This window comes from Eleutherodactylus coqui, chromosome 3 (assembly GCF_035609145.1).
Source record: "Eleutherodactylus coqui strain aEleCoq1 chromosome 3, aEleCoq1.hap1, whole genome shotgun sequence".
Lineage (NCBI taxonomy): Eukaryota > Metazoa > Chordata > Amphibia > Anura > Eleutherodactylidae > Eleutherodactylus > Eleutherodactylus coqui.
In genome coordinates, this window is record NC_089839.1 from 59,232,058 (window position 1) to 59,520,415 (window position 288,358).

Genomic DNA, 288,358 nt, shown 5'->3' on the forward strand with positions numbered 1-288,358 from the left:
GACCATACTGATATAATCTGGATATAACTTGTATATAATTATATATGTACAGCTTGTATACATTATACATCTGGTGTATATAGTGATATAGAGGATGCTGGTGTAACCTGGGTATGTCCTGTATATAATTATATATGTGTACAGCTAGTATAAATTATGCATCTCCTGTATAAAGTGATATGGAATATGCTGGAGTAACCTGTGGATCTCCTGTATATAATTATATATGTACAGCTAGTATATATTAGACATCTCCTGTATATATTGATATAGAGCATGCTGGTATAACCTGGGGATCTCCTATATATAATTATATATGTGCAGCTGGTATAACTTATACATACTATATGGACCATGCTGGTATAACCGGGGTAACTCCTGTATATAGTTATATTTATTAGAGATGAGCGAACACCAAAATGTTCGGGTGTTCGTTATTCGGAACGAACTTCCCGTGATGCTCGAGGGTTCGTTTCGAACAACGAACCCCATTGAAGTCAATGGGCGACCAGAACATTTTTGTATTTCGCCGATGCTCGCTAAGGTTTTCATGTGTGAAAATCTGGGCAATTCAGGAAAGTGATGGGAATGACACAGTGACGGATAGGGCAGGCGAGGGGCTACGTGTTGGGCTGCATCTCAAGTTCACAGGCCCCACTATTAAGCCACAATACCGGCAAGAGTGGGCCCCCCCCCCCTCCCAACAACTTTTACTTCTGAAAAGCCCTCATTAGCATGGCATACCTTTGCTAAGCACCACACTACCTCCAACAAAGCACAATCACTGCCTGCATGACACTCCACTGACACTTCTCCTGGGTTACATGCTGCCCAACCGCCCCCCCTCCCCCCCCACAGCGCACACCAAAGTGTCCCTGGGCAGCCTTCAGCTGCCCTCATGCCAGACCACGCTCATGTCTATTTAGAATTGCGTCTGCCATGACGAGGGACCGCAGGCACACACTGCAGAGGTTGGCACGGCTAGGCAGCGACCCTCTTTAAAAGTGGCGGAGCGATAGCCCACAATGCTGTACAGAAGCAATGAGAAATAGAATCCTGTGCCACCGCCATCAGGAGCTGCACACGTGGGCATAGCAATGGGGAACCTATGTGCCACACACTATTCATTCTGTCAAGGTGTCTGCATGCCCCAGTCAGACCGGGCTTTTTAATTCATAGACACAGGCAGGTACAACTCCCTATTGTGAAGTCCCTGTCGACCCACAGCATGGGTGGCTCCCTGGAACCCACCGGCGGTACACAGAAATATCCCATTGCATTGCCCAACACAGCTGAGGTAGTAATGTCGTGCTTAATGCAGGTGGGCTTCGGCCCACACTGCATGCCCCAGTCTGACTGGGGTTCTTTATAAGTGTACAGATGTAGTAAAAACTCCGTGTGCACCTACAGCATGGGTGGGTGCCAGGAAGCCACCGGCGGTACATAGAAATATCCCATTGTATTGCCCAACACAGCTGAGGTAGTAATGTTGTGCTTAACCCTTTCCAATCCAATTTGTATATGGTTTTCCTAGGGGGCTTACTCTTTTTCTGCTGTTATACAACGGCGCTATATGCTGGCTAAAGCCAGTACTGCATGAGCTGACACATAGGATAGGCTCCGACAGCAGAGAGGCTGGCAATATACAGTAAGAGAACCCCGACGGACGTCTACCAACAACGGAGCTGTACAGCCTTAAACCCTAATGTCTTCACAGGTCACACAGTGGACTGGAAAGGGTTAATGCAGGTGGGTTTCGGCCCACACTGCATGCCCCAGTCAGACTGGGGTTCTTTACAAGTGGACACATGTAGGTTAAACTCCCTGTGGACCCACTGCCTGGGTGGGTGCCAGGAAGCCACCGGCGGTACATAGAAATATCCCATTGCATTGCCCAACACAGCTGAGGTAGTAATGTCGTGCGTAATACAGGTGGGCTTCGGCCCACACTGCATGCCCCAGTCAGACGGGTTCTTCAGAAGTGTACAGATGTATTAAAAACTCAGTGTGCACCTACAGCATGGGTGGCTCCCTGGAACCCACCGGCGGTACACAAAAATATCCCATTGCATTGCCCAACACAGCTGAGGTAGTAATGTCGTGCTTAATGCAGGTGGGCTTCGGCCCACACTGCATGCCCCAGTCAGACTGGGGTTCTTTACAAGTGGACACATGTAGGTTAAACTCCCTGTGGACCCACTGCCTGGGTGGGTGCCAGGAAGCCACCGGCGGTACATAGAAATATCCCATTGCATTGCCCAACACAGCTGAGGTAGTAATGTCGTGCGTAATACAGGTGGGCTTCGGCCCACACTGCATGCCCCAGTCAGACGGGTTCTTTAGAAGTGTACAGATGTATTAAAAACTCAGTGTGCACCTACAGCATGGGTGGCTCCCTGGAACCCACCGGCGGTACACAAAAATATCCCATTGCATTGCCCAACACAGCTGAGGTAACGTCAGCTGTAATGCAGGTGGCCTAAAAATTAATTTGATTACACTGTAGGCGAGGGCCCACAAAAATTGCTGTATCAACAGTACTAATGTACATCCCAAAAATTGGCCATGGCCAGCCAAGAGGGCAGGTGAAACCCATTAATCGCTTTGGTTAATGTGGCTTAAGTGGTAACTAGGCCTGGAGGCAGCCCAGTGTAACGAAAAATTGGTTCAAGTTAAAGTTCCAATGCTTTTAAGCGCATTGAAACTTATAAAAATTGTTCTGAAAAATTATTTGAGTGAGCCTTGTGGCCCTAAGAAAAATTGCCCGTTCAGCGTGATTACGTGAGGTTTCAGGAGGAGGAGCAGGAGGAGGAGGAGGAGGAATATTAGACACAGATTGATGAAGCAGAAATGTCCCCGTTTTGGATGGTGAGAGAGAACGTAGCTTCCATCCGCGGGTGCAGCCTACGTATTGCTTACGTATCGCTGCTGTCCGCTGGTGGAGAACAGAAGTCTGGGGAAATCCAGCCTTTGTTCATCTTGATGAGTGTTAGCCTGTCGGCACTGTCGGTTGACAAGCGGCTACGCTTATCTGTGATGATTCCCCCAGCCGCACTAAACACCCTCTCCGACAACACGCTAGCCGCAGGACAAGCAAGCACCTCCAGGGCATACAGCGCTAGTTCAGGCCACATGTCCAGCTTCGACACCCAGTAGTTGTAGGGGGCAGAGGCGTCACCAAGGATGGTCGTGCGATCCGCTACGTACTCCCTCACCATCCTTTTACAGTGCTCCCGCCGACTCAGCCGTGACTGGGGAGCGGTGACACAGTCTTGGTGGGGAGCCATAAAGCTGGCCAGGCCCTTAAAGACTGTTGCACTGCCTGGGATGTACATGCTGCTCGATCTACGCACATCCCCTGCTACCTTGCCCTCGGTACTGCGCCTTCTGCCACTAGCGCTGTCGGCTGGGAATTTTACCATCAGCTTGTCCGCAAGGGTCCTGTGGTATAGCAACACTCTCGAACCCCTTTCCTCTTCGGGAATCAGAGTGGGCAGGTTCTCCTTATACCGTGGATCGAGCAGTGTGTACACCCAGTAATCCGTAGTGGCCAGAATGCGTGCAACGCGAGGGTCACGAGAAAGGCATCCTAACATGAAGTCAGCCATGTGTGCCAGGGTACCTGTACGCAACACATGGCTGTCTTCACTAGGAAGATCACTTTCACGATCCTCCTCCTCCTCCTCCTCAGGCCATACACGCTGAAAGGATGACAGGCAATCAGCCGGTGTACCGTCAGCAGCGGCCCAAGCTGTCTCTTCCCCCTCCTCCTCATCCTCCTCATGCTCCTCCTCCTCCTCCTGTACGCGCTGAGAAATAGACAGGAGGGTGCCCTGACTATCCAGCGGCATACTGTCTTCCCCCGCCCCCGTTTCCGAGCGCAAAGCAGCTGCCTTTATGGTTTGCAGGGAATTTCTCAAGATGCATAGCAGAGGAATGGTGACGCTAATGATTGTAGCATCGCCGCTCACCACCTGGGTAGACTCCTCAAAATTACCAAGGACATGGCAGATGTCTGCCAACCAGGCCCACTCTTCTGAAAGGAATTGAGGAGGCTGACTCCCACTGCGCCGCCCATGTTGGAGTTGGTATTCGACTATAGCTCTACGTTGTTCATAGAGCCTGGCCAACATGTGGAGCGTAGAGTTCCACCGTGTGGGCACGTCGCACAGCAGTCGGTGCACTGGCAGCTTAAAGTGATGTTGCAGGGTGCGCAGGGTGGCAGCGTCCGTGTGGGACTTGCGGAAATGTGCGCAGAGCCGGCGCGCCTTTACGAGCAGGTCTGACAAGCGTGGGTAGCTTTTCAGAAACCGCTGAACCACCAAATTAAAGACGTGGGCCAGGCATGGCACGTGCGTGAGGCTGCCAAGCTGCAGAGCCGCCACCAGGTTACGCCCGTTGTCACACACGACCATGCCCGGTTGGAGGCTCAGCGGCGCAAGCCAGCGGTCGGTCTGCTCTGTCAGACCCTGCAGCAGTTCGTGGGCCGTGTGCCTCTTATCGCCTAAGCTGAGTAGTTTCAGCACGGCCTGCTGACGCTTGCCCACCGCTGTGCTGCCACACCGCGCGACACCGACTGCTGGCGACATGCTGCTGCTAACACATCTTGATTGCGAGACAGAGGAGGAGGAGGAGGGTGCTTTAGTGGAGGAAGCATACACCTCCGCAGATACCAGCACCGAGCTGGGGCCCGCAATTCTGGGGGTGGGTAGGACGTGAGCGGTCCCAGGCTCTGACTCTGTCCCAGCCTCCACTAAATTCACCCAATGTGCCGTCAGGGAGATGTAGTGGCCCTGCCCGCCTGTGCTTGTCCACGTGTCCGTAGTTAAGTGGACCGTGGCAGTAACCGCGTTGGTGAGGGCGCGCACAATGTTGCGGGAGACGTGGTCGTGCAGGGCTGGGACGGCACATCGGGAAAAGTAGTGGCGACTGGGAACTGAGTAGCGCGGGGCCGCCGCCTCCATGATACTTTTGAAGGACTCAGTTTCCACAACCCTATACGGCAGCATCTCAAGGCTGATGAATTTTGCTATGCGGACGGTTAACGTTTGAGCGTGCTGGTGCGTGGCGGCGTACTTGCGCTTGCGCTCGAACACTTGCGCAAGCGACGGCTGAACGGTGCGCTGAACTACACTGCTGGATGGGGCCGAGGACAGCGGAGATGAAGGTGTGGGTGCAGGCCATGAGGCGGTAGTGCCTGTGTCCTGAGAGGGGGGTTGCATCTCAGTGGCAGGTTGGGGCACAGGGGGAGAGGCAGGGGTGCAAACCGGAGGCGGTGAACGGCCTTCGTCCCACCTTGTGGGGTGCTTGGCCATCATATGTCTGCGCATGGTGGTGATGGTGAGGCTGTTGGTGTTGGCTCCCCGGCTGAGCTTTGCGCAACAAAGGTTGCACACCACTGTTCGTCGGTCGTCAGGCGTCTCTGTGAAAAACTGCCAGACCTTAGAGCACCTCGGCCTCTGCAGGGTGGCATGGCGCGAGGGGGCGCTTTGGGAAACACTTGGTGGATTATTCGGTCTGGCCCTGCCTCTACCCCTGGCCCTGGCCACCGCACTGCCTCTTGCAACCTGCCCTGCTGATGCCCTTGACTCCCCCTCTGAAGACCTGTCCTCCTGAGTAAGCGTTGCACACCAGGTGGGGTCAGTCACCTCATCGTCCTGCTGCTCTTCCTCCGAATCCTCTGTGCGCTGCTCCCTTGGACTTACTGCCCTTACTACTACCTCACTGCAAGACAACTGTGTCTGATCGTCATCGTCCTCCTCACCCACAGAAAGTTGTTGAGACAGTTGGCGGAAGTCCCCAGCCTCTTCCCTCGGACCCCGGGAACTTTCGAATGGTTGGGCATCAGTGACGATAAACTCCTCTGGTGGGAGAGGAACCGCTGCTGCCCAATCTAAGCAGGGGCCCGAGAACAGTTCCTGGGAGTGTTCCCGCTCCTGAGCAGGTGTCATTGTAGTGGAGTGAGGAGGCTGGGAGGAAGGAGGAGCAGCAGACAGAGGATTCGGATTTGCAGCAGTGGACGGCGCAGAACTGCGTGTTGACGATAGGTTGCTCGAAGCACTTTCTGCCATCCAGGACAGGACCTGCTCACACTGCTCATTTTCTAATAACCGTCTCCCGCGTGGACCCATTAATTGGGCGATGAATGTGGGGACGCCAGAAACGTGCCTCTCTCCTAATCGCGCAGCAGTCGGCTGCGACACACCGGGATCAGGAGCTCGGCCTGTGCCCACACCCTGACTTGGCCCTCCGCGTCCTCGGCCGCGTCCACGTCCTCTAGGCCTACCCCTACCCCTCAGCATGCTGTATTACCAGTGATTTGATTTCACAGGCAGGAAATAAATTGGCGCAAGACTGCAGGCCAAATATAATTTTTTCCCTTTTTGGAAAACGAAAGGCCCCACTGCCTCTAGTGAATGAATAATCTAAGTTTAATAACTGTGCTGTGTCCCTGCTAATGTGTCACAGAACGTGAGGGTAGCAGAGTTATTATAACTCTGGCAGAGCAGGTATTTTTTTTCCCAATTAAGGAAAGCAAATGGCGAAGCCAGCAGTAAAGCGTAGCTGGGTGCGTATGATTTAGCAATGTTTTTCACGCAGCTCACACGTGTCCACCGCCCGTAAGGACGGACAGAGGCTGGACAAATAGATTTGTTTTCACTTGTTTTTCCACCAAAAGGCAGCACTGCGTATATTCTATGAATAATAACTGTGTTGTGGCCCTGCCTATACAATTCTTTCCCTGCAGTATCAATGGAGGGTGGAATGCTCTGCAGAGGCGATTTTGAGAAGCCCAAAAAAAATGCAGCACAGCTAACAGCAGCCTGGACAGTACTGCACACGGATAAATATGGCCCTAGAAAGGACCGTTGAGGTTCTTGAAGGCTACACTCACTCCTAACACTCTCCCTGCCTATGCAGCACTTCTGTCCCTAATGCCAGGTGCAACGCTCTGCAGAGCCGATTTTGAGAAAAAAAAATGCCACTGCTAACAGCAGCCAACACACAGCTATCAGTGGCCCTAATAAGGACCTTTGGGGGGTCTTGAAGCCTACACTAAGTACCAATTCTTTCCCTACAGCAGCTCCGGTATAAACAGCACTGTCCCTCATCTAACTCACCAGGCATCTGAGGCGAGCCGCGGGAGGGGCCGACTTTTATATTAGGCGAACACCTGATCTCGCCAGCCACTCACAGCAGGGGGGTGGTATAGGGCTTAAACGTTGCAGGGGGAAGTTGTAATGCCTTCCCTGTCTTTCAATTGGCCAGAAAAGCTCGCTAACGTCTCAGGGAAGGAAGTGAAAGTAACCAGAACACCGCATGGTGTTCGTTACGAATAACGAACATCCCGAACACCCTAATATTCGCACGAATATCAAGCTCGGACGAACGCGTTCGCTCATCTCTAATATTTATATGTACAGCTAGTACAGAAGCTGGTCTGAAGCAGCTGATATGATAGATTAAAACTGAAAGTAAGAAAATGGGCCTCCAACTGAATTTAAAGAATTGCAAAAAATGGCCAAAATCAAAATCAACAACGAGGCCGTAGAATGCGTGTGAGACTTAATCTTCCTTAGTTTGGAAATTGACCAGGATGGGGAATCTATGCCAGAGATAAAATGTAGGATAGCATTGGGGCGAAGCACGATGCTAAACATGGACAAAATCTGGAAAAGTAGGGATATCGGCATAGCAACCAAATGCAGGATAGTGCAAACCATAGTTTTCTCCACAGCTATGTATGGATGTGAAAGCTGAACTGCGAAAAAGCAGGTAGAAGGAGGATTGATGCGTTGGAGCTGTGGTGCTGGTGAAAGCTGCTGCGTATGTCCTGTACGGCGAGAGTAGCAAACAAAAGTCCTAAATCGTATAAGACCCGATATATCACTGGAGGGCAAGATGACCGGACTCAGACTCGCGTATCTTGGTCATGTACTGCGAGCAGAGTCCATAGAAAAACCTATAATGTTTGGACAGATCAGTGGCAAAAAAAGACCCGGCCGCCAAAGGACATGATGGCTGATACTATCAAAGCTGATACTGGTATGGATATCAAATAACTGAAAGAAGCAGTGCAAAACCGAAAAACATGAAGGGAGCCTTTAGGGTCGCCGAGGGTTGTGAACAACTAAATGGCTAACAACAGTTATACATCTCCTTTATATAGTGATATGGACCATGCTGGTGTAACCTGGGTACCTCCTCATGTGTATGCATATACTATATACATATATATATATGCAGCTGGTTAACTGGTATAAATTATATATATATAGCTACTATAAGTTATGCTGCATAACTCATACCAGCTACAGATGTATAATTATATACAGGAGACCCCCAGGGTATGCCAGTATGATCAATATCACTATATAGAGGGAGTTGTATAACTCATACCAGTAGTACATATATGATTATATACGGGAAATACCCAGATTATACCAGCTTGCTCCATATCACTATATACAAGAGAATAAATAACTAATAGCAGCTGTTATACATCTCCCTGTTTATAGTGATCTAGACCATACTTGTATAACCTGCATTGCATCACTTATCGTTGTGTTACAAGACCCATAACTCTTCTGTTTATGATTGCACACTTTCCATACAATTAAAAAATGCATCAAAAACCTGAATTCAGTTTTTAAAAATCCTGTGTTTTGTTTAAATGCACATGCCTTTATTATTAGTCTATGCAGTTTCTTAAAAACGGATGTGGTTTTTGAAGACCACGTGCACTTTTAAAATCTGATAGTTTTTTAAAATTGTGCTTCAAAAATGCAACAAAAGCTCTAAATATAGCCGAAGGGGGTACAAACTATTTTCATGTAGTACACGAAATGATTCATGTTTGGAAAGCATAAGCCAAGGGGCTAGATCATGTATGTAAATTCATTTTACAGCTGTATGCAGCGCGGTTTGGATATGGGTACGGGTACAAGTGCAGATGGGGACCTGAGCTGAACTTTTGCACCTGGGTCCCTGAGCCTTTAGCTCACAGGCTCGGGTGCAAAAGTTTAGTAAATGCATTTGAGTATATTAGTTAATGCTTAAATGGAAAATGACCCACCACCAACACCAACCAAAACTGTTGCCATATGCGCCCTGTAATCCAAAACTATGCAAATTGCATATCAAATTGTCTGAAACAAAATGAGGCATCCATTAACATGTGTCTCGGCTTGTCAGTCGTGACAGCGTCGTGGCATGGTGGCCTCAACGCAGGCTCAGACCTGTCGCCTTGTTATGCAGGACAAGGGTTAATGCACCATGTGCAGAGACTGCTGGTTCTATCTCTCTTTGCTGCATGGATGCATGCTGGATTAGTCATGCCTGGGAGAAGGTTGGAGGTGGGATTCCGTAATTGCTCTGCCAGTCCTCAGGTGTGGAGTAGCTTTATATTCTCACCCCTCCCTTTACGCAATGCTGCTTATTCAGCTTCATAGAGCAGTAGTGGAGAATTGGAGCTCCTCTGTGCTGAGTGTACTGCTACTTTCAGTTAAGTTGCTGCAGTTTACTTTTTCAGTCGTATTTCTGTTTTCTTTTCTGTTTTGCTTTGCTTTTCGGTTCATCTCTCCATGGGGCCCCTATAGGGACAATCAGGGCCCAGGAAGAAGACCGTGGGGCCGCTTCTATCGAGGCGATTACTCCGCTTCTAGGCAGGGACCATTCACCCCCCCTGCTAAGTTAGGGCCAGGCTTCCTTCTTCCTGGAATGGTGCTACTGTTCAGCATAGCGTTGTGCGCACTGTTCTACAGTGCATGGTATTGTCAACTGCAGTGGTTATGAACGTCACCCTGCATCTGTGCTGAGCGTGGTGCTTGTGTGCCGCACAGACGTGACACAATGCTTTTATTTTAGACTAAATATAGTAATTTAAAAAAACAAACAACTATACAGTAAAAAAAAAGTTTTTCTGGCTTTTTACCACTAATTAAATGGAAAAAAAATCTGAGAAAGAAAGGATATTAAAAAAAAACTATATATGATGAGAAAAAAATCCAGCAAAAATAATTTTGGTAGCTGAAGGAAAAAAAACAGGCCAATACCCACCACTTGGGTAAAATCCCAAAAATGTGTCTGTCCTGAAGGCCTCTTTCACATGGGTGATGCATTTTTCAGGCAGCCACATCACGGTCAAAAAAGCATGAACGGTAGAAAGCTGCGACCAAATTGAGGCTGTCTCACATTTTCTTGCCCATTCACAGAGCCAGGTGCGGCGTATATATGCTGCAGCCAGGAAGTCCGTCGGCCGGGGAGAAATCCTTCAACTGGCTCAATAGAGCCAGCTGACATAATTTAGCAGTGCTAACACTGCTGAACACCCTCACCCTCCCTCTGTCGGCAGCTCCAGGCAATAGAAGCTCCCATAGAAGCCTCTGGGAGCTGCCGGCAAAGGGAGGGAAGGGAGTTTAGCAGCGCTAGCTGCTGCTAAACCTCCTCCCTTCTTCTTCCTTTGCCAGCAGCTCCCATAGGCTTCCTTGGGAGCTGCAGGCTGATTGCGGCCAAAAGATAGGGCAAGACCTATCTTTGCCAGAATCGGCAGCGTATGTGCTATCTTTTCAGACAGATGATTTTACAAGGCTAAACATCGCCCATCTGAACGAATGAATTGAAATCTAATGCTTCAGATGGTCGCAATTTTCGGCTGACGTTTTATTGCAGCTAAATAGTGAAAAAGGCCTTAGGACCAAAAAACCCTGGTGCTTAAGAGGTTAATTCTTGAAAAGTAACTTTAGTACACCATGATAAATACAGATCTCTGTGACAGAGGGAATCCATACTGAGCTGTTATTCATCCTATATGCTGTTACTTGTTACTATTTGTTTATAACCTATTACTCAGGAACATATAAAGAAGTCATTATGAATACATTCTGCACAGGATATTTCTTGCACTCCGTTTTCTCTTGCTGTGAGCCATTAGCTCTAATTTATTGTTCTTTTTTACAATATAAAACTTACAGAATTAATTAGTACATTAGTTAAACTAGAGGTTGCGGTAATATAAGTCTGGGTCATGTTCACCTGAAGACAAATCAGCAAGTAGTGACCTCTTGTGGCAAATACATATGTAATAAGGAAGCAGTACTAAGAGGATTTCCAAATAAAATGTAGGTCCGTTCCGTTAAAGAGAATCATTAGTTTGATAAATAAAATACTTGATTCCCTGACTTAACTTCCTAATTAAACACATGGAACTAATACGCCGCACAAATAAGTTTGTGCGAATCCCTTTGTGTGAAAAACAGTCCAAATTTAACCCATTAGTGATGAGCAGATTTTTTGCTTAAACCCCTTAAAGACATGGCTTATTTGGGCCTAGAGGACGCAACACTTTTTTTTTTAATCCACAGTTTTTAAAAGCCATAATATTTTTATTTTTACGTCGACATGGCCATACAAGTGTCTTGTCCAACCTGGCTAACCTGCGTGTACTCAATGAGCTCTAAGTAGTAAAAAGTGTTAGTAGATGTGTTTCTTCCACTACGTGAGCTGGCGGTCATGTGACCACTGGAATCCCCTGTTACAGCAGATCTGAAGGGCCCTAGCAGACCCTGATCAGCTCTGCCAGTGACTGTTGTCTTTACAGGCATGGATACCCCAGCTACAGTGGAAAAGTGTCAAATAAAAAAGAAAACTCCTATGACGTCTTATATGATGTCATGGGGGACATAGAGAGTAAAAAAAGTAATTACATAAATAAGTTAGAAAAATTACCGATGAAAATAAAAATATATACATAAAAAAGAAAATAACCAAAAGCCGACACCAACCAAAACCATTGCTGTATGCGTTCTGTCATCCAAAATCATACATATTATATATCAAAATGTCCTAAACAAAATGAGAGCCTATTCCCATACCTTATTTTAGCGTAAATATACTAATTAAGAATAAATAACTATAAATGTTAAAAAAAATATCTTTTTTTTTAGCTTTTTGCTCCAAATAAAACTAAAAAACGGAAAAAAAGAGTCATTGAAAATAAATATTAAAAAATCGCCCTATATGTCACGGTAAAAAACACAGCAAAAATAATTTTGGTAGTTGAAGGAAAATAGGGCAGTAAAACCACCACATGGGTAAAATCCCTAAAAAGTGTCTGGTCCTTAATGTACAAAACAGCCTGGTCCTTAAGAGGTTAAGCATTTTTCACATATTCAATCCCTATAACATATTTTATCTATCTATCTGGTCTACATTAATTGACTGTATTAGCTATTGTTATATGTGCAGGACATGAACGGCACTCCACTTTTTCGGCCTTTCCAACATCAGCATCTATTGATTGAAAGGAAGGTTTTTACTGTACGGCATATTAATTAGAGGCTCTGCCCTTGAATGACACTGTAATACACTTTGTGTTCTTTGTGTTGACAGTAGAAAGATCAATTCTGTAACAATGTCTGATGCTCCCACAATGACATGGGAAAAATAAAACCTTGGACATCAATTTTAGTTTTAAAAACTGACAGAACTAGATCACATGACTGTAACTTTTCTGCCTCAAACTAATGCTGTGTAAGCAATTCATCGGAAAAAGAAAAAGAACCTGACTTTAGAAGTCACAAAAAGTTTGTTTTGGAGTAACACAAAACTTCTTTACTGATAACTGCTCTACCTTTTCACTGTTCCCATTTGTTTTGTGTCTGGCCATTATACAGTATATTGTGTCCCCTGCTGGAAATGAAAAATATGACAAGTAAATGAGAACACTCATGATTATACAAAAAGGGAAATATTCCTGGGACTGCTTCTGTGGGAAACTACATACCAGTACTGTAATAAGGACTGCAAGTAAAGTTTTCTTTTGCAGTTTTAAACAGTGCAGCATTGCACTCCCACCCCTCTATCACAGTCCCACACCCCTATCACAATCTCACCCCCATATCACAGTCCCGCCCCCTTCGATCTGCTGATGCAGTCTTCTGTCCTTGGAGGGGTTGCCATTCTCATGCACTCCTGTACAACCCTGTAGAAGGCCAAGTTAAGGATAGACACATCTGAAGTGAGCAGTACAGCATCTTGTGCAGTAGTGATTGTGACTTAAGAGATAAAATGATTTAGTTGAGGACTCCTTCACATGGGTGTATCTAAAAAAGTGAGAGCGCTTCAAAGCAACGTATTTACACTATGATCGAGTTTTAATGGCTATTTAGCCTAATGAGTTCCAAATGTGTTTCTTTCTTTTTTTTCCATAGAATTGCACAGCGTATTGCTCATCTGTGTGTGCATTGCGCACCTCCCATAAGCTTCTATTGGGACAGTTGTTGAACAAATGCGCACAAAATGGAGCAGGTCCTATTTTTTTGGTCTGTCCCAGGTAAAGATTCAAAAGCAGACTGAAGTTTCAGAGATGAGCCGTTTAAGTTCTTTTAAAGAAACACAAAGAGGCCATCAACATTGAGGGGCGTAGACACAGAGGTCAGCCAAGGAAATCTAGTACAGCAGATGAAAGATACATCATGCTTACTTCAACTCAACCCAAGCCCATCAGCTTACGCATTTTGGCCAAAATACAAACTAACACCCGCATTTATCAGTATTTTTTGCATGCAGTGTTCTATAGATGCTGGGGAAGCCCAGGATGTCATGCCAGTGGGGCGCATTGGGGTGATACAGGGGAATCCCCTGCTTTGGCAGTAGGGGTTGCATTCCTGTATGGTGTGTCGCTCTTATCTATGGCTGGCATCGGTTCATATGTGCAAACTATGTTTGTCAGCAGTCACCCCTCTCCCAATCTTGGGTTGAATTGAGTGGCTGCTTATAAGTCTGCACATGAACATTTAGCTCCTCCATATTACAATCTGGCTTTCTGCATGCTACTAGGGGATATGCCGATTGAGCCTGCTCTGCAGTTTATCAGTTGGTGCGTATGTGGCTTCTTTTTCTGTTAGTTAAACATAGGAACCAGGATGCAAAAAAATAGCAGCATGTGCTCTGGACTGATGAATCAACATAATTAAAGACTATCTATAGCGTAAAAAAGAATAAGGAGTCCTGGAAGTAACGATATGGCCTGATCTCATTATCATCGAGTCTGTCTGGGATTACATGATCCCAGAAGGATATGAGGAAGGACACGAGACAGAAGGATTTGAGGAAGCCTACATCCACAGAAGATCTGTGCTTAGTTCTCCAAGATATTTAGAACAACCACCCTGCCCAGTTCTTATATGTGTACCTAGAACAATTGATGGTGTTTGCAGGCAAAGGGTGTTCACACCAAATACTGATTTGATTTAGTTTTCTCTTTTGTTTATTCACTTTGCATTTTGTTAACTGACAAAAATAAACTATTAACACTTTTATTTTTTTAACCCTTTGCAACCCAATTTCGGATTCAAGGTTTCCTAGGGGGCTTTCCCTTTCTGCCATTATACAATGGCGACATCTTCTGGCTAGAGCCAGTACTGCGGTATGGGACATGCTGGAGAGGCCCCCAACAACAGAGCGGCCAGTAATATACAGTAAGAATACCCTGCCGGACGTTTTTGACATCGGAGCTATACAGCCTTCAGTCAGAATGTCTTCAGACGTCAGACAGTGGATTGGAAAGGGTTAAAGCTTTCTAACTTTGCAGCCTTTTCCCATGAAAGTGCTGCGGAATAAGTTGGTGCTATACAAATAAACATTATTAGATGATTATTATTATGTCTAAAGCTTGCACATAACTGTATACTAAAATAGTAAGTTTGATATCCATTACTATTTAGATACTCTAAGGGTGGTTTCACACTTATGTTGGGGATTCTGTTTTCCTGCTCTGTTCACAAACACAAAATGGGAATTTCCACGGCTGAACGATTCCATCTCTGAACATAACCAAACAGCGCCGGGCGGACCCCATTGACTATAATGGGGTCCAGCCGCTTTCTGTTCAGTTGCCCGGCTTTCTCTTCCAGTATTTCAGCTGGGTCTGCGACACAATCTCTAACATGCAGTGCTTTTTCATCCGGTAAAATGCTGGGCAGCTATTATAGCAAATGGGGTCCGTTGAGTGCTGTTCGTCTCTGTCATAAGACAGATCCATTTGGCCAGCGAATTCCCCTTACGTCCCTAAACAGAGCCCCCAACAAAGATGGGAAAGCAGCCTTAGGGCTCGTTTACACGGGCGCATTGTCACCATGAATTACGCATGCATATATATCCCCTGCATAACATGTGGTGAATGGAGGCAATGAAACTCTATGGACTTTCATTCTTCAATGCACAGCTGTGTGTAGGCACTGCGCATTGATACAAATGAGAAATAAATCGCAGAATGCTCTATTTCCCTACATATCATATGCAGCCCTTCTCATGCAGGTTTCATCACTAACACAGAAGGGGGTTCTTTACTGTAAGAGCAGTGAGACTGCGGAACTCTCTGCCTGAGGATGTGGTGATGGCAAAATTGATAGAGGAATTTAAGAGGGGACTAGATGTCTTTCTGGAATGCTATGATATTACAGGATATAGACATTAGGTGACCAGCGGGGTTGATGATTTCAAATGTTGATCCAGGGATCCAATGATTACTCTGGCTGCTAATATAGAGTCAGGAAGTTTTTTTATACCTTCCTCTGGACCAACAAGGGGGATGGGGGGTTTGAAACAGGCTGAACTAGATGGACATTGTCTTCATTCAGCCTAGCATACTATGTTACTATGTTACAGTAGTTTCATGTAATTGTATGTATCCTGGAACAGTAAAATTATAGTTTCCTCCTTTATGGACTCCTCTACCTCACTCACAAAGCTCTGCATGGCGCTGCGCCACCATACATCGCCTCCCTACTGTCAGTACACCACCCAGCCCGCTCACTCCGATCGGCTAACACACTCAGACTAAACACCCCTGTAATACGAACCTCTCATGCTCGCCTACAGGACTTCACCAGAGCAGCACCCATCCTCTGGAACGCTCTACCCCAAGGCATCCGGACAATTCCCGATGCACAAAATTTCAGACGTGCCTTAAAAATGCACCTCTTCAGGGAAGCATACCAAATCTCCTGACATAGTTCCTCGCCCCTCCCTACGGTGCTCCACCCTGTTTGCCTTCTAATAAATGATCTGTACATGAAATTTCCTATTGCCTGTGTTCCCCACCCCTTGCACCTCCTGTACCACCCCCAACCCATTTGTGTCTAACCCAATGTACCTCACATTGTAATTGTTGCAATTGTTGTATTGTTTTGCATTTATCCATGCCTGATAGCGCTGCAGAATAAGTTGGCGCTATATAAATAAAGATTATTATTATTATAGTTTCCCTATTGGTACATTTTGCAACTTTCACAAATCCGTTTGGCCTGGTTTTAATCTCGATTTAGGATCAAAATACTATTAGTATATAGATGCCATGCTTATTTTATATAGTATATATCTAGAACAGAGCCTGATTGGGAGAATGGTCTTTTTGTGTTGACCAATGATGATTGACTATATGCTATATGTAGATCAGTGCTCGTTAAACTGCATTGATGTGAATATGCAAACCGAATTGGAATGAACCAGTGGTAATATGACCTTTCATTCGGTACAGTTTACATTATTGTTGACAGCACATGTGCCACTGATAAACAATGATATTGACTGATGCCATCAGCAATACATGAGTATTCGCACTGGACATGTTTATACGGAACAACGATCAGGAATCTCTATCTCCCACAATGCTGCTTTTTATTCTGCACACAGCACACTATTAGCGGACAAAGTAACTCTAACAGGAGAGGAACATAACAGTTGGAAATGCAAATATATCAATCCACACTCAAAATCCTAATTTATTTTTCTTATTTAAGGCTATATGGTGAGTGAATAAACATTAGATGATATAGTCTTCTCTGCCTGCCATCATGTTCCCATCCATCTCCAAGCAGTCTATGCTGGTGTTGTTGATTAGGTATTGAAGATTGTAGCTCTTTTGCCCCTTTGATATACAGTATATTGATGGCAATGCCGTCTATCCAACAGTTGTTACATGGTTGAAGTTACATTATTACCAAGAAGACTGGAGTTTACCTTCTGTATATGTTGACTGCTGCACATACAGTTATCCACAGACTATGGACCTCTAGTTCAACACATTCAATCTCTGGATCGGGTCAATAGATCTATTATACAGTATCACTAAAGGCCCATTTACACGTAATGATAATTGCTCAAAAGTCATTCAAGCAAACAAATTTGAGCAGTAGGCGTTCAGCATAAATGCAAAAAAAACTGCTTATTTGTCATTCACGGTTGTTTAAGCTGACTTTTCTTGTTTCGTGCAAATGCTTCCCGCTCAGTGTTACCCATAGGACATGAAGCGCTGAGTGAGAAGTGGACGAGAAGCCCGTGAGCCGGTGGTAAGTCTTTCAGTTTAAATGCTCTGCACTAGCGCTGATGACCTTTGCGGTGATGTCAGCACTCATGCAGTCGCTTAAAAGACTGTTGGCCTATGTAAAAGGGCATTAAATCTGTGTTCATATCTGCATTATAGCACCCAATTGACGGCGACATAATAACTATGTAGAAATATACCAAGGGACAATATAGCGAACTCTCCCATCATCTTTTTATACCCAGGACTGTGGCTGTAACAAGGGGGCGCCCTCTACGTCTAGAGGAAAGAAGGTTTCTACACTGACATAGAAAGTGGTTCTTTACTGTAAGAAGCAGTGAGACTATGTAGACTAAAGAACTTTCTGCTTGAGGACAAGGCAATGGCAAAATCACTAAAAGAGTACAAGTGGGGCCTGGACACCTTTCTTGAGTGTAACAAGGACGAGAGTAAATCTCTGCCAGCCAATTCATATGTTATTCTGTCAGAAAGCCCTACCCAGAAAGCTGCCTGTAGAGCCTGATTATTTAATTCTAGTTCTGCAGCCAGTGTGCAAAACTGTATGGAATTCTGGTTGGTTGTCATGGATCTATGACGTAAGTGCTGAAGAGCAGACATAGCAGATGATACTTAGGCAGATTTCTCAAATATAGTGCGAAATGTGGCCAGGAATGGCCGAAGATCAGAAGTCCCAGGACTCTTGCACTCCCATGGTGTAGCCCAGGCTAAAGCATCGCCAGAAGGTAAAGAAATAATAAATGCGATTTTACTTTGATCAGTAGGGAACTGTGCAGATTTGAGTTCAAAATGAATCTGGCATTGATTCAAAAAAAGTCAGCAAGATGTAGGGTCTCCATCATATTGTGACAGCAATGGTAGACGTAGGCTGAGCGGTCAGTTGGTTAGCAAGCTGGGTGACTATTTGTGTAGCAGCTTGATTAGCAACCTGCGCAGACTGTGAGTTTTCTAGGAGGTCCAAGAAGATAATAACACTTTGAAGGAGCCAAATGATTGAATCCTGGAATGTGGGATCATGCGAAGTTGGATTGAGTGTGGTGCTTGCAGCAGGATCCATGGCCTAAGCAAACTGTCAGACATAAATATTAGGATGGCGCTCCTGGGAAGGACCAGATGACAAAAGGCAAGGTGCAAGTGTGCAGAATATATTGGACTTACACGGTGAATAGTGGAGCCTGGATGACTCCACTATCACCTCCACATCGGCTTATAAAAATATATGGACGAAGTTCCCACGCGTCCACTGATCCCGAGGGGCTAGATCCGGAGAGCTGATGATGATGTGGGTACCACTAACTGGTGGGACCCACTGAAGAGATGATGAAAATATGCACCCAAGTGCAAAAAGGAAAAAAAACTCAGCGCTTCTTATTGAAATGATAGCTCCAGGGATCAGATGTATTCCAAACAAGATAGAAGCTTCTTTATTGTAACATACTAAAATGTAACTTTTAATAGTCATATACTAGTAAAAAAGGCTTGACAAGCAAGTCTTGGGAAAGACACACAAATAAAACAACATAAAGAGAACACTCCTTGGGCGGAAAGTCCCACTAATGTTATGTAGACACGGGAAAACCACACTATGGAGAAGAGATAGACACTCTATAGTTAGTAGACTTTATAGAGCTTCAAAAAGAACAAAGCGGTTCCTTTTATAGCAACCAGCTAACCAATGTATTTACAAGGGAGCTGGAACCGTTAAAGAGAGGGTCAATCACACCAGTGCGTATATGATTGTTCAGAAGTGAAAACCTCAGTAGGTCAATATACAAGATGGGTGATCCACCAATGCAAAGATATTATTAATGCAGAAGTAACCCATGCAAGACACACAAAGGGTCATTAGCCGCCAGCCTACCACAAGGGCTGGTGCTGCTACCATTTTTTTGTTTTCGTTCTTAATATTACAGGGGGGAATCTCTGGGGTACTTTAATTCCTCTTTGAGTGATATTATCATTTATCTCTCCGCTTTAATTTTCTAAGTTCTCCTCCCTTGCTGATTGAATATATATTTTTTGATCAGCCAGGAAACTCTTGAGTCTTTTCTAATTGATGTCCTATTATGGAGAAAAGGTTCGTGATGATGCTACTCTATCTGTAGCGGAAACGCACTGAACTGCGCATTTTTTCTCAATTTTACGTTCAAAACATCTTTTTGGAAGATGGATTGCTGATTCCACCTTACTTCTGCATTAATAATATCTTTGCATTGGTGGATCACCCATCTTGTACATTGACCTACTGATGATTCCACCTTACTTCTGCATTAATAATTAAAAATGAAGTTCACCTCAACACACAGGATATTGATAATCAGATCCCTAAAACAGCCTTTATTACTAAATATAGTACCCAGCATACTATCATTGATAAGATCCTGAGTAAAAATTGGAGTATCCTTAAAGAGGACCCATTCCTTTCCAAACAGATACCTTCTAAACCACGTTGTATCTTCAGGAGAAATAAAACCTTGGAAAACCTCTTCGCTCCATCCTGCCCAAAGAAGGAAAGGAAAGACCTACAAGGGACACGAAAAAGAGTAGATAAGGATGCAGGGGTATATAAGTGTGGAAAAAACAAATGCAAATGCTGCTTTAACATAGATAAGGGTAGAAAAGAGGTGGACCTACAGAATGGGGAGACCCTTAGTATTAAACAACATTTAACACGTGAGACAAAATCAGTTATATATATGCTTGAATGTCCATGTGGGATGAGATATATTGGCAGAACTATTAATACACTGAGGGAGAGAATCAATAACCATAGAAGTAACATCAAAAAGGGTTATGAAAAACACAGTGTATCAAGACATTTTTCCAAACATCATAATAAGAGTAGTAAGGGTCTCAGAGTTACCCCATTAGAATATATTTGTAATCCAGGTCTATTGAACAATTTAGGGGAAAGGAAATGTATTACATCTTCAGAATAAACACTCTGGTACCCAACGGTCTCAATGAAGTGTTGGAAAAGTTGTGAATCTGTTCTTATATATTTTGTCATCTTTTATACAGATTACAGATCCTATCACCTTCTCCTTATGTAAGTAGTTACGTTATTGCAAGATGTGTGTGCATATTGCATATTATATACCTTTTAAAGTAACCCAACTTCTTTTATGAGTATCTTAGTGTTGTTTCATATAAATGTTGGCTCCTCTCATTGTTTTTAGTAAGGTTTTATATATTGAATTTTACTATATACTAATATATTATATATGAGAGTCTAATGCATATGTTTGTATCTATATATATGAAGCTTCTTTATATATATTCTATATGACCCCTTTTATAGTAATTATATTTATTATACTTAGTATATTTATTTGTATTGCATATATATTGTTTTATGTATTTCTTGATGTATTTTATTCTTTATATTTCATCCTATGTATTTTTTACATGTAGGTACAGTAAGGCTAAGGGGCTATAGCGTATCTGTCATACAAGTAGCACCACCGTTTTATGCATATTGTATGTTTATATCCATAATTTCTATTCATTATTTATTATTATTATTATTTGTTTATGTTCATATTTACATTAGTACTGTGCCCATGTCTGCTCCCGACTTGCCCCGTTTCCCCTTTTATCCTGTATATACTCCACATAAAATTTATCTTATAATTATTTTGTTTAAATATTTGCCATTCAATACTAGGTACACACATATAGGCCAGTCTTAACCTTTTGCAATCCATTTTTGGATTCAGGATTTCCTAGGGGGCTTTCTCTTTCTGCCATTATACAATGGCGCATTCTGTTGGCTAGAGCCAGTACTGCTGTATGTGTCAAGCTGGAGAGGCCCCCCGACAACAGAGCGGCTAGTAATCAACAGTAAGAATACCCTGCCGGATGTCTTCTGACATCAGAGCTGTACAGCCTTAAATCAGAATGTCTTTAGACGTCAGACAGTGTATTGGAAAGGGTTAATTCTATTTTAATTTCATTTATCTTTTACTCCATCCTAATTTACTGGCCCGCCACCATGTTCTGTGACGTCATGACGCACTCACACCATGACGTCCCCTCAGCCCCAGTGTGCCCGCTGTCATAGGAACATCATGACATGATCAATTTAGGCTGGTTGTCTATTATAGGCACGCCTCCTAAGCTTGTCGTCAGGGATCGCCTATAATACTAGGGCGACTGTACGTCATTACGACACCGCCCCCGTCACGTGACACATATGTCACTCAACTTCGGCACGTAGTCTACCATTGGCACGCCCCCTAAGTGTGTCTCCGGGTTTGTCCGGAACATCAGGGCGGCAGTATGTCATTACAACACCGCCCCGTCACGCAATACACACGTCATCACGCTGACCCCCTGTCTCCCACGTGACGCTTCACGTTGACCCCTCGTCACCCACGTGACTCCTCCATCATGGCGACCACTACAGGAGGTTTGGAAACGATATGGGCAGGTACATGTAATTTTATATATATATATATATATATATATATATATATATATTGGGTGGTGTTACTACAATTTACTCATGCAATTGATTTATGTGCTTGATAAAGTCGGGTTCGACGAAACGCGTTGCACAAAGGAATCTATGTTACAATAAAGAAGCTTCTATCTTGTTTGGAATACATCTGTTCCCTGGAGCTATCATTTCCATAAGAAGCGCTGTGATTTTTTTCCTTTTTGCACTTGGGTGCATATTTTTATCAAACTGTCAGACAGATGTGGATCCACCGTGCCACACACCGATTTGACCGTGAGCTAACTGAGGTGGCTGCACCAGGTGAACTCCAGTTTTCACACTTAACCCTTCCAAGTCAGATACTGGCTTTGCTGCGGGGTCCCCAAGCCATTACACACACAGATAATTTTGGTTGTATGGCTGCTGATGCTGTACTGAGCTGAGGCTCAGTACCTGATAGTGAAAATAGATGAGTATCCAGAAGACTATCTATGCTCAGGGCTGGCAGCACAGGTGCATGAACAAGGTCAGGCTGTAGGTCAGGGCAGGCAGCAAGCAATAGCAGAGTCATGAATCAGCGTCAGAGTCATCAGAATGCAGAGTCAAGGGCAGGGAGCAGAGACATCAGCAGGGTCAGAACCAGGAATACACACAAACAGAGGCTTTGTTCCAATGGCTAATGAGACCAATTGCTTAGGCATCCCCCCTAGGGTGTGGATATCCAATATAGAAGTTGCCAGCTTATCAATAGTGGGGGACAGAATTAGGGCGTACATGATGGCCCTTTAAAAAATGGGCGGTAGCATGTTTGGGAGAAAAGATGGCATTCCTAACCTACGTCACAGGCCTTTCACTAGCTAAGCCAGAAACCTACTGCACACTGATGAGGGGCAAATATTCTGAAACAGCTGTCTGTTAGAGATGAGCGAGCACCAAAATGCTCGGGTGCTCATTACTCGAGACGAACTTTTCGCGATGCTCGAGGGGTTCGTTTCGAGTAACGAACCCCATTGAAGTCAATGGGCGACCCGAGCATTTCTGTATATCGCCGATGCTCGCTAAGGTTTTCATTTGTGAAAATCTGGGCAATTCAAGAAAGTGATGGGAACGACACAGAAACGGATAGGGCAGGCGAGGGGCTACATGTTGGGCTGCATCTCAAGTTCCCAGGTCCCACTATTAAGCCACAATAGCAGCAAGAGTGGGCCCCCCCTCCCAACAATTTTTACTTCTGAAAAACCCTCATTAGCAAGGCATACCTTAGCTAAGCACCACACTACCTCCAACAAAGCACAATCACTGCCTGCATGACACTCCGCTGCCACTTCTCCTGGGTAACATGCTGCCCAATCCCCCCGCACGACCCAGTGTCCACAGCGCACACCAAAGTGTCCCTGCGCAGCCTTCAGCTGCACTGATGCCACACGCTGGCCTCATAGCCACACCACCCTCATGTCTATTTATAAGTGCGTCTGCCATGAGGAGGAACCGCAGGCACACACTGCAGAGGGTTGGCACGGCCAGGCAGCGACCCTCTTTAAAAGGGGCGGGGCGATAGCCCACAATGCTATACAGAAGCAATGAGAAATCCAATCCTGTGCCACCTCCATCAGGAGCTGCACACGTGGGCATAGCAATGGGGAACCCATGTACCACACACTATTTATTCTATCAAGGTGTCTGCATGCCCCAGTCAGACCGGGGTTTTTTTTATAAATAGTCACAGGCAGGTACAACTCCACAATGGGAATTCCGTGTGCACCCACAGCATGGGTGGCTCCCTGGAACCCACCGGCGGTACATAAATAAATCCCATTGCAGTGCCCATCACAGCTGAGGTAACGTCAGGTTTAATGCAGGTGGGCTTCGGCCCACACTGCATGCCCCAGTCAGACTGGGGTTCTTTAGAAGTGGACACATGCAGTTACAACTCCGTGTTGACCGACAGCATGGGTGGGTCCCAGGAAGCCACCGGCGGTACATAAATATATCTCATTGCATTGCCCATCACAGCTGAGGTAACTTCCGATTAAATGCAGGTGGTTTCGGCCGACACTGCATGCCCCAGTCACACTGGGGTTTTTTATAAGTAGACACAGGCAGGTACAACTCCCTATTGTGAAGTCCCTGTGGACCCACAGCATGGGTGGCTCCCTGGAACCCATCGGCGGTACATAAATATATCCCATTGCATTGCCCATCACAGCTGAGGTAACGTCAGGTTTAATGCAGGTGGGCTTCGGCCCACACTGCATGCCCCAGTCAGACTGGGGTTCTTTAGAAGTGGACACATGCAGTTACAACTCCGTGTGGACCGACAGCATGGGTGGGTCCCAGGAAGCCACCGGCGGTACATAAATATATCCCATTGCATTGCCCATCACAGCTGAGGTAACGTCAGGTTTAATGCAGGTGGTCTTCGGCCCACACTGCATGCCCCAGTCACACTGGGGTTTTTTATAAGTAGACACAGGCAGGTACAACTCCCTATTGTGAAGTCCCTGTGGACCCACAGCATGGGTGGCTCCCTGGAACCCATCGGCGGTACATAAATATATCCCATTGCATTGCCCATCACAGCTGAGGTAACGTCAGGTTTAATGCAGGTGGGCTTCGGCCCACACTGCATGCCCCAGTCAGACTGGGGTTCTTTAGAAGTGGACACATGCAGTTACAACTCCGTGTGGACCGACAGCATGGGTGGGTCCCAGGAAGCCACCGGCTGTACATAAATATATCCCATTGCAGTGCCCAGCACAGCTGAGGTAACGTCCGATTAAATGCAGGTGGTCTTCGGCCCACACTCCATGCCCCAGTCTGACCGGGGGTTTTAATACATAGACACTGGCAGGTACAAATCCCTAATGTGAAGTCCCTGTGGACCCACAGCATGGGTGGCTCCCTGGAACCCACCGGCGGTACATAAATATATCCCATTGCAGTGCCCTGCTCAGCAGAGCTAACGTCACATACAATACAGGTGTGCTTCGGCCCACAGTGCATGCCCCAGTCAGACTGGTAATATGTTTATGTAGCAAAAGTGTAGGCCAACCCCACACACCTTGCTGTACCATGAGTGCAGGCGAAGCCCATAAAAATTACTTGGATTACACTGTAGGCGAGGGCTCAGTCAGACTGGGGTTCTTTAGAAGTGGACACATGCAGTTACAACCCCATGTGGACCGACAGCATGGGTGGCTCCCTGGAACCCACCGGCGGTACATAAATATATCCCATTGCAGTGCCCAGCACAGCTGATGTAACATCAGCTTTAATGCAGATGGGCAAAAAATTAATTGGATTAAACTGTAGGCGAGGGCCCCAAAAAATTGGTGTACCAACAGTACTAATGTACCTCAGAAAAATTGCCTATGCCCAACCAAGAGGGCAGGTGAAACCCATTAATCGCTTTGGTTAATGTGGCTTAATTTGTAACTAGGCCTGTAGGCAGCCCAGTTAAAATAAAAATTGGTTCAGGTGCAAGTTTCAACGCTTTAATGAGAATTGAAACGTATAAACATTGTTTACTAAAGTAATATGACTGAGCCTTGTGGGCCTAAGAAAAATTGCCCGTTCGGCGTGATTACGTGAGGTTTCAGGAGGAGGAGGATGAATATAATACACAGATTGATGAAGCTAAAAGGTCTCTGTTTTTGATGGTGATAGAAAACGATGCTTCCATCCGCGGGTGCAGCCTACGTATTGTTTAGGTACCGCTGCTGTCCGCTGGTGGAGAAGAGAAGTCTGGGGAAATCCAGGCTTTGTTCATCTTTATGAGTGTAAGCCTGTCGGCACTGTCAGTTGACAGGCGGGTGCGATTATCCGTGATGATTCCCCCAGCCGCACTAAACACCCTCTCTGACAAGACGCTAGCCGCAGGACAAGCAAGCACCTCCAGGGCATACAGCGCGAGTTCAGGCCACGTGTCCAGCTTCGACACCCAGTAGTTGTAGGGGGCAGAGGCGTCACGGAGGATGGTTGTGCGATCGGCTACGTACTCCCTCACCATTTTACACCTTTTACAGTGCCCCCGCCGACTCAGCCTTGACTGGGGAGCGGTGACACAGTCTTGCTGGGGAGCCATAAAGCTGGCAAAGGCCTTGGAGAGTGTTCCCCTGCCTGCACTGTACATGCTGCCTGATCTCCGCGCCTCCCCTGCTACCTGGCCCTCGGAACTGCGCAGATACCAGCACCGAGCTGGGGCCCGCAATTCTGAGGGTGGGTAGGACGTGAGCAGTCCCAGGCCCTGACTCGGTCCCAGCCTCCACTAAATTCACCCAATGTGCCGTCAGGGAGATATAGTGGCCCTGCCCGCCTGTGCTTGTCCACGTGTCCGTTGTTAAGTGGACCTTGGCAGTAATCGCGTTGGTGAGGGCGCATACAATGTTGCGGGAGACGTGGTCGTGCACGGCTGGGACGGCACATCGGGAAAAGTAGTGGAGACTGGGAACCGAGTAGCGCGTGGCCGCCGCCGCCATCATGTTTTTGAAAGCCTCCGTTTCCACAAGCCTATACGGCAGCATCTCCAGGCTGATCAATTTGGCTATGTGCACGTTTAACGCTTGAGCGTGCGGGTGCGTGGCGGCGTACTTGCGCTTGCGCTCAAACAGTTGCGCTAGCGACGGCTGGACGGTGCGCTGAGAGACATTGCTGGATGGGGCCGAGGACAGCGGAGGTGAGGGTGTGGGTGCAGGCTGGGAGACGGTAGTGCCTGTGTCCTTAGAGGGGGGTTGGATCTCAGTGGCAGGTTGGGGCACAGGGGGAGAGGCAGTGGTGCAAACCAGAGGCGGTGAACGGCCTTCGTCCCACCTTGTGGGGTGCTTGGCCATCATATGTCTGCGCATGCTGGTGGTGGTGAGGCTGGTGGTGGTGACTCCACGGCTGATCTTGGCGCGACAAACCTTGCACACCACAGTTCGTCGGTCGTCTGCACTCTCAGTGAAAAACTGCCACACCTTTGAGCACCTCGGCCTCTGCAGGGTGCATGGCGCGAGGGGGCGCTTTGGGAAACAGTTGGTGGATTATTCGGTCTGGCCCTGCCTCTAACCCTGGCCACCGCACTGCCTCTTCCAACCTGCCCTGGTGCTGCACTTGCCTCCCCCTCTGAAGACCTGTCCTCAGTAGGCGTAGCAAACCAGGTGGTGTCAGTCACCTCATCGTCCAGCTGCTCTTCCTCCGAATCCTCTGTGCGCTCCTCCCTCGGACTTACTGCCCTTACTACTACCTCACTGATAGACAACTGTGTCTCATCGTCTTCATCCTCCTCACCCACTGAAAGCTCTTGAGACAGTTGCCGGAAGTCCCCAGCCTCATCCCCCGGACCCCGGGAACATTCCAAAGGTTGGGCATCGGTCACGACAAACTCCTCCAGTGGGAGAGGAACCATTGCTGCCCATTCTGGGTAAAGGCCCGAGAACAGTTCCTAGGAGTCTGCCTGTTCCTCAGAATGTGTCATTTTCATGGAGTGAGGAGGCTGGGAGGAAGGAGGAGCAGCAGCCAGAGGATTCAGAGTTGCAGCAGTGGACGGCGTAGAAGTCTGGGTGGTCGATAGATTGCTGGATGCACTTTCTGCCATCCACGACAGGACCTGCTCACACTGCTCATTTTGTAATAAAGGTCTACCGCGTGGACCCATTAATTGTGAGATGAATCTTGGGACCCCTGAAACTTCCCTCTCTCCTAATCCCGCAGCAGTCGGCTGCGATACACCTGGATTAGGAGCTCGGCCTGTGCCCACACCCTGACTTGGGCCTCCGCGTCCTCGCCCGCGTCCACTTCCTCTAGGCCTACCCCTACCCCTCAGCATGATGTATTACGAGTAGAGCAGAAACAGAAAGCTGTAATTAAATGTGCCGCTTATTGGCCTGTGGTTGGAGGCTGACTTCACTTACGGAACGCACAGCAGAGCCAGGAAACAATTTTGCGCACGCCTGCACTGAGACGTAGGTGCGTATGACTGAGCTAGTGGAATTCACAGCGCAGAAGCAGTCAAGTGGCCAAAGGCCACTAGTAGGCCTTAAGTATTTTGCTTCTATTTTTTTAAATGCTGAGCTGATACAGCAGACAGATACTGTAGGCAGCGTATATTATGTATACTGTTTCCCTCTGGCGGGATGACGGCGGTGATGTAACGGAGACAGCAGAGCCAGGAAACAATTTTGCGCACGCCTGCACTGAGACGTAGGTGCGTATGACTGAGCTAGTGGAATTCACAGCGCAGAAGCAGTCAAGTAGCCAAAGGCCAGTAGTAGGCCTTAAAGGGATTGTCTCGCGAAAGCAAGTGGGGTTAAGCACTTCTGTGTGGCCATATTAATGCACTTTGTAATATACATCGTGCATTAAATATGAGCCATACAGAAGTTATTCACTTACCTTCCCTGCGCTGGTGTCCCCGTCTCCATGGCTCCATCTAACTTCAGCGTCTAATCGCCCGATTAGACGCGCTTGCGCAGATGGGTCTTCTGCCTTCGGGTCTGTCCGGCAGCAGCGGCGTTCTGGCTCCGCCCCCTTCGAAGCGTCATCGCGTAGCTCCGCCCCGTCACGTGTGCCGATTCCAGCCTCCTGATTGACTGGAATCGGCACACGCGACGGGGCGGAGCTACGCAATAACGCGTAGAAGGGGGCGGAGCCAGAACACCGCTGCTGCCGGACAGACCCGAAGGCAGAAGACCCTTCTGCGCAAGCGCGCCTAATCGGGCGATTAGACACTGAACTTAGACGGAGCCATGGAGACGGGGACGCCAGCGCAGGGAAGGTAAGTGAATAACTTCTGTATGGCTCATATTTAATGCACGATGTATATTACAAAGTGCATTAATATGGCCATACAGAAGTGCTTAACCCCACTTGCTTTCGCGAGACAACCCCTTTAAGTATTTTGCTTCTATTTTTTTAAATGCTGAGCTGATACAGCAGACAGATACTGTAGGCAGCGTATATTATGTATACTGTTTCCCTCTGGCGGGATGACGGTGTTGATGTAACGGAGACAGCAGAGCCAGGAAACAATTTTGCGCACGCCTGCACTGTGACGTAGGTGCGTATGACTGAGCTAGTAGAATTCACAGCGCAGAAGCAGTAAGTAGCCAAAGGCCACTAGTAGGCCTTAAGTATTTTGCTTCAATTTTTTTAAATGCTGAGCTGATACAGCAGACAGATACTGTAGGCAGCGTATATTATGTATACTGTTTCCCTCTGGCGGGATGACGGCGGTGATGTAACGGAGACAGCAGAGCCAGGAAACAATTTTGCACAAGCCTGCTGTATCGCTTAGCTGCGTATTAATTAGGACTACTACCCCCAGCAGACATGCAGTACACTAAAGACGGTCACAGGCAGCCCAAATATAGTATTTTTTCCCAATTTTTTTGAAAAAGCCCACTGCCTATATAGCCTGTATATCTCTTTCCCTGTACCACTGTCCCTGCCTCACCAGTACTGGCCCTATACTCTGTACAATGACTGCAGACTGAGGACGCAATGCTCTGCACGCCCGATATACAAAAAAAAAAGTGCAACACTGCTCACAGCAGCCTCAACAGTACTGCACACGGTCAGATGTGGCCCTAAGAAGGACCATTGGGGTTTTTGAAGACTAAAATAACACCTAACACTCTCCCTATAGCAGCAGCATCAGCAGCACTTTCCCTGATCTCTGTCAGAATGCATCTGTGGCGAGCCGCGGGCGGGGCAGATTTTAATACTCGGGTGTCACCTGATCTCCCCAGCCACTCACTGCAGGGGGGTGGTATAGGGCTGGAACATCACAGGAGGAAGTTGTAATGCCTTCCATGTCTTTCTATTGGCCAGAAAAGCGCGCAAATGTCTCAGAGATGAAAGTGAAAGTAACTCAAACAACGCGTGGTGCTCGCCTCGAGTAACGAGCATCTCGAACACCCTAATACTCGAACGAGTATCAAGCTCGGACGAGTACGCTTGCTCATCTCTACTGTTTGTGCATGGATTCTGGCTTGCTTTCAATTCTCAGTCATTGTTACAAGGCTTGTATAAAGAGTCTTACATTGACTTGCAGGAATGCTACCTTCCAATAGGTGATGCTGCTGAGGTATTGTTCCATCTCCCTTATTAGCAGAGTACTGGAAGACACGGTTAGTACTGCAGAAAGGCAGCCGCTAAAGACGAAGTCAAGTTCTGCCATCTAGCATCCAGCCTGCGTCGTTACGGTCTTCTCTGATTACAATGATTCGTTTCCCCAATTCCCACCATTCAAAGTCTAGGAAAGATAGGTGACAATTACTCTACAAGTGATAACGGCTGCTATTTTATTTGGTCATATTTGAAATGCACAAAAGAAGAAAGAGTTGAACAAATTTTAGAAAAACTTGAGGCCAGAAAACTGCATATTTATTGGCGATCTTTTAAAATGTAGAAACCGTCTTTAAGATAAAAAGAAGAAGGTGACAAGTTCTCTTTAAGCCTCAGTCGTAATCACTCACAGCAGTTTTATGAAGTACAATTTTATTTTAGATTTTGTGGCCGTTTAATTATTCGCGGTGCATTTTTGAGCACTTAAAACCTTCCCTAGGAGAAGATTGGAAGAGGTTCTCACAGAGGTCACATTTATTGGCATTTAACTAAAAATATAGCAGTGTACCAGTGATAAAGCTATGGTAGAAATAAAAATGATAAATCTGAGGCTAGAGGTTGAAGGGATTATGTAACACAGTTAATGTCACTTTAAAAGATTAGCTCTGAGGCTATGACTCATGAACCACAAAATAAGTAAATGTTTCACTATAAAGTGAATGGACCATTTTAAGGAAGGTTAAATTGATAGCTTATTCAAAATATATCTAAGTGCTGTTCGGTAGATGAAGATATTTGGCGGTGTCATAAAGTTTAAGCATTTCTGTCAGTTTTCTGAATGGCGCATTTTAAAATTCCATGGAGCCTGGAAGCAGAAATAAATCCGTTTGAGCGCATTAAATAGAAACACAATGTATAAAGTACAAGGCTTTATATCAAGTGTTATTGTTGTTCTGTTTAACTTTCCGTTGCTTTTAATGTTGACCCTTAAGTAGACTGCTGCTACAAAATGCCGCTGCCATAGATAAAAAAAGTGAATAAAAATGTATTTGCAGGGCACATTTTCTTCTTTTTATGTCATTTTAACATACAGATTCTTTATGTGGTTAATCACAGTAGACATTAAACCATAGGCGGGATAAATGCACGTATATACATACAGGGTTGTTAGAAATGATTTTCCCGATTTGAACCCCTCATAAATCACATTTAATGACACTCCGACACATAAATTTGATATCAATGGAAATAGAAACTCAATACGTTTTGCTGCACAACATAAAAAATGTTTTCCACAACAGAAGTCTTCACTATGAGCCCCTTTGTCAGTCGACACACATCGAGCCTGCAGCTAAGTTCGTGCCATACATGTTGTAGCGTATCACGATTGACTGATGTAATGGTTTCCATGATTTGTACCTGCAGATCATGCATGGTGGGTGGTAAGAAGGGCATGTAAACTGTCTTTAACACTGCCATAGATAAAAAAAAATTGCAAGGCGTACGTTCTGGGGAATGTGGAGGCCAAGTAAGAAGTTCAATATCATCACGATATGCACGGCCGATCCATCTGTTTGGTAATCTATTGGGCTCACTTCTGACTTCATTGTAAAAGGGGGATTCCCCGACCAGTTGGAAGATGAAACCTGGGATTTCCTGTTCCAGCTGTGGCAGAAGCCATATCTGTAGCGTCCAGGTACGAAATCCCCGTAGCACAAAACACATGCACCTTCGGGGAGTTGCACATATGTTCCATGTAGACATGTGGGTTTTCTGACATTAAGTTTATTAACTGCGCCAGAAAGGTGGAAGGTGGCTTCATGACTAAACACTAAAGATTTCATCACTTTCCATTAAAGTCTGCATACTGTCACAGAAAGTTTCCTTGCTTTGTCATCCGGTTTCAGGACGTATAACAATTGCAATCAGTAGGGATAACATTGCAAACATTTGCGCAGAATCTCTCACACAGTAGGCTGTGGGATGTCCAATTCCCTGCTTGCTCTGACGGTGGATTTCTGAGGATTTCTTGATGGGTCAGTGATTCAAGAAGTTATTCTGATTGCCAGATTCGAGTTGGGAAGGATTTTTTTCCCCTTAAAGGAAGAAAATTGGCTTCTATTGCATGTTTCTTTTTGCCTTCCTCTGGATCAACATTGGAGAGTTAATATGCTGAACTAAATAGACGTATATCTTTTTTTTCAGCCTTACACACAGTCAAAGTACTAACGACTACTTGTCCATGAGTCTGTGTGTGAGTGTGTTACATGCTCTGCCCCTGAACTCATGAGGGTGACATCATTACAGGTCCTAAAGCATAAAACACGCAGAGCCTGACAGCAGCCGTGTGCTCACAGGACCTGTGATGATGTCACCATCATGTAATCAGTCACCTGTGTAGCAGGAGTCACGGGTCACAAGACCAGGTCTCTCCCCTCAGTGAATGCAAGACTCTGCTGTGGGACGTGCAGTTTATGTGTCCCATTAGGATGTATTCAGAGAGTGTATGGGGCAGAGCCAAGCATGTGTGAGACAAAGGAGCAGAGCCGATCGTGTATGAGACAAAGGAGGAGCAGAGCCATGCATGTGTGAGATGGAGGAGCAGAGCCCAGCATGTGTGAGACGAAGGAGCAGAGCCATGTATGTGTGAGATGGAGGAGCAGAGCTCAGTGTATGTGAGACAGAGGAGCAGAGCTGTGCATGTGTGAGACGGAGGAGCAGAGCCAAGCATGTGTGAGACGGAGGAACAGAACCATGCATGTGAGAGACGGAAGAGCAGAACCATGCATGTGAGAGACGGAAGAGCAGAACCATGCGTGTGAGAGATGAAGGAGCAGAGCCATGCGTGTGAGAGATTGGGGAGCAGAGACATGTGTGAGATGCAAGATCATGTGATCTGTCGTCTGTGTGGGAGGAGTCCAGGGGGTGATCAGTGTGTACAGGACTGCTGTGTCAGTTGTGTTGTATGGGATTAGGAATGGTACTGGTACTATAATTTCCTAATAATTACTAGTCATTGCATGTAAATGGGCCGCTAGACTGTCTTTCTGTATACCCAGCCATACAGCTTTTTTCCTTTCCACCTCCGGCGTTGTGGTGAAACAACGGCGGGAAACATATGCCAGAACCGATCCCACAGATCTATCAGACAGTTTTCATGCTGGATGCCTCCCTGCACTGGACAGAAGAAAGTTGTATGCAGTGTTTCTTTGTTTAGCTATGGATGCCAAACCGATGCAAAAAGTGCATCAAAGGGACACCAGTCATGTCTGGCTCTGGCGTGAAAATACTGACCAAACACAACTGAAATGGGGACCAAACTAAACATTGTTGATAGAGATGAGCGAGCACCAAAATGCTCGGGTGCTCGTTACTCGAGTCGAACTTTCAGTGATGCTCGAGAGTTCGTTTCGAGTAACGAACCCCATTGAAGTCAATGGGTGACTCGAGCATTTTTGTATATCGCTGATGCTCGCTAAGGTTTTCATTTGTGAAAATCTGCAAAACACAAGAAAGTGATGGAAACGACACAGAAACGAATAGGGCAGGCGAGGAGCTACATTTTGGGCTGCATCTCAAGTTCCCAGGTCCCACTATTAAGCCACAATAGCGGCAAGAGTGAGACCCCCCCCACTGTCAGCGTAAAGATCGTTCTCCTCTGCCACAGCTGTAACAGCTGTGGCAGAGAAGACCGATGTTAGCCCATTGAATTCAATGGAGCCGGCAATACAGCCGGCTCTATTGAAAGCAATGGGTTGCCGGCGTACGCGGGATGAATTGTCGGGAAGGGCTTAAATATATAAGCCCTTCCCTACAATTCATCCAGAAATGTGTAAAAATAAAAAATATATATATACTTACCTGGTCCCGGCAGACGGAGTTCAGCGCGGCAGGCTGCAGTTCTCCTGAACTGCTCTGAACAGCTGTGAGTAGTATTCAGCAGCCAGGGATTTAAAATCCCCGCCTGCTGAATGAGATGCCTCTGATTGGTCAGGCTGTGACCAATCAGAGGCAGCCCTCACTCACCCATTCATGAATTCATGAATGGGTGTGAGTGAGGGATGCCTCTGATTGGTCAGGCTGTGACCAATCAGAGGTATCTCATTCAGCAGGCGGGGATTTTAAATCCCCGGCTGCTGAATACTACTCACAGCTGTTTAGAGCAGTTCAGGAGAACTGCAGCCTGCCGCGCTGAACTCTGTCTGCCGGGACCAGGTAAGTATATATATATTTTTTATTTTTACACATTTCTGGATGAATTGCAGGGAAGGGCTTACATATTTAACCCCTTCCCGACAATTCATCCCGCGATCGCCGGCAGCCCATTGCTTTCAATGGAGTCGGCTGTATTGCCGGCTCCATTGAATTCAATGGGCTAACATCGTTCTGCCGGGACCAGGTGAGTGTATATATATTTTTTATTTTTACACATTTCTAGATGAATTGCAGGGAAGGGCTTATATATTTAAGCTCTTCCCGACAATTCATCCCGCGTACGCCGGCAGCCCATTGCTTTCAATAGAGCCGGCTATATTGCCGGCTCCATTGAATTCAATGGTCAGTGCTCGTTTAATCGAGACGAGTACCGCGTGGTGCTCGTCTCGAGTAACGAGCATCTCGAGCACCCTAATACTCGAACGAGCATCAAGCTCGGACGAGTATGCTCGCTCATCTCTAATTGTTGATTAAAAAAAAGTTTCTTTTACCATTTACAGTTTAGTACTTTCCCTATCAGTGAAATTAATTTAATTAATCCACAAATGAAGCTATTAAATACTAAGTGTTATTGAAGTGCAAATGAAAAATCACACTCACAAAGCATGAAGCATAAATCATTTATTTTTATCGTCATCATATTTTGCTCCACTTGTCTTGAACCCTTATTCGTAAGACATTGAGTGAAGATGTTTACCCCAAATTGAAGCAAACTCTAATAGGCTGAAGCCATATGTAATGTAGAATGCACTGCATAAGTAATGCAGTGTGCTATCCTGGTTATCATCCCTCTATAACCATCAATTAGTTTATATCACTAAAGAAAATTAACGTCTTCCCTAACTTAAATCACCAGGAAACTGGGGAGTAATCCCTACACTAGCCAGGCCCACCAAGGATGCTTAACCTATTGACTATGCTAGACTTCCTGGGAAGCAAGCATTTAACAGGTGAACTGGCATTCACCCCTTCGCCACCCTAGATTATCAGGCATATTAGCAATAAAGGGGATGTCTAGATGCGGATCATTTTTTTTTAAACATGGGTATGTTCACATGTTAAACATGGTTTGTTCACCCGGTGATCCAATGCTGGAACTCTTGTAGTCCTTCTAGTATTACTGTATTACCATCTTGGGCGCAACTTGCTATCAGCCATGTAAATAGAGCCTCATATAGAGACATCTGAAGCAGAGAACTCCTCTTTAATGACATTTATATGCCCTAATAGGATACATGGAGAGATATTGTCTTTATGAAACAGATGAACAAGATAAAGCTCATCAAACTATATGACATGTCAGTTTACCCCCATGCTCAAGAAAATTAAAAGTACGTGCAGTAACCCTAACAACTACAGTTCGTCCAATATTGCCAAACCTCTTATTACAGCACATCATGTACAGGAGACTTGGCTTTAAATACACAGCTTTTGGTCCTGGGCAATAATCTCGCAGCGTAGTAAAAATACAGCATGGCATTAAAGCTCCTGTTCCTGCAATGCTGGTTGGATGAACAGATTGGATCCTTGGATGTCAGTGACAACCGAGGACATGGAGAAGGAAGATGTAGTTTTTAACAACTGCTGACTTCTCTTTTTTGAGCTACATAGCGCTCAATGAGTGCTCAGACTAGAGAAAACGGAAGGATTGCTTCCGCTATTTAACCCAGCAGTGCCAGGTGCCCCTGACATTTCGAGGATGCAGGGTCTTAGCAGACCCAGATCAGCTCTGCCAGTGAATACTGTCACTACAGGGGGATGTTTTGCCTGTAACTGGGGCTCTCTGCATGCCCCAGTTAGAGCAGAAAAGTGTGAAATAGAGAAAAAAAATGAAAGTGTAAATGTCCACTTGAGGCCTTATATGACATCATGGGGGACATAGATGTTAAAAAATAGTTATAAAACTAAGTAAAAAAATTAGAGAATAAAATAAAAATTATAAATATTTATAAAAATAAAAGAAAATGACCCACTGCCGAAGTCAACCTAAACCGTCACCATATCCGTCCTGTAATCCGAGACTATACAAATTATATATCAAAATGTCCCAAACAAAATGTGGAACTCATTTCTGTACTTAATTTTAGTGTATATATACTAATGTTAAAAATAAACTATGAATTTAAAAAGTCTTCTTGTTTAGTTTTTGTCTGTGATAAAACACAAAAAAGCAAAAAAATCTGTAAAAAAGGTATTAAAAAATTGCCTATATGTCACAAAAAAAATGATCAAAAATAGTGTTGGTAGTTAAAACCACCGCATGGCTAATATCAATTAAAAGTGTTGGTGCCAGAGGCGTAACTTGAAGCTCCCGGGTCCCAATGCAAAACCTGTAACAGGGCCCCCAACTATAATGCTTTATTCATAGTACTGGGCTCCCTATATGGAGAAGAGAGACCTTATGGGGCCCCTAAGGCTCTTGGGCCCCTGCATTCTCTATAGTTACGCCCCTGGTTGGTGCCTTTAGGAATGAAACACCCTGGTGTTAAGGGGTTAAAGATGTGAGAGTTCCTTATCTGGTTGTTTTTTAAATTTTTAAACATACTTTAATAGAAGTTGGATTTTAGGTCTACCGCTTGAAAGCCGAAGCAGATACCTGTGTTCTGCCGTATTTATGGTGTAAGAGGACATAATATCGTATTCTATTCTGTATTTGAGACGGAAATGAACAGGAAATATTTGTAAGACCAACAAGTTTTTCCGAGAGACATAATTCTTTGTGTTACCAGTTTGAACTTTATTACGCTGATAGAGAGAATTCTTCTGCGCAAATGTCTCATCTCAGTGACTGGGTCCTGGTGTGTGAGCGATTATGATGGTTTAAATTCCTTAGGGTGCATTCACATGGCCAAGTTTCACGCGCGAGTTCCGTCCATTTGCGATATTGATGGAATTCGTGCGTGAAAAAAATCTATTGATTTTTATCTGTGTATTCGCATGAGCGATTTTTCTCACAGATCGATGGTTCGAGATAGCAGAATCGCTATTTTCAGGTGCTTCTTGCAGCTTTGCATGCACATATTTGCATGTGTTCCTGCGCGTGCAACTTTTGTGTGCACAATATACAGAGAATACTGCCCATTGACTATAATGGGTTCGCACACATTTCTGTATTTTGCCTGCGAAAAAAGCATGCTCTCCTTTTGTGTGTATTTGTACACCAAAGGCCGCATAGAAGGCTATGGAAGTTGTGCAAATGTGCGCACAATACGCAAGGGGATGCGATACACTGCGCAATTCCGCTGGAAAAAGAACACATCTGCAACTCCTTCGGCTAAATAGCCATATAAATCGACGGTCTTGTGGCCTGTGCATTGGAAACCATGCCTTGCGGACACAAAAGGTAACGTAAAATATGTCGATACGCGCGCCAAAAAGCCTCGATCAGGGAGCAAATGCTTTGTGCTGAGGTGTGCGCAAAAAGGCATACACCTGTGTGAAGCCGGCCTAAGAATCACCCATTATTTTCTATAGGAGCTAAAAAAGTCACATCACAATCTCTGCAGGTTTTATTTGCAGGCGAATGCGATGCAATTTTTTCTATTTTATGGGCTTTTTCATATTTCCGCACGTAAAATTCTAATGGGTTTGCTTTCACAAGCGTGTTTTGGCACTCTGAATAAAATAGGATCTGCCCTATTTTCCTGCTCTTTGCGCAGCCAAGGCCCCCATAGAAGTCTATAGGAGGTGTGCAAATACACAAAGGGATGTGTAAAAGGTTGCCTGGACACGGGCATATTTGCATTGCGGAATCTGCAGAGGGCATTCGCCTCCGGGTTCCGCAGCAAGCTATGGAAAAGCACTTTTTCCTGCACACGAGCGGAAATCAATTGCTATTTACGCTTGCGGAGGAAAAATCTCAGCATGCTCTATTGAAGGCAGTGGAAGCTGTCCGAATCGCAGCCTGTCCGGATTCTGCGTCATCGCCTAGCGACAGGGCGGGAAAATCTGTACTGCACATGTTCGACGGCGAGGCTTCTGGACCATACTCACACAGATAAGAAGAAAGAAGACACCGGCCGGGCATAGGGTCAGATTTCGCTGTGGGATCCCGCAACCAGAACCTGACCTGGTCATATGCAGCCGGCCAAACACTTAGCAAAACCGCAGGAAAGGAACATATCTGAATCTCATTGGGCTAAATAGCCTTTTAATCCACAGAGAAGGCGTGTGCGAATTGGCCCTGTGTACGCAACCAGTACAGAACTGTACAGAAACATGCGTGCAAATCTACCTCAACCAACCTTGTTCATGCGTGAATATATTGTGCTGTGGCGAGCATATTTGCGCAAATGGTCGTATGAATAAACCCTTAACTACTGGAAGCACACAGAAATCTCATGGACATAGATGTGATTGCAGTTGCTGAGAAATTGCAGTTATAGGGCGGCTTCACGCGAGCGTGTGCACAAAAACGCTCGCCTCAGCGCAACGTATTTGCATGTGAATGAGGTTGCTGGGGTTGATTTTTGGACATGTCTGTACATACGTACTTTTTGCGCACAGAGTGCCCGTTCACATGCACGTACTACACACATCGAGAAGCCCTACTAGAGTGAGGGCTCGAACAGACGGGCGTATTTTTGTCCCGTTATGTGACTGTGAAGATTACGGCTGCATAACGGGACGAAACAAAACCATTGATCTCAATGTTTTCGTTTCAACTATCGGGATTGTTGCGTGGTAATACTACGTGTGAGAAGGATAGGGCAGCATCTATATTTCCGCTTTAAGAAGAAAAAAAACAACTTGCGCTAATCTGCTCAGTAGCGGCCAGCGTATTAGTGTATGCAGCCACGTATTTTTGCCTTGAGATGTAGGTCCAATTTTCTCAGACCTCCATCACTGTTGACAATGTAAATACACCCTTTGGCCTCCCTCACACTGACACTTTTTTCCGCGACTACCGCAGCGTTTTCAGCACAATTATAAACGCAGCCAAGCAAGCTGATAATGCCAGAACTGAAAAGACATAGCTGAAAACGCAGTCAAAAACACGGTAACCGCATCCTACTGCGCTTTCAGCAACGCTAAAAACGTCTCCCATTCATTTCCATGGGCAAAGCACTGCATTTTAAAACGCAGAAATGCATGAAAATAGAACAGACAGCGATTCAAAAATGCTGCGTTTTAATGCATGTCTGAGAAGTCCCAATCAATGGTAGTGATTGACAGCGTTTAGCACTGCACTGAAAATGCCGAAAAAACGTCTGTGTGAGAGAGGCCATAAGCTGGCTTCACATGGGCGTAACCACGTTCATGCTGCATATTTGTGTAATAGGCGTTGCGTTTTTGTGCTCGTTTTACTGTATCTTTTGCATGCAAAAAAACAAACATGCAAGCATGCGCTTATTGATTTTAATAGGCATTTAGGTTAAATTAGTTTAATATGTGCTATGATTTTGTGCATTCTTTTTTTTTAATGCGTATGAAATGTTTACATTTTTTTTCCATTAAAAAAGGATTTGTAGAAAAACTTGCATTTTTTAAAATTTGGTATTTCTTTAAACTAAACTTTATTCAACTTTTTAAAATAGTACTTTTTAGCTTTAGCTTACCTAGGTAGTGCAGTGTATTATGCCTGTGACAAACAGCCTATTAGGCCTTGCCTTCAGGTCTAGTAGGCTTGAGTTAATGTAAGACGTAGAGGCCTTTGTTAGGGCCCTGGCTGCCATTGCAGCCCATTGGGACTCTCATGTTGGGATAAATGCACCAAGCCACAGTGGCGGAATATTTCTGCTCAGATGCAGTGGAATTTGCCATTGCGGAATTCTGCTTTAAAATCCCCAGGGCTAACTGTGAATTTTGATGCGGAATTGCAGGCTGATTTAGGCTATTTTCATTCCGCATTAAAATTTGCATGGAGCATGGAACTTACTACGACTTGTGATGCGAAATGTGGAAAATCCCATTCGTGTGATAGACTCCTTACTGACTGCTGTAAAACATGTATGGGTGGTCACTAAATGGTTAATGGGGCATAATCTAGCCTAGTGCCTAGAGCAGTATAAAACTACAACCCTGATTAAAGTCCTAGCTTTTTCACTTCTTTTCCAGTTTAGCAGAAGGCAGTCAGCCCCATTGGCTGAAGAGTACAAGGAGTAGTTATATGATCAAATGAGCATATGCTATCTCCATCAAGTCCCATGTGATGTGAGAAAACATCCCTGGCGACTGATATCAATTCCCGAATGTGTGTGATATAACAGATCCATTGATGCCATCCAGAGATTGTGAACATTGTGAAGAAGACTTCAGGAGTGTGGGAATAACTGTATACGTAGCAGTCAACATATGCAGAAGACAAAGTCACTCCAGTCTTCTTGGTGTAAAAACTTGTGACTTTTTGGCTACATGCACTGCCGTCGCCACATTTGGTAGTGGAATGCGGCTGCTCTGGACTGACGGATTTATGTATCATTTATGCCAAAAACTGGTGTGTGACAGAAATGTACGCCAGGTCGGACTTGACATAGATTTCTGTGAAGGTGCGTGGAGGAGCAAAAATGTGCCTTATACATGAAGAGCTGTGCAGTTTTTCATGTATTAGGCACATCATGTGCTGGGAAATCATATTAAGACATTTAAAATGCTGATCTAAGTAAATTTGCCCCATAGTGCATTCATTTAATGTACAGTACATACTGTTTGTGTATAATGTATAACGTTTAGAGAATGTAGTCTCCGTATTGTTCTTATAGGATTACAGTCTACAAGGAAGGGGCAAGGAGACCACAGGAGAAGGTAGAAGCTGCTCATGTAGTGTCAGCAGGGTTACTATAGGTTGCAGGTTTGTCTCAAAAAGTAGGATTTCAGATTATTTTTGAAGTTTTCTAAGGGAGTTGAGACTTTGATGTTTTGAGGTAGCAAATTCCAGAGTTCAGATGATACTCGGGAGAAATCCTGGAGATGGTTGCGTGAGGAGCTAACCAGAAAGCGAGAAGGATATTTCAGCAATCCAGAAGGGAGATGATGAGGGTATGTAGTAGCAGTTTTGTTGACTCTGGGTTGAGGAATGATCGTATCTGAGAGATGTTTTTGACCTGGAGGCCACAGTATTTAATGAAACTTCTTTTTTAACTTATTTTGTTCGGTCCTCATAGGGGACTTCAACTAGCGATCATTTGATCGCTCATATGGTATAATACAATATTATATTATACTATTGTATTGCATTATACTGAGTTTTGACAGGCAGTCTATGAAGACACGCCATAAGCAGGCAGTCACAGGCAGTGATTCATGGCAGCCCAGGGGGCTTTTGAAGGCTGCCATGACAATTGAGTGGCACCCCTGATCTAAGATCGTCTATCTTCACTGCTTTTCGACTGCTCCCGGCAGTTGAAGATGGCCCACAAGGAGGTGTGTAGAGAGACCTATGCAAGTCTATGAGGTTGTCTTCAGCTGCCAAAAGTAGCCAAACCGAGCAAAGATGGAGCGCAGTGTTCATGTGAGCTCTTCATGCCACTCATTCTAGTGATCAGCAGTGGGACCCCCATTGGTTAATACTTTTGGCATGTTTCCATGACATGTGAAAAGTTATCTGAAAGCATAGTTAGTCTTTAAATCAAGCAAGAAGTATTACTGTGTGGGGGCCACAAAGGACGCAATTACTGTCATGCACTAAGGAGGCACTGTTTCTTGCAGTTGGTACCATAGGGGAATTCTTATTTCATTGTGGCACTATTACTATGTGGGACACAAAAGGGGCACTAATGCATGGGGCACAAGGTGGGGCACTTTGACTACAGTGATGCACTGATAGCAGTGGGTAGTTGCAGAGTGCTGAGAGTGTTCAGAGACCAGTCTAGGCTGGAAGGAGTCTTCATGGTGTTCTGGGCCCAGGTAGAGAAGAAAAGGAAAAATGAACAACTGCAATCAGAGAAGATGCTGTGATCACTGGAAGAAACTGCACTGTAATCATTATCACTGTGGAACTGGTATCTGACCACATTATTCGGCGACTGCATTATATATAGGTACGCTTGTATCCTAGGCTATCTTGTAAATGTTAGAAACCAAAACACACAATGGAGTCATATGCCATCCACTTAAGATTGAATATCTTAATTATAACAAAATGTATAAAAATTAAGTGATGTTTAATTACTAGAGATGAGCGAACATGTCCGTTACGGACACATCCGCACCCGGACACCGGCTTTGCCGAACACTGCAGTGTTCGCGCGTAAAGGTCCGGGTGCCGCCGGGGGGCGGGGAGATGCGCGGCGGCGCGGGCGGCAGTAGCGGGGAACAGGGGGGAGCCCTCTCTCTCTCCCTCTCCCCCCCACTCCCCGCCGCACCCCCCCGCGCTGCCACGGCGGCCCCCGAACTTTTTCGCCCGAACACTGAAGTGTTCGCAAAGTTCGGTGTTCGGGCGAAAAAGGGGCGGGGCCGAACGTGTTCGCTCATCTCTATTAATTACACATTACTATATAGCTATCATAAATGTGTCTGCCGCATGCATGAAAGAGGCATCACCATGTAACAATAAAGTAAGCCAAAATTTGCTATGATACACAAAATATAAATCACTACACTATAGCTGTGCCAGAATATTCTGCACCGATCCACGTGAGCCCTACATACACATTGCTTACCCACATGAATAAACCCCACCGCATGCATGTAAGCTAGCAATATTAGATATTAATAAAAAGCCCTCATATATGTACTTGCTGCATGCAAGTCAAGGCACCGTATGCATCCAACCAAACAGCTCAATAGGATTTCACTGTAGTGGTGTTCAAAAGGTGCATGCCCACAAACGGATCCGTGTGAACCCCACATGACATGTATATGTCATAATATGTAAACTAATAATTTACATATTAAATAGCAGCATTGTAAAGGCCCATTTACACGAAGCGATGATCACTCAAATGACAGTTTGAGTGACAGCTTTGAGCGATCATTTTGCATAAACTTTTAAGTAGCTACTCAGCTACTTAAGAGCAATTAAGGCCGGCTGTCCACGGGCGATGCGGTATCCTGCGGCAAAGCTCCGCCGTGGGAGCTGCCGGCGATTCTCCAGTCAGCCGTATCACAATGATTCTCCGCTCATGGACAGGTGCCGTAGCTTTCCATAGCAATGCTATGGGAAGCGTCGGCCGGCGAATAAACTGCCGTGGACAGGGGGCCTAAGTGTGCAAATGAAGGCTTCCCTGAATGCTGTTAATGGCCCGAAGGCTCTTATCTGCTTTCAGTGCTTTTGTTCTCCAGCGGGAAACAATGCTATCAGCACTACCCTTGGAGAACTGCTGATAAGGCTGAAGGCCGATTTTTAGGTTGGCCTGAATTTAACGATCAGCTAGCAGTGCACGAAAAGTATACGATGGCCGCGTGTTTAGATGCAATGATGATCGCTCAAACAATCGCTTCTTAGCAATTTTTGAGCGATCATCACCCCGTGTAAATGAGCCTTAACACACCACCCCCATAGGCATGCAATCACATCAGCAGACATAGGTGGTTCAATTAACCCCGCAGAGCAACAAAATTTCAATGGGATAATAAAGATAGCACTGAATGTTTGGTGTCATGACGATCATAGCTTTTATGGCCCACATCTCCTACAGAGATGTAAAAAAATAAATAAAACTAGTGTAAAAAAACACCACCTAAAAAAACAAACAAAAAAAGCAACCTATTTTGCATACTATGTTGTTTGTATTTTAAGAAATGTAAAAGTCTCACATATTTGGAATCCGTACCCGTAACGCCCTATACAATAAATTGAACACACTATTTATTCTACATGCCAAAAAATGTAAAAATAAGCATCCTAAAAAACAAGCAAAATGCTGATTTTGTTCATCCTGCCTCCCAAAAAATATGCAATAAAAGTTATCAAAAAAGCCATATTTACACCAAAATGGTACCAAAAAAACTACAGCTCATTGCACAAAAAAAACAAGCCTTTATAGAGGTCCGTTCGTGGAAAAATAACGTTATGAGACTTTGAATGAACAACGTAAAAAAATAATTTCCAGAAAAAGAGTTTTTTTATTGTGCAAAATTGGAAAAACATAAAATAATTTTGATATCGCTGTAATTTTATCAACCTGCAGAAAAAAAATTATCATGACAATTAAGGCTCAAGCCAATAGACTTTCATTGATCCATACACACATCCTTCACACAAATGATTTTCTGCAGTTAAGGGCTCTTTCACACGAGCGCCATTTTGACGTTGATTAGGTGCATCAGTAATTGCATCTAAAAGAACCCATGATTTCCTACAGGTTCTTTCAGATGAGCGATTTTTTGATACACCTAATAAATCGCGCATCAAAAGATTGCAGGGGAATCCCTTATTCTCCCCTGCAGGGGAACCCTCTGCATTGCGCTGCTGGGGACTTCCTTATTCTCCCCTGTGGGGGAACTACGGCATCGCGCTGAGATAAAAGGAGTTCATGCAAGCCTGCTTTCATACCCAACCCACAATGGGTTAAGCTGGTCATATACATGAAAATACAATATTCAATATTTTCTCTGTAGTTGGATCCACAACCTCTTAAAGACGCAGTCTAATTTTGTCTTAAGATGTAGAATTTTTTTTTGTTTCTTCATTGTCACATTCTTAAAAACAAGCATGACTCATACGGCCATATCAGTGGAAAAATAAAAACATGGCTTTTGAAAAGTGGAGATGAAAATCCCCCCCCCCCCCCCAAAATTGTTACATCCATAGGGCCAAAATATTCCATGTGCTTAAGGGCTCAAAGCAGGTATGTCATTAGAATATGCTGCCCTGTTAATAACTGAGGGGTTTGGAGTGAAGTAACAAGAGTACTGGACTGATGAATACATTGTTTTTGTACTGTTTGGTAAAATAGCCCACCAGGCCTGCCATGATAATCTGCTACCCCTAGATAAGGCTGACAGGAAGTAGGAAGGGAGGAGGGAAAGATTTCACTTGTGAATGTCTTTCATCTCCTACCATTTCTACTTTTATTTAAGGCGAGTCTGTTGAACAACACTTCTTCTTGTGGAGAATGCCAAGTTGGCATAGGTACTTTTATACAAGTCATGTAATGCTCCCTGGAAAAAGGTATGCAAATAGGGGACGGAAAAGTACCTCCACAACACCACCTAATGGGAGTCAATGTCTAATTTTGCTCTGCACTGACGAGGGGCAAACGAGGACAGCACATACTTCTTGTTCCTCTATGTCTGCCCTCTTCTGGCTTTAAGTCTCCTCTCCCCGTTGCACAGATGTCGCTGTCCATAGGGGGATGCTCTACAGATCACAATGGTCCTGGGGTGAGATGCTCAGCTCTGAGCTCGTTCGGATGTGGGCGCGGGAAATCTGTGAAGGTGTGTGTGCGACCTGGGTTTAACCTGTAGCACAGCTGGCCAACACATGTCTTCAGGTGGAGACATACTACACTAGTACCCTATCTATCTATCTATCTATCTATCTATCTATCTATCTATCTATCTATCTATCTATCTATCTATCTATCTTTCTTAACGTTCTTCGATTCTTGCTAGTGCAATTATTAACCCTTGCCTAATCTTTGTTGATCTGCAGGAGTTAAATCTCTAGCAGATATTTGCTTATGCAGAATTATCAGACAGTGGCTGCTTTGATCCCCCGTGGTGTTCTCTGACAATCAGCATCGCACATTGCACCTCAAAGCCTCTAAAAGCCTAGCATTGTCAAAAGCATCAGAAACATGGTGTGAAAATGGAAATGTATTTTACAGTTACAGCTTTCAATGCTTTATTCTACTCCAATTCATCTAGGCCTTGAGTTGACATGATCTCTCTTCTCGGCTCTCACTTTTTCTTCATTAAGAAACTTCTGAGGAAGTAAATAAAATGTGAGGAACTGAGCCATGAGCAATGCCAAAAGACATCATCACATCTCTCCAGAAATAGTTGCTTTTAGCAGTGGGGGATCATATTAAATTTGACTGATGTCTAGGAAAGTTCAGAGGAGTTTGTCAAATGTCAATTATTTTTCAATTCTGTGCTCTCAATGCCAATCAGATCTTAATAAAGGCAAGGTGTGAATTGACATAATTGCTTGGCTTGAAGTTCCTTTTGCTAAGTAGAAGGATACAAAAATAAATGGAAGCTAAGACAGAAAAATCATACTGTGATTAGCCAAAAACTGCGCTGTCTGGACAGGTAAAATGTGCAGCAATTAGGGTTTGATATACAGGAGCAGGTAGTGGTGTTCATCAGTTATATTACATAGACAGGTTGGGCTTGTTCTGCTGAGGTGGACACGCATTTGAAGGATCGATGTCCGCTCCAAGTGATAAAAAGTGTCTGCACATTAGACAAGTAGCATTATATATTCCTACATTAGGCATTTTTTTTGCTAAAGGCTTTTACTATGAAGGGATCCGTAATATATTTATCCTCATATTCACATTGTATAGGCTTTGTAAGCTTTTTTTAAAAATATGTAATAGTAGCACATGTCAGGTTTATCCTTGTACTTTCTATCTAGCCAAAGTTATACTTGTTGGAGTTCTGTTTAATTACCTGGGTATGGGCTTCAACAGATACGTGTGTTACATAATATGCTCGCTCCTGCGCAATTTTTTTTGCAGTGAATGAGTGTGTTTTGCACATATTTAAGCGTATTTGTCCAGGCACCACTCGTTGACATGGGTGGAGGAATCACCCTGCCCTGATTTAAATGGCTAATTAATAGAGATGAACGAGCGTACTCACCAAGGCAAACTACTCGAGCAAGTAGTGTCTTATGCGAGTACCTGCCCGCTCGTCTCAAAAGATTCAGGTGACGGCGGGGGGTGGGGGAGAGCGGGGAGAAACGGGGGGGAGATCTCTCTCTCACTCTCCCCCCCCCCCCCCCCCGCTCCCCCCAGCTCACTCGCAACTCACCGCTCTCCCCCGCTGGCACCCGAATCTTTTGAGACGAGCGGGCAGGTACTCGCATAAGGCACTACTTGCTCAAGTAGTTTGCCTTAGCGAGTACACTCGCTTATCTCTACTAATTAACCTGTTGTGGTGCTAGAGATTTCTGCATATGTGCTGCATTTAGCGTATTCGCGGGCAGATGTGCACGTTTGTGCACTTTCCATGGACTTCTAAGTGGCTCTTTGGTGCGCAAACATGCACAAGATAGGGCAGGTCCTATTTTTGTTGCGTCTGCAGAAACAATGGCGCAAAAAAAAAGTGAGAATAAACCCACTGAAATGAATGGCTTTTATTCTCCGTGTTATGCGTACGGGAATTTTACATATGACGCTCATCTGTTTAAGCCCTGAGACTGTGTATGTGTTCATGTGTGGATATGTACCCCTGTACGTATGTGTGCACTAGCAAGTAAAAAGTGTGATATTAGTTCTTATACAGAAAATGTTCGTACACCCTCTCTATTCACCATTAAGCCCCTTGTACGCTTCAGTCAGCAGCGACCGTGGCATTTTGGTGTAATACAGTATTCATACTGAAAAGTTATGGTGCATAGTGTATTTACAAAATGTTAGCAGATTTACCCTTCCCCCCATACCGAGAAATTTAGTTAAAGGGGTTCTGTCACTAAAAAAGAAAAATGCTATACTTATCTATTCCTCCCCCATCAGTCTACTTACCAGATCTTCACCTCCCTTATCTTCTCCTGTCTCCTGCAGTCCAGGGGGTCACTTCACCTCCAGCTGCCTGATTCTTCTCCTTCCTGTGAGGTTACCTACATTTGGTTGGCAGTCTTTCAATGCACATTACGTCACAGCTCACAGGCCAGCAGGAGGACTGCCTATCTTCTTCAGAGATTGCTCATGTGAGCTGTCTCTGAAATAGATTACAATTTCTTCCTAGGCAGTGAAGCTACAGTACGGGGATGTGACCTTCACTGACTCAGCAGGAAGGAATTTGTGATAACCAGCCCTCATAACAAGCTGGACCCAGCTTGCAGTGAGCTGACCTGGGGCAGTGGAGAAGCTCAACCAGGAGAAGATGTGCTAAGGAAACTGTCAGGGAAGGGATAGGTAAGTTTAGATATATTTTTCTTAATGACAAAACCCCTTTAAGTCAATCACTTATTTATATGTAACCATAAGAAAAGCATGGACCGCACATCCACATATTATACGTTCATCTCTTTGCTTCTCAGCAGATTTTAACCCTTTCCCATTCACTGTCTGACGTCTTAAGACATTATGATTTAAGGCTGTACAGCTATGATGTTGGAAGACGTCCGTCGGGGTTCTCTTACTGTATATTGCCAGCCTCTCTGCTGTCAGACCCTTTCCAATGTGTCACCTCATGCAGTACTGGCTTTAGACAGCATATAGCGCCGTTGTATAACGGCAGAAAAAGAGTAAACCCCCTAGGAAAACCAGGATACAAATTGGAATGGAAAGGGTTAACCATGAATTATAAGGTTTTTAGTTACATTTTGATCAAGTTGTATAAGTCTACTAGCTATGTCATGGCGACCTCTCTTAGTGGGTCCCTACACTACTGGCACAGTATTACATGGCAGAAGAGTAACTGGAAGCTCTTGGGTCCTGATGCAAAATCTGCCATGTGCTATTTATAATACTGGTGTCTTATGTGATAGAGGGGCCTTTTGACCCCCCTCCTAAGGCTCCGTGGCCCAGAAGCGACTGCTACCCCTCCAGCCCCTATAGCTATGCCCCTGCTACATGGTATCCCCTGCCACCATCATACAGCAGCTGACAGGCTCGGCCCGCATGGCTCTGGGTCACACATCCCGGGCCACCATGCAGCACCGCAGCATAGGAACAGACCTCTAGAGCTTAACTGTCCATATGATATCACTATATTTATATATACCTCAAAATTGTGCTAATAAAAACTACAACTTCACCAAAAATAAGGTTAAAAATATGCGTTTTATTGCACACTGTATTGCGGGGTTGCTTTATTTTTTGAGGGACTGTTCTTGCCGGAGGACAGTGGGGGTTCGGTGGAGTTTTATTTTACGTGTCTTGAATTTGAAAATGTCTAAAAACACTCATTTTAACCCCTTCACACACCTTGATATTGAGTATCAAGGGAATTAGGTAGATAGCGCACCTTGATGTACTGTTACATATAGGTGATCCCATGGAGGACATGTAGGCAGAGTTATGAAGCGGTCTAAAAGAAACACTCTCTGTTGCCCAAAGCAACCTATTACAGCACACTTTTAGCTGTTGAGAACATAGACAGTGACAGAGATTTCTGAAAAAGTCTAAGGGTACGTTTCAATGGCGCAAATGCATAGTGTAAGGCCGGTTTCACATGGCCGAGATTTGTACGTTGCAAGAATCGCAAAAATGAACCCCATTCTTTTGGGGCCATACACATAAGTAATGTTTTCCCGCATGGCACCACGTTGCAATGCTATGTGGGAAAAAAATTGTGGCATGTTCTATCTTATGTGCGCTCTTGCGTCACAACACCCATTGTTTTCAATGGGGCCAGCAGCAGCATCACACCTTGTGCTAGGTGCACGCAATGCAAATCTCCCATTGAAAACAATGGGAGAAAATCCGCTATCCTCCGTTGCGGCTAACAGCTGCATGGAGGATCCCTACATTCCTGAAGTGATGCGAGGCTGTACTCACATGAATGCACGTCGCTTCCCTGGGGAATTCACAGGGTGGGGAGCGCGATATGGGGGCAGGAAGCCTATGGGAGCTGCCGACTGACCGCGGCCAAAAGAAAGGGCAAGACCTATTTTTTCTGGCCGCATCAAAACATCGGCCAGTGTATTTGGTTGCTGATGTGCTATCTTTACCGGCTGGGCATTTTTATGTGGGTAATAATCGCCCATGTGAATCAACGCATTGGAATCCAAAGCTTCACATGGTGGCCTTACAATCAGTGACAGTGATGTATGTTTTATCTTACTACCAGGGGCGTAACTATAGAGGATGCAGGGGATGCAGTTGCACCCGGGCCCAGGAGCCTTAGGGGGCCCATAAGGCCTCTCTTATCCATATAGGGAGCCTAGTACAATGAATGAAACATTATAGTTGGGGGCCCCGTTACAGGTTTTGCATTGGGGCCCAGGAGCTTCAAGTTACGCTTCTGCTTACTACAATATACAGTAGATTGCAGGACTGGCTGTATCTGATCACGCAGAACAGGAAACTGTAAATCTCATCCATAATGACTTCACTTTATTCACTTCAATATCTACTTGTTGTTCTCTTATTGGACTCAGTATCAGTCTTTATCACTTGCAAAAATGAATCTTGTGCAGATTTGTTACTGAGCTACAGTATAATTAATAGCTTCCATATTTCTTGGCCCAAGTTGCATAAAAGAAACATAAACTGCAATTTTAATGCTAGAATGCTGATATGTATCATTCAGTAAAGAGTACAGTAATTTCTAGAACTATATATTTCTCAAGAGGAAGGCCCATAGAGAAGAGGCATGTACATTGTAATTTACAGCGTAAGATAAGAGTATGAGAAATGTTTACCCACAATGCACCACTAACCACTTCTAAGTAAAGAAAAGTACAGTTAACTTTCAATAAATCTCCCAACTTTAGGAGTTAATGAGTATTAATGATTAATAGTCAGCACTGTAGTGTAATGGATGCTGCCACCATAAGTTATGATGCAGGGATCTTTCGGAAGTGAAACACAGCATCTTCTGTCTCTTCTACTTCTAATTGGCATGTAAGATGTAGACAATAATGTAAAGCAGGAGTCAAGTCGATCTTAAGAAAACATCAGTCATTCTTGGCTGTGTCTTTTCTTAGCTCAAATTGATTGTGCTTTCTTAATTTCACTGGTCGCATAAAGGTGTTTTCACTTCCAGAATCTTCCAGCTGTTATTAGTTACATTAAATATGATAAATTAGTTTATTATAAGGAAACGGTAGATATTTTATCATTTCTTACATTCATAAATATTTTCAATATATTCATTTGCTAATAGAACATTAGGCTCTGATGCATTTGCAGCAGATGCCACATCTGTCAGTTTATTGATCCCCATTAAGTGCATGTACAGCCTGCCCACCTCCTAAAGAACCAGCGTGTGCACCCAGCTTTTCCATACTCGGCCAATCCAGACAAGTCTCTGGTTATTTAAGTAACTTTTCCACACTAGCAATTGCTTGAGCAACTAGTTCAGTTTTGCAAGCAAAGGTGTGTGCTTGTTCTGAATGACTCCTTGTTTGACCTATCTTTGTTCTACCCAGCATTCCTGACTTCTCCACTCCTGACCTCAGCTTGTTTTTGGACCATGTTATCTCTGCCTACCCTGACCTTTCGCCTGCTTTATTGGTATGCAAGAATTCTGCCTGTCCTGTCACTGGCTCTGTTCTGCAACCATGTTTCTGTCTGCTTCTCCAGTACCACAACAGTTATCCTTCACCAGTTTGTGTCAGCTGAGACAATACTGAGAATACTTCTGTGGTAATGGCTTGGGGGCTCATGCAGTGAAGACCATATCCCGATTGGTGGGGTTCAAGGGTGAATATAAGGAGACCTCAGGTTCAGCCCTCAGAAATAGCCCTGAGTCAAATCGGATTGTGGAACACATGATCCACACATGCTGATGACAATATACATTACACAAATTAATGAAATGTCACAAGGTATGCCACAAATAATGACATAAATTACCAAATAATCTGTGACAATGTAATTGGGCTTGAAATGTTTTCTTTCCCATAGGATAAGAAAAATTGTCTTTAAATGTATCAAGGTTTTTATCTTCCTCTGGATCAACATTGCAGGGTAATAGGCGGAACTGGATGGACATATGTGTTTTTAAGCCTTGCAAACTGTTACTATCTTAATACAATTTGTCACACAATATTACTGCACGTGAGAAAATGCTATTCTGTTCACAGGACAGGTGATAAAGGTCTGATCAATGGGAGTTTCACCGCTGAGAACCCCACTGAACTTCATAATGGGGATCCTATGTCTTTCTTTCCTGCTCACTGCACCCCCCACAGTGAGGAGATTGAATGGAAAGGCAATCGAGCATGTGTAATGGCACTCCATTCTTCTTCAATGGGACTGCTGGACATAGTTGAGCACTTACATTCAGTCATTTCCCGTCAGCCCTATTGAAATGAATGGAGTGGTATTGTGCACGGGCGATGATCGCTCCATTCAATCTCCATATCACTGTGGGTGAGTGCAGAGAGCCTCCAGTGACAAGAGGGGGATACGGGACCCCCGTTCTTGAGATCTCACCTTTACTAGTACAATCTCTTTAAGCATGATACCACGAACGCAAAGGGAAATAATTGTGATGCTTAGTAGGCTGAGCCATATCTGCGCTATTATAGCTAGAAAAGTTTTACTAATAACCAATTTAACATCAGCTGATTGTTTTGTTCTCAATGCCGCCATCTTTGTGGCTGTTTGGTTAATTACTATGCAGTAAAACTCACACACATTTTAGCAAAAATGGCTGCGGTTTTGTGATGCAGCGTTTTGGCCCCACAGTTTCTTCAGGACAAACAAGCTGATGGGGATCCCTGTGTTTAGTCATGCTTAACTACGTTGGAATGCAGAATCGTTTTTACACCATATTTTTCCTTTAGTTTTTGGTCCAATTCTGTGATTTGGTCTAATAATTGATATTGGACGGTCAGGCCTTCTGTGATAGGTGTTTCAATTAAAATATAAAAATTATTTTTAAAAAATTCTTGCAAATACAGAAGTGAACAAGATCTATTAAGATACAATACTATGTTAGGCCGCCTGCAACAAGGCCTGGTCAAACTATCTGAGATCAGTATTTCAAAAACTGCCAACATTGTGGGTTTTACTTGTAGAACAGTGTGCAGAGTATGCCAAGAATGGTGTGATCAAGGAAAAACATCCAGCAAAAGGGGATCCTGTGGATGTAAACTCATTGATGAGAGGGGTCAGAGGAGGATGTCAAGATATCAGGCGGTGCACAGCCAAACATTGCTGTTCCAACTAACATTTCTGAATGCACAATTCATCGTTCCTTAGCACAGATGAGTTATAACAGTAGTCATTAATTTCCAGCATCATTGCTGTCTAAGAGAAACAGAAAGGCAAAAATTGAATTACTGGGCAATGGAAAACATTAACTGGTCAGATGACTCCAGATTTGTGTTGCACCATTCTGGTGGGGAGGTCAAAGTTTTGCATAAGCAGCATGAATTGAGGAACCCTTCCTGTCAACCATCTAGAACCATGGTGGAGAACCTATGGCTTGCTTTCCTGAGAGGGCACGTAGATCCCTCTCTGTTGGCAGGCGCACCCATGGCTGCTCACCATCGTAGTGAATACTGACCTGACCCCGGCCGGTAATCACTCGATGGCACTGTTAGCAGCACTCATCCAGGGTGCACACTCTGACTGCAGTGTGTGCACCCCGGATGATCCTCCCCTGACCTCTCCTCCTTGATTCCACAGGAGAAGAAGGCAGGAGGAGGCCGGGTGCACACACTGCAGTCCACAGCAACGTCAAGAAGAGAAGGAATGGCACTTAGATGACAAGAAGGAGGTAAGTATATCGGTCTCTGGGGCATGCTATTACTACTGGGGCTGATATAGGGAACACTATTAGTAATAGTATCCCCTACATCAGCCCCAGTAGTAATAATATTATTATTCAGGCCACTGTGGGGTCACTATTACTACTGGGGCAAATATAGAGGTCACTATTACTATTGAGGGCATTGTAGGGGTCACTAATACTACTTTGGGGCCACTGTGCGGGTCACTTTTACTACTGAGGGCATTATGGGAGTTACTATTACAACTGGTGCAAATATAGGGGACACTATTACTACTGAGACCACTGTGGGGATTACTATTACTAATGAGGCTAATATAGAGAACAATATTACCGTTGAGGCCACTGTGGGGGTCACTATTACTACTGGAGTCATATGGGGGGGGGTTACTATTACTACTGAGGCCACTGTGGGAGTCACTAATACTACTGGGGCTGATATAGGGGACAGTATTACTACTGAGGCCACTCTGCATGTGGCAGCATACCTCAAGCTGACTTATGGTATGTTTACACGTGGCGGAAATGCTGCAGAATGTTTACAGTGGAAATTTCCGTGGCAAATTAAGCAGTATTTCCGCATCCAAAAAACAGTCAAAATCCACATCATTGCAGATTTTTATTGGAAATCAGTCATCTGCAGATGATTTCATACTATGCGGCGCTTCCCCTCACCTCCTCCATAGGCTGCTGTCAGCCTCCTCGGCTTCCGGTCCCAAAGGCCTGGTCATGTATGGTCAGGTGATGCTGGTCAGGTGTGGCCCCTACAGGCTGCTGGGAACAGAAGCTGGGGAGCATTCATGATGGAAAGCCTTCGGAGGAGGTGAGGAGAGCATGAAATCATCTGCGAATACGCGTCTGATTTCCAGTCAAAATGTGCACCAATGGTACTCCAGTGCTCCAGCTAAGTAAAAAAAAAACCACAGGGCGTTCCTCCCTGTCTATTTTGAAATGGCCCTGTACTAGAGATGAGCGAACGTACTCGTCCGAGCTTGATACTCGTTCGAGTATTAGTGTGTTCGAGATGCTCGTTACTCGAGACGAGTACCACGCGATGTTCGAGTTACTTTCACTTTCATCTCTGAGACGTTAGCGCGCTTTTCTGGCCAATAGAAAGACAGGGAAGGCATTACAACTTCCCCCTGCGACGTTCAAGCCCTATTCCACCCCCCTGCAGTGAGTGGCTGGCGAGATCAGGTGTCACCCGAGTATATAAATCGGCCCCTCCCGCGGCTCGCCACAGATGCATTCTGACATAGTTCAGGAACAGTGCTGCTGGTGCCGGAGCTGCTATAGGGAGAGCGTTAAGAGTTATTTTAGGCTTCAAGAACCCCAACGGTCCTTCTTAGGGCCACATCTAACCGTGTGCAGTAGTGTGGAGGCTGCTTTTTGCAGTGTTGCACCTTTTTTTTTTTGTATATCGGCCGTGCAGAGCATTGCGTCCTGCAGTAATTTTACATTGTCCAGGGCCAGTAGGGGTGAGGCAGGGACAGAAGACATATTTAGTGTATATAGGCAGTGGGCCTTTCCAAAAACATTTGGGAAAAAAAATCTATTTGGGCTGCCTGTGACCGTCCTCAGTGTACTGGGTCTCTGCTGGGGGTAGTTGTCCTAATTCATACGCAGCCAGCTAAGTGTTACAGCAGGCTTGCGCAAAATTCTTTCCTGCCTCTGTGTTGCCTCTTACATCACCGCTGTATTCCTGTCCACAAGTGTACTGGGTCTCTGCTGGGGGTAGTTGTCCTAATTCATACGCAGCCAGCTAAGTGTTACAGCAGGCTTGCGCAAAATTCTTTCCTGCCTCTGTGTTGCCTCTTCCATTACCGCTGTATTCCTATCCACAAGTGTACTGGGTCTCTGCTGGGGGTAGTTGTCCTAATTCATACGCAGCCAGCTAAGTGTTACAGCAGGCTTGCGCAAAATTCTTTCCTGCCTCTGTGTTGCCTCTTACATCACCGCTGTATTTCTGTCCACAAGTGTACTGGGTCTCTGCTGGGGGTAGTTGTCCTAATTCATACGCAGCCAGCTAAGGGTTACAGCAGGCTTGCGCAAAATTCTTTCCTGCCTCTGCTGTGCGTTCCGTAAGCGAAGTCAGCCTCCAACCACAGGCCAATAAGCGGTACATTTAATTACAGCGTTCTGTTTCTGCACTACTGGTAATACAGCATGCTGAGGGGTAGGGGTAGGCCTAGAGGACGTGGACGCGGGCGAGGACGCGGAGGCCCAAGTCAGGGTGTGGGCACAGGCCGAGCCAGTGCGGTGGCCAGGGGTAGAGGCAGGGCCAGACCGAATAATCCACCAACTGTTTCCCAAAGCGCCCCCTCGCGCCATGCCACCCTGCAGAGGCCAAGGTTGCTCTAAGGTGTGGCAGTTTTTCACAGAGACGCCTGACAACCGACGAACAGTGGTGTGCAACCTTTGTCACGCCAAGATCAGCTGGGGAGCCACCACCACCAGCATGCGCAGGCATATGATGGCCAAGCACCCCACAAGGTGGGACGAAGGCCGTTCACCGCCTCCGATTTGCACCACTGCCTCTCCCCCTGTGCCCCAACCTGCCACTGAGATCCAACCCCCCTCTGAGGACACAGGCACGAGTGCCTACCGGCCTGCACCCACACCCTCACCTCCGCTGTCCTCGGCCCCATCCAGCAATGTCTCTCAGCGCAGCGTCCAGACGTCGCTAGCGCAACTGTTTGAGCGCAAGCGCAATTACGCCGCCACGCACCCGCACGCTCAAGCGTTAAACGTGCACATAGCCAAATTGATCAGCCTGGAGATGCTGCCGTATAGGCTTGTGGAAACGGAGGCTTTCAAAAGCATGATGGCGGCTCCGCGCTACTCGGTTTCCAGTCGCCACTACTTTTCCCGATGTGCCGTCCCAGTCCTGCACGACCACGTCTCCCGCAACATTGTACGCGCCCTCACCAACGCGGTTACTGCCAAGGTCCACTTAACAACGGACACGTGGACAAGCACAGGCGGGCAGGGCCACTATATCTCCCTGACAGCACATTAGGTGAATTTAGTGGAGGCTGGGACAGAGTCAGAGCCTGGGACCGCTCACGTCCTACCCACCCCCAGAATTGCGGGCCCCAGCTCGGTGGTGGTATCTGCGGGGGTGTATGCTTCCTCCACTAAACCACCCTCCTCCTCCTCCTCCAACGCAACCTGTGTCTCGCAATCAAGATGTGTCAGCAGCAGCACGTTGCCAGCAGTCGGTGTCGCGCGGCGTGGCAGAACAGCGGTGGGCAAGCGTCAGCAGGCCGTGCTGAAACTACTCAGCTTAGGAGAGAAGAGGCACACGGCCCACGAACTGCTGCAGGGTCTGACAGAGCAGACCGACCGCTGGCTTTCGCCGCTGAGCCTCCAACCGGGCATGGTCGTGTGTGACAACGGCCGTAACCTGGTGGCGGCTCTGCAGCTCAGCAGCCTCACGCACGTGCCATGCCTGGCCCATGTCTTTAATTTGGTGGTTCAGCGCTTTCTGAAAAGCTACCCACACTTGTCATACCTGCTCGGAAAGGTGCGCCGCGTCAGCGCACATTTCCGCAAGTCCAAGACGGACGCTGCCACCCTGCGGACCCTGCAACATCGGTTTAATCTGCCAGTGCACCGACTGCTGTGTGACGTGCCCACACGGTGGAACTCTACGCTCCACATGTTGGCCAGGCTCTATGAGCAGCGTAGAGCTATAGTGGAATACCAACTCCAACATGGGCGGCGTAGTGGGAGTCAGCCTCCTCAATTCTTTACAGAAGAGTGGGCCTGGTTGGCAGCCATCTGCCAGGTCCTTGGAAACTTTGAGGAGTCTACCCAGATGCTGAGCGGGGATGCTGCAATCATTAGCATCACCATTCCTCTTTTATGCCTCTTAAGAAGTTCCCTGCAAAGCATAAAGGCAGACGCTTTGCGCTTGGAAACAGAGGCGGGGGAAGACAGTATGTCGCTGGATAGTCAGAGCACCCTCATGTCTATATCTCAGTGCATTGAGGAGTGACGAGGAACCTTCCTTTTGGAACCACGCCTTACTCAATTTGGAATGTTTACAGCCCTCCATATTAATTCTGAATTGATAATGCGCATAAGAAGTTCCCAAACTGACACGATGTTCAGCATGCATAGCTTCCTCAATTCTACCTTTAATGATCGGCGTGTAGCCTATTTTAAGAGTTTCACAAATCCGCCCATCTGGGCAGGTCAAAAATTACATGCATACAACGTATTGTTTAATTATTGGATAAGCATCTTGCAATTCTTCCATCCTCCGGTCATCTGTGATTGGCCATCAGGGTCAGGATGAAATGAGTGGGTTGTCTTGGAGCCACGTGGGGTTCCTTCGATATGATTGGATGTTACATCATGAACTATAAATTGCACAAACCTCCCATGTTATTTGCATACGTTTCCAGTAAAGTCGCTGGGGAAATTTCTGCGGTTGTCCATGTCTGATTCCTAGTTCCGTATTAGTGCATGCAGCTGGATAGTCAAATATATTTATACATGTTGGTTACGGGCTAAATTGCTAAATTCAATCTTTGTCAGCAGAGTTTTATAAAACAGATATTTCATATAAGCGGAAGTACCTATTGCATAACTTGTAGCAAGACATTATATTTGCAGCAAGACAGAAATATGTATTCAGAATGTTCAATTGACAACTGTCTACTGCCAAAGCCCACCGATCCATAATATAGGAATACTGGACTTCCACCACACCGGGCATCCATACCCTCTATCTGTACGAGTTACCACCCCACAGGGTGTGCCCTCGCCGGAACCTAAGGTCTTCTGCACTTTCCCTAGGCAAATGGGAAGTCCACTGACAGTCCATCTTATGAGACTGAGGCAGGTGCAGTACTGGTACATTTCTCCATTCTTCTGGTAACGTACCTGGTTGGCATCATCGGAACTGGCTCTTCATCTTTTTCAAACAAGGGAAACATTGGTCACATTAAAGGGAGAATACACGTACAGGAAATCACATACCCCACCTCTTCCTGCGAAAATCATATCCACGGCCACTCTATTTTGGAACGCCATGGATGCAGTGGGCCCTAACTGGTTAGCTAACCCTTGCAAAGCATCTCTGGTGTAGTTTACAAACCTCTGCTCATTGTAAGAGATATAATTCATCCAATCTACATTATTATTAACAGTGACAAAAGCAAATGAGGAATCAAAACCTGCTTCAACCTGATCTCTAGAATTAAATTAATTTCGCTCCCCCCTTGGCACTCCTATTACATCTATGTATATATGTGGGTCAAAGTTACCACCTGGAGCGTCAACGTCTCTCTTACCACGATGCAGTGTTAGATTCTCACCCTCAGTGTACCACATTATAGCATGTAAAGGATATGCAGGATCATTAGTTTTTTTCAGTGCGGAGTGTGGATCCAAGTGGGCTTTCCTTCGAGCTTGACTGCAGTTGGGGTGGTGAACAACATCTGGTAGGGACATTCAAACAGGGTTTCTCTCTTAAACTTTTCCACATAGACCCTGTCACCTGGTTTTAGATTGTGACACTCATCTGTAGGACCTGGGGAAAAGCAGAGACTGCAGAATGCATTACTAACAATTCCTTGGAGAGGCCTATGACAAAATTAACAAGAAAATCATTCCCCAAATTCAGCTTCTGTGGCATGTATCCTCCTAAGAAAAAGAAAAAGTAATGAAAGACACTCAATTCAAAATTTACCCATTTTCTCTATTGCCTTTCGTATCTACTTTCCCCCTACTCCATGGATGGTAGGGTGTGTGAAAAGCCTGGAATATACCCCAAAACAGACATGATGTGTTGCATTATTTCACCTGTGAAGTGTGCACCTTTGTTTGACTCAATTACTTCTGGTACCCCATATCTGCAGATTACCTCATTCATGAATTTCTGTGTGGCTATCTGCTCATTTACCTTAGTATCCGGGTGGGCCTCCAACCTGAAAAAGACTCGAGCAACAACAAGCACATATTCATACTCCCCTACAGGTGTGAGCTGAATGTGGTCAAATTGGCAATCTCTGAAATGGGTAGAGTGGTCAAGGCAAGCGTTATATGGCCACCTTACTTCTGTCCGGACTCGCACATGGCAAAGATCATGCTAACTGGACAAATGATGCAGCAGCTACAGAGAACCCAGGTGTCACCCATTCTTGTTCAGTGTCGCCGTCATCGCTGCTTTTGATTCTGTATACCAGCTGGGCCATCATGGGGAACAGGGACCTCTGTAGGCAAGTTCTGTTGATTGTTCGCCATACGCCGTCCTGTGCTGTCGCTCCCGTATTTTAGCCCATCTGCTTTCTTTCCTCGTTGACTTGTAACTGTAAAGTCCTTGACATATCAAAGTCCAAAGTCTTATCAAAGTCCAAAGTCTTATCAAAGTCCAAAGGTTTTATCAAAGTCCAAAGGTTTTATCAAAGTCCAAAGTCTTATCACTGACTCATGCTGTCAGTATCTATTCTTCTTTCTTCCACGGCTTGAGGGCCGCTGCCTTTGCTGTGTTGTCGGCGAGGGTGTCATCTCTCGCTTCTCCGTTGTAGAAATCGGTGTGGATTCTCCATTGCCAGGTAGTAGTAGTAGGGTTTCCATGAGACCCTGCACCGCTGCACCATTCTTAATTGGCTGTCCTACTGAGATAACAAGCTGCCTGGCCTTCCATATTGGGCCATAATCATGAGCTATGCCAAATGCATTCCAGGAGTCAGTGTAAAAAGTTGCCGACTTACCTTCTACCACTCCACACGCCCCAGTGAGGGCCTCCGGTTCCGCTTCTTGCCCTGAGACATGCGGAGGCAGAGCTTCTGCGTTTAGGACATCTTGTTGTGTGACCTCTGCATATCTGGTTCGGAATCATCAATCCTCACCCTGATACCATCTACAAAAGAAAACTCAAAATATGCATCATCAACAGTGTGTACCTCACTACAATAATGCTATTTAAAAAAATAGCTGATCCGCCATACTCAAATCACCTATGCCTCCCCTCCCCCGTTTGAACCTGAATACCTGATTAAAAGAAGAGTGGCCGGATTCAAGGTATTACAACATTGGGAAGCTCAGAGCAATATTGGGGGAGGCATGGAAAGAGCACATTGTAGTCGGATCTAATAGGCCAGAGATAAGTGCTTGGGTTGCACTTGCATGAGTATGTTCTGGGTGTCATTTGGGGTGTGGACCACTAGGGGGTAGTCCAATACCAACTTAGAAGATTTGTCAACCATTGCCTGTACTGCTGCCACCGCAAAAGCAGGTGAGGGAGCTCCTCAAGTCACTGGATCCACCCTCATGGCTGTGGTTGTCCTCCGTGCTTTTGTGTCAATACTGTCGTATAGGTGGCAGTATGAAACAAGGTCCAGAAAGGTGCGGAATTTGGCAACGGGTGTAAGTACAGGTATGGCCTGCAGAACTTGGTAGTCTTTGGAGGCCTCCAGGCCTTACAGCCTTCTGCAAGAGAAATTAACAGTGAAATTGTGGCCGGTTGGCAGTTTTTTCCAAAGCATCAGCACACAGCACCTAACATGTGTGGCTGACCCTTCACCCTTTTTTTTTTTTTTTTTTTTTTTATCTAGGGGGATACTGCTTGACCCAGGGGTGTGTATCTGGGTTTCGTATATATTATCATGGTCGATACATTCAATTTCCCTATGCCTGTCTTGCAGGTGTCCCATAATTTGTCAGGAACCGTGGAGAGCTGAGTTTGGGACAGGAGAAAAAACAAAACTTTTTCTTCTGGCTATCTATGATTCGTACCCCCTCCTTGGATAAGAGACGTGTTCTTGCATCATCTAGCTCCACCCCTCTGAGTGTGGCTAATCACTTACTTCCTTATTCTCTCATTCAATGTTAGCGGTCCTTGGGTACACATCACAACTCAATAAAGATAAAGTCTTATGCACCACACAATTTACATTTTACAAATTACGGGTCAATCTGCCCCGTTCCTCCTGTGGATACCTGGCCTTATCGTTACCTGCTTGTTTCCTATTCCTTGGCTTCTCTACCGTCTCTCTTTCTCCCTGTAGTTTATTTATTCTATATTGTCTGTGAATATACGTTACTTGTGCTGGGACTACCGGGCAAGTAACTTCCTCTTTTTAGGTCTCTTACTCATGTGACAGCCCAGCGACAGGATTATAAGGGAGATAACGGGAGTACGTGGCTAATTTTCACTTTTACAACAATTTTTGTCAGACTTCCGGCGACCGGGCAGATGCAGTATTAGATGCCGGGCATCTCCATCTGATTGGTAATGTACTGCAATTCTCTCTATTCACTAAGCTGGTGTCTTTGTATATTAATACAGACGCCATTGCAGCCCACCTTCACTTCCTCTTTTCTGACCCTTAGAGAAATTCTAACGTCTAATGCATAAATCACATATATTATGTTGTAACTTCTGTCACAGCGGTGGTTACAATTGAATTGGGGACTAAACACCTATTGGGGACTTGGCAAACATAGACGTATTTTCTTGTGGGCACGGTGTATTGGGATTTGGTGGGCTACGCAGTCTGTATTCTTATGAGCCCCCTCAGGATGTGCGTGGCATACAACTTTTTACATTTGTATGACGGATGTATTTGTCTGAAGGATTAGGTTACATAACAAGCCATCCGCAGTAGTTTTAACATCCAACAGTAGTTATTCATTACAGCACAGGAATTGCTCCGCTTCTATTAAGAGTTCCACTTCCTCTTTTCAAATGTAGTTAGCAGCTCTTTTTTTTTCCTTTCTCCAAACACACTTACGGGCACAAGCCTATGCTTCTATGCTATTATTAACGTTTAACAATTCGAAAGCAATATAGTTTAGTAGTCTGTCTTTTACTAGAAGGGATCCAATAATGCAACCCAACCTATAAAGTCCAAACCCACAGCGCGCCGCTGTGTACGGTGCATTATCTTGGCTATAACCAATTGCTAACAATCCCTTCCTACAGTTACTGATACTAATTCTATATGACCAACAAACAAACTATTTCTATACAACAACTCAGCAGGATTAGCTCTACACAACAAACAAGCACACTAACTTTATGTAGGTAGGACACACAGAAAGATTGCTTGATTAATCAATGATAACTTGACTCTCCACCCCTTCCACACTTTTTTGGAGGGTGTAAGAATTAACCTTGGCTCATTGTTTGCTGCCTTGCAATTTCAATCATGGCTGCCAAATTTATGATTATAGAAGTCTCCTCAGACGCCGGACACAGTATGCCCCGCCCTAGAGTCTCTAGCATTTCTGTCGCTACACAGTTTATCAATCTACCCTCAGACGGAGGGATCTACTCGTGGACATTCAAACGATAAACAAATATTTGTGGACACACACAAATAGACAGAGCACCAGTACGGCTGGCTTAGTCTCACTGCCCCTCGGGATACTGTCTGATAGCTCCCTTCTCCCGGACCCTACAAGCAGGCCTAGCAGGAGCGGAAATCCCATATCAGACTTATCTCTGGCAGTCTCCCACTGATGGGTCTCTGCAACAGGCCACCTGAACGGCTCCCTCCTCCCTCAGGAGTGGAAACACCCCGTACAGGCCCTCCCGGGGGCAGCTATTGATGTCACCAATTAACTAGTACTCTCAAGACAACAGGCATGGCACGACAGACAAATAGACGGAGCACCAGTACGGCTGGTTTGGTCTAAACTGCCCCTCGGGATACTGTCTGGCAGGCCCCCCTCCTAGGTCTATTACCAGACTCTAACGGAGCAGCGTTGCCTGTCCAGACGTTTGACCGTTTCCTGTCTCTAAGGCTGTAGACTGCAAACCTGACTAGAGCAGGACCACCTAGTCAAACTACCCCGACAGGCCCCCCTGACTCTGAGGCTTTATCTCCAAACCTGACCCGAGCAGGGGGCCCCCGCGGGGACTGCCTCTCCCTTAAAGCAATTCACTAACCTTGCCAACCGGCCAGTACTCTCAAAACGACAGGCATGTAAACATTCCTTTATATCTTATGACAGGTTCTTATCGAGTGATCGAGACTTAAAGAAGTACCTGTCGTCGTGCGGATCCAAATAATTCGGCCTGGCACGGCACATAGGCGAGCCTGAACTTAGCCACACAGGTATAGATAATTAATTTATCTCACCGTGTTCTGATGATATTTTGGGCCCACCAAGTCCAAGGTCGCATATGTCCGTGTCTTCTGTCCGAATTCTATGGAACCTATCGATCACTCCCCGTACGGGCCACCAGCTGACGAGGAACCTTCCTTTTGGAACCACGCCTTACTCAATTTGGAATGTTTACAGCCCTCCATATTAATTCTGAATTGATAATGCGCATAAGAAGTTCCCAAACTGACACGATGTTCAGCATGCATAGCTTCCTCAATTCTACCTTTAATGATCGGCGTGTAGCCTATTTTAAGAGTTTCACAAATCCGCCCATCTGGGCAGGTCAAAAATTACATGCATACAACGTATTGTTTAATTATTGGATAAGCATCTTGCAATTCTTCCATCCTCCGGTCATCTGTGATTGGCCATCAGGGTCAGGATGAAATGAGTGGGTTGTCTTGGAGCCACGTGGGGTTCCTTCGATATGATTGGATGTTACATCATGAACTATAAATTGCACAAACCTCCCATGTTATTTGCATACGTTTCCAGTAAAGTCGCTGGGGAAATTTCTGCGGTTGTCCATGTCTGATTCCTAGTTCCGTATTAGTGCATGCAGCTGGATAGTCAAATATATTTATACATGTTGGTTACGGGCTAAATTGCTAAATTCAATCTTTGTCAGCAGAGTTTTATAAAACAGATATTTCATATAAGCGGAAGTACCTATTGCATAACTTGTAGCAAGACATTATATTTGCAGCAAGACAGAAATATGTATTCAGAATGTTCAATTGACAACTGTCTACTGCCAAAGCCCACCGATCCATAATATAGGAATACTGGACTTCCACCACAGGAGGAGGGGGAGGAGCATGAGGGGGAGGGGGAAGAGACAGCTTGGCCCACTGCTGAGGGTACCCATGCTGCTTGCCTGTCATCCTTTCAGCGTGTATGGCCGGAGGAGGAGGATCCTGAAAGTGATCTTCCTAGTGAGGACAGCCATGTGTTGTGTACAGGTACCCTGGCACACATGGCTGACTTCATGTTAGGATGCCTTTCTCGAGACCCTCGCGTTACGCAAGGATGGTGAGGGAGTATGTAGCCGATCGCACGACCGTCCTCGGTGACGCCTCTGCCCCCTACAACTATTGGGTGTCGAAGCTGGACACGTGGCCTGAACTCACGCTGTATGCCCTGGAGGTGCTTGCTTGTCCTGCGGCTAGCGTCTTGTCAGAGAGGGTGTTTAGTGCGGCTGGGGGAATCATCACGGATAAGCGTACCCGCCTGTCAACTGACAGTGCCGACAGGCTTACACTCATCAAGATGAACAAAGCCTGGATTTCCCCAGACTTCTCTTCTCCACCAGCGGACAGCAGCGATACCTAAGCAATACATAGGCTGCACCCGCGGATGGAAGCATCGTTCTCTATCACCATCAAAAACGGGGACCTTTTTGCTTCATCAATCTGTGTATTCTATTCATCCTCCTCCTCCTGCTCCTGCTCCTGAAACCTCATGTAATCACGCCGAACGGGCAATTTTTCTTAGGCCCACAAGGCTCAGTCATATAATTTTTGTAAACGATTTTTATACGTTTCAATGCTCATTAAAGCGTTGAAAGTTGCACCTGAACCAATTTTTATTTTAACTGGGCTGCCTCCAGGCCTAGTTACCAATTAAGCCACATTAACCAAAGCGATTAATGGGTTTCACCTGCCCTCTTGGTTGGGCATGGGCAATTTTTCTCAGGTACATTAGTACTGTTGGTACACCAATTTTTTGGGGCCCTCGCCTACAGTGTAATCCAATTAATTTTTTACCACCTGCATTAAAGCTGACGTTACATCAGCTGTGATGGGCAATGCAATGGGATATATTTATGTACTGCCGGTGGCTTCCTGGCACCCACCCATGCTGTGGGTCCACAGGGAGTTGTAACTGCATGTGTCCAAATCTAAAGAACCCCAGTCTGACTGGGGCATGCAGTGTGGGCCGAAGCCCACCTGCATTTAATCGGACGTTACCTCAGCTGTGATGGGCACTGCAATGGGATACATTTATGTACAGCCGGTGGGTTTCAGGGAGCCACCCATGCTATGGGTGCACACAGAATTCCCATTGCGGAGTTGTACCTGCCTGTGACTATTTATAAAAAAAACGCCGTCTGACTGGGGCATGCAGACACCTTGACAGAATGAATAGTGTGTGGCACATAGGTTCCCCGTTGCTATGCCCACGTGTGCAGCTCCTGATGGCGGTGGCACAGGATTATATTTCTCATGGCTTCTGTACAGCATTGTGGGCTATCGCCCCGCCCCTTTTAAAGAGGGTCGCTGCCTAGCCGTGCCAACCCTCTGCAGTGTGTGCCTGCGGTTCCTCCTCATGGCAGACGCACTTATAAATAGACATGAGGGTGGTGTGGCATGAGTGCAGCTGAAGGCTGCGCAGGGACACTTTGGTGTGCGCTGTGGACACTGGGTCGTGCGGGGGGGTTGGGCAGCAGGTAACCCAGGAGAAGTGGCAGCGGAGTGTCATGCAGGCAGTGATTGTGCTTTGTTGGAGGTAGTGTGGTGCTTAGCTAAGGTATGCATTGCTAATGAGGGCTTTTCAGAAGTAAAAGTTTTGGGAGGGGCCCACTCTTGCCGCTATTGTGGCTTAATAGTGGGACCTGGGAACTTGAGATGCAGCCCAACATGTAGCCCCTCGCCTGCCCTATCCGTTTCTGTGTCGTTCCCATCACTTTCTTGAATTGCCCCGATTTTCACAAATGAAAACCTTAGCGAGCATCGACGATATACAAAAATGCTCGGGTCGCCCATTGACTTCAATAGGGTTCGTTACTCGAAACGAACCCTCGAGCATCGCGAAAATTTCATCCTGAGTAACGAGCACCCGAGCATTTTGGTGCTCGCTCATCTCTACCCTGTACTCTTCATAACGACGGAAGTAAAATCATACGTTGTGATAAGCCCCGCCCCTGACGTGTTGGTCACTCTGCGATAAATCAGTGGGTTTTGGGTTGCAGTTTGGTCTCTAAAAGGTTCACCATCACTGGTCTAGAACATGTCAGTACTATCTAATTTGCAGCAACTACAAGAAGCTTCCAGTCCGCAGGGGCCGATATTCCTGCTGATGATTTAAACACCTAGTGGAATCTATACCACAATGAATTGCTGCAGCTTTAAAGGTCAAAAGGGAGATTCATTCAATTCAGTGCATATCTACAACGACTGGCTACAGGATGTGGGCTACTGCAGAACTATCAGACGTCCAAGTAAAAGAACTTTGTAGCTGACTATCCATTGTAACAAATATGGAGTGATCAGCAGGTATGTAATGTCTCTATAGAAAACCAGTGCACGTTGACTGCAAATGTAGAAAGTTTTCTTTATTGAACTTTTAAAGATAGAAGCCGCTAGTTGACAGCTTCACCTCTGCACAGTGATTTTCTATTTTTTCTCAGCACACTGCAGTCAAGGATAATTCCTTCCTTTTGACAAAAAGGGAACAATAATCTGGTTAAATCCTCAATGCACTGACCTGATCCGCGCTGAATTCCCATATAAATATAACCTGCCCTTTCTGCCAAAAGAGGTTGAAGAAAATCATTTTCAAACATAGAAAGTATTTTGTAAAAGTAAATCAGTGGAGATGGTCCCAGTGCTTCAGAGAAGGGAATCTCTTTTCAGATTTTCTTCACTGTCTACACGTACTCATTTACAGAATATTTTTTCGCACAATATAGCGGGATAAAATAATTTGGAACAATCTTTGGGATATTCGGGCTTCCGTCGCTTTACTCTATTTATAGAAATAATAAGTGCTTGCAGCAACTTCAGCAATGTGATATTTTAGTGCATGAGTCAGCCTCAAGGTCCGCCATGTCATTTTACGTGGCCCGTGAGGTCCGGACACAAAAGGACCAGCTCTCCAGTTTCCCGAGAGGATGCAACTAGTGCTCAGCAGTACAGAGAGCAGGTGACATCTTTGATTCTGCACTCAGTCGTGCACCTCCACACTGCTTTGTTCAGCAACTCACAGCTGGTGGCACAGCTCTACTCGGGCACTCTAGCCACCCTCCAAGGTATGAAGCGTAGAAGGGGCTGGCTGCTATCTAACTTGATCCTAAAAAAACATCTTGACCTTTCACTGACCAAGGGATGTACCATAACATCTCTGGTGGAACAATTTGAACTACTTTATCAGCAATCTAGAAAAAAAGTACATACACCATAGAAAGCCTGCTGGGACAACTCCATTTGGCGCATAATGCATCTTGTGTAAGGCCTCATGTCCACAGCCGGATCGGATTCCGCATGCGGGAGCCCGCAGCAGAATCCGACCTTGCCCGCAGCCAGTGACCCTGTGTACCTGTCCAGGTCTTCTTTTTTCTGTACTGTGGATGTGTGCGGAAGCGCCGGCCGGCACTTTAAGGCACATGCGCAGTAGAGTTTTATTTTTTTAAACTCCTGCTTTCCTGCGGAATCCGCGGCCAGTCTGCAATGTCAGTTGTGGATGGGCTGCATATTGGATGGCTTCCATTGACTTCAGAACAGATTACACAAGGTAGCAAACATACTCCATACTCAACTCAACCTTGCCTGCTGCAGCAGCCCCATCAGTTGGTGCATATTCTGGGGATAAGTGGGAGCAGATCTCACAGTCCTTTCCAGGATATCCCAAATATATTCAATGGTGTTACAGTCTGGTGAGTTTGGGGGCCAAGGAAGTGTGGAGAATTTATTGTTGTGTTCTTCCCACAACTCCCTAGTGATCTGAGCTCGATGTCAAAGAGCATAGTGCTGTTAAAAGATGGCACTATGGTTGGGAATGACTTCTTGAAGAAACAGGTACATATGGTAAGCTAACAAGTCAATGTAGGGTTCACCATCTTGTGGTGTGACGGCTAATGGTTCTAAGCCATTCCAGGAAAATACTCCCCAGACCATTACACCCTAACAGTGCACACATGGGATATGACTTCATGCTATTTATGCCAGATGTGGATCCAACCATCCACATGTTTCAGCAGGAAACAGGACTTTTCACTCCAGTCAACCTTCTGCCATGTGCCCAAGATCCATTGATGTCTTTCCTGGCCCAAGGCATTGCTGGTAGAGTTATTGACGGCACCTGTGTTAGTCTTCAGCTATTGAACCGCAGTCGACACAAGGTATGCTGCATGATTATTGTGAAAATTTATCTAACTTTCCCACTGTTGTGCTGCTGGGTCAGTTGGACCACTGTGGCAAGCCTTGCTGAGATACCAGAAATGTCACCCAACTCTCAACATCAGTATCAACCACACATGGCCTACTGCTGTGTGATCTTCTTGTTTTGGTTCAGTCTTGGTATACTCTTTATGCCATGGTTCAGGAACAGCCAACAAGTATGACTGTTTCAGAAATATTGTCACCATACTTCTGTCCGTGGTCAAAGTCACTCAAGTCACCACATTTACTCATGGCTGCCAAACATTGGCTTCTGAAGCGCAGAGGAGAGATCAGCACATTATCTGAGACAAGATGGAGATCCCGGCCATCACGTCGTACCGCATTACTGATCCCAAGATGTCACCTGCCAGCTGTTCTTAGTACAGTGCTCATTTAGTGTATATTTTAACATGCATAAGGAAAGATGTTCATTGTTTGCAATGATCAAATGCCCCTCTGCAATCTGCTATGCAAAGTCTCTAAACACTACTTTCTGTTTCCAGGCCTAATATAATTCAATACATTGTTATGAGATGACAAGCAGCTATTTGGGAGAAATTTCAATTAGTGCTGGGACTTTGGTCAAAGTTTTAATCATGGCATAGTGCTCACTAAGCAATTAGATCGATAAATGTATCAGAGGAGATTAATTGTTTATTAGAGAAAAGCTAATAACACCGAGTGATCGGAATTTATATCTGTGCTGCTGAATGATCAAGGTTTAGGCACGTAACCTGACACAGTGTAGGAGGAGGATAGACAATGCAAAATGAGTCTTCTTGAATGTTTATGGAGTTTTTGATGCATTTTCCCATCTGTTGAAAAAGCTGGAATGTACGGTAATTGGAAAACACCGAACAATAACAAGTACGTCACATACTGTACAGAAATGTTTCAAATGATGATGTGATGCTTTGTGCATAACACTTTCTTAATCACAATGGATGATCATTATCATTGACATTTGCAAAAGGACAGATTATGAATACAAAAATACAGCACCGTGATAGTAAGTTCCTAGCAACAGAACATGACAATCATCTTAATTCTCATTATATCCCACTGATTTATTCATACAGTAACATTATGCCTCTTGCTGTTCTCATAATCTTTCCAAATTCAATGTCTTTGACAAGAAATATACAGAACAGTACATGGTGTGAATCAGGTTCATTACTTTACACACTGCACTTGTGATTTATCATCTAAACACTTGCTTTATGATATGTCACAATGCCGTTATGATCTGTCACCATTCAGCAACTTAAAGGGAACCTGTCACCAGGTTAATTCTTCCTGAACCACCAGGCACTTCCTTCTAATGGATGCAGTGCCGTTATGGTTGGATCTCAGGAGCAATTTGGCACAGGCGTGTGGTTCCCTATAGATGGTCTACCCAATTGGTTAGCATCCTATTCTGTCCATCAAATTTGGTAAGGTGGCTTAGTATAGCTCTAATTGGAAGGGTCCTTACATGCATTCCTCCATTAGTCAGCCCTAGGTTGCACACTGCAATTTCAGTTCTACTGCCTTAAAAGGGTTATCTGGGAATATAATATTCTGTAAAACTTTTCTCAGCTTGTATTATTAAAACAAGAGATTACATACTTACCCCTCTGTGCTCCCCAGCCACTGCCATCTTGCTGGCTCTTGGGGCCCCTCTCAGTGGCCCCAGTAGTAATAGTGCACCCCTTAGTGGCCCCTGTAGTAATAGTCTGTCATAGATGCTCCTGAAGGACCCTGGCCTCAAGGCCTCTGATGCCCCATAGTGCCTGCCACAGACACCCACTTCTTCTTTTATATGCTCCCATAGTACCTGACTGCCTTACATGCCCCTAAAGGGCCCCAACCTCAGATTTAGGTGACTTTCTGTCCATAACTTAAATGAAACGGTGGTTAAACGTATGTGCTGCCTCTCTATTCATTTCAATAGGACTGCCGGAGATAGCTAAGAGCTTGACTCAGAGAAAAAGGACAGAAACAGAAGTGGAGAGACGCCATGTTTGTGGTGCAGTTGGCACTATCTGTTCCTACAAGTAGATGTGTGAGTAAATTCTCCTGGGTAGAAGGCAACTACACTTAGGTTGTCTCCATTGGCAACAACACTGGTTTGCAGCAGATTCCACTAGATGTTGTTGTACAGTGACAGAGCATTGACCGGATAAAAGATTGGATCTTCACTTCCAAGCCACCTGCCATCTCCAAAGGAACTGAAAACACTGTGTACTAGTTATCTTTCCAAAATAAGAAACCTATTCGAGTTTGCAGTGTGAGGAGAGTGGGCTTGTCTACTTCAATTACATGCACCTCGTGACACGTCTATGTGGACAAGCACAATTCCAGGTGGGTACATTGGAGGCCAAAGTCTGGTCACCCATGAGGAGAACTTCTACACCAGTGCCAATCCCAGATGGGCCCAAGATTGGACTATAGACAATCCAGGTATGGGGAGGATTGCTGTCAGTCTGCCCAAGTATCTGGTACTGATGCTGACCCAGGATCTGTTACATTTTTTCTAATCAAGGACAATCCCTTTAGTTATATCTGTTTATGTAAAGCTGGTTGACAACCATTATGGCAGGCATTATCTCATAGAGGTTATCAAACAGATTTCCAAGCCATTGGAAAGGAAAATATACCTAGCTATGTGCCAATCTTGGATAGGTGATATATTGTATGTCATTCAGGAGTTGTGATGGCCGTTACTGTACCTACTGTGGTTTTCACAGAAATAGATGTGACTAAAAAAAGGCTTAAATGGAGTATCTGATCCTTTTATCTTCCATTGTAAGTTTTATTGTCCCTTTTAAATGGCCCTAGATCAATGTATCACACATAAAAAGAAAAGTAATATCAGCTAAAATCTCTTTTCAAAGACAATGATCGCTGGGACCACTAGTGAAATAAATTAGCTTCTTGAAGTTTAGATTTTATATTCCTTCAAGACTGAACTGCAAAACCAGCTTTCTTAGATGGATATACTGTACTCACGCATCAGCTAAAGAATGTTTTAGGTCATCAATGTTCAAAATTAGGAGCTAAGGAATACAAAGAAATGCATCCTCCTTGTTCTCAGGCTACGAATTACTGTATGTCAGGTAAGACAGATAAACATATAACAAAATCACCAAGGAAATAAAGAACATAAATCCACATACAGTAAAAATAGAATTAAAATAATACATCAACCCCCTAACAGTCACATTAAAATTGCATAAACCCTCCAGAAAATGTCACTTTATTTAATTGTAGATTTTTAATTTATGTCTCATGTAAATATATTTGGCTCATAACTAAGCTGCCTTAAGTCCTTTTTTAACCCCCTAATGACATAACTACTTTTAGCTTTAAAGGAAATCTGTCACCTACTTTTAACAAAGCTTATAGACGGAAAGTAGGTGACTGTCTGAGTCAGGGAATATAAGTATTATACTTAGCAGCACCACTCGATGGGGAGGTAAGTAGTCTACCTGTTCTAATTTTATAATGGGCAGGCTACTTAGCAGCACAACTTAATGCATTGAGTGGTCATTTCCAGCACTGAAATCGGAAGACCAACAGGGAAGGTAAGTATAAATCTTACATTCCCAGACTCAACGGGTTGCCTACTTTTAGATCATAAGCTTAGCTTATAGGGTTAAAGGTATGTGACAAAGTCTCTTTAAGAACCAGTGAATTGTTTTCCCTTTTATGTTCCAGAAGTCTGCTTTTATAAAAAACAATTTTAATAACATATACAGAAATGTATTTAATAAAATTTAACTTTTTGCTGTGGGTCAATAGAAAAAAAAAATCAACATTGTTTTTCAGGATTTGTAAGGTCTTCACCATGTAGTATAAATATTATGTTAACTTTATTCTATTGGTCATTACGATTCTGACAACACCAAATTTATATATTTACTATATTTTACTTTTGCACAATATAACCACTTTTTTTTCTACAAATATAATTTTTGTGTTTTGCCATATTCCAGGACCAAATTTTTATTTTTTCTGTAAGGGCAAAGTCAGACGGACATTTGTTTGCTGTGCATTTTTTTGCACAGAACACAAATGCACAAAAATTTGCGTTACTGAAGCGAGCTACAGGCTGAAAAAAAGGCACTTGGCTGCATTTATGCACACACAAAGTGACAGCTGCAGCAGGGGATTCCTTGGATGTGCAACCCAGTGACAAGGGGATTCCCCGTGGAGATGAAGAAATCCTCTGCCACAGCTGTCAGAGCTGTGGCAGAGGACCGCAATGTTATCCCATTGAATTTAATGTAGCCGGCGGTACAACCGGCTCCATTGAAAGCAGTGAGATGCTGGCAGCCCCCGCATTGATTTTTGGGGAAGGGCTTTAACTATAAGAAAAAAATAAATAAATAAATAAAATAAAATATATATATATATATATATATATATATATATACTCGCCTCTCTGAAGCTGCTGGGGCTCAAGCGCTTCCAGCCAGGTCTTCTCCCTGCACTGCTCTGAAGTGCTTTCAACAGGGCTGCCTCTGATTGGCTGAGCACTGTGACCAATTAGAGGAAGCACTCAGCCATTGAATGACAGCTGAGGACTGCCTGTGATTGGTCCCCGCACTCAGCCAATCAGAGGCAGCACTCAGCCATTCATTGAATTCAATGAATGGTTGAGTGCTGCCTCTGATTGGCTGAGCACATCCAAAAAATAGGAGCTACCACAGTTATTTGCGTTTTAAAATCCGCTGCCCTATAATTACCACTGCGCATTTTTGTGCGCAGATAGAAATCGAGCATGTGACCGCTGCCATTGAAAAGCGTTGGTTCTAATAGATGTGGATTGCAAACACAAGTCACCATACCATTCTTAAACATGTATGGGGCCTCCCAATTTTCCTACATCACACAACTTGAAGAATTGGGCACGTTGAATTTCAATGTGCAATTCTTTTGCTCCTCCTGAAGATAAGCCACCAGCAGAGGTGTCTATCTGCAGCTTTCTCCCCTGTCCAAATGGAAAACATATAAATGCTTAGTCGAACGGAGAATCAAAGGTTTGTGGCAGCTGGGGGAAATAGCAGCGAGGGCACCTTAGACGTAATTGTTAAAAAGGAAATATGTTTATCAAATGGAAAGAGGGGGGGATATCTAAAGAAGAATAAAATGCTGTCTGCAGAAACTGTAGGGCAAGTGTCAGAAAAGCTAAAGCTAATAATGAATTGAGGCTTGCAACAAAGGCCAAAACCAATTATAAAGCATTTGGGGGTATGTCAAAAGCAAAAGAAAAGTCAAATATGCTATTGAATGCTTACAGGATGAAAATAGTGAATTTGTTAAAAATGGTGTTGAGAAGGACGAGCTTTAAATTCCTATTTTGTATCTGTTTTCTCTCAGAAAGTAGATAGAACATCAACTGATCTTCTCTGTGCTATTGGGGGAATAAAAGAATGCAGGCTATCTGAAAGCAGAGAGATGGTGAGGTAACACTTTGCTAACTTAAATGAATTCAGTAGTGATGAGCGAGCATACTCGCTAAGGACAATTGCTCGATCGAGCATTGTCCTCAGCGAGTATCTCCCCGCCCGGAAGAAAAGGTTTGGCTGCCGGCGCGAGTGACAGGTGAGTTGCGGCAGTCAGCAGCAGGGAAGCGGGGGGGGGGGGGGGGGAGAGGGAGAGAGAGATCTCCCCTTAGTTCCTCCCCGCTCTCCCCCGCAGCTCCCTGCCCGCCGCCGGCAGCCGAATCTTTGCTCCCGAGCGGGCAGGTACTCGCTAAGGGCAATGCTCGATCGAGCAATTGCCCTTAGCGAGTATGCTCGTTCATCACTAGAATTCAGTCTTCAGGTCCAGATGAATTACATCCTAGGATACTAAAGGAAGCAACAGAGGTAATTGCTGAACCACTCGCTACGCGTAATCTTTGAAAATTGATGGAGAACAGTTGACGTTCCTGTAGATTGAAAAAGGGGAAATGTTGTCCATATCTAGGCAACTGTTAGGTGGATTCACAACTGGCTGAGTGATTGTACTTAAAGAGTGGTCATAAATGGCTGCACATCCAATTGGAAGAATGTGGCAAGTGGGGTACAACAAGGCTCTGTCCTAGGCCCAGTGTTCAACATTTTTATAAATTATCTGAAGGATGGAATTGATGGGGAAATAATCAAATTTGCTGATGACACAAAGCTAGGAGGGATAGCTAACACTGGAGAAGAGAAAGAGAGGATTCAAAAAGATCTAGAAAAGCTTGAACAGTTGGTGGCGACTAACATAATGGTATTTAACAAGGAGAAATGCAAAGTCCTATATCTGGGCAAGAAAAATGAAAAAAACAAATATCGAATGGGAGAAATTGGGAGACGCAGCAGCACATGTAAAAAGACTTGGGTATACTAATAGATCATAGACTGAACATGAGTCAACAGTGTGATAAAGCAACAATAAAGGCCAACACAATTCTAAGATGTAGTAAGAGAAGCATAGAGTCTAGATCACATGCGGTAATTCTCCCCCTTTACTCTGCCTTAGGCCACCTGCAGACGGCCGGGTCGGATCCCTCTGCGAGAATTCTCACAGCGGGTTGCTGATCCATGCCACTGCAGAGACCTGCAGCTCACCCGCTCCCGGCGTCTTCCATCTCTGTATGCGCAGAGCGGAGCCAGCCCGTCACTACTGCCGTGTGAGGCCCGCACAGAATTAAAACATGCCGCGATTTGTTTACTGCACATATTTTCACGCGGACAAATCGCGGCTGTGTGCATAGGATTGCATTTTCTAATGCAATCCTATGGCAGCAGGCACGGTCGCAAATTCTGCGGGAAATCCGGCCGCGGAATTTCCGCCCAGTTCTGGGCACCCCAAATTAAAAAAGACATCGACAAGTTCGACATGGAGAAAGTTCAGAGAAAAGCTACCAGGATGATGAGCGGTCTCCAAATCATGTCCTATGAGGAACAATTAAAGGATCTGGAAATGTTTAGCTTGCAAAAAAGAAGGCTGAGAGGAGACTTAATAGCTGTCTACAAATATCCGAAGGGCTGTCACAGTGCAGAGGGATCAGCCCTATTATTTGTACAAGCAAAGACTAGAAGCAATGGAATGAAACTGAAAGGGAGAAGACACAGATGAGATATTAGAAAAAACTTTTTTGACAGTGAGGGTGATCAATGACTGGAACAGGTTGCCATAGAAGGTGGTGAGTTCTCCTTCAGGCCTCATTCACACAAGACTGTATTTGTGCGCGTGTATGTGTGCACAAAACCACGCATATATTAGAACCATTGTTTTCCTATGGTGTGTTCACATGTCCTTGTTTTACAGGTGTGCAAATTCCCACTCCTGCAAAAGATAGGACATGCGTGCACCGCATAAGTCCATGCTGCATGTAAATATTCACCGTGGGAAGTCCCCTCATCACTGAACACTGTGACAGTAGTGTCATAATGTTCAGTGATGATGGCACTCCTCTCGAGGAGTAAAGAGTCCCCTGCCACAGCTCTGACAGCTGTGGCAAAGGAACGCAATGTTTTCCCATTGCTTTCAATGCCTGTGATTGGTCACAGAGCTCAGCCTATCACAGGCAGCGCTCAGCCATTCATTGAATTCAACACAGTGTCAGCGAGCCAATCGGCTAGATGCACTAAGCCCCAACAGTGGCGGAAAGGTGAGTATGTATATATATATATATATATATATATATATATATACACATATATATATATATATAAATTTATTTTTTTTTACACAAGCTAGGGATGATTTTCAGGAAAGAGCTTATATTTTTAAAGCTCTTGCCCGAAAATCACTGCAGGGGTTGCCGGTAGCAGCGGTGGCCCCCTTGAAAACAATGGGCACGCAGCTTCATTCATGGACACTTTTTTGCACATCCATGCAGCACTGTTTCGCACGCACATGGCAAGGATATGGAAGAGCAAAGATATTAGCATCGCTATAAAGATCTGAATGGTAAATGCAATATTGTTTCTCATCTTTGTATACGCATGCGAAAGTTGGACACTCAGGGAGACAGATAGAAGGAAAACTGATGCTTTCAAACTATGGTGCTGGAGAAGAATTCTGTGTATACCATGGGCGATAATGGTCACCAACAAGATGGTCCTAGAGCGTATCAAACCAAAAATTTCACTACAGGGGAAAATCATCAAACAGCGCCTATCATACTTTGGACATATCATGCGAGCCAATTCTCTGGAAACAACATTGATGCTCGGCACAGTTAGTGGGTCACGAAAAAGAGGACTCCAAAGAACTCACTAGCCGGACGCAAATAAGGTGGATACAAACATGCATATGGAAGAACTGAAAGAAGCGTCAATGATAGGAAAGTCTGGAGAACGATGATCCATAAAGTGACTGAAAGTTGGCCTCGACTGAACGGATAATCATTATCATCATCATTATTCAATATCAGCCCTTCCAGGTTAGGACATTATAAATTTGACCCTAGGGAAATAACTAAAAGAGATTCCTTTGCCCTTGGGTCCTGGTACCTGAGGGGTTCCAAAGTCCCTCCTTCACATAAGAAGATACTGGTATTATAAAAAGCACATGGTAGACAGGGGTCCCTATTGCAGACTTAGCATTGGGACCAGAACAGGGTAAGCATAAAGGTATGAGATAAGAACACAGTGGACCAAATGACTTATTTCTCAACTACAGTCAGTAAAAGAAAAAGTAATTACAAGTAATAAATGATATACCTTTGGACACGCTTAGTGAATAGCTTTGGACATATCATGCGAGCCAATTCTCTGGAAACAACATTGATGCTCGGCACAGTTAGTGGGTCACGAAAAAGAGGACTCCAAAGAACTCACTAGCCGGACGCAAATAAGGTGGATACAAACATGCATATGGAAGAACTGAAAGAAGCGTCAATGATAGGAAAGTCTGGAGAACGATGATCCATAAAGTGACTGAAAGTTGGCCTCGACTGAACGGATAATCATTATCATCATCATTATTCAATATCAGCCCTTCCAGGTTAGGACATTATAAATTTGACCCTAGGGAAATAACTAAAAGAGATTCCTTTGCCCTTGAGTCCTGGTACCTGAGGGGTTCCAAAGTCCCTCCTTCACATAAGAAGATACTGGTATTATAAAAAGCACATGGTAGACAGGGGTCCCTATTGCAGACTTAGCATTGGGACCAGAACAGGGTAAGCATAAAGGTATGAGATAAGAACACAGTGGACCAAATGACTTATTTCTCAACTACAGTCAGTAAAAGAAAAAGTAATTACAAGTAATAATGATATACCTTTGGACACGCTTAGTGAATAGCTAATAAGTCAGGACTTACTTAGCTTTAGTAAATAGATAAAATTTAAGAATATCAATTTAATTGGAAATGGATGGACAGTTTACACAGAGTATATTTGAGGAGAGGTAACTTCAAAGTGAGACATATTCCATTATGGTAATAGAGTGGGTATATTTAGCTATAATTGTCTTCTTTATTAAAACTGAACGCTGCTTAATTGCTACAGAGTATGTTAATAGCTGTATATCTTTGTGCATTGAGCGCTATAATAATAGTAGTTGAACAGTTTTCTCTCTGGACTTCAAATGGAGTGTGCCATCAGAAAAGTTTGTCTGTTAATCATATATTTTCTTAATTTTCGTGAATTCATGGTAGAGGGCTTGCAATACTATTTTGCACCACTGAGCAGTATACTGAGCGGTGCTTTTTCTGGCTGACAGCAGCTTGAGTGAACTGCTGATTGGTAAGGATTACAGACATCAGACCCCTCCTCAGCTGATGTTGATGACCTGAGGTTAGGTCATCAATAGTAAACTCCTGGAAAACCCCTTTAAAGAAACAAGACTAGTGAAATGTAATTGCAAGAAGCAAAGTGTTACGGTGTCCACTATGCCTCAGAACTGACTTGACTTGGGGCTAGATCCAGGGGCAGCACTTTGGGTTCCCTGGTTTTCACCCTTTTAACCCCACCAATCAAGATCTGGACTTCACTGTGGGGACCTGTAGACCGTTATCCTAGGACTAGTTTTAATTAAAGGGTTTCTGTCATCATATTTTTCTATCTAAAGCTGTCACCAAAACGGTTCGGGGCACATGTAACAGTCCCTGGACATGTGTGTGTTAAAACAATAGAATGTGCGTTAAGACAAAAACTCACTTTCATGGCACACAGTATGCGAATTGACCTGCCTCGAGTCACAGAGGCGGGCCACTAGAACTCCAGCCATGTCAACCTCTAATTATGTTCATTTGCGTTGAATTGTTTCTCAAAAGAGTCTACGGTACTTATATTTAACTTTTTTGGGATGACAGTATTTTTGCTTTCATTTTGTTGCCACATAATTCCCTATCTGTTTAATCAGGTCCATAGCTGTAACGAAAAATAACCATTGTGCTGAATCCATTTCTATTCTCGCACTTGGAATTTTGGTTCATTATATAACATGTAAAGCACTTTAATACAGATTATAATTACATTTTTTAAGTCATCTCATTTTATACTGTCTATCAAAATCAATTCAGTAATACTCCCAGTATTTGGTTTTGGGTGTTCTCATTCACAGCAGCAGTCGTATGACCAGTGCTCTCTTCCATGGTCCCTCTTGAACCAGTACTCAGACTCTTCCACAGTTGACTGTCCAGATCTACTTTTTCCAAACATGAGGCTCCCTATCTTTTTGTGCATGGTCTCCTGCCTTGCTTTGCCTGTTCACTCATGCTTGCATACTCTCAGCAGATCACCATGATGACAGCTTCCTCAACATGTGTGCATGCTCCACCTTTTATACTTCCTGATGTAACACCCTGCGGGACACAATGTGTCTTGATTTGCACATACACTCACATGCTCCGTGTGGTGGTTTCAGAACACTCACAACTTGTCCCGCACTTCACACCCTCACCCTCACAAGTATTGGTCCAATAGTACTATTGGCTTGGCCTGTGACACTCTTTCTATATTGCTATCCCTATAACATCTATACCATGAACATTATTAGCGATGCTCCCATAACAATATCCTACAGTTATACACTACTTGCCCCTCACAGCAGTGCCTAAACATTATTTACATGGCCTCTACATGTTATATCTCTCATATGAAGATCTGCATACACATATTACACTTTATAATATCACGGCAAGTCTGTACGTTGTTCTTTACTCACAAAGCGTGATTGTTCTCAGTAAGAGAAACCAAGCAATCTTATAGATATGATGCCTTTTAATGGCTAACAAAAAGTAAAAGATATCATATCTATAAGATTACTTGGTTTTTCTTACTGAGAACAATCATTCTTTACTCTACTGGCTAACACTGTACTAAACTTTTTTTCACTTTACTCACAAAGGCATGTCTAGACATCACACTCAGTATTGCCATTATATTCCTGCATGACAGATACATTCTTATACTTTATAGCATATACACACATTAACTAGCTAACTACACAAAAATACATTTTACTTTTTGACTATCGTAACTCTCTTAAAGTGTAACTGTGTGTAAAATTACTTATCCTCAGGATAGGTCACCAGTAGTTGATTGGCTGGGGTCCGCCGCTCAGGATCCCGGCCTTCATGGACTATTCCGACTTCTGCGCATGCCAGCAAAATGCTGGACACATTCGCAGGAGTCGGGGAACCCAGGAAATTTAAAACCCCCTAACTCCTGGCGACCAACGGTCGCTGAGAGCCTGGAGCAGTGACTGGTGGCCTTGATGAGCGGTTCCCCATCACGTGATCTATCTAGGCTGGTCTCACATGACCGGATAGGAATTACTGATTCCGTATGTGTTTGATCCGCGGTAATACGCAGATCAATCAAATGCACGGATTACACAATTCTGCTCACATTAGCGGGTTGGAATTATGTAATCCACTCGCAGAAAACAGAACGCAGCATGTTCTATTTTACCGTGACATAGAGCCCATTGTGCCCTATGGTCATGGATATACCTGCAGCCCATACGCAACTACATTGTGTACAGGCTGCGGGTACCCCTGTCATTGCTAAGCGACGGCGCGGGAAATATAAACAAGAAAAGGTGTACAGTGCATGGCCAACTGTGTGAGTACGCAGTTATGCACAGTACATTATGTGGCTGTACGCAGCGCCAAGGGCCGGGCTCACGGCTGGGATCCACTGTGAGCCTCCGCAAGCAGATTCCAAATATGGTCGTATGAACCCCTGGCGTTATTCATTTAAAAGAAGCTCCAGGAATGTTTGCCTTCCTGCAGTTCCAGGAGCAGCTTGTTAAGAGCCTTCTGTGTGAGACCACCGCACCTCAGCAAGATTAGGAGTCCTCACAGAACGCCACTTTTTACACCCCATACCTTCCACTGCGGTCCAGAAATACCCCCCCAAAAAAGCATGGGTGGAGGAAGGATACCTGGTTTTATTGCCCCATGTGCCCATCCCAACCAGGCCTCTGTAGTTACCCCTGTCTTCAGACAAACCACACAGTTTACATTATTATTTTTATCTAAGATTTAGGGAATGCCAAAAAAGTTGCCGGGGTGATTATTTTTTGGGAGTCAAATTTTTTTTTGCACAAGTGAGCAATGGGGCCTGGAATTTATTCATTTGTGCCCTGAAATCCAACGGCTATTCCCTCCATTATAGGTCTAGCCATGTGTCCTGTAAGTAGATTAGGGCCACAATGGGTATGTTTCTGAACACAGGGCAAACAGGGCTATGCATTTTTGGGTAAAAGTCTTCATTCATATATGTGCTGTACAAAAAAGCTGTTTTAAAATGACACAATTGCCAAAAAAATGAAAATCGTAATTATTTCCTTCTGCTTTGCTGAGATTCATTCAAAAACTGTGGGGTCAAAATCCACAGCACACCCCTAAAGGAATTAAGTGGTCTAGTTTTCAAAATGGGGTCATTTGTAGGGGTTCTTCATTGTTTTGGCCACTCAATGGCTCTACAAGTGGGCAATGGGGCCTGGAATTTATTCAGCTGTGCCCTGATATCCAATAGGTGTTCCCTCCATTATAGGCCTAGCCATGTGTCCTGTAAGTAGATTAGGGCCACTATGAGTATGTATCTGAATATGTGACAAACAGGGGTATCCATTTTGAGTCGCAAGTGTTCATTTATAAGTGTGCTGTACAAAAAAAACCTGTTTTAAAATTGACACAATTGCCAAAAAAAAAAGAAAATCGGAATTATTTCCTTATGCTTTGCTGTAGAATCAAAATATGCAGTATACCCCTGGATGAATTCGTTAAGGAGTCTAGTTTTCAAAATGGGGTTATTTGTGGGGGTCATCTATCGTTTTGGCCGCTCAAGGGCTCCACAAGTGTGCAATGGGGCCTGAAACACCTTCAAGCAAAATGTCTGTTCTGAAAGCTGCTGGCTTCTCCTTTCATTTTGTGCCCTGTTGTGCATACAAACATAATATTAGGGCCACAACGGGTATGTTTCTGAACACAGGACAAACAGGGCTATCCATTTTGGAGTGCAAGTCTTCATTCATATGTGTGCTGTACAAAAAAAAACAGTTTTTAACATGACAATTGCCAAAGAAATTAAAATTATTTTTCCTACTGCGTTGCTTAGATTCATTTAAAACTGTGGGGTAAAAATATGCAGTACATTTGTTAAAGGGTCTAGTTTTCAAAATGGGGTCATTTGTCGGGGTTCTATATCGTTTTGGCCGCTCAAAGGCTCTACAAGTGGGCAATGGGGCTTAAATCACCTTCAAGCATAATCTCTGTTCTTAAAGCCACCGCCTGCTCCTTTTGGTTTGGTCACCATTGTGTATACAGACATAAAACTAGGGCCACAAGGGGTATGTTTCTGAACACAGGACAAACAGGGGTATCCATTTTGGGGTGTCAATCCTCATTTTCATCTGCACTTTAGAGAAAAAAACTATCTTTAAAATGACATATTTGCAAAAATATGAAATTCTATTTTTTCTCCTCTAAATTTCATCAACTCCTGGAAAAGAAACTGTGGGGTCAAAATACTCATGACACCTTTCAGTGAATACATTAAGGGGTGCAGTTTTTAAAATGTGGTCGTTTGTGGGGGGATCTATCATTCTGATACTTTTGAGCTTTTGCAATCTTGGCTTGGTGTAGGAAAACAAAATGTTCCTCAAAATGTTGAAAAGTAATGTTAACTTTGTACATCTCCTAAATGGTAAAAAAAAAATGAAAGTTTTTCAAATGTTCATCCAGAATAAAGTAAACACGTGAAAATATATATCTTATCATAAATTTGTACAGTATGTTTGCACATATTTGATATATTACAATTGAAAATGTGAAAAAATGACAATTGTTTAAATGTTCCCAATATTGGCACTTTTAATAAATATACACAAATTATATCGGACTATTTTTACCTCCCAAATGAAGTACAACATGTGGCGAAAAAACAATGTCAGAATCACTTGGATATGCAAAACCTTTATGGAGTTATTCTATGTTAAAGTGACATATGTCAGATTTTCAAAATTTTGCTTGGTCACTAAGGCGCAAACAGGCTTGGTCACTAAGGGGTTTAAAATGTTGTACCATTTTCTATCTACAGTAACAGAGAACAAACAAACTCTGTGCAGTCTGGTCCTGCAATCAGATTCCCTTCCATCATCTAATTTGGTCTAACGTACAGTAGGAAATGTACATTAGTGCAAAGTAGGAGTAGAAGTAATAGAGAGAATGAATTTCCACTCAGTAGTTAACTTATCGTAATTGTCCTATATGCCCATGTACATGCATAAATCCCTGCATTGTTGATCTCAACTCCACAACAAATATAAATCAAATTCATAATGTAATGGGAAAAATACACGGATATTTTTATTCTTTCTGCCCAGCACTTTTCCATTCTTTGACCCTGTGTAGATATTATGATCTCAATTTTGTTTTTGAACTCATTCAGACTAGAGAAGGCCACTGCTATTTATATAACATTTGAGTATAGCAGACGAGCCTCACAGTAGGCTACCGAAGCGAAAAAAAATAGAGAGAGAAAATAGATTCTAACAATACAAAGTCTAAAACTTTTGTGGTTTATTTACTTTGACAAGAAGATTGCACACAGCACTTCTGTTTTATGACTAAAATCCTTTGCCACTTCTGCCCAGCAAAATTATAATTTGAAAAGTGACATTTAAGTGGTAGACATTTTTACAAATTCCTTTTATATTCAGGTTTCCAAGAACACTTTAAAAACATTGTAAAAATGAAAGGAACAAAAAGTTCAGAACAGAAAGTTCTAGAAGAAAACTGGGCTCACAGTATAACTCACAAGTTGATCTAATGAACATTCCTAAAACTTAATACCAAAATATTTATCTGTTCTTCACATTTTCAGGCAAACATATTTATCTACAAACAGTACTGAGTGTACTGGAGTCTTTAGGAACACCTTGTCTGCCACCTTAGACCCCACCTATCAATTAAGCCACACCTTAGGAGTTGTACAGGATTAGAGAAACATGGCTACTTTCTTGCTGAAACAATGCCCCAATTACCCTCTGAAATAGTCTTGGCTATGTGTCTGATGACATAGCAGAGGAATCCTGAAATCCACATGTTACATCCAGGCGTAAGTGCATTTGCAAGCATGCTCAATACCAGAAGCGTAACTTGAAGCTCCCGGGCCCCAATGCAAAACCTGTAACAGGGCCCCCAACTATAATGCTTTACTTATAGTACCGGGCTCCCTATATGGAGAAGAGAAGCCTTATGGGCCCCCTAAGGCTCCTGGGCCCAGGTGCAACCGCATCCCCTGCATCCTCTATAGTTACGCCCCTGCTCAATACCAAAACCCACCATAGAAAATCTGCCAAGTGTGAGATCAGCAGTTTAAAAAAAAATAACTAAAACATTCCTGACGTCCTCTGTTACCCTTCAAATCAGCGAAATTGCTGTGGTGGCTGTCCATTGGTCTCTGCTTACAAGTTGCCAGCAATGATGTGCTGTAACGCTGTGTGATGACTGCAACCAATAACTTGCCCAGCAGACACATACCATTCTTACTGGAATCAATGCACACTGGGGAGGAATTTTTTAACATTTCAAGACAACTTTTCAAAAACTTTGTCAGGTACCACCATAGCTTCAGAGTTTGGGCCTCCGATGCCAAGTTGCAAACTATAGTTAGAATATAGCCTATCAGGCGTTACCTGTGCATTGTTCTGGCAGTACAGCGCCACCCTACTTCAGCAAAGAGGCAGTGGAAGGTAAAGAAAATTGTTTCAGGGTCAGCAGGAGAAGTGCAAGGAGCAACTTCTTGGTAAGAGTGCTTTTACACCTAACACTTTATCGTTTGCACGAGCGAACACAGTCAGAGTTGATTCGTTTGCTTGTGCAGCCAAACTCTCCGGTTTTGCCATGAAAAGATTGGCATATTGTAGTGCCATTTTACTGCCCATGGCGGTTTGGGGGAGTTGCAGGTACATCTTTTTGCCAAAGCAGAAATAGTTGTGTGTGAGGATGAGTCTTGTGAGTTGTAACACCGATTCGAAGGCAACCACATTGGCCTCAAGGTGTGCCAGGCAGGCTGTCAGTCTTTCCTCGTGTGGGATGGTGGAATATAAGGTGGCCATGGTGGCCAGGATGGCACCATCGAGGAGGGGACCCTTTGGTTGACAGTTTGTTCAGTAGGTCTGTGGTGTCCTGCAAGTAGCTGGTTGTATTTATCACCTTCTACCCATCCTGAGATTCTTTCAGGGAGGGTTCCCACATCTGAGCTAATTGGTCTGCCTGGACCGCCAGCTTTGTGTAGTTTGGGAAGCATGTTCCAACCATGTGGTTCTCCAGTATCAAGTCCAAAAGGTTTGTGGAGCCCACAGACAGACTTCTGATGGCCCTTCTCAATTCCCTCACATATTTTTGTGTCGGGTCTTGATCCAGTTTGGTGTAGTATCTGGTGTCGGTCAGCTGTCTATCTGCTTCTTTCTTGTAGTCTGATGTATTTATGAGGACTATAGCACCAGCTTTATCTGCAGGCTTAATGGTGATCTCTTTGTTGTTTTTGAGTACATAGATGGCCCTTCTCTCTTGCATATTGATATTAAATGCTTCATTTTTCTGCTTGTCCAATATATTGTAGACTACAACAATATACTAGGCGTCTATATAAGTAGCTAATTAGCTACTTAAGAGTTTTGCAGGCGGAGCGAGATACCGCTGTGATAGCTGCGAGAACAATGCAGGTGTATTGCATATGCCAACTGCTGCTTTGTTCCCACTGTTTGCCCCTGAACTGCTAGCTCCAAGAAACAGCAGGAGCACTGACAGCTCCTTTGTTCTCTGAGCTTTCAGCTGGTATCCTGCTGGGAAGTCTCAACAGGATACCAACTGAAAGAATGTTATGAGTGCCGCCCTCTGAGAAAGTCCAAACTATTAAAATATCATATTATTTATCCCATATGATGAATGCCATTAAATAGAAAAATAAACAAACAATGCCAGTCATCTGGTTAAGTCATCTCTCAACTAAGAAAGGAATAATATGTGATCAAAAGATTATGTATACACCCAAGAAGATGCCAATAAAAACTAGTTTTCTTCCCCCAAAAAACAAGCCCTGAAATAATTCCATCAATGGAAAAATAAAAAAAGTTATGGGTCTCAGAATATGGCAACAGAAAACTTTTTTACAAAAACATCTGTTTTTTAAAATAATAGAACTGTAGTAAAACATAATAAAAACTGCAGTATATAAATTTGATAGTGTTGTAAACCTACCGCCTACAGAATAAAGTTAACATGTCATTTTACCATAAAGTGAATACCGTAACAATAAAACCCATCCAACCCCATAAACCTTTTTTCAATACATTATATGGTATATAATAGTAAAGGGTGTATTTAAAAATACAAATTGCTCTGCGAAAAACATGTCCTCATACTGCTATATTGACAGAAAAATAAAGTTATGGAAAGCAATGATGAAAAACTACAAACTGTCAGGGCTCGGGCACGTCTAGCCGCTTGGGTCCCAGGACTGTAATGAAGTTCTTTCAGCAGGCGGGGATTTATAATCCCCGCCTGCTGAAAGGGCTGCATCTGATGGGCTGAGCACTCAGCCAATCACAGTCAGTTCTCAGCTGTCATTCAATGAATGGCTGAGTGATTTTTGCACCCTGAACTTCTTTGGGCGAGGAGAACCACTGTGCCTCCCCTCTTTTAACTGCTCCTTGGTTTCAGGGTCATACAAATAAATCCAGGTCTCATCCATAGTGACCAGTCGATCCAGGAAGTTCTTATCAGTCTGGAAACGCTGACAAATGCACTGGGAAGTTTTCACTCACATCGCCTTAGACTCCGCCATTTTGATTTCCCCCATGCCTAGATCACTGTTGTCTTAAGCTACAAACACAAAACTTTGAAAACATATATTAGACACATAAGGCTTTCATGTGATGTAACATTCGTTACCACAGAAACAAAAAAGAACACCAAGCCAAAGACTTATCAGCACCCCCTCGTATTTCCCGTCACTTAGCGATGCTGCGGGTAACAGCAGCTTGTATAAATGTAATTACATATGGGCTGCGGGTATGTTCGCAGCCTTACAGCACAATGGGCTCTATGTCGTGGATGTCCGCGATAAAATAAAACATGCTGTGTTCTGTTTTCAGTGTATGGATTACCTAATTCCAACCTGCTAATGTGAGCAGAATTGTGTAATCCAATACATTTGATTGATCCGCGGATTACCGCAGATCAAATGCTTGCGGAATCCGCAATTCCTATCCACTTGTATGAAACCGGCCTAAGTAGATCGCTACCTTTTTATACCATTTGATAATGGTGATCACAGACTGGGGAACGCTCAGTCACCTTTGGTAGACAAGAATAGGGAGATTTTAAATTGCCAGGGCCTTTTCCTGGCAAGGTATGTAATTTTATCTCCCCTCACAGATAAGATCCGTAAGTGGAGAAGAAACTAACTTAAACCTTTTTTTTTTTTTTTTTTTAACTTTACATGCACACAGGTGCCCCTGGTGATATCTCCCTGTACTCGGCTATCTTTGACAGTCAGGAGCAGGGAGATTTCAAATCTGCTGGGCTCTCCGGCCTCCTGCGCATGCGCACCACATCGGCACATGCACAGAAGCCTGCTGCAGGTACTGGCAGGACTAGATTGCCGCGAGACATAGCGGAGGACAGAGGTAAGTAGTTTTTTCTCCCCTCATGCATCTGATCTGTAAGGGGAGATGAAACTAACTTTACTTAGTTTTTTTAAAAACTTTTATGCGATCCGCGTTACCCAATGAATAATGATGATTGCGTGACTGAGGGTTGCATACCACGACCCCAGATGACACCTCCCTGCTCTCGGCTATGTTTGACAGCCAGGAGCAGAGAGATTTTAACCTCTGACGTGCATAGTCGGCGTCAGGTCCTAGCAGGACATTGCGGAGGATGGAGGTGAGTCGTTGCAGCTCCCCTCATGGATACAATCCATGAAGGCAGCTGAAACTTTATCTTTATTTAACTTTTTATTTACTTTTATGCGATCTCCATTATCCAGGGGGTCCAACATCATGGCCCCTCATGATAGCTCCAGGCTGTCGGCTACCTCTGGCAGCTGATAGCAAGAAGCTGCCCCGTACACAGACCCTGGGGCTTTAGTTTGCAGGGCCGGTGTGTTTTTAAGGCCCGGGATCAAAAGCCCAGAAGTCCAGGACATAAAAACACATATGGACGGTTACTAAGGGGTTAATTTCTTGACGATTATAAATTGTAACTTGAAAATGTTCGGAAGGCGAATTGTGGACCTGGGTCCCAACCACCACATATAAAAGTAAGAAATATTGCCTCTGTACTGTTGCTGAACAAAACCCAGTATCTTAAGGCCAATATTATGAATAATATCACAATAACACCGACATAGCATGACCTTTATACCACTACCCCTCACTATAGCTGTTGCTGAATAACATTCATTGTGCAAAGGCTAATATTTTCAATGACATCCCTATACAAAGTCCAAATAATATTGCCACGCCATGAACACTACCATTGCCACTATATAGTGACTGACAAATATCATTATACTAATACGGAATAAAAGCATTATTTAAAGACCAATATAACAACCATACTGTAATATATAGTGGTGGTTACCAGAGCTAAAAAACACTTTGCAGATTGCATAAGTGATTACAGTGCAGTTCCATCCAGTAATCACAGGTGGTGTCTTCTCTAATTGGAGTCGTTCACTTTTACTTGTCTTCTCCATCCAGCCCAGACCACCATAAAGAATTCTTTCATTTAATACTTTTCTGTGCAGAATATAATGTACATACATATTTGGCTCCTCCCTTTTCCAGCACCAACCCACCTTTTCCCAGCTACATAATCACTTCATCCATAGTGCCACAGACCACAATAATGCCTCCACCAACTGATATACTACACAGTAATTGTATCCCTCATTTTTGGCCCCACACAGTTATAGTGCCCCTGCATAATAGTCATGGTCCCATTGTACTGTCCCCATAAACTATAATGTTCTCCTTGTGCTGCCCTAATGCATTGTAATGTCTCTTGTGCTGCCGTCCATACATTGTAATAATGCCTACTTATGCTTTCCCAATGCATAGTAATAATGCCCTCTTTCTGCCAGTAATTATAGAAAGGACTGAAGATCACCTTCCCATACCACAATTAGTGGCTGCTTCTTTTGTACAGTCCAGGACCTGACATCCGCAGTGTGCCTGAAGCCCCTGTAGGCACAGGCTTATTGCAACCTGTGGCTTGCCAGAGTAAAAAGAGGGGCAAGGAACCAATAGCTCTTTTCTCTGTCACAGGTTTCAACTAGATTGCAGTCTCACTAGAAATAAGGTGCTCATCTATGGATCCAGGCAGACCGATATCCACTCCAGGCTCAGTTGGGGTTCCACTGCAATTGTTACACCATTACCAGTGTATTGATAACAGGAATAGTGCAGCATGTACTGCTATTCCTGCCACTGAGTGCGACAGAACTGCTGACAAGGGAGATGGAATAATACCTCCACAGTGCCACCTATTGGAAGGCAGAATTCCTTCAAGACAAAGTTAGACTCTTTATACAGGCCGTGTAACAATGACTGGGAATTAAACGCAAAGCACAGACAGCTGTTTCAGGGTATTTTCCCTTCATACGGTTAGAGTCTGGGAACACAAATGGCCTTTTGTGTCTCCTCACTCACCATCTAGGTGCTCTCCCTGAGGAGAAAATATAGTGTTTCTGACCCCTGTCCCAGGCCTCCCACTAGCAAAGCCAGACTCCATGCACAGACAGCTGTTCCAGGGTATTTGCCTTCATCAGTCTAAGGTAAGAGTCCGGATTTGCTTTTAATTCCCAGTCATTGTTACAAGGCTTGTATAAAGAGTCTAACTTTGGCTTGAAGTAATGCTGCCTTCCAATAGGTGGCACTGTGGAGGTATTACTCCATCTCTCCTTTTTGCATTTTACCCTGAATGTCCTTTTGAGTCTCCTCACTCACCATCTAGGTGCTCTCCCTAAGGAGAAAAGATAGCGTTTCTGAGCCTCCAAAAATGAATAGCTGACGCAGAAGTGAATGTGGCCCTTCCTTGGCGCACACACATTGCTCAGGATAAACACACTACTGTACAGCTAGTATATTAGTTATATTATGTGACACTGTTTATGTTGCATTATTAGAGAATAAATAACAGCTGGCGAATAAATAAACCTTTTTCAACTGATCTTTTTTGATTTTTTTTCTGAATATACCCATAACTGATGCTCATCTCTTAAATCACACTCCAACTCTGAAGCCCTGGAGTCTCTAATTAATGAATGATAAACGAGTCCCTCGAGTGTCTTAATGATTTATTGTTTGCTTATGAAGGAACAATAAATACATTTCTGATAAAGTGGATTATGAAGTAAGCAGGAGAATTATAGATGCCTTGAGAATTTAAAGTGCTTTCAGTTGTGTATGACTGCTTTGCATATTCTTGATTGGCTTGTTAGAAAACAGAAGTTGGGAAGATAATAACTTCTGTCACAACTGCAATCAAGTAACTCTGAAGAATTGTAAGTAAACATTAGGAACAGTTGGCAGATCTTATCAGCCATATAATATCAATGCACACTGCCCCCTCTTGGTTTATGTTAGTTAAAACATAAAGTGCGCCCTTTCTGCTAATGGTTCCTGTTATTGGACTCAAACACACATTTTAGTAGGGATTTTTACCTGGACTAGTGGTATTGCTATATGTATTCTGGCTATGCAGCCGACTTTCTTCCCTAATCAAATAATTTAAGAGTCTGGGTCCTCAAATTGGTGAAATAAAACAGTCACTTTTCAGAAGTGCAGCTGGAGCTGACAAGAGGTGGATATGCTCTAGTGTAAAAGTCAAATAAAACAGATCCGTGCTGCTCCTTAAAGGGGGTTGTCCGAGTGGTAGCTTCTCATGTATAAGTACATGAGGGGACAACACATGGATCTCTCCCGTGATCTGTTTACACCCAGGACCACAAAGGTAACAAGAGGACATCCGCTACGATTAGAGGAAAGTAGGTTTCATCACCAACATAGAAAGGGGTTCTTTACTGTAAGAGCAGTTAGACTGTGGAACTCTCTACCGGAGGAAGTGGTGATGGTAAAATCGATAGAGGAGTTTAAAAGGGGACTTGATGTCTTTCTGGAGAAGAAGTATATTACAGGATATAAATATTAGGTTAAGTGTCAATCCGGGTATACAGGCAGGTAGGAACTATTAGGGGTTGATCCAGGGAACAGTCTGATTGCCATTAGGGAGTCGGGAAGGAATTTTTCTCCCAAAAAGGCTAATTGGCTTCTGGCCTTGGGGTTTTTTGCCTTCCTCTGGATCAACACAGTAGGATAGACAGGCTGGACTAGATGGACAATGTCTTCATTCGGCCTTACATACTATGTTACTATGTTACTATGTTCTCAGGAAAATCCATTCTCCATGCACTAATATAACAAAGATAACTCAGCTCTTCCTGCTCCCCCTTTGTCCTGCAGTGCTGTTTGGTCCTCTGCATCTGTGTTTGTTGATAGACTGCAGTGCTGCCTGGTTTACAGGATGTCACAGGTGCTGTAACCAATGACAGAGCTCAGAGATCGAACACTGAACCCTGCCATAGGTTGCAGCACCTGTGACATCCTGTAAACAGGGTGGGGCAGCCTATAAATTTGACATCAGTGGACAGCGGTGCAAAACACAACAGAAGTGGAAAGAAGTGAATATATGCCTATTTGCTATGTTAATTCATGGATTTTGATGAGGAGCTACAACTTGAACAACCCCTTTAACCTAAAGAGCAAAGTGAAAAGAGAGTTATCAGAAAAATGCCCTAGCATAAGCTCAAACAGAGCTAAGCTTGAGTCGGGCAGTCGGACACATGGTGGACCTACTACTTTATAGTTTAATTCCTGCAATTTTTAACCTCCTGTGAGTGTAATAAAAAATCTGCTTGAAATATTTACTTTTCTGCAGTACTTCACTAAGGGCACTTTATGGTTCTCTTGATATGACTGACTAGCTGGTTTTGAAGATCCTGGAACTTGTTGTCACCTCATACTGCTGTTTTCCCAAGAGATCAAATGGACATTGTTTGCTCCAAGATAAGTGACTGATTAGAGCTTTGTTCGTTTGGTTGTTTTTTCTGATAAATTATTATTTTTTTTTTTGTTATAACAATTTTTATTCAAAGTTTTCACTTTTACAGAGAACAATAACAATATCAGAATAAAAGTCATAGCTGGACCCTGGACATAATCGGGCCTTACATAGGACATCTTTTAAGTACTAATAAAGCTTTAGCGTATAATCATAATGACTGCGCTTCTTTAGTTCTGGTGTCCTCGAATTCACTTGGGTCCTACTATATGTAATAGCCTAACGCACGGCTATCCTATACACAAAATATCTGAAACATATACCAAAAGATATAACATTGGAGGTGGGGTAGGGTAGGGTAAGGTGGGGAAGGGTCTGGGGGGGGGGGGGATGTTATAGCAGGTATATATATTGCTCTTCCGAATTTACCTGTCTCTTGAATGGAAGGGGGCGCTTGCAAAAACCGCCTTCCCTCTAGTGTCTCCCTGGTCATCCGCCTCAGGCTTCCATTGTGAGGGCTTCCAGTGGAAAGCCCCTTGCTAAGATCTCCCTCAACGTCCGGGGCGTCCCCCCAACAAGGTTGGGCGACCACAGCTTGAATGTAGAGGTTCGTTTTGTGGGGGAGTGAGATGAAGCCGCCTCGTCCCCGGTAAGTCCGGGGAAGGGCGTTTCTCCTCCCGTCTTTATATATTAATGTGTGACACGGGGCTTAGCTTATACGTTTCCACAACTCCCACTCCTTGATAAATTTGTCGTGAGTGTTCCTCTTCCAACTAATGAGTTCTTCAATATTATAGATCAGGTCAACCCTTTCTCTCCATTGTGTCCCAGTGGGGGTTAACTTTTGGAGCCACCATACCGGTATAAGCGCTTTTGCCGCATCAATTAGCAGAGCGATTAGTTTGTCCTTCGTGGGGTGAAACTCAGGGGACGGCTTCCACAGGAAGATTATCTCTGGGGTCAGTACAAAGTTGAGCCTAACTGTTCTTATGGAGCGTTCAATCTCTTTCCAGTATGGGATGATAGCTGGACAATCCCACCATATGTGGCGGTATGAGCCGCCGTCGGCGTCACAACGCCAGCACCTGTCATGCGAGGCCAAGTTGTGCGTGTGTAGCCACTGCGGTGTTCTGTACCATCTGACGAGGGTTTTGTAATGAGATTCCTGCAGTGCCACACACGGGGACAGGCCAAAAGCTAGCTTTAAGGTTAGTTTTGTGTCCTCTGCTGTGAGGTGAATACCGAGTTCTTTTTCCCAGGAGGTGAGAAATGCGGGCTTGTATCCTACGGTGGGATCAATAAATTTCTTTTGTACTCTCGCTATTTGTTTTTGTTTGGGCGCTCCATCCGAGAAGAATTTCTCGAAGGGGGTGTGGGGTCTGGTGGATCTATGTTTTCTAAGAAATTCTTCTGTCGTTTTGCTAATATGTGCTCTGTGTAGGAAAGAGATTTGTAAATTAGCAGTCAAAGCCTGTCCAGCCTCGCCCGATTCTTGGCTAGCTAGTGCCTGCACCTCTCTTATTTGAGCGCCTGCAAGACATTGCCATATATTTCTCATGTTCCGGTCCATGTCAATACCCACCAGATCACCCATGATACTCAATGGGGCTATTGGGGAAGGGTCAGGTGCGATGTTGGGCCTATATGTGTCCCAGGTCTCACAGGGGGCCCTTAATAAGGGATTGAATTTTTTGGAAGTATATCGCTGTCTCCCGGGCAACCACAGGTCTTTGACTATGTCTTCCCCGTGTGCGCATTCCGCAAATTTTTGGAGAAGGAGATCTCTGCTTGGGTGGGTAAGGTCCAGCCAGTACGTGAGCTGCATGGCTCTGTATATGTTTGAGATGTTGGGTAAATCCATCCCTCCCTCTTCTCTTCTTTTAGACAATAAGCTAAGTGCAATTCTTGGTTTCTTCCGGTTCCATACGTACGAGGTTAGCAAAGAGTTCAGGTCCCGGAAGAATGGTTTAGGGATGTGAATCGGGATCATGCGCATTTTATAGGTGATGATAGGGGTCACATAGGATTTGACAATATTCTTTCTCCCGAACCACGAGAGGTATGGCAAATCATATGTACCCAACAGGTTTTTAATCTGTGTCAGAAGGGGTTGAAAATTGTATGTGTATAGGTTTTCTACCTTCTTCGTGATTTTAATCCCTAAGTACTCGATATAGTCCTCTTTCCATATTAGGGGTGATTCGGACCTCAGAATACTACTAAATTTTGGAGACACCGAGACATTCAGGATCTTAGACTTTGCGTAGTTTATTTTAAAATCTGTAATGGAACCGAACGTGTCCAAAGTTTTAATTAATGTGGGGATCCCTTTCCGCGGGTTCGACACTACGAACATAATGTCGTCGGCATAAGCCGCCAAAGAAAGCATCTGACGTCCTACTGATAGCCCTTCAATCTCTGGGTGGTCCCTGATCTCTTGTAGCAGGGGCTCTAGCGCTAGGACAAAGAGGGTAGGGGAGAGCGGACACCCCTGTCTTGTCCCATTACGTATCTCAAATGCCTGTGAAAGAGAATCGTTGACTTTCAACCTTGCGTATGGGTTATTATATAAAGAAAATATTGCCGTGACCCAGGGACTTGGGAAGTTGTAATTAAGCAACACTCTCTCTAGGTACGTCCAATTGATACGATCGAACGCTTTTTCAGCGTCAGTGCTGATCAATACTGTGGGAATTTTGCGTGCTTGGGCTACCTTTATCGCATGCAGCAGTCTATATGCGTTGTCCTTCCCCTCCCTGCCCTTAATAAACCCCGCCTGCTCTTTGTTTATTAACTTGGGAATATGGTCCTCCATCCTTCTAACGAGGAATTTGGCCCACAATTTCGCGTCAACGTTAATAAGCGAGATTGGCCTGTAGTTTGCACAGTTTGTAGGGTCCTTATCCCCCTTTTGAATAAGGGCTATATGAGCTTCTAATGCTTGTTTAGGGAAAGCCTCGCCTTGTAATAGTGAATTAAAAAGATTCTTTATATGAGGGATAAGTATTGCTTTAAAAGTTTTGAAATATGTGGCCGAGAAGCCATCCGGCCCTGGACTTTTGCCTGTGGGGGTGGCTGTGATTATATCTTCTATTTCTTTATCTGTGGCTGGTAACAGAAGGGCTTGCGCATCTGCCTCATTTAGTCTGGGGAGTGTTAATGACTCTAGAAAGGTGTTTATTTTACTAATATGTAGGGTTTGTTCCGTCGGGGATGGGCGTTCTCTTAGATTGTACAATTTAGTATAGAAATCCTGAAATACCTTGGCTATTTCCTGCGTTGACGTTCTTATCCTGCCCGCCCCATCTTTTATTGAGTTAATAAGGTTCCTGGATTTGGCTTTTTTAAGAAGACCCGTCATAAACTTGCTCCCTTTATTTCCCTGAATATATATTGTCTGTTTAAGAAATAAATGCCTTCTATTAAATCTGGATTGCAATAGACGACTCAGTGTCCTTCGTTTTTCTATTAGCTCATCCAGATTGTTCATAACAGATGACAGTTTAGAGGCGTATTCCAGCTTAGCAATTTGGGATAATAATATGTCAATCTCTCTATTTCGTTGTTTCTTGTGTTTAGTCCCTAACGCGATGAGTATCCCCCTCATGTAGGCCTTATGTGCCTCCCACACCACCGGGGGTTTAGGGCCCTTCTCTCCGTTTAAACGGAAATATTCCTCCAAGAGTTCCGATAATTTGGCCCTATCCTCCTCCCTGTCTAATAGGGTGTCGTTAATTCGCCATATCCATTCTCTGGGGCTATCGTTTGCTATAGTTATGTCTAAGTGAATGGGAGCGTGGTCCGATATTGAAATCACGTCTATGACTGCACTGGTAACCTTTGGTAGGAGGGTTGTGGATGTAAATAAATAATCCAATCTTTGATAAGACCCATGTTGTTGTGAGAAGTGGGTGTAATCCTTGGTTGAAGGGTGTTGTGTGCGCCAAACATCTACTAGTCCAAGGTCACCGACAGCTTTAAGGAATTTACTAATGCGACCCTGTGAGACCTGGGATCTACCCTTAGATGAATCCAGATAGGGGTTCAGGGTAAGGTTCCAGTCACCTCCCATCAGGATTTCTCCACTGGCGAATTCTTTGAGAATTTTGACTTGTTTAAGTAACCATTCAATCTGGTGGGTATTGGGAGCGTAAAGGTTTGCTATAGTAAGTCTGACTCCATTGATCGAGCCCTTGACAAACAGCGCTCTACCTTCCTGATCCGAATACTCCGCAGAGGGAATAAAGTTGACCGACCTGTGAAAGAGGATAGAAACCCCTTTAGAGGCTGAAAGGGGGTGAGAGTTGTGGAAAGATTGCACAAACTGTTTCCCTGGTAAGGGGAAATGTTTGCCCCCCTTAAAATGTGTCTCCTGAAGGAGTAATATTTTTGATTTGTGTTTTTTGACTAATTGGGATATCCCATAGCTCTTTTGCGGCGTGTTGAGGCCCCGGACGTTGAAGGATGTGCATCTCAGTACCTCCATGAGTAGAATCCGACCAGGGAGATCACTGTGTCACTAAAGAAAAAGTAGAAAGATTAAGAGTCTGCGGGTTCCGAGATGATTTATCCCCCCAGGACTGTGGGTCAACAAATGTTGTGCAAGGCCCTGTGTCTCGCTCACCCGGACGCGTCGGGCAGGGCAAGCCCGTGCCGTCTTACTTGCTCTGCTCCTAGTTGCAGTCCAAATTGAGGAAGTGGGATTAGACGTCGAAGATCCGGAAGAATCTATAGTAAAGGGTAGGCTGGAAGGAGAAAAAGGGATGGGGGGGTGGGGAACACACGTAGGACTGAGGGAATAGGTATCACAAGACAATACAACAATTAAGCGATGAGACAATAAAACAATCAGTTAACTCTTTTAACTTTCTCTCACTTTACTAGTGAGAGACGAACGTGGTCTTCCAAAGACCTGGTTACGTTCGTGAATGTGAGGCAGAATTAAACTACAGTTTAAACCTTTATAAACTTTAAACTCTCCGTGCCTGATCCGGATGAGGCGGTCAGACATCCCTTTGCCATAGGGGTTCTTTTTAGACGCAGTCATTTGAGGACCGAAAAGTCTGAAGTACTCCAGGGGGGAGGTGGGGCAAAAGAAAACAAAAAAGAAGAGAAAGCAGGAATGGGACGGGGCCATCCATTAAATCCGTGGCGCCCGGAACCCCGGAAATCCCCGAGTGAGCCGTGAAGGCCCCAAAGTTCTCTTACCCAGAAGGTTTGTAGAACTGCCCTGGGTATGGCTTTCAGGTGTCAGTCTCTGTGAGCTCCTCTCTTTGCTTCTTCTTGTTCTTACTCCTTGGTGATTTCGTGTTGGTTACCGTATTCCAATTTTCTGCGTTTGGCAGGGTAGGTAAAGAAGGGAAGTCCGGTAAGGGGAGCCAATTGGGGATCTCCATGGGCTCGAGGTCCAACAGGTGCCAGCTGTTGCGCAGGTCATCAGGCGTTCTAATATTTATTCTTTTGCCTCTGTGGGTCACCCCCAGGCCAAAAGGGAACAGCCAGGCGTACCTTATGCTTTTTGCCTTCAGTGCTTCCAGCAGGGGTCTTAAAAGCCTGCGTTTGGCCAGCGTGGTGGGAGAGAGGTCCTGGTAGAATTGAATTAACGCTCCTTCATACTGTAGGCCCCTCTGAGTTCTAGCCGCTTCAAGAATAGATACTGCATCCGGATATGAGAGCAGCTTACAGATTAAGTCCCTTGGGGGCTCTTCTACAGAGGGTAACGGGCGCAATGCTCTATGAACTCGCTCTATCACTATGCTCGCTGCTTTGTCTGCACCCAGCAATGTAGCAAATATCTCTCGGATCACCTTAGGGAGGGCCTCCGACGCCCAGGACTCGGGGACCCCCTTAATGCGCACATTACTGCGCCGGCTGCGATTCTCTAAGTCTTCCTGTTGCAGAAGAACTTTGTTAAGGTGTTGGTGTTGTGATTGCAGAGCCTGTGCGAGTTCTAGCGAGTGTGACGTTATGGCTGCAGAAGTTCCCTCCAGGTCCTCCACTCTCCTGCCCATGTGCCTGACTTCTTCTTTAATTACCGTTAGGTCCGCTAGGACTGGGCTCATAGCCCTAGCGATGAGATCCCTCATGAAAGCCCTGGAGACTCCCTGCTCCTCTTCTCCCTCAGACGAGGACTCACCCCCTCCTGCACTGCGAGGTCTCGGCTCCGCTGCCGGCGCCATCTTGATAGGAGCGCGGGGGGAGCGTGCAGCTCTCTCTCGGAGGTATTTTTGCAGGTCAGCTTGTCCCCGTGCCGGTTTTGGAGTCCCTGAAGCCTCTCCGCTCCTTTCTTTTGTCAGTTTACCCATCTTGGGGTCTAATAGCTGTAGCGGGATGTCTGTTGTACAGCCTCAACGACGGAGCCGCTCTAGCAAGCGGCCATCTCTCTCCGCGGTCAGGCTCCGCCCCTTTTCTGATAAATTAAAGAGCAAAGTGGCAACAGAGTTAAGGCCCATTTAGATGGGACAAATGTCGGGCAAACGATGCCCGACACTTGTCCCCGCACATACTAGCTCCCTTGCACCTGCACGCAAGCTAGTATTGCTGGCTCACAGCGGGGAGGCTGGAGGAGATTTCTCTCCTCGCTCTCCCCCGCCCCTCTCCATTCACTTAATATAGTGGCCATTCAGTACTGAGCGGCTGCTATTTACACTGAACGATGATTGTTCAGCTCATCGTCCATTATTTATGTTGCATAAACGATGGATGATGAGCTGATTGCTCATCGTTTAGTGTAAATAGCAGTCGTTCCCTTTTGAATGGCCGCTATGTTAAGTCAATGGGGAGGGGCGGGGGAGCGCAAGGAGTGAAATCTCCTGCAGACTCCCCGACCCTTGCTGGCTGCTCTATGAGCGAGCCAGCAATACTAGCTATAGCACGGGAGTGAGTGTATGCGGGGACGAATGTCGGGCATCGTTTGCCCGACATTCGTATTGTCTAAATGGGCCATTAAGGAGCAGCTCTAATTTTGTTTTATTTGACTTCTTCCCTATCTAACACCCCCTTCTTTAAAAAAAAAAACTATTAAACATTGACACTGGGTGACATCCAGGTTGATGAAAGACAGTCACAACAGCCTTCTAATTAATTACATAACCAACAAAATGTATATATCTGTACATTAACATGAATAACAAAATAATTATGCCTATGTGAGGGAAACAATAAGATTTTCTGTCCTCTATTTTATGTCTTGTAACCTGCTCACATTACAGCTCCTCACTGTCTTTCTTTAGCTCATATTACTGTTCTATTATAAGAATGCAAGACTGTCTTCAAAGTCATTTTACAGAAGTCTCATGAGAAATAGTTCCAATCGGCCTGAGAGGTCCTGCCTCTAACTAAGACATCATTGTTCTTGTTGAGTTTTAATAACCAATGATGATAAATGAATTATAATAAATTACAATTCTTACAAGTGAGGCATGTTCTAGCCTTGTTTCAAATGTCTTTTTTATATATACTTCTGCTTAATAATTGAATAAACAGATGACTTCCAATCACATCCAATGTATGTGTGATTTGTAAGCTTCCTCGATGCTCGAGCATGAACTAACTGAATTTAGATACTTGAATACATACCAAATAACAATATTTTGCTAACACCTAAAACATCAATTAGAATCAGGACAACATGGAAATCTGCAGCACTGATATATAACCCTCCCAGCCGCAACATTCCAACTTAGGAAGGGACAAATGTCACTGGTACTGCATACCACAGTCTACATTTAGATACAGGAACTTAGATACTTGAAAACATACCAAATAACAATATTTTGCTAAGACCTAAAACATCAATTAGAATCAGGACAACATGGAAATCTGCAGCACTGATATATAATCCTCCCAGCTGCAACGTGCCAATTTAGGAAGGGACAAATGTCACTAGTACTGTATACCACAGTCTGCATTTCCCCAGGTCTTATCGCATTGAAAACACTACTGCTCTATTGCACTCTAACTCCACCATGTCCAAAGGGCATCATACCTCTGATGCTCCCCTATTCAAAACAGCTTAAAAGTGCCCTGCAAGACCTTGCTACTGCCGACTGTCATGACAAATGTATAAATCAAAAACCCTGTCCTGTCCACCAAAGTAAGGAACCAACATAAGAGCATGGGGTGAGTAGGGGTTGGCTGGTCCAGTTGAAAATAAGTTCCTCCTCTCTGCCCCACAAGCTTAAGGGCTGGATGAGCTGATGTCACTCCCTTATCTTCCTTCCTCCTGCCAGTAAACTGCAATCTGTTTTTCTTATTAATCTTATCTATCCCAAAATATTGACCTATTTTACCAGCTAACCCAATTATGAAGGGCCTATGTTAGTTTGTGACTATTTGGCATGTCCTCACTGTGTACTCTAGTAAAAGCAACTTTTACTAGAGTTTCACCATGGATTTCACCTCACTATATTGACAGGGTTAAAATTTGCAATCAAAATTGGCAAAAAAATTGAAATATTGTGGATAATGCGGGTGAATTTCCATATCAAAAAATTTCACAAGGTGTGAATGAGAGGTCTAAAATTTCATTCAGATGCCTGCTACTGCATTCATGAACCGTGTGTCTACCCTATATCTTACCAATGACTTGAAAGGGATTTCCAGGAATAGAATCATTTGTCTCTTTTCTCCCAAAATCAGCTCCACACCTATCAACAGGTCATACCTGGCAATGCAATTCTGCTCTATTGAATTTAATGTAACCCTCCAGTACTGGGACAACATTTTGTCAAGAGATAAGAGGGTGAAATTTTACTACCTGCTATCCATCCCTCAGATCTGCTGGTTTCTGGGCTCCATTTTTGGTCTTGCAAGATGATCAGTGCAATCTACTAACTAGCTAATGCACACTGTGTATAATTAGTACTTCACACTGTTCTCTGATAGGCCAACACTGATCACGTGAGTGCATCGGTAGTCCAGCACACTATCATTGAACAGTAGGCATTAGGTACTCAGATGATTGCTCGGTAACCGGCAGTTGCAAGGACCAATGGTGCAGAGGACGGGCTGCAAGCTGTATAACTTTCAATCCAGTCGCTGCACGGAATTTGTCCTGGTTGTTTTATTGACCCTGACTTTTGTGCTTCATATTTTATAAATCTAGTTTGTTGTTTTTAATTCGTATAAAATACAGGAATAGTTTTTTGTTGCCCAGGCAGATGTGTATAGCTACAGTTTGTGCTGCTATTAACAGTGACACGTTCTTTCATATAATACAATGCAGCAAGTAATTACTAGAAAAGATAATTAGCAAGTGACGTTAATTGTCTTCAAAATACTGAAAAATCAATAAACAACTAAAAATTGTAATGCAGAAGTTCACTGTATTACATTAACAACTATTCTATTTATTGACTTTTTCATTTTTTAGTGAAGTGCTAATGTGGTCTTTTTTTGTTTTCATTGCAGACATTTACAATTCTTTTCTTATGTCCCTTACTCCCTAATGACAACAATGTTCTGTTCCTCTATGAATAATAACTTTTGGTGACATGTTGGTCTCTTTACCTTCACAATTCTAGAAATAATTTTCTCCATTAGGAGAAATTTATTTTTAACCCCTCTCTGCATACAGCGTGGGCGTCAGCTGTTTAGTGTAGCTGATCCCTGCGGGCAATAGCTGCGATCGGCCGTTCGGACTATCGCGGCTATTACCCCTTTAAATGCCGCTGTCAATTCTGACAGCGGCATTTAAAGGGTTCGGGGGTCCTGTACAGCCCCCCTGCGATGAGATCGGGGGAGCCGTGCAGGTGTCATGGCTGCTAGGGGCCTTCTGAAAGGCCCCAGGGCTGCCTTGAGTGACTGCCTATCAAGCTGTCCCCGTGGGGTGGCTTTGATAGGCCGCCTGTCAGAATGCAGTATGACGTAATGCTGTAGCATTACGTCATACCGCAGGAGCGATCAAAGAATCGCATAATGTAGTCCCCCAGGGGGACTTAAAAGTAGAGTTGAAAAAAGAGCAATAAAGTTTTTTTAATTGTAAAAAAAAAATAGTAAAAGTTTAAATCACCCCCCTTTTGCTATATCTATAATTAAAAAGTCTAAATAATAAAGTAAAAATACTTATTTGGTATCACCGCGTCCGTAAAAGTCCGATCTATCAAAGTAGCAAATTATTAACCCTGCACGGTGAACGTCATCTGAAAAAAAAAATAGAGAACACCAAAAATGCACTTTTTCAGTCACCCTGTATCCCAGAAAAAACGCAATAAAAAGCGATCAAAAAGTCGTACGTATTCAAAATTAGTACTAACGGAAACTACAGGACTATACAAGTTTGGTATCGTAGTAATCGTACTAACCCATAGAATAAAGTTATCATGTCATTTTTGTTGCAGTTTGTGCGCTGTAGAAGCAAGACGCACTGAAAGATGGCTGAATGTCGTTTTTTTTTTTCATTTTACTCCAGTTAGAATTTTTAAAAAGGTTTTTCAGTACATTATATGGTACAATAAATAGCACCATTGAAAAATATAAGTCTTCCCACAAAAAACAAGCCCTCATACAACGACGTTGATGGATGAATAAAGTAGTTATGATTTTTTTAAGGGGGAGGGGGGGGGGACGAAAATGGAAAAAAAAAGGCCCGCGTCATGAAGTGGTTAAAAAGTTTTATATCTTTCTCATTTTCTATTTCTTAAATTTTGGAAATCCATACTAAAGTAAATAGGGAAATTGGGTTTCTATTTTGTCTTTTTTTTTTACATATATCATGTGTATAGTTTGGGTTATCTATGAGAAGAATTTGGGTTGGAGACTTGCCTTTCTTGTAAGCAATGTTTTAATATTTAAACTTCTTTTTACATAATGTAAGACCTCTGGAGACATTCAAACTTTATGTTCAGGTTCAACAGAATAGTTTTTCCCAGTAATCCTTAGGAACTCCAGTTATCAGGGGAAAACAACCCTGTACTGTTACATTATTCACCGGTATCGCTGATCTAGACTTGCTAAACTGTGCCAAAAACTGCATGAACATGGGAGATGGTACAATGCTATTTACAATGTACAATCTACAATGTACATTTGCATACCAAATTTCCCAGGAGGGCATTGCATGGTCAAGAAGCCTCCTTGTGCCTACTTGGCTTTCTCTTTAAGAAAAAACAGTACCCCTACTGAAAAACTCCATGGTTACAGTGCATTGTTATTAAGACGCTAAATCACATATATAAGAAAGAAAAAGTGTAAAAACAGAGAACATGTTCACAGGTACAAACCGTTCAATACCGAAGAAGTGTTTATTAAAAACGTCAGTAGCTTCAAAAATTGATAATCTCTGCAAAACAGGAACAATCTGAACTAATTAAATTGTCTGATATTGCAAACTCATTATACTCACAACATTTCAGCTCAGTGACAACAAATAACGTCACCACGTTCTACAGAACTTTTAAACATCTACTGTAGCGTGTGGCATGACCCGTTCTTCTAACGATGCAAATAAGGTAGACATTGGGGGACAGTCTGCAACTCGGTGGTTCTACAAAATACCACAGGCTGAAAAACCATTGAGCCCCCAACGAGAATGAATTTAATGATCTACAAAATTGGTGTGCCACTATGAATAATGTGCACCAGTGGTGTAAAAAGCAGTGCTCCATCTGTAGTCTGTAGGTTTTGGAGCTGTTATTCTGTTTTTCCGAATTATTCTATCCCTGTATCATGGGTTGATTGTGGTCATTTGGGACCGGTATAAAAGGCAGAGCACTAGAGCGTGTGAAATAAATATTGTACACTAGATCCTCTTTGGGATATAAGTTGCTTAGCTGCGTTTTTGCTCTACTTTTATCTATAGCATCATGCTGATTGATGGTGCTTTGTTGTGCAGTGGACTGAATAAACAGCTACCTAAAAACTTTTCTTATTTTGTTGTCCATTCACAGATGCACTTTATATTTATGAGAAAAGAAATAGCTGTCAAAGAGGCTGTAAACTATAGCAAATGAAATCACACAGGACTGTCTGGAGCACGGCTGGTGACAGTACAGAAGAGAGTTATGAGCGAGAGTTGGCATATAACAAGGACACAATTAAAGCAGAATGTATACTGGTATCTGTAAAACAAATGTCTTTTTAGACCTAGATTAAGCCATGTTATGTATCTTCTAAGAATGAATCATATGAGTCTTGAGATGTCGAGACACACAATATGCACTTCATAACCTTCTTATGGCTGATGACTATTTTTTTAATACTCTTAGGTCTCTATCAGAAATTCATGTTTGTAAATTATAAAAGTGTACAAAAGTGTATTGCCACCACTGATCAGCTGGTCTGTCTCATGAATGTGCACAAGCGCAGCTCCCCCTACTCTCTCCTTTTAGAGGCCTTGTAACAACCATGCCCACTCAATGCTACACAGCTATCTCTTATTCTCTCTCTGAGTCGCTGCTGGTCCATTCCGCCTCACGGCTGTTAAGAGCAGAAAATTCACCCAGGGTAAATTGCAGCCTTCTGTAATAGTAGATTTCTTTGTTCTCTGTCCTCCTGATCTCCTCCACCACCCCCTGACAATGTCATTTAGTCTGTAATAGCTCAGTAGAAAGGCCCAAAATGCACATTCACAACAGCCGAGCAGGTTAGGGGAGGAGCTGACAGTTTACACTGACTGACAGACTTGTTAATATGTCAGTCCTCCAGGCTACAGTGCCTTGAAAAACAATACAAGCATAGAAATGAAACAATCCGAAAATGTTAATAAAAAGTCTTCATTTCAAAAACACATTGATAAAAAAGAGTGCAAAGAAAGGTACATAGCCTTTAAATATTTAAATGACAATGGCTGTATATATGGTATGAGGTGGCTTAGGACTTTATTAAAAAAAGTCTGGTGGTCTGCGGTGGCTTAATGCCTAAAACATTTTTATGCGGGATGGTCAATATGGCTAAATAAGTTAGTAGTAATAACCCTGGTGATGTAGGGTACTGGAAGGGGTTAATGCACGTTTTATATAGCAGATGTAGACCTACTGTGCCACTGACCGATTTGGTATACTCCTGGGGGCAGCACCTAGGAGTCCCCTTATTTTCACCCTTTAACTCCTTTGAGTGGGATCTGCTTTTAGCTGCAGGGGCCCAGGCATGCTGAAAAGAAATGATGACAGAATGCACCCTTGGTGCACTCCTTTTCTGATTTTGAACCACTTTGTGTTAGTCTGATGCTGTACCAGATTCATATTCCTAGGGTCCAAGATAAATCGTAATGGAAAATGCTGTTCAGAAATTAAACAAAGAATAGCACTGCATCGTGTGGCTTTGCTAGGAATGGACAAGAGCTGAAACGGTAAAGATATCAGTTTTAGAACCAAGTGCAACCTCGTAAATGCAATTATTTTTCCCACTGCAACTTTTGCTTGTGAAAGCTGGATACTTAAAAAGGATGACAGGAGGAAGTTAGACGCTTTTGAATTATGGTGCTGGAGAAGAATGCTTCGGATGCCATAGACAGCAAGAATCACTAACAAGGAAGTACTAGGTCATGTCAAGCCAAAAACACCCCTGGAGGTGAAGATTTCAAAACAAAAGTCATCTCATTTTGGACGCATCATGCAGACAAATGGACTGGAGAAGGATATTATACTGGAATTTGTCAGTGGTTCACGAAGAAGAGGTCATCAAAGAACTCGCTAGTTAGACACAATCATGGCAGGCACTGGCATGACTATTTGCCAGTTAAAAAAAGCTGTGGTTGATTGAAGAAAATGACGAGAGTTGATCCATAGGGTGACCCGGAGTCGGCAACGACAGAATGGTTATTCACCCTCATCACCTTCCAGGCTCTATTATTTTATTGTAAAAACTTATATTCTGTAGGAAAACATTCAGTGAGTGGTTTAAAATGTGAAAAAGTGTTTTTAGTTGTAGATATATCCTCTATAAATTGCCCGACATCCTGCTGAGTAGGGCCCAAATTTCCACTCAGCGGTGAACATGGCATCCTCAGGTTTGGTCTCAGTATCTCCAGTGGTGCTCCTGTAATCCACCCAGTCTTATACATCATTGGAGCCATGAGATCTTGCTAATTATTGTGAAATCTCACAGCTCTACCTAAAACCGAGCTGGCTACAGTAGCACAAACACCAATAGGGTACTGAGCCAGAATCAAGGTAGGTGGGTAGGGGGTTGTCTCATTTGAGGCAATTCAGGTCATAGAGCTGCACTGGGCCTAGGAAGTACAGGAATGGATGGGCTTGAGCAGAGGTCCTGTTGCAAATGTTCCTTATATAAGGACTGTGGCAAGGGGGTTTCTCGCTTGCAAATCGATGACCTCTTGGAACCACACGTGTATAGACAAATGCTCCAGGAGACTTTACTTTCTTTAAATCTGGTGCCTGCCAGTTTTATTCCACAGCAAACACAGCATGGCAAACGTACTCAGCATATCATATAGTTCATGTGCAAAGTCCAGGTTTTACCACCCACAGGCTCCCAAACTGGTCCGCACTGGACCTCAGGCTCCAAGTCCCACCTCCACTGGTCCAAACTGGACCTCAGGCTTGCAGCCTGTCCAGCTCTGCTTAGCTGTAACTTCCTCCTCTGCAGGCCATTCTATATATTGCACTCCTACAGGACATGTAGAGGGCTTGTTATCAGATGTGATCACATTATATAGTGTCCATGATTTGCTGCAAACTTTCTCTAATGCTCAAACAATACAGGACACTCACAAGTCTTGTCTCTCACAAGCGTCTAGGCACAATATATAGACAATATATGAGCAGTGACGGTGAGAGACAGCGGTATTCTCTGCAGTGATGTTTACTTACAAACTCTGAATTTTCTCAGCAAGAGTTTCTCCCTCCTAGAGGGTCTAGTGGCTTCTGGGGGTTTTCGGAACTCCAGCAAACAGTCCTGTGGGCTGCTCACCTGAGCACAAGATCTGCAAATTTTTATTCCATGGTACAGGCTGCTCTCTCACTTGCTCTTCAACTACTACTCATTGAAGGTAGGCTTACTTCTAGCTATGCATACGTCCTCTCTGAGTCTCGCAAGAAGAATTCCCCCTGCTCTGCGCCTTTTTCTTAAAGGAACATTACTATTCACTAAAGATGAGTGAGCTGAACCTGCAGCACCTGAATTTGTGTTGAATTTAGTTAAAAATGTAGTTCGGCAAGAACCTGAACTCAGTCAGTTTTTATGAAACGAAAGTTCATAAACCCCCTTAAACTAGTATTCTGGGTGTGGTTCAATAGATTAATTTAGTGGTTAGCACTGTTGCCTTGCAGTGCTGGGTTCCTGGGTCAAATCTGGCCAAGGACAACATCTGCATGGAAATGGCAACAATGCTAACCAATGAGCCACCATGATTCTTCCTTTTATGTAGGAGAAAAAGTAGAGGGACAAGAAGAAGAAATACAAAGAGAACATACAGACTGTACTCAGATGTTGTCCTTGGGCAGATTTGAGCTGAAGACTCCAATGCTGCCAGGCAACACTGCTAATCACTGAGCCACCATGCTTCTTTTTTCTTCTCTGAAGGAGAAGAGCAAGAAACATCAAGAGAGTATACAAACTCCAGGCATATGTTGTCCTTTGTCAGATTTGAACCTTGGACTACAACAATGCAAGGCAACAGTGCTAACTACTGAGCTACATCTATTTAACCACCACAACACTAGTTTCAGGGCTTTTTATGAACTTCTGGTTTGGTTCAAACTAATTCAGACCAAACGTTTCATTGAAATTTGGTGAACTGACCAAACCAAAGTTTTAAAATGTTTGCTCATCTCTGCTGTTAACAATATAAACAACAAACAAGGCAGACAATATAGTAGTTGATGCTATAAAAGGTACAGTGGTAACCCACTACAATAGCACTAGTAGCAAAAAAAATATATAAAAAAAACACTGCTAGAGAGGGGAGCAGAGGCTTGTTCTCCTCACATGTCTACAGACTCCTCCTTTCTCTCCTGTCCATTGTGACTGCTATGTCTGTAGGCTGTATCATCTTACTGCCAACAGAAACTCTGTGGTTCTAGGCAGTTAGGGAAGGGGCATCAGTGGGAGACTTCCAGCATGTAAAATGAAATAAGGAAGAAGGCTAACCCCTGCAACCATGATAACAGAGCTGTAGAGACACAAAGATCCACTGGATTAGAGGAAGGAGAGTGGAGAAAACACGGTGGAAGAAGACCTAAGTTGAAGTGTGCCTCTCTGTGTCCTTCTGAACTGTGTGCCCAGGACACATGCCCCATCTGCCCCGTTACCTCACCCCTGACATCAGTCATCATCATTGTCCATACTGCCATATTAGCATTACCCTAGCGGGCCATAACCAGTGAGATCTCACCGGTCTGCTGCTGTAAGGGACTGAGGGAATATAGGAGCACCACTGAGGATACTTTGAGCACCACTGAGCTTGCTGGCATCACCACTGATTAGAAGCTTGGATCCGACGCTTGTGTGAAGTTGGGTAATATCCAAAAGGTATATCTACAGTAAAAAAATACTTTTTTTACATTTATTTAAAGGCCTATATTTAGAAAAAAATTCTCCTTTTATAGAGTAACAGTTTTTACAATAGGAACGATAGGCTGTGGGAGGTGAGAGATTCTTTTTAAGTCTAAAAATGGTTAAAAGTTTAAAAGCCATCGCCTACATTTTACATTTTAAATTCACTTACCAGCAACAAATTAAGAATAACCAATGACATAAGGAAAGACTATTTACAAAAGGAGCATCTTATCATTCCTATAGGAAATAATTGAATGAGAAGTGATTGATGACACTGCTTTGTGACAAAACCCAGTGTCCCTCTGAGCTGTGCTTGGCAGGTGATTTTCTGCTGGAGAGGGATGTGCTTTGTCTCTAGAATACAGAAGTTAATGTCACCTCCAGGGTTCTCATCCTGATTGAAGCCGGTCACTTTGTTATTAATCATTAGTATTCTTTTACTCCTCTGCAGTTGACTGAGCTAAAAGTTTTGAAACTAGTTAAGGAAGTAGCTATAAGATTTCAAAAAACATTTAATGTGCCTTAAACATCCAAATCTATAGACATGATTAAACTGTGTCTACTACCAACACACGAGGGGGTACCCAAAGGAAACAGGAATTTATTTATTAAAAATAATCTATTGATTTGTACGTTTTGAAGCTTCAGTCTCCTACAAAGTACTCTCCATTTGAAGCAATTTATTTGTTCAAATGTTTTTTCCAATGCTCAAAGCATTTTTAAACTCATCATTATTGATGATTTTTTGTTTCACGCTGCTTTTTGTTTCACCTCTTTAACATCAACAAAACGTTTTCCTTTGAGGACTATTTTAACCCGAGGTAAAAAAAAAAGCTGCACAAAACAAGATCAGGTGATATGGACAGTGAGGTTGCTTACCACTCAGCGCTGTGTGGGCAGGTATGCTGTCATGATGGAAAAAAGGTTTGGTACAGTGTAAGGGTGCCTGCACACGAACGGAATTTCCAGCGCGTTATTTTAGGCACATTATCTGCCCCAGACCGCAGCCAATATACTCCTATGAGGATCCGCAGTTGTCCCCAGACGGACGGATTTGTATCGCGTTTTTTCACGCGCGTGAAAAAATCTGCGACCTGTTCTAATTTGGGTCGGATTCTGCGCGTGAAGCCTCCAATACAAGTGAATGGGTGCGTTTTTTCATGCAGTACATCCGCAGTGCAGCTGCAGATGGAGTCACTGGTTGCTATGACTACAGGAAGTAGGCATGGTAGGAGGCGTCCCAACACACAGCACAGAGCTTCACAGGCAAATTTGTAGAGGGAGATAGGTAGTATTTCTTGCCAATGCAGGATGTAAGAATGCAAAATCTTTAGTAATGAATTCCTCTTGTGAATTTTTTTGCAGTGACTGAAATAAAGTCACGCTGGAGAAGCGCCCGAAAAAAGTTACATGGATCAACCATGCCCACAAAGACATCTGCTCACCGGGTGAAAGCATGTTGCCAGAATAATTTAATGGTGCTCGCACAAGCAAGAGGGACAAAACGGAGTCTAGGTGTTGGTTTTAAAGCTGTTTTCCAAGGAATGGGCAGTTATCTAGGGGTTGGGTTTACGATAAGGGGTGTCTGCTGGTTTTTCGGCGCGTTTTTTTCCGCAACACATCCGCGTATATCCGCGCGTGATTTTTCACGCATCCGCACCTATCCGCAAGCACATTTAGGTACCATACGCGCGTGAAAATCCGCTAGCGGAATCCGGAACGCTCGTGTGCAGGCGGCCTTAGCCAGTAGAACAAAATAATAGGTAAAAAGGTATCATATCTGCAAGATTACTTTGTTTCTCCTACTGAGAACAATCACGTCATGATGGAAGAACCAGTCACCTGTTTACCACAAATCGGGATGTCTTCTCCTTACATCGGGATGCAATCTTTGCAAAACTTTTTAATAAAAACTTTGGTTGACTGGTTGACCACGTCTTGCAAGTACTGAATGGACTATCTCTCTCACATCAAAGAAACTAATGAAAATCGTTCGTACGTTGTTCATAGGAATCACAAAATAGGTGAAAAACTGAACAACTTGTGGGAAAAAAAATCACTGAAGTTGAATGCAAACTGCCCTAACAATGTCGGCTGGCAGACATTCACCTATGAACAGAAGTCTGTACTAGTAAGACCTCGCTAACCTGAAGAGGATTCCTGTTTCTTTTGGGTACGCCCTCGTATACCCTGTGTACATTATTGTAATAAGTACTGTTTGTAAGAACACCTTAAAGGAGTTTTGCCAATTAACAGAGGAGAGTCCCTCAGGTTGGGCTTTCATCAATAAGAAAGAAAAGAGTATCTGTTTTTACAAGATCAAACTTATCTGTGCATAACACAGGGAGGTCATTGATTTTAACGGTCACCTTATAATGGTTACTTTTGCCAGTGGTTGTGCTGGTCGGTGGGATGAACACTTGCAACCAAGTTATAGCTGATTGTTAGGGTTCATCCTATTTTTGAGGAGCATTTCTTATGAATTGGTACAGTGTTATCCAAAGCTTTAAACACCTTTAATAGAGATGAGCGAGCATACTCGTCCAAATACAGCCGGCTCCATTCAAAGCAATGGGCTGCTGGCGAGTGCAGGATGAATTTTCGGGAAGGGCTTAAAAATATAAGCCCTTACCTGAAAATCATCCTAAAATGTGTAAAAATACAAAAAAAAATTATACTCACCTTTCCGCTGCAGCCGGAGTTCAGCCGCGTCTGGCCGGCAGTTCTCCTGAACTGCTGTGAGTAGTATTCAGCAGCCGGGGATTTAAAATCCCCGCCTGCTGAATGAGCTGCCTCTGATTGGCTCAGCGCAGGGACCAATCAGGGGCAGCTCTCAGCTGTCATTCAGCATAAGAGGAAAGATAAGTAGCAAGCCATAGAACAGTTGATTACATTGAGCACTGCATTAGGTTGCCTTAAGTCAAGCGTTATTTCACTTCCATATTTAGTTCATGTTTTGGGAATGGTCATATAGAGCTAATGTAATTCTACCAAGCTCTTCACTTGGTTGTATTGTTCATGGCTGTTTTTTTTTTAAATGCGGCATGACTTATTTTTGCATTTTTGCCTCCGTATTTCTATTTTGCTATTACTTTCTATTGGACAAATACGGATCAGTATTTTCTCAATATAAATCAAACTAATGACCACTTGTCTGTGAGTATGTATGTATCTATGTGTGTGTGTGTGTGATTCTTATGCTCCACCCCTGGTCATGTCATCGCTCCAACCCCTGGTGACGTCATTGAAGGTCCTACAACATATATAAAACACAGAGCCTGACCGACAGAAGAACAACACAGTTAGGGCTCTTGAAAAGGGGAGGACAAAAATTACAAAATGATAATACAACTAAACCGCCATTATGTCAGACGCAACTCAGCAGTCCTGACAGAACACACTGACCTACCACCACAGAGATCCGGTGGGCTGAAGGACCTGTGATGATGTCTTTGCTGTGGGAGGAGCCAAGCTGTGTTTGTCTTGTGTGGTAATCAAGCTACTGTGTGTGTGATGTGCCACCAGAAACACTGATACTATAATTACCAATATAACACATACAGAGGAAATACAAATCAAATACTGCTGTGCTGAAATGCTAATGATATACTGTTGTAATGCCATCGGTAACATGTTCGTAAAATGTATCTGCATTACGAACGTGTTACAATAGACTCATCTGAAACCAGCCTTAAAGGGGTTATCCAGGACTAAATTATTGATGGCCTATCCTCAGGATAGCTCATTAGTAGTTGATTGGTGGAGGTGTGCTGCTCAGGATCAGTTGTCTGAAGATCACTGCATTTGCACGAGTGCCACAGCTTTTTTTTTTAGGCATGCAATGTCACATTCATCAGTCACAAGGCATGAGAGCAGCTTGGTCCCATTCAAGTGAATGGGATTGAGCTGCTATACCAGGCGCAGCTGCTATACAATGTACATTGCTGTGCCTGGTATGGACGGAAGTGGCTGTGATGCTCACCAGAACATCCTGGTACCTTCAAACAGCCAAGGATACTGAGCAGTGGACCCCCGCCAATCAACTACTGATCACTTATTCTGAAGATAGGCCCTCAATAGGCAAGTCCCCCAAAACCCCTTTAAGTCATTCCTATATAAAACTATGGAGTACATGAGATATCATTTCTCATATACACTGTTCTATTAATTACTATAGAAGAAAATAGACAGTGATGACCCCATTGTGACTAATTTGTATGTTTTTACAGGTATACGTTTAGCTATAGCGTGAAAAAAGGTTGCCGCTCATAGTGTGTATCTGACCTAAAAATTGCTGTATGTGTAAAGTAACTGTTATATTGCAATGTAACTCGAAACTTCTGGCCCCAAAGCAAAATCTGTAACAATGGGCCTCACATGTAATTTATACTGCTGATGTCTTCTTGTGTGGCAGATGAATCTTTAGGGTCCATCGGGGACAAGGACTCAGGTGGAACTGCTCCATCTGCAACCTCATGGCTATGCCTCTGACTATTATGCATGCCGCTGTTATTCAGGCTACTGTCAACCTTGCTAAAATGTTTTATATATATAATTAGCAAATACGGAGCCGGCTACGTTTTCCTGCACTTAGCACAGGTGAATAGAGGGAATAATTGCATGAAAAGCACCATTGTGCAGAAGCCAATGAAGAGGAGTACCACGAAATGACATGAACATCTAACACACAGTGTACAGGCGCAGCTCACCTTATCTACATCTCAGCTGATTGGACAAAGGCTCTATAATAATGAGTTTTTCAGATTCAGTACACAAGTTCATATGTATAATGAAAGTAAATTACTCCGTATAAAGAAAGTAAAGCTTAAGTAGGACCCATTCTAGCGTATGAAAACTTCAATATATGCAAATTGGTTTTTCATATTCATTGCTACTTTAAATTAAGTAATTAGAGCTTAATTGTTCATTTTTATTTGAAAATGATGAGAAATCACAACCACAGTTAATACATTGTTTACTGAGATTTTGTGCTTTACTTTCACGCTATGGTAAATGCTTAAGAGATAGGGGGGGCTTTTTCTTAAAGGGGTATTCCAGGACTTTTATATTGTTGACCTATCTAGGTCATCAATATCCAATCAATGGAAGTCTCATGCCAAGCACTCTAGTCAATCAACTGTTTGCAGAAGCTGTCGTGCATCAGAACTAACATTCTTCATTTGGTTGCATTTTGCCACATTGGTATACCACGCACAATGGGTGGTCACAAGTGCTGCTGGGCTGGAGAAATGGCGATGTGAAAAGGAGACATGGTTTTTGGGATTGGAGGGATCTTACAAGGTTAAACACAAACTCAATCTATGAGCGACTCCTGTTTACTGTGAATGGAAGCAGACAGGCCCAAACCAACCATGCCCACTCCACCGTGTCTTGTTTCTACAATATACACATTGCGGCAAAAATGACACATTTGTATAGTTTTACGTTTGCTGTGCTACTTTTAACCCATTAAGGACTAGGCGCAGTAAATATATGGCTCCTGGCCCTGGGCTTAAAACCCCGCCGATAGTACAATTACGGCGGGGCTTTAAGCCTCCTGCTTCTGCAATCAATAAGAGGCTGGACGAGTTATCAGCTGTTAGTGACAGCTGATAACCTGAAGAAGAAGGCAGAAAGGCTTTTCCCTTTCCCGAGTATACAGTGCTCAATGAGCATTGTGTACTCAAAAGTGAAAGTAAAAGTGTAGCTTTCACTACGGGAGGCATATTTTTATATTCCACAATACTTCTGCTCGACCCAACCCAAACAACCAATCATTGTGAATCAACCGACCCAAACAACCAATCATTGAGAATTAGCCAACCCAAACAACCAATTATTGTGAATCAGCCAACCCAAACAACCAATCAGGTTGCAAATCGAGCAAAAGTGTTGTGGAATATAAATATATTCCTACGGGAGTCGGGGGGGTGGGGTAGGGGGTGGGGGTGGGGGGGCTCACGTGACCCCCGGGGTTCCCTGCTACAGCAGAGCTGAAGGGTCATACTAGACCCTGGCCAGCTCTGCCAGTGACTAATGTCACTACAGGGGTTGCTTTCCCCTGTAACTGGGGCTCCTATGGATGCCCCAGCTACAGTGGGAAAGTGTCAAATTAAAAAAAAAAAAAAAGAATGTCCCCTAGATGTCATGAGGGACATAGATAGGAAAAAAAACATGATTACATACACAAGTAAATAAAAATTACAGAATAAAACAACAATATATACATAAGAAAGAGAATAACCCAAACCCAACTCCAACCAAAACCCTCGCTGTATGTGCCCGGTAAACCAAAACCATACATATTATATATCAAAATATCCGAAACAAATAGAGGAACCCATTCCTGTACTTTATTTTAGCATAAATATACTAAATTAAAAAAAAACTATAGATGTTAAAAAAATCATTTTTTAGTATTTTACCCCCAATTAAACTAAAAAAACGTAAAAAAAAGTCAGTAAAAAAGATATTTAAAAATTAGCCCTATATGTCACGAAAAAAAAAACCCAGCAAAAATAATTTTGGTAGTTAAAGAAAACAAAATATGGCAGTAAAACCGCCACATTGGTAAAATCCCTAAAAAGTGTCTGGTCCATAAGGTACAAAACAGCCTGGTCCTTAAGGGGTTAAAAAATATTCCTGCCAACATCGTCGAACATTGATAACTATTTTTTTACCATTAATATATTTGTGTGAGGGCTCATTTTTTGAAGGATGTCCTGTCAATTCTATTTTGGAGTTTGTGTGACTTTTATTACATTTTTTCTTGGAGATGACTAGAGATGAGCGAGCACCAACATGCTCAGGTGCTCGTTACTCGGGACGAAATTTTCACGATGCTCGAGGGTTCGTTTCGAGTAACGAACCCCATTGAAGTCAATGGGCGACTCGAGCATTTTTGTATATCGCCGATGCTCGCTAAGGTTTCCATTTGTGAAAATCTGGGCAATTCAAGAAAGTGATGGGAACGACACAGCAACGGATAGGGCAGGCGATGGGCTACATGTTGGGCTGCATCTCAAGTTCCCAGGTCCCACTATTAAGCCACAATAGCTGCAAAGCCAACAATTTTTACTTCTGAAAAGCCCCCATTAGCAATGCATACCTTAGCTAAGCACCACACTACCTCCAACAAAGCACAATCACTGCCTGCATGACACTCCGCTGCCACTTCTCCTGGGTTACATGCTGCCCAACCCCCCCCCCCCCGCACGACCCAGTGTCCACAGCGCACACCAAAGTGTCCCTGCGCAGCCTTCAGCTGCCCCCATGCCACACCACCCTCATGTCTATTTATAAGTGCGTCTGCCATGAGGAGGAACCGCAGGCACACACTGCAGAGGGTTGGCACGGCTAGGCAGCGACCCTCTTTAAAAGGGGCAGGGCGATAGCCCACAATGCTGTACAGAAGCAATGAGAAATATAATCCTGTGCCACCACCATCAGGAGCTGCACACGTGGGCATAGCAATGGGGAACCTATGTGCCACACACTATTCATTCTGTCAAGGTGTCTGCATGCCCCAGTCAGACCGCGTTTTTTAATAAATAGTCACAGGCAGGTACAACTCCGCAATGGGAATTCCGTGTGCACCCACAGCATGGGTGGCTCCCTGGAACCCACCGGCTGTACATAAATGTATCCCATTGCAGTGCCCTGGACAGCAGAGCTAACGTCAGATTAAATGCAGGTGGGCTTCGGCCCACACTGCATGCCCCAACCTAACCGGGCTTTTTAATTCATAGACACAGGCAGGTACAACTCCCTATTGTGAAGTCCCTGTGGACCGACAGCATGGGTGGGTGCCAGGAAGCCACCGGCGGTACATAAATATATCCCATTGCATTGCCCATCACAGCTGAGGTAATGTCATGTTTAATGCAGGTGGGCTTCGGCCCACACTGCATGCCCCAGTCAGACTGGGGTTCTTTATAAGTAGACACAGGGAGGTACAACTCCCTATTGTGAAGTCCGTGTGGACCGACAGCATGGGAGGCTCCCAGGAAGCCACAGGCGGTACATAAATATATCCCATTGCATTGCCCAGCACAGCTGAGGTAATGTCATGTTTAATGCAGGTGGGCTTCGGCCCACACTGCATGCCCCAGTCAGACTGGGGTTCTTTAGAAGTGGACACATGCAGTTACAACTCCCTGTGGACCCACAGCATGGGTGGCTCCCTGGAACCCACCGGCGGTACATAAATATATCCCATTGCAGTGCCCAGCACAGCTGATGTAACGTCAGCTTTAATGCAGGTGGGCAAAAAATTAATTGGATTACACTGTAGGCGAGGGCCCCAAAAAATTGGTGTACCAACAGTACTAATGTACCTCAGAAAAATTGCCCATGCCCAACCAAGAGGGCAGGTGAAACCCATTAATCGCTTTGGTTAATGTGGCTTAATTTGTAACTAGGCCTGGAGGCAGCCTAGTTAAAATAAAAATTGGTTCAGGTGAAAGTTTCAACGCTTTAATGAGCATTGAAACGTATAAAAATTGTTTACAAAAATTATATGACTGAGCCTTGTGGACCTAAGAAAAATTGCCCGTTCGGCGTGTTTACGTCAGGTTTCAGGAGAAGGAGCAGGAGGAGGAGGATGAATATTATACACAGATTGATGAAGCTAAAAGGTGCACGCTTTTGATGGTGATAGAGAACAATGCTTCCATCCGCGGGTGCAGCCTACGTATTGTTTAGGTATCGCTGCTGTCCGCTGGTGGAGAAGAGAAGTCTGGGGAAATCCAGGCTTTGTTCATCTTGATGAGTGTAAGCCTGTCGGCACTGTCGGTTGATAGGCGGGTACGCTTATCTGTGATGATTCCCCCAGCCGCACTAAACACCCTCTCTGACAAGACGCTAGCCGCAGGACAAGCAAGCACCTCCAGGGCATACAGCGCGAGTTCAGGCCACGTGTCCAGCTTCGACACCCAGTAGTTGTAGGGGGCAGAGGCGTCACAGAGGACGGTCATGCGATCGGCTACGTACTCCCTCACCATCCTTTTACAGTGCTCCCGCCGACTCAGCCTTGACTGGGGAGCGGTGACACAGTCTTGCTGGGGAGCCAGAAAGCTGTCAAAGGCCTTAGAGAGTGTTCCCCTGCCTGTGCTGTACATGCTGCCTGATCTCCGCGCCTCCCCTGCTACCTGGCCCTCGGAACTGTGCCTTCGGCCACTAGCACTGTCGGATGGGAATTTTACCATCAGTTTGTCCGCCAGGGTCCTGTGGTATAGCATCACTCTCGAACCCCTTTCCTCTTCGGGTATGAGAGTGGAAAGGTTCTCCTTATACCGTGGGTCGAGCAGTGTGTACACCCAGTAATCCGTAGTGGCCAGAATGCGTGTAACGCGAGGGTCACGAGAAAGGCATCCTAACATGAAGTCAGCCATGTGTGCCAGGGTACCTGTACGCAACACATGGCTGTCCTCACTAGGAAGATCACTTTCAGGATCATCCTCCTCCTCAGGCCATACACGCTGAAAGGATGACAGGCAAGCAGCATGGGTACCCTCAGCAGTGGGCCAAGCTGTCTCTTCCCCCTCCTCCTCAGCCTCCTCATGCTCCTCCTCCTCCTCCTCAACACGCTGAGATATAGACAGGAGGGTGCTCTGACTATCCAGCGACATACTGTCTTCCCCCACCTCTGTTTCCGAGCGCAAAGCGTCTGCCTTTATGCTTTGCAGGGAACTTCTCAAGAGGCATAGCAGGGGAATGGTGACGCTAATGATTGCAGAATCGCCGCTCACCATCTGGGTAGACTCCTCAAAGTTTCCAAGGACCTGGCAGATGTCTGCCAACCAGGCCCACTCTTCTGTAAAGAATTGAGGAGGCTGACTCCCACTGCGCCGCCCATGTTGGAGTTGGTATTCCACTATAGCTCTACGCTGCTCATAGAGCCTGGCCAACATGTGGAGCATAGAGTTCCACCGTGTGGGCACATCGCACAGCAGTCGGTGCACTGGCAGATGAAACCGATGTTGCAGGGTGCGCAGGGTGGCAGCGTCCGTGTGGGACTTGCGGAAATGTGCGCTGACCCGGCGCACCTTTCCGAGCAGGTCTGACAAGCGTGGGTAGCTTTTCAGAAAGCGCTGAACCACCAAATTAAAGACGTGGGCCAGGCATGGCACATGCGTGAGGCTGCCAAGCAGCAGAGCCGCCACCAGGTTACGCCCGGTTGGAGGCTTAGCTGCGCAAGCCAGCGGTCGGTCTGCTCTGTCAGACCCTGCAGCAGTTCGTGGGCCGTGTGCCTCTTCTCTCCTAAGCCGAGTAGTTTCAGCACGGCCTGCTGACGCTTGCCCACCGCTGTGCTGCCGTGCCGCGCGACACCGACTGCTGGCGACGTGCTGTTGCTGACACATCTTGATTGCGAGACAGAGGTTGCGTAGGAGAAGGAGGAGGAGGAGGAGGGTGGTTTAGTGGAGGAAGCATACACCGCCGCAGATACCACCACCGAGCTGGGGCCCGCAATTCTGGGGGTGGGTAGGACGTGAGCGGTCCCAGGCTCTGACTCTGTCCCAGCCTCCACTAAATTCACCCAATGTGCCGTCAGGGAGATATAGTGGCGCTGCCCGCCTGTGCTTGTCCACGTGTCCGTTGTTAAGTGGACCTTGGCAGTAACCGCGTTGGTGAGGGCGCGTACAATGTTGCGGGAGACGTGGTCGTGCAGGGCTGGGACGGCACATCGGGAAAAGTAGTGGCGACTGGGAACTGAGTAGCGCGTGGCCGCCGTCGCCATCATACCTTTGAAAGCCTCCGTTTCCACAACCCTATATGGCAGCATCTCCAGGCTGATAAATTTGGCTATGTGCACGTTTAACGCTTGAGCGTGTGGGTGCGCGGCGGCGTACTTGCGCTTGCGCTCCAACACCTGCGCTAGCGACGGCTGGACAGTGCGCTGAGAGACATTGGTGGATGGGGCCGAGGACAGCGGAGGTGAGGGTGTGGGTGCAGGCCAGGAGACGGTAGTGCCTGTGTCCTGAGAGGGGGGTTGGATCTCAGTGGCAGGTTGGGGCACAGGGGGAGAGGCAGCGGTGAAAACCGGAGGCGGTGAACGGCCTCCGTCCCACCTTGTGGGGTGCTTGGCCATCATATGTCTGCGCATGCTGGTGGTGGTGAGGCTGGTGGTGGTGGCTCCCCGGCTGATCTTGGCGCGACAAAGGTTGCACACCACTGTTCGTTGGTCGTCTGCACTCTCAGTGAAAAACTGCCAGACCTTTGAGCACCTCGGCCTCTGCAGGGTGGCATGGTGCGAGGGGGCACTTTGGGAAACAGTTGGTGGATTATTCGGTCTGGCCCTGCCTCTACCCCTGGCCACCGCACTGCCTCTTCCAACCTACCCTGCTGCTGCACTTGCCTCCCCCTCTGAAGACCTGTCCTCAGTAGGCGTAGCAAACCAGGTGGGGTCAGTCACCTCATCATCCTGCTGCTCTTCCTCCGAATCCTCTGTGCGCTCCTCCCTTGGACTTACTCCAATTACTACTACCTGAGTGATAGACAACTGTGTCTCATCGTCATCGTCCTCCTCACCCACTGAAAGCTCTTGAGACAGTTGCCGGAAGTCCCCAGCCTCATCCCCCGGATCCCGGGAACTTTCCAAAGGTTGGGCATCGGTCACGACAAACTCCTCCAGTGGGAGAGGATTCGGAACCATTGCTGCCCATTCTGGGCAGGGGCCCGAGAACAGTTCCTGGGAGTCTGCCTGCTCCTCAGAATGTGTCATTGTAATGGAGTGAGGAGGCTGGGAGGAAGGAGGAGCAGCAGCCAGAGGATTCAGAGTTGCAGCAGTGGACGGCGCAGAATTCTGGGTGGTCGATAGATTGCTGGATGCACTTTCTGCCATCCACGACAGGACCTGCTCACACTGCTCATTTTCTAATAAAGGTCTACCGCGTGGACCCATTAATTGTCAGATGAATGTGGGGACGCCAGAAACGTGCCTCTCTCCTAATCCCGCAGCAGTCGGCTGCAATACACCTGGATCAGGAGCTCGGCCTGTGCCCACACCCTGACTTGGGCCTCCGCGTCCTCGCCTGCGTCCACGTCCTCTAGGCCTACCCCTACCCCTCAGTATGCTGTATTACCAGTAGTGCAGAAACAGAACGCTGTAATTAAATGTGCCGCTTATTGGCCTGTGGTTGGAGGCTGACTTCGCTTACGGAACGCACAGCAGAGGCAGGAAAGAATTTTGCGCAAGCCTGCTGTAACACTTAGCTGGCTGCGTATGAATTAGGACAACTACCCCCAGCAGAGACGCAGTACAGTCAGGACGGTCACAGGCAGCCCAAATAGATTTTTTTTCCCAAATTTTTTTGGAAAAGCCCACTGCCTATATAGACTGGATATGTCTTTCACTGTCCCTGCCTCACCACCACTACTGGCCCTGGACTATGTAAAATTACTGCAGACTGTTTCACTCTGGACAGGATGACAGCGGTGATGTAAGAGGAAACGCAGAGCCAGGAAAGAATTTTGCGCAAGCCTGCTGTAACACTTAGCTGGCTGCGTATGAATTAGGACAACTACCCCCAGCAGAGACGCAGTACAGTCAGGACGGTCACAGGCAGCCCAAATAGATTTTTTTTCCCAAATTTTTTTGGAAAAGCCCACTGCCTATATAGACTGGATATGTCTTTCACTGTCCCTGCCTCACCACCACTACTGGCCCTGGACTATGTAAAATTACTGCAGACTGTTTCACTCTGGACAGGATGACAGCGGTGATGTAAGAGGCAACGCAGAGCCAGGAAAGAATTTTGCGCAAGCCTGCTGTAACACTTAGCTGGCTGCGTGTGAATTAGGACAACTACCCCCAGCAGAGACGCAGTACAGTCAGGACGGTCACAGGCAGCCCAAATAGATTTTTTTTCCCAAATTTTTTTGGAAAAGCCCACTGCCTATATAGACTGGATATGTCTTTCACTGTCCCTGCCTCACCACCACTACTGGCCCTGGACTATGTAAAATTACTGCAGACTGTTTCACTCTGGACAGGATGACAGCGGTGATGTAAGAGGAAACGCAGAGCCAGGAAAGAATTTTGCGCAAGCCTGCTGTAACACTTAGCTGGCTGCGTATGAATTAGGACAACTACCCCCAGCAGAGACGCAGTACAGTTAGGACGGTCACAGGCAGCCCAAATAGATTTTTTTTCCCAAATTGTTTTGGAAAAGCCCACTGCCTATATAGACTGGATATGTCTTTCACTGTCCCTGCCTCACCACCACTACTGGCCCTGGACTATGTAAAATTACTGCAGACTGTTTCACTCTGGACAGGATGACAGCAGTGATGTAAGAGGAAACGCAGAGGCAGGAAAGAATTTTGCGCAAGCCTGCTGTAACACTTAGCTGGCTGCGTATGAATTAGGACAACTACCCCCAGCAGAGACGCAGTACAGTCAGGACGGTCACAGGCAGCCCAAATAGATTTTTTTTCCCAAATTTTTTGGGAAAAGCCCACTGCCTATATAGACTGGATATGTCTTTCACTGTCCCTGCCTCACCACCACTACTGGCCCTGGACTATGTAATATTACTGCAGGACGCAATGCTCTGGACGCAATGCTCTGCACGGCCGATATACAAAAAAAAAAAAAAAAGTGCAACACTGCAAAAAGCAGCCTCAACAGTACTGCACACGGTCAGATGTGGCCCTAAGAAGGACCGTTGGGGTTCTTGAAGCCTAAAATCAATCCTAACACTCTCCCTATAGCAGCTCCGGCATCAGCAGCACTTTCCCTGATCTCTGTCAGAATGCATCTGTGGCGAGCCGCGGGAGGGGCCGATTTGTATACTCGGGTGACACCTGATCTCGCCAGACACTCACTGCAGGGGGGTGGTATAGGGCTTGAACGTCACAGGTGGAAGTTGTAATGCCTTCCCTGTCTTTCTATTGGCCAGAAAAGCGCGCTAACGTCTCAGAGATGAAAATGAAAGTAACTCGAACATCGCGTGGTGCTCGCCTCTAGTAAGGAGCATCTCGAACACGCTAATACTCGAACGAGTATCAAGCTCGGACGAGTACGTTTGCTCATCTCTAGAGATGACCAAAAATGCACAATTCTGATGTTGTTATTTTTTTCTGATGAGGTTCACCGTGCCGGAGAAATAATATGTTACCTTGATAGATCAGACTTTTATGGATGTGCCAATACCAAATATGTTTTTTTTATTAATAATATGGGACAAGGGTTATTTTTAAATCTTTTACTTCCTATTTATTTACAATATTTAAAAAACTTTTTTCTACTTATTTTCATTTCTTTTTTTAGTCCCCATAAGGGTATCATTTGATTTCCCATACAGTATAATGTAATACAAGAGTATTACATTATACCATATTTTACAGGCACACCTTCATAGGCATTTATTCATGGTAGTCCTGGGGGCCTTCAGAAGGCCCTTGGCTGCCATGGCAGTCGAACAGCACCTTGCAATTACTATTTTAATTGTGGGGCTGAAGTTACATTAGTAGCTAGCCATCTTGAAGTCTATGACAATTAATTGTTAGTCAGTAGTCACGCATTTGCATACAAACATACTATTTCCTTTTCCTGTACTTTTGTCATGGCATTGACTGTGCTGTAACCTCTGGCTTTGCCATGCACCTTCCCTCACATGTACATTTCACTCAGCCTTGGCAGTCGAGTGTTAATCAGGCCTTTTACTGTTTTGCTGCTAGGTTGGCTGAGATGATTGAATGCTCAGCCAATCCGTAACTGTACTGGTTCACTTTTCTATTAGCTATCAATTGATATTAGTTTTTTTTGGGTGTTATTTTGTCCAGCTCCTCTGAACACAGGTTGCTGGTTATACTACTTGTGTACTGGCCAGGCTGTGGCAGAGATCTCTGAGTAAAGTTCCAAGTAACTTATTGCTGTGTATTAGGGTTTTAGTCAGCTTTATATTTTAGGCCGGCTGCACACAAACCGATTTGCATTGCGGAATCCACAGTTGGCATCCGTACGGCAGATCCGTTCAGAACATGTTATGCAAAATCAATTTTTCCTACATACTCGTGGAAATGAATTGCAATTTCCGTGAGCAGACGAAAAGTCACAGCATATTGTATTTTCATGTGGATTCCACAAGGGCGACTTTCATTGAAGTCAATAGAAGCCACCAGATCCGCGGCCCATCCGCAATTGACATTGCGGATAGGTCGTGGGTACCAGCATCATCGCCTAACGCCGCCACGGCCATCTGCAATACAGATGAAGATGAAAAAGGCAGGGATGGATTCTGTACATGACCGGGTCGGATGCATCTGACCCAGTCGTGTGTAGCTGGCCTTAGGTTATTCCGTGTATTGGATTCAGTGTTCAGTGTACCTGCTGCCAATAGTCTTGGACTAGTTTCTGGTCTTTCTCCCGTAGTGGAGTCACCATTTTTGCATTGGGTGCTCCATTTGAGGGACCAGTCCAGTTTGGGCAATTCTTGTCATTTAGCCCATGAAATCATCTGTATCTTGATATACTCAGTTCTGTCTAGTTTTGTCTTATAAGACCCATACTAGTCACTGGTTTGACTTCATCATGAAATTCAAAAGTTATCGCCTGCAGTTGAGCGAACCAGTCGATCCAGACATGACAACCTTCCACCTCTCTTTTCTTCATGTTTTAGTCTTATGCTGTTATTTCCAACATTATGCACCTTTAACTTGCTTCTAATTGGATTGGTCTACTGAGAAAGAACATCCATTTTTTATTTCAGTCTAGTAGGAAAAAAACCCAAATCCAAGAAGGTGTATAATTTTAAATATCTAATGCTCTCAGACCAGCTTAATATTTTTTTGTTAATCAAGTAACTTTTTATTAAAATGTTTGCAGTTTACCAAAGAAACACCATACGCTCATCCCAACCTCCCACTCTCCCCACCCCAACAAAGTACACCACTACATCCCCTCAAAAGGCATAAGAAATACAGAGGTGTAAATAATAAGTACATTCCAGATACCACTTCATATAAATCATGACACTAATACAGTAATACTAAAATAGAAAAAAACTGTCTCTAATCAAATTAAATGTTGCTAGGCCCCATCTGTCCAAGCATGGAGCACACAAATCTTCACATTTCCAAATGGCCCCTCGTTTTAAATAAACATGATTTTCCATAGAAATACACCAATTTTCTCAATAAAATGTTGTCTCGTGGGAGCAAAGTCTTGCAGCTGCTTCTCAGCAATTAGCTTCCTGGCCAGGAATAGCATATGTGCTACAGCTACTTTCACTAGCTCATTTGTAGGGAGGTTATCAACATAATCTAAAATACAGATACAAGGTGTGGGACAAATGGGAACACAGTACACATAGGATATTAAATCCCCCACCCCATTCCAAAATCACTGCAGCTTTCCAATATTCCAAATCATATGCATTAGGCCAGTGTTCAGAGTTTTACAACTTTTGCATAGGGAAGAGTCCCGCAGTCCAATCGAATGTAGGAACATTGGTGTGCGATATCCCATATAGAACATGTAAATATAGGACAATCTATGTGCCACCCTAAATGACAACTGTGGAACTCTTTCCCTGAATTTCATGCTACTGCCCCTCTCTAATTGGTTCCAAATCTCCTTCCCACATTGCCTTTAAGGTCAACGGTGAAAGCTCACACATCTTGGAGAGAAAGTGCTGGTACAATTGGGAAATAAGGCCAGCTGACCTCTCCACACTGTCCATGTTCTTCAACATATCATTACAGAGAGAGTAAAAGATGTCTCTTCTGTACACCTCTAAGCAAGAGTATGCTGCAACTGTAGATATTGAAAGAATTGAGTGTGATAGGTCATATTCTAAGCATAAATTAGAAGACTCTCTAAGTTTCCACCCTTGAATAATATGGGGAAACCAACGTATCCCTTTGAATTTCTACTGTCTGAAACCTTCTAGACTACATAGCTCCTGCAGCCATGGCATTTCCCATATGTAGGTAAACTGAGTATATCTCTTAATATTCAGAACAGAGCAGTTTTCCAAATTTTATGCATCAGGTTAGTGGGGACATTTTTTGGAGTAGCTCTTGAACTTATGCGCCTCCAGCACTTCTAACGGAATCGGTCATTAAATAGTACCAGAGCAGTTCCTGACCCCTGTTGGTTCCCTGTAGCTCCCATCTCTTAAAATGTTGCAGTTGGACCGCCAAGAAATAAATCCCCAGGTCTGGCACCGCAAGACCATTCTACATTTTAGCTCTTTTGTTAAGCTTTGTAAAGTCAGCAATTTAATATGCCCCATTTCACTGAACCAAATCAATTCTATAAACAAGCAATTAACTTTATTGAAGAAGGGTTGATGTATTCAAACTGGGGAGTTAAGAAGAATATAAAGCAGTTTGGGCATCCATATCATTATCCATTGGTAATTGTAGATTTAGATAAAGGTATATGGAAGTTAATTGCAGTAGATTTAGATGGCATAAATCCAGTCTGGATTGAATAGATAAGAGTTGTTACAACAATGGAAAGACGCATGGCCAAGACCTTTAACAGTATCTTAACATCTACTGGCAACAAGGATATGGGTCTGTATGAGTCCGTCTCTAACGGCTCCTTGCCCGGTTGTGGAATAACAAGGATAATAGCCTCCTGCATAGAGCTTGGAAAGTGTTCCTCCTCCAGAACCCCCTGTAAAACATTTTAAAGCTCTGGCAAGTGAAGGTCTCTAAAATTACTTCAAGAGCTCTACAGGCAGCCCATCCATACCCGGGCACCTATTATCAGCCATGGAGGCTGTAGCCTCCTGTAACTCTTCCAACTGCAGTGATGTGTCAAGAAAAGCTTTGTCAGAGGCAGACAATCTTGGAAAAACTACTGAGGGTGCATTCAAACGAGTGTATGCGTATTAGTGCATAGGTGGGCACAAAACCACCTACCTACAAAACATAGGACATGCATGCACCATTGGTCCATGGTATGTGTCAATATTCCCCAGCGGGGAGTCCCCTTGTCACTGAACATTGTCACAGCACTGTCACAGTGTAAAGAATCCCCTGCCAGGAAGGGCTTATATTTATCCCTGCAGGGCTTGTCAGCGGCCCATTGCTTTCAATGGGGTTGCAGAAGCACCAGTCCCATTGAAAGCAATAGGAGAACATTGCGATTCTCTGCCAACAGCTGTCACACCTGTGGCACCTATGGCAGGGGATTCTTTACTCCCTGCGGGGAGTCCCCTTGTTACTGAACACTGTGACAGTGCTGTCATAGTGTTCAGTGACAAGGGGACTCCTCATGGGGAATATTTACATGACTGTGGTGGAGAGGTGAGTGGATATATATATATGTATATATATATATATATATATATATATATATATATATATATATATATTTTTTTTTTATTTTTTATTTTTTTTTACACAAATGAGGGATGATTTTCAGGGAAGGGCTTATATTTCAAGCCCTTCCTTAAAAATCACTGCAGTGGTTGCTGGCATCCTATTGCTTTCAATGGTGCTGCTGGCAGCCGAGGCCCTATTGAAAGCAATGCTGCACGGACCTGCATTCACGTGTGTTTGTGCACGTACGTGGGTGCACGGTTTTGTGCTCACCTATGTACACATATGCTCGTCTGAACGCACCCTAAGTCTAAAAAGGAAGTAATTTTCTTTGAGGTCTTCCATAGTCAAGTATGATAGAGAGCTTTATAGAAATTGCAAAAGATGTGCGAAATAGAGTTGGTATTGGACAGTACTTCTTCTTTTGTAGATTTAATGGAGGAAACAAAGGGACAGATGTATCACACCTTTTCCACCTTTTTGACAAAAAAATCTCCTATTCTCTGACATCTCCAAAAGGTGGGACTGTAGTGCATCTTTCGCTTTAGCCCAATTGGTTGTACGTGTATCGTCAGGTGCCTAAATATATGATACCACTGTTTCCTCCACTTTCTAATGAAGGGATACTTTCAATTGTCTATTGCCCATTTTTTTTACAACTAATAAGTTGTATAAATGTACCCCTCAAGGATGCCGTCATGGTGTCCCAGGCAATACAGACATCAGCAGAACCAGTATTGTAGCAAAAATACTCCTCAGTAAGTTGTGTTATCACAGTACTATTAAGGAGTGGAAGACAAAAAGCATTTAACAGCCTTATCCGGAGTCCCTACATCTGATATTGCACCCAATTCACGGTGATCAGAAAAGGTTAATGAACCTACAGAGTTCTGGGAAAATAACTTTAGGTAGCATAAAGTGATTTATTATAATTAGGTCAAAGCAAGTCATTGGTCGGCAATGACATGAAAATGCTCTGATGTCCAATGTGCCATAGACCAATCAATATTAACTCATTAAGTGTCTGACCAAATCTACTGGGAGGGGATTCTTCACCACGCAAAGTAGTAAGGAATGAAATTATTATAGTCCCTTCATCATCACTCAAGGAATGTTTGGGAATCTCTCCATAAATGGCAATGCCACATTAAGGACGCACCCAGAATATGGTGGCGGAATGTATAACGTAATCAAAAGGCATGGTATTGAGTAAATTGTGCAATGTAGATAGAAATAAAGGCCCTCCCCATCTATCTCCTTTTGGATGCATTGAAAGGGAATGTTTTTAGGGACCAGGATACTAATGCCCCTGCAGTAGCCCGTGGGAGTAAAATGAAAGGAAAAGCCAATCCATGATCGTTTCAGAATACCTAATGTCTTGCAATCCAATTATAGCCAGGATACTTGGTTAACTTTTCCGGAACCACCACCAAACACACATTGTTCCTGCACAGTTAATTCTTGAGATCACCTATCTGAAATTGCAAGGCAAGAATGGCTTGGCCATGTCAACAGTTATGTCTCTGCAAGGGCATAACTTTATTTTCCATATTGCTGATATGGACTTTTGCCTCAGAAATATGGTCAGATACCTTTTGTAAATCATGTCTTATTAGGCCAATATCTTCTCTCATGTTGCCCACTTGAAGTCATAGAGAAGGAAACGTGGATTTACATTTAATAGACAAATAGACTACCTCTCAGCTCGTGATCATTCGATCCATGAAGCTCCTGTGACACCATCCCTGAAGACAGGGGCGTACCTAAAGCCTAAGGGGCCCGGGTGCAAAAGTTCAGCTGGGCCCCCCTCCATCTGTACCCGTACCTATACCTAAACCGTGCTAATTTACAAACATGATCTAGCCCCTTGGTGTAAGCCTTCTCATTATGACTCCTTTTCTTGACTACAAAAAAACTGTTGGTAATGTCTTAGGCTGCTTTCACACGGCCGCACAAATTGCGTGAGATTTGTGCGTTGCAAGATGTACAAATCGCACATGAATATGAACCCCATTGTTTTGAATACAATCATACACAGGAGCGATGTTTTTTTTGTTTTTCTCTGCATCGCACGAGAATATGATGATGTGATGCGAGCTGGTTTTAACACAACAACTGCTCACATCCGCGGGGACGACACACGTTGGTGAGTGTGATAGGGGGCAGAGTTTCACGGCCTGATATCAGACTCACTCATGTGAAATTAGCCTAAGGCCGGCTGCACACGGCTGGATTTGCATTGCGGAATATGGAGCGGGTGTCCGCCTACGGATTTCGCAGCATGTACTGCCCATAGCATGTTATGGAAAAGCCTTTTTTTCTCTACACGAGCGGAAAGAAATTGCGGTTTTCCACTCACGGAAGAAAAAGCATGGCGTGCTGTATTTTAATGCATGTATATACCCAGGTTATACCAGCTATACATATATAATTATATACAGGAGAGGTATAACCTATACCAGCCGTACATATATTTATATACAGAAGAGGTATAACCTATACCAGCTGCACATATATAATTATATACAGGAGATACACAGGTTACACCAGCATGGTACATATAGCTATATACAGGATGTGTATCCCCCTGTATATAGTGGTATGTCCCATGCTGGTGTAACCTGTGTATCTCCTGTATATAATTATATATATATATATATATATATATATATATATATATATATATATATACACACACACAGGAGAGGTATATGTTATAGCAGCTGCACATATATAATTATATACAGTAGATACACAGGTTACACCAGCATGGTCCATATCACTATATACAGGATGTGTGTCCCCCTGTATATAGTGGCATGTCCCATGCTGGTGTAACCTGTGTATTCCCTGTATATAATTATATATATACAGCTGGTATAACTTATACCAGCTATACATATATAATTATAATTCCTTCTCTACTCACCTCTGCAGCAGTCTCTGGGCAGCCTGTAATGGAAAGTCCCCCGTCTTTTGATCACATGACCAGGCTGATCACATGACCAGAGCCTGGTCATGTGATCTGCAGCCACAGGTCCTCTCCCAGGTCCTGTGCATACAGCGCTCCGGAGGTGAGTAGAGCCGCAGTAGCCCCTCCCCCTGGTAATCGCTGGCCGGCAGAGACTGATAGACTGCAGCTGTGAGTGGTCACAGCTGCAGTCTATCAGTTGGAGGGCCGCGCCGTGGGAGTCTGCAGCCTGTAATTAGCTGCCGGCTCCACGTGTAACAGCCCTCCCCTCTGCTCTTGCCGACCTGCGGCGCTGCCTCCCGTCTCTCTTCTCTCTCCTCAGCCATCATGCGTCCGACAGCGCCGATCCCCCGGGCCCCCTCAGCTCAAGGGCCGGGTATATGCACTGAATGTGCATGTAGGTATGGCGGAGGGCGGCCACGGGGCCCCATGAGCGCAGGGGCCGGGTCGCCATGGCGACCCCAGCACTCCCTGACGCTACGCCTATGCCTGAAGAGGAAGCATCTGCTGGATGTCTTGGTCTCCTGATTGCCGGCTGGATGTATTAGGGAAAGCAGTGTGGGGAAAATCCATTAGTTTGTAGGACAGTTCCTTGCGCTTCTCAACAAAGAACTCTGCACCATGTGCGCTGTCCCATCAGGAGTTTCTGAGGCCATCTTGGGCTTTGCATGTCCTGTTTCCAGCTACCTATTTCTCGTCATAGAACTGAGTTGTATATGGCAGTTCTCTGCAGCGTCTCCAAAGTGGTTAGTAGACCTTTCAGGCTGAATTTATGTCCAAGGATATATAGCCACTGTTAGGCCGGCTTCACACTGGCGTTAGGCTATCTTGCATTGCGAGAGTGAGTGAAAACGCATGAAAATGAAACCAATGATTTTCAACAGCTTCATTTTCATTTGCAATGCCTTCAGTACACACTCGCAGTGCTAAGAAAAATCAGCGCTGTTGCGCATTGTTTTCAATGGGGCTGATGCCACCAGCGCTCAGCCATTCATCAATGAATGGCTAAGCGCTGCCTGTGATTGGCTGAGCACTGTGGCCAATCACAGGCGGTGCTCAGCTGTCATTCAATGACGGCTGGGCGCTGCCTCGGATTGGTTAGAGCACTCGGCCAATCGTAGGCAGCCCTTTCTGGGGGTGGGGATTTTTCAATACCCAGTCTCCAGAAGACCGGAGATGACTGCCGGGGATGTAGAGAAGAGCTCTTCTAGGTGAGTTTAATTTTTAAACTTTTCTTTACATCTAGGGCTGATTTTCGGGGAAGGGCTTGAAATATATTTCAAGCCCTTCCCTGAAAATCATTGCTGCGGGAAGCTCCATTGAAAGCAATGTATAGCATTGGAGAGGATGAAGGAATCCCCTGCCATAGCTGTCACAGTTGTGTTAGGGGAGAGAGAATTATGTTTTCAGTGGGGCTGGCGCTGCTAAATGAATGTGGCAGATGTGTTCTTGATTTTCGCGGGGTGCACGGCAGCGGCGGACAGGTTAGTATATTTATCTATATATAAAATCACAGAGGTGAGGAAAAATAAAAAAACAAACACGTTATTCACTGAAAAAGCCAAAAATACAATACCTGAAGGTCTGCAAAGCAGACACGGTCGCCAAAGGCACGATCGCCATAAGGCAGGCACAATCGCCGTAGGGCAGGCGCAATGGCCTTAAGCCCTAAAGATATGCAGTCAGCCAGACAATAATGTGGAGGAGCAGCTTGTTCCTGGCAGGCTAATATGCAGTCACCCACTCAACCCAGCCCAGATTGGGGAGGAGTGACTGCATATACTAAAAGCCTGCACATGTGAACGATACCAAAGATGTCAGCCATAGATGGGTGGTGACCCACCATACAGGATAACAACCCTGGCTGATATGACAGCGGGTTGCCCTGTATCTCTAAAGTGGGCCACACTGGCTGACATCTTGGGCTCCCCCACTAACTAGCAAACTACATATAAAAGTACTAATGCATACTAATAAAATGCGGGTGTTGGTACTGCATTTTGGCCAAAACGCATAGGCTGACGGACCGCGTCGAGGTCACACCGCTTCCGTCAGTACCTACGCTAACTCACGATAAATTAAATAAAATCACAGAGGTGAGGAAAAAGAAAAAAACAAACACATTATTCACTGAAAAAGCCAAAAATACAATACCTGAAGGTCTGCAAAGCAGACACGGTCGCCAAAGGCACGATCGCCATAAGGCAGGCACAATCGCCACCGGCACAATCGCTGTAGGGCAGGTGCAATGGCCTTAAGCCCTAAAGATATGCAGTCAGCCAGACAATAATGTGGAGGAGCAGCTTGTTCCTGGCAGGCTAATATGCAGTCACCCACTCAACCCAGCCCAGATTGGGGAGGAGTGACTGCATATACTAATAGCCTGCACATGTGAACGATACCAAAGATGTCAGCCATAGATGGGTGGTGACCCACCATACAGGATAACAACCCTGGCTGATATGACAGCGGGTTGCCCTGTATCTCTAAAGTGGGCCACACTGGCTGACATCTTGGGCTCCCCCACTAACTAGCAAACTACATATAAAAGTACTAATGCATACTAATAAAATGCGGGTGTTGGTACTGCATTTTGGCCAAAACGCATAGGCTGACGGACCGCGTCGAGGTCACACCGCTTCCGTCAGTACCTACGCTAACTCACGATAAATTAAATAAAATCACAGAGGTGAGGAAAAAGAAAAAAACAAACACATTATTCACTGAAAAAGCCAAAAATACAATACCTGAAGGTCTGCAAAGCAGACACGGTCGCCAAAGGCACGATCGCCATAAGGCAGGCACAATCGCCACCGGCACAATCGCTGTAGGGCAGGTGCAATGGCCTTAAGCCCTAAAGATATGCAGTCAGCCAGACAATAATGTGGAGGAGCAGCTTGTTCCTGGCAGGCTAATATGCAGTCACCCACTCAACCCAGCCCAGATTGGGGAGGAGTGACTGCATATACTAAAAGCCGGCACATGTGAACGATACCAAAGATGTCAGCCATAGATGGGTGGTGACCCACTATACAGGATAACAACCCTGGCTGATATGACAGCGGGTTGCCCTGTATCTCTAAAGTGGGCCACACTGCCTGACATCTTGGGCTCCCCCACCAACTAGCAAACTACATACAAAAGTACTAATGCATACTAATAAAATGCGGGTGTTGGTACTGCATTTTGTCCAAAACGCATAGGCTGACGGACCGCGTCGAGGTCACACCGCTTCCGTCAGTACCTACGTTAACTCACGATAAATTAAATAAAATCACAGAGGTGAGGAAAAAGAAAAAAACAAACACATTATTCACTGAAAAAGCCCAAAATACAATACCTGAAGGTCTGCAAAGCAGACACGGTCGTCAAAGGCACGATCGCCATAAGGCAGGCACAATCACCACCGGCACAATCGCCGTAGGGCAGGCGCAATGGCCTTAAGCCCTAAAGATATGCAGTCAGCCAGACAATAATGTGGAGGAGCAGCTTGTTCCTGGCAGGCTAATATGCAGTCACCCACTCAACCCAGCCCAGATTGGGGAGGAGTGACTGCATATACTAATAGCCTGCACATGTGAACGATACCAAAGATGTCAGCCATAGATGGGTGGTGACCCACCATACAGGATAACAACCCTGGCTGATATGACAGCGGGTTGCCCTGTATCTCTAAAGTGGGCCACACTGGCTGACATCTTGGGCTCCCCCACTAACTAGCAAACTACATACAAATGTACTAATGCATACTAATAAAATGCTGGTGTTGGTACTGCATTTTGGCCAAAACGCATAGGCTGACGGACTGCGTCGAGGTCACACGCTTCCGTCAGTACCTACGCTAACTCACGATAAATTAAATAAAATCACAGAGGTGAGGAAAAAATCTATCTATATATATAGACATATATATATATATATATATATATATATATATATATATATATATATACTGTACATATATATACTTTTTTTCACTAGAATGGTTGTTTTTCAGGGAAGATCTTATATTTAAAGCTCTTCCCTGAGAAACAATTAAGGGGTGTCGGCAGACCATTGCCTTCAATGGAGCCTTCAACGATACCAAACTTATATGCTTTTTTTTTTTACTATACTACTCTTTTTTTTTCAAGGACATTTAATTTTTTTCAATTATTTTCTGTGTCATCTTGTGCGCGCGATGACTTTTTTATTTTTCCGTCGACTTAGTTCAGTGATGGCTCGGTTTTTGCGGAGTTTCCGTTAGTACTAATTTGGAATATGTACGACTTTTTGATCGCTTTTTATTGCGTTTTTTTCTGGAAGACAGGGGGACTGAAAAAGTGTATTTCTGTCGTTCTTTATTTTTTTTTTCGGACAACGTTCACCATGCAGGGTAAATAATTTGCTACTTTGATAGATCAGACTTTTACGGACGCAGCAATACCAAATATGTATTTTTATTTTAATATTTAGACTTTTTAATTACAGATATGGCAAAAGAGGGGTGATTTAAACTTTAGTTCCTTTTTTTTTACAATTAAAAAAACTTTATTGCTCTTTTTTTCACTTTACTTTTAAGTCCCCCTGGGGGACTACAATATGCGATACTTTGATCGCTCCTGCAGTATGACGTAATGCTATAGCATTACGTCATACTGCATTCTGACAGGCAGCCTATCAAGCCACCCCACGGGGATGGCTTGATAGGCAGTCTCTCAAGGCAGCCCTGGGGCCTTTCAGAAGGCCACCAGCAGCCATGACACCTGCACGGCTCCCCCGATTTCACCACGGGGAAGCTGTGCGGGACGCCCGAACAGCGTTCGGGGGCTGTTAATGCCGCTGTCAGAATTGACAGCAGCATTTAAAGGGTTAATAGCTGCGAACGGCTATTGCCCGTGGGTGTCAGCTGTACTAAACAGCTGATGCCCGAGCTGTATGCAGAGAGGTCGCCCTGCGACCTCTCTGCTCACATACCCTAACGCTCCAGAATGTAAAGGGGTTAAGCAAAGGCCCATTTAAGATTTTTTTTGCTGTACTACTTTTATTTTTTTTCAAAGACATTTAATTTTTTTCAATTATTTTCTGCTGCCATCTTCTGCGTGCAATAACTTGCATGCTGATGATATTCCAGATTTTGTTGCAAATGTATAGTCTGGTTCCAGTGCATAATTTTTAAGATGTGAAAAAAAAACAATCTTATAGATTCATAAATACATCTGCACAGTTACACTAGTAAGGCCTCATGTCCACAAGTGGGTCGGGTTCCGTGGGCAGGAGCACCGCCGCGGGATCCCACCCTGCCCGCGATATGAGGGCATTACATACCAGTCTGGATGCGTGCGGGTCGTTTGTCGTCTCCTCTGTGCATATGGGTGGGATCGCCAGCATGTAGACGGGCCAGCCGTCCGGCACACCCCCCGCACATGCGCAGTGGAGATTTTTTTCTTTTAAATATCCTCCTTTCCCGTGAGATCCGCGGAACACCTGGAGTGACAGTTCCAAGTGTTCCACAGATGAGACAGCTCCCATTGACTTCAATGGAAGCCATCCTTCTGGGATCCGCGGCAAAATAGAGCATGGTGCAATTCGTTTTCTGGACCGGAAGGTCCGGAAAACAAACCCATATGCTTTAATTAAGCTGCGGGCACCCATGATTGTCTATGGGTGGCTTGTACTGCAGATTATCCACACGAGTACACTACGCCGATTCCGGAATTGAAACCCGCCCATGGACATGAGCCCTAAGGCAGCAAGGGGCCCCATGCTTCAAAATGATATTCTAGTTCATAAATAGAGATGAGCGAGCATACTCGATAGGCCAAACTACTCGATCGAGTAGTGCCTTATTCGAGTACATGCCTGCTCGTCTTTAAAGATTCGGGTGCCGGCAGGGGGTGGGGATCGGCGGGGGAGAGCGGGGAGGAACAGGGGGGGAGATCTCTCTCTTCCTCTCTCCCCCCTGAACCCCCCTCTTACCGCCGCAACTCACCTGTCACCCGCGCTGACAGCCGAATCTTTAGAGACGAGCGGGCAGGTACTTGAATAAGGCACTACTCGCTCGAGTAGTTTGCCTTAGCGAGTATGCTCGCTCATCCCTATTCATAAATAGAATCTCGAAATAGTAAAAGAAGGATCACATTAGTGTTATGTAGTTAAGAGCAGGTTCAATAATCTGAGAATGACAGGTGTCAGGAGGATGAAACCGAATACAAACCTCCAGGGAATACTCAATCGAAGTGGCTAGAGAGCTAAAATAATATCAGTGAAGGGAACAAGAACAGAAAAGTGGGTATGACATGAGAGGACGCAACTACTGAGAGACAAGAATAATGAGGTTAGACGTTTTCAACAGCTGTATATTTAATTTGAATTAAATGAAAGGTATTCATAGACTCAGCTGGGCGCAGGGAGATTTATGCTAAGCATCAGGAGCTTTATTTCCTTCCATACAGTTGAAATGTAATGTACCATGTCTTTTTTAAAATAATACTCTTTGGCAAAATCCGACTCTGTTAGAATTTCTTTTCAAGTAATTTCAATTTGGTCTCAAAGAATGTGATAAAGTATTTAAACCTCTGATTCACTGCCATATGATTTCCTTTATATGCAACTGGATGACTGACATTAAAGCTTTATGTGAAGTTGAGATAAGGAATAATGTTGGTATTTCTTCTAGAACATATAGCTAGTGATCACAGGTACGTGTGCAGCCATAATGCGGGAGGCTGGTTTGTCTTATTGATCGTCACAAAGCATAGGTAGGTGGATAGATTTTTGTGTCTTTCTCATATGTTTTATGGGAGGCAAGTCCAGTGAAAACAGTAAGATAATTAGAGTTTAATTGGAGAACTGTAGAAATGAGAATTTATTACAAGTAATTAAGGACGCAATAAAGCAGGTTTCACACAAAGCAACAACTACTAATTACTATATTCAATATTTCAATCTCTCATTAATTGGTATATTTCACTTTATTACTAAACTGTTCACAAATAACCTAGCAATGTGCACATGTGATATAAGAAACATGTAGGTGTTCCACGTAAACGCAGGCAACGTGCAGTTTTCGTTTGAATGATGATTTTAAGGAGAACTTAAAATCCATTCTTCAGCTACTAATAGATAAAGCAAACACATTTATCTCTCAATTGACCACATGCTGTTATCTCCACGGAAACCGGCAGATAACAATGTAATCTGCCATCAGCCACAAGCAGAACACTGCAGCTGTTTACACAGCTGGGCATGTGATTGATCACAGACTGGGCTCTGCAAACAGCTCCCGGAGGTCTCTTTGCATGCAAATGAAGATGATAAAGTGTTGATGGCCATTAATACTTTATGCAAATAAATCACTAAATCTTGAACATCCCTTCTCCTAGTAATATTTAGATTAGTCATTTGAAAGATTATCTTTGCATGTAAATGGGCCTTAAGTGGATCTTTACCATAGTCAATAGATAGAATAAGCAAATCCACAATTTAGTCCATAAATCCAGCCGTTTTAGGCCCAAGGGGTCCACAGAACACTTACGATGTGGCACTGTATAGTAGAGCTCTGTACCGCAAATGGGGATGCGGCCCGATAACTGTTCCCTGTTACTGGCATTGAAACTACAAATCCATCGGAAGATGCTGCCAAGAAATTAATGTATCTCCATCTAAGATCTCCGGTAGTGCAGCCATTTGTGTCTTTGCTGTGTGCACATTTACTTGAAGAGTCCAGCCTGTGCCTTGTTGCTGATAGGAAACTCTAAGGCCTCATGTCCACTAGGAAATTCTCCATGCAGAATCCCACAGCGGGTCCCTCCTTTCCCGCAGACATAAGGCCTATAAATTGATAATACTCACCTGTCCGGACGCTGTGGGTTTCCGTCCTTCGCGGCCGGATCTTCTTTCCTTCTGCCCGGCAAATGTGCTCGGCATGCTGGCAGTGTGCCTCGCGCATGCGCCGTGCACTCCTTTTTTCTTTTTTTGAATCCTTGCTTTCCTGCGGCCTTGCGGCAGAGCAGAAATTAAGCTGCGGGTGTGCCATGGATATGAACGGCTTCCATAGGCTTTAATGGAAGCCTGCGGGAGCCGTCTGTGCGGGAAACCCTCAGAAAATGGAGCATGCTGCGGGTGATTTCCTGCACGTGCAATCCGCACGGCAGGGAAAAATGACATCCGCAGGTATTTACTTACCTGCGGGTCCCCAATGCATCCCTATGGGCGCGGATCACGCGTGCAGGACACCCGCGCAGATTTCATAAGTATAATTAGCCAGTAGACATGAGGCCTAACAGTCCACTAGTGATACCTTTGTCCTGTGTGTAGACTAGTATGACAAAACTGGTCTGGTGTTGCAGAGTATCTCTTTCTCTCTCTCTCTTTGGTACCCTTTATTCACCAGCTGTTTCACCTGGTTGAAACACCAACAAACAGAGGATCCATCCTCTCTGAACTGTACTTGGGCTCTCTATCTGTCTTATTGCATCCAACCTGCTCTATGACCCTTGCTAGAAGCTCCACCCAATTCCTGTCTGTGTATCCAAAGAGTTAACATTACCCATAGAACATAACAGAAGCCAGTTCCTTTTGTTGAGCTTTGCTTTGCTGCCTCCAGTGGTGAAAGCCAACATTGCAGCCTCATAGTCAAGTACTAAAGACGCTTGTCATGAAGAGGTTGAATAATTTTGAGACTACACATTAGGGTAAAGAGGTCCTCTTCTATGTTCAGTAGCCATTTTGCATCCTCTGTCTGTGTGACAGCCATGATTGTTTGCAAGGTACACAAATCTCAGAGAAAACTACTAAGATGCTGACATATGCAGTGCATGATAAGTGTGGGTGAACATCGCTTCTCCCAGTAACATTTAGATTACCCATGACACTGTCACCATCTCACTGGGTCTAGCCATAAATTAATACTCATCGCACTCTTATGACCATTCTCAATAGTACTCAATAACATCTTTAACCCTCTCCAATCCACTGTCTGACCTCTGAAGACATTATGATTTAAGACTGTACAGCTCCGATGTTGGAAGATGTCTGTCAGGGTTCTCTTACTGTATATTGCCAGCCTCTCTGCTGTCGGAGCCTATCCAACCCATCACCTCATGCAGTACTGGCTTTAGCCAGCATATAGCGCCGTTGTATAACGGCAGAAAAAGAATAAGCCTCCTAGGAAAACCAGGATACAAATTGGATTGGAAAGGGTTAATGTGTTTATTAGATTATTAAAGAATAAAATATTGCATTAGTTATAGCAAGTAGGGATATACAAAGGAAAATAAAGTACAGCAATCTAACTTAACATTCCCAAGGGCTATTTATTTATTTTTCACTCTGAAGAGAAAATATTGCTGAAACAGTCAATAAACGGATGTATAATGTGTTATATGACATTTAATAATGTGTGTCTCTAGATATATTTACATGTTTATTACAGCCATTGAAAACCTGCAGCAAACCTGGGCATGAATGAATGGATTGTGGATCCACCCAACAACCTGTGATAGACATGATAATTATTTAGTATAAAATGTCTATCGATATTTGTATATAACCCAAATGTATTTTGTTGTTGTAATGACTTTTAGCTCAAGAGTTTAAAGGACACACACACAATCTAATCATGGTATTTGCTAGCCAATGGATGGGTGATGTATTTGCTCTAAGTACATAGGGATTGCACAAGAGACCTCTAAGAGTTAAGGGCCATAGCGTCGTGTATATCCTGTGTTCAATACTGTGTGTTTACCTAGGCCCCTTCCACTCTTCAAACACAAGCTAGTTAAACACATCATTTGTCAACTACACAGAATTCCTTAAGGCTGTCTGCATGCTAAAGAATACAAAGTCCATACCTTGGCGGACGTGAGGACGGGAGGGTAGGGAGGCGGGAGACTCTGTATAATCTAGCGAATAAGAATATATATATGTTGGTGATGTAATCTGTTAAACGCCCATAAAGGGCAGGTGTTATCCTTTTTCAATAAAAAGGCCTGTCTGGACGTCTCTGCCAGGAGAGCCATTTTTAACATGAGATTCATACCTTGTGTTTGACTTGGTCAGTGTGCGCATACTGCTTCCACACAATTAGGAAAGCGACAAAATACCCCAAAGCCTGCTGGAGAAAACCGTAATCCAGCACAAACCAATCAGTCTGAATTCAGCACAAGCAATCAAGTCATGCATCAGTTTGTTTTTAGATTTTTGTGTTAACTGGATGCAGGCTGAACTGGAAGGACATTGTCTTCATTCGGCCTAAAGGCCCATTTACACCAGCAGATGATCACTCAAAGATCGCTCAAAGGACAGTTTGAGTGACAGCTTTGAGCGATCATTTTGCATAAACTTTTAAGTAGCTACTCAGCTACTTAAATACCAACTAGGTGTGCAAATAAAGCCTTCCCTGAACACAGTTAATAGCCCTAGGCTATTATCTGCGCTCAGATGCTCTGTTCTCCATGGGGAAACAATGCTATCAGCACTCCCCATGGAGAACGATTGATAAGAGTGACAATGATTTTTAGGTTGGACTGAATTTAACGATCAGCTAGCAGTGCACGAAAAGTGTACAATGGACGCACATTTGCACTCACCGATAATCGCTAAAACAATCGCTGATTAACGTTTTTTTTTTTAAAGCGATCATCGGCTGGTGTAAATGGGCCCTAACATACTATGTTACTATGTATGTTATATAAGACCGTGTTTGTCAATGTGTGCATAGTTGTTGAAAAAGGCTCCAGGACTTGTCTTTCATGCCTTATCTATGAATATAAAGAAGATTTTAGATGTAGGAGCCTTCCTACCTCTTTTTTACATTTGCCTTTTTTGTCTGCTGAAGCTAACATTTGTTTCTGGTTTAGGTCCGTCTACTATCATCGCCTGGCTGTGGTGCCCCCATTAAAAAGGGTAAGCTGTATTTTTTCTCACCGTATTCTTGTTTTTTTGCAAACAGCTGATTTTTTTTAAATTTTTGCAAATAAGCCTAATTTGAATAGCGTTGGACAATTTTGATTGCAACTGCAAATATATATGCTAATAAGACTAAAAAATGACTTCAGTTGCTGTTTGGTTTGCTGCAGGAACTGCTGTGCAGCTATGCAGGAATGTGTTCAGACAACTTTCTGGTTCTTTAGAATTGATGATCTACTGTATCCCTGGGATTATGGTGATTTATCCATTCAGTCGTTGCTGACTTTTGGGCACCCTGTCAATCAGCATACACCATACTTCCCCGTCTTTGGCCGCTTCCTTCAGATTTTCCACAGTCATGTTCATGTCAACCTTGATTGTATCTAGCCAGCATGTTCTTTGACGTCCTCTTCTTCTGGATCCACTGACTGTGCCGAGCATTAGTGTTGTTTCAAGAGAGCTAGCTCGTATGACATGACCAAAGTAGGAAAGCCGTTGCTTGGTGACTTTGCTTTCTAGTGATACTTTTGGTCTGACACGGTCTAGGATCGCCTTATTTGTGACCATCTCTGTCCATGGTATGCGCAGCATATGCCACCAGCAACACAGCTCAAAAGGCCTCGATCCTTCCTCTGTCTACTTTCTTGAGTGTCTAACTTTCGAATGCATATGAAGTTATTGGAAAATGATTGCATTGATTATTTGGATCTTTGTTTTAATGCTGATGTTTTCCTCTTCCATATCTTCGCCATTCCTTGCGTTGCACTACAGCCAAGGCTGATTCTTCGTTTAATTTCAGGGCCCGATTTGCCACTGTGGGGAATCTTGGATCCAAGGAAAGTGAAATCTTGGACTGATTGAATTTCTAAATTGTCGATTGTTATGCGTGGTACAACATTGCTTGCTTGGATAGACCATCAATATTAGCTTGGTGGAGTTCTGACTATTGGCAACTGTATGTAGCATTGCTATTTCATTAAAGTTGTTTACTCCAAAAAGTAAAAATAGTAATTGCATTTATTGAGGTGCCCTTTGAGAGATTGACTATTTAGTCATTTAAAAATGATCTGTCATCCATGATCATCCATCTCTTCTGATAAATATTTGTTAACATCTTGTTATGCTACATAGTTTCATGGCTGGAGTCTCTAAGGCCTAGTGCACATGGCCATGACGGGCTCCGCAAGCGGAATTCCACAGTGGAGTCCATCACGGCGCCCCCCCCAGAGACCCCATACTCACCTCCGGATCCGCAACCCGACGTCCTACATGACGCTCCGGAGCGCATGCTCAGTAGAGCACATGACGCACCGGTAGTGTCATGTGACGCACCGGCCGTGTCATGTGCCACGCCCACAGCGTCACATGATGCGCCAGGCGCATCATATGACGCGACTGGCGGTAGGCGGGGAAGCATTTTCACGCAATCTTCCGTGCTACAGCGGAAGACAGTGTGACGAACGGCTTCCATTGACTGCAATGTAAGCCATCCGCGCATACGCCCACGGCAAAATAGAACATGCCGCGGGTGAGGACATGTGATTTCACGGTGCGGAATTCCGCGGTGGAATTCCGCACCTTGAGCATTGCACTATTAGGTTCAATAGAACCTAATAGCTGTGGGGCAACGTGGCGGATTTCCGTCGCGTACTACGCGATGGTAATCCGCCCGTGGGTATTAGCCCTAACACCGTGTTTTATTAGCCTTTCAGTGTAAATATGGACTGTTCCCACTGCCTCCCATCCATTATTGCAGGTGACAAGGTAGACCGCTTGTCTAGATATATAGGGTCAAAGTTTTTGTCAAGAGTTATACCCTAGAGTTTAATCTGACTTGTAATTATAATTATTCCATTCACTTGAAGTTTTACCATCTTTTAACTTTTGGTTTAAAATGAAGCCAAATACGGCATATTTACTCTTTGTACATTTCTATGCAGTGTGACTACATGATCTGAGCTTACATATCCTGCAGTTACCTCTCATTAAATCTGTACATGTATTTTATGTTGCTGTGCTATTAGTATAATTTAGTTACATCTTGAGCAAGGATTGTTCTGTCTTGAAAGGCAATTACTGCAGGAATAAACAAGAGGAAGATGAGGTCAAAAATAACTACATGAAAAGAGATTCAGTTTAAACCAAGTCCGCTTAGAACCGAGCGGCAATAGCATATTACAGAAATGTTATCAAGCATTCCGATCATTTAGATAAAGAATGATTTCATGGAGGTAATAGGGGTGTGAAAAATGCTTTCTTTCTGATGCATAACAATATCAATTGCTTATAGTGGAAAGTAAGATCCATGTGTATAGTGGAGGCGGGTTACTTAATGCCTGATGCTTGCTTATACAGTGGAAGTCAAGGAGGGAAGAATTCATTAAGAACTTCACAACAGAATTCTTAAAGTCGCACATTTTAGGACAAGTCCCACTTGCACAGATATTTGTGACTTTTCAATTTTATTCAACCACAACCTCGCCAATTTTGTAAACGGGCAGTCTGTAAAATTCACTATAATTTATGACATAAACTTGCATAAATTATAGTGTAAATCTATGGCAATTAGTGCTTGGCTAGCTCAATATGTGCTAAATGTAATACGAGGCTTGCACGTTTTACGCTAGTTGTCCCTCTGCCCAGCATCTTGCTCACCTCCACTCTTTCCTTCAGGGCCTCCCTGCATTGCATCCCTGTTGCTGCTGAGGCTCTCTTACTGGGAACTGTCAGCTCTCATAAGCGCTCACTGACTTCAAGCTCTTCAAGAACATGCAGTCCTACTTCCCCAGCCTATGCCCAGGCAGCCTAGGTTTCTTAACCCCTTAGTGACCAAGCTTTTTTGTTTTTTTTTCATTTTCGTTTTCCCCCTTTTAAAAAATCGTAACTTCTTTATTTATCCATTGACGTAGCTGTATGAGGGCTTGTTTTTTGTGGGACAACTTGCATTTTTCAATGGCACTGGGTATTCTGCATGTCAGACAAAATGAAGCCCAACTGGGTTGGCAGGATGCCACAGGATGGGTGGAGAGGAATTGTGTCTGTCATAGGGAACAAATTCTCTAAAAATGAGGGCCAGAGATGCCTGAGCAACAAATTTAGTAGACGAAAACCTTCATTTTAGTCTGGGCAATGATCCTAAGCATCACTTAATTTAACTACCAAGTTTTAGTTTTAGAAGAAGTTCTGCAATATTCTGGAGTGGTTACGACAGTTGCTTGACTTGAACTCCATAGAAAATCTTTGGGATATGAAGAAGGTGGTTGCAGCATGCAAACCCAAGAATATTAGTGAACTGGAGGCCATTGCCCATAATGTAGTGGCCCAAAGTACATATATCTGGCCCCTCCATAATTTTCTATAACTGCTGTGTCATGTCTTTAATGTGGATGCTCCCTGCAAATTGTCTGGTCACTAGTTATGTGTATTGCACAGCTGCAGCATGTAAGAGGTTAATGCCTGTGATTGCCTGAGGTATGTCTGTAAAATGTAGCAATTTGTATTGTCACGTGAGCATGCAAAATATATGTGAGTGCAAGGTGCAAGTGAAAAAAGTTCCTTTCTAGTCAGTCAAAGCATGCCAGTCACATGGGGATACCTTCAACCCTCATGTGGTGAAGAATAGAACCAGAGAAACAGTACCCTGGAGGTTCATTCCCAGGACCCCTACCCTGAAGAAAGAGAGAAAGTGAGTGTGGAGAAGAGAAGAAATAGAGTGAGTCTGCTGTGCAGTGCCTAGAAACTTCCCAAAAGTGAGTGTTCAGTGGAGTGTTCCTGTCATCCTCCGGAGTGTGTGTGTCATACAGATAACTTGACTGTAGGTTCGGTGTCATCCTGTGTTTCCTTCCTGAACTCTGTCCTTGTCTTTTCTGCACTGGTGTGTGAAATTTCCCACAAAGAATTGTGAGCCTGTACCTAGTTATCTATCTTCAAGTAAAGTTCCAGTTGTTGACCGTTCGCAGCAACTGAGTCTATCAAGTTAACCATGTGTGGACTTTCTTATTTCCCGTTGGATATCCCTCGGAGTAGGGGATGGTGGCGTCACCCGTGACAGAATTCTTCGAGTCCACTACACCATTTATACAGGTAGCCGCTACCCTAGCATTGCCTGGAGAGGGCTGTCAGTGCCTTGGCCAAGGGTCACACGCGTTCCTCAGGGTAGGAGTTGTTAGTGCCCACGTGACAACCCTAACAGCTACCCTGTCATCTCCTCAGTGGTGTGCCTTGTGCCTCAGTCGCTGCAATAAAGAATGGGCCAAAGCTCCTTACACAAAACTGTAAGAAGCTAGAGTCTATTATACAGTACACCATGTTTGCAGCAGGTCATAACAACAAAAAGGTGCTCTAAGTACTAAAGACGCTTTTCATGAAGGAGGTGAATAATTCTGCGCCTGCAGTAGCTATTAAACATAGCATTTAGAGAAACCACTTATTAGTTGTGTTGAGGTATTTAAATTGTTCTTGTTTGCATTGATTCTTTGCAAACAGTTGAAATTAGCCTAATTTGCAATGGGGGTTGAATAATTTTTCTGCAACTGTAGTTATGGAGCTAAAGCAGGAAATCTGTCTGTGGAGAATAAATATAGTCTTCCCTGCGGCATAACCTTCTCAATAATACCAACCCCCCTCTCCCGATAAACCTGTTTTCCAAGATGTCCCTGGTGTTTTCAGAATCTAGCCTATGGTATCTACCAGTAGGAACTATATATCAGACTTCTTAAGTTAGATCCATACAGAACTAAACCTACGGAACTCGATAAAATCAGAACAGCAATGTACTTTGCTGAACGTAATTAGAATGGAAGTTACAAAGCCCTTCAGAGAAAAATGAAGAGGGAATTTGTATCCCACAGGTCATTGTCAGTGCTAAAGAGGCTATGGCAGATCTGGAATGCAATGTACAGCTATCATTTTTTAGTACCCAATAGTTTCTTCTTCTAAATGTTCAATACAAAACAATACATAATGCACAGAAGAGTACAGGAGAGTAGTCATCCTCAAGTGAACAATAAGGATAGAATATGGTTGAATAGTTTAAGCTGCTGTACATATAAAGATCTGTCTAATGAGTAACAACATACTTTTTTAAAGTTACAACTGGCCAACAAATATAGGAAAATAACAATTATTTTCATGCTAAATAAGGGGCCATTCATACCATGTTAAACACCACAACTCTGGTGTTGTCTAAATCCCTGAAAACAGGATTTAGACGGAACCCCAGGACCTAACCAAAGACAGTTATTGCTCAAATGGAGATCAATTAGGTTTCCTTAAGGATAGCACCCAAAAAGTGTGTGAAGACACCTAGGGGGTGAGTGGGTCTGGGAATGGTATAGTCTCTCCCCAAGCAGAACCCAAGGGGGGTGTGAGGACACCTAGAAGGTGAGTATAAATGACCCAGAGGAGCTTGCATGGTCTTATAAGTCTCCTCACCCACCTTCTGTATCCGCTGCATGCACAGCAAAATGGTGAGGAGACACAAATATCCTTCATGTGGGACCTCAATAATCCAAAGAGAAATAAAGCAGCATCCAGGGAAATCTTTCTTGCTTCACCTTTATTGTGCCCAGTAAAATGACAGTAAAATGACTATGTTTCGACCGCTAAGTACACGGTCTTTGTCCAATGTCTTGACAAAGACCGTGTACTTAGCGGTTGAAATGTAGTCATTTTACTGTCATTTTACTGGGCACAATAAAGGTGAAGCAATAAAGATTTCCCTGGATGCTGCTTTATTTCTCTTTGGATTATTGAATACTTGCCGGTATGGGATCCAGAACCGGATAGGAAGCGTGCATCAGTTGGATTTTTTCCTCGCTCTCTTTTGAGGTATATGTGTGTGCTGCGGCCATCTCTATAGTTTCAGTTGCCAACTTCATGTGGGACCTCTATACTATGGTTAGAGAAGGGAGCAAGCTATGAGAGCAGCCTGGCCCCTCCAAGCCACGTAAAAGACCTTGCACCATGAGTATAGTTTCATCTGAATCTGAGTGGTCAAGTGGTGCATTATTGGATAGTGAGTGAGTATTTAAAAGACTTCACTCCACTCATTATGGAAGAAGACAGGAAATGTTACTTTTCTAATACCGATTGTTCGCAGCACAATGGAGATTTAAGAAGTCCAGATCAATACAGTATTGTGAGGGTATTAATATATATATTGCCATATGTTCTTTATACTTTTATACCTATATGCAAGTTTTATTCAATTCCAAATGAAAAAAACTTATATGTCGCCTTACATCAGATATTCCAAGAGAGATGTTCTAGAAATTCAGAGAAGAAGAACCAGACATGAAGGACGCATGTACTTGGCCGATTTCCCAGAAGCGCTGGAACAAGATATCAAGATGTTCAAATGTACATAATTTTCACTGTCTTAGGCCGAAATCCGGACTTCTTAGAATTGAGTGGGTGATTCTTTGTACTGGAGTTAATTGAATACGTGATTTTCTGTACGTAAGCCAGAGGCGCCAGTATCAAGATAATGACTGTTATATGATTTTCACTGTCTCAGTCCGCAAATCCGGACTTCCCATATATGGTTATGAGCCCATCACCCCCTAGTGGGGATGGGACAAAGGGTATAAGATCTCATGTAATCTGTAATAAAGCACGGCGACGTCGGCAGAGCGCAGCCATGTCCCGTGTGAGGAATGATACCAGACCTCCCTGTGTGGTGTTTTTTTCTTTACCGCCGGCAACGGGGCAAGTGGGGTGGGCCCGATTGGTGCTGTACTTAGAAATTTAACCCTGATAAATGGCGCCCGAATGTGCGGCGGTAAAACCGGAGCTTACAACGCATTCCACCCGGATCCACGCCACTGAGAAACCGTCCTGCTGCAAACTGAGCCTGATCAACTCACTTAGAACTCCAGGTAAGACAAACATATATTTATGTTGTGTTTTACGCTGAGAGTCTTGCAGCAGGACTGACTATCTGTGGTTTGTGACCGGACGGGTTGGGTTAAGAGTTCTACACGGTAACTCGTGTGGGCTCCGGGTTTGCCGTCATGGACCACTGACCGTGATATGCGCACCAATCGGTCACCCAGAAACTAGTCTGTAGTTTATTTGTACTTTGAAGTCCGTAGCGTTTTAGCGATAGTGGAGATTGTTTGATTGTTTGTTGTATCTGCAGAATTTTTTTTCTCTTACTTTTCATTTGGTCTCACAGACGAAGGAACCCTCCGTTTGAGTTTATTTAGTCGTTAATGGTTTAGAGGAGAGGGAAGCACTCTGTAAGACAGGTCCCATTGACGAAGGAACCCTCGGGTTTAGTTTAGTTAGTTAATGGTTTAGCTGAGGAGAGGGATGTACTCTTTGGGACTGGTTCCATAAGAAGAAGATGCCTTCGGTTGTATTGCCATATATAAGGGGCTGACAATTCGGGTCAGAAGGATGCACTCTATGGAGCGTGTTATTATTATTTTTATTGTTGTTGATGTTCTAATATGCGTAAGATCTTATTAAAGAAGATAGAGCCCCTCAAGGGCTGCCGCCGTGTGGATGAATCTGTAAAATGTAAGAAAACTCTAATGAAAATGTGTGACACCGACCCGCACGGCAGATTACAAAATGGTGTCTGGGAGGAGGTCTTTAGGACCGAGAGGTGCCTTGGAAGACCAAGGTTTGCTAGAAAATGCTGGAGGAGGAGGAGAGAGATAGATAGTCAGAGTAAGTTACGTATGTACACACTATTTGTTTAAGAAAGTATCCGTAAGTGAAATGTTGAAAAGTACAGTAAGTGATCAAGAGGGCGTCAGGAGAGCGTCTATTGAAGGTTATATTGGCAGTTAGGTAGGGAAGAGAAGTACAATGCATGTGATTTGTTGGTAAAGAAAGGAAAAAAATGTGTATAATACAAGATAGATAATAGATAATATGTATAATCCATACTAGGTGGATATATGTGTGTATGTATATATATATATATACTGTAGTGCAAATAGTTAGCTGAGCTTGCTTGTAGGGGAGAAGAGTCTATTGACATGTAGCTGCGAGCTTGTGTTTAGTCTCCAAGGTCAGGAAGATAACAGCGAGAGAGAAAATGCAATAACAACCCTGGATAATATCTCTGCTTGCGTAAATGGAATGGAGGCTTGAAATGAATTTAATTAGTTATACTGTCTTAGTAGGCAGGGAAATATAGTAATTTCTAATGTATATTCTTACTTATACAGGGGTTGAAAATGAATGTTGCAAGGTCCCAGCATATGTGTTAATTATGAGTTCAAATGTTTTTTCAATAGTTTAAGCTAAAACTTATTCAGTATGTGTCTCATAGTCGCGGAGAGATAAGAGATGTTTTAAAAAGGTGGGGGCTTTCAGATTCACTCTGAGCTCAGGGTCACAAGGGGGGTTGAAAAATACCCAGAGATTCTAAAACACTTCAGCGTTTAATACAGCATATAATAGCTTCAGTAGATAAGAAATATAGAATATTTCAGTCACTCAGCAAACTTTTTCACATAATTTGTCATAAATAGCGCTCATTCACAATCTCATCTCAATAGAATAATGTACTTTATAAAATGATAGCACTCACCTCGGTGTTTTTCAGATGATGTATGTATGTTTGTCAAACTTCTTTTCTCTGTGCATCTGTATGGACTGGTACACCTTCAAAGGGGGGCGACGGAGCAGACTTGAGAGCATGGATGGATGGGAGTTGGTGACCCGTGTTTGAGCTGTGGTGGAATGTGTGATGTGGATAAATGACTGGGGATAAAAGTCCTCCCCATGCATGGGACTTTGCTTGGTTGTGATGTGGATGCTTGGACTGTTACGCTGAAATTAAGTTGGGAAGACGGACGCACGGTGCCAATATCGAAGGGGTGGAGCTAGATGATGTAATAGTACGTAATGTTTCATCCTTCTTGTCCAAGGGAGGGGTGAGGATTTTGAGCAGCTAGTAAAAGTTTGTTTTGTTTTTTCTCCTGTCTCAAATTTGATAAAGATATTGCAGGCAGGATCAGACTAATAATGAATTCACTTAAAGGGATCTCACATTTCCAATATTAGTAGATGTTTTGTAGATTATTCTTCCCCGGTGTAACTCATGTTTCTGTTATAGGTGCTAGCATCTTACAGGCCTTATCTGCATCCATCAAATCTTTTTACAATGTGGTACTAACTTAAACCCGGCTACTATTGTTCCAATTGCGTACCCTGGTTTAAAGGGGGGGAGGAGAAGGCATAGGTGATCTAGGTATTGCAAGTCAGCCATTTTTAAATTCAGCCATTTTTACATTTTTTGCAAGTCATTTTTTAATTTTTTAATTTTTTGCAACAAGGTTCTGATCTTTTTGAAATAGAATACCAGCCTGATTGTCTAGCAGTGATGCAACAAGAAAATTTAAGTTTTAAAAAGTTACTGAAAGCCCTTGTTAATAATGCATATTTTGAGTTGTTTTTTATAGATGGTACCCAGGGTGATTGACGACTCCACACTGGATATACGGTGGTTACACAACAAGATGTCCTAAAAAGCAGAATGTCTCCGCATGTCGCAGTACAAGAAGCGGAATTAAAAGCACTCACGGAGGCGTGTAGAGTGGAGGAAGGTAAGACGGCAAACATTTACACTGACTCCCGGTATGCATTTGGCATAGCTCATGTTTACGGCCCAACAGGGAAGGCCAGACAGTTTTTTTACCTCAGCAGGACAGCCAATTAAGAATGATGCAATGGTGCAGAGTCTCATGGAGGCCCTATTTCTACCTGACAAGGTGGAAAGCTCACACCAATTCCTACACCGGAGAAGCAAGAGGCAACGCCATCACAGACCACACAGCAAAAGCAGCGGCCCTCAAGCCGTGGAAGAAAGAAGAAAAGAAGAATTTGATAATAACTTTGGACTTTGACTAAACCTTGAACTTCGATAAAATCTTGGACTTGATAAAATCTTGGACTTTGATTTGAACTTGAACTTTGCTAAAAATCTTGGACTTTGACTAAAACTTGGACTTTGATAAAAACATTGGACTTTGATATGCTAAAGACTTTACAGTTAAGAAAAAGGAAAAATGGACTGAAAAGGGACGGCGTATGGTGAACAGTCAACAGAACTTGCTTACCATAGTCCCTGTGCCTCATGATGGCCCAGCTGACGCACGAAAAGACGCACCTCTCAAAGCAACAATGATGTCAACGCTCGAACAAGGACGGGTGGCTCCTTGGTTTTCTGTAGCTGCTGCATCATTTGTCCAATTTTGCATGATCTTTGCCGTAAAGCAACAGGGCAGAAGTAAAATTTGCCACACCACACTTGCCTAGGCCACTCTACCCATTTCAGGGATTGCAAATTGGCTACAGTCAGCTCCCACTTGTTGGGAAGCATGAAAATGTGCTTGTTGTTGTTGATTTCTTTTCAGGTTGGAGGCCTACTCTGTTACCAAGGTAAATAAGCAGGTAATCGCACAGAAGCTCATGAATGAGGTAATCCGCAGATATGGGGTACTGGAAGTGATTGAGTCAAACAAAGGTACAAACTTCACAGGTGAAATAATGCAACACATCATGTCTGTTTTGGGTATATTCTAGGCTTTTCACACACCCTACCGTCCGCGGAGTAGGGGGAAAGTAGATACAAAAGGCAATGAAGGAAATGGGAAAATTTTGAATTGAGTGTCTCCTATTAGTTTTTTTTTCCTTAGGAGGATACATGCCACAGTAGCTGAGTTTGGGGAATGATTTTTTTGTTAATTTTGTCATAGGTCTCTCCAAGGAATTGTCAATAATGTATTCTGTAGTCTCTGCTTTTCTCCCAGGTCCTACAGATGAGTGTCACAATCTAAAACCAGGTGACAGGGTCTATGTGAAAAAGTTTGAGAGAGAAACCCTGTTTGAATGTCCTTACCAGATGTTGTTCCCCACCCCAACTGCAGTCAAGCTCGAAGGAAAAGCCCACTTGGATCCACACTTCGCACTGAAAAAACTAATGATCCTGCATATCCTTTACATGCTATAATGTGGTACAATTCCTCTAACACACCTTTGACTACTGTACACTAGCCCCCTGTTTCAGAACAAATTAATACAATGAAATGTGCAATATGAAGACTACACTGAGGGTGAGAATCCAACACCGCATCGTGCTAAGAAAGAAGTTGAGACTCCAGGTGGTAACTTTGATCCACATGTATACATAGATGCAATAGGAGTGCCAAGGGGGGTGCCAGATTAATTTAATTCTAGACATCAGGTTAAAACAGATTTTGAGTCCTTATTTGCTTTTTTCATTGTTAATACTAATGTAGATTAGATGAATTATATCTTTTACAATCAGCAGAGGTTTGTAAACTACACCAGAGATGCTTTACAAGGGTTAGCTGACCAATTAGGGCCCACTGCATCCATGGCGTTCCAAAATAGAGTGGCCCTGGATATGGTTTTAGCAGAAGAAAGTGGGGTATGTAATTTCCTGTATGTGTATTATCCCTTTTATCAAAAAGAGTATGAGTAAGGGACTGGACAATGTGACACCAATGTTTCCCTTGTTTGAAAAAAGATGAAGAGCCAGTTCCGATAATGGCAACCACGTATGTTACCAGAAGAATGGAGAAATGTACTAGTACTGTGTCTGCCTCAGTCTCATAAGATGGACTGTCAGTGGACTTCCCATTTGCCTAGGGAAAGTGCAGAAGACCTTAGGTTCCGGCGAGGGCACACCCTGCGGGGTGTTAACTTGTACAGATAGAGGGTATGGATGCCCGGAAATAAGCCCAGGGAATCCATGGCCTCCTTCTGAGGTGAGGTAGGGACCCCTCCCCTTTTAGGAGTAGGGACTTACGGGCAGTGGAGAAACCCTGACGCAAGGGAGAGACGACCGAGGAAGAGTGCAAAGTCTGATGCTTGATCTCCATATTAAGTTTTTTAGGGGGGTTTGTGAGGGTATTAATATATATATATATTGCCATATGTTCTTTATACTTTTATACCTATATGCAAGTTTTATTCAATTCCAAATGAAAAAAACGTATATGTCGCCTTACATCAGATATTCCAAGAGAGATGTTCTAGAAATTCAGAGAAGAAGAACCAGACATGAAGGACGCATGTACTTGGCCGATTTCCCAGAAGCGCTGGAACAAGATATCAAGATGTTCAAATGTACATAATTTTCACTGTCTTAGGCCGAAATCCGGACTTCTTAGAATTGAGTGGGTGATTCTTTGTACTGGAGTTAATTGAATACGTGATTTTCTGTACGTAAGCCAGAGGCGCCAGTATCAAGATAATGACTGTTATATGATTTTCACTGTCTCAGTCCGCAAATCCGGACTTCCCATATATGGTTATGAGCCCATCACCCCCTAGTGGGGATGGGACAAAGGGTATAAGATCTCATGTAATCTGTAATAAAGCACGGCGACGTCGGCAGAGCGCAGCCATGTCCCGTGTGAGGAATGATACCAGACCTCCCTGTGTGGTGTTTTTTTCTTTACCGCCGGCAACGGGGCAAGTGGGGTGGGCCCGATTGGTGCTGTACTTAGAAATTTAACCCTGATAGTATGAGATGTTTGGGGGACTTAGATCTAGACCTAGAACTACCTTTCCTATAAATGATACACTCAAGAAGCTTGTAACAGATGAATGGCAAAAGGTCGAAAACAGGTTAACTCTCGAAAGACAGTTCAAAGGGGGACTCCTATTTAATTCAAAGTAGACAGGCCTATGAAATGAAATCCCTAAAGTAGATTCACCTGTGGCTAAAGCAACCAGAAATACCTCCCTTCCATTTGAGGACTCCTCTCAACTATGGGATCCTATGGACAAAAAAAGCAGATCTAGTACTTAAGAGATTATGGGAAGCCAGATCTACCGTGATAGAGGCTAATATTGCAGCCACATCTGGGGCCACAGCTATATTTTTTTGGCTCACAAGACTGGAGGACAGTCTAAAACTAAGAACTTCCAGGGAAGGGATATGCAAGGGTATCCCTTTACTTAAAAAAGCATCAGGTTTCTTGGTAGATGCATCTGTAGAATCCCTCAGGATTGCTACAGGAAATGCAAGTTTGAATAATGCCTCTAGGAGGGCATTATAGCTGAAAGCATGGATAGCAGATACGACGTACAAAAACAGTCTATGCAACATCGCTTTTCAGGGTGAAGATTTATTTGGTGGTGAATTAAATAAAATCTTGGAAAAAAAGTTGGGAAAAGAGAAGGGACTACCCAGAGAGTTTAGGCCAAGAGACACTCTTCCCTCATACAGACCTGGCTACCTGCAGTGACAGACCAGAGGGAAAGGAAAATCAGGCAGATGGCCTTATCCTAAGTGAAGGAAAGGTAAAAACCTTCCACTATCAATTCCATTCCAAATGTCCTTTGAAGGCAAACAGCCATTGGGAGGCAGATTGCTCCTATACTATGGGAAATGGACTCTGATTTCTGATAATGCATCGGTACTGCAAATAATCCAGCAGGGTTATAGGATAGAATTTTACTCACTAACACCTAGGAAATTTGTGATTACAACTAATCAGTCTATACATTTCCAGCAAAAAGTACAACAAGGGTGAAGGACACTAGACTGTAGTCCCACGGAAATCTGCGGAATGACTGCACGAAAATAGAACGAGATTTCCGTGGGAGAAATGCAGCTTCAAAACCCACTGCCTTTCGCCGCGGATTTTGGAGCGGCTTTGCCGCCTGCATTTCTCTGCAGCCATCTCTCCCTGTAGAGAGACCGTCACGGAAACGGGGAAAGAATTGACATGCCACATCTTTGAATTCCGCGCAGCAGGTCAATTTCAGAGCTGCTTGGCTGCAGTGTGTGGATGAGATTTTTGCAATTCTCGTCCACTTTGCTAGCTAATCTCAGGATTAAAGTCGCGGGTGAAATGTCAGTGCAGAAAGTCTACAAGGACATTCCGCGGCAATTACGCCCTGTGTGAACCCAGCCTTGCAGATAGGTGCAATAGTGCCAGTTTCCTCTTAGTAAACAGGGAAAAGGTTACTATTCAAAAATGTTTATAATTACCAAGCCAAACGGGTTCTCTAGAATAATCTTGAAAGTCTCAATAAATATATTACAGTTAGTAAATGTAAACAATTAAATCTACTATATCTCTGGTAAAGCAAAACAGCGTCTTATGTACCTTAGACTTAAAGGATGCTTATTACCATATACCAGTCCATCAAACTTACCAAAAACACATTAGGCTTGCAGTTCAAATGGACACAGTCATTCGCCATTTTCAGTTTGTGTGTCTGCCTTCTGGTCTGGCAACGGCCCTGTGTTTATCTTCCAAAATAGTGATAGAGCGAATGGCTCACCGTCGCAGTTCTGGATATAAACAGATCACGGGAGATATCCTTGTATTGTGCCCTAGTGTATTTATACATAGTTAATTGGTTGCCAGTTAAACCGTCTTTTTTCCAGGGTGAATATAATCTCCTGCTCTCTATGACAAGAAGATACAATTTTGGGATCAAAAGAGGTTTTCATTTTTAAAATTATATGGTCCTCTAAAAGTTTAAGAAATTGTTCTTTACACAATAGTAGTGCTGTCAGGATGGACACAATGGAAAATACAGAATTAGTTTTACCCATTAATTCCCTTTCCATGAGTCCATCAGGACAGCACACATTTCCCACCCGCTATGAATTATATTTCGTGACGTAATGATATATTATGTTATAAAATTACACTAATAAAATTCTTTTGAGAAACAAAGGGCGTCGTAATAATTAGAAGTCACTGGAGAAATGTGAGGGAGGTGGCCTACTAAATTCCTCTTCCTGTCCCAGAAAAGTCAAAGGGCAACCTCCAGTAGTGCTGTCATGATGGACTCATGGAAAAGGAATTAGCGGGTAAGACTAATTCTGTATTTTTAATAAGTGTAAATAGAAAAAATGTTTAGAATAATGGGCTGGATTTGACTAAAAACAATATGTTTCAGGAGACAGTCCGCTTAACCCTTTCCAATCCAATTTGTATCCTGGTTTTCCTAGGGAACTTACTCTTTTTTCTGACGTTATACAACGGCGCTATATGCTGGCTAAAGCCAGTACTGCATGAGGTGACACGTTGGATAGGCTCCAACAGCAGAGAAGCTGGCAATCTACAGTAAGAGAACCCCGATGGACGTCTTCCAACATCGGACCTGTACAGCCGTAAATCATAATTAGAGATGAGCGAACGTACTCATTTAGGGCGATTTCGCAATCGAGCACCGCTTTTTTTGAGTAACTGACTACTCGGGTGAAAAGATTCGGGGGGCGCCGGGGGGGGGGGGGGGTAGCAGTGGGGAACAGGGGGGAGCTCTCTCTCCCCCCCCCACTCCCCTCTGCAACCCCCCGCTCACCCCCGGCGCCCCCCGAATCTTTTCGCCCGAGTAGTCAGTTACTCGAAAAAAGCGCTGCTCGATTTCAAAATCACCCTAAACAAGTATGTTCACTCATCTCTAATCATAATGTCTTCAGAGGTCAGACAGTGGATTGGAAAGGGTTAAATAGGGTTTTGCTGCACAACCCATGGACCAGAGTTCGTTGTTTTCAGAACAGAGGAGCCATGTTTTTCTAACTTTCTAAATCCCCTTTAAAAGCTTTGCTCATGTTTGCAAACTCGAGCTGCTAAATATCTGGCACATCCCAAACCCTGCTTGAGTGCCACTTATTATTTAACAGTTGTATGTATTTTTTTAGCCAATTAATGTTTAAGTGAAATGTCAGTGAACTGAAACGTAATTACAGATATTATACTGTGGAAATCAGTAAATTAAACCGGCGCGACTCCTAATCCTTCGCAATAAGCCTGTTAAACCTCTGTAATACATCAGTCACAGATTAGTGAATAGAAACATTTGCATTCCTTTTAAAATCAAGGAAATGTTTTGCTAGTCTACAATCCTATGTCGGGTCGTATAAAAGTATAACATCTATAAGATGTAGCATAAAAGCTGCTGCCGTGTCATGTACATCTAACGCTATTTTAGAGTCTATTCATCTGGAATTAATAACACTGAATCTCCATTAATTTCCATTAAAATTGTGTATCAGCTCGTGTATGGCAAGAACATAGCTATTAGCACTTGGTAGGTTAGATAAAATAAAGGATTTATGTAAATGAAATATATTCAGTTATACATATACCTCAAAATGCATGTAACATAGTAACAGAGTTTATAAGGCTCAAAGAGATCTGTTCATCCAGTTCAGCCTATTACCCCTCCAATGTTGACCCAGAAGAAGGGGAAATTAAACCCAATGAGGTAGAAGCCAGTTTTCCTCATTTAAGGGAGAAAATTCCATCGTGACTCCAATTTGGCAGTCAGAATAATCCCCGGATTACTGACCCTTCTGAAGTAATCAGTGACTATAACCTGGGATATTGTAACACTCAAGAAAGATGTCCAGGCCCCTCTTAACCCTTTCCAATCCACTGTCTGACGTCTTAAGACATTATGATTTAAGGCTGTACAGCTCCGCTGTTGGAAGACGTCCGTCAGGGTTCTCTTACTGTATATTGCCAGCCTCTCTGCTGTCGGGGCCTATCCAATGTGTCACTTCATGCAGTACTGGCTTTAGCCAGCATATAGCGCCATTGTATAGCGGCAGAAAAAGAGTAAGCCCCCTAGGAAATAAAGGATACAAATTGGATTGGAAGGGGTTAAACGCTTTTAGGAATTTCACCATCACCGCGTTCTCAGGCAGAGCGTTCCATAGTCTCACTGCTCTTACAGTGAAGAACCCCCTTCTCTGTTGGTGATAAAACTTTGTTTCCCAAACTCCAGTCCTCATGTACCCCAACAGGTCATGTTTTTAGGATATCCTTTAGTAAGAACACCTGTGGCAACGTCTAAGGCACTGACAATAATTACATCACCTGTGCAATATGAGGAAATCATGAAAAAGTGACTTGTTGGGGGTCCGTGAGGGCTGGAGTTGGGAAACACTGCTCTAGAGGTAGAGGACGCCCCCTTGTTACAGTCACAGTCCAGGGTATAAGTAGATGATTGGAGAGATCTCTGTATTAACCTCTGATATATTTATACATAGTTATTAGGTTGCCCCTCAGCTGTATTTTTTCTGAACCCCAATTTTGATAACCTCTCTGGTTATTGTAGTTCACCCATTCTGCTTATTACTTTAGTTGCTCGCATTTAAACCCGCTCAACCTCTGATATGTCCTTCTTGAGTACCAAAAGCTGTCCACAATATTCTATGTGTGGTCTAACCAGTGACTTGTAAAGAGGAAGAACAATGTTCTTGTCCTGTGCCCCCAGACCTCTTTTGATGCACCTCATGATCCTATGTGCCTTGGCAGCAGCTGCCTGACACCCGTTGCTCCAGTTAAGCTTACAGTTAACTAAAATCCCCAAGTCCTTTTCCATATGAGTGTTTCCCAGTGGTTTCCCATTTAGTGTATATTGGTGACATGTATTTTCTCTGCTGCCCATGTGCATAACCTTACATTTATTAGTATTAAACCTCATGAACTCAATGGGAACTTCACCTATACCCCTAAAACTGGTGTACAATACTGTCTAAAACCCATAGAAACCTTGTACAATAGAAGAAGGAAGAATAAGAAGAAAGAGGTTACAAGAAAGAGAAAAGAGGAAGAGGAGGAGTAGGAAAAAGCAGAAGAAGAGGGAAAAGGAAGAATAAGATGTTTTATTCTTCTTTCTCTTTTTCCGATTCTTCCTCTTCCTATTTCTCCTCTTCTTTTTCTTCTAGTGAGTTCAGCCAAGACGAACTACCCTAAGTTCGGGTTTGTGCTGAACAAAACTTTTAGCAAAGTTCAACCTGCAACCTTTTCGGTTTGCTCAACACTAGCCCCAGCGAATTCGTTCAAGGTGTAAGTACTCAAAATATTGTAAATCGGACAATAGAAGCCTGACATCATTCACTTACAGATATAGCTATTGTTACCATGTCATACGGTGTACCACAAATTAAGAGCCCATTCACATGGGTATATTTCTTGTCTATGTACAGTATTTCATGGCCAGCATGAGGACACATTATAGCTGATGGCTAATTCACATAAGACAGTTTTCACACGAACTGACAAAGCAAAAGCATGCCCTACCACTTACATAGAACGTCCACTGACCTTGGGTGTTCGATGGCAAACATGCATGTGTGTTGTGCCGAGAATCTCCATACAGCTATCTAAATGCAGCTTTTGCATAGCATGCCCCAGCATGCTTTGCTATTAACATAATGTGCCATTCTAATACTAAATGTATTCCCATATGCGTCTTACAAACAGAATACATATTTATAGAGTAAGCTTTTATCTATAGTATCTTATGTAAGATCTATGCAGAGCTAACAGTGAATAACTAAGCTAATTGCAAAATTATTTAGTTTCCTGATAAGTAGCTCATTATGATAAACTCAGTTTTATCTTATCCATTTTCGAAGAGTGATCATAGAATTTAACAAGGGTTTTTATTTACCCTAATGTATTCCAGAGTGTACGGAGATAATACATGTCATTCATCTGGGCTGTGTTTCAACAGGAGCTGCTTCTATCTCATACATTCTCCAAAATCTAAAAAAATATAATGACAGTCTGAAAAGGAACACTCATAAAAAGTTATGTAGACACAATGAACACGTAGTGAGACAACCAAAACTGACCTGGGTAATCGAGGTGTGCATTTGAAACTGGCATCTTGTAGCAAAAAGCATAAAGTTACTATCGACCTTTTAACACAATGCCATTTCAGGTCAACAATTTGGGCTAATAGCCTTCCAAATATATGTTCATTGAAGTCAGAGCTCTGATATAGGGCTTCAAATTATACAATTATAGCATTCAATGCATGCATGGAGTCCAATGCGTAAACAGTACACAGTAAGGGCTCAGTCACACAGGCGCATCGGCGCCCGTGTTACTGCAGGTAGCAGACGGCCATACCTGAAGACGGACATCTCTCTGCAGCGCCGGAGGAAAGAACATGTGACCGGCTTCATTACCGGTCATGTGTTCTTTCATCAGCGCTGCAGAGAGACGTCTGTCTTCAGGTACGGACGTCTTCTAACTGTCAGTCACACGGGTGCATCGGCGCCGGTGTATGGGTGCCGATGCGCCCATGTGACTGAGCCCTCAACGCCTAAGCTCCCTTAGTAGGGTTGTATGATAATAGATTTTCATTACCTCTTCACAGTATAGGTGATAAAACAGTGATTGGTGGAGGTCTCACCGCTGGGACCTTCACCTATCCCGAGAATGGAGTCCGAGTTCCCACATCTCCTCCCTGTGGGCCTACTGTACCGACCCACAATGATGTGGTGATTGAATGGAGTAGTGATTATGCACACACGGTGCGGCTCCATTAATTTCAACAGAGTTGGCAGAAAAAAACAAGTAAAAGCGCATGGCTTTCTCTCCGGTAGTCCAATAGAAGATGAATAGAGAGGCACTGCACATGCTCGACTGCCACTCCATTCAATCGTCTCCTCACTGTGGGTGCAAAAAACCTTGCAGTTAGGAGGAGAGGGGGACACGAGACCCCGATTTTCAGGATTGCTGGGGTTCCATAAGTTAGACCCCCATCAATCAGATATTTATCACATATCCTGCGGATAGGTGACAAACTCAATTTGGTACAACCCCTTTAAGTGGTCGCTAAAGACTATATGGTTTCTTGTTCACAATATCACTGTAAATGAAGGCCATGCTGTTGGGGTGTTAATGGCAGGACACCACATTTCCTTCTGCTGATCACCTGGAAATGGTTTGGGCATAGACAGGGTTCTGTAATGAAGGTGCCAACTGTGTCTGGATAGGGGACAACAAAACTGCTGGATTTGCTCATGTTTTTCAGCAGATCAAATGATCCTCTATATTAGTGCTTTGTGTGGGCTGTCCGGAGGTGCCATGTTGAAGCCCTCAGGCGGCACCATTTTTTGTGAGCCTCAACGAGGTTTCAATAGGAGGTTCCTTCCCCCTTCAGTGATGTAGGGGTGATACTAGAAAGATTCAGCTGCTTCCTCAGTAAAGTGCAGGAGCTTTTCATACCAGAAGAGCCCAATATATAGGGCTTGAGCTGTGTTGCAGCTTCAGTCCAGAGATGAGGAGAGACAGTCCCTGACACAACTCTTAAGACAGTGAGGCAGAGCAGGCCAGCAGCAGATCGTGGCAGTGGCCATTCTATAGGGGCCATGAATCAGTACTGGAGAGACCAGAAAGGGCCCTGCAGATCAGTAACGCCAAAGATGGCACACCAGCCACAACTCTGGGTTGAAGCACCCTACAGCATGTGGGAGGAGCGGAAGCATGGCCGGTCACTGCAGCAAAAATGCCAGGAAAGCGAGCAGCAAAATATGATCACAGTGAGCTTAAGTAGACTTTGACCTCCAGTACTATGTAAAATGAATTCCCTAGCCGGGGTGTAAAATGGACCCATAGGACTGTTAGCGTAAAAGTTTAATATGGCGTCATAGTTAATAGCTAGCCCTTGCGAGTGTTAAGGTTAAGTGCGGAAATATTATATGTAGAGTGATGTTATAATCTTAATGTATCTGATGTAATAGAGTATAATAATGCTATGTCTATGGCGCAATAAGTATAATGGTGCAGTCGATCACATTGCCTAGCAGTGGAAAAAGCATAGAGCAATATGAATCCAGTAATGTAACCCGGGAGTGAAAGCGCTAGTATGATGATGATGATGCGAGTTGACCTCTGGCTATTTTAAGTGTTGTCTATGACAGGACGTGTTCAGTTGTTAAAGAATGCTACTCCTACAGGGCATTTGAGATTGGGGCCTACAGCCATATTGATGAGAATGTGTATTAGCGGTTACACCACGAGTAAAGAGATGTAAAACTATGCTGATAAAATATGAGGAAAGTTATGTGCCTTGTTGCTGCCATTAGAAGCTAATTAGGTGCTGTGATGTATATGCTGCGAGGGACGAAAATGTGTATTCTGAGTCGCTTTAGGTAAAATACTGTCGCTTTAAGAGAGAGTTTACTCTAAAGTTATATAGAAACGTTAAAAGTACACAAGCCCTCTATGGAGTGTAAATATGTTTATTATGCAACTGTTCAGTAAAGATACATTTATAAAAAAAAAGATTGTGCCGCCTCTGCCTCCGTTTGTCATTGGCACGCCATCCTAAATCTGTGTCGCACCACCCCCCGCGACCGGTCCTTCATAATACATATAATACATCAGTATTAAGATGAAAGCACCTATTGTATGCACTATATTTCTTACTTAATATATTAAACTTCAGCGGCTGTGCAAAACCTGCACTTTGAGGAGAAGCAAAAAAAGCCATTATTTCCTCTATCTCTTGTAGTATTACATGGAAATGACTCCGGGCGTATCTCCAGCTCTCCCGCAGCTGAGGGAACTGGCACGCTGCGTAGTTCAGGCCTGGAAATGCTTTTGGAGCCTCTCACAATGTATCATTATCAATCACTAACACTTGTCACCATTCACTGAAATAAAATTCAATAAATAAAAATAGGGATTCTTTTGGGAGCGCTGCTGCCGGAGCCTATTGGTTTATCTCCTGCGCTAGCAGAAACATGTTTCTAGCCCGCAGGATCACGGATAGGACAAAATATAATTGCATTTTGAGCTTTATTGTATGGTTAGAAATCCAATGAAACGTGGGAATTTATACATTTAACGGTGTGTAATTTAGCTATTGCCTAAAAATAATTGCCAGACACTTAAATTGGTTTTGACAAGACGAAAACAAGCATCAGTGTCATGTCTGTAAGGAGAACGTAACAACTTCAGTGACATATAGTTTAATATCTGCAAAGATCTATCTATCTATCTATCTATCTATCTATCTATCTATCTATCTATCTATCTATCTAATATCTATCATCTATCTATCTATCTATCTATCTATCTATCTATCTATCTATCTATCTATCTATCTATCTATCTATCTAATATCTATCATCTATCTCATAGCTATCTATATCATATCTATCTCACTATCTATCTATTTTCTTTCTTTCTCTTTCCTATCTATCTATCTATCTATCTATCTATCTATCTATCTATCTATCTATCTATCTCATATCTATCTATCATCTATCTCATAACTATCTATATCATATCTATCTCACTATCTATCTATTTTATATCTTTCTCTTTCACATCTATATCTATCTATCTATCTATCTATCTATCTATCTATCTATCTATCTATCTATCTATCTATCTATCTATCTATCTATCTATCTATCTATCTATCTATCTATCTATCTATCTATCTATCCAAAATCAAGCATTCTGTACTTTTCTTCCATGGTGTTCAGCATGTAGCGCAAATAGTGTGATGTTTTAATAGTGTGGACTTTTACAAATGCAATGATACTAGAGATGAGCGAGCACACTCATCCGAGCTTGATGCTCGCTCGAGCATTAGGGTGTTCGAGATGCTAGTTACTCGAGGCGAGCACCGCGCAGTACTTGAGTCAATTTCATTTCCTTCCCTGCATGTTTAGCGTCATTTTTTAGCCAATAGACATGCAGGGAAGGCATTACCACTTCCTCCTGTGATGTGCTAGCCCTATCCCACCCCCCTGCAGTGAGTGGCTGGCGAGATCAAGTGACCGCTGAGTACTTAAAGCGGTCCCGCCCGCAGCTCGCCTCAGACACACACTGGAAGAGCATAGGGAAAGTGCTGCTGCTTGTTCAGGGATAGTGTTAGTGTAGGATCCTGTCCTCAATAACCCCAAGGGTCCTTCTTAGGGCCACATCTGACTGTTTGCATAACTGTGTGGCCGGCTGGGAGCAGTTTTGCACATTTTTTTTTAAATTCTCGGGCTGTGCAGCCTATTACAGCTGTAGCGTTCTAAGTCTGCAGTCTGTAATACAGAGTATAGGCAAAGTGCTGCTGAGATAGGGACAGTGGTAGTGTAGGATTCTGTCTACAAGAACCCCAACGGTCCTTCTTAGGGCTACCTCTGACCGTGTGCATTTTACTGGGTGGCTGGTGGGAGTTGTAGTGCATCACTATTGCACAGCTAGCCCTTCTTGCAGCCTTCCATATAATTTTTTTCTGGCTGCAGTTTGCGTTACAATACCGCTCTCAGCGTCAAACTGTACGCCAATAATTCCATAATTTTTTACACTGGTCTGTGTCTGCAGTGAACTTAACGCACAGCGTACGGCCACTGATAGAGGAAAAGTCATATACACACTATATAGCCTGTATTCTTTTTTTTTTTTTTTTTTAAACTCCATCGTTGGGCTACCTCTGACCGTCTGAAATTTACAGGGTGTCTGGTGGGAGGTGTAGTGCATCACTATTGCACAGCTAGGCCTGTTTGCAGCCTTCCGTATTCTTTGTTTCTGCCTCGAGTTAGCGTTACAATACCGCTGTCAGCGTGAAAGTGTACGCAAATAATTCAATAATTATATACACCGCTCTGTGTCTGCTCTATTCATAATCCACCATGCTGAGGGGTAGGGGTCGAGGACGGGGATGTGGACGCGGGCGAGGACGCAGAGGTCCAAGTGATGGTGTGGGCACAAGCCGAGTTCCTGGTCCAGGTGAATCACAGCCGGCTGCTGCGGGATTAGGAGAGAGGCAATTTTCTGGGATCCCCAGCTTCATATCACAATTTATGGGTCCACGCGGTAGACCTTTATTACAAACAGCGTAGTGTGAGCAGGTCCTGTCGTGGATGGCAGAAAATGCATCCAGCAATGTATCGACCACCCAGTCTTCTACGCAGTCCACTGCTGCAACTCTGAATCCTCTGGCTGCTGCTCCTCCTTCCTCCCAGCCTCCTCACTCCATGAAAATGACACATTCTGAGGAGCAGGCAGACTCCCAGGAACTGTTCTCGGGTCCCTGCCTTGATTGGGAAAAAATAGTTCCTCTCTCACCTGAGGAGTTTGTCGTGACTGATGCCCAACCTTTGGAAAGTTCCCGGGGTCCGGGTGATGAGGCTGGGGACTTCCAGCAACTGTCTCAAGAGCTTTCAGTGGGTGAGGAGGACGATGATGATGAGACATAGTTGTCTATCAGTGAGGTAGTAGTAAGGGCATTAAGTCCGAGGGAGGAGCGCACAGAGGATTCGGAGGAAGAGCAGCAGGACGATGAGGTGACTGACCCCACCTGATTTGCTAAGCCTACTGAGGACAGGTCTTCAGAGAGGGAGGCAAATGCAGCAGCAGGACAGGTTGGAAGAGACAGTGGGGTGGCCAGGGGTAGAGGCAGGGCCCAGAGCGAAAAATCCCCCAACTGTTTCCCAAAGCACCCCCTCGCGCCAAGCCACCATGCAGAGGCCTAGGTGTTCAAAGGTGTGGATGTTTTTAGTGAGAGCGCGGACGACCAACGAACAGTGGTGTGAAACCTGTGTCGCGCCAAGATCAGCCGGGGGCCACCACTACCAGCCACAACACCACCAGCATGCTCAGGCATATGATGGCCAAGCACCCCACAAGGTGGGATGAAGGCCCTTCACTGCCTCTGGGTCGCACCACTGCCTCTTCCCCTGTGTCCCAACCTGCCACTCAGATCCAACCCCCCTCTCAGGACACAGACACGAGCGCCTCCCGGCCTGCACCCACACCCTCACCTCCGCTGTCCTCGACCCCATCCAGCAATGTCTCTCAGCGCACCGTCCAGCTGTCGCTAGCGCAAGCATTGGAGCGAAAGTGCTAATACGCCACCACGTACCTGCACGCTCAAGCTTTAAACGTGCATATTGCCAAATTAATCAGCCTGGAGATGCTGCCGTACAGGCTTGTGGAAACGGAGGCTTTCAAAAACATGATGGCGGCGGCTGTCCCACGCTACTCGGTCCCCAGTCGCCACTATTTTTCCCGGTGTGCCGTCCCAGCCCTACACCAGCACGTCTCCCGCAACATCAATCGTGCCCTCACCAACGCAGTTACTGGGAAGGTCCACTTAACCACGGACATGTGGACAAGTACTGGTGGGCAGGGCCACTATTCTCCCTGACGGCACATTGGGTGAATTTGGTGGAGGCTGGGACCGAGGCAGAGCCTGCACACGTCTTACCCAGACCCAGAATAGTGGGTCCTTCCTCGGTTCTGGTATCTGCGGCGGTCTATGACACCTCCTCTAAACCCTCCCCCTCCTCCTCCTCTGCCACCTCTACCTCTCAATTAGGAAGTGTGAACATGTCGCCAGCAGTCGGTATTGCGCGGCGCAGCAGCACAGCGGTGGGCAAGCGTCAGCAGGCCATGCTGAAACTACTCAGCCTAGGTGACAAGAGGCACACGACCCCCGAACTGTTGCAGGGTCTGATAGAGCAGACCAACCTCTGGCTTTAGCCGCTGAGCCTCCAACCAGGCATGGGCGTGTGTGACAACAGCCGTAACCTGGTGGCGGCTCTGCAGCTCAGCAGCCTCACACACGTGCCATGCCTGGCCCACGTCTTCAATCTGGTGGTTCAACGGTTTCTGAAAAACTACCCGCACTTATCTGACTTGCTCGGCAAGGTGCGCCGCGTCTGCGCACATTTCCGCAAGTCCATCACGGACGCTGCCACCCTGAAGACTCTGCAACATCGGTTTAATCTACCAGAGGACCGACTGCTGTGCGATGTGCCCACATGCCGGAATTCTATGCTGCACATGTTGGCCGGGCTCTATGAGCAGCGTAGAGCAATAGTGGAATACCAACTCCAACATGGGCGGCGTAGTGGTAGTCAGCCTCCCCAATTCTTTACCGAGGAGTTGGCCTGGATGGCAGATATCTACTAGGTCCTCAGAAACTTTTAGGAGTCTACCCAGATGGTGAGCGGCGATGCTGCAATCATTAGCGTTACCATCCTGCTGTTATGCCTGCTGAGAAGTTCCCTGCAAGGCATAAAGGCCGACGCTTTGCGGTTGGAACAGGAGACGGGGGATGAAAGTATGTCGCTTGATAGCCAGACCACCCTCATGTCTATATCTCAGCGCATTTTGGAGGAGGATGAGGAGGGGGAGGAGCACAAGGAGGAGCAGGAGGAGGGGGAAGAGACAGCTGGGCACACTGCAGTGGGTACCCATGCTGCTTGCCTCTCATCTGTTTAGCGTGTATGGGCTATGGAAGAGGAGGATCCTGAAAGTCATCTTACTAGCGAGGACAGCCATGTCTTGCGACTGGCACCCTGGCACACATGGCTGATTTCATGTTAGGCTGCCTTTCTCGTGACCCTCGCAGTAGACACATTCTGGCCAACAAGGATTACTGGGTGTACACCCTCCTCGACCCACGGTACAAGGAGAACCTTTCCACTCTCATTCCAGAAGAGGAAAGGGGTACGAGAGTGATGCAATACCACAGGGCCCTGGTGGACAAAGTGATGCTAAACTTCCCATCTGACAGCGCTAGCAGCAGAAGGCGCAGTTCCGAGGGCCAAGTAGCAGGGGAGGTGCGGAGATCAGGCAGCATGTTCAGCGCAGGCAGGAGAACACTCTCCAAGGCCTTTGCCAGCTTTATGGCTCCCCAGCAAGACTGCGTCACCACTCCCCAGTCAAGGCTGAGTCGGAGGGAGCACTGTAAAAAGATGGTGAGGGAGTACGTAGCCGATCGCACCACCATCCTCCGTAATGCCTCTGCTTCATACAACTATTGGGTGTCAAAGCTGGACACGTGGCACGAACTTGCGCTGTATGCCCTGGAGGTGCTGGCTTGCCCTGCCGCTAGCGTCTTGTCAGAGGGGGTGTTTAGTGCAGCTGGGGGAATCATCACGGATAAGCGTACCCGCCCGTCAACTGCCAGTGCCAACATGCTTACACTCATAAAGATGAATAAAGCCTGGATTTCCCCAGATTTCTCTTTTCCAGCGGCGGAGAGCAGTGGAACCTAAAGACTCTTTTCGCTGCAACCGCAGATCAAAGCACTCTTTTCTATCACCGGAAAAAGGGGGCATTTAGTTTTGTCAATCTGTCTCTGAAATTAGTCCTCCTCCTGCTACTCCTCCTCCAGAAACAACATGTCATCGCGCTGAACTGCCAATTTTTCTGCAGCCCAAAAGGCTCATCTAACAATGTTTTTACAATTTTTAAAAGTTTCAAAAGTATTGCTACTTTAACATGAACCAATTTTTTTTAACAGGGCTGCCTCCAGGCTCTGTTACAAATTAAAGGGGTTGTCCCGCGAAAGCAAGTGGGGTTCAGCACTTCTGTATGGCCATATTAATGCACTTTGTAATGTACATCGTGCATTAATTATGAGCCATACAGAAGTTATTCACTTACCTATTCCGTTGCTAGCGTCCTCGTCTCCATGGAGCCGTCTAATTTCAGCGTCTAATCGCCCGATTAGACGCGCTTGCGCAGTCCGGTCTTCTCCCTTCTGAATGGGGCCGCTAGTGCCGGAGAGCTGCTCCTCGTAGCTCCGCCCCGTCACGTGTGCCGATTCCAGCCAATCAGGAGGCTGGAATCGGCAATGGAACGCACAGAGCCCACGGTGCACCATGGGAGAAGACCTGCGGTCCACCGTGGGTGAAGATCCCGGGGCCATCTTCACAAGGTAAGTAAGAAGTCACCGGAGCGCGGGGATTCGGGTAAGTACTATCCGTTTTTTTTTTTAAACCCCTGCATCGGGTTTGTCTCGCGCCGAACGGGGGGGGGGGGGGGCTATTGAAAAAAAAAAAAACCTGTTTCGGCACGGGACAACCCCTTTAAGCAACAGCGAGCTGTAACTTTCAAAAAATATTTATGGGTTTCACCTGCCCTCTCGGTTGATACATTTTTCAAAGGTTCACTTGTACTCTTGGTACACTACTTTTTCGGGCCCATGCCTACACTCTTATCCAACTAATATTTCCGGCCTTCGCCTACACTCATGGTACCCCAATGTTTCAGAGGTTGGCCTATAATATTACTACAGAAATTTTATGGGGTCTGCCTACCTATACTTCTGCTACAAGATTGTTACTGGGGTTTGCCTATACTTCTGCCACGTAAATGTTACAGGGGTCTGCCTATACTGCTGCTACAAAAATGTTACAGGGGTCTCCCTTTACTTCTGCCACGTAAATGTTACAGGGGTCTGCCTATACTGCTGCTACATAAATGTTACAGGGGTCTGCCTATACTGCTGCCACTTAAATATTACAGGGGTCTGCCTATACCTCTGCTACAAGAATGTTACTGGGGTCTACCTATACTGCTGCTTCATAAATGATACAGAGGTCTGCCTATGCTTCTTCCACGTAAATGTTACAGGGGTCTGCCTATACTGCTGCTCCATAAATGTTACAGGGGTCTGCCTATACTGCTGCCACGTAAATGTTACAGTGGTCTACCTATACTGCTGCTACAGAAATGTTACAGGGGTCTGCCTATACTTCTACTACAGAAATGTTACTGGGGTCTGCCTATACGTCTACTACCGAAATGATGCTGGGGTCTGCCTATACTGCTGCCACTTAAATGTTACAGGGGTCTGCCTATACTTCTGCCACGTAAATGTTACAGGGGTCTGCCTATACTGCTGCTACAGAAATCTTACAGGGGTCTGCCTATACTGCTGCCACAAAAATGTTACTGGGGTCTGCCTATACTGCTGCTACAAAAATGTTATAGGGGTCTGCCTGTACTTCTGCTACAAGAATGTTACTGGGGTCTGCCTATACTTCTGCCACGTAAATGTTACAGGGGTCTGCCTATACTGCTGCTCCATAAATGTTACAGGGGTCTGCCTATACTTCTGCCACGTAAATGTTACAGGGGTCTGCCTATACTGCTGCTACAGAAATGTTACAGGGGTCTGCCTATACTGCTGCCACGTAAATGTTACAGGGGCCTGCCTATACTGCTGCTACATAAATGTTACAGGGGTCTGCCTGTACTTCTGCTACAAGAATGTTACTGGGGTCTGCCTATACTTCTGCTACAAGATTCTTACTGGTGTCTGCCTATACTTCTGCCACGTAAATGTTACAGGGGTCTGCCTATACTGCTGCTGCAAAAATGTTACAGGGGTCTGCCTATACTTCTACCACATAAATGTTACAGGGGTCTGCCTATACTGCTGCCACATAAATGTTACTGGGGTCTGCCTATACTGCTGCTACAAAAATGTTATAGGGGTCTGCCTGTACTTCTGCTACAAGAATGTTACTGGGGTCTGCCTATACTTCTGCCACGTAAATGTTACAGGGGTCTGCCTATACTGCTGCTGCAAAAATGTTACAGGGGTCTGCCTATACTGCTGCTACATAAATGTTACAGGGGTGTGCCTATACTTCTGCCACGTTAATGTTACAGGGGTCTGCCTATACTGCTGCTACAGAAATGTTACAGGGGTCTGCCCATACTGCTGCCACGTAAATGTTACAGGGGTCTGCCTATACTGCTGCCACGTAAATGTTACAGGGGTCTGCCTATACTGCTGCCACATAAATGTTACAGGAGTCTGCCTCTACTGCTGCTACAGAAATGTTACTGGGGGCTGCCTATACTTCTACTACAGAAATGGTGCAGGGGTCTGCCTACACTGCTGCCACTTAAATGTTACAGGGGTCTGCCTATACTTGTGCCACGTAAATGGTACAGTGGTCTGCCTATACTGCTGCTCCATAGATGTTACAGGGGTCTGCCTATTCTTCTGCCCCGTAAATGTTACAGGGGTCTGCCTATACTGCAGCCACGTAAATGTTACAGGGGTCTGCCTATACTTCTACTACAGAAATGTTACTGGGGTCTGCCTATACTTCTATTACAGAAATCGTGCTGGGGTCTGCCAATACTGCTGCTACAGAAATGGTACTGGGGTCTGCCCATACTGCTGCTACAAAAATGTTTCAGGGGTCTGCCCATACTGCTGCCATGTAAATGTTACAGGCATCTGCCTATACTACTGCCACGTAAATGTTACAGGGGTCTGCCTATACTGCTGCCACGTAAATGTTACAGGGGTCTGCCTATACTACTGCTACAGAAATGTTACTGGGGTCTGCCTATACTTCTACTATAGAAATGGTGCTGGGGTCTGCCTATACTGCTGCCACTTAAATGTTACAGGGATCTGCCTATATTTCTGCTGCAAAAATGTTACTGGGGTCTGCCTATAATTCTGCCACGTAAATGTTAAAGGGGTCTGCCTATACTGCTGCTCCCTAAATGTTACAGGGGTCTGCCTATACTTGTGCCACGTAAATGGTATAGGGGTCTGCCTATACTGCTGCTCCAAAAATGTTACAGGGGTCTGCCTATACTTCTGCCACATAAATGTTACAGGGGTCTGCCTATACTGCAGCCACGTAAATGTTACAGGGGTCTGCCTATACTTCTACTACAGAAATGTTACTGGGGTCTGCCTATACTTCTACTACAGAAATCGTGCTGGGGTCTGCCAATACTGCTGCTACAGAAATGGTACTGGGGTCTGCCCATACTGCTGCTACATAAATGTTACTGGGGTCTGCCTATACTTCTGCAGCGTAAATGTTACAGGGGTCTGCCTATACTGCTGCTACATAAATGTTACAGGGGTCTGCCTGTACTGCTGCCACTTAAATGTTACAAGGGTCTGCCTATACTACTACAACAAAAATGGTACTGGGGTCTGCCTATACTCCTGCTATCGAAATGTTACAGAGGTCTACCTATACTCCTGCTACCAAAATGTTACAGGGGTCTGCCTATACTTCTACTACAGAAATGGTACTGTGGTCTGCCTGTACTACTGCAACCGAAATGTTACTGGGGTATGCTTATACCTTTTCTACTGGAATGTTACAGGGGTCTGTTTATTCTATGGGTGCACACAGACTTATCCAAAAACACTCACTGACTAGGGCATCAATTGTGGGCCGAGGCCAATATGTATTTTCTCTTGTGTTACCACAGTTATCTGAGAAACTAGTTTGGGCCACAGAAGAGGAGCATTACTGCCTTAATGAGACGTTCACAGCTGAATTAACATCGAAGTCCGCTTTATGCCTGCGATTGCTGAGGGTTTGTGCAGAGGCCTATGTCCTTGGCGCAGTTAAAGTCTGCCATCTTTGGGCACTCTCATTTCTTCATGGTTCATGTCTTGGGTTGCCTAGAACCCTCCTATGCTGTGAGTGCACACAGACTTCCCATTGCGGTGTTTTACCTGTCTGGCACAAAGTCACTGACTGACTTGGGTAGGGTGCAGAGTGCAGAAGGCTTTCCCCTTGCGGTGTCGATTGAGCTATCTGACACCACACAGAATGAATAGTGTGAGGGGACCCAGATTGACCATTGCTATGTAACTCGCGGCACCTTGGGTGTGTTTGCTGGGACCGAGCTGGACCAAGGGCCTGCTCACATATTTCCCACACAGGCTACAGCGGTTCCTGGTCATGGTTTCTTGGCCTTGTAAGGCCACCTCGTCCTCCTGCTTGGGGTCAGGGGATCAGCACTGGGCATCATGTATTTGCTCTCGTGTTACCACAGTTATCTGATACACTGGTTTGGGCCAAAGAAGAGGAGCGTTACTGCATTAATGAGACGTTTAATGCTGTACTAGCATCGAAGTCCTCTTCATGCCCGTAATTGCTGAGGGTGTGGGCTGAGGCCTATGTCCCGGGGGAACTGCAACTGCGCCAGGTTGGGCCTGTGGAACTTTTTCCTGGCTAATCCAGTCATTGGAGTGGTGAAAGAAAACGTAACTGATTTACTGAGACTTTCGCAGCTGAACTAGCATCGAAGTCCGCTTCATGCCCGCGATTGCTGAGGATGTGGGCTGAGGCCTATGTCCCAGGGGAACTGCAACTGCGCCAGGTTGGGCCTGTGGAACTTTTTCCTGGCTAATCCAGTCATTGGAGCGGTGAAAGAAAACGTAACTGATTTACTGAGACCTTCGCAGCTGAACTAGCATTGAAGTCCACTTCATGCCCGCGATTGCTGATGGTTTGTGCAGAGGCCTATGTCCTCAGCGCAGTGAAAGTCTGCCATGTTTGGGCACCCTCATTTCTTCATGGTTCATGTCTTGGGTCGCCTAGGACCCACCTATGCTGTGGGTGCACACAGACTTCCTATTGCGGTGATTTACCTGTCTGGCACAAAGACACTGACTGACTTGGGTAGGGGGCAGAGTGCAGATGGCTTTCCCCTTGCGGTGTCAATTGAGCTATCCGACACCAACACAGAATGAATCGTGTTTGGGCACATGGATTCCCCATTGCTATGTAACTCGAGGCACCTTGGGTCACACAAGATGGAGGCTGGGAACGAGCTTGACCCTGGGCCTGCTCACGTGAAGATCGAACGTCAATTTCTCATCAATTCTCAACAGCATTGTGGGCTATCGCCCACCCCTTTCGAAGAGGGTCGCTGCCTGGCCCTGCCAACCCTCTGCAGTGTGCGCCTCTGGTTCCTCCTCATCGCAGACGCACTGGGAAATAGACATGAGGGTGGTGTAGCTATGAAGCGAGCATGTGGCATGAGGGCAGCTGAAGGCTGGGCAGGGAAACTTTTGTGTGCGCTGTGGACGTAGGGTCGTGCGGGGGGTTGGGCAGCATGTAACGTGGTGTTTCCATGGATTTCGGATGTTTTCTAGTTTTTCACTAGTGAAGACCTATCCGGAGCATCGGTCATATACAAAAATGCTCGAGTCGCCCATTGACTTCAAAGGGGTTCGTTACTCGAAACAAGCTCTCGAGCATCGCGAAAAGTTCGACTCGAGCAACGAGCATCCGAGCATTTTGGTGCTCGCTCATCTCTAAATGATACCAATTATGTTTTATTTTATTATTTGTCATTTATATAAAAAATGGGAAATTTAAAATATTTTTATTTTTTATATTTTTAAATATGTAGATATACCTCTTTAGTCCTTACCTAGCCCAAGTAGTCTGGGTCCCTTCACTGGTCTCTGAAAATCCGTAGCTCCGCCGCGTGTCCTACACACCTTGGCTGCTGGCAGAATATTACTTGTTGGTCACGGGATTCATAAATTCTGCCTCCAGGAAATGATGGCTCTGATTGGTTCAGCGAGCGCTGCTCCTGTTGGCGGGATTTAGCAAGTGATATTTTGCCAGCAGCCGAAGAGTGCAGGATGCTCGGAGGAGCTACGGAACCTCGGGGACCAGCGGGAGGGACCCAGACCGTGGCTTCTAGGTAATGTATTCATTTTTTTATGTAGTCCAGCTAGAGCTTATTTTTGGAGTAGGGTTTATACTTCAAGCCTCTCCAAAAATAGCAAAAAATCAGGGTATGGCTTATTTTAGGGGTAGGTCTTATTTTGGGGAAAACACAGTAGTAAGCCCTGCCATGGCCAAGGTTTCATAGGCAATTTTCATGGAAGCTCTAGAAGCCTTCACTAGGCCCAGTACTGCTATGGTAACCTATCAGCACTCTCAGTAATTTTGCAGGGGAGGAGGGGGGGGGGGGGTGTCAGGGTTGGTATTAAAAGTATGGTCTCTCCGTTTGTCATTTGTAGACATTTTTCCTGGCAATTTCAAGAGCTCTATCTATTTCTCTGTCTACATTTTTACCCAAATGTTTATACCCGAATACTATGTCAAACAATGCAAATAATACGTCTATCCAATGCACACACTGAATGCTGACAACCCGTGTCCGAATAACATCACCATACAATACACACATACTGTATAATGCTCAACAACAGCGTCCTAATAATACCATCATGTAGTGCTCATAGTATATACAGTATACAAATGAACCTCACCAAATAATGAGTCCATATAATACCGCCACGTAGTTCTAGTTTTAGGTTTGATTCTTATCCTGTTGTTCAGGATACAGCCTAACCTCCTAAAATTAGCCCTGATCATAGTCCTTGAAGCATAGGTTACATGCATCACATTATAAAGAGAGTGATCTATAGCGTCCATGTACAGTAGATAAATCACTGAATGTCTTGATTTAAACCGCAGTACTGAAGCTCAGTCCATTTTCTAGAGCAGTATGGGGTAATTATAGGTAATGAATCCTCCTCACAGCTAGATTATGTTGACATGAGTTAATTACCTTGTTGAGGAAACAACATATTATCAGAGAACTTACAATCAAACCAATTTCAAGGTCTGCACTATAGTTTTCTGCTACTTATAAAATGTTATGGGTAAAGTCACAAATTACCATGAAAAGGAATAGCTTTACCTATAAATCTTTGGAAGTAGACGAGAACGTGCAATTATGTTGGACTTACAAAACAACACATCAATGGAACATGACACGACGGAAATTGGCTATTAAAGTCAAATATGTTTTACGCATGAGTTTGGTACGGTGGTCCTGTATGACTTGCTAAATGTTTAATAGCATAACTTGGTCTTAAAGGGATACGCAAGATGAGTAAAAAGTACTGCTCTTTTTTACAGAAACAGTGCATTATCTGACCAAACATCTACCATGAGGGCAAGAGTCTTGAGGCTGCTATCAATGTGCTAACAACCACTTATCCATCCGTCTGTGTCTGCTGTGTGAGTTACATGCAGAGCCTGACAGCAACTGTGATGATGGCACCATCATGTAATCAGTTACTGGCTCTTAGCTCTGCCCCCTGATTACATGACAATGACATCATCACAGGTCCTTTATCCTCCCTGTGCACCGAATGAGGGATTATGAGCGGACTACATCCCAGACAGACCCCTGTTGCCTCAGTTGCTACGGATACAACAGTACTCAGTCCAGCAGTTTGTAGTTGGTTGTGAGACAGCTGGACACCTGTGTGGAGACTCCAATAAATGACACCTCACAAATGTGCACATACATAGCTGGTGGTGCATATTGACCAACAACATTGAACCATAGTCCTTCACCGCTATCTTTACATCTCTTGAACGTAATATCATGTCATCTCAAGTGCTAATGCCCCCAACACCAGTCCAGCCTTCATCTATTCGTGAACCGTTATCCAGTGTTGAAAGAAACCATCTCTGTCCGCAATTATGTCACCACAGAGGGTTCAACATCACCGTGAAGCTAATGAAGCTTACACGATGCAGCGACAAGCCTTGATTTCACCTTAGCGAGCAGCTGAAGATTGTAAAACACATGTAGCTCATATGCGAAAGCAAAGTAGCAGAGCTGTGTGTGTGTGTGAAGTGCATGTAGCAGAACTGTGTGTGTGTGTGACGTGCATGTAGCAGAGCTGTGTGGTACATTGCGCCATTAGAAACACTGGTACTGTAATTTCCTAATAATTACTAGTACACATTATATGTACATTATATGATCGTCCAGTCCCACTGAAATTGTGTCTTTGGTCAACCTATATCTAATGTGTATGGCTACCTTAAGGCCAGTTATGCACAAGCATGTCTGTGATCATAAGCAGTATGTTATTAGTATTTAATAACGATGGGCTGCCTTCTAGGGAGGACATTGATATACATGAGACAGACCTTTAAATAAGACAGACGCAATATTGTTTGCATACTGATGGAAGCATTCAAATTTCTAAACACATTAAAGAATTTTTCCAGTTGTACACTAATGATGGTCTATGCACAGGATAATGCTGAATTTCGACTGAATGATAATTCTTCAGAAAATCGTTGAGACAAGTGAAAATTAACAGTTTAAATGCAAGCAATGAATGAACGGCAAACGAAAGTCGTCCACTTCTTGTTGATCGTTTACTTTCAGCCGGCTTAAAAATCATCACCAACTCGTACACTTAGCCTGCAGTTTAAGCACTGATCATTTAGTGTTTCCAATAGGAATGTGTGATTCTTCCCAGTAAGAGAAACCAAGTAATCTTGTAGATATGATACCTTTTAATGGCTAACAAAAATACACAATGTTATAGCGAGCTTTCGGACCTCTCAGGATTCTTCCTTTTCATTATACCATAGGAATGTGAAACATTGAACGATTAGACAAGAGAATTGCAAAATTCTCAACGAGAATTGTGCAGTCTAAACAGACCTTCTCAAGCACGAACGAGCTGGTGATGATGTCACCTGCTCGTTCGCTCAGGCAAAAGAGAACTGTGAAATTCTTGGCCCTTGTAAACAGGCCATAAGTCTTCATTAGTAGATAAGTGATGGTCCATTGCCTGGGAATCCTGCCGTTCAGCTGTTTGCCAGGCCGGCGTGCTTGTACCCTGAGTTGATTTCATTAGGAAGCAGACAGCTCCGTTCTTACTGAAGTAGCCAGACTTGGTCTTGCAGGCAAAGTTCCTATTGATTTCAGCATTCCCATCCCTGTATTTCTGTTGCCATTATTTGCCCTTTTGGTGTTCCCCACATTTTGGTCATACAATATATGTCAATATTTATACATTGTGGACAATAATTATGTCTTGGTATGACGTGTTGGTGACATCCGTGAAGGCGCAGTACATACACCCTGCACAAATGTAACACGTGGTTATTTGAAGAGTGCCTTTATCTATGTGCACAGGGGTCACAAATGGTCTTGACAAAAACATTACTATTTAGTTACATCCTAACTTTCCACTGGTAAAACTTAAATATATGGTTTTTCCAGTTGCTGACAGGATCTCTGCTTTTTATAATTATAAGGAAATGCATAAAATTCTGCTCATGAGAAGTATTCAATAAGTTTAAACTTCTCTCTTGACGACGCACATAAACCTCTCAGCTCAGAGAAGTGGCACCGAGGGATATCAAGACAACTATAATATGCTCATTAGTTCTAAGACAAAAAAGAGGCAGTTTTTAACTAAAGAGCTGACATTGTTATAGCAAGAGGGATATTTCTTCCCAGAACTCAGAGCAGCGGATTTCAAAAACATATATATAATTTGACTTCCCTTCATGTCAGCAAGACATAGATATATTCTAGTTCTGGAACTTCAAAATACATCTCAAGGACTTCAAGAGACTGTGAACTTTTTGAATTTAATATGAACATACTCACATACTCGTAGGAGGATTTAAGAAAGATTGCAGTCTTTCAATATGAAACTAGGAAAATGAACATTCAGCACATAGTACCCATAGAAAGGTCTCACTGCAAATTTTGTCTGCCATAAAATGAAAAAAAGGAATTTTGCAAAATGTGTACATTGTATGACTGGAGTGGAAGCTGTATCCTGACAAAGTACACCAGTAACACAAAAACTGTACAAGTGAAAGTACTCTTTCACATGAGACCGAGTTGTTCTGCAACATGCAGGGAAATTTGTAGCTCCAGAAATCAGAACCAAAATCTGCATGTCTAAATACGGATATCGATGCTGAATTGCTGGCAGAATGAAGCTATTTTCAATTTCACATCAAAATCTGCACCTTAGACATTAGACTAATTTTGGTGTGGAACTTTTCGCACACTGACAAATTCCACCCCATGTAAAATGCCTGAAAGAGCCAAAAAATGCACTGTTTCTAGTACATTTCATAATTCCACATTGAGCTATAGCTGACATCTGGCTGTGGTGTGTTTTTGCAGCAAAAAACGTTTGTAAAGAAAAAAAAACTGGAAAAAGCCCACTAAAGACATCAGTTCATACAAAGGTTTTTGTGGCAGTTTTATTGAGCTAAACCCAAAAGTGCATCCAGCAGGAAGGAAAAGCACAGTGCCTTGTGAAAGTAATCTCATGTCAGTGAGACATACCTAGAAATATTCTAGTTCTCCTTAGTGTTCTCCTATTTTGTTGCATTCCAATCTCGATTAAATATGGATTTTAGTTTAGATTTTATATAACGACCTGACAAAATAGTCCAAATGTTTACAGTGGAATGAAAAATTGTAATTGTCTAAAAAACTAAAAATAAAAACTGAGTGCATATGTATTTACCCTCTTTGCTTTGAAACATCTTTAATAGGGTCTAGTCCATGTAGTTAACGTCAGAAGGTAACACAAGTAAGCAAGAAACATGAGAATCAAGGATGTATCCAAACTGGCCAGAGATAAAGTTGTAGAGAAGCACAGATCAAGATTAGGTTATATAAGAATATCCCAAACTGTGAACATCCCCGAAGCACCATTAAATCTATTGTAGCAAAATTAAACGGATATGGCACAACTACAAGCCTGGAAGCCACCCTCCAAATCTCACAGACCAGGAAAAGAGTGCATTAGTCGGAGACTCAACAGAGACATCAACGATAACTTTGAAGAAGCACCAAAGTTCCACAGTGTAGATGGAAGTATCTGTCCATGTAACGTCATGAGCTGCACATTCGACAGAGTGGGGATTTATGTAAGAATAGCCAGAAAAAATCCATTGCTTAAATAACAAATGGAGTTTACTAAACAGCATGTTTCTGACTCCCTAAACAAATGGAAGAAGGTTCTCTGATCAGATGAAACTAAAATCAAACATTCTGGCAATCATGGAAAATACAACTTGTAGTACATATCCAACACTTCCCATCATCCCAAAAACAGAACTCCCACGGTGAAGCACGGTGGTGGCAGCATCATAATGTGGGAATGCTTTTCATCTGCAGAGACTGGGAATTTGCTGAGGATTGAAGAAAAGATGGATGGCAGTAAATATGGGGCAATTCTAGAGGAAAATGTGTTCCAATCTGCTTGAGATGTGAGACTATGATGGAGGTTTATCTTCCGACAGGACAATGAAACTATACATGCTGCTAAAGCTACACTGCTGTGGTTTAATGGGAATCATGGAAATCCCTTCGAATAGCGTTGTCAAACCCAAACTCAATTTAAAATCTGTGGCATTACTTGAAGACTGTTGGACACCAACACAATCCATCTAACTCGAGGAAGTTGAAGCACTTTTGCCTGAAAGGATAAGCAAAACTCCCAGTGCCTAGATGTGCTAATCTACTAGCAGCATACCCCAAGAGTACTTACACACACTAAAATTATATATTTTTTTTTGTCTAAATTATTGTTTGTGTCACATGTTGTGTAAATGAAGTAGTACCAGCCGCTAAAAATCTATTTTAATTTTAAGTTGTAAATCAATAACACAGGAAAAATACAATGAGGCCTTAGTCAGACGGGCATTTTTTCACGCAATTTGCGGATCGCATGACGGATGCGCATCCGCAAATCGCGTGACCGGTGCCCGAAAATTGCCCAAAAATCTGCTCCTAGCCGCGTTTCATTAGAAACGGGCCGGAGCTGTCCAGCGCATTGCATTCAATGGAGCCGGCAATACAGCCGGCTCCATTGAAAGCAATGCGCTGCGGGCGAGTGTGGGATGAATTGTCAGGAAGGGCTTAAATATATAAGCCCTTCCCTGCAATTCATCCAGAAAAGTGTTAAAATAAAAAAAATATATATACTCACCTGCTCCCGACAGCCGGAGTTCCGCGCTGAGCCAATCAGAGGCAGGTCTGACTCACACCCATTCGTGAATTCATGAATGGGTGTGAGTCAGACCTGCCTCTGATTGGCTCAGCGCTGAGCCAATCAGGGGGCAGGTCTGACTCACACCCCCTTCACACCCACTGCAGGCCGGCTGCGTGGAACTCCGGCTGCCGGGAGCAGGTGAGTATATATATTTTTTTATTTTAACACTTTTCTAGATGAATTGCAGGGAAGGGCTTATATATTTAAGCCCTTCCCGACAATTCATCCAGCGCTGTCCGGCAGCCCATTGCTTTCAATGGAGCCGGCTGTATTGCCGGCTCCATTGAATTCAATGGGCAAACATGCGCTCAATGGGGCCGCCGGCCCCATTGAGTGCATATAGAGAAGAGAACAGGAATCGCAGATCGCAGATAGGTGTGATCTGCGATTTCTGTCCTATAATTTATCGGACGAGCGCATAAAAAGCGCTCATGTGTCCAATACCATTGCAAAGCAATGGTTTTAAAAAATCGTCGGACGCATGCGCATGCGCAAATCGCGCGAAAAAACGCCAGTCTGACTAAGGCCTGAAGGTGATTACTCTTGCAAGAAACTGCATAGACTCTTCCTCTATATTACCCTTATGCTTTGAATCCACTTGTAGCTTTGTCTCAAAAAGCTGCCTGAAAAATTGCCAAAAAAACTGTATGGGAAAATACCCAAATGGTGGCATTTTTCTAAAATAATGCTGTGTGAAACTACCCCCATACCAACCAGTAATGGTCTCTCTTCTATTTTTTCCCTTTTCTCTGATTTAATTATGGCTTTGCCTAAAAAAAAGTTAATTGAAAACAGCATCAAAAACTGCATGTGAGATTCCAACCTAGCCAACCTTGATGAACCTATTCAAAAGAAATTTCTGCTCTATGGCTCAGGATACTGTTACAATGAAAATGCATTTGCTTTGATCCTGTGAAGAAAAATATATAATACACTGTTATATTTTTTTCGGAGAGTTGATATCGGTTGACATTAAAATGTGTTCAAATGAAATCAGACATTTCTCTATATAACAGTATGTGGTCATTGTCAATGCATAGAATGGTTCATGTAAATGGCAATGATATTGTAAGTTTTGTACATTTTTAAAAATTCTCTTTTGTTTACATGGTTATGCGGTCATCTTGAGTGGACAGTAGTTTCAGAGATTTGCTTCACAGCAGGAACTTTGAGATGAGAAACCTCTGCTTTTCTGTCTGCTGTTTGGCTGGTGCCATATCATTCCTCCTGCCACTGACTAGACTCACACACTCATTCAGCTCACTTTTGAAAGGGCCAACCTGCGCATCCAGCTTTCCTGCGCCCAGCGTATCCCAACCTGGGTTATTTAAGGCATTTTCCACCACAGATAGGTACCTAAGAAACAGATTCCTAGTTTTCCAGTGAATATGTTTCTTTATGCCACTTGTTTCTTGGTTTGGCCGTTTGCCTCAATATCCAGCTTTCCTGAATTCTGCCTATCCTGACCTTAGTCTTTTTATTGGCTAGGTTTGCCTAAATGCTGCCTGTTTACCATATTGCATAAACTCTTCCTGCCCAGACTTTGTCCTACTTTCCAATTCCCTGCTAACCTGATCCCTGTCCCGATACCTTTTAAACCCACTTAGGTTAACTGTCACTCTTCTGAGACAACTCCTGACTTCGAACCAAGAGGTTCTGTCCAGCAAAGGCAACGTTTGTCGAAAAAAAGCAACCTCCTGGAGCTGTTGTTGGTAGTAATCCAACGCATATCAGTCAGTAACACACAGGGTCCATGCCTGCTGCGTAACAATCACTGAGTAGATTGATCAATATTGTATATTATCTTAGACCAAGACGTGTGCTAACCGCTACATGTTTATGAAATTATTTGCTAGCCATATTCTTAGGATTACCATATTACCGTGTTTCCATGGAAAAAAGACACTGTCATATTATTTTTTGCTCCAAAAGAGGCACAGTGTCTTATTTTCAGGGGGCTTATACTGACCTGGTCCACTGCGTCCCAGTGCCTCATGCTATTGTGTCCTCCGCGTTGAGGTATCTTCTTTCTGGTGATGGGGCTTTGAATACCCCACCTCCAGCAAAGCGAGTGCTGTGATCGGATCGAGCGTCAGCTAAACACAGCCAGCGCTCGATGAGCCAATCACAGTGTTTCAGTGATGTAATTCACTCAATGGCTGTGAATGATCGAGCGCCGGCTCTGATTGGCTGACGCTCGATCCAATCACAACACTCGCTTTGCTAGAGGTGGGGTATTTAAAGCCCCGTCACCATAAAGAAAAGGAATTCTCAGTGCAGAGGACACGGCAGCCTGTCGCAGCGCCGGGGGCTATCACGAGGGACTCAGACGCCACAGGCCACGGGAGTATTGATTTTATTTTTAACTAGGGTTTATTTTCGGAGGAGGGTTTATATTTTAAGCATCCTTAAAAACATGGGCAGGGCTTAATTTTGAGGAACACGGTAGTAAATAAGTTTGTCTTTATAACTATAACCTGAATGAGCTTTTAATTAAATATACAGTTTTCCTATATTTTTAGACTATTCCTTTTTTAAATACTACCTACACTACTTAGAAACCTCACCGCTCAGAATATTGTGACACTTTGCTGTCATTTCAAATTATTGCACATTTAAATTATGCATTTTAAGAATGCAGTAAAAGAAGTGACAGATTTTCATAAAAAATTTACCTAGCTCAATTGATCTATGTAATTAAATAAAAATATTGTAGATCTATGTTTGCCATCTGTCTATATTCATTTTCCAGAGCTTGCTGGAATTTATCTAAAATGCCTTAGAGCCAAATTTACAGAATAATTCATTATGTAAAAGTTGAAAATTCATCGAAAAGTCGGATGTCCTTTAGCTATAAGTTTCAACTTTGAAAGCAGTTATGGTATTAATTTAAAATTAATTACGTGTTGAACAAATTAACAGAATGGTCTCCACCGTGCAGACAACATACTTTACTTACTTGCTGGGATATGGGGTTGTGACACAAGTGCTAGCTTTTCTCATGACATATATATTTTTTCTGCATTTAATTATGTAGTAATGTATTACTCTTACGAAGAGCTGATTAGGACTGAGAAATTATCACTGTACACAGAGCAATTTTAGTAATAATTTAAAATGAATTAATTGCCATAAAAATGAACAGAATGGAGACAATGTAGCAAATGACAGAAATAAATTGACCTAGTTATTCAGTAATAGACTGTAAGAAAAAGGCTAGTCTTCTTATAAAAAATGGTCCTGGTTAACACCACCATATACCTAATCACCTTGGCTGCCCCATCTCCTTTTTATAATCCTTGGCTTAATTCCTCATACGTACTATATATTTAACCCTTTCCAATCCACTGTCTGACGTCTAAAGACATTGTGATTGAAGGCTGTACAGCTCCGATGTTGGAAGATGCCCGGTATTCATACTGTGGATTACTGGCTGCTCTCTTGTCGGGGGCCTCTCCAGCATGTCCCATACCGCAGTACTGGCTCTAGCCCAGTAGATGGCACCATTGTATAATGGCAGAAAGAGAGAGCCCCCTAGGAAACCCTGAATCCAAAATTGGATTGCAAAGGGTTAATAACATTGTAGGGCCTCTGGATCCTTGCAAAGGTTCTCAACAACCATATCCCTCAAAATAGCCAACCTAGGCTTGTTTCACACTGCTGAGCGCGATATAGGGCATGTGAAGCCAACGTGTGAGGTACCTGTGGATGCGATGCGTTTTTGTGTCACAAACGCCTCCCATCTCTTCAGTGCAGTTGCGATCGTCTGGCATGGCTTTTAGCCATGTCAGAGCATTGGCAAGTGTTTCCCATTGTTTACTTATGTACACATGACATGCAATGTGTTTTCTGGACCCATTGAAAACAATGGGCGAGGCATTATGGGGGAACACCGAAAAATAGGGGGAAAAAAATCACTCATGTATATGACCCTATTCAAAAAGAATAGGGTTCATATTTGCCCAAGATTTGTGTATCTCGCAGCGCACAAATTTTGCACGATTTTCTCGGTCATGTGAAAACGGTCCTAGGTTGAAACTTTTCTTTTCGGGGCTGCATAGCATCTGCATTGGTTGCCTTTATGCAGTGGCTAAAAAGCAATAATCCCAAATTAGGGAATGTGCAGAAAAGGGAGTGTATACAGGGTGTCCACAGAAATATAGTACCTATCCAGGGACAAAAGATCTTCCTAGTATTGCATAATAAACAAACAACAACATATACAGGACGTGAAACAACAAAGTGAGCTTTATTATCTTACAGTAAATGTTCAAAACAACTACTGTCAGCGGCTGTACAAAGGTGTGCAAGGTTGAGCTTGGTGGGATAGCATTTTTGGTGTCACCATTTCACAGGCTTTTCATATTTGTCTCTTCAGTTCAACATCACAAGCTGCTGGATATTCATGGATATTCATCATAGATTGCTGCCTTATGGGGATCCAATAGGGAGATATCCAGAGTAATCAAGTCTAGAGAAAGTGGTGGCCAAGCCGAGCCCTAAACATCTGGTACGGAATTTGCTGTGGCTCTACTTGGCTCTATTTTCATTGACAGTACTCTGAATGATGACTGATATCTGAGCTTTCTGAACACAATGGTGGATGAACAGCTTGATAACTTTCCATTGTCGCAACGTCAACGGGTTTGCTTTAAACAAGGAGGTGCTCCAACTCATTCCTGGAAAAACGTGCATCAGCAGAATGTAGCTCGTTTTTTTAGAATTGCTGGATTCAACAACACGGTGCTGTTCCTTGGACACAGTGTTCCTCTGACTTGACCCCTCAGGATTTCCTCCTGTGTGGTTTAAAATTGATCCTTTGTGGGGGGTTTAGCACTGGAACAAGCCTGCTCCCCACAAATACCTTTGTGCAGTGCTGGCAAGATCTCTTTTGCCACTGTATAGGTGTTTTTGTGGACATCCTGTATTTAAGAAAATACTGCCCCATCTACTCAGGGGCTGCCTGATGCAAATTTCCCTACTGCAATATTAATAACCAATACCTGCTTATAGGAGTTATTTTTCCAAGGGCTAGGTACAGTATGCTATAGAAAGTAGATTTTTTTAATGAATTCATGCGTTGCTGCAATTACACAACTGTGTCTTTTCTATTTAAAGGGAACCTGCTGCTGTAGTGTTTGTAAATAACTTTCTAGATATGAAGTTTATTTGAAATCAATTGTCTTACAAGAAGTGAGGAAAAGAAGTTCTACAATTGCTGTGCGCCACTCATCAAAAATCATCTGGGTGGTGCTGGGGCTGTGAACAGTTAGGGCACTGTGGCTGTAATCATGCCCATACTGTCTTGGCTGATGTCCTGCTTCGTGGAATTAGTGCTGATGTCAATCAAGGCAGAATGAGCATGATCACAGACAGAGCCGCATGACTGTTCATTGTTCACCACTCCAGCACCACCAAAACTAGAAAAAAAACAATTTCAACAAGTACATCTCTAGAAAGGTATTTACAAGTGCTACAGCAGCAAAGTGTCAGTTTACTAACCAAAACTATGGTGATAAGTTTCCTCTTAGATTCTTTAAAAATGTGGTACCCAAGAACTTTAAGTTACAACAGTTAATAGTTGTTGCTGGTTTGAGGTTTGGTGTCGGGATTCAAACCCAGAAGCTCCTGTGCTCCAGGCGGTGGCCATGACTGTTAAGCGATCCAGCTCTCTGGATAGCTACTGCTGCATAACCTTGTTCTTGTCCCTAGCTCCTGCTCCTGTTTCCCGATTGGCTCCACCTTGTTCCTTAATTGGACTTACTATAAAAGCCTGCCCCTTCCTCCAGTTCCTCGCATGGTTGTTGGGCTCCCAGCCTGTAGTCAAGCTCCTTTACCTACCTACTCCTCCTTCTACAGTTGCTACTACCTGTGTACCGATTTCTGTCTTCCCCTTACTCCGCTACCTGCCTGTTCCTTTGTTCCGCAACCGATACTACCTGTGTACTGACCTCTTGCTTCCCCTGACCACACTAACGGCCCACACTGGTCGCATAAGAGGCTCTGAACCTGCACCTGATCATTACATTTAGGTCGCTTCACCACGTATAACTTTCTTGCTTCCCTCAAGGCCTAGAGAAAGCAGGTGTTGGACATGTGCAGTACATTTTTTTTTTAATCCTGGCATTTCCCACTCCATCGCTAGGTAATGACGTAGAATCCACAACCTTTCCGCAACATCATTGCAGAAGGGCCATTGGTCGATGGTTTCCGTTGACTTCAATAGAAGCCATCCGTGTGGAATCTGCACAGAAATAGAGCATGCTGCGAATTTTCCTCCGCAAGAGGAAAATTGCAATTAATTTCCGCTCGTGTAGAGAAAAAAGCATTTTGCCATAGCAAGCTATGGGCGGTGTTTGTTGCGAAATCTGGGGGCAGACGCCCGCTCTGGATTCCACAATGCAAATCTGGCTGTGTGCAGCTGACCAAAGGCTTTGTTGTGGCAGCAGATTTAAAGGGAACCTATCAGGTCCTACGAGAACCAAAAGTTTATGGGATCATAGGACGGTGGCCATTGAAGTCAGGGAGGTGTTTTTTATACTCACCTGCTTTATATTCCTTTACGATCCACCCATGAAACCAGTGATCAGTCTGTGCATCAGACTCATCTCTGCATTCAGTGCATGCATACATATGTGCACCGAATGCGGAGATCAACCCGATGCACAGACCAAATGCCATCTTCCAAGGCAGACAACCAGAGAGTGGGGAAGGAGATGAGTACAAACCTCTCCCCCAAGCTCTGCAGTCTCTGACCTATGAGTCCATAAGCTTAATTTATGGTGTTCTGACAGGTTCCCTTTAACTACTCATGACTGGAAACAAGGAAACTCTAACTTTATAACATTAATCTGTGCTGATATCCAAACAGGAGTTGGCTCTGCTTAGCTGCAGAATCAATAGCCTATGGGTAATGCTCCATTTACACAGGACGACTGTTGGCTAAATGATTACAGGAGCAGATGACGTCATCGCTAGTTGTTGGCGCTCATGCAGAGCATTTAGACAGGCAGATCACCGCTGAGTATCGCTCGCTTCTCGCACAGCGCTTCAAATCCTATGTGACACACTGAGAAGGGAGCGTTTAGACACAGCAAGAACTGAGCGAACCAGCGATGATTTTTATGCTGATTGACAAGTAATCAACGATGGCTTCACTCTGAACAAATTTTGTGCAATGATCGTTGTGTATAAATGACCCTTAACGCTAAGGAATTACAGGTCATTGGAGCTTGCTATAGTATTTACCATGATACATTTAGCCTTTTCATTAGTGTTAAATTGCATTATTGTTTGTCCCCTTAATGTTCTAAGGCTTTGTCTTCCATTTTTTTTACCTTCATCAATGTCGGTTTCCTTAGAAGGTTGTAGAAGGTAATGATGCATCTAACCCCTGCAGTTGTCATAGCTGGCAAGATTACTCTGATTACTTTTTGATATATTAATTTGCTTTTCAGCTGTTCAGCTCTTGTTTGTTTATTAGGTGTAATATGTTTGATGGTTTCATTAAGTGGAATGGTATAGATAGAGATCATCAGAATACATTCACAATCTCTTAGGCAAGCAACGGCCCATGGTTTCCTATAATCAAGGAAATACAATGGTGATGTGAAGCAATGTCCATTAAAGGGGTATTCCCATTATTTTAATTTATGAGTTAAAGAAGATAACAACACAAAGGATAGACAAAAATCATTACATGAGTAGACCAACAAAAGGAAAAGGAATGGAAACTAAAGTCTCTGCCAACAGCATTATCATTCACAGGAAGAAAAGTGAGCAGAACAATAAATCATATGATAATTCATTACAGCTTCAGTTTTTCAATTTACTACAAGAGTAGAGATGCTGACTTGTATCAATGTCTTGTCAGTGCATGTTTCCTATATTAGTACAAAAGGCTCAAGGAACCAGATTTATAAGTTTGGAACTAGTTTTCTTATTAGAACTTTCCAATACTTATGGACTTCAGGCACCATGAAACTTTGAGAATGGCTATTTTCTTTCAGTATCTAGAAATGCATTTTAGCCATTTAGGGCCTAATCCACAGGATGTGCCATAGATATTTGATAGATACAGATCCCACCTATGGGACCCATACCTATTGCCAAGATGAAAGTCACCCAACCTGTACGGCACAGCTGTGGTCACTGTTTGCTGGGATTATAGAAACAAACTATGTGGTCCATGCTGTTACCATGACTTCCATAGAAGTGAATGGGAGTTAAGGAAGCCATGTAGCACAGATAGCTACACTATTTCTAAAACCTAGGAGATACTTAAGAAGCATAATCTGCTGGGCTATGCTATTTTCCCAACTCCTATTCACTTCTATGGGAGTTACAAAATCAGCATAGAACAACCAATTTGGTTGTTTCCATAATCCTGCCCATGGTAAACGGGTTGGTATTCCAAGCTCAGCCATGTTTTGCTGAGATGAAAATACAGTAATGCTGTAACTTGTTTTCCCAAAAATAAGTTGTACCCCAAAAATAAGCCCTACTCTGATTCTTCGGGATTTTCGGGGTGGCTTTCCATATAAACCTGACCCCCAAAATAAGCCCTAGCTGCATTACATAAAAAAGCCATACATTATCTAGCAGGCTCAGTCCATGTCCCTCCCACTGCTCTCTGGAGTTCTAGCTGGCTTCCTGCAGTCCTCGGCCGCCCACAGAAGATCGCTTTCTGGTTACGGGAATCATAAATCCTGTCTCCAGGAAGCGTTGACTCTCATTGGTTCTCGAGCGCTGCTCAGTCAATGAATGCAGTGCTCAATCAACCAATGCAGGGGCTGTGATTGGTTCATCCAGCGCTGCATTGATTGTCTGAGCAGCACTCGACAACCAATCACAGCCATCGTGTTGTGGAGGCAGGATTTATTAATTGGCCAATTCATAAATCCTGCCTCCACAATGCTCCGGAGAGCAGCGTAAGGGACATGGACCAAGCCTGCTAGTTAAATATAATAAGACATCTCCCAAAAATAAGACCTAGTGCCTTTTGGGGGCAAAAATAATATAAGACAGGGTCTTATTTTCAGAGAAACACAGTATTACAGATTGATAACTTCTCCATTATTTTCAAGCTAACACAGAACTAGAAGTGCATCAGAAACAATGTATTATTAAAAGGTTATAAGATGAAGACAATTCCTATCCATATGTCTTGTTAAGAAACATGGACATCATAGGCTCAACCCTCTCTATGAACCGTACTGTGGGAGCAGCTAATGTTCCAATTGACTTGCGCCATCAATGTTTTATATAGATGGCCCTGTATCTGAATGGTCGCCATGTAACACTATTTCATATGTCTTGCCAGAAAATGCTTCCATGGCAAAATCAGTGGCAACTTCCATAACAAACATAGTTATGGAAGGTTAAGGAATAGAGATGAGCGAGCACCAAAATGCTCGGGTGCTCGTTACTCGGGACGAACTTTTCGCGATGCTCGAGGGTTCGTTTCGAGTAACGAACCCCATTGAAGTCAATGGGCGACCCGAGCATTTTTGTATATCGCCGATGCTCGCTAAGGTTTTCGTTTGTGAAAATCTGGGCAATTCAAGAAAGTGATGGGAACGACACAGCAACAGATAGGGCAGGCGAGGGAATACATGTTGGGCTGCATCTCAAGTTCCCAGGTCCCACTATTAAGCCACAATAGCGGCAAGAGTGGGCCCCCCCCCCCCCCGCACTGTCAGCATAAAGATCGTTCTCCTCTGCCATAGCTGTAACAGCTGTGGCAGAGAAGAACGATGTTTGCCCATTGAATTCAATGGAGCCAGCAATACAGCAGGTTCCACTGAAAGCAATGGGCTGCCGGCGATCGCGGGATGAATTGTCGGGAAGGGCTTAAAGATATAAGCCCTTCCCTGCAATTCATCCAGAAATGTGTTACAATAAAAATATATACCGGCGTATAAGGCGACGGGGCGTATAAGACGACCCCCCAACTGTCACCTTATACGCCGGGAATACAGCGGAGCAAAGAATAAAAATCATTACTCACTTCTCCTGGTGTTCTGCGGTGCTGCTGCAGGCTGTCGCTCCCTCCTGGTCCCTGGCAGAGCATTACTTTCTGGATGCAGTGGTTGAAATCCCCGCCTCCAAAAACACACGTGCCTTCAGCCAATCACAGCCATTCAATGACATCATTGTCATTGGCTGTGATTGGCTGAAGGCACGTGTGTTTCTGGAGGCGGGGATTTAAAGCCCTTCGTAGAGAAAGCAATGCTCTGCCGGGGACCAGGAGGGAGCGACAGCCTGCAGCAGCACCGCAGAACGCCAGGAGAAGTGAGTAATCATTTTTATTCTTTGCTCCACTGTATTCCCGGCGTATAAGGTGACAGTTGGGGGGTCGTCTTATACGCCCCGTCGCCTTATACGCCGGTATATATTTTTATTGTAACACATTTCTGGATGAATTGCAGGGAAGGGCTTATATATTTAAGCCCTTCCCGACAATTCATCCCGCGATCGCCGGCAGCCCATTGCTTTCAATGGAACCTGCTGTATTGCCGGCTCCATTGAATTCAATGGGCAAACATCGTTCTTCTCTGCCACAGCTGTTACAGCTGTGGCAGAGAAGAATGATTTGTCTTCTATATGTTCTCAATGGGGTCGGCGCTGCTGCCGCCGGCCCAATTGAGCGCGTATAGAGAAGAGAACAGGAATCGCAGATCGCACATAGGTGCGATCTGCGATTTCTATGGCCTAAGAAGGACCGTTGGGGTTCTTGAAGCCTAAAATAACTCCTAACGGTCTCCCTATAGCAGCAGCACTTTCCCTGATTTATGTCAGAAGGCATCTGTGGCGAGCCGCGGGAGGGCAGATTTTAATACTCGGGTGACACCTGATCTCGCCAGCCACTCACTGCAGGGGGGTGGTATAGGGCTTGAACGTTGCAGGGGGAAGTTGTAATGCCTTCCCTGTCTTTCTATTGGCCAGAAAAGCGCACAAATTTCTCAGGGAAGAAAATGAAAGTAACCTGAACACCGCGTGGTGCTCGTTACGAGTAACGAGCATCTCGAACACCCTAATACTTGAACGAGTATCAAGCTCGGACGAGTATGCTCGCTCATCTCTATTAAGGAAATGATAACTGAGCAATTAGTATAGAAACAGAAAGAAAGCAGTAGTCAAACAAATGGGAAGACTTTGGGAAAAAGTCTTTGAAATGTAAATTCAGAAACAGAAGCCAAAGATTTCAAGCAAGGTCAATGATAGTAGCTGAAAGATCTTTATCTGTGCAAAGGTGACATGGACCCATATCGAAAGGAAAAGATGTGTCATAGCAAGTTATGTTATGCAGTTTATATTATCGTAATATCCAAGTAGCACAAATACTCCAAGCAAAACCAAAATTTTGAGTTCTGACCAAAATATCCTCAGAACTTGCTCATGGATCAACATCAAATACACCTTTAGGCTGTGATACAGTAGCTGGGACTACAGTAAAGCCTCACATGTGATGCTGTTTCAATGGTTTGATGTTCAGCAGAGATAAGTAGATAATAAATGACTAAAAGTGTATACCACTGATAGAGAACAAATTGTCTGATGCTGTGTTAGCTCAGAGTTATCATTCTAACACATTTCCTACAGATTCTACATTTTCAGAGCTGCGAAATGATAAAAATGTATTTAAACGTGTTTTTATAGAGCAGCTTGAATCAACAAAGCTTAAATAGTCACTGGTGTTTCTATTTTTTCCCCTTAAATAAATAGTGTAAGCGAAGATAAGAAACTTTATAATACATCTTATTACAGAAAAATGTCTTTCTGCACTTAGCAGGCTTTTCTCCTTCCTTCCTGCCTCCTTCACTGATCATTCTGCTAAAATCCATATTTAACCCCTTCCCGCTGCAGGGCGTAAGTTTACGTCCTGGCAGCCTGGTACTTCCCGCAACAGGGCGTAAACTTACGTCCTGGAGATAGCGCGGCTCCCTCTGTGTCTCCGGCCGGAACTCGCGATGTCATCGCGAGAGCCCGGCCTGTCACCATGGCAACAGGACGCCAGACACTGGCGTCCTGTATTGCCTATGCCTAGGATCGCTGTATAAGCGATAAGGCATGGGAGAGCAGTAGCTCTGCCATGCCTTATAACAGCAACCATCAGGGCAGTGATTAAAGTCCCTCAGAGGGACTCAAATAGTGTAAAAAAAACAAAGATTAAAAAAATGAATTAAAAAAATGTAAAAAAAGAGTAAAAAAAACCCCATTTTTTTATGCTTTTTCTCAGATTAGCATAAAAAAAGGTAAAAAAAAAAAAAATCCCACATATTTGGTATTGTCGCGTCCGTAACGACGCGTACAATAAGTTGCACATGCTTTTGACTGTGCACGGAAAAAACGCTAAAAAAAACACTAAAAAACTGAGGCAAAATGCTAATTCTTAGCATTTTGCCTCACTAAAAACGCAATAAAAGTAATCAAAAAAGCCATATGTACCCCAAAATGGGACCAATAAAATCTACAGCTTTTCTCGCAAAAAATAAGCCCTCATAGAGTGCCGTACATCAAAAAATAAAAAAGTTACAGGACTTTGAATGCAGCGATTTAGAAAAAAAAAAGATTTCCAAGAAAAAGGGTTTTTATTGCAGAAAAGTGGGAAAACCTAAAAAAATGTAAGAATTTTGGTATCGTTGTAACCGTACCGACCCGCAGAAAAAATGGAATGTCTCATTTATGCTGCATGATTAACGCTGTAAAAAAAAAAAAAAATCTATGGCAGAATTAATGCGTTTTCTCTCCCTGCTATCATTAAAAAAAAAAAAAAAAGTTTTACAATATAGTCTATGTACCGAAGTGGCACCAATAAAAACTACAGTTCGCCACGCAAAAAACAAGCCCTTATACGGCCGCGTCGACGGAAAAATAAAAAAGTTATGACTTTTGATAAACGGAGAAGAAAATCCGCCAAAAATTGTTGCGTCCTTAAGCTCAAAATAGGCCATGTCATGAAGGGGTTAATTAGGATAGCAGCTTACTGAGGCATTAGCTTACATGCTGCCCATATACGTTTATGAAGAGAGGAAGGAGGAGAATGGGGTTCCCAGTGGGAAGCAGAAGCACAGAAACATACAGAGATGCTGCTGTTACATCTCATAAGTGTTTTATTCCACCCTATGGTAGACAGTTGGATATGGATCCACTTTGCTATATACCGGTTTGGCTTTGGGCTAACCGAGGAGGCAGCATCTGGGAACTTGGTTTTCACCCTTGACCCGTGCAACTGGGATATGCACAGATATGCCCAGTAGTGTGGTGGCTGACACTGCACAGGGCTGAAGTGCAGTACCTAATGGTATGAACTCCAGTGAAGCTTAGCTGAAAATGTAGCAGAGATTGGGGTTGGCAGCACAGTAGTAAAAATGAGGTCCAGGCAGAACATCAGGGCAGGCAGCAAACAATATTGAAGTCCAGTCAACAAAGCCAAGTTCAAGGAGTACAAAAGTCAGAATTGGCAGGTCTCAAGCAAGTGTCAGAACTGGAATACACAACAAACATGGGCTTTGCTACAATAGTTGATGAGACTAACTGCTTAGGGTGTGAATGCTTAACCCTTTCCAATCCACTGTCTGACATCTAAAGACATTATGATTTAAGGCTGTACAGCTCCAATGTTGGAAGACATCCATCAGGGTTCTCTTTCTGTATATTGCTAGCCTCTCTGCTGTCGGAGCCTATGCAACGTGTCAGCTCATGCAGTACTGGCTTTAGCCAGCATATAGCACCGTTGTATAATGGCAGAAAAAGAGTAAGCCCCTTAGGAAAACCAGGATACAAATTGGATTGGAAAGGGTTAAATTAAGTGCAAGGACAGGATTGAGGGGGGCAGGTTTAGGGAGCATGCGCTAGCCCTTCAAGAAAGGGGGCATGAGTGCATGTAAGCCAAGTTAGCAGAGAAGAAAGGGTCAGCAATACAGTGTGAAGTGCATGGAGGAAGATGGTTCCAAGTTACTGGAACATCAATGTTAGAGGAACATCAATGTGCTGTGACACCGCGATACTGAATTCACAGCTATAGTGCTCAGCACTGACTTGTATATAGTGTCTTGCAAGCTACTACTGTTTCTGACGATATGTTACAAAGAGATAGGGGAGCAGGATGTCCTCTTCGGTGTGTGCAGTGCATTGGAGATATCATAACAGCTATTCTATACCCCTCCTTGGGTTGAGCTCAGAGGAAACTGGCAATGAGAAATGGGGCAAAAGGTATTAAAAAATGTAAAGGTCCTTTAACATACAAAAATATTCTTTCAAACAGATGAAAGATTGAAAGATTTAGTGAGTTATTTGCTTTAATGGTCATTAACACTTTAATCACCTTCATTTGCATGTAAAAGGACCTTAAGGGTGGGTTCACACGGGGCGTATTCCCGTCGGAAATCTCGCGGTTTGGCCGCAGCAAAAACCGCGAGATTTCCGCCGGGAGAACCACTGCGGTTTAAGCCACGGCGGCTTTGAAGCGGCCCGGCCGCATGCTTTTCCGTTGCGGCCGGCGCTCCCATAGAGGACATAAATAAACAAAAAAAAAGAAACTAAACAGACATGCTCAAACTTTTGAAACCGCGGCTGCGGCGGCCGCAGCCGCGGTTTCAACCGGATTTACCGCCGCGGATTAGCCGTCCCGTGTGGACGAGATTTCTGAGAAATCTCATCCACATGGCTGGCTAATCCCGAAATTAGCGGCCGCAGACAGATCTGCTGCGGCAAAACCGCGGCAAATCCGCCCTGTGTGAACCCAGCCTTAATCATCTTCTTTTTCCTCCATTAGTTGTTTGCAGAAGCCAGTGTGTTTAAACACACACCCAGCTGTGCAAACAGCTGTCGACACATTACACTATTCTCCTCGCTGCTAGTGAAAACATGCCGCCGGGATACATTCCTGCAGTCTTTTTAAAGATGAGCGAAAGGCATTCAAATGGAATGTATTTGCTCAGTCTTTCAGTGGCTTAAGGATGGATTTTATGTGGAGCTAAAATCCATCGTTCAAACGAAAAGCACGCGAAGCCCGTGTTTACATGTAACAATTATTGCTCATTTTTGGCTGTTTGGACGAATTTTGAGTGATAATCGTTGCATGTAAAAGGGCCTTTACTCTTTACAGCTGAGATCCTCAACCTTTTGTACCTTGTACCTTGACTTTGAGTGAAATTAGTATTATACCATCCCCATTTATGCTGTTCAATAATTAGAATATGTCTGCAACAATGTCAATTACCAGAGCGTGTGGTCATAATTCAGGTGATCCACAAAGCAGAGGCCCATGAGCCACTGGTTAAAGACTACTGCTTCAATCTGCTTCGATCAAATATATTGCATATTATGGATTCAACATCTATACATTAACAGAAATCGCAGTGCAGCACTATGAAATTTCTGTTTCAGGAATTTAAAGAATTGGAAAATAGCACCTAAGCATGGAAAATAAGTCAATTACTTGATTGTGGTCTATTATCATCCTGAACCTGTTCACATTTATAATTTTTATTAATTTCAGACCCATATGGGTCTTTTTACTATGTGGGGCCACGTACAGGGTCTTATAACTAAGTGGGGCCACAGCAGGGACATTAATACTTTGTAGGAGCAATGAAAAGTTGATTAGAAGTTGCAGCAGAAGGATTGGGAGACCGTTCAAAGGCGAGTTATTCGAATTCTTAATGACAGTATGGGCTTAGAGAGAAGGAAAACAAATATGGGCGCCTCCAAAAAGAGATGATATCACCTGTAATCACTGGAGGTAATTCACTGTAATCCCTATCACTGTGTAGAGCTTGTATCTGAGAACATTGTAAGGTAACTATATTATATCGAGGTATACTAAAGCCCACACCTTGGCTCTTCAGCTATAGTATTTATGTACTGAGGTTAATTCTAGTATTGTATCTATGTACTGAGCTTGGTTCTGGTACAGTATTTATGTTACGTGCTTAGTTCCAGGTCTGTGTATTCAAATACTGAGGTTAGTTTGGTAATGTATTTATATAAAAAAAATAAATATAGTAAAACATAATGGGGTTGGCTGCACATAGCTAAAATCGCGCAACCCACAGTAGGCATGATATTTATAGTAATTTGTATGGCCATGGTTTGGCTGGATCCAGACAGTCGTACTATGTGTTTCCACTCTGAGGCCTTAGTCACACGGGCGTTTTTTCCCGCGATTTGCGGATCGCATGACGGATGCGTCCGCAAATCGTGTGACCGGGGCCGAAAAATCGCCCGAAAAAACTGCTCCTAGCCGCGTTTCAATAGAAACGGGCCGGAGCAGTGCAGCGCTGTCCAGCGCATTGAATTCAATGGAGCCGGCAATACAGCCGGCTCCATTGAAAGCAATGCGCTGCGGGCGATCTCACGATGAATTTTCGGGAAGGGCTTAAATATATAAGCCCTTCCCTGCAATTCATCCAGAAATGTGTAAAAATAAAAAATATATATATACTCACCTGGTCCCGGCAGACGGAGTTCAGCCGCGGCCGCCTGGCAGTTCTCCTGAACTGCTCTGAGTAGTATTCAGCAGCCAGGGATTTAAAATCCCCACCTGCTGAATGAGCTGCCTCTGATTGGTCACAGCCTGACCAATCAGAGGCAGCTCTCACTCACACCCATTCATGAATTCATGAATGGGTGAGTGAGTGCTGCCTCTGATTGGCTCAGCGCAGGCACCAATCAGGGGCAGCTCTCAGCTGTGGCAGAGAAGCTCTCAGCTGTGGCAGAGAAGAATGATTTGTCTACTATATGTTCTCAATGGGGTCGGCGCTGCTGCCGCCGGCCCCATTGAGCGCATATAGAGAAGAGAACAGGAATCGCAGATCGCAGATAGGTGCGATCTGCGATTTCTGTTCCATAATTTATCGGACGAGCGCATAAAAAGCGCTCATGTGTCCGATACCATTGCAAAGCAATGGTTTTATAAAATCGCCGGATGCATGCGCATGCGCAAATCGCGCGAAAAAACGCCCGTCTGACTGAGCCCTGAGGCTGCATTCGCATGTAGGAGATTTGCTGTGGACTTTCCACAGCTGAAAAATTTGCAGCAAATCAATATCCAAAAATCTGTGACAAAACCAGTAAACTTTAGTGCAGTTTTTGACACAGATTTTGGTTCAGATCTGCAGTAGATTTTCCCCTTTCAGTTGGAAGGGGTTAAATCTGCCGCACATGCACACCAAAATGTGCATAAAAATCCACACAAAATGTTGCAGATTTGCAGCGTTTTTTTTCCTGCTGCAAAAAATTTGCAGTATATTCTCCCCGTGTGACTGTACCCCAAGGGTGGACCACTATCCACGAGCAAGAGATCTGTGCTTGCACCTCAGGCTAAAATTTGCCAGCCGTGCCCTGCTTAAGCTCATTCAGATAAATGGGACAGTCACAGAAAAATCTGGCTTGTGTGAATACCTCCTTAGGATTTACTGTAAAAGAAATTACCACAAAATTTTTTACCTATTTTGGTTGAAAAATGAAATGGCGTTCAAGGATGAGATTTGCTTTAAATGGGTTGTCCTATGAAAAGAATGGAGCAGTGGTCATATGTGCGCACTTCTGCATCATTCATCTCTATAGGATTGCCAGAGATAGCCGAGCACTTGTATCTGGTTATTTCTGGCACATGTAACACCACCACTCCCTTCATTCGGAACACTCAGACCCCTTTTCTTGTGATTGGTGGAAGTTCCAGCAGTCGAAGCCCTATGGTTCAGATACTTGTCACCTATCGTGTGGTTCGGTGATAAGGTCTTTTTATGGGACAGCCCTTTTAGTTCACTACTAAGAAAAAGTTTGAGTTTTGTTAAAACTAGAGATGAGCGAACGCGTTCGTCCGAGCTTGCTATTCGTGCGAATATTAGGGTGTTCGGGATGTTCGTTATTCGTAACGAACACCATGCGGTGTTCTGGTAAATTAAACTTTCTTCCCTGAGACGTTAGCGCTTTTTTTTGGCCAATATAAAGACAGGGAAGGCATTACAACTTCCCCCTGCAACGTTTAAGCCCTATACCACCCCCCTGCTGTGAGTGGCTGGGGAGATAAGGTGTCCGCCTGATATGAAAGTCTGCCCCTCCCGCTGCTCGCTATGGATGCATTCTATATGCGCTCAATGGGGCCAGCGGCAGCAGCGCTGACCCCATTGAGAACATATAGAAGACAAATCCTTCTTCTCTGGCACAGCTGTAACAGCTGTAGCAGAGAAGAACGATGTTTGCCCATTGAATTCAATGGAACCGGCAATACAGCCGACTCCACTGAATGCAATGGGCTGCCGGCGATCGCAGGATGAATGGTCGGAAAGGGGTTAAATATATAACCCCTTTCCTGCAATTCATCCAGAAATGTGTTACACTAAAAATATATACCGGCGTATAAGGCGACCGGGCGTATAAGACGACCCCCCAACTGTCACCTTATACGCCGGTAATACAGTGGAGAAAAGAATAAAAAGCATTACTTACGTTTTTAGATGATCTGCGGCGCTCCTGCAGGCTGTCGCTCCCTCCTAATCCACGGCAGAGTATTCCTTTCTCCACGAAAGACTTTAAATCCCTGCCTCCAGAAAGACACGTGCCTTCAGCCAATCACAGCCAATGACAATGATGTCATTGAATGGCTGTGATTGGCTGTGTTTCTGGAGGCGGGGATTTCAAGGCTTGAAATCCCCGCCTCCAGAAACACAGCCAATCACAGCCATTCAATGACATCATTGTCATTGGCTGTGATTGGCTGAAGGCACATGTGCTTCTGGAGGCAGGGATTTAAAGTCTTTCGTGGAGAAAGCTTGTCTGCCGTGGACCAGGAGGGAGTGACAGCCTGCAGGAGCGCCGCAGATCATCTAAAAACGTAAGTAATGCTTTTTATTCTTTGCTCCACTGTATTACCGGCGTATAAGGTGACAGTTGGGGGGTCGTCTTATACGCCCCGTCGCCTTATACGCCGGTATATATTTTTAGTGTAACACATTTCTGGATGAATTGCAGGAAAGGGGTTATATATTTAACCCCTTTCCGACCATTCATCCTGCGATCGCCGGCAGCCCATTGCATTCAGTGGAGTCGGCTGTATTGCCGGTTCCATTGAATTCAATGGGCAAACATCGTTCTTCTCTGCTACAGCTGTTACAGCTGTGCCAGAGGAGGACGATCTTTATGCTGACAGTGGGGGGGGGGGGGGGGGGGGGCACTCTTGCCGCTATTGTGGCTTAATAGTGGGACCTGTGAACTTGAGATGCAGCCCACCATGTAGCCCCTCGCCTGCCCTATCCGTCACTGTGTCATTCCCATCACTTTCCTGAATTGCCCAGATTTTCACACATGAAAACCTTAGCGAGCATCGGCGAAATACAAAAATGTTCCGGTCGCCCATTGACTTCAATGGGGTTCGTTGTTCGAAACGAACCCTCGAGCATCACGGGAAGTTCGTTACGAATAACGAACACCCGAACATTTTGGTGTTCGCTCATCTCTAGTTAAAACCCAATAAAAATTGAATAAATATCGAAAGAATTTTTGCATATTGATGGACAATTTATGGTTTCCATTGAAAGCAAGAAGATTTTATCAAGCCTGTATAGACATGTTTTCTCTGCTCCCTAAAGTATATGATCATTGTTATCGTTCTATGACATAATTCTGCAGAAAAGACTGCATTCTGGGAAACCATAGTTTTTATTTTACAGTCTTTCCATTGTTGAAAACTATGCCTATTAATCCTCTAATGATTTAATAGGACATTTGTTTGATCAGGGGTCACTTTATATCTTTAACCCTATCTTTAGTATCACGCTGGTAGCAGTTGTTTTACTAAGATTCAATTTCCAGATGACGGACCATCGAGTCATTGCTCACACAATCTAGCGGTACCTCGTTAAAGAACAAAATGCACATCTTACTTTGTTGTATTATCTAATCTGATTTTGGATCAAGGTGGCATCTCTCCATTGGGCTGCATGCATATTAGCTTGCTTTTTACATTTCTTTTTATGTTACAGCTGCTGAAAGAATCTCATTGTACATTGTGTTTTTCCCTAAGATCTGATAAATCCAGAATGATTTGCAAGCTGGAGGATGGTATTATATAACCCTCAGCTATCATGAGTTATAAGGTATAAGAAAGGTCACAATGAGAGGCACTGCCGTGCGTGTAATCTATTCTGTCAGCCATTGAGCTCTTTTTTCCTAATATAAGATTAATGCTGCTCTGCTCTCCTGTCATGTAGTGATATTATTCACAGATATTATGCTTACACCATTATATTTGGTATTAATACTTGGATGTACCATATACATATCTGGGTAGCATAATTTTTCAATGTTTGATTTTGCTAAAGTCCAAAGATATTCAGGATCTGATTAGAGTCAATAATTACAGAAGGCTGTCATGATGGACCTTCAACTTCTCCAGCTCTGGATTCCTCCACCACTGGTATCACCAGCACTTTTGGGATGCATATTCCTTAGGTCCCAAGAGTGATGTCCTACCCAGCTTGACCGATGAAGAGGTTCACCCCGAAACGTGTATCTTATGCTGGTTTTTAATCTATATAATAACAAGAGAAGTTAGATATTGCAGCTGTGGGAGGACAGCTCGGTAGAGTGCGGGTTTCCGGCAGTCAAAGACGGAAACAAGTTGGTAAAGTCCAAGTGCAGGCATGACCTGTGTTCATTTCAATCCAGAGAAATTAACACAAATTCAGCCTTAGCTTCAGGCAAGAAAATAACAGTCCAGCAATAAGTCAATAGGCAGTCCCTGCCTGACCAGGTCATGCTCCGCAGGTGCACCACACAGCAGGGTTTTTACCTCTAGCAGGTATCACAGACTGCCAGGGTCCAGCAGCCATGCTATTCCCCCCCCGTATCAGTGCACACTGCTATTTATATGCACACCTTCTGCTGGCTCGGCCTCAGCATCTGTGCTGATTGACCTCGCACACACCCTGAAGTGGAGGAAGTGGAATGGATGGCCCCACTACCAACCTGACATCCATTCCAAAAATCCAGGCCCAAAGACTTTTAAAGGAAAACCTCCAGCAACTACTTGCTGGAGATTACATTGCCCTCCTGGATTTTCATGTCTCAAGCAGCGGGACATGAACTTCCTCCAGTCCCGCTAGGCATAATAACAGAACCTAGGGGCGTTGTAGCGACCATTCACTATCACGCCCCTCAGCCTACTGTCCCACTCCTTTTTTGGAGAGTCGTACCTATTCACCAGTTTTCCTTTTGATCTCGCAAAATGGAAAGAAGACCATTTTGAGTAAAATTACCAAGCAAGTAACTGAGGTGCAAAAGGTGTTCACTGTTTTCCAAATCTATATACTATCATATATAAGCAAAAAAACTGCAGCAGTGAAACTAAAGGGGTAATTTGTCCTAAGTCTGGCTTCAAAATGCCAGATTTGATCTTCCTTAAGTTATCTTTGTATCAGACATCTTCCGGAGTTTCTGGGACTATATGTTAAACGAACATGCACAAAAACGTACGCTATGGTGGATACCATCTGTTGCCAATAAATTTCCCTGTTAAAAAATAACATATGTTTAAAGAGACTCACCATTTTTTTGCAGTCCTCACTGAGTCCTCACTGACAGCAGCATAAGATAGTGCCTGCCACGCTGATTACGGTGATATGTCTACTGTGTAGATAGTTTTGGAGAAACTTGCATTTAATAAGTAGCAGCCAGATACAGAATTAGTCTTGCATATTCATGAGCTGCAGGTGAGCTGCACCCAACCCACCCTCCAGCCAATGATGGGCAGCTCTCTCACTATGCACAATGATAGGAAGAGAGCTTTCAATCATTGGCTGGAGGGCAGGATGGGTGTAGCTAACCTGCAGCTCATTAATATCCAGGACTACTTTTTTTTGTAACAATAATTTTTTATTAAATTTTAAAATTTTGACAAGGAAGTGTATATCATATACAACACAGTGTGACTGCAATATAATCAAAAAGTATACCAAATCAGGTTAATGATAATTACATATATGTTGTTCTGAATGATAAGAACTCTTAGTTTATGCATGAACTTCTACATCCAAGAAATCACTAATTCAAAGATACCTACTTAAGGATAAATAGGAAAGGAGAGTAGTCGGGATTAGGAGCGGGGTGGGGTGGAGGAAGGGACTGGGGTCCTATCTTGTGGGGTCAGTGTCCGGAGGAGGAGTACAGGGCTATGTGGTTGTGTTTATAAATGTAACTTATATGGTGTTTGGGGGCCACTATTTTAGGAAGTGAGGGTGTAGTTCATCCATGGGGTCCAAATTTTCAGGAACCCTTCATGTCTATCTTCAACTAAAGATGTTAATTTTTCATTAATTAGATTCAATAAGTGTTTTATTGGAATAACAGTAACTTTACAAGTCAGTAACTTTACATGTCTGTTCACAGTTCCATTAGACCAAACAATTTCTCGTTATTAGAAACACAATTGGTTTGTTGTCTATAAACGTCATATCCAAATATAGAAACTTAAGTATGTTTGTGCGCAGAGGGGGTAGTCTAACGTGTAACTCGCCTCTGGGTTGTATCACATATCGACATTTTCTATTCAAACATTAATTTTAGTTTGTGAGGCAGAAAGTGAGATATGAAAAGTAGAAGAAAGGCATTCGGGAGAAAAGAGTGAAAGGTAAGGGGGGGGGGTTGTGGAGGGGGTGAGAGAGGGGGGGGGGGCTGATGAAGCCCTAGGGGTCGGGTTACTGGGGGGGGGGGGGGCTTACCCATCCGGCGGCCGCCATCTAAGTGTTGATGTTATCAGAGTTCGTACTTTGTAGTTATGTCTAGGGTTGTAGCACATCATTAGTTATCCAAGAATTAAATTTGGTAGAGGAGCGAAACTTAGCTAGGTCGCCCATATGGCATAGTGGCTTGAGAATTTGGTTTCGTCTCTGGCCCTTAGTTCTTCCATATGCATGATGTCATCCAGTGCTTTTACCCACATTAATCGTGTGGGGGTTGCCGTGGTGTTCCACAGTTGTGGAATAACTTGCCTTGCTGCTAGGAGAAAAAATCTGAGGACCCCTTTCTTGATTGTCTTAATGGGCCCTGGAATAATGGATAGGAGTGCGATCTCGGGTGAAAGAGTGACCCTTCCTGCAGTGAGGGTGTTATATAAATCGTTTATCTCTTTCCAGAAGGGGGACACCCATGGACAGGACCACCATATATGTATCATCGACCCTGGGCTACTTAGGCATCTCCAACAGCTGTCACTGGTATTCGGGTACATTTTGGCTAGGCGGGTTGGTGTGCGATACCACCTGGATATAATTTTGTAATTTAGCTTGTGGTGTCTGCCGGAGAAAGACATTTTATGGGTCATGATCAACGATTTTGACCAGTCGTTGTCATTGATTTCCTGGCCTATTTCTTTCTCCCAACCACCCCTGAACCTCACGCCCGTGTCTCGTGCGTCCCCGGCCGCTAGCACGCCGTACAACATGGAGATCTCTCCTTTCCGCTCGGGGGTCCCTCACACATCTCCTCGAAGGGAGTGGGTTGTCGCAGGACCTCTGAGACCTGGCCTTGTGTTCGGATATAATGATTCAGTTGTAGGTGTTGGAGCCACGCACCGGCCAATGGGCCCCCCTCGCCTAGTAAAGTTTCCATTGGCTTTATTGCAGTCTCTATCATTACATCCCGGATTCGAGGGAGTAATGTCCCCATCCTTTCCAGTAATGGCAGGCCCCGCATTCCCATCGGGAAGTCTGGGTTGCCCACCAAGGGTGTCCAAGGGCCTGGCATCGACACTAGGCCCGTCCTTGTTGCAAACCCGTCCCATTGTTTCAAAATGGATCCCATTAGTGGAGGTACTGTCAATCCCCTGTGTCCGAGGGCCCCTTTTAACCAAAACAAGCCCTGTGCTTTGTGTGGGGCTGAGTCTTGTTCGAGTTCGACCCATCGTTTAGATGTTCTCCGAAGCAGCAGGTCTAGTACGCATTTGCATATTGCCGCTTTGTGATATCTTGCAAAGTCAGGCAGCCCTACTCCTCCCACCTCCTTTCTTTGCGTTAAGGTTTTGAAGCTTAGTCTCGGCCTTGAGCCATTCCAAACGAATTTTATCAGGGCTCGTCTAATTTGCATGAAGAATTTTTTTGGGACCTGGATTGGTAGGGTCTGGAAGAGGTAGAGGAACCTGGGGAGAGCGTTCATCTTTATTGTGTTGATCCTGCCGAACCATGACAAGTTCAAAGATCGCCACTTCTCCAGGTCCCTCTCTAGTGAGGCTCCAAGGGGCTCGTGGTTTAGGTTGAAGAGGTAATCTAGTCTAGAGGAAATTTGGACTCCCAGGTATTTAATGTGGTTGTCTTTCCACCTGAATGGGAATCGAGATTTCAGTTGGGCGACTTCCATGGGGGGGGAGGGTTATGTTTAAGATTTCGGACTTGTTGATATTTACTTTGAAGTTACTGAGCTTACTGTATCTTTTGAACTCTTTTAGTATCGCTGGCAGGCTAGTTTGAGGGTTAGTCAGGTAGATGAGCAGGTCGTCCGCGAATGAGGCCAGTTTATGCTCAGCTTGTGGGGTTTGATAGCCTCTTATGCTTGAGTTTTGTCTTATCGCGTTTGCGAGGGCTTCTGTAACTAAGACGTAAAGGGTAGGTGACAGAGGGCAACCCTGTCTCGTGCCGTTACAGATGTCCACTGGGGAGGAGAGTCGGCCATTCACTCGAACTCGTGCAGTGGGGCCCTTATATAGAGCCATTATCCAGCTACACAGCCTGGGTCCGAATCCTATTTTTTGTAGGGTGGCCTCCAGAAAGCCCCAATCTACCCGATCGAATGCCTTTTGGGCATCCACCGAGAGGAGACATAGGGGACTCTCCTCTTGCTGAGCTCTTCCCATCAGGGACAGGGTCCGTATGGTGTTGTCCCTTGCCTCTCTGTTCGGTACAAACCTCACTTGGTCTCTGTGGATCAGTCCCGGCACGAGGGGTTGTAATCGGGATGAAGTCACAGTGGTATGTAATATCTATATTAGTCCAAAGTTGAGGCCATCACAGATATAGAATTTAAAATTTCACTTTTATTTAGAATTAATATATAAAAAGGGTCAGGGCCTACTAACAAAACCAAAACATAGAACATATAACACAAGACAGACAGATCCACGCCAGTGGAGTCCCGGGGAATATAGGGGAAGGAGAGAGGATCTCAACAACTCCCGTATATTCTTTCCCAGAGAAGCACCAAGAGTCTTTATTTAAAAGACTTTTATGTGTAAGAAGTTTAGATGAATGTCTTTTGGTGTATTACACTTTATTAAATGGTGCGTTTCTTGTACTTTTTTTCACCATTTCTCACATGAAAACTCTCCAAGACAATAAAGTGAGAGTTTTATTGGTATAGCTCATGTACAAGAAATTTCTGTTATTACGTAGATATAGTTGTTGCTCGAAGGATGAGAGTTTTTTATTTTATTGCTCATATAGAGAACTTCTGCTTTTGCTCAACAATAAGAGCTTTTTTAGAGTTTGTTTTTGCTCGTATAGAAAGCTTCTGCTTTTGCTCGACGCGTTTCTGTATCGGAAATGACCGATAGTTCATCAGGAGCTGGGCAAAAAAATATGCCCTTGAGTGAGCAGAGAGGAGTTTACTAACTGAGAAGGTATAACAGAAGAATAACTCAAATGTGTCTGTCAATATTTCATAAAGGGAGATGCTCCCAATTGCCTTATTATAATATATTGCTTGACCCTAACAATATTCGGGTTCACCAGCATACTCTACCCATCTATAGATCAATACACCTGGATCTAAGTTAGCTCGCAATTAGAAGCTGAAGGTAGACATGGGGGGTGTGTCACTCTGGAGTGAGAAATCTTAAATATGCACTATGTGCATCGTGTGAGGATAATGCACACGATCCGTATAAGTGCTACCTGCATCTGTACGGAATAACCAGGTTTTACTTTGGTATTTAGCATAAAACCATGAACCATACGCTAGGGCTGGTGGCTACTAAATTAACAGCCACCAGGTTAAATACCTATTGGCCCAGCCGGTTAAAGGGATGTGCGCACAACATATGCAGGCACTATCAGAGTAGAATCTATCTTAGGTAGCCCCCAAGGTCTCTGAGAGGTCAATCTAGACCAGTGAGTCGTCTGCCAAGACTAGTAGCTTCACATGAATAGGCTGCCAGATTGTAAATTCATTAATTCAATCTGGGACAATGCCCAAGTCTAGCCTAGCTACTGTTAGTAACTGCCACAATGGCACAAAGCAATTTTAGGCTAGCTATACTAGTCAGCAGAGCGAGAGAGATAGAGTAGAGTAAGGCAAAGAGAGATTTTAGGAGTAATCTCCAGCAGCGCCTAAAAAAGCTCACCATCAGAGCTACTAGTCTTGGCAGACGACTCACTGGTCTAGATTGACCTCTCAGAGACCTTGGGGGCTACCTAAGATAGATTCTACTCTGATAGTGCCTGCATATGTTGTGCGCACATCCCTTTAACCGGCTGGGCCAATAGGTATTTAACCTGGTGGCTGTTCATTTAGTAGCCACCAGCCCTAGCGTATGGTTCATGGTTTTATGCTAAATACCAAAGTAAAACCTGGTTATTCCGTACAGATGCAGGTAGCACTTATACGGATCGTGTGCATTATCCTCACACGATGCACATAGTGCATATTTAAGATTTCTCACTCCAGAGTGACACACCCCCATGTCTACCTTCAGCTTCTAATTGCGAGCTAACTTAGATCCAGGTGTATTGATCTATAGATGGGTAGAGTATGCTGGTGAACCCGAATATTGTTAGGGTCAAGCAATATATTATAATAAGGCAATTGGGAGCATCTCCCTTTATGAAATATTGACAGACACATTTGAGTTATTCTTCTGTTATACCTTCTCAGTTAGTAAACTCCTCTCTGCTCACTCAAGGGCATATTTTTTTGCCCAGCTCCTGATGAACTATCGGTCATTTCCGATACAGAAACGCGTCGAGCAAAAGCAGAAGCTTTCTATACGAGCAAAAACAAACTCTAAAAAAGCTCTTATTGTTGAGCAAAAGCAGAAGTTCTCTATATGAGCAATAAAATAAAAAGCTCTCATCCTTCGAGCAACAACTATATCTACGTAATAACAGAAATTTCTTGTACATGAGCTATACCAATAAAACTCTCACTTTATTGTCTTGGAGAGTTTTCATGTGAGAAATGGTGAAAAAAAGTACAAGAAACGCACCATTTAATAAAGTGTAATACACCAAAAGTTGTAATCGGGATGCGATTGTTTTGGCGAATATCTTTGTGTCTACATTTAGGAGAGAAATTGGTCTATAGTTTCCGCAATGGAGTGGGTCTTTCCCTTGTTTTGGGATCACGGTTATTGTCGCCTGCAGTGCTTGTGAGGGAAATGGGCAGGACCCAGAAATAGCATTAAAAGCTTGGCAGAGTAGGGGGGCCAGTAAGTCTCCACATATCTTGTAGAATCTGGGAGAGAAGCCGTCCGGACCTGGGCTTTTGCCAATTTTTAGTTTCTTGATCTCCTCTAGTATTTCCTGCTCTGTCATATCGTTTTCCAGTGCCCTCGACTCCTCGTCCGAGACAGGACCCGGTGCATAATCTTCCAGGTAGGACTCCAGGTCCGTGTCCTCGGATCCTCCAGGTTCCCCTCTTGTTTCCCGAATACTATAAAGCTCTTTATAGTATTTGTGGAAGCACTTTACTATTTCTGTAGTGGAGTGTACCTTCTCTCCCTCAGGTGTGGTCATTGCAAAGATATATGATTGCATTTCTGGTGGGTTAAGTGCCCTTGCCAACCAGGAGCTACATTTATTTCCATATTCATAGAACCTGCCTCTCATTCTGTCTCTAGCGCAGAGGGAGGTTTGGTCCAGAATTGTTAGGATCTGTTGTCGCAGTAGTGAAATTTCTGCGCCTAGGGATGGTGTTGCTTTTGTTTCATTGGTCTGTTCTGCTGTGTCTAATTTTGTTAGTAAGTCCGTCAACTTGCCTGTTCTCTCTCTCTTAAGCCTAGCGCCGTGCGAGATGAAGACCCCCCGGATGACGCATTTCAGGGTCTCCCACTTGATAGGTTGTGTTATCTGTTTCATGGGTTTCTGTGAAGTTTTTGATGGTTTGGCATATTTCGTTTAGGCAACAGGGGTCTCCTAGCAGATTATCGTTCAGGCTCCAGTATCGCTGCCCAGCCCCTGTTTCCCCTCCTGCGAGTGACCCATAGACCGGTGAGTGGTCAGACCAAACTATCCTACCCATTGAGCTTTTGGATGCCAGGTCCAGTAGGTTGTGCGATATAAATAGGTAGTCCAGTCTGCTGTAACTGTTGTGTGGGAGGGAGTAGTGGCTAAAGTCCTTGACCTCCGGGTGCAGAATCCTCCAGAGGTCAACGAGTTTAAGGGAGGTCAGCTGTCTCTGCAGTTTGCGTACGGCGGCCAGGGACACGCCAGACCTACCTGATGATGAGTCGAGGCGCGGATCCATGCAGAGGTTCAGATCTCCTCCGAGAACGATTGAGGATCCAGCGGCAAAACGGGCCAGTTCTCCCAACACTTGAATCCCGAAGGCGGTCTGGCCTGTATTGGGGAAATAAACATTAGCTATTGTAAATACTTTTATTCCAATTTCTACTTTTTGGAACAGGTACCTGCCCTCTGGGTCCACCTCAGAGGCGAGAAAACTATGGGGGAGATTTTTATGCATAGCTATGGAGACTCTGCTTACTTTTTTGTCGGGGTGGGTACTGTGGTACCATTGGGTATATTGTCTATTGCTACATTTCGGGACATGGCCACTTTTAAAGTGGGTCTCCTGAAACATGACAATAAGCACGTGCTTTTTGTGCATGTGCGACAGGATTTGGCCTTTTTGGAGGGGCAATTTAGTCCTCTAGCGTTGTAGGTGCAAAAGGATGTGCTTGTCATTTTGGTGTATTGTTGGTGTCGGCTGCCACCAGATGGGGCAAGGGGGTTGAGAGAAAGGGTGGAAGGATAGACATTGGGGAGTCAATAAGGTGACAGAAAATTGGTATTCTGACGGTTTGGGGAACACGTCCCAGACCCTTTGGAGTAGGCATTCTTCTGGTGTATACCAGAGAATAGACGGCACCACATGGCGTCTAGGCCTAGTGAGGGAAGTAGGGATGGACACCACCGCGTGCCTCCCGCTTCGCCCACCAGCTAACTTCAAACAAAAAAGAAAGAAGATGCCCTAACAGGGCAGCTCTGTTAAACCCGCAACTCTTGAATGTGGACAGTTCAATGCGTAGACAGTCTTCTTTTAACTTGGACCGAACCAACTTCTCGTTTTGGCTTGCCTGTTTCAGCTCACAAATCAATCAAAATGTAGTGAGAGAGCATATGTAGGCATTAAAGACATTTCGCATTTAATAGGGTAAAGGAGGGGACAAATGAGAAGGGAGAATGGGAGGGAGAGGAGGAAAGTGCAAAAGAAAAGAACAAAACAAAACAGAAAAAAAAGGGGGGGGAGAAGGTGGGGGTGGGGAAAGGAGGCAAGTGGAGTAGCATCATTCTGTCTTCAGTTGGCTTCTTTAGGTAGGGTCCGAGTATTCGAGAGTGTCCCTCAGGGCCCCCTTGGGCGGAGTGAGATCCTGTCCCGTCTTTCAGGTGGGAGGTGTGGTTCTGGCATGCCCCGTGCTCCTTCTTTTCCCGGGTTGGGCATCTCTCCAGGTCTCTCTGGGGGCTATTATTGGTAGTGACGGTTGTGTCGGCCAGTCCGGTATTGCTATCATGGGAAGCTCTAGGGTTCCCAAGAATCTTGGTAGGTCTGCTGGGCTCTTGAATATTGCCGTTTTGCCATTCTTGGAGGCTATCAGTTGGAATGGGTAGCCCCACCTGTACAGTATGTTTCTTTCGCGTAGGGCTTGAAGCAGTGGTCCACTGCCCTGCGCAGCTGCAGGGTACGCCTGGCTAGATCTGGGTATATTGTAATTGGGGATCCATTGTGGGTCAGAGCTGGATTGTTGTCTCGTGCTTGTTTTAGGATAGCTTCTTTATCCTTGTAGAAATGGATCTGGCATATTACATCGCGGGGTTTTCCCGGGTCTTCTGGTCTGGGTCCTAGACTTCTGTGAATGCAGTCTATTTCTACTGTTTTGTCACATTCTCGTTGCAGTAAAGAGCTGAACATATTACGTGCCCAGTTTTCTAGTTGTTGGGGGCTCACTTCTTCGGATAGACCTCGTACGCAGATGTTGTTGCGTCGGTGTCTATTTTCCAGATCATCCAGATAGGATAGGATTTTCGTTATCTGCAGGTTCTGGGCATCGATGACTTGACTATGCTCTTCCAGGCGTGTGAAGACTTCTTCTTGGGTTTCCTCTACCGTTTGTAGTCTGTGGCCCACGTGTTTCAGTTCCTACTGTAATAGGGACAGAGCTTGCTTATGTGAGTCTTCCAGCCTCTGGAAGTCTCTTTTTTTAGGTAACGCATGTAGGTCTTCCTTCCAGTCCCAAGAATCGTCCTGTGCTGAGTCGTCTGAGGAGTCGTTATCATATGGGGGGTTGCGAACGGCATTGCCCTCTTGCCTCCAGGCTTGCGTATAACTTATCGCCCCGTCTGGGTCATGATCCCAATCGCGGGTGGTTCTCTGGTGTAGGGATTCAGTGGTTAAGCTGTGTTCCACCTCCTGGCCCCTGTATGGTGGCGTATTGGGGCCCCCTTCCTGTTCTGCTTCACTTCTGTGTGGGAGCCTTTTTGCTGGGGGCTGTTTGTGTGGGGAGATCTGTGTATCTTTAATAGGGTTTCCCCTGTTTCCTCTGTCCGGGATCTGTGTGCTGTGGCTCTTTTTACTGTTCTCCCCCTTGCTTATGGGTGTTTGGCTGGTGACTATGTTGCCTGCGGCAGCTTTATTTGTGTGCCTTGCTTTTGGAAGGCAGCCTGTTCTTGCTGGGGACCCGCTTCCTTCCCTGCTTGTGTTGCTCTCAGGGGTTGTGGGAGGCTGGGTGAGGTTTACCTCGTCTGCTGCCTGCATGTTCTGGCTGCCGTGGGACGAGTCTTCCAGCTTCTTTCCTTCCGAAGCGCTGGCTTGCCGGCTGTCACCTGCGCTCCCCGACGGATCTGTGTTTCTTCCTGCTGCGCTCCGATGGTGCGGGGGAGCTGCACGTGGGGTCCGGCGCCATTTTGGGTCCAGCGCCCGCGGCGTTAGGAGCCCTCAGAAATCGCTGGATTCCCGCCGGGCCGGTTTCTGGAGGTGCTACAGAGCGGCTGGGGATCGGGATCCTTCTCCGTCCCATGTGAGTGCCCGGGGTGTTTTTATGTGACTGGTCTGGCATTTGTGCGGGTTTTGCCGGTGGGGTCAGCGGGAGCTCAGGGCAGGATATGCTCACGCCGCCATGTCCAGGCCATGCCCCTCCTAATTTTTCATTAATCAAATACCAATCCATTCTACGTTTTACTGCCGAGAAATCCAGTGAAGCCTGTTTCCTCGATTGGGCGATGACTTGTTTTGTATCTAGGAAAAAAAACGGATATTATTTTCCTGGAGGCTGAGGGAATATTCTCAATACGCTTATTCAGTAAAGCCTCCCAGGGATTCTTACACATATTGCAGTGGGTTACTGTGTATATTAATGAGTAGACTCTGATCCAAAGTCTCTTAACTCTGGGGCAAGACCACCAAATGTAGTGAGTATCACCTGGGGATAAACAACCACGAAAGCAGTTTGGGGAGTAGCCTGGCACTGCATGAGTTATTCGGGTGGGAACCAAGTACCAATGTAATAACACTTTAAATGAGGTTTCCAGCATTAGTATGTTACGGGCACTTCTATTGGTGGATTTCCAGATCCAGGACCAGTCTTCATCTGAGAGGGCACTATCTATATCTTTTTCCCAGCGTGATGCATATGTTAATTGTACATGATATGATGAATGGACGAGTCCAGAGTATATATGTGAGATAAGGCCCTTGACCTGTGGGTACCTGAGGCAATAGGATTCAAAAGAGGTTAAAGTCAAAGGGGATTTTGTAGTTTTAAGGTAAGAGGATACAAAGTGCTTTAATTGTAGGTATCGGAATATTTCAGAGGAAGGCAGATTACATTTTCTCTAAAGGATAGGAAATGAGGTAAATCCCTCCAGCGAACGCAAGTGATATTTTTTGTGACACCATTGTCAGTCCAGGCTTTAAAGGATTGAGTCGAATCATTGCCTGGAGAGAATAACTGGTTTTGTAGAAAAGGCAGGAGGGGTAAATTGGGAGAGATTAAGTTTCCAGAGTATTTAATGGAGCCCCAGACCTTAAGGGAGTGTTTTGTAATAGGGTTGGAGATAGTGGGTATGTGTATTGGTGGGGTCTATAGAATTGAATCTATAGTAAGTGGGTAGACTTCAGTTGCCTCTAAGGACAGCCATAGTGGGGCATCATTAGTTGTCTAGAGAAGAGCTAACTGGGCTATCTGTGCTGCCTGATAATATTTTAATAAGTTTGGTACACCCAATCCTCCTTGCAGTCTGTGCCTATATAAAGTAGACCATGCAATTCTACGAATAGAGTCCTTCCAAATAAAGCGAATGGACATTTGTTGAAATGCTTTCAAAATGTAATAAATATAATAAATGGAATAAGTAATCATAGACACTTATTTTGAAGGAGCGGGTGTGATGTACAGAAGCCCCATCCTAATGGTAGTAACCACAGGTCTTAAGTGCTTGACATTAAGTCCATATATTTATTCTTCAAACAGACAGACATATAAAGCGAAAGCAACGTGTTTCTGAGCGGTTTAGATGCACCTTTTTCAAGCTTCCTATTGGAAGGCGGCATTCCTGCAAGCCTTATAAGTCTCTTCACTCACTCACCTTCTAGGTGCTTTCCCTAAGGAGAAAAGATAGCATTCCTGACCCACATCACAGTCCTCTCACTAGCCAATCCAGAAACCTATTGCACACTGAAGAGGGGCAATCACCTCGAAACAGCTGTCTATGTATGGATTCTGGCTTGGCTTTCAATTCCCAGTCATTGTTACAAGGCTTGTATAAAGAGTCTAACATTGACTTGCAAGAATGCTGCCTTCCAATAGGTGGCACTACGGAGGTATTCTTCCCTCTTCCTTATTTGCATATTACCCAGAGGAGTATGAATGGCCTTATAAGTCTCCTCACTTAGCTTCCAGATGTTCTTCCTAAGAAGAAAAGATAGATTTCCTGAACCCACGTCACTGGCCTCTCGCTAGCCAATCCAGAAACCTACTTCACACTGATGAAGGGTAAACACCCTGAAACAGCTTTCTGTGTATGGATTATGGTTTAGCTTTCAATTGCCAGTCATTGTTACAAGGCTTGTATAAAAGTCTAACATCGGCTTGCAAGAATACTGCCTTCCAATAGGTGACGCTGTAGAGGTATTGTTCCATCTCGCTTATCTCCCTATTAGTCAAACATGGTGGAGAATCAGTAGAAGTTTGCAGATCACTAATAACACCAGTGAGTTGTTATTTCCTCTTGATTATAGCTATTTTAAAAGTAGAAACAAATCTTAATCCCCTAATGCCCTCTGAAGCTATCAAGTCGAGTGAAAAACGTTTATTGGGAATCTTGAAAGGTAGCTGACTGTTGGGCCATCAGCTTAATTATTGTCAATATTTGATTTTTATTGCACTTGGTCTTTTCTCGTAAACTTTTTTCAATTGTCTTATTTTCAAACAGAACTTTTGTTTCATGCCGATAATTGTAAATAAGAAGCAGACAGATAAACTTCCACACTGCGGTTCAGATTTAATCAGCATTTTGTAGTTAAGGTCTAATCTGCTTTTGTAAACCCAAGCAATAGTGCGAGATAATAAAAAATGAGTTTTTTTTTTGCTGCTCTTTTTTTTTACCTTCATTTGTGACTTTCTTCTTTCTTCTACATTGTTCAGAATGTTCTCGCAAAGCAGATCTTTTGTAGCACTTTTTAATTTTCTGAGCTGATAGAAATCTTAAAAAGAGCTGTCACAATATATTCACAGGGTCCATGAAATTCCTCCTGAAAGATAAGCTGAAATAAAAGAAATTCAGTACACATCACAATTATGCACACTGGCTTTGTGCGGCATATAATGAAGATATCAGTATTCAATCCAGAAAGCTCTCTCCATTTCCATTAAATAATTCAATCGTATATTATAAAGATACAATATAAATTCCGTGTGACAATTTTCTGAGGCTGACCAAATTCTAAATTCCTAAAATAGCAATTTATGAAGTAAGTTGTAAATGCTTAGGGAAGAGATATGGCATTTTCCTTGTCATTTTTCGCACAAGAATTACAGTTCAAAGAGAAGACAAGTCTTGTTCTAGCAAAAGTGCATAGTTACGGTGCAACGTTTCTCCATGATTTCGTTTAATTGACTGCTAGAATAAAGTCCATTTTTGCAGACACATTCAAGATACTTTTTGTAGTCAAGAATTTTTTTCTTTTTGCTTGGTTATAGACATTAGAGCTCTGTTTCAGATGCCATCAATATTGGCAGCATGCACTGAAAAAGTCCACGCCGATTAAGACCTTATTGTTTTTTCTTAAAGGGCCACTCGGGTAAAAAGACATTTTCCATCCCTCACCTAATTGTCTGTCACACTCTTGAGGACTCCTCTGTATATTGCAGTTGCTTCCATGCAGGGCAGCCCTGTGTCTGATGCCTAAGAGACACCATCTTGATGCTGAAATTTCTGCTTTTACTTTCATTCTTTTATGCTAGCAATTCTATGATGCATCAACACAGCATCACATGAGCAGATAGACCCCTTTAGGGTGAAAGGGGTTAAACCTGTAAAAAAAAGAGTTGTACAACTCCTTTAACCTTTCCCCAAAATTAAGAGATTTGAGAGATATCTGACAACTGCCTATTTTCCCACAGTGAAACAACATGCTTCCAGGGTAGAGGTGCCGAAACACACTAAATCACTGAGGCAGAGGGGGTCCCAATTTCACCAAAAAACCCTTCACAGATGACAACAAATGTATGGCTATATTTAAAAACGGGGTTACATAACAAATATGAGCCATGTTTTTTCTACTAGTGAGCCAACATATTTCTACCAGTGAAAGCTTTAGATTTCAGGGGTTATTCTTCCTGTTACTACTAAGCATTTTCATTACTATTTTGAGTCTATAGATTGGGTTCTATAGATGTTCTCTTTATTCCTATCATTGGAAGTGTTACACTTCATCGTTGCTGGGAACCAATAGACTCATCCTTTCTCTATCTATATTTGAACTAGGCACCTTTCTGGCCTGGGTCATCATATGGGACCAAGCTTTGAGCCGAGGCATTTTTTTTTTCATATTTTAATTGAGCATATTTATATTCGTCCTTGGTAGACTCCCTGAAGGAGAAACGGATCGTCTAGATGAGACTTGATTTTGCCTTATGCAGTCATCAGAAGTAAATAGATACCAGGCCTTCACACTCCACTACACCAAGATGCTATTGGTGTGTTGTTGTTTTTTTTTTTTGGGGGGGGGGGGTTCACATATTTGTTTTGTTTGCTATGTAGCCCCATTTTTAAATTTATCAATAAATATTTTTTAGGGAGTTGTCACCTGTGAAGTGCCCATACACACTAGACTAAAGATGATGAAAAGGAAACATTCTTTAAAAATAATGATTCAGGAGGTGAAATTTAACAATAAACTATCTTTTTAGCCAACTGATGGCCAACCGTCAGCTGCGTTTGAATTTTTTTTTCATCCACAAGCGATCTTCTTTGAAAGAACATTTGCAGAAAGATTGTTTGTCCTTCTCCTAATGTCATTGAACATGTACGGCCATTTTGAACAACTGTAACGACTAATGTGGTCTAAATTGTACAATGCTACATCATCAAATCAATTGATCTACAGACCGTCGTTCATTAGAAATAGATGAATGACTGAATAACCGTTGAACTATCTGATGTAATGCTACTTTAAGTTGACAAGTGACTATTAATGGGAGAATCAGGGCTGTTAGCCTTGATTATGTCATAAATAGGAAAAGTTCATAGGTCCCAACTCGATTATTCAATTCTATGCGCAAAAGAATAGGCGTCAAAATTTTACGTGCGGAATGTAATTTTTTCACTTTCCGGTGTCATAGAAATGGGAAATTTGGCACGAGCATTGATTATGTCATAAATAGGAAAAGCTAATGGGTCCCAACTCCATTATTCAATTCTATGCGCAAAAGAATTAGCGTCCAAATTTTACGTGCGGAATGTAATTTTCTCACTTGCCGGTGTCATAGAAACGGAAAATTTGGCATGAGCATTGATTATGTCATAAATAGGAAAAGCGAATGGGTCCCAACTCAATTATTCAATTCTAGCGCAAAAGAATTGGCGTCGAAATTTTACGTGCGGAATGTAATTTTTTCACTTTCCGGTGTCATAGAAACAGGAAATTTGGCACGAGCATTGATTATGTCATAAATAGTAAAAGCTATTGGGTCCCAACTCGATTATTCAATTATATGCGCAAAAGAATTAGCGTCCAAGTTTTACGTACGGAATGTAATTTTCTCACTTTCCGGTGTCATATAAACGGGAAATTTGGCACGAGCATTGATTATGTCATAAATAGGAAAAGCGAATGGGTCCCAACTCCATTATTCAATTCTATGCGCAAAAGAATTAGCGTCCAAATTTTACGTGCGGTATGTAATTTACTCACTTTCCGGTGTCATAGAAACGGGAAATTTGGCACGAGCATTGATTATGTCATAAATAGGAAAAGCTAATGGGTCCCAACTCCATTATTCAATTCTATGCGCAAAAGAATTAGCGTCCAAATTTTACGTGCGGAATGTAATTTTCTCACTTTCCGGTGTCATAGAAACGGGAAATTTGGCACGAGCATTGATTATGTCATAAATAGGGAAAGCTAATGGGTCCCAACTCCATTATTCAATTCTATGCGCAAAAGTATTAGCGTCCAAATTTTACGTACATAATCCAAATCTCTCACTTCCCCATGTCATAGAAACATGAAATTTGGCACAAGCATTGATTGTGTCATAAATATGAAAAGATAATAGGTCCCAACTCGATTATTCAATTCTAAGCGCAAAAGAATTAGTGTCCAAATTTTATGTATGTAATCTAATTCTCTCACTTCCTGATGTCATTTTATATGAAGGAAACGTCGCATGGTTACCTACACGTGGTGTTTCCTGGGTAACGCAGAGAACTATGCAAAATGGTGAACATATGTTTTTCCTCAGTATCTCTAAAGTAACCACGACTTCATAAGATTTTCCGTGTGAACACCAGATAAACACCAGTACCAAATTAACTCGGGCGAAGCCGAGTATATCAGCTAGTATATATATAAAGACGAAAGCCCTCACTGACTCACTGACTGACTGACTGACTCACTGACTGACTCGCCAAAAGTTCTCCAACTTCCCGATGTCGTAGAAGCATGAATTTTGGCGCTAGCATAGATTATCTCCAAAATAGGAAAAGTAATTGGTTCCCAACTCGATTATTCAATTCTAGCGCAAAAGAATTAGCGTCGAAATTTAACGTACATAATCTAAATCTCTCACTTCCCAATGTCCTAGAAACGTAAAATTTGGCACGAGCATTGATTATGTCATAAATAGGAAAAGTTAATGGGTCCTAACTTGATTATTCAATTCTATGCGCAAAAGAATTAGCGTCCAAATTTTACGTACGGAATCTAATTCTCTCACTTCCCGGTGTCATAGAAACTCGAAATTTGGCACGAGCATTGATTATGTCATAAATAGGAAAAGCTAATGGGTCCCAACTCGATTATTCAATTCTATATGCAAAAGAAATAGCATCCAAATTTTACGTACGGAATGTAATTTTCTCACATAGAAACTTAAAATTTGGCACGGGCATTGAATATGTCATAAATAGGAAAAGTTGATGGGTCCCAACTCGATTATTCAATTCTATGCGCAAAAGAATTAGCGTCCAAATTTTATGTATGGAATCTAATTCTCTCACTTCCCAATGTCATAGAAACTCGAAATTTGGCAGGAGCATTGATTATGTCATAAATAGGAAAAACTAATGCTTCCTAACTCGATTATTCAATTCTATGCGCAAAAGAATTAGCGTCCAAATTTTACGTACGGAATGTATTTTTCTCACTTTCCAGTGTCATAGAAACGTGAAATTTGGCACGAGCATTGATTATGCCATAAATAGGAAATGCTAATAGGTCCCAACTTGATTATTCAATTCTATGCGCAAAAGAATTAGCGTCCAAATTTTACGTACGGAATGTAATTTTCTCACTTTCCGGTGACATAGAAACGTGAAATTTGGCACGAGCATTGATTATGTCATAATTAAGAAAAGCTAATGGGTCCCAACTCGACTATTTAATTCTATGCGCAAAAGAATTAGCGTCCAACTTTTACGTACGGAATGTAATTTTCTCAATTTCCGGTGACTTAGAAACGTGAAATTTGGCACGAGCATTGATTATGTCATAAATAGGAAAAGCTAATGGGTCCTAACTCGATTATTCAATTCTATGCGCAAAAGAATTAGCGTCCAAATTTTACGTACGGAATGTAATTTTCTCACTTTCCGGTGTCATAGAAATGTGAAATTTGTCACGAGCATTGATTATGTCATAAATAGGAAAAGCTAATGGGTCCCAACTCGATTATTCAATTCTATGCGCAAAAAAATTAGCGTTCAAATTTTACGTACGGAATGTAATTTTCTCACTTTCCGGTGTCATAGAAACGTGAAATTTGGCAAGAGCATTGATTATGTCATAAATAGGAAAAGCTAATAGGTCCCAACTCGATTATTTAATTCTAGCGCAAAAGAATTAGCGTCAAAATTTTACATACGGAATCTAATTCTCTCACTTCTTGGTGTCATGGAAACATGAATATTGGAACGGGCATTGATTATGTCATGAATAGGAAAAGGTAATAGGTCCCACCTCGATTGTTCAATTCTATGCGCAAAAGAATTAGCGTCCAAATTTTACATACGGAATCTAATTCTCTCACTTCCTGATGTCATTTTTTATAAAGGAAACGGCGCATGGTTACCTCCCCGTGGTGTTTCCTGGGTAACGCAGAGAACTATGCAAAATGGTGAACATATGTTTTTCCGGTATCTCTAAAGTAACCACGACTTCAGAAGATTTTCCGTGTGAACACCAGATAAACACCAGTACCAAATTAACTCGGGCGAAGCCGGGTATATCAGCTAGTATATATATATATTTTTATATATATATATATATATATATATATATATATATATATATATATATATATATTCTGCTGCCATATTCTGACAGCCTTCACTTTTTTATTTTTCATTGATAGAATTGTGTTCGGACACAGTTTTTGCAGAACAACATATGATTTCTATTAGTTCCATTTTGGATTACATATAATGGGTTAATCACCTTTTATTATATTTTTTCTTGGAGACATGTGTTCAAAAAGAGTGCAATTTTAGTGTTGTGCATTTTTTTCTGCTGATGTTCACAATACGAAATAAATAATGCATTATTTTAATAGACTGGACTTTTATGGATGTGGTAGTACTAAATATGTTTTAGTTTTAGTTTTTTGTTTTGATTTTTATTAATGTGAATAAGGGTGAAGATTTTTTAAAACTTTTGATATCCTTTACTTTTAAAAATAATAAAAAATGTTATATTTCCAACTCTTTTTTCCAGCCTCCCTATGGGGAAATGAACTTGTGATTGTTTGGTCGCTTATACCATATACTGCAATACTGAAGTATTGCAGTACATGGTATTTCTGTCAGCATTCCATTAGGATAGGCCTGTACTAATAGGGAGAAATACATGGCAACCCTGGGGACCTTCAGAAGGCCCTGGACTGCCATGACAACCAAACGGCACCTCACAATATAATCGTGCAGGGAAATCAGGGCATTTGCCACAAAAAGTGCTACATATCAGTGCCCATATAAAAAGGTAACTTTCATTTACATTCAGCCTCTATTTAAGAATGCAGATTGTGCAGTGAAAAAGATAGTTCAAAGTGGAAATATCGTGCTATGTACAGTAACCACATTTTATTGTTTGCCTTTCGAAATTGAAAGTCCTCGTCTACTGAGAAGCTCCACTTCTATAATTTTATAGACCATGAAATTGTCCCGGATATACTCTTAGATCATTCTCAGAACTTAGTTTTTCTTGGATTTGCTGATTATGCTTTTCAACAGCAACATCAATTGAAAAATGCTATACCGGCAAATCTTTTCTGTACCTCATTTAAAATGTTACGGCTTTCTGCTATATTATTTTTATGGACTATTATATTATGCATTGCATGTTATGTTATTACTTAATGGCACTCAGCTTTGTACAGATTTCTTTAATGATCCGTCTTGGAGAAGTCTGAGTTGTGATTGTGGCTTCTAATATAAAGTATTGGAAGCTTTGGGCTAAGTTGGTTTTTCTCCAAAAATGCTAAAACAATTGACTTAACTAGTTTAAATAGGTTATTATAATTCAATCTTCTCAATGGTTTTTTATTGTTTTTGTGCTTTAGGGTGCTTTTACACTGGATGATTCTCATTTGCACGAGTGAACCAGCCAGTGATGTCATCGCCAGTTTGTTCGCTCTCGTGAAGCTTGTTGAGGCAGGCAGATATATCGTTGACTCATTCAGCAAGAATCGCTAAGTGTTTCTCATTCGCTGTTTGAAATACTCAATGATCAATGTTTAAACTAAACGAGAAGTGAACGAGCCAATGAGGACTTTTATGCCTGTAGAAAATGAATGATGAGCGATAAGTGAACCATTCTCGTTATTCATTCAGTCCAAATGCGAGCCAATGACTGAACGACGATCATTCAGTTTCGCTCCTTTGAACGATTTTTTTGAATGAACCGTACTGTCTAAAAGCACCCTAAGGCCGCCTGCACACGAGCGTTCCGGATTCCGCTAGCGGATTTTCACGTGCGTATGGTACCTAAATGTGCTTGCGGATGCGTGAAAAATCACACTCGGATATACGCGGATGTGTTGTGGAAAAAAACGCGCAGAAAAACCAGCAGACACCCCTTATTGTAAACCCAACCCCTAGAGAACTGCCCATTCCTTGGAAAACAGCTTAAACACCAACACCTAGACTCCCTTTTGTCCCTCTTGCTTGTGCGAGCACCGTTAAATTATTCTGGCAACATGCTTTCACCCGGTGAGCAGATGTCTTTGTGGGCATGGTTGATCCATGTAACTTTTTTCGGGCGCGTCTCCAGCGTGACTTTATTTCAGTCACTGCAAAAAAATTCACAAGAGGAATTCATTACTACAGATTTTGCATTCTTACATCCTGCATTGGCAAGAAATACTACCTATCTCCCTCTACAAATTTGCCTGTGAAGCTCTGCTGTGTGTTGGGACGCCTCCTACCATGCCTACTTCCTGTAGTCATAGCAACCAGTGACTCCATCTGCAGCTGCACTGCGGATGTACTGCGTGAAAAAACGCACCCATTCACTTGTATTGGAGGCTTCACGCGCAGAATCCGACCCAAATTAGAACAGGTCGCAGATTTTTTCACGCGCGTGAAAAAACGCGATACAAATCCGTCCGTCTGGGGACAACTGCGGATCCTCATAGGAGTATATTGGCTGCGGTCTGGGGCAGATAATGTGCCTAAAATAACGCGCTGGAAATTCCGTTCGTCTGCAGGCACCCTAATTCATCATAATTTTCATTACACATGTTTAGGAGAGGTACCTTGTAAAGTTGGGGATTACCAATTCCTCAAAATTGTGGGAAATACAAATAATGCATTGAAATGTTGCTGCTTTTTTGTCTTATTGATTTATCTACAGACTTAGGCCGCCTGCAGACGAGCGGGTCGGATCCGGCAGCGAGAAATCTCGCCGCGCGATCCGACCCCAGAGCCTGCAGGGGCGAGCGCGTACTCACCCGCGCCTGGCGGCCCCGGCTCTTTGATGTGCCGGCTGCCGCGCAGCCGGCGCATGCGCAGACCGGAGCCGGCGGCCAGGTGAGTGCGTGATCCGCACAAAATTAGAACATGCCGCGGTTTGTTTGCCGCGCGAGATTTCGCGCGGCCAAACCGCGGCCGTCTGCATAGGAGTGCGTATTGTAATGCACTCCTATGCAGACTTTCAGCGGCGGAAATCCCGCGGGAAATCCCGCGGCGGGATTTCCGCTCGTCTGCAGGCGGCCTTAAGGGGTTTTCTTACTATTAACAAGTAAGCAATATAAATTAGGGTGTTCTAAGGATCAGTGTGGCCATCTGTCTCAATGCATCAAACTAGCTGGAAGTATATCTTCATCATGCCAGTAATAATGAATTGCTTGCTGGTGGTCTTACTGTTACTGATGAAGCTACTAATCTCCTTTTTCTTTGAAACTGGCTCCCTTCTATGTTCTCCTTCTGTTTTTTACCAGTGTTCCCTGCCTATGTCACAATGGTATAGCAAGTGGAAAAAAGCAGGAATAAATAGAGAATAATATAGCGTGTCCCAAAAGTAATGGTGGGTCTTCAAATTATTATGTTGTTGGAACAAAACATGGAGGACACATGAAACAGGTGTCAAATGAAAGACCAATCTCCAATCGCCCCCCCTAAGGTCAATGGTAGTGTGCATCCATGGTGATGAGAGTACACAAGATGGCCACAATTCAAAGGAAAGTGTAGTGTGTTTTGTGGCCAGAAAAGCTGTAATCTGTGACCTGTGCTATGTGAGTACTGTTATGTGTTTAATAAAGAATCATCAAAAACAAATAACATTGATTGTTGGGATAAAAAGTTGAAAGATATCGGAAGCTTGCTGGAACCTTCAGTGTTCAGGAAGACCATCAATATTGACGTGTTGGTTGAAGACATTGAAATAAGTTAGCTCTGCAGTCCCAAAAATCATAGTAATATTGTATGTAAGGTTGAAAAAAGAAATATGTCCATCCAGTTCAGCCTATTTCCCCAAAAGGTTGATCCAATGGAAGACAAAAAACCCCAATGACATAGAAGACAATTTTCCTCATGTTAGAAAGAAAAAAATCTTTCCCAACTCCAAATCTGGCAAACAGAATAATCCCTGGATCAGCGACCCTTCTGGCGTAATCAGTGACTAAAACATGTAATATTGGTAAACTCAACAAAGGTGTCCAAGCCCCTCATGAAGTTTTTTTAGTGAGTTCTCCATCACCACTTCCTCAGGGAGAGAGTTCCACAGTTTCACTGCTCTTACAGTACAGAACCCCCTTCTATGTTGGTGTAGAAACCTTCTTTCCTCTAGACATAGAGGGAGCGCCCTTGTTACAGTTACAGTACTTGGTATCATAAGAGCTCGGGAGATCTATGCCTGGATTGTTCTGGAATTTCTTGATGATACATTTCCACAGCACTGGATTGTTAGAAGTGAATGGAGGCAATGGCCCGCATGCTCTTCAGACCATATGCATTAGATTTTTATTTATGGGGGTGAAGCAAACTGTCATTTGTGTTGGTATTCAAAACATTCAACACTTGAAACAGCACACTGGGTCAATATCCGCTGGGTAGGACTGACAGCCACATGCAACACTTATACATGATGGTCCAAGAGAATGTCAACTCTCGCGTGGGTCTACTCAGACATGACCATGGCCCCGTTTGACTTCTGGGTGTCAAAACTGGATGAGTGACCGGAGCTTGCACAACATGCTTTAGAAATGCTTGCCTGCTTGCTGCCAGGGTGCTATCAGAAAGGGTGTTCTGCATAGCTGGGCGTGTGATAACGGACAGATGCATCCAATCATTTGAATCCCTACTATTACTTTTGGGACACACAGTGTATTGATCAATTATTCAATTTCAGATGACTTATTGACTAAGTTAATACGATAACTTGGTTGCATTCAATAAATATTAGCACTTAGATTGGAAATATATGTAAATCAATATAAAAGAATAATACATATATGAATATGAAACTGTACTGGAAATGAATAACAGTTACTATCTATAGAAATCCAAATCGCTATATTAAATGTAAGTGAGACAATCAAGTTGTTCCAATATTTTCATTTAAAATGGTACATTATTCTACACTTTTCTGTTCAGCATTGCAAGCTTTCAGAAAAATTTAGCATTAAAATATTCAGTTTTCTATATACTTTTGTCATGTCGCTTTATTTTTACTCATATAATGTTAACAGAAATAGCATGCACAATATATTTTGAAATGCTAAGTTTTTGTTGTGATTCTCCACCAAATACTCCCAGCTAATACAGAATTGCTTTTGTTTAGGTAGAAAACAATAGAAAGCAATTGTAACTCACATCGCTACAAAACACAGTATGGTTCTGTGTGATAAGGCCTTTTGTATATTTATTGGGACATACTGGGGCTTATGTATCAACCATTGTTCCCCAAATGTGATCATTAAAGATGTAGCAAAGCTGTAATTTGTTCTCAAACTGTTTCTTTGAGAATTGTGATACTGTATCCCACTTAGCGTGTTCACATCACGTTTTTTAACCATGACAAGGTTTGTATGGAGCAGGCCCGGAAGTTGAGCCTGCTCGATACATAGTGGGTGACTGCTGTATTTGTGGGCTGACACACTCAAACTCTAACTGAAATCGCAAATGTTAACCATTTAGATGTTGCCGTCAAACAGCGGCATTTAAATGGTGCTCCCTCTGTCTCCTGAGCAGCCCCTCCACCACCACCCCATCCCCGCAATAATATCACAGTGTGCCATTTGGATGTCATGGCAGCCTGAAGACCCACAAGGGTTGCCATATATTTCTACCTATTAAGGCCTTAGTCAGACGGGCGTTTTTTCGTGCGATTTGCGCATGCGCATGCGTCCAGCGATTTTTTAAAACCATTGCTTTGCAATGGTATCGGACACATGAGCACTTTTTATGCGCTCGTCCGATAAATTATAGAACAGAAATCGCAGATCGCACCTATCTGCGATCTGCGATTCCTGTTCTCTTCTCTATATGCGCTCAATGGGGCCGGCGGCAGCAGCGCCGACCCCATTGAGAACATATAGAAGACAAATCATTCTTCTCTGCCACAGCTGTAACAGCTGTGACAGAGAAGAACGATGTTTGCCCATTGAATTCAATGGAGCCGGCAATACAGCCGCCTCCATTGAAAGCAATGCGCTGCCGGCGTGCCTCAGGTCTGACTCACACCTCCTTCACACCCACTGCAGGCCGGCCGTGCGGAACTCCGGCTGCCGGGAGCAGGTGAGTATATATATATTTTTTATTTTAACACTTTTCTGGATGAATTGCAGGTAAGGGCTTATATATTTAAGCCCTTCCTGACAATTCATCCCACACTCGCCCGCAGCGCATTGCTTTCAATGCAGCCGGCTGTATTGCCGGCTCCATTGAATGCAATGCGCTGGACAGCTCCGGCCCGTTTCTAGGAGCAGATTTTCGGGCGATTTCCGGGCACCGGTCACGCGATTTGTGGATGCGCATCCGTCATGCGATCCGCAAATCGCACGAAAAAACGCCCGTCTGACTAAGGCCTAAGATGTACCGGTAGTAGAGCTTAATAGAGTGCCTGCAGTAATATAATATACTGCAATACAAAGCAGTATATATACCAGAGACTGGATAAAACATTATGCCCAGAAAGATAAAATCACAAACAAAAAAAAAATCACAGAAAGCAGCCATACACTCACTGATATACTGATACAAGAGGGCAGGCATATACACCACATCCCCCAGCATGCAGACAGCCAGAATGCTAAATGGTGGAGCAAGTAAAGGCCCATTTACACATAACGGTTATTGCTCAAAACTTGTTTGCAGTTTGTTAACCCCTTCATGACATGGCCTATTTTGGGCTTAAGGATGCAACAATTTTTGGCAGATTTTCTTCTCCGTTTATCAAAAGCCATAACTTGTTTATTTTTCCGTTGACGCGTGGCAAACTGTAGTTTTTATCGGCGTCATTTTTGGGTACATTACTATATTGTAAAACTTTCTTTCTTTTTTTTTTATGATAGCAGGGAGAGAAAACGCATCAATTCTGCCATGGATTTCTTTTTTTTTTTTTTAACAGCGTTAATCATGCAGCATAAATGACACAATCCATTTTTTCTGCGGGTCGGTACAGTTACAGCGATAACAAAATTCTTCCTTTCCCCCCCCCACCCCACTTTTCTGCAATAAAAACTAGAGATGAGCGAACACCAAAATGTTCGGGTGTTCGTTATTCGGAACGAACTTCCCGCGATGTTCGAGGGTTCGTTTCGAACAACGAACCCCATTGAAGTCAATGGGTGACCAGAGCATTTTTGTATTTCGCCGATGCTCGCTAAGGTTTTCATGTGTGAAAATCTGGGCAATTCAAGAAAGTGATGGGAACGACACAGCAACGGATAGGGCAGGCGAGGGGCTACATGTTGGGCTGCATTTCAAGTTCACAGGTCCCACTATTAAGCCACAATACCGGCAAGAGTGGGCCCCCCCCCCCCAACAACTTTTACTTCTGAAATGCCCTCATTAGCATGGCATACCTTTGCTAAGCACCACACTAGCTATAACAAAGCACAATCACTGCCTGGATGACACTCCGCTGCCACTTCTCCTGGGTTACATGCTGACCAACCGCCCCCCCTCCCCCCCACAGCGCACACCAAAGTGTCCCTGCGCAGCCTTCAGCTGCCCTCATGCCACGCCACACTCATGTCTATTTAGAAGTGCGTCTGCCATGAGGAGGAACCGCAGGCACACACTGCAGAGGGTTGGCACGGCTAGGCAGCGACCCTCTTTAAAAGTGGCGGGGCGATAGCCCACAATGCTGTACAGAAGCAATGAGAAATAGAATCCTGTGCCACCGCCATCAGGAGCTGCACACGTAGGCATAGCAATGGGGAACCTATGTGCCACACACTATTCATTCTGTCAAGGTGTCTCTGCATGCCCCAGTCAGACTGGTAATATGTACCTTAACAGTAACCGCGTTGGTGGTAATGTGGTGGTGACTGCGGACCTAGTAGCACGGTTGTATTTTGTTGGTTTTCGGAATGCGGCCAGGATTAAGTGGGCCGTGGCGGGGGGATGGTGTGGGGGCTCTCTTGTTGTGTCGGTAAAGGTGAAATTCTTGGACTGCCACCAGACGAACCAATGCAAAGGCATTTGCCAAGAATGTTTTCCCTGTTGGAGGAGGAGGGGGATGTTTTTGAGGCACTACGTGTCCTCTCCACGTGTCCGTGGTTATATGCACCTTAACAGTAACCGCGTTGGTGGTAATGTGGTGGTGACTGCGGACCTAGTAGCACGGTTGTATTTTGTTGGTTTTCGGAATGCGGCCAGGATTAAGTGGGCCGTGGCGGGGGGATGGTGTGGGGGCTCTCTTGTTGTGTCGGTAAAGGTGAAATTCTTGGACTGCCACCAGACGAACCAATGCAAAGGCATTTGCCAAGAATGTTTTCCCTGTTGGAGGAGGAGGGGGATGTTTTTGAGGCACTACGTGTCCTCTCCACGTGTCCGTGGTTATATGCACCTTAACAGTAACCGCGTTGGTGGTAATGTGGTGGTGACTGCGGACCTAGTAGCACGGTTGTATTTTGTTGGTTTTCGGAATGCGGCCAGGATTAAGTGGGCCGTGGCGGGGGGATGGTGTGGGGGCTCTCTTGTTGTGTCGGTAAAGGTGAAATTCTTGGACTGCCACCAGACGAACCAATGCAAAGGCATTTGCCAAGAATGTTTTCCCTGTTGGAGGAGGAGGGGGATGTTTTTGAGGCACTACGTGTCCTCTCCACGTGTCCGTGGTTATATGCACCTTAACAGTAACCGCGTTGGTGGGAAATGGCCTCGCCGCCATCATGTCTTTGGGAAGCCTCTGTTTCCACACCCCAGAGACATACCATTAGCAGCGGTATAGGCAGAGCCCAGAATTCATAACATTTCAGCCGTAGCATTAGGACAGGCCCCACTAACATATCACTAGCAGCATTATAGGAGGAGCGCAGTCTTCGTTCCATGTCAGCAATAGTAGCACTCAAGACAGGCCCCAGTAACAATTCCGAAGCAGCAGTATAGCGGGAGTGCAGTCTTCGTTCCATGTCAGCAATAGTAGCACTCAAGACAGGCCCCAGTAACAATTCCGAAGCAGCAGTATAGCGGGAGCGCAGTCTTCGTTCCATGTCAGCAATAGTAGCACTCAAGACAGGCCCCAGTAACAATTCCGAAGCAGCAGTATAGCGGGAGCGCATTTTTTGTTCCATGTCAGCAATAGTAGCACTCAAGACAGGCCCCAGTAACAATTCCGAAGCAGCAGTATAGCGGGAGCGCAGTCTTCGTTCCATGTCAGCAATAGTAGCACTCAAGACAGGCCCCAGTAACAATTCCGAAGCAGCAGTATAGCGGGAGCGCAGTCTTAGTTCCATTTCAGTAGCCTTAGTATAGCCAAGGCCCAAGTTACATTTATGTAGCTAAAGTGTAGGCCAACCCCACACACCTTTCTGTACCATGAGTGCAGGCGAAGAACATACAAATTGCTATGATTACACTGTAGGTGAGGGCCCCAAAAATTTGGTGTACCAACAGTACTAATGTACCTCAGTAAAAATTGGCCATGCCCAACCAAGATGGCAGGTGAATCGCTTTGGTTAATGTGGCTTAAGTGGTAACTAGGCCTGGAGGCAGCCCAGTGTAACGAAAAATTGGTTCAAGTTAAAGTTCCAACGCTTTTAAGCGCATTGAAACTTATAAAAATTGCTCAGAAAAATTATTTGAGTGAGCCTTGTGGCCCTAAGAAAAATTGCCCGTTCAGCGTGATTACGTGAGGTTTCAGGAGGAGGAGCAGGAGGAGGAGGAGGAATATTAGACACAGATTGATGAAGCAGAAATGTCCCCGTTTTGGATGGTGAGAGAGAACGTAGCTTCCATCCGCGGGTGCAGCCTACGTATTGCTTACGTATCGCTGCTGTCCGCTGGGGGAGAACAGAAGTCTGGGGAAATCCAGCCTTTGTTCATCTTGATGAGTGTTAGCCTGTCGGCACTGTCGGTTGACAAGCGGCTACGCTTATCTGTGATGATGCCCCCAGCCGCACTAAACACCCTCTCCGACAAGACGCTAGCCGCAGGACAAGCAAGCACCTCCAGGGCATACAGCGCTAGTTCAGGCCACGTGTCCAGCTTCGACACCCAGTAGTTGTAGGGGGCAGAGGCGTCACCGAGGATGGTCGTGCGATCGGCTACGTACTCCCTCACCATCCTTTTACAGTGCTCCCGCCGACTCAGCCTTGACTGGGGAGCGGTGACACAGTCTTGGTGGGGAGCCATAAAGCTGGCCAGGCCCTTAAAGACTGTTGCACTGCCTGGGAAGTACATGCTGCTCGATCTACGCACATCCCCTGCTACCTTGCCCTCGGTACTGCGCCTTCTGCCACTAGCGCTGTCGGCTGGGAATTTTACCATCAGCTTGTCCGCAAGGGTCCTGTGGTATAGCAACACTCTCGAACCCCTTTCCTCTTCGGGAATCAGAGTGGGCAGGTTCTCCTTATACCGTGGATCGAGCAGTGTGTACACCCAGTAATCCGTCGTGGCCAGAATGCGTGCAACGCGAGGGTCACGAGAAAGGCATCCTAACATGAAGTCAGCCATGTGTGCCAGGGTACCTGTACGCAACACATGGCTGTCTTCACTAGGAAGATCACTTTCAGGATCCTCCTCCTCCTCCTCCTCCTCAGGCCATATACGCTGAAAGGATGACAGGCAATCAGCCGGTGTACCGTCAGCAGCGGGCCAAGCTGTCTCTTCCCCCTCCTCCTCATCCTCCTCATGCTCCTCCTCCTCCTCCTGTACGCGCTGAGAAATAGACAGGAGGGTGCCCTGACTATCCAGCGGCATACTGTCTTCCCCCGCCCCCGTTTCCGAGCGCAAAGCAGCTGCCTTTATGCTTTGCAGGGAATTTCTCAAGATGCATAGCAGAGGAATGGTGACGCTAATGATTGTAGCATCGCCGCTCACCACCTGGGTAGACTCCTCAAAATTACCAAGGACATGGCAGATGTCTGCCAACCAGGCCCACTCTTCTGAAAGGAATTGAGGAGGCTGACTCCCACTGCGCCGCCCATGTTGGAGTTGGTATTCGACTATAGCTCTACGCTGTTCATAGAGCCTGGCCAACATGTGGAGCGTAGAGTTCCACCGTGTGGGCACGTCGCACAGCAGTCGGTGCACTGGCAGCTTAAAGTGATGTTGCAGGGTGCGCAGGGTGGCAGCGTCCGTGTGGGACTTGCGGAAATGTGCGCAGAGCCGGCGCGCCTTTACGAGCAGGTCTGACAAGCGTGGGTAGCTTTTCAGAAAGTGCTGAACCACCAAATTAAAGACGTGGGCCAGGCATGGCACGTGCGTGAGGCTGCCGAGCTGCAGAGCCGCCACCAGGTTACGGCCGTTGTCACACACGACCATGCCCGGTTGGAGGCTCAGCGGCGCAAGCCAGCGGTCGGTCTGCTGTGTCAGACCCTGCAGCAGTTCGTGGGCCGTGTGCCTCTTATCGCCTAAGCTGAGTAGTTTCAGCACGGCCTGCTGACGCTTGCCCACCGATGTGCTGCCACACCGCGCGACACCGACTGCTGGCGACATGCTGCTGCTAACACATCTTGATTGCGAGACAGAGGAGGAGGAGGAGGAGGAGGGTGCTTTAGTGGAGGAAGCATACACCTCCGCAGATACCACCACCGAGCTGGGGCCCGCAATTCTGGGGGTGGGTAGGACGTGAGCGGTCCCAGGCTCTGACTCTGTCCCAGCCTCCACTAAATTCACCCAATGTGCCGTCAGGGAGATGTAGTGGCCCTGCCCGCCTGTGCTTGTCCACGTGTCCGTTGTTAAGTGGACCGTGGCAGTAACCGCGTTGGTGAGGGCGCGTACAATGTTGCGAGAGACGTGGTCGTGCAGGGCTGGGACGGCACATCGGGAAAAGTAGTGGCGACTGGGAACTGAGTAGCGCGGGGCCGGCGCCTCCATGATACTTTTGAAGGACTCCGTTTCCACAACCCTATACGGCAGCATCTCAAGGCTGATGAATTTTGCTATGCGGACGGTTAACGTTTGAGCGTGCGGGTGCGTGGCGGCGTACTTGCGCTTGTGCTCCAACAGTTGCGCAAGCGACGGCTGGACGGAGCGCTGAACTACACTGCTGGATGGGGCCGAGGACAGCGGAGGTGAGGGTGTGGGTGCAGGCCAGGAGACGGTAGTGCCTGTGTCCTGAGAGGGGGGTTGCATCTCAGTGGCAGGTTGGGGCACAGGGGGAGAGGCAGGGGTGCAAACCGGAGGCGCTGAACGGCCTTCGTCCCACCTTGTGGGGTGCTTGGCCATCACATGTCTGCGCATGGTGGTGGTGGTGAGGCTGTTGGTGTTGGCTCCCCGGCTGAGCTTTGCGCGACAAAGGTTGCACACCACTGTTCGTCGGTCGTCAGGCGTCTCTGTGAAAAACTGCCAGACCTTAGAGCACCTCGGCCTCTGCAGGGTGGCATGGCACGAGGGGGCGCTTTCGGAAACAGTTGGTGGATTATTCGGTCTGGCCCTGCCTCTACCCCTGGCCACCGCACTGCCTCTTGCAACCTGCCCTGCTGATGCCCTTGACTCCCCCTCTGAAGACCTGTCCTCCTGAGTAAGCGTTGCACACCAGGTGGGGTCAGTCACCTCATCGTCCTGCTGCTCTTCCTCCGAATCCTCTGTGCGCTGCTCCCTCGGACTTACTGCCCTTACTACTACCTCACTGCAAGACAACTGTGTCTGATCGTCATCGTCCTCCTCACCCACAGAAAGTTGTTGAGACAGTTGGCGGAAGTCCCCAGCCTCTTCCCCCGGACCCTGGGAACTTTCGAATGGTTGGGCATCAGTGACGATAAACTCCTCTGGTGGGAGAGGAACCGCTGCTGCCCAATCTAAGCAGGGGCCCGAGAACAGTTCCTGGGAGTGTTCCCGCTCCTGAGCAGGTGTCATTGTAGTGGAGTGAGGAGGCTGGGAGGAAGGAGGAGCAGCAGACAGAGGATTCGGATTTGCAGCAGTGGACGGCGCAGAACTGCGTGTTGACGATAGGTTGCTCGAAGCACTTTCTGCCATCCAGGACAGGACCTGCTCACACTGCTCATTTTCTAATAACCGTCTCCCGCGTGGACCCATTAATTGGGCGATGAATGTGGGGACGCCAGAAACGTGCCTTTCTCCTAATCGCGCAGCAGTCGGCTGCGACACACCTGGATCAGGAGCTCGGCCTGTGCCCACACCCTGACTTGGCCCTCCGCGTCCTCGGCCGCGTCCACGTCCTCTAGGCCTAACCCTACCCCTCAGCATGCTGTATTACCAGTGATTTGATTTCACAGGCAGGAAATAAATTGGCGCAAGCCTGCAGGCCAAATATAATTTTTTCCCTTTTTTGAAAACGAAAGGCCCCACTGCCTCTAGTGAATGAATAATCTAAGTTTAATAACTGTGCTGTGTCCCTGCTAATGTGTCACAGAACGTGAGGGTAGCAGAGTTATTAACTCTGGCAGAGCAGGTATTTTTTTTCCCAATTAAGGAAAGCAAATGGCGAAGCCAGGAGTAAAACGTAGCTGGGTGCGTCTGATTTTTAAACGTTGCACACGCAGCCGACACGTGTCCACCGCCCTTAGGACGGACAGAGGCAGGACAAATAGAATTATTTTCAGTTTTTTTGCACCAAAAGGCAGCACTGCGTATATTCAATGAACATGAGAAGTTTAATAACTGTGCTGTGTCCCTGCTAATGTGTCACAGAACGTGAGGGTAGCAGAGTTATTAACTCTGGCAGAGCAGGTATTTTTTTCCCAATTAAGGAAAGCAAATGGCGAAGCCAGGAGTAAAACGTAGCTGGGTGCGTCTGATTTTTAAACGTTGCACACGCAGCCGACACGTGTCCACCGCCCTTAGGACGGACAGAGGCAGGACAAATAGAATTACTTTCAGTTTTTTTCCACCAAAAGGCAGCACTGCGTATATTCAATGAATAATAACTGTGTTGTGGCCCTGCCTACACAATTCTTTCCCTGCAGTATCAATGGAGGGTGCAATGCTCTGCAGAGGCGATTTTGAGAAGAAAAAAAAATGCAGCACAGCTAACAGCAGCCAGCACAGTACTGCACAAGGTTAAATATGGCCCTAGAAAGGACCGTTGAGGTTCTTGAGGGCTACACTCACTCCTAACACTCTCCCTGCCTATGCAGCACTTCTGTCCCTAATGCCGGGTGCAACGCTCTGCAGAGGCGATTTTGAGAAAAAAAATAATTGCCACTGCTAACAGCAGCCAACACACAGCTATCAGTGGCCCTAATAAGGACCTTTGGGGGGTCTTGAACCCTACACTAACTACCAATTCTTTCCCTACAGCAGCTCCGGTACAAACAGCACTGTCCCTCATCTAACTCACATGGCATCTGAGGCGAGCCGCGGGAGGGGCCGACTTTTATATTCGGCGGACACCTGATCTCCCCAGCCACTCACTGCAGGGGGGTGGTATAGGGCTTGACGACGCAGGGGGGAGTTGTAATGCCTTCCCTGTCTTTCAATTGGCCAGAAAAGCGCGCTAACGTCTCAGGGAAGGAAGTGAAAGTAACCCGAACACCGCATGGTGTTCGTTACGAATAACGAACATCCCGAACACCCTAATATTCGCACGAATATCAAGCTCGGACGAACACGTTCGCTCATCTCTAATAAAAACCTTTTTTTGGAAATCTTTTTTTTTTCTAAATCGTTGCATTCAAAGTCCTGTAACTTTTTTATTTTTTGATGTACGGAGCTCTGTGAGGGCTTATTTTTTGCGAGATGAGCTGTAGTTTTTACTGGTACCATTTCGTGGTACATACGGCTTTTCTGATCACTTTTATTGCATTTTTAGTGAGGCAAAATGCTAAAAATTAGCATTTTGCCTCAGTTTGTTAGCGTTTTTTTTTTTGCATTTTTTTCCGTGCACAGTCAAAAGCATGTGCATCTTATTGTACGCATCGTTATGGATGCGACAATACCAAATATGTGGGGTTTAATTTTTCTTTACCTATTTTTATGCTAATCTGAGAAAAAGCATAAAAAAATGAGTTTTTTTTACTCTTTTTTTACTTTTTTTTATTTATTTTTTTAATCTTTGTTTTTTTTACACTGTTTGTGTCCCCCTGGGGGACTTTGACCACTGCCCTGATGATCGCTGTCATAAGGCATGGCAGAGCTACGGCTTTGCCATGCCTTATCGCTTATACAGCGATCGTAGGCATAGGCAATACAGGAAGCCAGTGTCTGGCGTCCTGTTACCATGACTACTGGTCGGGATCTCGCGATAACACCGCGAGAGCCGGCCGGAGACACAGAGGGGTTAACAGCGGGGGGCGCATCTCCCGGCTCCCGCTGCGGGATAGCGCGGAATCATATGTGAACTACCCCGCTGCCAGGACATAAACTTACACCCTGCAGCGGGAAGGGGTTAAGCTGACTGTTTAGTCAACTTAAAAAACATCATTGGATCGCTGGTTTCTCATCCTGTCTAAACGCTCCCTACTCTGCGCTTCACATAGGAGGTGATGTGCTGAGCGAGAAGTGGACGAGAAGTCCATGATCGAGCCGCAAGTCTCTCTGTGTAAACGCTCTGCACGAGCTCTGACTGCCTTAGGGTGGCTTCACACAAGTGTGTTTTTGTGCGTGCATACGCACGCAAAAAAACACGCTTCTATTTGCAACAATGCATTTCCTATGGTGTGTGCACCTGTCCATGCTTTACAGACGTGTGCCTGCAAAGATAGGACATATGTGCACCATAGGGAATGTACGCATTGTTTTCAATGGAGGCGTGGCTGCTGCCGGCGGCTCCATTGAAAACAATGGTCTGCCGACACCCCTGTATTCTTTTTCAGAGAAGGGCTTTACATATAAGCCTTTCCCTAAAAAAGAAAAATTTTAGTGTAAAAAAAAATATATATATATATATATATGTACTGACCTGTCCACCGCTGCCGTAACCCCCGTGGGGATGAAGAACACATGTTCCATATGCGGCAGATGTTTCCTTCATCCCCACTAGTTAAAAGAATTCCCTGCTGCTACATCTGCCACATCTGTGACAGATGCAGCAGAGGAATTCTTCAATTCTCTACCGCAGCTGTCACACATGTCAGCTGTGGTAGAGGATTCTGCTGCCGGCAATTGATTTCAGGGGAGGGCTTTAAATATAAGCCCTTCCCTGAAAATCAAGTAAAAGTGGTTTAAAGACAAAAAAAAAAAGATACTCACCTCCCTTCAGCTGCCGGGGCTCAGCCGTATCTTCTCCTGCTGTCCCCTGCACTGTGGTGCCGATCCATCAGCAGGTGGGGATTTAAAATCCCCGCCTGCTGAAAGAGCTGAATGTGAAAGGCTGAGGTGCTCAGGCAGGCAGCTCTCGCCCGTCATTCATTCATCCCCGTGGGGAATATAAGTACGGACCTATGTGTGAATGCATGTCCTATCTTTTGCAGGTGTACGGATTTGCATGCCTGTAAAACACAGACATGTGTTCACATAGGTTCTAACAGAAAATGATTCTAATAGACATGAACGCTCATGTGAACGAGGCCTGAGGCTGCTCTCACACGCCGAGAAAATCGTGTAAGATTTGTGCATTGAGAGATCCACAAATCTTGCATGAATATAAACCACATTCTTTTGAATGGGATCATATTCCTTGATCAATACGATGCCGGAAAAAAATTGCGGCATTTCCTATCTTTGAGTGTACCTTCGGACTGCCTCGACAATTGTTTTCAATGTGGCTCGAAAACACATCGCACAGCGTGTGATGCGAGGTTTCCTATTGTAAGCAATGGGAAACACTTGCCGATTGCAACTGTACTGAAGTGATGGGAGGTATTTTTGAGACAAAAATGCCTCGCATCTGCTGGTACATCACACGTTTCCAAGCGTGATATCAGCCGAGTTTCGATATCGCACTTGGCCGTGTGAAACTAGCCTTAAGAGGAATGTTCCAGAAGCAAAATATAGCAGGAAATCTGGTTTCAAAATACTCTGGAAATCAACAGTTATTAATAAAGGAAGCTATAGAAAGCTATAGATTTTGGCAATCCGTACATTACGGCTGCTGCAGGAGAAATATAACATTAAAGGCGAATCATGTAATACATGAACATGCCAAGTTGTTCTGTGTTCCTTGCTAAATGTCTCATACCCCGAGACCAGATGACAGTCGTGGCGGAGGAGTAGGTGCTCTTCTCTCCCCGAAATGTACCTACCAGGTCATCCCCCCTGTACCCTCACTCACTTTTCCATCATTTGAAGTACATATGCTACGTTTTTCCATCTGCTATCCATGAGAGTAGCAGTTATCTACCGCCCCCCAGGTGCTCCTCGCCTGTTTTTGGACCACTTTGCTGCCTGGCTCCCCCAATTCCTATCCTGCGAAATTCCAACCCTCATCTTAGGTGATTTTAACATCCCCACTAATGACCCCAACTCCCCATCTGCCTCTCAGCTCCTATCGCTCACCTCCTCCTTTGGTCTCTCTTAACTCACAGCCTCTCCCACTCACAGGGATGGCAATACTCTTGATCTGGTCTTCCTCCATCTCTGCTCTGCTTCCAACTTCACTAACTCCACTCTCCCGCTCTCAGATCATAACCTCCTCTCTTTCTCTGTCACGCTCCCTAACATCTCTCCACACCCACCTACCTATCGTACCTACAGGAAGCTTAAGGCCATTCACACCCAGGACTTTGCTGAATCCCTACAGTCCTCTCTGTCCCCATCTCTCTCCTCTCCTGCCCCAACCTGGCTGCCGCTCACTACAACACCACTCTCAAACATGCCCTGGATGAAGCGGCGCCCCTCAGGACCAGAGTCATCCGATGTAGAACGCGGCAACCATGGCTCACGCCTCAAACACGCTTCATCCGACGGTGCTCTAGAGGTGCTGAACGGCTGTGGAGGAAATCGCAAACGCCCGCAGACTTCCTCCACTACAAATTCATGCTCAGAACCTACAACTTCGCCCTCCACCACGCCAAACAAGTCTACTTCACCCCTCTAGTCTCCTCACTATCGCACAACCCTAAACGGCTCTTTGATACTTTTCACTCCCTTCTGAGCCCTAAACCGCAGCCCCCTGTGACAGATCTCAGTGCTGAAGAACTGGATGCTTACTTCAAAAAGAAAATTGATGACATCCATCAGGAAATAACTTCCCAATCCCAGACTAGCCCTGACCCTAGTCTTGTCAGCACCGCATCTAGCTCCAGCTCACAGTCTGTACTCAGACCAGCGACAGAGGAAGAAGTCTCCAAATTACTCTCCTCTGCTCGCCCCGCCACCTGCGCCAGCGACCCCCTCCCCTCACACCTCCTCCGTTCCCTCTCCCCAGTGGTCATCTCCCATCTCACCACTATATTCAACCTCTCTCTGACCTCTGGCATCTTTCCCTCTTCTTTCAAACACGCCATCATATCCCCACAGCTAAAGAAGCCGTCTCTGGATGAGACTGATGCTGCCAACTACCGACCCATCTCTAATCTCCCCTTCATCTCCAAACTACTAGAACGCCTGGTTTACTCCCACCTTGTAAGCTATCCATCAGAGCACTCTCTCCTAGACCCCCTAGAGTCGAGCTTCTAACCTCAACACTCGACAGAAACTGCCCTTACAAGGGTATCTAATGACCTACTGACAGCCAAATCGAGGGGCGATTACTCCGTACTGATCCTCCTTGACCTTTCCGCAGCATTTGACACTGTTGACCACAAACTCCTCCTCAGTATGCTTCACTCCATCGGCCTAAAGGACTCTGCTCTCTCCTGGTTCCCCTCCTACCTATCTGACCGCTCTTTCAACGTCTCCTTTGCTGGCTCTACCTCCCCTCCTCTTCCCCTTGCTGTTGGGGTTCCCCAGGGCTCGGTCCTCAGCCCCCTTCTTTTCCCTGTGTACACAGCCCCTATTGGACAAACCATCAGGAGATTTGGCCTCCAATACCACCTGTATGCTGATGACACCCAGCTATACACCTCTTTCCGTGACATCTCTGCACCTACACCTTTCCTCCAAAACATCACCGACTGTCTGTCCGCTGTCTCTAACACTATATGCTCTCTCTACCTAAAACTAAACCTCTCTAAAACTGACTTACTGGTGTTTCCACCCTCTACTAACAACCTCATCCTGACATCTCCATCTCAGGGTGTGGTGCCACCATAACTCCTAGACAACATGCCCGCTGCCTTGGGGTCATATTCGACTCTGATCTATCATTTACCCCCTACATCCAATCTCTGGCCCAAACATGTCAGCTGCACCTCAAGAACATCGCAAGAATCTGCTCTTTTCTCACTGTGGACACGTTAAAAACGCTTACTGTTGCCTTCATCCACTTCTGGCTCAATAATTGCAACTCGTTGCTGATCAGCCTCCCCTGCACCAGACTCTACCTTCTCCAATCCATCCTGAATGCGACAGCCAGGCTCATCTTCCTGCCCAGCTGTTACTCGGACGCCTCTGCCCTGTGCCAGTCACTGCACTGGCTGCCCGTTAAATACAGAATTCAATTTAAACTTGCTACCTTCATCCACAAAGCCCTCCACAGCGCAGCACCACCCTATATTGCCTCCCTCATCTCAATCCATCACCCAGCCCTGCCTCTTCGCTCTGCGAACGAAACCGGACTGAGCGCCCCTTTAATTTGAACTTCTCATTCCCGCCTCCAAGACTTCTTCAGAGCAGCAACGGTCCTTAGGAACGCACTACCAAAGGCTACCCGAGCAATCCAGGACTCGCAGAACTTCAGGCGTGCTCTAAAAACGCACCTCTTCAGGGAGGCATACCGCATCCCCTAAGCAAACCCCTCTCTACTCCGCCTGATAACATGCTCCCTGACCTACTGACTGCAATCCCTGCTAGCCATAATAAACCACTCCTGCAGTCATATCATTTCTGCCGTCACATGGCTAAATGTCTGACCATTGTCTATGTGTATAGCATCCCTCACTCTCCACCTCGCCATACCGTGCACATCTCCAGCCATTTTACCTACTGTATCACCCCATTACTTGCAGTATGTAAGCTCGTTGGAGCAGGACCCTCACCCCTATCGTTTCCATCAACTGATTACTATGTAACCTTGGTTCTGTAATTTTTGTATTTTGTCTTTCTGTATTCCCCCTGTCTATGTAAGCGCTGCGGAATATGTTGGTGCTATACAAATAAAGTTTATTATTATTATTAAAGGGGTTGTCTCGCGAAAGCAAGTGGGGTTAAGTACTTCTGTATGGCCATATTAATGCACTTTGTAATATACATCGTGCATTAAATATGAGCCATACAGAAGTTATTCACTTACCTGCTCCGTTGCTGGCGTCCCCGTCTCCATGGCTCCGTCTAATTTCGGTGTCTTCTTGCTTTTTTAGACGCGCTTGCGCAGATGGGTCTTCTCCCTTCGGCTTGGCGTAGCTCCGCCCCATCACATGTGCCGATTCCAGCCTCCTGATTGGCTGGAATTGGCACATGTGATGGGGTGGAGCTACACGATGACGCGTACAAGGGGGCGGAGCCAAAACGCCGGTGCTGCCGAGCCAAGCCGAAGGGAGAAGACCCATCTGCGCAAGCGCGTCTAAAAAAGCAAGAAGACACCGAAATTAGACGGAGCCATGGAGACGGGGACGCCAGCAACGGAGCAGGTAAGTGAATAACTTCTGTATGGCTCATATTTAATGCACGATGTATATTACAAAGTGCATTAATATGGCCATACAGAAGTACTTAACCCCACTTGCTTTCGCGAGACAACCCCTTTAATGGTTCTCTACTCTGGATCATACAAGGTACCCCCTTTATAATGCCCTTATGCCCTAATAAGGCACATGAGAAGGGTTTGTCTTCTTTTGACAACTCCATTAAGTGCTCCACACTAGTAATATACCTGCAACGTTGTAACACAACTCCATTTAAATACCTTCAAACTCTAGATAAACTTTTTTTGCAGATTAAACTTAGATTCAACTTGATACTTTCTCAAGGGGAGAAAAATGTATCTTTTAACACATACCCCGAAGTTAAAGATGGTAATCTAAAACGGAAACTAATGTATGGTTTTCATTGCAATCGTCTGAATTATTAGTTCTTGACAACATTTCTAATTTACATATATAGCTTGCACTGAATTAATTAGCATTTTTTTATTGGCGTATTAATTGCAGAACACATGTCTCTCAAGCTGTGTACCGACTTTTAAAAGCCATACATCTTAAAACGAATGGTTATGTGCTGGCATCCGCAACTACATGACCTAAAATAAGTTAAAACAATTTGTACGTGCTACATATGCTAAAAATAAAGCTTTCAGCATAATAAAAATGTTGGAGGTTTTTACATTTTATGAAATATTCTTCTAGAATTTAAAGTAAACCTGCTAGGCTGCTGACCTGAAGAAATCGGAAATCTATTTCATTTAACTTGGAAAATAAATGCCTTTTTCTAGGACTTCTAATTTATACGTTGTGAAATCAGCTAGAATATAAGGGTAACTGAACACACTGGGGTAATGGGAAGGCAAAACACGAATCACAATACCCTACAGATGCTATAAAGTGTAAAAGTGAATCAAAACCAGTGTCTGTAAGGCCGGCTTCATATGGGCGTATTTGTGTGCGCAAAATTTGCGCATACATTACATAAAGAATAGAACCCGTTATGTTCAATGGGTTTGTTCATATGCACTTATTATGCTGTGTATTTCGGTCACACTATAAAAAACCCACACGGTGTTCTATTTTCCTGCGCATTTTTGCACCAGAAGTCTGCATAGCAATCAATAAGCAAGTGCGCACTCAATACGCTAGGAGATGCGTGAAACACTGCAAAATTGTGCAGGAAAAAGGACACATCTTGAACTCATTAGGCTAATTAGCCTTTTAAATAGCTGGGAACCTCTGTGCTTTTTATTTGGCGCACAAAAAGTACAATAAAATACACCAATATGCATGCAAAAAAGCACACAGATTAAATCATGCGCATATGTGAAGCTGGCCTCAGAATTGTAAACCAGCATTCCAAGAGTTTAAATTATAGTATGTACATACAATGACTGCCGCACACATATTCAACTAAATATGCGCACGGGATAAACTGCAGCATGATCGATGTTGGCGCGCAGTACTTAGGTATACACGCCAAGATAGATCATGGGATTGGTGGCCTACAGCAAGCATAGAATGTTCATCACGCGTGTATCCTGAAGGTGGCACACAACAAATTACAGCTGTCTGATCCCGGCATAGAGGCCCATATACACGGCCATAGATGTTTTACATGCATCCGCCGGCGCCGTAAAATGCTTGATCGGCAAAGAGCCCGGCGCATATACTCCAAGGCCGCAATGCCATGGAGCCTAAGGAGACATTCCCCCTTCCCTCCCCCTCGCAATCTCACCTCCTCTCTCCTCCCCTCCAGCTGTTTGCAATTGGAGGGGGCAGGACAGGGGTGGAGCTAAGCCATTTACATGGCCGTAGACGTTTTACGTGCACCCAGCGATGCCGTAAAACGCCGAGGTCGCAATGCCATGGAGCCTAGGGAGACATTCCCCCTTCCCTGCCCCTCGCCGGCTCACCTCCTCTTTCCTCCCCTCCAGCCGTTTGCAATGTGAGGGGGCAGTGCATATACGCCGAGGCCGCAATGCCATGGAGCCGGCGAGGGGGAGGGAGGGGGGAATGTCTCCCTAGGCTCCATGGCATTGCGGCCTTGCGTATATGCACCACCCCCTCCCTTGGCAAACGGCTGGAGAGGAGGAGAGAGGAGGTGAGCCGGCGAGGGGGCAGGACAGGGGTGGAGCTAAGCTCCCGTCCCCTCCCCACACCTTGCCCCCAGCCAGCAATTTTCATCAGAAGCTGGCATAGTTTATAGCAAAAATACTTGAGTTTGTAGCTGGCGCATGGAAGTATGCCGCTTAACACATTTGCTGCTTGTAGCCCAGCACATAGTTTACTTAAGGCCCTTTTACACACGGGACGATTATAATTCTGATCATTTAAAACCCTGCACCCTGGGGTTTTGAACAATAATCGTCCTGTGAAAAAGCATTCTTAAACTGAACGACTGGACGAGAATTGTCCAGTCGTTCAGTGTAAACAGCAGCAGTTTAGTCCTGAATCGGGCAGGGGAGTGTGAGGAGAGAACTCTCCTCCGGCCACCTCACCTCCCTGCTGGCCACACCGTGAGCGAACCAGTGATACTCGCTCCTGTTTAACAGCATGGGAGCGAGAGTTTGCCCAACACTCGTCCAGTTTAAATGGGTCTTTAGATTGGCATGTTAAGTAACTAGGCCTCAACAAATGTTATTAGGGTTCTACTAATGGTGCTTTTTTTTCTTTTTTGCTTTGTGGAAGTCCTTGAGTGTGAGACTTAACAGAACACTGTGAGTAAAATGGACACAATGGGGCAGATTAACCATTGGAAATGTGCAAATTTTCTGGTGCAAATTGCACAAAACTGTCTGGCATATTCCACACTACATTTATATTGTGTTTTAGACACTGCTTTTCGCCAGGTCTGAAAAAGGGGTATGACGTAGTGGGGTCAAAATGTGAGCTCATGTGTCAAAAAATTGGCATAAAATAAGGTTGTGTAAACTTAGACTAGAAGATAGTCTAACAATGCCCCAGATTCATCATCCAGCATGAGCCACTACATATTTTAGGAATATGTAGTTTATGCTTGCACTGTTTATTAGACAGTATTAGTAAATCTGCCTGGATGTGTTATGATTAGTACAGGGTATAAGGCATTGGTGAATGATTCAAAGAACATCAAAGAAAAAGTCTGCATGTCATGCTGCGCCCTCCAACTCCTGTACTAGGCATAATAGAGTATATCAGTTTTGCACAGGGAGATATTTTAATCTTTTTTTGTGCACTTTTTTGCATTTATTTTATTTCATAGTGCCAGCATTCTACCATCAGTTGCATCTTTTGTTTTTGTGCAAATAAATTTAGAGAAATTTAGTCCTGAGTTGTGCCAAAATGAACAGATGCTACGTCTCTTGCTCCTCTTTTCAAAAGTTTTTCGAAATCGGGTGCAGTTTGAGTGAGGTTTTTAGAGACCTTCATGACAAGTGACTTTTTAGAAAGCCGCAAAATTTGTTGCAATCTCTTTCCAGTAGGTGGGTGCTATACAAAGTGACCACATCTGTAGACAAGATGCCACAAATTTATCAACATTGTGCGACATTTGATATATCTGTCACATTTTCACAATGAAGGATGGAAGGCCAGTAGGTAGATAGGTCGAAGGTTCAAATTTACTAATTGTAGCCCACGAGTTATGTACAGGTCCTGATGCAGAAAATAGCACCAGGGTTAGGGCTCCTTCACACAAGTATATAAGTATTTGCATGCGCCTCAGTGCTTCAGTTTTTGCGAAACCGACTATGCTTTTTTGCATGTGTATTGGCATATTTTACTGTACTTTTTCTACTTGCAGGGCATGTTCATTTGTGCACAGCAAACAAGACTGTTCGCTTGAAATGGCGAATTGCTCCAGATGTTTTCTTCTTCCAGCAGCATATCAAGCATCTCCTTACATATTGACTATGCCTTTGTGCACCCCGCATTGACTTCTATGGGTACCTTTGGTGCGCAGATGCTCTGAAAAGTTGAGCATGTTGCGTTTTTTTGCATGACTGAAATGTGCACAAAAAATACAGAAATGTGAACTAACCCATTGAAATCAATGAATCCTATTCTCTGCATATGAGCGTGCAAATTGCCCGTCTGAAGGGGCCGTATGCTGTGGGTAACTCCTAATAGGCTGTTTTAATCTAGCAGGTGTTCTAAATGTAAATATTGTCTTTGATATTGCAAATGCGGTATGTAAATAATTCTGTGTATTATCCCAGTTGACATTAAAGTGACCCCCAGGCTCCCCCTTACTATGGCTCATTTGCTTCAATAGATTTGCAGCAATAATAATCATCTTTATCTCATTGCTGGTTTAATAGTCTGTACTTTATAGTCATTTCATCCTTGCTGTAATAGAAGTCCTCTTTAGAAGCAACTGGCTTTCTGCTGAGTGTGTGATATACTTGTACTATACACAGGAGCCAATCAGAGGAGGCAGATCTGCAGGGGAAGGGAGAACAGGGAAGAACCAATGATGAGACAGGAGGTATGTCCTAGACTTCTGCAGACTCCCTGAAACACCGTAAATAAGCTATAGTCACAGATCACTGCTCTGGCTTAATGGAATTACAAAGTAGTAAAGTAGTGATCACAAAAAAAGAGAATAGCAGGTAATCACCACAAATGGGTACTGACATACGCCATCCTACCAAAGGTATTTGGACAACCCATCAGTAGAATGAATTGGGTCCTATTAGCATGTCACATGTCTATAAACCATGCTACATAAGATGCAGATGCAGAGGTGTCAGCCATAGTTTGTGATAGGAACTGCACACTATTGGATATACAGGCTGTGCGGCCGCACATAAGACGTCCATCACAAAGCACAATGCGTCATCCCATTTACAATGGTGCAAGGAGCATCGTCATTGGACAGTAGAGCAATGGAAGAACGTTCTATGAAGTGACGAATCACGCTACTCTTTTAAATCAAATGGACGTACCTGGATGTAGATGACGTCTGGGGAATGCCTTTTGTCTGAGTTTGATTTATCAATAATTAAGTACGGCAAAGTCTCTTTTATGATCTGGGGATGTTTTTTGTGGCATGGTCTCTGTCCATTGATTATAATGACAAGAACCATGATCATGGAGGTGTACCCTGACATCCTAGACAATAATGTGCTGCCGACAATGTGGTAAAACTCTGGGAATGGTCCGCAATACTTCCAACAAAACAACGAGCCTTGTCACAAATCTAACACTGGTTTACGTTAGTTTGAGGGTATGGATGTTCCACAACTGGATTGGCTGCACATAGTTCCAACCTGAACCCTACTGAACATCTGGAACATTGGGTCCAGAAATATGAACAGCGTCCATCATCTTTGAGAGAACTTACCAGATGTTTGCAGGATGAATGAAGGAAAATATCAGCTGAAGTATATCAGACGTTAGTAGAAAGTATGCCATGGAGAATATCCCATATCAGTAGAGCCAAAAAAGGCCCCACTAAGTAGAAACACATGTAAATAAATAATACTTTTGATTCTTGCTCAGGTGTCCAATAGCTTCTGGTAGGATAGTGTATTACTTTAAGTTGACTAGTTTGTGGCTTTAAATAAAGTTGCCCGAAGTGCAGGGTGAGAGCCATGTGATAAGATAACCAGTGATGTCACTTTCTTGATATGATCCAATTTGTTCTTGTCTAGGCAATTTTTTCTTCACATAAGAAAATTATTGATAGGACATTAAGGAAGCCCATCAGACCCGATCTTATCTGGTTCGTAGTATCACAGACACTTCTTAATGAAGAGCTACTTAGAATCAGGAGTAATAAAAAGGAAACATAAAATGTAATTGGATTTCTGATTATAAGAGCAAATATCAAAGTTCTTGTGGCAAATCACGTGATACACTTGTTATGAGATGTGTGTTATCCTATACTGGTTTTTATGTGAGTGACTTTGCTGTACAAATGTAACACACATTAAAATAATTGTCATGGCGCGCTAAACCGCTAACACAGCACACCTATGCTATTCAGATAGTAGCCTCTCCAATGCAATGCGAATAAGGGCTTCTTCACACTATTGTTCCTGCATGGATGTTTGCGCAATACACAGAGAATAGAACCCATTGATTTCAATGGGCTCGTTCCCATGAACATGTTATATGAACGGGGAAAAAAGTAGGAGCTGCTCTGTCTTTTTGCGTTTTGTGCAGCAAAGGCCCCCGTAGAAGTCAGTGGGAGGTGTGCAAATATGCAAGGGGAAGAGCAAAACTCTGCGCAAAACATGGGAGGGAACAAATCTGGACCTCATTTAAATCTATAGAAAGGGTGTGTCATCTAACCTCCTTGTGCTTCGGCAAGTGTTTTTCTGCATAGAGTCATCTGAACAAGTTCTAAGGCCTTAGTCAGACGGGCGTTTTTTCGCGCGATTTGTGCATGCGCATGCGATTCACGCATATATAGAACCAATGGTTCGCTATGGTATCGGTCACATGTCCGCTTTTTATGCGGATATGCGATAAATTATAGGACACGATGATTTGCAGATCGCGCCTATCTGCGTTCGGCGTTTTATGTGCGCACCAAAATCATTTTTTCCGCCAATCAGTCTAAGTTTCATGCGCATTTTGATGCGCACGGCGATTTTTCTCCGGTCAGACGGTTAACGCGGCTAGGTGCAGATTTTTCCCGCAATTTTTCGCCCCCGGTCACGCGATTTGCGCATGCGACATGCGATGCGCAAATCGCGTGAAAAAACGCCCGTCTGACTAAGGCCTAAGTGGTTGCTATGTTGTGGAATGAACATTCATTTGGTGCCTGCTACATCTGCATGTTACAGTCTATCATGTTATACTCTATGAACATAGCTGACTTCAATGTTGGATGATTTAGTGGAAAGCAGACATATCGGTTCTTCCTTTGTACAGTATTTCCCATTTCTCTTCTAGCTGCTTCTGGTTTCAGCACAAAAAACTGCAATTATTTTTTTCAAAAAAAACCCTGTTTTTGGGACAGTCATAGGACTTCCTTCACATGCACTTTTTCTGTGGCAGTTTTTTTCGTGAACAAACCCTTGAAATTCATGTGTTTTTTACAAGCCTTTTTTACGGTGTTTTTTTATTCACACATTTTTAACCAAAGAAAAGCCTATGCAAAAACGGCAAGAAAAATAACACCAGAACGCCACGGACCCAATAAATGCCTGACAAGTGTAAAAAATCCACAAAAATGCACTGTTTGCAGAGTGTTTAATATTCCCCTATAGATCTGGGTTCTTTCTGCTTTGTTTTCTTGCCTAAAGAAAATGCTGCAAAAAAGACCTGGAAAAAAATAATTGAAATTTAAGTGTTTTTCCAGAAAACACTATGTGTGAAACCATTCTTTTTGGCTAACTTCAAACGGGGGCAAGCATGATATTGCACTTTCCAAAATGTGAATTTCCTGTGGATGCAAGGCGTTTTTATGTCAAGACTGCCTTGCATCACTTGGGGAAGTCGCGATCCTCCAACGTGGTTTTTCCCATTGTGTTCACATCACATCGCGTGCACCTAGCACAAGGCGCGATGCTGCCGCCGGACCCATTGAAATCAATGGCAATGGAATGTGAGAGCATGCACAAAGATAGGGCATGCCACAATTTGTTTACCCCATCGCGGTGCCATGTAGGAATACATCGCTCATGTGTATGACCCCATTCAAAAGAATGTCCAAGTCAGTAACTGTTCTTTTGATTAAAATCAAGTCGATCATAAAAACATGGAAAGTAGATGGCACAACTATAAATCTGCCTAAAGCAGGTCATCCCTGAACGTTACTGTGCCAGGCAGTCACTTGTACAACTCTAAAGGACTTAGCCGACATAGAGAATTAATACAAATGTTGAACAGTGGCTTTACCAATTGTAGGCTTGAGTGACAAAGAATATACTACTGTTGAAAAGTAGTTCATATGACAGTTTGGTTACAGCTTGTTATAAAAGCTGAAAGAGATTGGTCTGATAAGTAAGTAATCTGTGAGTTTGAACATGTGGTTCAAACTGCAAGCATCATGGGATAGAGCAGTAGGAGCTGAGCAGATTAACATACAGGGTGGTCCTAAGGTATGGAGACACCTGAATAAATATAAAAGGGTAGTTGGGAACGCCATCTTATGTGTGATATGTTGCTAAGGGGAAGGGGCAAATTTGTGAGGGGCGGAGTCTAAAATGGTGGCATTTTGAAAACCGCTATCCTGGAAGCAAGTCAAGATTTTCAAATGGGAAGGGGTATGTGTCACATATGTTTCTGATAGAGAATTTAATGAAGAATCTAAATCTGTGCTTACATTTATTTATATATCTGCACACTCTGAGTTGAGTGGTCCAATGGGCCGTCCTATCAGTGATTGACAGCTAGTGTAAATACTGGGAAGGCTTTCAATCACTGATAGGGCCGCCCATTGAACCATTCAGCTCAGATTGTGCAGAGATATAAATTAATAAACACAAGTTATACTGAATCTTTCCCCATATAATTACATATCAATCTGCTCAGCTTCTTCTGCTTTATAATACGATGAATACAGTTTGGATAGCCTGTTCGAGTTGACAGGTTTCCTTTGCGCCTTTGAGTATAAATGTTTTCCATAAACAAATTACTGCATACTATCAAAAACATCAGAAATGCTATCTTTTCTCCTTAGGGAGAGCAACTATAAACTAGGTAAGGAGACTCAAATGGTCATGCATGCTCCTCTGGGTAATATGCAAATAAGGGGGATGGAATAAATCCTCCCCAATAGGTGGCACTGTGGAGGATTTATTCCATCCCCCTTTATTATCAAAAACATCCTCACTATACAGAGGTGATTCCCAACTATGGTGCCAAAGCTCCCTGGGGAGTTATGAGAACGTGCCAACGTGCCACAACCCTCTCGGCTACGGAGTCAGAATTGCCACTTTCATTAGAGGCTGTCCATTAATACTTTGGGAAGTGGGACAAGACAAGGCATTGCAGGCAAGCCACTCTGCGATACACAGTCATGCTGCCTCATAGACTTCCTTGTCCTGCTGTCTCTCCCACTGCCACACCAGAAAGGAGCGCTTCCACTCAGGACACGTGCGCAAAAAATGTAAGAAGGCCCAAATGATGTTGCTTTTTTCCCCACAATATGGCAATATGTGTAAAAGAAACACAATGAATATGCATGCAATTGCCTATTTCTATTGGTTTTACGGAATCTCATGGACTTCAATGTGTGATTTCGGTCTGATATGGACATCAATAGTGTTGTATGCTGTCCATATAACATCCATAAAAATACGGACATAATAAAAACATGTGGCCTAAGTATAGGATTAAAGGGGTTGTCCCGCGGCAGCAAGTGGGTCTATACACTTCTGTATGGCCATATTAATGCACTTTGTAATGTACATTGTGCATTAATTATGAGCCATACAGAAGTTATAAGAAGTTTTTCACTTACCTGTTCCGTTGCTAGCGTCCTCGTTTCCATGGAGCCCGCCTAATTTTCGGTGTCTAATGGCCAAATTAGACGCACTTGCGCAGTCCGGGTCTTCTTTTTTTCTCAATGGGGCCGCTCGTGCAGGATGCCGGCTCCGTGTAGCTCCGCCCCGTCACGTGCCGATTCCAGCCAATCAGGAGGCTGGAATCGGCAATGGACCGCACAGAAGCCCTGCGGTCCACCGAGGGAGAAGATCCCGGCGGCCATCTTCAGCAGGTAAGTAAGAAGTCACCGGAGCGCGGGGATTCAGGTAAGCGCTGTGCGGTGTTCTTTTTTAACCCCTGCATCGGGGTTGTCTCGCGCCGAACGGGGGGGGGGGGGTTGAAAAGAAAAAAAAAACCATTTCGGCGCGGGACAACCCCTTTAAAGGGGTTGTCCCGAGGCAGCAAGTGGGTCTATACACTTCTGTATGGCCATAATAATGCACTTTGTAATGTACATTGTGCATTAATTATGAGCCATACAGAAGTTATAAAAAGTTTTTTACTTACCTGCTCCGTTGCTAGCGTCCTCGTTCCCATGGAGCCGACTAATTTTTGGCCTCCGATGGCCAAATTAGCCGCGCTTGCGCAGTCCGGGTCTTCAGCAGTCTTCTATGGAGCCGCTCGTGCCAGAGAGCGGCTCCGTGTAGCTCCGCCCCGTCACGTGCCGATTCCAGCCAATCAGGAGGCTGGAATCGGCAGTGGACCGCACAGAAGAGCTGCGGTCCACGAAGACGGAGGATCCCGGCGGCCATCTTCAGCGGTAAGTATTGAAGTCACCGGACCGCCGGGATTCAGGTAAGCGCTGTGCGGGTGGTTTTTTTAACCCCTGCATCGGGGTTGTCTCGCGCCGAACGGGGGGGGGGGTTTAAAAAAAAAAAAACCCGTTTCGGCGCGGGACATCTCCTTTAAGCTCAAAACTCTCTCTGAGGAATGAGAGAGGTTTGTGCATACACGTATAATGCGGTAAGAGGGAATGAGGCTTTGACACTCATTGACAAAAAAAAATCCATCCCCTAGGAGTTGTCAGAATCAAATGAAACTTTTTATTTGCGACTGTAACGTTAATATAATCAAGTGATTACAATATCAGAGCAAAAGGGTAATTTATTGTGGAGAACTGACCACTTGTGGGGAGGCTCTAATACCCTGTTGTACCACCTCTAGCTTGGATACAAGATGTGATACGGGTGGGCATGGAGGCTCTAGTACCCTGTTGTACCACCTCTAGCTTGGATACAAGATGTGATACGGGCAGGCATGGAGGCTCTAGTACCCTGCTGTACCAGCTTTAGCTTCAATACAAATTGGTGATGGGGGCAGGCATAGAGGTTCTAGTATCCTGTTGTACTACCTCTAGCTTAGATACAAGATGTGATATGGTTGTGCATGGAGGCTCTAGTACCCAGTTGTACCGCCTCTAGCTTGGATACAATATGTGATATGGGCAGACATGAAGGCTCTAGTACCCTATTGGGCATGGAGGCATACAGAAGTTCCATATGGTAATTTTCGCGATGCTCGAGGGTTCGTTTTGAGTAACGAACCCCATTGAAGTCAATGGGCAACCCGAGCATTTTTGTATATCGCCCATGCTCGCTAAGGTTTCCATTTGTGAAAATCTGGGCAATTGAAGAAAGTGACGGGAACAACACAGCAACGGATAGGGCAGGCGAGGGGCTACATGTTGGGCTGCATCTCAAGTTCCCATGTCCCACTTTTAAGCCACAATAGCGGCAAGAGTGGGCCCCCCCCCTCCCAACAATTTTTACTTCTGAAAAGCCCTCATTAGCAATGCATACCTTAGCTAAGCACCACACTACCTCCAACAAAGCACAATCACTGCCTGCATGACACTCCGCTGCCACTTCTCCTTTCTCCTGGGTTACATGCTGCCCAACACCCCCCCCCCCCCCGCGCACGACCCAGTGTTCACAGCACACACCAAAGTGTCCCTGCGCAGCCTTCAGCTGCCCTCATGCCACGCCACACTCATGTCTATTTATAAGTGCGTCTACCATGAGGAGGAACCGCAGGCACACACTGCAGAGGGTTGGCATAGCTAGGCAGCGACCCTCTTTAAAAGGAGCAGGACGATAGCCCACAATGCTGTACAGAAGCAATGAGAAATATAATCCTGTGCCACCGCCATCAGGAGCTGCACACGTGGGCATAGCAATGGGGAACCTATGTGCCACACACTATTCATTTTGTCAAGGTGTCTGCATGCCCCAGTCAGACTGCGTTTTTTTATAAATAGTCACAGGCAGGTACAACTCCGCAATGGGAATTCCGTGTGCACCCACAGCATGGGTGGCTCCCTGTAACCCACCCGCTGTACATAAATGTATCCCATTGCAGTGCCCTGGACAGCAGAGCTAACGTCAGATTAAATGCAGGTGGGCTTCGGCCCACACTGCATGCCCCAGTCAGGCTCGAGTTTTTTATAAGTATACACAGGCACGTACATCTCCCTAATGGGAAGTCCATGTGGACCGACAGCATGGGTGGGTCCCAGGAAGCCACTGGCGGTACATAAATATATCCCATTGCAGTGCCCAGCACAGCTGATGTAACGTCAGCTTTAATGCAGGTGGGCAAAAAATTAATTGGATTACACTGTAGGCGAGGGCCCAAAAAAATTGGTGTACCAACAGTACTAATGTACCTCAGAAAAATTGCCCATGCCCAACCAAGAGGGCAGGTGAAACCCATTAATCGCTTTGGTTAATGTGGCTTAATTGGTAACTAGGCCTGGAGGCAGCCCAGTTAAAATAAAAATTGGTTGAGGTGAAAGTTTCAACGCTTTAATGAGCATTGAAACGTATAAAAATTGTTTACAAAAATTATATGACTGAGCCTTGTGGGCCTAAGAAAAATTGCCTGTTCGGCGTGATTACGTCAGGTTTCAGGAGGAGGAGCAGGAGGAGGAGGATGAATAGAATACGCAGAATGATGAAGCAAAAAGGTCCCCGTTTTTGATGGTGATAGAGAACGATGCTTCCATCCGCGGGTGCAGCCTACGTACTGCTTAGGCATCGCTGCTGTCCGCTGGTGGAGAAGAGAAGTCTGGGGAAATCCAGGCTTTGTTCATCTTGATGAGTGTAAGCCTGTCGGCACTGTCGGTTGACAGGCGGGTAAGCTTATCCGTGATGATTCCCCCAGCCGCACTAAACACCCTCTCTGACAAGACGCTAGCCGCAGGACAAGCAAGCACCTCCAGGGCATACAGCGCGAGTTCAGGCCACGTGTCCAGCTTCGACACCCAGTAGTTGTAGGGGGAAGAGGCGTCACCGAGGACGGTCGTGCGATCGGCTACGTACTCCCTCACCATCCTTTTACAGTGCTCCCGCTAACTCAGCCTTGACTGGGGAGCGGTGACACAGTCTTGCTGGGGAGTCATAAAGCTGGCAAAGGCCTTGGAGAATGTTCCCCTGCCTGCGCTGTACATGCTGCCTGATCTCTGCGCCTCCCCTGCTACCTGGCCCTCGGAACTGCACCTTCTGCCACTAGTGCTGTTGGATGAGAATGTTACCATCAGTTTGTCCGCCAGGGTCCTGTGGTATAGCATCACTCTCGAACCCCTTTCCTCTTCGGGTATGAGAGTGGAAAGGTTCTCCTTATACCGTGGGTCGAGCAGTGTGTACACCCAGTAATCCGTAGTGGCCAGAATGCGTGTAACGCGAGGGTCTCGAGAAAGGCATCCTAACATGAAGTCAGCCATGTGTGCCAGGGAACCTGTACGCAACACATGGCTGTCCTCACTAGGAAGATCACTTTCAGGATCCTCCTCCTCCTCCTCCTCAGGCCATACACGCTGAAAGGATGACAGGCAAGCAGCATGGGTACCCTCAGCAGTGGGCCAAGCTGTCTCTTCCCCCTCCTCCTCATGCTCCTCCCCCTCCTCCTCAACGTGCTGAGATATAGACATGAGGGTGCTCTGACTATCCAGCGACATACTGTCTTCCCCCGCCTCCGTTTCCGAGTGCAAAGCATCTGCCTTTATGCTTTGCAGGGAACTTCTCAAGAGGCATAGCAGAGGAATGGTGACGCTAATGATTGCAGCATCCCCGCTCACCATCTGGGTAGACTCCTCAAAGTTTCCAAGGACCTGGCAGATGGCTGCCAACCAGGCCCACTCTTCTGTAAAGAATTGAGGAGGCTGACTCCCACTACGCCGCCCATGTTGGAGTTGGTATTCCACTATAGCTCTACGCTGCTCATAGATTCTGGCCAACATGTGGAGCGTAGAGTTCCACCGTGTGGGCACGTCGCACAGCAGTCGGTGCACTGGCAGATTAAACCAATGTTGCAGGGTCTGCAGGGTGGCAGCGTCCGTCTTGGACTTGCGGAAATGTGCGCAGAGCCGGCGCACCTTTCTGAGCAGGTATGACAAGTGTGGGTAGCTTTTCAGAAAGCACTGAACCACCAAATTAAAGACATGGGCCAGGCATGGCACGTGCGTGAGGCTGCCGAGCTGCAGAGCCGCCACCAGGTTACTGCCGTTGTCACACACGACCATGCCCGGTTGGAGGCTCAGCGGCGCAAGCCAGCGGTTGGTCTGCTCTGTCAGACCCTGCAGCAGTTCGTGGGCCATGTGCCTCCTCTCTCCTAAGCTGAGTAGTTTCAGCACGGCCTGCTGACGCTTGCCCACCGCTGTGCTGCCACGCCGCGCGACACCGACTGCTGGCGACGTGCTGCTGCTGCTGACACATCTTGATTGCGAGACAGAGGTTGCCTTGGAGGAGGAGGAGGAGGGTGGTTTAGTGGAGGAAGCATACACCACCGCAGATACCAGCACCGAGCTGGGGCCCGCAATTCTGGGGGTGGGTAGGACGTGAGTGGTCCCAGGCTCTGACTCTGTCCCAGCCTCCACTAAATTCACCCAATGTGCCGTCAGGGAGATATAGTGGCCCTGCCCACCTGTGCTTGTCCACGTGTCCGTTGTTAAGTGGACCTTGGCAGTAACCGCGTTGGTGAGGGCGCGTACAATGTTGCGGGAGATGTGGTCGTGCAGGGCTGGGACGGCACATCGGGAAAAGTAGTGGCGACTGGGAACCGAGTAGCGCGGGGCCGCCGCCGCCATCATGCTTTTGAAAGCCTCCATTTCCACAAGCCTATACGGCAGCATCTCCAGGCTGATCAATTTGGCTATGTGCACGTTTAACGCTTGAGCGTGCGGGTGCGTGGCGGCGTACTTGCGCTTGCGCTCAAACAGTTGCGCTAGCGACGTCTGGATCTCAGTGGCAGGTTTGGGCACAGGGGGGGGGGGGGTGCAAACCGGAGGTGGTGAACGGCCTTCGTCCCACCTTGTGGGGTGCTTGGCTATCATATGCCTGCGCATGCTGGTGGTGGTGGCTCCCCAGCTGATCTTGGCGCGACAAAGGTTGCACACCACTGTTCGTCAGTCGTCAGGCGTCTCTGTGAAAAACTGCCACACCTTAGAGCACCTTGGCCTCTGCAGGGTGGCATGGTGCGAGGGGGTGCTTTGGGAAACAGTTGGTGGATTATTCGGTCTGGCCCTGCCTCTACCCCTGGCCACCGCACTGGCTCTGCCTGTGCCCACACCCTGACTTGCGCCTCTGCGTCCTCGCCCGCGTCCACGTCCTCTAGGCCTACCCCTACCCCTCAGCATGCTGTATTACCAGTAGTGCAGAAACAGAACGCTGTAATTAAATGTGCCACTTATTGGCCTGTGGTTGGAGGCTGACTTCGCTTACGGAACGCACAGCAGAGCCAGGAAAGAATTTTGCGTAAGCCTGCTGTAACACTTAGCTGGCTGCGTATGAATTAGGACAACTACCCCCAGCAGAGACCCAGTACACTGAGGACGGTCACAGGCAGCCCAAATAGATTTTTTTTCCCAAATGTTTTTGGAAAGGTCCACTGCCTATATACACTAAATATGTCTTCTGTCCCTGCCTCACCACTACTGGCCCTGCACTATGTAAAATTACTGCAGACTGTTTCACTGTGAACAGGAATACAGCGGTGATGTAACAGGCAACACAGAGCCAGGAAAGAATTTTGTGCAAGCCTGCTGTAACACTTAGCTGGCTGCGTATGAATTAGGACAACTACCCCCAGCAGAGACCCAGTACACTGAGGACGGTCACAGGCAGCCCAAATAGATTTTTTTTCCCAAATGTTTTTGGAAAGACCCACTGCCTATATACACTAAATATGTCTTCTGTCCCTGCCTCACCACTACTGGCCCTGGACAATGTAAAATTACTGCAGGACGCAATGCTCTGCACGGTCGATATACAAAAAAAAAAAAAAGTGCAACACTGCAAAAAGCAGCCTCCACACTACTGCACACGGTTAGATGTGGCCCTAAGAAGGACCGTTGGGGTTCTTGAAGCCTAAAATACTCCTAACACTCTCCCTATAGCAACTCCAGCAAGACAGCACTTTCCCTGAACTATGTCAGAATGCATCTGTGGCGAGCCGCGGGAGGGGCCGATTTATATACTCGGGTGACACCTGATCTCGCCAGCCACTCACTGCAGGGGGGTGGTATAGGGCTTGAACGTCGCAGGGGGAAGTTGTAATGCCTTCCCTGTCTTTCTATTGGACAGAAAAGCGCGCTAACGTCTCAGAGATGAAAGTGAAAGTAACTCGAACATCGCGTGGTACTCATCTCGAGTAACGAGCATCTCGAACACGCTAATACTCGAACGAGTATCAAGCTCGGACGAGTATGTTCACTCATCTCTACTAATGAGCTATAATTGCTCTCTGATTGGCCAGAGCTGCTCCTGTGATCAGCACTGGACAATCAGAGATCAGTGCACAGTGTGCATTAGGCAGTTAGAAAATTGCTGCAGGCATCTTAGATCACCAAAAACTAAGATCAGAACCAGCAGCTCAATGGGACTGCAGAGAAGAACAACTGCAAGCAATACACCCCCTGCCCTGGGACAGACTTTTGTCCTGAAATCATAGAGTCACTTTAAGCACAGCCAAACAGCTCTGGCAGCATCTTAACACTTGGGGAGCCAAATTAAACAATTAAAGATCCTTTTTACCCAACATTATCTGTAACGCAAAAGTTGAGCCTCCCCCATACAGATTAGAAAGTCATGCGGCTCTACCATTATCGACTGTTTCAGACAACTAAACTGTAAAGCCTATAAAGTTCTTATTTTTGTTTGGAAGTTCTGTTTTTTCCTCCAGTTCATCTTTTGGTTTCCACTGATTTATTACATTTCCATTAATAAGGTCTCTGACTTGAGCTCATTATATGAAGTGGGAATTTTAGGTCTAACCTGGCGTACATTTCTGGTAAAATTTACTCCAGTTTCTGCTATAAATTATACATAAATTTGTCAGTCCTGGGCAGCCATGACCCTCCCGAAAAGCCTCACCCACTTTCCTAAAAAGTGGCAAAGCAGACGCAGAAAGGAGAAAAGTTGCAAATTTTTGCGCAAATACACATTTGTGCAAAAATATGTGACTTTTTATGCCAGAATCCGGTGTTACACATGTAATGAATGTGCCCCAAAGTGTATAGATTCCATGAAGCTACAGTTTTAAAATAAACCTTCTCTAAAATCAATGGTGCTAAACATAAAAGCAATTTTACAGACTACTTCAAACCACAGGGACAGATCTGTGCTTGGTAAAATGAATAACAACAACCCCAATCTTGTTCCTGCTTAATGCAATCTCTGTGGGTTGCGAAGTGATTTTCTTTTGACATTACCCAGCACTTTCATTTGCTGCTGCAGGTAGACAGTATGTTTCGGTAATGGTTACCTACTAACAGCCAGTTTCCACACAATAAAATTGCCACTGTCAAAACTGAATGAATGACAGCATAATTGTTACAATCACCTAAATCCACTTTGAGCTTCAAAAATGCTGTAAATGACACTAAAAAGCCAATAGTTAAATTGCTTTATGTAGTTTCCCAGTAGCAACAAAAATTTTCCTGTGGGAGACAGACAATCAATGTGCAATCTTACAAGTATCTATACTGGTAAAGAACATGCTGTACTGTACCGGGAGACGAATTGAAAAACTCAACTGGAAAATATCAACTACAAATGTGTCCATGGACTCCCAATTTCAGAAATGTCATGTTCCATTTACATAATATAGGTCTAATTTAATTATTTTAGAATAAACGACTGACATTTTACATGATCTTAAGGGTTGACAATATATGTTTAGTAGTAGTTACACTTGATTGATTTAGTTGAGAAAAAGGCCTTGTTTAATTTATTCTTAAAGGTTAATACAATTTACTTGGGGTGGCAAAAAGTATCAATGTTTTACTCTTTGTATAACTATATCAGAGGTAACATGAAACTACTAGGCTCTGATGCAGAATCTGTAACAAGGTTTCCCATCTACCATGCATAATGCTATTGTCTACTAGTGTTAAGTGAACCGAACTAGTAGAACCCTGTTTTTGGTGAGCTTTGTTAAAAGTTTGGTTTGGCAAAAACCTGAACGGAGCTTTTAGCAAAGTTCTACAAAAAAGGATTCTACAGGTTTGGTTCGCTCAAAACTAGTCCTGGATACTAGTGTATAACACTGTCTGAGAACCATAGATGAGTGTAATACAGGGCTCTTAGATAGCGGTAAACATCAGCTTTGGGGTTTTGTGTGAACTTCTAGTTTGGTTTAAACTAATTTGGATCTAACCAAACTTTTTACAAAAGTTCACTCCCACTGTCTATTTATGTAGCAGAGTGGCCTTTGGGCCCCATCTGGCACAGGGGACTACTTGTGGCTACTATCTCTGCACCCTTTATAGCTATACCCGTGAGTAATAACCATAATAATTATAATCCATACATAGACTATGCATGTCATCAGGATTGTGCTTTCTTTTACACCAGTGCAAAAAAACAAAATCATTACATAAAAAGTGCACAAGGATGATGTCTATTGCAAAGCCCACTCCAAAAAGGAGAAAGCCCTCCAATATTTAGTTACACATTGAACTAGAAGGCCCCACAAGGGTCAAGGAAAAAGGCACCCCAATTAAGAATTCTTAGGACAGGTCATCAAGATCAGTTTGGGCAGGGGGGGAGGGGTCTGATTCCCAGAACCTATATTGGTGAGCTGATTTAACCCATAATGGACCACTGTAAATTTACAAAGCTTGGTCCTGGGCTTTAATCCCAGCCAATAGTAAAAATATGGTGGGGGATTAAAGCCCCTGCTTCTGTAATCAATCAGAAGCAGGTCAGGTTGTCGGCTGTTAGTCACAGCTGTTAGTCACAGCTGAGAACCCGAAGGAGTAGGCAGGAGAGGTTTTTAGCCCCTTCTGCCTTCTCCTATCCTTAGGATAGGCCAACAATATTAGATTGTTGGGGGGTCATATTCCTGGAACCCCCGCCATTTATCTTACTGGCCAGCAGGGGATCTTGGAATCTTACGGCCACCAATCTAATATTGATAAAAATATCCCACCAATACTATAGTCCTGGAATACCCTTTTAACTTATGTAGCTATGCAGGGTATTCAGAGCTTTACAATTACAAGAAAATGTAAAGGAACCCTTTTAAGTTACCAGGGTTCCTGCATTGCTTATTAAGAAAATGTAGTCTGACTGAAAATTGTGGTCACAATTATAAACAAACGTAATCAAAATTAATAACACACAAACAGTTGTATCATTCTGATATTTTATTGAGTAATCATCCATAACACAGGTGACAAAAGTAAGTGAACCTATGGCTTCTCCAGGAGCTACTTGGCAAAAGTTGTTTCAATTAAAAAGATGACATTTGAAGCATAGGTTTTACAGGTGCTTTGCCCATTAAACAAGGGCACGCAAAGCCTGGTAATTGACAAATCTGTTCTCTTCAAAAAAGATTGGTTAGTGTGAACCACGCCTCCGTATAAATAACTTTCAGAAGACTTTAAAAGATGTGTTATAGAAATGCAAGAAACTGGAACAGGCTATAATAGCGTTCCTAAAGACCTAAGTGTATATCAATCCATGACTAGACAAATTATCTACAAATAAAAATAATTCAGAACTGCTGCTACTCTCTCTGGAAGTGGTGCTGTTAAGATCACTCTGAGAGCACGCCTGGGCGATATACGGTGTCCCTTTCTGCAGGGGGAGGAGGCTGGAACAGCCAGGAGCAGTGCATTGAACTCCCGTCCCCTCTCTGACCCTCACCACTATTTGCAATGGGAGAGGGCGGGGCGGGGCGGAGCTAAGTCTCCTCCCCCTGCAGAAAGGGACACTGTATATCGTAAAAACCCAGCCGATGTACGGTCGTCTGAATAAGCCCTGAAAGAGGTGACAAAAGAACTCAAAGGTAACAGCAAAAGACCTACAGAAGAATAGTATAGACTTCAAAAACTTCTGTCGACTAACAGAAAGATGTGCATGGAAGGATGCCACAAAAGAAGCTGCTGATGTCTAACCAAACATTGTGTCTCGTGTCAAGTTTGCCGGAGAACGTCTGGATGTACCACAATGTTTCTGAAAAAAAATTCTATGGACAAATGAGACAAAAGTGGAACTTTTTAACACAAATGTACAACACTATGTTTGGAGAAAAAGGAACACTGCACACCAACACCGAAACCTCAGCCTAACATAGTGAGTAAGGTTAAAAAGACATATGTCTATTTTGCAAAAAACTTCCATGAGCTGGAAGCCAATTTTCCTCATTTTAGGGGGAAAAAATACCTTTCCGACTGCAATCTGAATAGCTGCCTGGATCATGGACCCTTCTGAAGTAATTACTGACTATAACATATAATATTATTACACTCAAGAAAGGCGTCCAGGCCCCTCTTAATGTCTTTTAGTGAGTTTGCCATCACCACAACCTAAGGCAGAGAATTCTATAGTCTCACTACTCTTACAGTAAAGAACCCCATTCTATGTTGGTGTAAAAACGTTCTTTTCCCTAAATGTAGAGGATGCCCCTTTGTTACAGTCACAGTCCTAGGTATAACCAAATGTTGGTAGAGATCTCGGTATTGTCCCCTGATATATCTATACATGATTATTAGGTCGCCCCTCAGCTGTCTTTTTTCTAAACTTAAAGGGGTTGTCTCGCGAAAGCAAGTGGGGGTATACACTTCTGTATGGCCATATTAATGCACTTTGTAATATACATCGTGCATTAAATATGAGCCATACAGAAGTTATTTACTTACCTTCCCTGCGCTGGCGTCCCCGTCTCCATGGTGCCATCTAACTTCAGCGTCTAATCGCCCGATTAGACGCGCTTGCGCAGAAGGGTCTTCTGCCTTCGGGTCTGTCCGGCAGCATCGGCGTTCTGGCTCCGCCCCTTCTACGCATCATCACGTAGCTCCGCCCCGTGACGTGTGCCGATTCCAGCCTCCTGATTGGCTGGAATCGGCACACGTCATGGGGCGGAGCTACGTGATGATGGGTAGAAGGGGCGGAGCCAGAACACCGATGCTGCCGGCAGACCCGAAGGCAGAAGACCCTTCTGCGCAAGCGCGTCTAATCGGGCGATTAGACGCTGAAGTTAGATGGCACCATGGAGACGGGGACGCCAGTGCAGGGAAGGTAAGTGAATAACTTCTGTATGGCTCATATTTAATGCACGATGTATATTACGAAGTGCATTAATATGGCCATACAGAAGTGCTTAACCCCACTTGCTGCCGCGAGACAACCCCTTTAATAACCCCAATTTTGATAACCCTCTGGGTACTGTAGTCTACCCGTTTCATTTATTACTTTAATTGCCCATCTTTGAACCCGCTCAAGCTCTGATATGTACTTCTTGAGTACTGGTGCCCAAAACTGTACACAATATTCCAGCTGTGGTCCAACCAGTGACTTGTAAAGAGAAAGAACAATATTCTCATTATGTGCCACTGGACCTCTTTTAATGCACCCCATGATCCTATTTGACTTGGCAGCAGCTGCTTGACACTGGTTGTACCAGTTGAGTTTACAGTTAAATAAAATCCCCAAGTCCTTTTCCAAGTGAGTTTTACCCAGTGGTTTCCCATTTAGGGTGCCTACCCACTTGCGATTTTTTTTCCTGTGATGTTTTGCGTTTTTTCTCAAGAGCAATTAGTATAGAATGTGTTCTTGTCCATCTGGGGTTTTTTTTCCATTTCGTGGGGTTTTTTCACATAGGAACTGTCAGTTGCATATATGTCCTTATTTTTCTCTTAATGCACCCATGATTGTCAATGGAGGGCTGCAAAAAGCGCTGCGAAAAACGTGCAAAAAACGCGCGAAAACGCCGCGTTTTTCACGCGCGAAAATCGGCAATGCAAGTGGGTAGGCGCCCTTAGTGTGCAATGGTTACATGTATTTCCTCTGCCCATGTGCATAGCCTTAGATTTATCTGTGATAAACCTCATTTGCCACTTCTGCCCAAGCCCCCAACTTATCCAAATCCTCTTGTAACCCCTTTGTGTCCTCTCTTGTGTTAATTACTTTACATAATTTTGTATGATTGCAAAATATTGATACCTTACTGTGCAATCCCTCCACAACATGATTAATAAATGTCTTAAAAAGAATCTGGTATCCCACTAGTAACGATGAACCAATCAGAGTATGTACCATTTATAACCACCCTCTGCTTTCTATCATTCATCCAGTTACTTACCCACTTACACATGTTCTCACCCAGACCAAGCATTCTCATTTTATATACCAACCTTCTATGCATCACAGTATTAAACGCTTTGGAAAAATCAAGATATTCAAGATCCGGTGACTCTTTCCGCTCCAGTCTAGAACTTACCTCCTCATAGAAGCTGATCAGCTTGGTTTGATAGGAGAGACCCCTCATAAACCCATGCTGATATGGAGTTATGCAGCTATTGTTAAATAAAAGTTCTGTTTGCAGTCATGGGTCAGTATGATGCCTGTTTGCCCAATCACCACACCACTAGTAATTTCTTCTTTAGTTGATGACCAACCGTATTCTATAAACCCTGTTGAAACGGGCTGTTGGGTCTTGCCGATGCAAGCTATCATATGCTGAGCCATACAATCCCCTGGCTGCCAGTCCACCTTCTCACCCTTCTTCATTGTCAGACCTCCAGCAATCAGACATTTATCACCTATCCTAATCCCTTTAATTAGCACATAATATTGGACATATCTAACAGAAAACGTTGTGTTTCCATGTAGACATTGGCTTTTACGTTAATAAGCACATTTACAGTACAGCTCATAGGCTAATAACAATAACTGCCGTATACATTTCTTTAAACTAAACGGTGAACAAGTTCTATTTACGGCTATTCCAAGGCAGAGAAAGACCTGTTAACTGCCGGCTGTCACAGCAAATATTTTCTCAGGAGATGATGGATTTAAAGCAATATAGTAATAACTGAGATGAAACGGAGTCCCTGGTGTGACTGGAATGAAGAGATGATCATAACACGTTTATATCTTCAATAAAACATTGATATTTGTAAGTTTTGATCCAAGAAGTCAAGAAACCATTTTCATCCTGGAATTATTACAAATGAAAAAAATCCACATACATCTTAGAGAATGTAAGGTCTGGCTCTCATTTTTTCCTGCCAGATGAGAACATTTCTTGGCTTACAGGTATTATTTCCAGCTGAGGGCTTATTCTCATGACTATATTTTTGCTCCATTTACCAATAAAGTTTTTCACAACAAAAATGGGGATTGGACACAGAAAAAGAAAAAGTATTTCCTTTACAAAATGTTTTTTTGGCAATCAATAAAAACATACTACATAAAAGTAGACTGTAGGTTTTAATGGATCTACATTTAAACCTACTAAACTATCTTTAGAATTTGTGGTCATAGCCGCCTTTTTGCCTTAACTATCCGAGGCTGGAGCCGAGCTCTAGTTTACAGTCAGTCTCTCCCTGCTGCCCAAAAGGCATATATGCACATATACTTAAAGGGGTTATCAGGGGACATAGTATTCTGTAAAGCCTTGCTCAGCCTGTAGTAGTAAAAAGTTCAGTAGGGACCGGAAAGCAGGCGAGATGGCAGGGTTGGGGGAACTGGAAAAAGGTGGGTATCTTAATATTTTTCAACTGCAGGTTGAGCGAGGTTTTACATAATACTATGTTCTTGGATCACCCTTTTAAAGGATCAGTGCACACTCTGCTAAATTGTCCCCAACCTATCCTCTGCCAGACCTCCCATAAGGAGGATACCTAAGTAATTTGGTTCCACTTGTTATTAAAGCCTGATAAGTAGTTTGTGTGCTCTCCTGGTTTTCTGACTCCTACTGGTTCCTGACTAATCTGACTTCTCCATCCCTGACCTCAGCTGTGTTTATTGGACTGTTGTCTCTGCCTGCCCCAACTTTCACTGTTTATTATATTACAGTTGTTCTGCTAGCACTGACTTCCTGTCTGACTCATGTACTGAAGTTTATGCTACCTGCCTTGACCCCAGCTGGTCTTCTGGATATGTCTCTGTTCACACCCTTAGGTACCGCTCCTTGGTCTGTGTAGCACCACCAGCCACATAACTGAGACTACTTCTGCAAGTAATGGCTTGGGTCCACAGTGAAGACCAGATCCCAATTGGTGGGGTGAAGAGGTAAAAGCCAGGTTAACTCAGGTGCTTCCTCCATATTTAGCCCAAAGCCAAATCAGAGAGTGGCAAAGTGGGTCTGCATCATAGAGCTCAGTTCGGAGGGATAAAGTAGTCTTTATGACTCAGTATTACTCAGTATCTGTCTAGTGCAGTTGTCTAGTTCTCATCTAATCAGTTCTTTTGGGAAGACACAAAAGTTTATAAAAGTAGTTACATAATTCCAGAAGCTTAAGATGACAGTAAGCAGATGCAGAGTTTATAAGTACAGACATTTGTTTAGGTGAATCAACCTCACCCATCTATAGCCTGATTCTTGAGTCTAAGAAAGGTGCCAAGTTCAATATTGCAAGATTTGTCCCAGGATGCCAGTGAAAAGCCCGGACAAGCAGTACAGGATTTGTAGGCAGTGGTACTTTCAGTCACCACCTCTGAATCTAGATAGTGGGAAGTAGACTGTATTGGACATCACCCTGTACTCAACTGGATATGCCTTAAAAGTAAATAGTTCTTTTTGAACCCCTTCCTAACTCTCGAAGCTCTTTTCTACAGGGGGAACCTGCCCACCCTAAAGCACAACACCATTCCCAGGAGCAGAGACTAATCCTTAACATCCCATCTCCCACTATTCGGTGTAGTTGTGTTGGAGAAGGACATTAGCCACTGTTACTAGCCACATTAGCCACCGTTACACTAGCTTCCCAAACTGGTGTATTACACATACAGCTACACAGTCCTCTATCTCCTCACTGCATTCATATCTATGATTAATGCAGAAGGAAACAGGAAGCTGAATATGCTGGAGCCCGTAGAGGTGAGTAACCACTGGACCTCAGTTATACAGCATTAACCTTTGCACTGATATCTACTAGAGATACTGGAGTTAACTCCCCTCACTGCCCTAGATCATCAGGAACTTCAAAATTAACCCCTTTACTGCCATACACCACTAGTAAAATTAATACTTTTACTGCCCCTAGATCTTCAAGAATGCTGACACACTTTTATTGTGATAAACTACAAGCGATCTTTGCATTAACCTCCACTCTGTCCTAGACCACCAGGTTCACTGACCTTAACACATCTACTGATATACATCACCAGCACAATACATGCTACTTCCACACAAGTGCACTCCCAGGCACTTTGACCGAAGTAGTTCAAAGACTCCTGCTTCTGAACACAGATTGCTGCTTGTTTTTAGACTATTAGTTGCACAGATTCTTACAAAAAAAGGGCCTCTAATATTCATAATCACCAATACAATAAAATTATTTTTTCAATCATGATAAACAGTGCAGATTGTATGTCATGAAAATAACCTATGGTAGAATATTTGCCTTATTCACGCATTTCAGTATTTCAAAAGAATTCTGATAAATGAAACTAAGTTTTTTGCATCACAAAATAATTTCTAAAAAAAAGTTACATTTCATCCTTCAAAAAACAAAGTCTTCAAACAGCTACGCTGGCATAAAAGTGAGAGAAAGGTTATGGGTGAAAGAATGCTGGGAGGCAAAAAACAAGAAATTTCTGGTCCTTAAAGGGGCTTTCCAGGCACTTTTTTTTCAAGAATTGCTTCTTGTACTGTAAGAACAAGGAGGCATACTCCCTTTCCCCGCTGCCCCACACCTCCCCTTTTGCCGATGCCAGGTTCCCCACTGGTCTTCACTGCTGGGTGCAGGGGGCCAGCTATGATATCAAGACCATGTGACTTCTGCAACCAATTATAAGCTCACTTCAGCCAGTGATTAGCTGCAGCAGTCACAGGTCCCTATATCAAAATTGAAAACCAGTGGGAAACTAAGAATTAGCGGAATGGCAGCGGCAGGGTGTGATTATCATCAAGGAGCACTTGTCTCCAGCCCTGCGATATCCATTATTAAGGAGGACCCCCGGCCGCCCACTCCTGGCAGGCTGAGGGAGGCCCACAACACTGGTACTTACTGGTTTCACAAATAAGTTTCATCAAATGTGCAAACATTTTTTGGACAGGGGGGATCCCCCTGAGGTTGTGTTACCTGCAGCAGATCGGGCATGTTTTTTGAATCAAATGGATTTATTGACTTCCCGAGACAAACAAGCCAAGTCCCCCCAAATGGTATTTGTATCCACTGAGTGGTAGAACAGCTGGGATCATTAAACACTATTGGTATATCTCAGGCAAGAATTACCTGCGAATAGCGGAATTTAAAAGTCCTCCTATGGTGGCATATAGGGGATGTCACAATATTAAAGATAGATTGGTCCGCTCATACCAGGGAGTGGAAAAAATGCAAGGACAACAGGTGTTGGCCCAACCCAGGCAGGGAAATTTTCCATGCCTTGGATGTTCATATTGCAGCAATATCCTGAAGGAGGACAAGTTTAGCCATCCTTATATAGGGGAACCCTATCGAATTCATAATCATTTTACTTGCCGTTCGTTCTTTGTGGTTTATTTCATCACATGTCCATGTGGTCTCCTCTATGTGGGGGAGACCACCATGGAAATCAAGTCTAGAATCATTAATCACAAGCGCACAATACGGACAAAGAAAAATGAGCGCCCCATCCCTAGGCATTTTACGGAAAAGGGTCATTCAATTAGTCAGCTCCGCCTTAGAGTGATAGATTATGTCCCGAGTAACATAAGAGAAGGAGACAGAAAGGGCACTAAAGAAGAAAGAACTTGAGTGGATATTTAGATTGGACACCCTATCTCCCCTGGGACTACATATCGAGTACAGTACGGCGCCTTATCTGTAGGTATTCAAATAGGGTTCGGCATACCTTGCTTTTATATGTTGCATGATAAATAGAGATGAGTGAACGTACTCAGTAAGGGCGATTTCGCAATCGAGCATCGCTATTTTCGAGTACCTGGCTATTCGGGGGGAAAAGATTCGGGGGGTGAGCGGGGGGTTGCAGAGGGGAGTGGGGGGGGAGAGAGCTCCCCCCTGTTCCCCACTGCTACTTGCCGCTCCACCACGCCACCCCCCGCCCCACGGCACCCCCCAAATCTTTTCACCCGAGTAGCCAGGTACTCGAAAATAGCAATGCTCGATTGTGAAATCGCCCTTAAGGAGAACGTTCGCTCATCTCTAATGATAAACATCAGAATATGCATGATTTTAATTTTTTTGCGTCTCTCTCCACTTTTTAAATTGTACACTGGATGGCGGCACGTGATGACAGAACAATCTATGGGATTTGAAGTCCTATAATTTGCGATGCAAAAGAATTAGAATATTACTAATAGACGATAGATTTTGGGATTAATGACCACATAGCACAATCAGTCTCGAGTAAATGGATTTTTATTAATGTACATAATGAATTTGATTTATAAAAATATTACATGCACAATGATCCTGCTCTGATGAATTGGTGTTGATCTGGTTTACATAAAGGTACCAAAAAGGCATAGAATAAGTGAAGAGATGTATGGTAATTAGAGATGAGTGAGCGTACTTGCTAAGGCAAATTACTCGAGCGAGTATTGCCTTTTGCGAGTACCTGCCCGCTCGTCTCAAAAGATTCGGGTGCCGGCGGGGGTGAGCGGTGAGTTGCGGGAGTGAGCAGGGGAAAGCATTCCTCCCTGCTCTCCCCCGCCACTCCCTCCCCCCCGCCGGCACCCGAATCTTTTGAGACGAGCGGGCAGGTACTCGCAAAAGGCAATACTCGCTCGAGTAATTTGCCTTAGCGAGTACGCTCGCTCATCTTTAATGGTAATAATTGTCACCTGTTGATTCCGTGCATGCGCCGAACGTTGCAGTATTACGGTTATACACCTATAATCATGTAGAATCTGTGTATGCGTGCGGATGTATCTGGGAACTGCCAATGGGATGCTGGGAGATGTCGCGCACTCAAGCACATTAGTACATGCACAATCAAGATTTTTAATGCAATTCAGACATTTTATAATAAGCAATGCAATCTATTGGACTAAAGTTCTGTCATTCATATGCTGACCTATGGTAAGTGAGTGGTACTGATTGGAAACATGTGGATGGGAGGTTTGTAATTAGCAATGTGAAAATGATTGGTTGCAGTCTTGTATAAAGTTTGGGGCATAACAGTATATGTGTAGTAGCTTGAGAAAGACCCAGGTGACGGGTCGAAACGTTGCTATGCTGTCATGACCATGGAAGGAAAATAAAAGTCAAGAGTGATCTGATCAGACCTGCTGTGTGGATCTAAATTACTTACACACCTTTGATGCTGCTCTCCGCCTGTTGGATTTTCTGGGTTCTTACTGGTTTGGTGGAACCTGTGAGAAGCAGTAACACCAAGCCTTTCCTGTATGTTACAAAAAAAATGTATACTCACCAGATTTTCTCCCCAAGCCACTCCTTCTTCCTTCTGAGGGCTGATCATGTATCCTGGCCCATAAACGTACCTGTGCTATGCTACCTAAAATTAATTTTGACCTACGCTTTAAAGGGGTTTTCCAGGCATTTACTATTGATGACCTATCCTTAGGGATCTTCTTGATCTCCCCAGCCTGCTGTCAGTGTAGCAGAGCCAGATGTCTGCATTGGGGTCAGAGTCGAAGTGCAATAGAAGGGCTTTGCTCCCATTGAAGTCAATGAGAGCAATGTCTTCTATTACACTTCTGGCTTCGATCGCAGTGTAGATGTCTGGTTCTGTTGCACTGATAGTGGAATGGAGGATCAGTGGATTAGCAGGGATCCTGAGCAGTGGACCTCTGTCGATCAACTATTGAGGAAAGGCCATCAAAAGTAAATTCCTGGAAAACCTCTTTAAGGTCTTAATTGGCTCCGTTCTTAAGAGGTAAAAGTGAACCTGTCAACAGGTTATGCTTCCCAGACAATGGGCAGCATGAAACTAGGACAGATGAGCCCATCTGGCCCATGTATGTTTTATTTTGCAATGCTGCTGCATTTCAGAAAAAAAGCTATGTAGACTCAGAGCTCAACTGGAACTGCCTGTGTCATGAAGACTGACAACCCTTTCCCTATACACAAGCAGGAAGAGAAGTTTTCACTCTTGATGATGTAGGCGAGAAGGGTGCACTGCAGCCTGCCTCTTTGGCTTGAAAGCTCCAAGAGCTGAGATCCGAATCAGACTTCCAATGTAGCAGCATTTCAGAACAAAACATACATGGGCCGAATGGGCATATATATCCCAAATTAATATGCCTGTGAGTCATACAGCATGAACCTGGTGACAAGTTCCCTTTAATATGAACCTTGACGAAACGTGGCTACATAGTCAGCAAATTCAAAATAATGCCATCCTAATGTTTGCTTCACCGTACTTTTAAATAGTTTGACTAACATTTAATATTTTAAGGAAACATTCATATTTTAGCCATAAGACCCCATTTACACTGACAGATGATCGCTCAAAAGTTGCTCAAACGATAGTTTGAGTGACAGTTTTGAGCGATCATCTTTGCATAGTCTATAGTAGCTAAGTAGCTACTAAAAAGCTATGCAGGCGGAGCGGGACACCGGAGCTATCGCTCGGCGAACAATACAGCTGTTTTGCAATAGCAAACAGCTGTATTGTTCTCCACGATTACAGCTCGCGTCCCGCTGTGAACTACCAGTGGGACACGTGCTGTAAGAATCTTATCCGCACTGCCGGCTGTGATAACAGCATGCACCACTTATAAGAGTTCATCTCTCAATTCAAGAAAACTAGAATTGAGCAAGGAACGACTCGCGCACGAAAACTGCACGATGTCCGTGCATTTAGACGCAACAGTTATTGCTCAAAAGAACGGGCATGAATCGTTGGGTCTAAATGGGCCTTAAGTAGACTCATAATAATCCAATTAAACTAAATAATCTGTCAATATCATCTCGTTGACTGTTTCCAAATAGCCACAGGAGATTATTTCTACAATAGTAAACCATAGCTTTTCCATTTTTTCGGTACGAGGGGTATGTACACATTCAGCCCTTCCCAAGTTTTGAATATTTCCTTTCCCTCAACATTTAAGTTTTGTTGTAATTATTTAGTATTAGATCTATCAGTCGTAAGGAAATGTTTTTTTAGATTAATCAGTGTAGATGCCATTGTGTCTTCTTTGTATTCACAAGACATGGGGTCATGAATGCCGCCTTAAGTAAAGAGTTGTCACATTATTACTTTTACAGCTAGATCTTTTGCTTGCTACTGTATTTTGCCCTGCAATCAATTACCATAGTAGCCTTCTATAAAGTGGTTTGCATGATTGGCCTACTTGTAAATCTTGCGTTAGAATGACTGTGCATTGAGCAATTGACTGTGTTATTATTAGAGATGAGCGAACGTACTCGTCCGAGCTTGATGCTCGTTCGAGTATTAGCGTGTTCGAGATGCTCGTTATTCGTGACGAGTACCACGCGATGTTCGAGTTACTTTCACTTTCATCTCTGAGACATTAGCGCGCTTTTCTGGCCAATAGTAAGACAGGGAAGGCATTACAACTTCCCCCTGCGACGTTCAAGCCCTATACCACCCCCCAGCAGTGAGTGGCTGGCGAGATCAGGTGTCACCCGAGTATATAAATCGTCCCCTCCCGCGGCTCGCCACAGATGCATTCTGACATAGTTCAGGGAAAGTGCTGTCTTGCTGGAGTTGCTATAGGGAGAGTGTTAGGAGTTATTTTAGGCTTCAAGAACCCCAACGGGCCTTCTTAGGGCCACATCTAACCGTGTGCAGTAGTGTGGAGGCTGCTTTTTGCAGTGTTGCACTTTTTTTTTTTTTTGGAATATCGGCCGTGCAGAGCATTGCGTCCTGCAGTAATTTTACATAGTCCAGGGCCAGTAGTGGTGAGGCAGGGACAGAAGACATATTTAGTGTATATAGGCAGTGGGCCTTTCCAAAAACATTTGGGAAAAAAAATCTATTTGGACTGCCTGTGACCGTCCTCAGTGTACTGGGTCTCTGCTGGGGGTAGTTGTCCTAATTCATACGCAGCCAGCTAAGTGTTACAGCAGGCTTGCACAAAATTCTTTCCTGGCTCTGTGTTGCCTGTTACATCACCGCTGTATTCCTGTCCACAGTGAAACAGTCTGCAGTAATTTTACATAGTGCAGGGCCAGTAGTGGTGAGGCAGGGACAGAAGACATATTTAGTGTATATAGGCAGTGGGCCTTTCCAAAAACATTTGGGAAAAAAAATCTATTTGGGCTGCCTGTGCCCATCCTCAGTGTACTGGGTCTCTGCTGGGGGTAGTTGTCCTAATTCATACGCAGCCAGCTAAGTGTTACAGCAGGCTTGCGCAAAATTCTTTCCTGGCTCTGTGTTGCCTGTTACATCACCGCTGTATTCCTGTCCACAGTGAAACAGTCTGCAGTAATTTTACATAGTCCAGGGCCAGTAGTGGTGAGGCAGGTACAGAAGACATATTTAGTGTATATAGGCAGTGGGCCTTTCCAAAAACATTTGAGAAAAAAAATCTATTTGGGCTGCCTGTGACCGTCCTCAGTGTACTGGGTCTCTGCTGGGGGTTCATACGCAGCCAGCTAAGTGTTACAGCAATCTTGCGCAAAATTCTTTCCTGGCTCTGTGTTGCCTGTTACATAACCGCTGTATTCCTGTCCACAGTGAAACAGTCTGCAGTAATTTTACATAGTCCAGGGCCAGTAGTGGTGAGGCAGGGACAGAAGACATATTTAGTGTATATAGGCAGTGGGCCTTTCCAAAAACATTTGGGAAAAAAAATCTATTTGGGCTGCCTGTGACTGTCCTCAGTGTACTGGGTCTCTGCTGGGGGTAGTTGTCCTAATTCATACGCAGCCAGCTAAGTGTTACAGCAGGCTTGCGCAAAATTCTTTCCTGGCTCTGTGTTGCCTGTTACATCACCGTTGTATTCCTGTCCACAGTGAAACAGTCTGCAGTAATTTTACACAGTGCAGGGCCAGTAGTGGTGAGGCAGGGACAGAAGACATATTTAGTGTATATAGGCAGTGGGCCTTTCCAAAAACATTTGGGAAAAAAAATCTATTTGGGCTGCCTGTGACCGTCCTCAGTGTACTGGGTCTCTGCTGGGGGTAGTTGTCCTAATTCATACGCAGCCAGCTAAGTGTTACAGCAGGCTTGCGCAAAATTCTTTCCTGGCTCTGTGTTGCCTGTTACATCACCGCTGTATTCCTGTCCACAGTGAAACAGTCTGCAGTAATTTTACATTGTGCAGGGCCAGTAGTGGTGAGGCAGGGACAGAAGACATATTTAATGTATATAGGCAGTGGGCCTTTCCAAAAACATTTGGGAAAAAAATCTATTTGGGCTGCCTGTGACCGTTCTCAGTGTACTGGGTCTCTGCTGGGGGTAGTTGTCCTAATTCATACGCAGCCAGCTAAGTGTTACAGCAGGCTTGCGCAAAATTCTTTCCTGGCTCTGCTGTGCGTTCCGTAAGCGAAGTCAGCCTCCAACCACAGGGCAATAAGCGGCACATTTAATTACAGCGTTCTGTTTCTGCACTACTGGTAATACAGCATGCTGAGGGGTAGGGGTAGGCCTAGAGGATGTGGACACGGGCGAGGACGCGGAGGCCCAAGTCAGGGTGTGGGCACAGGCCGAGCCAGTGCGGTGGCCAGGGGTAGAGGCAGGGCCAGACCGAATAATCCACCAACTGTTTCCTAAAGCGCCCCCTCGCGCCATGCCATCCTGCAGAGGCCAAGGTGCTCTAAGGTGTGGCAGTTTTTCACTGAGAGTGCAGACGACCGACGAACAGTGGTGTGCAACCTTTGTCGCGCCAAGATCAGCTGGGGAGCCACCACCACCAGCATGCGCAGGCATATGATGGCCAAGCACCCCACAAGGTGGGACGAAGGCCATTCACCTCCTCCGGTTTGCACCACTGCCTCTCCCCCTGTGCCCCAACCTGCCACTGAGATCCAACCCCCCTCTGAGGACATAGGCACGAGTGCCTACCGGCCTGCACCCACACCCTCACCTCCGCTGTCCTCGGCCCCATCCAGCAATGTCTCTCAGCGCAGCGTCCAGACGTCGCTAGCGCAACTGTTTGAGCGCAAGCGCAAGTAAGCCGCCACGCACCCGCACGCTCAAGCGTTAAACGTGCACATAGCCAAATTGATCAGCCTGGAGATGCTGCCGTATAGGCTTGTAGAAACGGAGGCTTTCAAAAGCATGATGGCGGCGGCGGCCCCGCGCTACTTGGTTCCCACTCGCCACTACTTTTCCCGATGTGCCGTCCCAGCCCTGCACGACCACGTCTCCCGCAACATTATACGCTCCCTCACCAACGCGGTTACTGCCAAGGTCCACTTAACAACGGACACGTGGACAAGCACAGGCGGGCAGGGCCACTATATCTCCCTGACGGCACATTGGGTGAATTTAGTGGAGGCTGGGACAGAGTCAGAGCCTGGGACCGCTCACGTCCTACCCACCCCCAGAATTGCGGGCCCCAACTCGGTGCTGGTATCTGCGGCGGTTTATGCTTCCTCCACTAAACCACCCTCCTCCTCCTCCAACGCAACCTCTGTCTCGCAATCAAGATGTGTCAGCAGCAGCACGTCGCCAGCAGTCGGTGTCGCGTGGCGTGGCAGCACAGCGGTGGGCAAGCGTCAGCAGGCCGTGCTGAAACTACTCAGCTTAGAAAAGAAGAGGCACACAGCCCACGAACTGCTGCAGGGTCTGACAGAGCAGACCGACCGCTGGCTTGCGCCGCTGAGCCTCCAACCGGGCATGGTCGTGTGTGACAACGGCCGTAACCTGGTGGCGGCTCTGCAGCTCGGCAGCCTCACGCATGTGCCATGCCTGGCCCATGTCTTTAATTTGGTGGTTCAGCGCTTTCTGAAAAGCTACCCACACTTGTCATACCTGCTCGGAAAGGTGCGCCCATCAGCGCACATTTCCGCAAGTCCAATGCGGACGCTGCCACCCTGCGGACCCTGCAACATCGGTTTAATCTGCCAGTGCACCGACTGCTGTGCGACGTGCCCACATGGTGGAACTCTACGCTCCACATGTTGGCCAGACTCTATGAGCAGCGTAGAGCTATAGTGGAATACCAACTCCAACATGGGCGGCGTAGTGGGAGTCAGCCTCCTCAATTCTTTACAGAAGAGTGGGCCTGGTTGGCAGCCATCTGCCAGGTCCTTGGAAACTTTGAGGAGTCTACCCAGATGGTGAGCGGAGATACTGCAATCATTAGCGTCACCATTCCTCTGCTATGCCTCTTGAGAAGTTCCCTGCAAAGCATAAAGGCAGACGCTTTGCACTCGGAAACGGAGGTGGGGGAAGACAGTATGTCGCTGGATAGTCAGAGCACCCTCATGTCTATATCTCAGCGCGTTGAGGAGGAGGGGGAGGAGCATGAGGAGGAGGGGGAAGAGACAGCTTGGCCCACTGCTGAGGGTACCCATGCTGCTTGCCTGTCATCCTTTCAGCGTGTATGGCCTGAGGAGGAGGAGGAGGAGGAGGAGGAGGATCCTGAAAGTGATCTTCCTAGTGAGGACAGCCATGTGTTGCATACAGGTACCCTGGCACACATGACTGACTTCATGTTAGGATTAGAGATGAGCGAGCGTACTCGGAAAAGCACTACTCGCTCGAGTAATTTGCTTTATCCGTGTATCGCTGTGCTCGTCCCTGAAGATTCGGGTGCCGCTGCGGCTGACAGGTGAGTCGCAGCGGGGAGCAGGGGAGAGCGGGCGGGAGAGAGGGAGAGAAAGATCTCCCCTCCGTTCCTCCCCGCTCTCCCCTGCAGCTCCCCGCTCCGTGCCGGCAGTCGAATCTTCGAGCGAGTAGTGCTTTTCCGAGTACGCTCGCTCATCTCTCGTTAGGATGCCTTTCTCGAGCCCCTCGCGTTACACGCATTCTGGCCACTACAGATTACTGGGTGTACACACTGCTCGACCCACGGTATAAGGAGAACCTTTCCACTCTCATACCCGAAGAGGAAAGGGGTTCAAGAGTGATGCTATACCACAGGACCCTGGCGGACAAACTGATGGTAACATTCCCATCCGACAGCGCTAGTGGCAGAAGGTGCAGTTCCGAGGGCCAGGTAGCAGGGGAGGCGCAGAGATCAGGCAGCATGTACAGCGCAGGCAGGGGAACATTCTCCAAGGCCTTTGCCAGCTTTATGGCTCCCCAGCAAGACTGTGTCACCGCTCCCCAGTCAAGGCTGAGTTGGCAGGAGCACTGTAAAAGGATGGTGAGGGAGTACGTAGCCGATCGCACGACCGTCCTCGGTGACGCCTCTGCCCCCTACAACTACTGGGTGTCGAAGCTGGACACGTGGCCTGAACTCGCGCTGTATGCCCTGGAGGTGCTTGCTTGTCCTGCGGCTAGCGTCTTGTCAGAGAGGGAGTTTAGTGCTGCTGGGGGAATCATCACGGATAATCGTACCCGCCTGTCAACCGACAGTGCCGACAGGCTTACACTCATCAAGATGAACAAAGCCTGGATTTCCCCAGACTTCTCTTCTCCACCAGCGGACAGCAGCGATACCTAAGCAATACGTAGGCTGCACCCGCGGATGGAAGCATCGTTCTCTATCACCATCAAAAACAGGGACCTTTTTGCTTCATCAATCTGTGTATTCTATTCATCCTCCTCCTCCTGCTCCTCCTCTTGAAACCTCACGTAATCACGCCGAACGGGCAATTTTTCTTAGGCCCACAAGGCTCAGTCATATAATTTTTGTAAACAATTTTTATACGTTTCAATGCTCATTAAAGCATTGAAACTTGCACCTGAACCAATTTTTATTTTAACTGGGCTGCCTCCAGGCCTAGTTACCAATTAAGCCACATTAACCAAAGCGATTAATGGATTTCACCTGCCCTCTTGGTTGGGCATGGGCAATTTTTCTGAGGTACATTAGTACTGTTGGTACACCAATTTTTTTGGGCCCTCGCCTACAGTGTAATCCAATTAATTTTTTGCCCACCTGCATTAAAGCTGACGTTACATCAGCTGTGCTGGGCACTGCAATGGGATATATTTATTTACCGCCAGTGGCTTCCTGGGACCCACCCATGCTGTCGGTCCACATGGACTTCCCATTAGGGAGATGTACGTGCCTGTGTATACTTATAAAAACTCGAGCCTGACTGGGGCATGCAGTTTGGGCCGAAGCCCACCTGCATTTAATCGGACGTTAGCTCTGCTGTCCAGGGCACTGCAATGGGATACATTTATGTACAGCGGGTGGGTTCCAGGGAGCCACCCATGCTGTGGGTGCACACGGAATTCCCATTGCGGAGTTGTACCTGCCTGTGACTATTTATAAAAAACCGCGGTCTGACTGGGGCATGCAGACACCTTCACAGAATGAATAGTGTGTGGCACATAGGTTCCCCATTGCTATGCCCACGTGTGCAGCTCCTGATGGCGGTGGCACAGGATTATATTTCTCATTGCTTCTGTACAGCATTGTGGGCTATCGTCCTGCCCCTTTTAAAGAGGGTCGCTGCCTAGCCCTGCCAACCCTCTGCAGTGTGTGCCTGCGGTTCCTCCTCATGGCAGACGCACCTATAAATAGACATGAGTGTGGCGTGGCATGAGGGCAGCTAAAGGCTGCGCAGGGACACTTTGGTGTGTTCTGTGGACACTGGGTCGTGCGGGGGGAGGGGGGGGGGTTGGGCAGCATGTAACCCAGGAGAAGTGGCAGTGGAGTGTCATGCAGGCAGTGATTGTGCTTTGTTGGAGGTAGTGTGGTGCTTAGCTAAGGTATGCATAGCTACGAGGGCTTTTCAGAAGTAAAAATTGTTGGGAGGGGGGGGCACTCTTGCCGCTATTGTGGCTTAATAGTGGGACCTGGGAACTTGAGATGCAGCCCAACATGTAGCCCCTCGCCTGCCCTATCCGTTGCTGTTGTTGTTCCCATCACTTTCTTGAATTGCCCAGATTTTCACAAATGGAAACCTTAGCGAGCATCGGCGATATACAAAAATGCTTGGGTCGCCCATTGACTTCAATGGCGTTCGTTATTCGAAACGAACCCTCGAGCATCCCGAAATTTTCGTCCTGAGTAAAGAGCACCCGAGCATTTTGGTGCTCGCTCATCTCTAGTTATTATGTATCTGCAGGTTTTGCCTGGTTTAGGTTTATCTGGCATCAGCGAATTACATTATCATTGCTAAAAATTATTGCAATAAATAAATGCTCATATTGTAAATGCAATTACAGTAATTACTATGGAATCTTTACTAATTGTATGGAAATATCTACTTTTTTAATAAATATACATTTGTTTTTAAAGGGATAGTCCGGGTGGACGAATTTTTAAAATATGGAATAAATTGTGTTAAAATAATATAAAAGCATCTGTACTTACCCATTTGTTCACCCTTCGATGCAGCGCTGCAGCTTCCACGATCCTCCCGGTCTTTGTTTATGAACAGTGGTCTGATCATATACAAAGACTGACATGTCCTAGGGAACTGCAATGCTACATGGGTGAGAGACACCCATAAATAATAAAGGCAGAGTACATCTGCCTTTATTCTTTTAGTTGAGTTGCACCCATGTTTAAAAAATTGTTTGCACCCAGACAAGTCCTTTAATACATTTGATTTTATTTTGTACACTACGCTTTTTATGTTGTTTTGCTATAGTGGCTGTGGGAGAGAAGACACCAAGTGAAGACAGCCATTTTGACATTATGCCCTGTATCAGGGAGGTCCCATTTGGGAATGGACAAAAGAGAAAGACAAAATGACTGTTACCATATGTGACCCACGGACCATGACTGCATGTTATGCATCATTAAAGTATAGTGCCCTCCTGTGGAGTGCAAAAATGTGTCTACTTGTTTGGAAAGGTAAAGATTGTCCTTGCCTATAATTGCCTTATTGCAACACCATTTTCCATCTCCCACATATTGCAATCTCAGAGAATTAAAAGTTGGAAAGCATAGTGCCCATATATTGCCTTTCATAAGACCTCTTTACCATCTGTGTTCCCTGGCAGAGATGATTAGTTGACAATCATCTTGCATCATCGATAGGTAAGTAGCTTGAAGGGAAATAAGTAACAACAGCAGAAGTGTTGAGTGAACTGAACCATTCTAACCATGTTTTAGGTTGAACTTTGCTAAACGTTCTGCTCACACTGAACCTGAACCTTAGGTTGTTTGTCCCAGCCGAATGTGGTGGTGCTAACCACACCTCCTCTTCTCCTGTGCCTCAGTGGTTAGCATCATTGTCTTAAAGTACTGGGGTCCTGGGTTCAAATCTGACCAAACACAACATTTTCATGGAGTTTGATCTCCCTGTGTTTGCGTGGGTTTCTTATGTGTAATAAGCACCTTTATTTCTATAGTACAAGCATTTACTGAGAGAAGGAATAAGCATTGTGGCTCAGTGGTTTGCACTGTTGCTTTGCAGCACTGATAAAGGGTAGAGATGAGCGAATCTACTCATTTCGAGCAATTGCTCGATTGAGCACCGCGATTTTCGAGTACTTCAGTACTCGAGTGCAAAGATTCGGGGGGCGCCAGGGGGCGGGGGGAGGCGTGATGGAGCGGGGGGTAGCAGCGAGTAACAGGGGGGAGCCCTCTCTCTCTCCTTCTCCTCCCCGCTGCAACCCCCCACTCACCCACGGGGCCTCCCGAATCATTTTGCCCGAGTACTCGAAGTACTCGAAAATCGCGGTACTCGGGCGAAAAAGGGGTGTTGCCGAGTAGGCTCGCTCATCTCTAATAAAGGGGTTTAATATTAAAGGCAGGGAGAACATACAAACTCCATGTAGATGTAGCTGAAGGTTCAGTTTTAATTCCAACTTTTTTCTGAAATTTGGCAAACCAGCCAAACAGAACTTTTAAAAGGTTTGCTCATCTCTAAGCAGCAGAATACATTGGGCTAAAGAGGTCTGTGGTTGTCACCCAGAGGGTTCCTGGACTGCTGATATGTAAAGGTCCAGGAATTAACATAGGGTTCAACAGCTTTAGCCACTTGAAGTTCAATGTTGATAAGTGTGAGGTTATGCACATGGGCAGGAGAAACGGATGTCACCAATGTACACTAACTTGGGGAACTGCTAGGGAAAAGTGATATGAAAAAAGACCTGGGGGTACTAGTGGATTGTAGATTAAACTGGAGTAACCAATGTCACACAGCTGCTGCAAAAGCTAATAAAGTCTTGGGGTGCATTAAAAGAGGCATAAGAGCGAGGGACGAGAACATTATTCTACCGCTATATATGGCATTTGTCAGACCTCACATGAAATACTGTGTACATTTCTGGTCACCGGTGCTCAGGAAAGCTGTTACTGTGCTTGAGGGGGTTCAAAGAAGGGAAACTAAACTAATACATGGAATGACGGGACTGGAATACCCAAAGAGGCTATCAAAATTGGGATTATTTACCCTGGAAAAAAGTCGGCTAAGGGGAGACCAAATAACTATGTATAAATACATGAGGGGACGATACAAGGATCTCTCCCATGGTCTGTTTATACCCAGGACTGCGACGGTAACGAGAGGGCATCCGCTACGTTTAGAGGAAAGCAGGTTTCATCACCAACACAGAAAAGGGTTCTTTACTGTAAGAGCAGTGAGACTGTGGAACTCTCTACCTGAGGATGTGGTGATGGCAAAATCCATAGAGGAGTTTAAAAGGGGACTTGATGTCTTTCTAGAGCAGAAGGATATTATAGGATATAAATCTTAGGTTAATTGTTAATCCGGGTATACAGGCAGGTAGGAACTATTAGGGGTTGATCCAGGGATTAGTCTGATTGCCATTAGGGAGTCAGTAAGGTATTTTCCCCCAAATGGGCTAATTGGCTCCTGCCTCTTGGGGTTTTTGCCTTCCTCTGGATCAACAACACAGGAGGATAAACAGGCTGAACTAGATGGACAGCGCTGCGGAATAAGTTGGCGCTATACAAATAAAGATTATTATTATTATTATTGTCTTCATTCGGCCTTACATACTATGTTAGTTGAATCCATTGCATGTACTAAAGTCAAGCTGAACTTGTATGTAATTAAGAAATCCCTGATGAAAAGATTTTACTATTTTTTAAATTAAATTTCATTTCTTAGTGAAATTTTCCACTTAACTTTTTATCTTAAATAAAAAAAAAACTATCATCTAAAACATCATTTCATTTAAATAGTTGATAAAGACATATTTTGAGGTGTGAAGTCGCATATGTAAAATATAATAAACTATACTAATTCTACCTTCATAATTATATTTAATTATACCGAATAAAATCAGAGTTAAGAAGACAATACGCCATACTGTGTATCCTTGTCAAGCCAGATTCACCTCATGTATTAACACAGTACTGTTTTGTCTTAACCTAGCCGTCCAAATAATTTATTTCTAGTGTTACTTAGAAGTAAATGTAGAATTACAAAGTGAAGCTACAGCAGGTTTACTGACCCATTGATTTTTGATTGAACCAAACCATTAATGGATGCAATTAAGATGCAGTTTCAGGGTAAGGATGCTTTCAATATGAAGCAAGACATTTCTAGAGCACTTACTGCATCTCGACTGACAGAAAATCACTGAGTAAATACGTAATTGCTGTTCTTCATGTTAGGCTTTTATTGTCCAGATTCGTACACGATTTAATTTAACATACCATTTGATCTGCTCCATGGCTTCTGCATGCTGAGACTGAGAGCACAACCTGCTGAGTCGTTACTGGGCTTTTTATCCTCCCACCTTCGACAAATGCATGAAGAAGTTTTATTACCCCAGTAGTGTGTATAGCCGGTAAGATGCTGTCCTCTTCATTCTATACTGTTGGCAAAACCAAATAAAGTGTTTACAAAATTGTAATAAAACTACATTTTGAATATGATACAACAAGGTGACCAGTTTTTATCTAAGCCATTGCTTATAATTACGAGCAGGGACTTTGCTAAAGTCTTCAAAGATCCAGGGCACAAGGGCCAAAGAATTCCCTTTCCCCTCCAAAAGAAAAAAGATTTATATGCACATATCATTATTAGAGATGAGCGAACGTACTCGTCCGAGCTCGATGCTCGGGCGAATATTAGGGTGTTCGGGATGCTCGTTACTCGTAACGAGTACCACGCGGTGTTCGGGTTACTTTCACTTTCTTCCCTGAAAAATTTGCGCGCTTTTCTGGCCAATTGAAAGACAGGGAAGGCATTACAACTTCCCCCTGCAACGTTCAAGCCCTATACCACCCCCCTGCAGTGAGTGGCTGGCGAGATTAGGTGTCACCCGAGTATTAAAATCTGCCGGCCCGCGGCTCGCCACAGATGCGTTCTCACTTAGCTGAGGGAAAGTGCCGGGGCTGCTATGGGGAGAGTGTTAGGAGTGATTTTAGGCTTCAAGAACCCCAACGGTCCTTCTTCTCTATATGCGCTCAATGGGGCCAGCGGCAGCAGCGCCGACCCCATTGAGAACATATAGAAGACAAATCATTCTTCTCTGCCACAGCTGTAACAGCTGTGGCAGAGAAGAACGATGTTTGCCCATTGAATTCAATGGAGCCGGCAATGCAGCCGACTCCATTGAAATCAATGGGCTGCCGGCGATCGCGGGATGAATTGTCGGGAAGGGGTTAAATATATAAGCCCTTCCCTGCAATTCATCCAGAAAAGTGTTAAACTAAAAAATATATATATACTGACCTGCTACCGGTAGCCGGAGTTCCGCGCGGCCGTCCTGCAGTGGGTGTGAAGGGGGTGTGAGTCAGACCTGCTCCCTGATTGGCTCAGCGCTCGTCCGATAAATTATAGAACAGAAATCGCAGATCGCACCTATCTGCGATCTGCGATTCCTGTTCTCTTCTCTATATGCGCTCAATGGGGCCGGCGGCAGCAGCGCCGACCCCATTGAGAACATATAGAAGACAAATCATTCTTCTCTGCCACAGCTGTAACAGCTGTGGCAGAGAAGAACGATGTTAGCCCATTGAATTCAATGGAGTCGGCTGTATTGCTGGCTCCATTGAATTCAATGGGCTAACATCGTTCTTCTCTGCCACAGCTGTTACTGCTGCGGCAGAGAAGAACGATCTTTATGCTGACAGTGCGGGGGGGGGGGGGGCACTCTTGCCGCTATTGTGGCTTAATAGTGGGACCTGGGAACTTAAGATGCAGCCCAACATGTAGCCCCTCGCCTGCCCTATCCATTGCTGTGTCGTTCCCATCACTTTCTTGAATTGCCCCGATTTTCACAAATGAAAACCTTAGCGAGCATCGGCGATATACAAAAATGCTCGAGTCGCCCATTGACTTCAATGGGGTTCGTTACTCGAAACGAACCCTCGAGCATCGCGAAAATTTCGTCCCGAGTAACGAGCACCCGAGCATTTTGGTGCTCGCTCATCTCTAATCATTATCATATAACATTGTTGCCACTATTCCAGGAGCAAATAGTACCACCACGTAGTGATTAAATATTACCTACATACCATTACTGAAAAGCAAACACACTATACAAAGTACAGTATTACCAATTATACCACTATAAGAAGCCTAAACAATACTGCCACACCATGACTGCTAGTGTCCCCAACACATACGGCGTTTCCCCGAAAATAAGACCCTGTCTTATATCAATTTTTGCCCTAAAAGAGGCACTAGGTATTATCTTCATGGGATGTCTTATTATACTTACCTAGCAGGCTTGGTCCAGGTCCCTCTCGCTGCTCTCCATAGCTCCGCTCCCCCTCTAGGAAGTGATGGCTGTGATTGGTTCTACGATGACTGCTCAGCCAATCAATGCAGCACTGGATGAACTAACGCGATGGCTGTGATTGGGATTTATGAATACCGTAACCAGGAAGTGATGTTGTACGAGCATCTGAGGACTGAGGCAACCACGCCAAATCTCTGGAGAGCAGGTGGAGGTACCTGGAGCGAGCCTGCTAGATATTGTATTTTTTTCATGTAGTGTAACTAGGGCTTATTTTGGGGTTAGGTCTTATTTTCAGGGGAACAGGGTAGTAACTAAATAATATTACAGAGACCAGTAGTGCTAATAATATCTGTTACGTCAAAGCTGGACACCAAATACATCTTGTCCACATCGGACGTAATCATTGTCCAAGAGGATGGATATACACACCAGTATAACTTGGAGGAAAAAATTATATCTAGCAAACATATACAATGGGGAAAAGGGAAAACTCACCCTGTAATACCTATATGGGAAAACCCTGCCTAAAAGTAGGGTAATCACCCTAATGAGAGTGACCCCACGTCTGGAAACTGGAGGCTACTTAAGCTATCCATAGATATTAAAGGGGGTAACAATTGACAGTTGGGATTATCAATATTCACAGCATCACTAAGTAGCAGATGTTCAATACCAGATAATAATTATTAACACCAGGGACTTATCTGAGAAAGAGATGGCAGCCAAAGGATGTGGACCAGACCAGACCACCCCACCATGAAGAGAATTAACAGGAACCCTCGGAAAGGGAGGGACTGAAATATAGATCAAAACGACCACCTGTCTGTGAGTGACTGTGTGACAGTGTGAGTTACATGTGATGATGTCACCGTCATGTGATCAGTCACTGGGGTTCTGACCTCTGCCCCTGATTACATGACAGTGATGTCATCACAGGTCCCAAAACATGCAGAGCTTGACAGCAGCCATGTGCTTACAGGACATGTGATGTCATGTGATCAGGGGCAGAGCTTAGAGCCCCGGTGACTGATCACATGATGGTGACATCATCACAGGTCCGGTAAGCACATGGCTGCAATCCGTCTCTGCTGGTTTAGGACCTGTGACCAACTCCATTCCCTTTCACTATATTATATTAGTAAGTGGTGCATTGCACCACCAGAAACACTGGTACTAATACTGCTATAACGATTGATTATCTAGCTGGGGAAACCAGCTCTTCACTGACCAATCAAGCCCCACATCAGCCATGTGTTTTAAACAAATTGGCGCCTGGCACCGAATGAAGGAACGCATGCACTGATGCCATAGTCAACTGTGCTGAACTCTAGTTGTAATGTCAACCTGCACCTGCTTCTATGTTGCGCCATTACACCATGACAATATCACTATACAAGGTTCAAATAACACTTTACCAGCATAACCACTAAATTACATAGTGACTGAATAGTACTGAAAATAATAGCTCCTCTCTATAGAAAGCAATTGTGGCACACTTGTTTCATATCATTTTTGGAACTGTAGGATAACTGCAAGAAAACCACTACGTCTTCGAAAATGCAATAAAATCAGATTTCAAAATGCAATTCATTTTAAAAATATTGAGTTTTTATCTTAGATAGTTTGCAATTCTAACACTGCTAGTTGTCAACAGATGTCAGTCATTGACTCACGGGTGACATTTTCTCTGACTCAAAACCATTTTGTTTATGGTGTAATGTTACTTATTTATTTGATTGTTTTATTATTGCCTTCATACACTGGATATGTTGATTACTTTTTGTCCGTCATTGTATGGCAAGCATTTATCCATTATGTTTATACACATTGATGTCTTATTATAGACTGTTAAGTGCTGTGATGAGTCTTACATTATTGTTGAGCCTTTTTGTTTCCCTAGATTTTAAATGGCTATAGATAAGTGTTATTTGCTTTGTCTATAATAATTGTTGTAATTGATTACATTTCTGGATGAGTTGGAATTCATAATTAGAGATGAGCGAACACGTTCGGCCCCGCCCCTTTTTCGCCCGAACACCGAACTTTGCGAACACCTCGGTGTTCGGGCGAAAAAGTTCGGGGGCCGCCGTGGCAGCGCGGGGGGGTGCGGCGGGGAGCGGGGGGGAGAGGGAGAGAGAGAGGGCTCCCCCCTGTTCCCCGCTACTGCCGCCCGCGCCGCCGCGCATCTCCCCGCCCCCCGGCGGCACCCGGACACTTACGCGTGAACACTCCAGTGTTCGCTAAAGCCGGTGTCCGGGTGCGGATGTGTCCGTTACGGACACGTTCGCTCATCTCTATTCATAATGTATCATATGTTTCTTTTACATAAGAAAAAAATACATCAGAATTGCGCTTTTTTGGGGGTCTCCTTATCTACAAGAGAAAAGTCATATGTACTCAAAAATAGTACCAGTAGATACTACAGGTCATCCTACAAAAAGCAGGCAGTCTCACAACCCCATTGACAGACAACCTAAAAAGGTATAGTTGTCATTAGATGGCAACAGAAAGAAATAGAAAAAAAGATATTGGTAGTAGTACAACAAAAAATATAAATTTGGTATTGCCATAATTGCACTGACCAACAGAATATAATAACATGTCATTTTTGCCACACCATGTATACACTCTAAAGACTAGATCGACCCTCCCGAAAAATGTTGCAATTGCATTTTTTTCCATTTCATCCCACTTAGACATTTTTAAAAGGTTTTCAGTACATTATATGGTACCGTTGAAAAATACAACTCATCCTACAAAAAAAAGCCCTCAAATGGCTATGTCCCTGGAAAAATAAAAAAGTTATGATTTTTTTGAAAGTGGGGAGGAGAAAACAAATATGAAAAAAGCAAAAAAGTGGTCATGTTCTCAGTGGGTCAAATATGATCATACCTAACATCGCAACTGTAAATATGATACTCATTATGGTTGAATAATATATATTTTTCTCAAAGTATAGTAAAAAACGTATTTAGAATTTCTAGATATTTTTGATTTTGATGTTTTTTACTAATTTACTGCTCATAATACTACTGCGGCAGAATAACACGGCATTTAATCATTTCAATTATTATGACTACCTATTACTTTGTTTGACCTTACATTAACTGTGATCTGGCGCATTATCCACCCACCAGAGCTGAACAGAAAGCAATAAGCAGTGAGCTTGAAATGGCTTACATGACAAAAACAAAGTAGAATGAAGTCAGCAAATTCTGTACTGTAGTTTATTTTATTTTTTCCGATAGCAGAATTTTTAAAACACAGATATAGTTCATGTGGTTAAAATAATGTAAGGGTAACTTTTCCATAGTGCTAAGAATAAATGTTATTTAGGTATTTTTCAGTATTCTAGAGTTATAGTTCTATTCTCACACCTTCTAGGTCCTCTTTCTAAGGAGAAACTATACCCCTCCCGACTCACATCATAGGCCTCTCACCCAGCTAAGCCAGCACCCTGCTGCACACTGATGAGGGGTAAAAACCCCAAAACAATCTGTCTGTACTAGAGATGAGCGAACGCGTTCGTCCGAGCTTGATATTCGTGCGAATATTAGGGTGTTCGGGATGTTCGTTATTCGTGACGAACACCATGCGGTGTTCTGGTTACTTTCACTTCCTTCCCTGAGACGTTAGCGCGCTTTTCTGGCCAATTGAAAGACAGGGAAGGCATTACAACTTCCCCCTGCAACGTTTAAGCCCTATACCACCCCCCTGCTGTGAGTGGCTGGCGAGATCAGGTGTTCGCCTAATATAAAAGTCGGCCCCTCCCGCGGCTCGCCTCAGATGCGGTGTGAGTTAGATGAGGGACAGTGCTGTTTATACCGGAGCTGCTGTAGGGAAAGAATTGGTAGTTAGTGTAGGCTTCAAGACCCCCCAAAGGTCCTTATTAGGGCCACTGATAGCTGTGTGTTGGCTGCTGTTAGCAGTGGGATTTTTTTTTTTTCCTCAAAATCGCCTCTGCAGACCGTTGCACCTGGCATTAGGGACAGAAGTGCTGCATAGGCAGGGAGAGTGTTAGGAGTGAGTGTAGCCTTCAAGAACCTCAACGGTCCTTTCTAGGGCCATATTTATCCGTGTGCAGTACTGTCCAGGCTGCTGTTGGCTGTGCTGCATTTTTTTTGGGCTTCTCAAAATCGCCTCTGCAGAGCATTGCACCCTCCATTGATACTGCAGGGAAAGAATTGTATAGGCAGGGCCACAACACAGTTATTATTCATAGAATATACGCAGTGCTGCCTGTTGGTGGGAAAAAACTGAAAACAAATCTATTTGTCCAGCCTGTGTCCGTCCTTACGCCTGTGTAGACGTGTGAGCTGCGTGAAAAACATTGCTAAATCATACGCAGCCAGCTACGCTTTACTGCTGGGTTCGCCATTTGCTTTCCTTAATTGGGAAAAAAAAATACCTGCTCTCCAAGAGTTATAATAACTCTGCTACCCTCACGTTCTGTGACACATAAGCAGGGACACAGCGCAGTTATTAAACTTCGCAGGTTCATTGAATATACGCAGTGCTGCCTGTTGGTGGGAAAAAACTGAAAACAAATCTATTTGTCCAGCCTGTGTCCGTCCTTACGCCTGTGTAGACGTGTGAGCTGCGTGAAAAACATTGCTAAATCATACGCAGCCAGCTACGCTTTACTGCTGGGTTCGCCATTTGCTTTCCTTAATTGGGAAAAAAAAATACCTGCTCTCCAAGAGTTATAATAACTCTGCTACCCTCACGTTCTGTGACACATAAGCAGGGACACAGCGCAGTTATTAAACTTCGCAGGTTCATTGAATATACGCAGTGCTGCCTGTTGGTGGGAAAAAACTGAAAACAAATCTATTTGTCCAGCCTGTGTCCGTCCTTACGCCTGTGTAGACGTGTGAGCTGCGTGAAAAACATTGCTAAATCATACGCACCCAGCTACGCTTTACTGCTGGGTTCGCCATTTGCTTTCCTTAATTGGGAAAAAAAATACCTGCTCTCCAAGAGTTATAATAACTCTGCTACCCTCACGTTCTGTGACACATAAGCAGGGACACAGCGCAGTTATTAAACTTCGCAGGTTCATTGAATATACGCAGTGCTGCCTGTTGGTGGGAAAAAACTGAAAACAAATCTATTTGTCCAGCCTGTGTCCGTCCTTACGCCTGTGTAGACGTGTGAGCTGCGTGAAAAACATTGCTAAATCATACGCAGCCAGCTACGCTTTACTGCTGGGTTCGCCATTTGCTTTCCTTAATTGGGAAAAAAAAATACCTGCTCTCCAAGAGTTATAATAACTCTGCTACCCTCACGTTCTGTGACACATAAGCAGGGACACAGCGCAGTTATTAAACTTCGCAGGTTCATTGAATATACGCAGTGCTGCCTGTTGGTGGGAAAAAACTGAAAACAAATCTATTTGTCCAGCCTGTGTCCGTCCTTACGCCTGTGTAGACGTGTGAGCTGCGTGAAAAACATTGCTAAATCATACGCACCCAGCTACGCTTTACTGCTGGGTTCGCCATTTGCTTTCCTTAATTGGGAAAAAAAATACCTGCTCTCCAAGAGTTATAATAACTCTGCTACCCTCACGTTCTGTGACACATAAGCAGGGACACAGCGCAGTTATTAAACTTCGCAGGTTCATTGAATATACGCAGTGCTGCCTGTTGGTGGGAAAAAACTGAAAACAAATCTATTTGTCCAGCCTGTGTCCGTCCTTACGCCTGTGTAGACGTGTGAGCTGCGTGAAAAACATTGCTAAATCATACGCACCCAGCTACGCTTTACTGCTGGGTTCGCCATTTGCTTTCCTTAATTGGGAAAAAAAATACCTGCTCTCCAAGAGTTATAATAACTCTGCTACCCTCACGTTCTGTGACACATAAGCAGGGACACAGCGCAGTTATTAAACTTCGCAGGTTCATTGAATATACGCAGTGCTGCCTGTTGGTGGGAAAAAACTGAAAACAAATCTATTTGTCCAGCCTGTGTCCGTCCTTACGCCTGTGTAGACGTGTGAGCTGCGTGAAAAACATTGCTAAATCATACGCACCCAGCTACGCTTTACTGCTGGGTTCGCCATTTGCTTTCCTTAATTGGGAAAAAAAATACCTGCTCTCCAAGAGTTATAATAACTCTGCTACCCTCACGTTCTGTGACACATAAGC